Below are 287698 nucleotides of genomic sequence, written 5' to 3'. Positions count from 1 at the left end.
CCTGTATGATTGTCTCGGAGCAATTAGACTTTTACATGGTCACTAGATTCCAAGAAGGAAGGGTGGAAGCTTCTAGTCCTCTCACTGTGTGGGTGTGGAAGACTCAAAATATCCCTTCTGCCACAATCAGTTGGTCAGAGCAAATCACAGGCTGCAGTCCTGATTCAAGGGAAAGAGAGACAGACTCTGCCTGGTGGAGGGTGGCACAGCACGCACTCAGAGAAGGGGCCTGGAGGCAGCCATCTCTGGACACTGAAGGACTTCCTTCAGCTTCAGCAGTCCCAGGAGTAAGTCTGGTACAGAGAGCTGTGAAAGGCACAGGGTTCAATCCTCAGCACCGCACAAATAAATAAATAAGTTAAGGTATTGTGTTCATCTACAACTAAAAAAGAAATATTAAAAAAAAAATTTTTTAAAGAAAGACAATGACTTTTCTTCTCTGTTTCAACAACAACAATCCCTCATTCATGAATTTATAACCAGAACCCTGGTAGGGTTGAAGTTGCCCAATTCCAAGTTGTTTTTAAAAGGAGACTCTACAATTACAGCCAAAGTGTGAAACAGATCACAGGAACTGAATGCCAGAAAAGTGCTCCCAAATTGTTCTTAGTTTACACCCCTATTTTACAGATTAGTACACTGAGGCCACCTGCGGTGGAGAGAGGCACAGGGACATAGGGATTTGATCCAGCCACGCCCCCTCTCTCTGCTGTCAGCCCATCAGTCTTCCCCAACAACCCCACTTGCTAGGTTCAAGATGGGCCCAAAGGTCCCTGGATGCTTAGAAATCCCAACCTCTGGGAGACCACTGTGCCCACAGCCGCCTTCTTCAGGCTTCCAGCCCAAGGGACAGACCCAGGGAGAAACTTGGGAAGAGGAGAGCCTCAGGGGGTGGGGCTGCCTGTTAACTCTCAGGGCCTTTCCTACCTCAGGGACACTGGGAAGGCAGGAGAGGACCCCCTCTGCAGATGCCAACCCTTTCCAGGTTCAGGCTAATCCCCATTAAGTAGCCGTTGTGATGATGGCCCCCTTAGTCAGGATGTTTCCAGTAGACCTGGTGGTAGACCAGTAGGAAGAGTCTCTGATTAAGTGCTAAGGGTTGGGTATGGGTTGAGTATTTCTCAAGAGTTCACGACTGCCTTGGGGCTGGGAGTGCAGCTCAGTGGTGTGGCAAAGCCCTTGTTTAGCATGCTTGGGGTCCTGGGTTTGATCTCCAGCCCCACAACAAAAGAGGGGGTAGAGTCTCACGGAAGGTAGTTGGGTCATCGGGAGTGCTGCTCTTGGGAGAGACTAGAGCAGTTCTCATGGGACCTGGGTTGTTCTCACCAGTGACTTGGTATTAAAAAGCAAGCTCTGTGGCTTCCTGTTTCCCCACATGATCTCTCCCTCTCAAATGTGCTCCCACCATGATTCCACCCATCATGAGGACCTACCAGGCATCAAACAAAAGGAGCTACTTAATATTGGACTCCATCTCTAGAACTGTGAGCAAAATAAACTTTTTTTAAAAAACACAATACCCAGCCTCAGGTATTTTGGTATAGCAAGGGAAAATTGACTAATACGCCAAACATATTCTATATTCTCCAGCTTCCTTGCCTGGCAGTTCCCTCTGCTAGGAATGCCACTGAGCCCTCTGTCTGCCCATTTATCATTCATCTTCCCAGGTCTAGCCCATATGCTTCCTCCTCCAGGAAGCCCTCCCCAACTCCCTTCTCCTCATCTGGGCAGAAACCTCTTTCTATATAAGCCCCCAAGCTCCTTTTCCTTTACTTCCCAAGGCTCAGAACACTTTCTGCTTCAGTTATACGACAGGACAGCTGGGAGGGGCTGCTCAGCAGTGGGACAGTCCCTGACCTGGGAGTCTATGAAACCTGGATTCTAGCTCAGGCTCAAACTTGGTCTCAGCCTCCCTGTGAGGCCTTGGGCAAGTGCCTTTCTACTCAGGACCTCAGTTTCTCCATCTATAGGAGGAAGATCTGGGCTTCATCTCTAGAGTCCTTTCGGTAGCGCCATTGATTACCTATAATCATTAAGTTCCTACCCTGGTCAGGCCCTGTCCCAGGAGGTCCTAGTAGGATAGGATTTGTATGCACACAATGATCAAGAACATGCTCCCAGTGAGGAGAGTGGAAAGGGAGAAAAGGAGAAAACTAGACAAGGGATTCCCACAGAGGGCACCTTTGGCCTGATCCCTCAAGGGCTCTGGAGTTAAGTCTTACACTGTCCTATGCCAAGACCAGGGAGCGGAACCCCACACTCCTGTGATGGCCAGTTGTTAGCTGAGGAAGACACTTCAGCCTGTCTGCACTTAGGGGAAACTTTCCAGTAGCCTGGGGGCAGGGTCGCCAGAGGAGAGCACAGGAAGTGCATGCACACAGCACCAGGGAGGAGCCACAGACCCTGCAAAAGGCACTGGAGAGGCACTGGGGATGTCCCTGTAGTGTCCACCTTTGAGACTAGTACTGTTGCTGCTGACAGAGGAGAACTGTGTATGTGCAGGTGACCGAGGTCTCACATATGACCTCGGGTAATTCACTGTCTTCATTTTTTCGGAGATCACCTGCAGAACGGGGCTGTCGATGAGGATTTGAAGCAAGCTTGGCAGGGAGCGGGATTAGCAAGCCTGGGCTCTCTCCCCACCCCAGGCCAGGCTGCTGCCCCCAGCAGACCACTCAGGCAACCGTGAACACTTCAGGACCCACAGGGCACTGGAGCCCCACAGTCTAATCGCAGGCCCAGGGTATCAAAATGGGCTGCTTTCCCCAGGGACACAGGCTTGTTTTTATAATTCTGATAGCTTCCTTTTGTCCTATATCTCTGATAGAGCAGGGACATTGATCAAGTCATCTCCTATGCAAATCTACACCCCACCTTTGTTTCTCAGGGCATAGGAGGTGGCAGTGGGGGAGGACAGGGGCTAGGGCCTGAAAGGGCTATCTGTAGGTGACAAAATGGACAATCTGTGAAGATTCTGTCTTCCCAGCTGGTTCAGGAGCACAAGCCAAATCCTGTGGATATTGCGTGGACTACCAAGGCTGAAGGAAGCATCCTTGTTTCCAAAAAGGGGTATCCAAACTGTGCTCCTCCAGGCCCTCTTGTGCAAGAAGTTCCCATCAAAGTCACCCAGAGAGTTGGGCAAGCAACTCAGGCCCCACTTTCCAATACCTAGATGTCCCCACAAAAGGTCACTTGAAAAGACATCTGTGACTGGAGGCGTCCCAGGTGCAGTGAAGCCCCTCCTCTTAGGCTGCAGAGCCTGGGAGGGGACTGAGGGAGCAGGGAGCAGGGAGGGTCAGCAAGCTGACCAGGGCCTGGCTGGACCACAGCTCCAGGTTCCTGCCTTCACTGCCTGGCCTTCATCCCTACCACCACCACCCCATCCCAACCTGATACCCAATCAGATATTCAGAACATGAGCACGAGAGGGACCCGGAGGTTACTCAGTGCAGGCCTCCCTCTTCCATCAGCTGCCTGATGCTCTCACGGCATCACTGACCAATCCAGCCTGGGCTTGCACCCCGCGACGGCAAGCTCACTCTCTATTGTAGAAGTCCCTTCCATGTTTGTATAAATCTATTACAACAATCTTCCTTCCATTGGTACCAGAACAGCCTACTGCTCAATGTCCTTGTTCTGCCTCTGGGACCAGCTGGTGCAGCTGTTCCCCTCACAGAACAGAAACAACAATGGCAACCTTAAGAGTCCGTCGCTCTCAGAAATTCATCTTCTAGCCCTTTAACTGCTATCTCACCTTCATACAGTATTTCCATCTTCATCTGACTCTTTTTGCAGGGCGGCAGGGTACCAGGGATTAAATTCAGGGGCGCACGATCACTGAGCCACATCCCCAGCCCTGTTTTGTATTTTATTTAGAGACAGGGTCTCACTGAGTTGCTTAGCACCTTGCTTTTGCAAAGTCTGGCTTTGAACTCACAATCCTCCTGCCTCAGCCTCCCAAGCCACTGGGATTACGGGCATGCGCCACTGTGCCCGGCTTCATCTGACTGTTGCTCATTAGAAGAACACTGTTCAATATGCTCGGTAAGGACCTATGTTTCCATTTTACAGGATTTGTCAAAATGCCTTAGCACACTTGAGCCTCAAACTTTCCTATTTCCCTTAGAAGACCACTTGGGTCCTGGGCCTGCATGGCTGTGGGAATCTCATTCTCTAACCCAGCAGACGTCCCCAGGACTTCACTCAAGGACCCCCATCCAACCTGCAAGCCCCCTAATTGGGATGACATTGAAACATGTGTCTGACTCCCAGGGCTGTTTATTTAAATCATCTGCATCCCACCTGGGATGCTGGGAAGGTGACTGCACCCCTCTGAGCGCCCAAGACTCTACTCCCTGTGGCTGTTCCCCACCCTCAGTCTGGCCACCCACAGTCATGGGGTCCTCATGGTTACATTCCACATGGAGAGCTGGGCTCTGATGTCTGACCTTCAGATATGGGCAGTGCTGGCTGCTCACTCATAATGTCAGCTGAATCATTTTTCATCTAGTTGGTGAATAAATTAATTACATGACCAGCCAGAATGAGCAGCCACAGTCTTCAAGTCACCAGCCGTAGCTGCCTCCTGCTTTGAGCCTCTTTAGAGAAATGCTGGGAGGGAGAGCGGGAAGGTGGGGTTGGGACTTGGGCTGAACTGGTTGGGTTCTGCTCTCTTGACAATGAAGGGATTGAATCTGGGGATCCTAAGGAGGTCTTTTGCCAATGTCCTTCTTCACAGCCTTGTGGATGAGTGAGCTGGATAAAGGACAAAGACACAGAGTTGCAAACTGATGTCCAAAGGTTGTATCTGTCCCCTGGATGTGCCTTTATTAAGTATACTATTATATAGGAATATATATATTTTTTAAGAGAGAGAGAGAGAATTTTTTAATATTTATTTTTTAGGTTTTTTTTTTTTGGCAGACACAACATCTTTGTTCTATGTGGTGCTGAGGATCGAACCCGGGCCGCACGCATGCCAGGCGAGCGCGCTACCGCTTGAGCCACATCCCCAGCCCCAGGAATATATTTTTATTTTGAATGTGTTTATATAGGAAACGCATATTCCAATTTGGCCCAGTCCACACCACATCTTATTGCCCTGTACCTGGCCCCTTTTGGTCATTTATGTTACTTGCATCTTTAATGGTAACACTATTTTTTTTTAATTAAAAACATTAAGTTGACAAATGTCTACACACTATCGCCCATACATCCAACCCACTGCCCATTTTTGTATGGCCTATAACCTAAGAATAGTTTTTATATTTTTTAATGGTTGGGATAAAAGTTAAAAGAGGAGTATTTTGTAACATGTAAAGATGCCCCAGCTCACTGTTTGCAGCCACCTTCCTGCTGTATCAGCAAAGCCAAGTAGTTGCCATAGAGACCATGTGGTGCCTCCAGTCCCTGAGTAAATAGGCACAGATCCTCGGAGGAGGAGTGGGGGTCACACAGTACACACACTGACTGCGGTGTTTTGGGGTTCCTCTTTCTAGGGACTAGTCCCCTCCTTGGGGGATGGGTTCTAAAAATTAAAATTGGTTCTGTAAACTGGGGCGAGTAAGCATTCCCTGTCATTGGGGCACCCATCCTCCAGCTCTGGGTCCTACACACGTGAGTTTTCTTCTAATTGTAGATGTGAGCAGCACCCTTGTTGGTTCCCTCTCTGTTCTGACCCTGGGGACGCTTGTCTTCATCTGCTTGGGCTGTGCTATTTTTTGGGATTCAGCATGTCCATATGATAAAGGCATGGTCCCCATCTTGGTGCTGTGGGAGGTGGTGGGATCTTAAATGAGTCCCAGTGGGAGTCTTCCAGACATTGGGAGTGCCCTTGAAGGGGATCTTGGGACCCTCACCTCTTCCTGTTTTTTCAGAAGTGACAGCTATAGGGTGAGGGGTTTTTATCACCTCAGAATCCTGCCATGATGTGCTGCTTCACCACAGGCCCAAAAGAAAGGGGCCAGTTAATCAGGGACTGAAACCTCCAAGACTATGAGTTCAAGTAAACCTTTTCTCTTTATAAGTTGATTATCTCAGATATTTGTTCTAGTAACAGAAAGCTTACTAACACAGGCTGCTGTGACAAACATCATAATGTGTGACTATGTGGCTTTAAGGACAGACATTTATCTCTCATAGTTCCAGAGGCTGGGAAGTCCAAGATCAAGGTGCTAACAGATGACATTCCTGGAGAGGGTCCTCTTCCTGGCTTGCAGATGGTTGTCTTCTAGTTTCGTCTCCACCCGGCAGAGAGAGAGGGCTGTGGTCTCTTCCTCTTCTTACATGGTGACTCATCCCATCAGGGGGCTTCACCCTCATGACCTCCTCTAAACCTAGTCACCTTCCAAAGGCCCTACCATCATCAGAACCAGGGGTTAGGTTTTCCACACAAGAAGGAGGGAGAGACACACACATTCAGACACAGACCTCATGCTCTATTAACACCACCGCAACTTCCTGTGGGTCAACTTCACTCTGAGGCTGCTCTAACCTGGCTGGTTGGTCGCTCTTCCCTTCATGAGTGACACCACCCACCATTACTTCCAGGCCCTTGCACTCTGTGACTGTCTACAGACCCAGCCCTGGGACCACCTCTCCCACTGCCACCTGCTGCACACTTAGGGATGTAGGTGCCTGATGGCCAGAACAAACTTGGTGGCTTGGTGAATGTCAAGCCCTTGAGGTGTCCCTTGGAATGTAGACCCCTCATGGATCTTCAGACCTCAGAGAAGAAATCCTTTCCAATATATCTGAACCTTCTCATCCCTCCTTCTGCAGGCATCCCCAAGTTGCTCAGAATGCACCATTGGTGTTAGGCTTCTTCCAAGTGGTGGGTTTGCCACGGACCCTGGAGTTCCTGTCAGGTTGTTAAAGCTCAGTGTCCTGGAAAAGTGCCCCATGATAAGCAATCTCTTATTCAGTCTCATGTGCCACCCTCACAATTCAATCCCAGGGCTGCTCCCCACCTTCCCGTGGCCCATGCCACAGACACACTGTTGTGAGGTCTAATCTCTTTCCTCCCATTTCAGATTCAGTATGTCTTAAACTAGGTTCTGCAGGGCTTCAAGCCTGATACCACCCCAAAAGTGTTGGCAATGTTCCCTCTCTATCCTTCAAATGCATGTGTCATTGTACCAGCAAGGGTGCTGTCCTCCAGGGGGACATTTTCCCAGGTCACCATTTATGAAACTGACTACAGTTGAGCTACCACCTCATCCAGAAGCCATCCGCGCTCCGCACTCTCCTTGGGATGGGTGAGCCAGCCTGGGAGGGAGGCAGAATCCAAGCCCTGCCCTCCTTCTGCCTGTTTCCTCATATTCTGCGTCTGCTAGGTCAAGTCCTGCAAGTAGCAGGCACCAAAATAGGGTTGGACATGCAAGAGACTGATTAGGAGACACATCTGTGAGGGACAAGGGTGCAGGCTAGGGAGGGAGAGCCTTCAGACAGTGATGCAGGGCTCACACCTGTGGAAGGAGAGAGGGAAGGACAGGTTGCCAGGAAGGAAGAGTATCAGATCCAATGCAGTCTAAGTGGGGCTTGGCCAGAACCCTGGGGAGTTCCCTTTCCAAGCAAAAATGCCTATTAGAAGAATTCCATGACGGGCAGGAAGGGACCAGCTCCAACATTCCCGTGGTGCGCATCTTTGGCTGGGAGCAGCCTAGGGAAACTTGGCCTCCGTGCGAATGGAACCAACTGCCAAGTCCACTTGCACGGGCCACGGGCTCTCTTAAAGAACCCTCCCCAATATGTCCTCTGCTTGTCCCAACTTTCAACACAATGTCATTAAAATCAATTTAGTTTACTAACCATCAAGCAGGCAACAGCACAGAGTCAGAGAGAATCCAAACAGGCATTTTTAATTTTTGTTATAAATGGTGTCCCTGACAGAAAGGAAAAATTGGAAAAGAAGAGAGAATTTCCGGTAAATCTTGAACAAAGAAAGGGATTAACTGGATAAAAGTAGATGCAACATGGTTGCAGGGATGGGGGTGGGGTTTGCAAATGCAAATTAGATGCATAATTTAGGTGATGGTAAATTATTGAATCTAAGGGGCCTGGATTAGGAGTCCAGTTGTATTTGAACAGTATGGATTTAGAATCCATGAATGTTATATCAGAAAGTGCACAAGAGCCAGGCTCAGTGGCACCTGCCTGTAATCCCAGTGGCTTGGGAAGCTGAGGCAGGAGGATCATGAGTTCAATGCCAGCCACAGCAAAAGCAAGGCACTAAGCAACTCAGTGAGACCCTGTCTCTAAATAAAATACAAAATAGGACTGAGGATGTGACTCAGTGGTCCAGTGCCCCTGAGTTTAATCCCTGGTAACCAGCCCCCCCCCCCCAGAAAAAAAGTACATGAGAACAATCACCCAGGATGATCATAGTTTAAGTGTCCAGGGCCAGCCCCAGCCTCTGGACAATGACAGCCACAGGCCTGCGAGATGGTCCCCAAACCACAGCCATGTGTGATTGACCCAGAACTTCAGCTCACTGGAAATAAAAAGGTGTTGCTGGTGTGGAAACCTCAGTTCCCTTGGGATAAGAAAGCAATTCCCTCAATGAAAAGGGGTCTTTAAAATCCCTGGAAGGTATAAATTAAACACAGAAATAATGAAGTCAATTAAACCTATCATATTAATGCATTTGTATTACATTTAGGAATGATCTGCACATATTAGGTGTGTGCAGGGCTTGTGATATGCAAGAGAATTTGACATATCTTAGATTACATTGTAAATGTGTAACTGGGTAATTGATTTTAGACTTGTGGTTTTAAATTAAAAGTTGTAAGAGAATTTGATTAGTTGTATAAACAGTATTGGAATGTTTATGAGAACCTGAGATTCACCGTATTTATGATTTTGATTTATTAAATTTACAAGAGTAATTTAAGTGCTTGGGAAGGTTTTGCTTGTTAGGTCAGGCACGCAAAGTGCTTTAAAGGAAAACAGGATGCATCACATTTATAAATGCACTCCAAAACACTTAGAGGAATTTAATAAAATGAGTTGTAATGAGACTGTTTAAAGGAATTTGGATTTACAATTAGGATATTAAATTTTGAAATTATGCTTAAGGGCTTAAGGGGGAAAAATAGGGTTTTTAGTTCAGTACTTTTTTCTACATCAAAAAATCTCCCCTTTCAGGCATAGAGAACTCCCTCTGACATTCATTATATCTAAAAATGCATCATCATGGCTGCCCACCCCAAAGGCTGGATCTTTAATGGTGAACAGCAACCACATGCATGCCTCTCCCCTCTAAAGAGCTCCCTGCTCCTGACACTCCCTTTCTATCCTCAGGATCCGCGTGCCCCTCCAGCTAGCCTCAGCCTTCATCGGGTTCCTCATCTGCCTGGTAGGATTCTGGTCTTTCCTCCTCTCTTCTCTCTTTCCTTCTATGGGGAGAATTGCAGACACTGCTGAATGGAGAATGGAACGCAGCCTCCCTGGCTCTGGCTGGCTGTGTGCCTTTGCTGGCTGGCCCCTGGCAGCCCCAGAAGTCTGTGGCTGGTCCTTTCAGTTGGGAGTTGCAGTTCCTTGTCTAAAGGGACACCAGGAGTTATCACCAGGAGCCCAGCCTGCTCTCAATATTTGTGGTCATTGACTGATCAGGACATGCTATGTTAGGAGAGGTGCTGCCTCCTCTCTCTGCCACCCACTTCTCTGCTGAGCCTCTGAGTTAGGCTTAGAGCCCCTTATGACATTGAGGGTGACAGTGGCCACCTTCTCTAGGCCTTCCTTCCTGGCTGACCACTTTCCTTCAAAGATCTCATGACCCTGACCTAATGCAGCCTCTGCCATTTCCGTCTCTCCCCAAGAGCATTCACTGGAGACCAAGGAAGCAAGGAAAGACTTTACCTTTCCTGTCACAAGCATGGGGTCAGACCCCAGTTTCAACTCCACCCACGGACTTCCTGTGTGAGCCCGAGCAAATCATCTCCTTCTCTGGGCCTGGTGTTCCCTGGCTCCTTATGAAACAATGGAGGCCCTTACCATCAGCAAAGTCAGGTCCAGGTCTTTGTCTGAGAAAAACACTCTTACAGGTGCACAAAAAGACACAAATGAGGATTGTAGCCTCGCTAGCAACAGCGAATAATGTCAACCTAAATGTCAATCAATAGAAGAATCCTTGAATAAATACACACATAGACTAGTCAGTTAGGGTCCAACTAAGAAATGCAGTGAGCACCAGTTATTTTCCCCACAACATTCTGTTACACAAATTTTTGAACATAAACGAAAGTGGAAAAAATTGTAAACACCCACATACCCACTAAAATTAACGTTCAGCCTTATTTTCTTTATCATCTATCTATCCATCTATCCATCTGTCTATTCATCTTATTTTTTAGATGCATTTCCAAATAAGGTACATATGCTTCACCCAGCAACACTTCAACACGTATATCATTAACTAGAGTTCCATATGTGTTTACAGTTTTCTTAAGGTAAGTTTTTGTATAATCAAATGCACAAATCTAACATCTACTATTTTTAAGAGTTTTGCCAAATTCATACACCTATGTAATACAAATCCCCTGTCAAGATATAAAACATGACTTTCACTCCCAAATGTTTCCTCTTGTTCTTCCCCATTCAATCCCCACCATCTCTATCTCCACCTGTAAACACTGTCCTGATTTTTTCCCTTAGTTTAATCTGTTCTAGACCATCCTATAAATTTAATCCTATTATGTGAGGCATCCCCAGTCCACCCATTGTTTTTAAGATTGTTGTTCATCAGTATTTTCACCTTCTCTTCAGTGAGCAGTGTTGCATTGTGTGGATGGAACACGGTCTGCCCTTCTCCTGGGGGTGGATACCTGGGATGTCTCTGGTTCTCTTTATTATGAATAAAACCACTATGTATTTTATCTCAAACAATTGTTTTTGAGGTCTGGTGTTTTCATTTGTCTTGGGTCAATCCCTCAGACTAGGTTTGCTGGTTCACAGTTAATGCTTAGATTTGTAAGAAGGTTCCAGAACTGCTCACCTCCCAGACCTCCTATCCATTGCCCCAGTGTAGATGCCAGCCGCTGGTGCACCCGCTCCCTTTGTAGTGAATTCTTCTGGGACCCTCCTCCCCTGTTCACTGTTGTCATTGGGCATTGCTCTGGGACACTGGGTAGACTTCAGTGACTGTAACACTCACAGGAAAGGGCCGGTGTCTCCACCTCCTTCGTCCTGGGAGTTTCATGGAGATGTTCCTATTTCTCACCCTCAAACAGCTCTCACACCCACTGATGGAATAAAAACTGGGCAATGACACTGGCCTCTAGGCTGATTTCAAACCCTGAGTGAGTTCATATATTCCACAAACAGGTCTGGCCACCTATGGCCCCCAGTCTGAGCTCTTCTGTGAGCCAGTTCGAGTGGCTGGGGCAGAGACTCTAAGGCAGTGGGCAGACAGCTAGATTTCTTATGCACAAATCTGGTGGTGGTCCCAGACTATAGGGCCAGGGCCAATTGCTTGCATCCAGGCTTAAGCACCTCCCATCTTCCCATGATGTGTACTGAGGGGCGACCATCTGCAGGTCCACAACAGGGCCTGAGTGGGGACACTGGTGCTCTATGGTCCTGGTAAGGCTCAGCCTGCACACAACCATATTACGTCATAAAGACTAAGGCACTGAACATAGATGCCTGGGTTCCAGTCCTGACTGGGTCCTTCTCCCTGTGTTTCTTATTTCTCCTATTATAAGAAATTTTGAAAATAAAGTAAAATAGAGAGAGGACCCAGGCATAGTGGCACATGCCTCATATCCCAGAAACTTGGGAGGCTGAAGCAGGAGGATCACAAGTTTGAGGCCAGCCCCAGCACTTAGCAAGACTTTGTCTTAAGATTAAAAATCCAAAGGACTGGGGATGTAGCTCAGAGGCTGAGCACCCCTGGGTTCAATCCCTATCACCAGAGAGAGAGAGAGAGAAAGAGAGAGAGAGAGAGAGAGAGAGAGAGAGAGAGAGAGAGAGAGACAGAAGCCACTGCTAGCTCTGGCTGCCTCTGCTGAGAGTTCCTTCTCTCCTTAGACACTCTGAGCTTTATAACCTGGAGCAAGATACTTCCCTCAGAGCATCAGGTTCCTGACTGCAATAGCTAAGGTGGCAATGTTGTTACAGCTGACCTATGACCTTGGGCAAGCCAGGTGAGGCAAGGTAAATGGAAGTCTCTCCCACCATCCAGCATGGCCCCTCCCTTTTATATTTATGTCCCCCATCACCTCCACCACCTATCTAATCCTCAGCTCAGGCTTAGAAGGAGAATGATTGACCTCCTTTACAGAGGAGGACACTGAGGCTTAAAACAGGGAACTGACCTGTGGAACAAGGAGGGAGCCAGGTCACGGACTCCATTCGGGTCCTGGGGATTAACATATTCACTCATGGTGAACTCCCAGCTGTCAGAGGGAGGCAGATGGAGCCAGGTGGAAAAAGCCAGTCAGGAGCTATTTTCTGGATGGATTCCATGCCTGGCTCTGTGCCTACCTGTGCAGGTGACCTCGCCTCTGTGTTCTTCAGTTTCTTCCGTTGTAAAATCAGTATTCTGAGAGTACACTTATTGTTAATAAGGATAGCATTAGTACCATTGCAATGATGGTGGGAATTAAATGAGCAAATAGGGGTGGAAGAGTTGGAATGGCCCAGCAGAGTAGGCACAATGGTTCCAATGTATCCACCCAAATCCATGTGTTGGAAACTTAATTCCCAATGCGACAGTGTTGGGAGATGGGACCTGATGGGAGGTGTCTAGGTCATGAGAGTTCCATCCTCATGAATGGATTAATGCCACTATAAAAAGAGCTTACGGGAGTGGGGTTTCTCTATCCTGCTCCATTCAATAATGCAGTATTCAAGGTACCATCTTGGAAGCAGAGAGACTAAGCCCTAGTCCCCAGCACCTTGGTCTTGGACTCCTCAACTGCCAGAAATACAAGAAATAAATTTCTCTTCTTAATAAAGTACCCAATCCCAGGTATTTTTTTTTTTAATAGCAGTAAGGATGGATTAAGACAGTTCCATGAGCATTTGCTATTATTCTGAGGCCTCCTCTTAGTCTAGGGGGCAAGGCCTGTGCCTGGTTCCAATCTCTACAGCCCCCCACACCGAGCACCTGCAAAGCCACGCACAGCTGCAAGGTGCTTGGGGTCCCGTTGCTGAATGAGAGAAAGCACCAGGGCGTTTGGGCCATGGGAAGCCTTGCCCCTGTGGAGATAGGCCTCGAGGAAAGGTGAGTGTGGCTGGTCTGGGGATGCGTGCCTAGAGCTACCCCTGCCTCCAACCACAGAAGTGTGCACTCCCTAAGCCCCTTCCCAGCTTCCCTGACCCTCGCAGGGTGAGCCCCAGCCAGCATCCGGGGAGCCCATTGCATTTGGAGCTCACAGGTTGTCTCTGGCTGTGGCTGTGGCTGCAGAACCCCCCTTCTCATTTAGGTTTCATTTCTGAAGGCAGACCTTCTCAGCCAGTCACTCTTCAGCTAATGATGCCCGCGGAGACAGAGGCGGCTGCTCTGCACAGCCTGGCCCACGAGTTGCCAGGAAGAGCAGTTTGCCTGGGGCTTTTCGGGCTGGAGCAGAGCAAGGATGGTGAGCACATCCCGAGGGGGCAGGAGGCCTGAGAGCTGGGGTAGAAGGAGCCTTTGCATACATCTTCCACAGTCACCCCCTCCTCCTTGGGGGGCAGGCCCAGCCTTGTCACCAGGAGTCAGAGAAGAGCCAAGCCTGAAATCCAATCCCAGGCCACCGACTACATTCCTCAGGACAGTGGGTCCCAGAATCACCTGGAGAGGGCATCAGAGTCACCTGGAGGGCTTGTCGGATCACTGATGAATGGTGTCTAGGCCAGGTGGAGGCTCAAGGTAACACCGGCTGCTGACAGACACAGGGAGCCCCAGGGGAAGAGCCAGGATGGGGTGATACAAGACAGGTGCTAGGGCACAGCCACGGTTAGTGAGGCTCAGCATTCTTAAAGGAAACTTCCTCTTGGTTTGAAGAATGACTTTTAAAAGCCTAGGCCACTAGGATAAAGGATAGGGTATAGCAGGGAGGAAAAGGAGAAAGGGAGAGAGCAAGACAGATGGCAGGCACAGGGCCCAAGGTGACATGTAGACTCCATGATGATCGCTATGCCCCCTGGACCAGCACACCAGCATTACCTGTGGAGCTGTATGCATTCCGGTGCATCCCAGTGTCCATGGCAGGGTAACTTTGGCTGACAACAATCACTTTAATATTACAAATAGCTAGTAGAAAGCTTTTTAATGATTCCAACTCAAAGAAATGAATGTTGATGTGGTGGGTAGGCCAGTTACCCCGATCTGATCACTATACATTGTACATATGCACTGAGAGGTCACACCATACCCCACCCATTTTTATGTGTCAATCAAAATTTTCTTAAAATTCCAGAGTCCAGGTCACACTTGAAATCTGCCTGTTCACAAGATCCTCAAATGATTCAGGCACAAAACACTGGATCACCTGGAGAGTATTTAAATACTCTGGGTCCTGGTCCAGAGATGCTGGCAGAAGTGCCCTGGGGTTGGCATGGGTCTGAGAAGGTTTGGGGGCATGGGAGTGCCACTGCCCCAGGCAGTTCTCACAAGCTGCACATTCAGAACATTTTTGGCACACACTTCTCCAGAGGTCTCCAGAATCAGGACTGAAGGAAATGTGACACAGTGGACCTCACGTAGGATTTAAGTACCTAAAGCATGAGCTCTCATCCTGACTCGGCTTACTCTGTGTGGCTTTGGATAGATTGTTTTCTTTCAATTTTCCCAATGGTAAAATGGGAATATGAACAACTTCTCTAGACCAAAAGGCTAATTGTGATTAATTATTAGAATTTAAAGGGGTCTAGCTTAACATTAAGGTCATAGATCCTCAATTTTATCCTTGAGAAATCTTAATGCCTTTCTGGGTCTCAATTTCCCCACTTGTAAATTGAAAGCTTGGGCCACTAAGGGTCTGCTATAGTTTGTATGTGTCCCCCAAAATCACAAGTTGGAAACTTAATCCCCAAAGCAAGCATATTGGGAGGCAGGTCCTGAAGAGAAGTGATTAGGCCAGGCACAGAGAATGGATTCATGCCCTTATTGCAGGAATGAGTTCCTTATAAAATTGGGCCCCTTCCTTATTCTCCCCCACCCCCACCTTGCCTTTCTGCCTTCTTCCATGGGATTTGGGAGCAAGAAAGCCCTTGCCAGATGCAGCCTCTCCATCTTGGACTTCCCATCTTCAGAAGTGTGAGCCACTAATTTTCTTCATTATAAACTACCCAGTCCATGGTATTCTGGTATTCAAGCAGCATGAAATAGACTAAGATAGGACCTTTCTCCTGTTCAGCACGCATGCTTCTGCCTTTGTTCCATCCAGCAGCAGGACCTGCCCTGCCTTTCTCTATCTGGAGCTTCCTACCTCTCCATGCAAACATGGCGCCAGGGTCCCTTCCCCCCAGGATCCCTCCTCCCTGTCTTTCCCTCCTCTACCCACTTCAACTCCAGTTTTCGGCTCAGAGTTTATGTCCTCCAAGAAGCCTTCCCAGACTACCCCCTCTCAAGCCCAGGTTAGAGGTTCCCTGAACTTCCTATCCCCTCCAGTCTTTTGTGTTGACAATCACCAGACAGCACTAGCCCTGGAGGCACCTCCATGTCTACCTGGTATCCAGTAGGTGTCCACTATGTGTGTGCCTGAAAGGTGAATGAATGACACTGGGAGTCTGCAAAAATCAAGACTTCAGAACTCATTCTTGCTCCAAACTTGTGGCCTTTACCTTCTCAGTTCAACCCGATGCGTAGAGGCTAATTGAAGCATGAGGGAAGGAGACCTCATTAATTTAGGTTTCTTCCCTCCTGACATGAACTTCAATTATCTCACTGCGGGAGGAACAGAGTTTTCAGGATGGCTAAAGAGAAGTGATTTGCAGGCCTGAGCGGATCTCAACCATAGCCTCCGCAGAGGAAGGGCTTTCCCAGCTGCCCTCTCCTCCCTGGAAAGTGAGTGGGGCAGGAAGGACACCCATCGCCCCACTGTTTTGTTCACTGAGGTATCTTCAGCATGTGGTCGGAGTTTGATAAATATTTGTCCAATCAAGGAATCTCTTACAAACAGAGAAAGGAAAGGGGGGCTATCTATGGGTAGGGCTGGATGGCTCCATCAAGCTCACAAAGCTGGAGCTTCAGAACTGAGGGTTCTGACGTCCTGTGCAAAGCCCCTTTCCACTGTCCTGAGCATGCAGTATCTAAAGGGTGCAGAATTTATTTCCATGCCCCCTCTACTAACACCTACCATCTTTTCAAGGACCGGGGTGATGGTGCCCATATCAGTGCCCCACTCAAGTCCTGAGTGCACATTTTCCCACTGCCCAGCAACTTCTCTACCCCTGAGGGGTCAATATGCAAGTATGATTGAGTGTGTCCAGTGACACAGCTCCCTGCCCCCTACCCCGGGCAGATTCCTAACTATAAGCACAAAGCAAAGGGACCCCCCAGCCCCAGCCCCATTTAGCCCTCAGCTTAGCATCTGGGACACACTTAGGGCTCAACGAGTACAGCAAAGAGAGGCCAACCAGGCACTTCACACTTGCTTCTAAGTCAGGCAGGGACATACGGTAGCTGCCACATGGCAATAGCTGGGGGCAGCTCGGTCAGGGTGAGCACCAGCCTCTCCCTTATCCCATAGCAACAAATGACAGGGAAGTCACAAGAGCTGCCCGGAGAAGTCAATGACCAGCTCTCAATCCCATTTCCTACATTCTTTTAACACTTGCTGTTAACAAGGACAGCCAATGACCTATAAATAGAAAAGGACTTGGATTTCCGTTTTAGCTCCACCACTAACTTGCCATGTGACCAGAACATTCAGGAACAGGAATGAGCAGTAGCAGTAACTGCCATTCATTGAGTACTTGATAATTTCTCAAGCACTTTCATATACATCATTTCCATCCCTTTAAGGCAGCTGTTCCTGAATGTTCTGGGTGGTGTGAGTTGACGTGCCCAGGGCTACTTGGTAAGCTAAGGGTGAAGCTAAGACAAAGCACAAGGGGCAGCGATGGCCCTGTGGGGGTGGTGGGTGAGGCCTCACAAAGGAGGTGGCAGATCACCTGCCCTGGAATGAGGAGCAGGGCTTAATAAGAAAGAGAGAGGGTGGAAGAGGCAGAGACATGTCACTGTCAAGTGCTCATAGTGTGCATAGGGGACATCCAAAGATACAGCAGAAGAGGGGGCTGTAGGAGTCAACTCAAAGGAGGAAGGGCTGTGGCCTGCAGACTGGAGGTTAAGGATCTTCCCATGTGTGCCTGGGAAACTCTAAAAGACTTAACATTGTCACCAGCTCACACTTACTCTAAACAGTTAATCTTAAAATAATTTTAAATTATTTACATTGATAGCATTTATTATCTATTTTTTAGAAAGTTTATTTTGGCTCACAGTTTTGGAGATTCTAATTGTGATTGATTAGCCCCCTTGCTGCAGGGCCTGTGGTGAGACAGCAGATCATGGCAGATTGAGGTTGGCAGAGCCATGCTGCCCGTCTCATGGCCTGAAAGCATGACCCCATGCTACATATGCCCCTGATAAAAATGCAGAGAAGCAAGGGCAAGGAATAAATATCATCTTTAATCATATTGTCCAGAGACAAGCAATATTTTCTATGAATATATACATTTTCCTACAGTGGCATCATACAGTTACCGTTCCTTTGTGAGATCTTTCTCATTGTTTCATGAACCTTTTCCATGGGATCAGATAGTCTTCAACTGTGACTCTGTGTTTTGGAGGAATCATGGACTTGTCCTCTCCACGTAACGCACGTCCCCAAATGCATGCCAGGCCTGTTCACCAGGTGAAAGGCAGGCCTAGAGCTGCCAGTACCTTGGATTTTTCCAGAGAGCCAGGAATTCCTTTCTCGTGTGAAATTTTCTCATTTTTAAAGGTTGGCAATTAACTCAATACAGTAAAAATAAAAACAAAAGTACCCCGAGGACAAATAAACTCTCTGGAATCTCTGCCTGTTTGGAGGAGCTGACAAAGGTCAGGTTCAAGGGTATCTAGGGTTTATAGTCAGACACAGTTCTTGCTTCTAACCTCACCTCCCATGACTCGCCTTCTTCTGTGCACAAAACCCTCTCTCTAGTTCTCACTGCTACACCTTTGTGCATGCCACTTTCACACAAGAAAGTGTGAAGTGCCTGCCCCACCCCTGCCACACGCACTGTCTGGACCCCATGCAGACCTTGCAGGACTTTCTGATGACTGCTCCTTGGACCTTTGCCATGTCTCTCTCTGTTCCTGGCTCTCTGCAGCCCCACGTCCAGTTCCCTGCTGGAGATTCATCTCTGTGTCCCCTACCCAGGGCCCCCATGGAGTCGACCCAGAGTGGCTGCTCAAGCATTGCTGGCAAGGGTGACAGTGAATTCTTCCCTCCTTTGAGCAGAAGGATAGATAATTACAGGCTGGCTCCAGCAATCTGCTCTGCATTCACCCCTCAGGGTGTGTGAATTGCTGTGAAATTCTTATTGAGGGGAAAGCAGAAAGTGACTCTAAAAGGAAGATTTAAAGGAAAGGAGGAGCAAAGAAAGAAATGCTTTTGTAAAGCTCGGGAGTCCCTGTGATGACCTTCAGCCATGGAAAAAGGGATAGAGCCAGCAGGCAGACCTAGGGCCCAGCCCTGGGGGCAGGCGCCATCCCCTCTCTGGACAGTAAGGGGCAAAACCAGAGCAGCTCATAGGGCCTCACTTTCTAAAATAGTAAGATTCTGCACAGTAGTCAAGGGTTTATGGTGTCCCTGGTTAGCCCAACCTAGGGCCTGCAGGGGCTGACTTCCCTGTCTCCCTTTCTCTCTCATAAGACCTCCAGCAGGGAGAGGGCTAAGCCAGGAGCTCCTGCCCAGCGCCTGCTGGCTAAGTAGTCACTGCTAACCCTGGAGGTGATGGCACGCTGAAGTCCTGCAGGCTCCCACATGCTTCCAGGCCGGAAATGCCCACTGATGGGCAGACCCCAAGACCAGCCCAATGCCTGGAACAGCGTTTTAGTAAGCATTCTCAGTGCTATGAACAAAAGACCTGGCAAGAACAATTTTAGTCGAGGAAAAGTATATTTGAGGGCTCATGATTTCAGAGGTCTCAGTTCACAGATGGCTGACTCCATTCCTCAGGGCCTGAGGTGAGGCTGGACATCATGGTGGTAGAGAAAAGCAGCTCAGGACTTGGCATCAGGAAGGAGGGAGGAGAGAGAGAGAGAGAGAGAGAGAGAGAGAGAGAGACTCTTTACCACAAACAAAATATAAATCCAAAAGGCATGCCCCAAACAATCTACCTCCTCCAGCCATACACACACACTGTCTGCCTACAGTTACCATCCAGTCAATCCCTATCAGAGGATAGTATACTGATTAGGTCAAGGGTCTCATAATCCAGTCATTTCAAATATAAAGTTTCTTGCATTGTCTCATTTATGAGCTTTTGGGAAACACCTAGTATCTAAACCATAGCAGGCAGCAAGAAGTGGGCTGAGTTGGTGGGTATTTGCAGAGCCTTCAATAGGCCATTAAAACTCCCTGAGCCTCAGTTTCTCCAGTAGTGAGATGTGAACAATAAATCCAATGCTACTAGGTGGTTGAGATTCTAATATTAAAATAATCTTTAACTAATAAGTGTTAGGTCTCTTTGCCTCATGAACCTCAATTTAATATGAATGATCAGCCTTTGGATGTGGCCTCAGGCTGGTCTGCAGACACAGGATAGTTTTATCTTCCCTAGAAAGACCCCAGCCCCACCTTGATATAGACTTCAGGAAAATTCTCCCAGCAGGACAAGTGGGCCTAGGGTGGTGACTGTGGAAGGAAGCATTGAAGGCAACAGGGAGAACTGGGATCAGGGGACTGAGGACCTGAATCCCCACACTGGAGGTCAGAGGGCAGGAGAGCTCCCCTTGAGCTGGCCAGACCTGGGATTAAGGGATCAAGGACCAATGGACAAGAGTCCCAGACCCTGAGGAGGGCCCAGCTGGCACTTCCTAGTGGCAAGAACTGCCAACCCCCAGTTAACAAATGGGGAAATTAAGGCCCACAGTTGGGAGGTGAATAGTTGGGCAGGGCCAGAATCAGGGTTTCCAGAGTTCTCAAGGGACACCGGCTGCCCCCAGAGAGGAAGTCAGCAGGCAGGATGGGGTAACAGCTTCAGGTGCACAGCCCCAAGAGCTAAGAAAAAAGAAACCTTTACAACCTCTCCCACTCTCCTGGCTCACCTGTGCCACACACTGCCCACTCTCTGAACAAGCCAGGTTAGCTTCAGTGGCTTCAATCTTAAAATCAACTACTAAATTCCTGTCTACTTTTTTTACAAAAATCTGAGTTTATATGTTCGACCTGCTTGCTTTATCCCAGTTTCTTTCGTCTCATGTTCCCATGAGCTGCTTTCTCCATTGCTCTACCTGTGAATCCAACCTCAGAACCATGGATATAGGAGAGTTCCTTAACTGCCTGCTAACAGATGGACAGGTTTGTTCATTTGTGAGTATGATCTCTGGCCAGACCCTGTGCGGAGTGTTGAGACACTGAGATGGCAAATGAGCATCACCCTTGTCCTGCTAGCGGCCTCCGTGGCTCAGTCAGTACCATATCTGCCTCCCTTGACTGGGGGCTCTCTTAGTGCAGACACCCTACATTACCCACTCCGTTCCCCACAACACAAGGTCCAGCTCAGGGCACAGACTTGGAGACCAGGTGAGCAGAGAGTAGATGTTTGACTCAGCCTCTGGACACCAAGATGTTCTGACCTTGAGGAAAAGTCAAAAGCAGAGCAGCCAATACAGAGGAACAGCTGCAGTGGGGTCCGACATCTGTCTCTGTGTCTCCCTCTTTTTATCCATCTCTCTCCCCCCCCTTCCCTTCCCTCTTCCCTCATCCCTCTCTTCTAATGTCTTCTTTATTCACAAACTTGCTCACAATTTTCCCCCAGGGTTAGCTTAGAAATTAAAGATAAGCTCTCAATCCCATACCCAACATATGATCAAGATGTCCAGTGACAATTATGAGCACAAAATATAATTGACAAGGGCTTAACATCCACATAGTGAAAATTTTTATTGGCTGAAAATTGACCAGAGCACCAAGTTTTCTTGACACTACATTGATTTTCTCAGTATGGTCCAGCAAACTTGGACTTGGTGGAAATGGTAGGCATAAAAGAAAAGCCATAATGGCGGAACCATCAGGAATCAATTAACAAAACAAGACAAAACCAATGGAGAAACCAAGTCTTCATGGTGAAACAACAGCCTTGGTGGAAATAACTTCAATAAGATTAAAATGGAAAAACCTGAGGAGAGAAACTAAACCAAAGAGAGAAGTGACCAAAGGAGTCAATTAACTTTAAGGTGTTTGCCTTGAAAAATAATTTTCCCTTAAAAATTAATCAGCATTGATATGAATCTTATTAAAATATTGATAGCAGCAGAGTCAAATGCCCAGGCCTGGGGTGCGGTGAGGGACCGTGGCTGAGTGGGCTCCGTCTATCTGTCTGCCACCTCCGTTGACCCCAGGGTACACCCTCAGTTGCCTGGGATGCGCTGCCTGGCTCCTGATTGATAACCATCGCTATCTTGCTGGTGGTTTTTGTACTTTCAAAGGAGTTAAGTTTTTACACTAATCGCTACCTCCTAAATCAATTAATGAGACTTAAAAGGTCATTTATCATTAGAAATTGCAACTGGAATCACCAAACCACTACATTGGCCCGCAGACGCTAAGGAATTGCATCCTACATTGATAATTGTACCCTGGCTTTAATGAGATTCTTATTAACATATACATTATTAATTAGACCATTAATGCAGATGTCATTCTGAGTCACACCAGGATTCCCGATGGCTCGCGCGGTTATTAAACCTCGCTAATTTGCACAATGAATTAATAGTATATTAAAAGTTCTCTCCACTGTGTATACTAAATTAAATGCTTACTTTCGACACCTCACCCACCACATCCACTCCTACTTGATAAGGAGAAGATGAAGAGGGAGGAATTTCCATTCTAGGACCTGAGAGCTTCCTGCTTTGCCAATAACTTTGGTGCCTGTGAACAGACGAGGAAGGAAAACCTGAGGGAGAGGGAGGAGAGGAAGCCCCCGACTCGCACCCCTAATGCCTCAGCAGCGGCCGACTGTTCTTTAATTAGCAAGATTTCCTAATGTGCCTCCGATAGCGTGTCTTAAGTTGGTGCTTATGACAAAGTATCATTTATTCATGGTAATTTAGGAAACACACATGAGCAAAAAGGAGAACATTTTCATTACCCATCCTCTCAGCTTTCAGTAATTACCTCTCTGAACAGTATCCTGTGGTATTTTGGTCCATTTTTTCTAAACTTAAATAGGTGTGCTTTTACACAAATGGAATGATACCCTTCGTATTGTTTTATAACCTGCCTTTGTGATTTAATATTTCGTGAACACTTTCCCCAGATCACTAAGCGCTCCTCTAGAGCATGGCTAATTGTCCATTGTACCCATGCGCTTACCTGACTCTTTTCACTGGCTCTGGGGTGGTCAGTTTTACCTGTGCTTTTAGCTGGGCTAGGGTCCTTACCCCAACCCCACTATTCACTCAGACACTAGTCCTGTCACCTAATCACCTAAAATTGCCATGAGGTTAATTTGTAGATGTGATATAAGTCCATAATCAGTTGACTTCAAGTAAGGGAGAGTATCCTACACGTCCTGGGTGGGCCTGATTCAACCTGTTGAAAGGCCTAAGAGCAGAGCTATGGCTTCCCTAGAAAAGAGACTCCACCTGTGGACAGTCTGCCCCTTCAGATGACCTGCCCTGCAGATTTCACTCATGCTTAACCAGACCCCATAATTATGTAAGTCAATCCTTTGCAAAACAATAAATTAATCTCTTTGTCTCTACATAGATACATCCATCCATCCGAATATACATTCATCCTTGGTATCTGAGGGGGATTGGTGCCAGGACCCCCAGAGGATGTTAACATTGAGGATGCTCAAGTTGCTTATATTAAATGGCATATTTGTATATAACCTGCAGGCATCCTGTGTACTTTAAATAATATCTATACTCCTTACAATACCTAACAATGTAAACATCATGTAAATAGTTGTTATACTCTATTGTTTAGGGAATAATGACAAGAAAAAAACAATTGCAATTTTTTCTGAATATTATTTTATCCATAGTAGGTTGAATTCATAGATGCAGACCTGTAGGTACAGAGGCCACAGATTCAGAAGACCACCGTATATATAATATACACGTACGTGTGTGTGTGTGTGTGTGTGTGTGTGTGTGCATATATATCCTGGGTTCACTTCTCTGGTTGAACTCCGATGCACAGGATTTTATTATATAGCCATACCATAAATCATGTAGCCAATCCCACAGTAGTGGACAAGGCACTGGATTGCTTTGCTCTCAAATCAGCACCGATGCTCCTGTTTCAGGCTGGAACTACACTTCCCATCATACTGTTTCCTGTATGGCTTCAGGATGGAGATGCCAATGAGAGGACTTGATTCCAAATTTGGAAGAAGCAAAAGGGGAGCGATTGCTATTGGAAAGGTGTGGCAGTCAGATCCCATGCCTCTGTGACCAGACCTGTCAGCTGTGACAGACAGACATGGAGGTTTTACAGCCTCCCCTGAGCCCCTCTCCACAGACCCATGCTGGTGACCAGAGGTATGCAGTTGCTCAGACTTCCCCAAGCTCCTATTTCCACCTGCTCTACCTGTCTATGTGCCAGGGATTTGGGACAGCTTCTTGGATCCTTCACTTTCCCTTCTAGAACTTGCTGTCACAGCTACTCCCAGATTTACCCTAACTCTCATATTAAACCTGTATACCTGTGATACTCACAATGGCTCTGTTTTCTTGCTAGAAACCCCTAGTGGTTCAGGGAAACAGATCCTAAGAACAGGAATGTGCAATTCTTATACTAATGTTAGAATAAAGGGGTATTATTGACACTGGGGTCAGGTCATGGTAGTCCACAACACAAAGTGACCAAATGTCTGCTTAGATGATTACCTACAGTCATCTGAAGTTAGATACCTGTGGAAAGAAATCCAGGTGGCCAACTGACTCCTGCAGTAGAACTTCATAGTAGAAACAGAGTCTAAGGATCATGAGGTGAGTCAGCTACTTCCAACTTCACTGACAATTGTAAAGAAGGAACTGAGCATTTTGGGCTTTCAGAGCCCAACTCAAGAACCAGCCAGGAAAAGAGAAGGTTTTGGTGACTGTCCAAAAATAATCCTTGGGTTCAGGGTCACTGAATTCACCCATCTGACATCATTCCCTATCACTCTCAAACAGTAGACCTGATAGTACAGTGGGATGGCCTTTCAAAGGCTCGTTCATGGCACTAGCTGGGTAACAAGACTCTACAGGGCTCAGGTAACATCCTACAGAATGGGTCGTGCACTCTACTCAGTAGCCAATGTATGGTACTCTTTCTCCTCCACAGCCAGGACTCATGGGTCTGAGAACCCATGGGAGGAAATAGAGGTGGCTCACATTGCTATGACCCTTAATGATGCACAAACTTTTTTGTTTCTATCCTTGTGACTTTGGGTCTCTGGTGTAAAAGTCTTGATTCCTAAGGGAAGACTACTTCCAGCCACGAATGCAACAGTAGGTCCTTTGAACTGGACGCTGAGAGACCACCTGGCCACTTTGGGTTCTTCTGCCATTGGACCAAGAGACAAAGAAGGAAGTTACTATACTCACGGAAGTGATTAATCGTAATCACCAAGGGAAATTAAGTTGCTTCTACACCCTGGAGGTAACCAGGAGTCTTTCTGAAACCCAATTTTTTTTCAGGATATTTCTTAGTATTTCCATGTCCTGTAGTGAAAGTTCATGGAAAATAATGCATAGGCCAGGATTTGACATTCTTCTTTCTTCACTCTTTCTAGTTCTTTGGGGCCAGTTTCCTAAAATAAACCATTTACTCACAAACCTCTGTTTTTTAGGGAAACCAAGGCTAAGGTGTGCATCTCCCTTAAAACAAAGACAAATCATCATCATTTTGAGCTCACTTGGTCCCACATCTTGTTTCATGGAAAATAATGCATAATACCCGCTACTTGGGAGGCTGAAGCAGGAGAGTTAAAAGTTTGAGGCCAGCCTCAGCAACTTAGTGAGGGCCTAAGTAACTTAGCAAGACCCTGACACCACCCCCTCCCAAAAAAAAAAGACTGAGGATATATCTCAGTGGTAAAACACCTCTGGGTTCCATCCCCAGTACAAAAACAAAACAAACCAATGCATAGCCTAGTGATATAGACTCTTCAGGAATACAGACTGGAGTTATCCCACCAGATGAGGAAACCTATGGAGCCAAGGTGCTTGTTGAGGGCAAAATTTAAGGGTGGTTGGAGTATTGACAAAAATTGTAATGTTCTGAAAGCAAAGCACTGCTTAGAGGAGTCAGTCCCCTTATTTTTGTAATACCTCTAAAACAGCAAGTACTCTGAGGTGAAGCTTTACAAATATTCCAATTGCAAAATCAGGTAGGCCATCATTGACTTACCTGCCAAGTGGAGCAGCACCCATCTTTACCCTGCTGAGGTCCAAGCAGTCCACATGACATCTTAATGCAAATTAGAATAAGACATCCCCCCATGAAAAGTTGTTAATGCATATATTACTTACTTCTTAAGAATACATTATTATAACCAAGTCATTTGGCATAGAATCAAATAAAATTTTAGACCACAAAAGAACAGTTGAAATTCATGGAGCTTTACACTTAAGATCTGCGTGCCATATGGATTTGTATGTACATCAAACCAAAATAAAGTGTTTTAAATCAAATAAAAATTTTTAAATTTTATTCATAATAATTAGACTGTAGTTATCTGTTTTAAAATACCTAAATATGTTGTATGGGACACCTTTGGCACCCCACCTCACATCCTCTGGGCCACCCTTTTAGTCTAGCTATTCTGGAGTCCACCAATAGGCGGGTGCAACCTGGGAGAAACTTACTCAGCTCCTCTTGCCCTGCCACATAGCTCCTGTTTTCTGCTCTGAGGATTTTTTGCTGTGGGCATGTAAGTCATCCCAACGAATGTGCAGACTTGGATTTTATTGGTTGACTGATTGACTGTTTTGAGAAAGGGTTTTACTAAGTTGCAGAGGCTGGCCTTGAACTTGTGATCCTCCCACCTCAGCATCCCAAATAGCTGTATATTACAGGTATTATATATATATATATTACAGGTCAACACACTCTGACCAGTAGGGGATGAACACCAGTAGAGGAATCCTCGCTGCTTCTGCCCTGTGGGCAGACAGTTCCGAGGTGCCTTGGACATGGTTCTCCAGAGGGTCCCAGGCAGGTGGAGCCCAGGCGCCCACAGGGTAGCCAGTTGCATAACTTGGATTTGACATTCTTCTTTCTTCACTCTTTCTAGTTCTTTGGGGCCAGTTTCCTAAAATAAACCATTTACTCACAAACCTCTGTTTTTTAGGGAAATCAAGGTAAAGGTGTGCATGTCCCTTAAAACAAAGAAAAATCATGATCATTTTGAGGCTCACTTGGTCCATCATCTTGTTTTTTCTAGAAATGATCACTAGTTGGACAGATTACAAATCTTAAGTAATTTTAAATACATCTTATTCTCAAAAAACTACATTTTCCACTAGTAACCAATATTGGCCAAGTAAAATATATTTGGATCGCTACAGAAGTATTCAGGAATGTGTCCGGGAAACTAGTGCTTCAGAGTATTGCTAAACGTTGGCCCGCGAGTTTAGAAAACAGTTTAAGGTTTGAGTTCCTCACAGATAATTTCAATTGCAAATTTTCACAGTTACAGTAGTTCAAGTTCATCATAATTTCTTCAAATTATATATGTCCTTTAGAAGGATAAAAGATAGTGGTCTTTCTCAGCATTATAAATATTTCCTCCAAAATAATATTGTTATAGTCAATGTTCTCTAAAAGAAATGGATCTTGAAATTCTATATGGATTATAATTGTGCTGATCACAGAACTCAGAGCCAAAACAAACCTTCTGCCTTTTTATTTTTATTTATTTTTCATTTATTTATTTGTGATACTGGGGACTGAACCCACTGGTGCTTCATTCCTAGCCATTTTAATTTTCATTTTGAGACAGGATCTTGCTAAGTTGCTCAGGCTGGTCTCAAACTTGGGATCCTCCTGCCTCAGTTTCCCAAGCTGCTGGGATCACAAGTGTGCACTATAGCACATGGCTTTTTCTTTCTTCCCCCCACCCCCATATTTGGCCTCGGTGATCTTCAGTTTGCTTAGCATCAAGAACATATTTTTCTTAAGTGTCATCATTTAATTTTTCTCCAACTTTTCAATTTCTTTCATGCTCAGGGCATTTTGTATGTTGATTTTGGTTCCTGCATCTTTTCACTTACAGTACCAATTTTACATAAAACACTTCAGGTCAGAACTCAGAAAATTAATTTAAACATGGATATTTTTGAGAGTATATCTGGGGTCCTAGATTCCACAATCAGTGTTTTCATAAATTAGGTCTCTCAATTGTAAAATGTATTCCTCCTTCCAAAGCAGAAACGGGACACTACAAATCAACCCCATTAGAACAAGACACTATTTCTATCTTCCAGAAGATTGTCATCCATTTAGAAATCACCCATCTTTAGAGTAATTTAAAATTTGTAATTAAATATTTTCTAATTTTCAAAACAATGAAGTTCTTTGCAAAGCAAACGGCGCCCTGAGACCCGACAGCCTCATGGAGTACCACCTGAACAGCTCCATGTGGGACTCCCATGGACAATGTGTCTTCTTAGCAGCTCAGGCCTCCATCCACCCTGTCTTTCCAGCCCTGCAGGTTGCATGCCCTCTGCTCCAGCTAAATAACTGTTCTGACACAGGCCTTTGCTTGTGCTGTACCCTCTGCAATGAATGCCATCCCTGCTGCCCCTACCTGGCCAGTGGGGAGCTCCCTCTCCCAAACTCCAGGACACTGTTTGCAAGGTGTATGGCCCTGTCCTTCTGACCAGACCGAACTCTCTAGAACAGGGAACCAATCTACCCCACCTCTGCTTTCTGGGAGTTGAGCCCAGCTGACAACAGGTCAGGACGGGATGGCCTGAAGAATGACTAGGGTCCAGGAGCCTCTGGAGATCAGGGGATTCCCTGGTGGTGGTGCTGGCTGTTGGCATGAAGATGGGGCTGATTCTCGGAGACTCTTCATGGGCAGAGGCAGGTCCCTGCCCTGAGGAGCTGGGAAGCAGGGAATTTACAATTTGTTCTTTGATACTGGGGATTGAAGCTAGAGGTGCTACATCCCTAGTCTTTTTATTTTGTAGTTTGAGACAGGATCTTGCTAAGTTGCTGAGGCTGGCCTCAAACTTGTAATCCTCCTGCCTCAGTCTCTTGAGTTGATGGGATTACAGGCGTGCAGCACCGTGCCTGGGTAAAAATGAACTTTTTTAACCTTCTCTCCATCTGGGCTCTTTTGTAGACACTGGGACCTTCACTAACTGCCTCAGCAATCAAGTCTTTCTTGAGTATCTACAAGTCCTTGACCTTGAGATAAACCAAACCTAGACTCTACCCCAAGTAATTCACAAGCTGGTGAGGAAAACACACGTGGATCTGTGAGACAGTGCAAGGTGTTTGTGTTAAGTACTTTGCTAGAAGGTTATGAAAGTGTACTAGTCTGGGCCCTCCAGAGAAATAGAGAGTCATGCATAAGAGATTTACTTATGAAGAATTTGCTCAGGCAGATACAGAAGCTCAAAAATCCCAGTCAGCACCTGGAGACCCAGGAGAGCTGATATCATGGTCCCAATCCAAGCTCAAAGGCCTGAGAACCAGGAGAGCCAATGGAATAGTTCCATTCTGAGTCTGAAGGCAAGACAAGACTGACAGCCCAGTTCAAAAACAGTCAGGTAAAGAGGAAAAATATTCTTCCTGACGCAAGTGTTTTGTTCTAGTCAGGCCTTCAACAGATTGGGTGAGATCCACTCACACTGGGGAGAGAAATCTGCTCTACTCAGTCTACTGATTCAAATGTTCATCTCATCCAGAAACACCTCCCAGACACGCTCATAATGAGTGTGATGAGGGCTAGGGATATAGCTCAGTTGGTAGAGTGCTTGCCTCTCACATGCAAAAGGGCCTGGGTTCAATCCCAGCACCACACACACACACACACACACGAAATAATGATGAACCAAATAACATACTCTGGGGCCCAAACTGACATATAGTTTGCATCCCCGTGGGCTGGAAGGATGCAGATGTCAATCAGGCAACACCAGCAGGAAGCCAGCTAGAGGCCAGGGTGAAGGCCCAGCAAGTGTTTCTCAGAGGAGAAAGTCCAGGGATGGAATTCCAGAAACAGGACATAGCACGTGCACATGGAGACTGAGAGTCTGGTCTGTCAGGAACTACAGGGGACCTGCTGTGAGAAAAGCATTCAGACATGAGTGGGGTGTAAGACCCTAGAGATGGGTAACTGCCAAATCATGATTCCTAAGAATGTACACTTTATCCTGAAAACAGCAGAGACTTTGTGTATGGGGTGGGGAGGGGATATTGGGGACTGAAACCAGGGGTGCTTGACCACTGAGCCACATCCCAGCCCTTTTTTGTATTTTATTTAGAGACAATGTCTCGCTGAGTTGCTTAGGGCCTCATTAAGTTGCTGAGGCTGGCTGTGAACTCGAAATCCTCCTGCCTCAGCCTCCCAAGCTGCTGGCATAACAGGCGTGCGCCACCGTTCCCGGATAGCAGAGATTTTTTGATGGGCTATAAGCAGCAGACCTGGCCAGACTAGAGTTTTAGGGAGGTCATCCTAGCATGATCTCCATGGAGATCTGAGCTAAGCAACAGAATCCCGAGGGTTCATAAAAGGTACCAAAAGAGCATATGGGTCACCCAGAGGCCTTGTTGGGGAAGAGTTTCTGATTAGGAACATGAGGAATGGACTCAGATTCTCCATTTCTGTAAATTCCCAGGAGATGCAGACATTGCTGGTCCACGGCCCACACCTTGAGGAGCAAGAGAATGAAAACTATTTGCTGGCCCAGTTACCGAGGGCTGAGGGTTCATAGACTCCCCACCCCGCCCCGTATTCCCAGCTTTTCACTTGCATGGAATTGAATTCACTTTCCCTGGGTCCTGCCTGTCCCATCTCTCCCCTATGCCCACAGAGGAACCAGGGGAGCCCACATCCTTCAGTGGAAACAGGGGGTCACTGGTAGATGGACAGTGGGTCATAAGGCCATGTGTCTCATGCCGATGTACAGATGGTCCCTGGTCCTATAATAAGCATTCATCACAGGAACTGCCAGCCCCTGCTTCTGGAGTGCTGTGCTCAGCTCCAAGAGGGACAAAGGTGAACCACCATGCACCCAGAGTGGAAGGACAGGATGGAAACAGGACCCAATTCTGGGAAGACCCCGTGACTGATCTGGCATCAACCTGGAGGAAAACGGGTTCAAAGAGACTTGGTGAACTCTAAGCCTCAGAAGGGCTGTCACAGGACAAAGGAAACAAACATGACCTGTGGCACCCAGGGGCTAAGCCAATAGGGTGGAGCCACAGTAAGAGACATCACATCATTATGAAAGACAGATCCCTGCTTCTGAGCGGCCTACATAAGGGATGAGCTACCTTGGATGGTGATGAGCAACCTGTCACAAGAGATGTACAAGACTAGTTTAAATAGCAGGTATGTGGCTGGGGTGACCTGTGAGTCCTGAGATTCTCTTATTCATTCATCCATTTCAGGAGACCATAATCACTGCACTGAACCTGGAAATTCTGCAGCCCTATTGACTCCCAAGCAGACCCAGTTGTTAATCCTCTGTACAAATAACCAACTTCTATCATATTTTCACATTGTTTATGCATCTCCTATAACTTTTTCCTGACTAAACCATGCTTCATAGAAACTCCCCTCCTTGGACTGGGAGTCAGAGATCATGGCCTTGGCTTCTGTCACCATTTTGCTCTGTGACCTTGGGAATGTTTTCTTCCCTCTCTGGATTTCAGTCTTGACTTTAAACACCACACCCTGACTGACCCATTGCCAAATATGACAAGTGGAAGTCCTTGCAAGATGAGGACCATCTTAAGGTTTGCTGATGGTTTTCAGGGCCTAAAACATAGTGAGTAGGTGCTCAATAAATAGTTGATGAATTTGACTTGGTTTCAGCACAGTGACTGGGACTATTGAATTGAATTGAATTGATAAATGTTTATGGCACCAAGCAGCAGAATGTTTGTGTTGGATAAAATTTATAAACCATTCAGTCCTAGCCTCCCTCCACGGACCCTTCCTTCCCTACCCTACCTTCATCTTCTACTGAAGGACAGAGAAATAGACAAGAATGATTCTCCTCATAGAAAACACTGTCTCCGAATCATCTCACCCAGGCTTAACAAGTTCTGTTTTTCAACCAGACCCATCTCCTCAGCTCCAGGCCTATTTGACCTCTGAGCACCAATCTCCCTGTGATTGTCCTGCAGGTACCACAAAATCAACATGCCCTATTCCCCGCCCCCCGTCAACCTGCCCCTCCACTGAGTCCCCCATCAGTGACTGGCGTCACCACCCTTCCCACTCCTTAATCAGGAATCCTGGGGTCATCCCGGACTTTCTTAACTTCTTAAAAACCTACGCTGACTCTTGAGAGCAGAGTGTAATGAATGATTCCTGAGTTTATTATTTCTACATCAGTATTAAACTCAATTTTGCAAGCTTAGAATAATAATTTGAAAAAGATGCAGTGTAGAATTGATCTGAAAGTGCACCTTTCAGCAAAGCATACAAATATTTGCTGAAATGGCCAGATTATAAATTCTGCACTCTTCACAGTTTTTTTTTTCCCCCCAGAAGTTTCGGCCCCTTCCATCAGGTAAGCCTCGCCAGTGGCAGACCTGGCCCACCTCTCTTGCCTAGGAGGGGGATAATGTACCAGAAGGGCTGTGGTGGGGGCCGGGGAGGATGAAGTGGACTGAGTGTCTGTGTATGGGGTCACTCACTGTCCTGAGTTGGACTAAAGCACCAGACTGCAGCTCCCTGGGGCTGCTGAGCAGTAGATGAGAACCTGGATGTACATTTTTAGCAGGCTTTCCGAGCCATCCCGAAGCAACCGGTTTGCTGGCACCATTTTGAACATCACCTGACTAGACCATCCCAAGGAGGATCCCATGAAGTCATGACGGTCACTAGTCACCCCCTCTTATCTGATGCTCAGAATGGGAATTGACTCTTAAGTGTGACTTGAACCAAAGCAAATCACAATTATGAGATATCACAACACAACCTAGAGGGAGGGGAGGTGCAGTCATGCTCAGAACCACGAAGGAATGGACCGCACGATGGCTGTCCAGGGTGGAAGTTCATAAGGGGCACTAAAATAATCCTGGAGATGTAACAAAATGTAGTTCTAGAACATTCATCCATAGACACAGACATGGCTGGAAAGAATTCTCAGATGCCCTGCCAGTCTGGTCAGAAGATACTGGACTGTTTTCCAAGTGGGAGCTCCTGCTAGTGAGCAGCAGAAACCGACTCTTGTTGCTGACAAGCAGAAATGGAGCACCATGAAAGCACCAGGAGGACCCCACAGAACAGCTATGACACATGCAGAGCCAGGATTATAAGATGACCAGAGGCCAGGGGCCAGGACCACGGCCAAAAGCTGTCACAGAACAGAAGATCAAGGACCCCAAATTCTACTAGCTGCAGCTAGCGCTGGGCACTGGAGGCCACCACCTGTTCCACTACTGCCACTGCCCTCGGAGGAAGGAGCCTCTGCTGCTCAGGAGCTGGGGGTCTGCGTGCCTGTGGTCAAGCTGCAAAGGAGGCTGGGAAAATGAGGGTCCAGCTTCTTCTGAATCTGTGATGAGAGTCAGGCCCTCTGTGAACACAGGCACAGGCAGGGTGTTCAGGTGCCAGGGTGCCTCCCAAGGGGCAAATGTGTACCTTAGCAAGACCCCTTGCCTGCAGAGCTCTGGTCTACAGGATGACATAATCAACTGGAGCCAGACGTTAAATATCTCAGGGCAGCAGAAGGAGGACTGTGTTGCTATCCTTCCTCTTTCATTTTTAAAACTATTCCTCTGCCTAGAGGGTCACCTCCACATCTTACTCAGAGGCTAGTCATTCCCTGATCCACTGGGTCAGACCAGGGAGGAGTGACTTAGACCCTGATGTCCAGGGAGGTCTGAGCTGACCCAAAAACGGCAGTCATGGAAGCCTCTCTACAGTGCAGTAGCATGACTTGGGGTAGAGTGGCCTGCATTCTGGACCCTGGCAGTTGTGTGGTCTATAAGATTAGGAACGCTCTGAAGTTGACAATATAATGACGAAGACTTTTATTTGTGCTACCTACTAGCCGACCCAATGTGGGACCTTCGGAACTAGAAATGACACAGCTGACACAGCCCTCCTCCATCACCTCACTTGGTTTTCTTTGCTTCCTCCCCACCCCCTTCAATACTGTGGATTGAACCCAGGGTCTCACACATGCTAGGCAAGAACTCCCACCATTGAGCTATATTCCAAACCTTTTTATTGCTTTATTTCAAGACAGGGTCTCACTAAGTTGTCCAGGCTGGTCTTCAATTTGCAATCCTCCTGCCTCAGCTTCCCAAGCAGTTGGGATTACAGGCATGCGCCACTGCACCCAGTTCCTTGTTGATTTTCACTTGTCCATGGCCAAACATTTTGTAGAAAAAATGACAAAGGTCAGGAGAATCTTAGAAAGGGCTAAACCCAGTGATTGCGGGGTTTAGACTGCAGCAGGCTACAACCCTTTTCCAAGATGTGGGGCCAACCAGCTTGGATTCGAAGGGGTCTGCATCAGTCTGCTTTTGCTGATGTCCCTAACATGTCAGTGACTCACCTGGAGCATTTCTTTCTGGCTCACATCCATATCTGCTACAGGTAAGTTTGGGGGCTGGGTCTACTCCAGCTTCATTGGAAAACCCAAATTAGATAAGAGCACCTTGTTTTGGTCCCTGGGTAGCAGGGAACGGACTATGTGACAGCTCTCAACACTACTGTTCAAAACTGGCTCATTCACTTTTCCTGGTTTTTCACTGGCCGAAGCGAGTCACATGACCAAGTTTGATGTCAGTGGAGTAGGGGAATTATAATAATTATTATAATCCTCTCACAAGGGCAGGAAATAGCACAATCCACCATAGAACATGCACGGGAAGCCACCACAGAGGCCCCTTCGGATCTCCTGTTCCTCTGACACCACTGTCTTCCAGGTTTGACCCCTAACTGTCCCTATCCATCTCCTTTGCATTGACCCTAGGGTTTGGCCCCACAGTCCCAGTCCCATTTTTGAGATGCAGAGACTGATGCCCACAGAGGAGACTCAGGTCATCAAACTCCCCCCCCAACACACACACAATGCCCTTCCGTGGACAAGTGGCTCTGGGAGGACCGTGCCCTCTTCCTTGTCCCCATGAATCCCTCAGAAATATCTGCTCTCTGTGGAGCCCTTGCTGAACACCAGCTATTAATCTATGTGCTTCTCATGTGAGACTCCCAACCACTCTCACCAATAACATTGCTCAAGCCCATTTTACAGAGGAGGAAACAGAGGCTTACAGGTGATCCATTTCCTCAGGATGACAGTGGTGAAAGGTTGCCCAACTCTGAAACGGATGTTCCACCACTACCCTCATCCTGGTTCAAATCCCTTCCTTCCCAGCCCCTGCCACGTCCATGGTCACCCACACATCATCCATGGTTGGGACGTCACGGCCACAGGACTATTTCCCTGCCCACCAGCTCTAACTCATCTGTGATTCAGGCCCATGAAGTCAGCCCTTCAGCCCCCATTGCCAGCCACAGAAATGAGGATAAATGCGGCTGTCAGTGGCTTCCTGCCTCTTTGTTTTTTAATTTATTGAGCAGCAGAGATGGCAGGAGAGGAAGCAGATGGCTCAGTGTGACAGATGGGATCCTATCCAGTGACACGGGACAAGGTGAGGAGAAAACGTGATCAAGAGAAAGCACAGGCTCCGTGTGACAGTGCGCAGCATGAGCTCCTGGGCCAGGACCTCCTGTTCTGTCAGCTCCCAGCCTCCAGGACTCTGGGGGCTGGGCCCCACACCTTCCCCTACCAGTGGTGGCGCTAGAGAGCAACTACAAGCCGCCAATCACAAGGCTGGGACTAGAACTCCAGACCATCTTTGGAAAGGGCAGCTCCCAGTCCCCCTCTGCCAATCTGAAGAAGGAGCAGAGGGAGGGAGGTAGCCAGGAGAGGAGTCTTACTTCATAGCTCTCCCCTGGCCTTGCCCTGGAAAGAAACAGTACCGTTGACAGTCACTGCTGCATTCAGAGCAGAGAGGAACCAGGAGATGAAAGATCCATTTATTCTCTAAGGTGGCCTGAAGCTGAATTAGGGAGCAGAGACTGGACCAGGCTTCAGAACCCAGCAGAATAATGAGAATTTGAAGTTCCCCAGGGCATCCAGGACAGCAGGTGAGGAAAGGAAAAGAAATGGGGATTGGAAGCCTGGAGCCTGCCCTGCAAGCTTTACTGTATTTGGGGAAGTCTGTTTTTGTGGAAAAATATGGAAAAGAGGCGCATTTTCTATCTTATTAACAGTGTAGGAAAGAAACACCCCCCACTAACCCCCCTGAGATGAAAAGGTGGCCCAGGAATGCAACTAACTCAGAGCCAAAGGCGACCATGGGAGAAGTCCTCTGCTAATACACAGAAATCTTGGGGCACCAGTTTTTTTTTTCTCAGAATGGAAATAGGAGTTTGAGTCAGTCTTATCATTAAAGGCTGGAGGACAATATCATTATGAAAGCCATTTTGTAGGAAAGAGAAAGGTAGAGGAGAGGCAGCTGGCTTCTCCAGGAGCATCCTACTTCAAGCGGGGGAGGGGGAAGGAGGAGGAAGAGGAGCAGGTGCAGGACCAGCCCGTGTTCCAGCCCTTCCTGTCCACCACAGGTACCATCTTTGCTGTATGTAGCCTTGGAGCTCCTAGGAGACGCCTAATGCGCCTATGTTATGGATAAGGAAAGAAACAGAGATGAAGTGGCTTGTCCAAGGTAACCCACTGTGGAAGAGGAGGATCCAGAATTCAACCTCAGTTCTACCCAACTCTAACAGTCAGCTGTTCCTTCTCCCATGAAACCAGGTTCCACATGGACATGCTGAGCTGAAAGTTGGGGTGAGGTCTTTGTCCTCCCTGGCTGGTTTTTCTCACCTGCCCCAGGTGAGCTACATGCCACTCTTGCCTTTCCTAGAGACCCCAGGACTGAGCTTCTGGAGATGAAACAGGCACTACACACCTGAGGCAGCAGCTGAGCCTTCTGACACAAGGCCCTAGTGGTGGGAGCGTGGCAAGGTTCCTGTGTGCCCAGGGCCCTTGTTACAGAGGAGATAGGAAGAGGGCTGTCCTACCAGCAGAGATGAGGGACCAATAGGTGGGCAGGGACCCCCTCAAACCCTGTGGGTTCCTGGAGCAATGAGGTCTTCTGTATCTATTTGTTAAAGTTTCTAAAGCCAGACTTGGAATCAGACCAGGGGAGTCCAGAGATGAACAAGGCGGGAACCCTGATCTCCAGGAGACAGGAAATACAACCAACTCCATTGGAAGAGGCTTCAAGGAAGGACCCCTTCTGGAGTGAAGCAGGATGTTGTGGCACCAGATGTTAGCAACAGAGGGAGTCATTGCCACCCCCAGGCCTGAAGGGGCCAAGGGAAGAAATGCCAGAGACATCATACCAAAGCCAAAGGGAACAGGGAAGAAACACCCTGACTTCTCCCTCCTCTGCCCTCTGATCTCCTGTGCTACTTCCCAAGGGCTGAACCTAACCTGATGTCCAACAGCAAATGCCGCGAGCCACCCGTGGGCTGTGTGTGGACATTTTCAGCATCGCAGCCTAGCGAATCAGAACATGTGGTGTCTGGGAACCTCCAGTGGACATTTCCTCTGTGTAAGACTGCCCAGAGACATTGTGAAGTCCTATTCCACTCTGCCATGTCTCATACAGCACCTGAGATGGCTGTGACCTGCCAAGATGCCAATCAACCTGCTGACTGAAAGGCATCGGAAGCAAAACTCCGCCCTTGAAACCTTATCCCTGCCTTTAAGGTAACCCCTTAAATAAACCACTGGAGCCATTTTCTTTGTCTCGCTCCAGCTTTGTGTGGACTGGATCTATCAAAGGCTCCGTTTTTGAAAATATATTTCTAACTCTTTGTCTTTGGTTCTTCACTAATTATTCTAGACTTTAATTTCTTGGGTGGCTTACACTATCCTCGGCAGGAAGAAGAACCTCCCCAACGAGACGCTGGTCATCACCCCATAAACAAAAAGCCCAGATGGCACTGTCCACACAGGTCAGCCCCTGAGGCTCAGAGCAGGGCAGACAGCGCTGTATGGGATGACAAATGGAGAAGAGGCGGCCAGTCCTGCACCGTGACCATCGGAGTCTTCCAGCATACCCCTCCTGATTAGGGCTTCATACATCCACTGTTAGTCCCAGGTGATAGGTTGGAAATGAGAACCCTATAGTTAGGGACAGGTGGACCTTCTTCACTGCTTTCATGAAGTCACTGCTCTCCACGTTGACCTTGAGCCTGTCAGGCCCACTTGTCTCAGACCACAATGGGAAGATGGTGGTGCCGACTGGACTTGACATCTATCTCACTCCTCCAGCATTAGCAAGGGCCATGAAGTGTCGGGGGTCGCGGGGGTAGTACCAGAGTGTCTGCCCTGACGCTAAGCCCTCCCTTCCAGACCAGGACATGAAGTGTTCCTTATGGACTCAAAATACTCAGAATACACAGTTAACATAAAGAGCTGCTGTCGTGGATTTTTTACTGTACACTGAAACTCACATAAGACTCCAATTAGACACAGATCTTCTCCCTTCCCACTGAGCTTTTCTCCTCTCCCTTTAGTCCTACCCAGATCTGGGTCTAGCCACCAGAATTCAAAATCATTCTCAGAGACAGAAACTAATTTGAAACCTCAAAGCCACTGGAAGAGGCACAGATGGTCTGCGAAGCAATGCTCACAGTGACGTTGACAGAGGGGGTTGGGTGTGAAGGAGAGGCCTGACTGTCACCCTGCAGGAGACAATGCAGCAGAGATTTGTTGGACTTCAATAGATTAGCAAAACCACATAGTTAACATCAGCCAGAGCTTGTCTGTCCTCAGCCGGGGCAAACCCAGCATCATTGCAGTTTGGATATCTCTGATTTGCGTGCCCTCGTCTCCTGGTCAATAATGTACAACTTACTTGCTCTCTGCCAAATCTCCGAAATTCTTCTCATCTTTCAAGTCCTCTCTCGAGAGGCATCTTCATCCATTCATTCACTTATCCCACAGATATTTTTGAAACCTGCTTTCTGCCAAGGCACTTGAGCTACCGCAGTAGCCAAGACAGACTTAACCTCAGCCTTCAGAATCTTTCTCACAGTCTCTTCCATCTCTGACCTCTCCCTGAGCACCCATCTCCAATGACCCTATCCCACTTGACCTTCAATGACCGTCACATCAGTCTGTGTCTAATCCTCCCCACCAGAAAACAGTTCCTGAAAGACAAACTCCAAATGGACTGACGCGGCGCCAAATACACATTAGAGCAGGATCCAGCAACGATCTTTCAAATAGATGAGGCCGATCAATCGCTTAACCTCAGCCTCTTCTTCTGTATAATGGGAAACATTATCTCGCGGTTTTCTAAGTTGAATTTTTTTAAGTTGATGGATGTGAAAGCACTTTACAAATTACAAAGCTCTAAGCCCCCAGAAGCCTTTATTCACCATGACTGCGAAGGCAGTTAACCAAAGAGAGACTCGGGCCAGCTCTCCAGATAACGGGTTGCAGAGTGAATCTCAGCAGAAACTGGGAGACAAAAGCTGGTTGCTGAAGAACCCCATGCCCCACCCTTCATCCTGAATCCCCCCATCCCTCCCTGCAGCTAAAAGGCGGGTCAATTATCATTGGCTCATTTGCAATCATTACAGTTGTTGTCTCCAGTTTTTCTGCTGATTGCTAGGATTAAGAAGCCCCTAATCAGTGAAAGGGGCGCAGGGTCTCAATAGCTTTTGTCTGCAACCCCATCCAGTCCCCACCCCTTGCCTGGAAGCTGGGGGAAGGAGTTTCAGGAACAGGGTGCAGGTGCCTTCTGCTCTCACTATCCAGCAGCTTTATGGAAACTCCCAGGTTTCCCTGGGCTGACCTGAGATGGAGGGGTTGGGAAGGTAATCCCATTTCAGGAAGGGACCCCTGGACATTTTCATTAGGTTGATGCACACTGTCCATATTTCATCCTCACCCAGGCAGGCTTTCTCACTCTTTTGACACGAAAACAGACAGGTGGGGCCCTTTTGATTTCGGCTGCCTGGTTTCTTCCCCAGGGAAGCTGCTTCCTCTGGCTTGCATGATAATTGAATTTCACGGATGGAATCTTCCACATACTTCTCAATTAGGGATGTGTACAGGCAGCGAGATTTTTTTTCAGGTGTTGATCTATGATTGTCACTCTCTTTTTACCTTTAAATTAATCTCCTTAATTTCTGCCAGCTCTAAATCCGGCTTTGCTAAATAGCATTATTCCGACTTAAATGGTCTAATCTGTTTGTCGTAAACTGGGTACAGCTGAAAATCGTGTATGCGGGAGACTTCCTCATTAATCACAGCTGACAAGAAGTCAGAAATCAAGAAGCAAAATTGTCTCCGAAGGCAAAGAGGGGAAACAGAAGGGAAAGTAGGTATCTAGGTGTGATGGCCAAAGTAGAAGAGCAAGGGGAGGGGGTGGCAATCCTGTGGCCTCGGAGTCCCTGCCCTCTTACGTTTCTACCTCTCTTAAAAAAAAAAAAATTAAATTAAGTCAGGCACAGAAATGCACATCTGTAATCCCAACAGCTCAGGAGGCTGAGGCAGGAAGATTCCAAGTTCAAAGCCAGCCTCAGCAATTCAGTGAGGCACTAAGCAATTTAGCAAGACCCTGTCTTAAAATAAAACAAAAAGGGCTGGCAATGTGACTCAGTGGTTAAGTGCCCCTGGGTTCATTTCCTGGTGCATATAGAAAGTTACAGAGTTGTTATTAAAAATTTTTTTTTTTTTTTTTTTGGTACTGGGGATTGAACCCAGGGGTGCTTAACCACCATGTCCCCAGGCCTTTTTATAATTTATTTTGAGACAGAGTCTTACTAAATTACTTAGGGCCTCACTGAACTGCTGATCCTGGCTTTCAAATCACGATCATCCTGCCTCTGACTTCAACTTCCGAGTAGCTGGGATTACAGTTGTGGGCCACCACGCCCAGTTACTGTTATTGACTCTTAAGAATAGTAACAGAAGCCAGGCCTGGTAGTGAATCCCTGTAATCTCAGCTATCAGGAGTCTGGGGCAGGAGGATTGCAAGCCGGAAGCCAACCTCAGCAACTTAGTCAGACTCAAACCTTAAAAAGGAATAAAATTTTAAAAGGCCTGAGGGTGTGGCTCAGTAGTAGAGAGACTCTGGGTTCAATCCCAAATACCAAATAAATAAAACAAAAACAAACACTAAGAGAACCCACAGTTTCATTCACTTCTTCTCTACATTTCCCAAAGTGAGGGAGGCAAGATGATCTAGGTGGGAAAGGAACACAGAATTTAATAACACAGCAACTCCGTGTCCCTTTCACGTCCCACCCTTCTAAGCGGCTCAAGGAGAGGAGTTGAGCTGAGCTTGGTACCAACACATTATCTCCCAGGGTAACAGAGGAGGAGCAGCGTGTACACACACACACACACACACAAACACACACACACACACACACACACACACACACACGCAGCCCAGGGTCAGGCAGCAGACCAAGTCAGAATCCAGTTCCAACTTGGTGATGCTGTGTGGTTTCTCTGTATTTGTCCATTTAAGATGAAGACCGTATATTAAGGAGCTGATTTTAAAGACTATTGAGTAATGTGGCTTTGGGGAAAAAAAAAAAACTATTTTTTTGCATCTTCTAGGAAAATGTCTCTTCAGGGCAGGCACCAGGGAGACTAGTGGGCAACAGGCTGGGTCCTTCACCTCCCTCCCAGCCAGCCCCTCCAGCCCCTGCGCGCCCAGCCACCTTTCATCCCTGCACCTTCCCCAGCCTCGACCTTGGTTGGCGCTGATCATGGGGACCGTCCCTCAGCCCACTCACATCCAGTGTCTTCCTCACTGTGTCACTGCGCTCAGTAGTTTTTAGCCAACGTGGTTTGTTTGGCCTGAGCGGTCCCTAGACTTCCATTGTGGAAAGAGGACAGTCCCAGGTGAAGAGAGACACGTTGGTGATCCTACTAGTGCGCGCGCCCACGCCTGAAGTCCCACTATGCTCCAGCTTCAGCACCCTCCGCCCAGCAGCCGCTGCCACAGGTGAAACCCCACCCCACCCCACCCCACCATCTCCTCTTCCGCAGTGCCTCCCCTGCTCCCCTCAAGCTCCCTCCACTCCGCCTGAGCCCCCTCTGCACCCCTCCCTCCTGGGAGGGTTTGCTCCCTGCAGAACCTGCCACCTGACCCTCTCTGATTCCATTCCCTTCCTCCTAATCCGTGTCTCCAACACCTGGGATAGGGTCTGACACCTACCACCTACAATGGCACAATCCTGCCCTCAGGGAAGTCACAGTCTAGGAGAAGTGATCAGACAATGGCCACTAGTGTGTTGGCTGCTATGTGGGAATCTGCTCAGAGAGCTCTGGGGACGTCAGACAAATTGCATTTCTGAGGGAAACCCCACCTGATCATGATCTTTTAATCTCTTGTTGGATTCAATCTGCATTTAGAAAATTGATGATAGAGTTGTTGGACTTTTATCAACACCTTAAAACTTTTGGGAGAAATTTGTGTTGAATTGGTACTCTGTTTTTCTGAAATACTTTGTAGAGTTTATCAGTTTCTTTTATTAATAAAATTTTATTAAAATTTATTAATTTTATTAATTCAGTTTCTTTTATTAATAAGGGTTATTTGGCTATTTCTCCTTGAGTACATTTTGGTTATTTGTGTCCTTCAGGGAATATATTCAGTTTATCTTAAGTTGTTGATTTTATTGCTAGAAAGCTCATGATATTCCTGTATTAACCTTCTGTTAACTGGAGAATCTGCAGTGATGTCACCTCTTATTCCTGATACTAGAAATTCACATTTTCTCTCTTTTTCCCTTATCAGTCTTAGAAGAGGTTTATCATTCTTACTGATCTTATCAAAGAACCAGTTTTTTGTTTTGTTTTTCTACATTCCATTTTATGGATTTTCACTTTGCTCTTTATTTCCTTTCTTCAACTTATTTGGGTTCCATTTGCTTTCTCTTTTCTAGTTTCTGGGTGAGAGTTGAAGCCATTGATTGAGTCCTTTTGTTTTTTCTAATACAGTTATTTTGTACCATGTGTTTCCCCAAAAGCACTGACTTAGTGACATCCCACAGATTTGGACATCTTATTTTCATTTTCTTCTCTTCAAAATATATTCTAACCTCATTTTTCATTTTGCAGATTACTTAGTAGTGTGTTATAGTTTTCAAACATATAAGGATTTTAGAGATTTTTGCTGTTGTTGATTATAACTTGATTCCATTGCAATTTGAGAAGATACTTTGTATGAATTGAATGGTTTTAAATGTATGGTGACTTGTTTTATGGCCCAGAACGTGGTCCATTTTGATAGATGTGCCTCGTGCACTTGAAGAGAATGTGTATTTAGTTGGGTAAAGTATTCTAAAAACTGTCAGTTGAGGGACTGGGGTTGTGGCTCAGTGGTAGAGCACTTGCCTAGCGTGTGTGAGGTCCTGGGTTTGATCCTCAGCACCACATTAAAAATAAATAGGTAATGAAAATAAAGGTATTGTGTCCATCTACAACTAAAAGAAATATTCTTTTTAAAAAAACGTCACTTGGGTCAAGTTGCCTGACAGTGTCATTCGGGTCTTCTGTGTTCTCACTGATATTTTCTTCTCATTCTATCAGTTTTTGAGAGAGAGATGTTAAAACCCTTAAAACAGTTATGAAGTTTTCTATTTATCATTTTGGTTGAGTCAGTTTTTTGCTTCATGTATTTTCAAGAAAGCTTGATTATTAAGTACATAATATTGGGGATTATGTTATCTTGATTAATTGGACCCTTTTATCACAAGAAGTAACCTTTATCTCTGAAAATATTCTTGCTTCTGAATATGCTTTATTTAGTTTATATTTAATTTAATAAATTTATTATTTATTTATATATTTATTTATTTATTGCAGTACTGGGGATTGAACCCAGGGTGCCCTACCACTGAGCCACATCCCCAGCCCTTTTGGAAAAAAAAAATTTTTTTTTTTTTTTTGAGACAGGGTCTTGCTAAGTAGCTATGGCCTTGCTAAGATGTTGAGACTGGCCTTGAGCTTGTGATCCTTCTGCCTCAACCTCCCAAGTCACTTAGATTATAGATGGGTACCACTGTATCTGGCTACTTTTCTGATTTTAATATAGCCACCTCCTGCTCTTCTCCTGCTCTGCTTCTTCTTCTCCTTCTTTTTCTTCCTCTTCTTCTTCCTTCCCTCCTTCTCCTCATTCTTATTCTTGTTCTTCTTCTTCTTCTCTAGTTTTGAGACAGGATCTCACTAAGTTGCCCAAGCTGACCTGGAACTTGCCATCCTCCTGCCTCAGTCTCCTGAGTAGCTGGAATTCCAGACCTGCATCTTGCCACTATGCCCAGTTTACTCCATTTTTCTTTTGACTAGGAATTAGCATAAAGTATTCCCCCCGCCATCCATTCACTTTTACTCTATTTGTGTCTTTATATTTAAAGTGCATTTCTTTTTCAGCATTGCTGAAAAAACTTTGATGCTTGCTTTTTTATGCAATCTGGCATTCTGCCTTTTAATAGGAGCATTTAGATTTTACATTTAATGTGCTTGTTGATATGGTGAGATTTAAATCTATCATCTAGCTATCTGTTTCCCTTTTCTTTACCTGCCTTCCTCTGATTAACTAAATGTTTTCTGATTCCATTTATCGCCTTGTTGATTTATAAGCTATAATTCTTTGTTTTATTGCGTTAGTAGATGCTTTGGGTTTTAGTAGTTGCTTTGGGGTTTATAGAACACATCTTTAATTGATCACAATCTACCTTCAAAATATATATTCCTTCATCTCTTTATGTATAGGATAAGAACCTTACAATGGTATATTTCCCCACTCCTAACATTTGTGCAATTGTTGCACTTTACACGTGCTTACATCCATATCATGTTGTAATTATTTTATATTAACAGTAAATTATCTTTAAGAGAATTTTAAGTAACATGAAAAAATCTTGTATATTTACCATGCAGTTATCATTCTAGTACTTCATTACTTCCTTGTGGATTCATAATATCTGATATTTTTATTCTGTCTGATTTCTTTAGCACTTCTTTTAATGTGAATGTGTTAATTTTGAATTTCCTCAGTTTTCATATGTCTGAAAGTCCTTATTTTATCCTTGCTTTTTTTTTTTTTTTTTTTTTTTTTTTTTGTACTAGAGATTGAACTCAGGTCCCAGGCATACCAGGCAAGTGCTCTGCCAATGAGCTACGTCCCCAGTCCTTGTTTTTGAATGACATTTTTGATTGCGATGACATTCAACATTTGACAGGCTTTTTTATCTTTAAGTGAATCAAAGATTTTGCTCCACTGTCCCCTCACTTGCACTACTTCTGATGAGAAATCTGCTGCCGTCTCATCTCTGTTCCTTTGTGCAAACTGTCTTTTCTCTTGCTGCTTTTTAAGTTTTTCTTTACTGTTGAGCAATTAGATTGCAATATGTCTTGATATCATCTTCTTTATGTTTCTTGTTCTTGGGGTTCATTGAGGTTTTTGTTGTTGTTTCTTTTAATGGGGAGCATTGGGGATTGAACCCCAGGGGTGTCTACCACTGAGCTACATCCCCGGTCCTTTATATTTTTTATTTTGAGACAGAATCTCTCTAAGTTTCCCATGTTGCCTTTGAACTTGTGATCCTTCCGCCTCAGCCTCCTGAGTTGCTGGGATTACAGTTATGTGTCACCATGCCCAGCAAACTTCTTAACTCTGTAGATTTATACTCATGATTATGAGTAGCAGAGAAAATATCCTATGAGATATTGTCTTTTAAAATTTACTGACACTTATTTATAGCCTAACTTATAGTGTATTCCAGTGACCATTCATGGACACTTGAGCAAAATAAATGTTCTACAGTTATTGGTGTCAAAGTACTTGATTATGTTGTTCAGATCTTTAATATCCTTACTATTCTTGTTCTAATAATTACTAACAGTGTAAAAAATTATGTTTTCCCCACTTAGTTTTGTCAGTTCTTGCTTCATGTATTTTGAAGTTCTCTTATTGCACACATTTGCTTTGATCATTGTTCTGTCCTCCTGATGAATTAGGCCCACTTTCCATTATGAAGTGCGCTTCTGTATCTCTGATAAACCTCTTGTCTTGGAGTCTGTGTTATCTGATGTTCCTATAACCACTCTAGCTCTCATGGTTAGTGCTTTTGCATAATACATCTCTATCCTTTTCTTCCAACCTATCTGCATCTTTGTGTTTAAAGTATGTCTTACATACAATGGGTGGGTAATTAGCTCTTGTTCTTTTTCTTTCTTTCTTTCTTTTTTGGTACCAGAGATTGGACCCAGGGGAGCTTAACCACTGAGCAATATCCCCAGTCCTTTTTCTTTTTTATTTAGAGCCAGGGCCTTGCTAAGTTGCTGAGTCTTGCTAAGTCTTGCTAAGTTGCTGAGGCTGGCTTTGAACTCTTGATCCTCCTGCCTCAGCCTCCAGAGCCATAGTTCTTGTTCTTTTAACCAATCTAAGAATTTCTGTCCTTTTATTGAAAGGGTCAGAGTTCATTTACATTTAATATTATTTTTTTATGATCCCCTTTAGGGCAGCCATTTTTTAATTTACTTTCTATTTGTCCTACCTGATTTCTTTTTCTCTGTTCCTCTTTTTGTCTTCTTTGGGGTTATTTTATTAGGATTCCATTTTAATTACTTTCCCCCCTGTTTTTAACATTTTATTATGAAAAGTTTCAAACGTACCCAAAAAAAATTGGGAAAAGTTTTACAGTTAATATAATAACCACTCTAACATTTTCTAGACCTACAGAAAAGGCCTCAATGTACCCACTTCCTTATTGGGTGCCTTATCTGTTGATTGAAGCAGGGTAGAGGCAAAAGCATTTAAAGCATCACTGCATTCATAGAAATATAATTCCCAGAACCTGAGAAGTCAGAGTCCCACCTTTACACAGTTATCAGACCTTCACTGTCAGAGGGAGAAGAACAATCTGGACTGTGTCCAAGGGGGTATCCAGGATAAGGCAGTAACTGGATGCTGTTTCCCTATGAGGAAGGAACTGGCTATGCTGGACCCAGAGGCCAGAGGAGGTTAGGAAGAGGCATTTACAAGCCCAGCCTTTCAGCCTCAGGACCAGCTGTCTGTGGGAGAGTTCAAAAGCCAGGGTAGATGGAAGCTCCAGGGAAACAAATGTAGTTTCAATAATGGGAAAAACTAACAGGGAAAAGTGCACAACACCAAGGAGACTTCCTCTGGAGGCAGTGACCTCCCCATCACAGGAAGTATGCAAGCATTCACTCATTCAACAAGTATTTATTGAGCTTTTAAGGACTAGATACTGCAGGTAGAGTGAACAAAACAAACAGGGGTTCTTATCCTCCCAGGGGGAAGTAAATATTCAATAATCCCATATATAAATGACTACCCGTGGTGATTCATGCAGGAGATTTGCTCTGGCAGGAATTGGAGAAGAAGAATAAATGTCTTCTAACTCTGGGACTAAACAGCATAGAATCACAGGAAACTAATGTGATGACTTCTTTTACTACAGTATTATTATTACTATTTGTTCTGTTATTCATTCACTTTCACATTTTCTGGGCACCCACCTAGGGAACAGAGATGCAGAAGATGGGACACTGCCCTCCCAGTGAAGGGACATTCAGTTAGCTGTCAGCCATCCTCTGCGAAGGATGGGAAGTGAGTGTAATTAGAAACCAGGAGCCCAGGGAGCGTGGCCTGCCTAGGAAGCAGGAGGGGAAGTCCTCTTGTGTCGATTCCCCTCACACTCCCCTTCAGATCTGCAGGGAACTTGACAAGTGCACTGCCGCCGTCCCCTCCCCTCTCCAGCCCCCTTCCCACCTCCTGGTCCCACCCCTTTCCCTCTCGGGTGGTAGTTTAGCTCAGCTGGGTCTCTTAGCCAATTAACACTCTTTGCATCTGAAAAGCTCAAATCAGCTCCTCAGAGGTATGAGAGATCAGAGTAATTAAGGTCTCTTTCTAATGCAAATCCAAACCAGAAATGTTATGTTTTTCTCCTTGGGAAATTTGAGCCCCGAGTTTGACAGGGGTTGGGGGAAATTCAGCACTGGGAAAGGCAGTGAGAGGTTTGAGAACAAGCATTGGACACTCTCCAGAAATATATGATTCTATTAAGTGGAATGGAAGTGTTGTTCTTTAAAGGAAATTCCATGATAGTCTTTAAAGGTAAATCAAACTCCAAATCTCCGCTAGTTTCTGATGTCTTCACCATAAAATCCAAAGCTCTGTCCACTGTCTCAAAGCCCAAAACAATCTGATCCCTTCTTTCCCCCACAACCTCATCTCAGTCCCTTTATGAAGTGCTTGTCACACTTTGTAATTATTTTATTTACAGGCTGGCCTCCCCACATCATTAAGTAAATACATCTCGTTGCTGTTCACCCTAGAGCACAATATATAAAGTTGTCCAAGTGAAAAACAGCTCTGCTGCAAATCAGCGCATGCAATTTGGAAAGTGCCTTAGAACCATTCCTGATAGGGCTCATATTCAAAATCAACCTTGTTTTTCCTTAAACACCAACTTTCCCTTCTCTACCCTACAGGTCTCAAGGCTGGTGACATAGGAGGCAGCGGTCACAGACCTCTTGCTATATCCAGGTTCAGGCCTTCTGCAGAATGACTAATGACTCCACTTGTCCACCTCCTCAGTTCTTTCCATATTTGGCCAACTTTTTAAGTTAAACACTCTAAATATTCCCTCCCCGTGCCACAAAAATCCCTCTGGCCATGGGAACAAATGGGCAGAAGCAACATTTTATTTAATAAGGTTGTTGGTCTCCCCTTTTCCTGCCTTCACTGTTGGAATGCATGCTTTGAGAAAGTCAGGACCCTATCTGAGCAGTGCCTGGCACTTGATGGATGTTCCAGAAATGGAAATGTTTTGATTAAATGCACTTTCTGAAACTACCTGTGTATAAGCATGCTGAGGGCACTATGGCTACAAAGTGATACAGACCCATGCTCAACCTTTGAGACCCTCTGAATCAAGGACTAATCTAAGCACCTGAGTTTCCCTGACAGTGGGGAGTCTGACCAAAAGTTTAACTAAGCAAATTCCATCCTATGGATTTAGAGGAAAGGCAGCAAAATGACCATCTTCCTATGATGAGTGATGCTAGTTGGCTAGATTACACCCCAAAATGGACACCAAGTGGGAGATATAAATCGAGATGACACCAAACAGAGGGAAAAGGCGGTGCAGACAAGAAGCCACATGCTAGGATAGGATGCACTGAAAGAAGAAAGTGACAGTGGGAGGAACAGCCACTGCTTACTGAGCTCTAATTATGTGCTGGGTGAGCACTGTATACATTACTAAAGTGCTTTGTTTACATTACTAAAGTTAGTCCTCATAATAACCTGCATATAGAAATACTCTTATTATCAAGACAGTGAATGATAGCTGGGTTGCAGAGAACCTGCCGCACCATTTTAAAGAGACTTTACCTTCCCCGTGGGCTGCTGGGGTGGGAGTATGTTATGGTTTGGACATGAGGTGTTCCCAAAGATCCTGGGTGCATGCAGGAATGTTTGGAGCTGAAGTGATTGGATTGTGAGAGCTGTCACCTGACCACTCTGTTCTAGTTGGAATGAAGATGGCAGTAACCATAGACAGGTGGGGCAGAGCTGGAGGAAGCAGGTCACTGGGGCATGCCCTGGAAGGGTGCATTGTCCCTGCAGTCATTTCTCTTCTCTTCTCTTCTCTTCTCTTCTCTTCTCTCTCTCTCTCTCTCTCTCTCTCTCTCTCTCTCTCTCTCTCTCTCCACCTCCCTCCCTTCCATTCACCATGAAGTGAGCAGTACTACTTTGCTATGCCCTCTGCCATGATGCTCTTCCTCACCTTAGGCTCAAAGCAATGGACTCAAGTCAACCATGAACTAAACCTCTGTGAGCCAAAATAACTTTTTTTTCTCCTTTAAGTTATTCTTATCGGGAATTTTGGTCACAGTGATGACAAGCTGATAAGACAGTGTGGCAAGAGGTATTTAAATGATGTTGGACATAATCAGAATTGGGTCCTAGACTTGGGGTACAGAAGGAAGAGAATCTTTACAAAGCCCTCCCTTCTGCTGCCCCAGAATTTGAACTTACCCTCAAATACATATAACCTGGTGTCTTCGCAGGAGGTTTGGGTGTGGGTGGCCCAGCCAGGTCTGGTGACCAGGGACGGCCTTGAGAAGCTGACAAGCCAGCAGATGGAACGGAGATGGATTCCATATTGAGCTGGTAATCCCCTCACTGTGTAGAGGAGATGGAGGCTCAGGGATGAGAAGGGACCCATCCAGGGTCAGGGAGTACGTGAGGCAGCAGCAAATGGAAGCATTGGAGAGTTCCAGCAGCAAGCTTTCTCTTTGTTTTCTGCCAATTCAACGTGATCTCAAATGACTCTGAGGTTGGAGATCCCCCTCCTCCTCCCCTCCTCCCCCTCCTCCTCTTCCTCCTCCTCTCCCACCCAGCTCAGCAGGTCCTTGGTGATACTGAAATCTAGAAAGGTCATTTTATTGGTCTCACAAAGGGCCACAGGGCAGAGACAGAAGGACAGCAACCACTTCTCTGGAAGATGCTATTTGTCTTAATGATCATGGTCTCTGTGCTCTAGGAAATAAAAATAAGAACTGTTTCTTAGCTCCCCAAGCCCTTTCCCTCCTCATTTGAACCACAAGGCAGCCCTGAAAAGCAGGCATCAAGCGCTTGTCCTCCCAAGTCACAGAAGAGGAACCTGCAAAGTCCTTCTGGAGTCCCCACTCTCACTTGCCAGGGAGGGGGCCTGGCCACAACTCAGACTGCCTCCCTGAGCTTCTTCCTCACTCAGATGCCAACCTACAGAGGGGACACGGGTCCTACCTTTGTAAGCACCCAGGCCAACAAAATGCCCCAGGACTTTTTACAATGTTCAGATATTTTCACGACCTTCTCTTAATAAAATCCTTTGAAAGTGAACTCGGACCAATGCCGAAGGAGGCCTCCCGGATCCAGATGCTCACTCTGGGAGAATCACAAAGAATCGAAGGCATCAGTATTCAATGGCAGTGTCACAGAAGAGATGTCTCCCAAGAAGGGTCTGAGGAATTCCTGGAGAGAAGAAGGGGAACCTCGACTCAGGATGAGTGAGATCTCAAGAGAGAGACATGTCTTGGGGGTTCCCAGCTCTTCCTTAATGAAAACTTGGTGAAGGGTGGGTATAGGGAGGCATGCAGGAATGACATCAGTCTGGTGACCTCAACACAGGCACTGGTGGCCCTGTCAATCTCTGGATCCTGAGGCTGATGTGGTCTTAATTATCTGATCCAGAGATAGTGCTGGAAAGTCCCCTAAACTGTGGGTTCCTCAACATATCGTATCTTTTCTTGCTTAATTGATTTATTGGGGGTTTAATTAATAGTACACAGGTAGATATTACAGATTTCCTAGGAGTTTAGGAGTAACAAGCCTGGAAGGGAGATAGGCTTAGGGAGTGACTGGTCTGGAAAAGTGTTGGAACTTGTGAGTTAGAATCCTATTTTCTTATCCTTTCTTTGTGTCTCCTGTCTACCCATTTTTTTTTTTTTTACTTCTGCCTCAGTGTAATGCCTCTGTGTCATGGTGCTGTGGTTTGGATAAGTGTCCCCCAAAGGTCCATCTGTTAAAAGCTTGGTCCCCAGGATGGTGCTACTGGGAAGTGGTGGAACCTTTAGGAAGCAGGGCATTATGGGAAATCTAGGTCATTGGGGGGCATGCCCCTGAAGGGCTGCCCTGTTGGTCTGTCCTCTCTCCTTTTTTGCTTCCTGGCTCATAATATGAGAGGTTTGCCTTGCCATGTGCTCCTACTATGATGTGTCACCCTTGCCAGAGGCCTAAAACATGAGCTGCCCACTCTAGAACCTCTAGAACAATGAGCCAAAATAAACCTTTTCTTTTTATAAGGTGATTGTCTCCTGTATTTTGTTATAGTGAGGGAAAACTAGCTAATAAGATGGGAAATTTTAAATCATTATTTGTGAAGAATTTTAGCAACATGGGATAAAATACTATTAAGAAGTAAAGCTTCATGCACAGCTAGATATACATGCCTAGAAACAGCATGGAAGGAAAATGGCTAATTGTTAGCGTGGTTCTTCTGGTTGTGGGATAGTGAATTAGTGTATCTTCTCTTTTCTGAATCTTCAGAAATTTATTCTTCAGGCAACTATTTGTGGCAGGCAGTAACCAGCCTTGGGAATCCCTTGGTAAACTGTTACACCCACTCTCTGTCCTTTTGATCCTATGGTCTGAGATGTGTGTGTGTGTGTGTTGAGGGGGTGGGGGAGTGATAGACAGTAACTAGACAATCACAGGTCCATGGCCTAAAAGCCTGCCATAGCTAATATGAAGAGGCATTGAGGTTACATCACAGAAAAGCAGAAATGCATGTTGGTTTTATAATTGAGGAAAGTCACCATTTAAAAGACCTAATCCACCATGATGCAGATGTCTAAATAGTTTTAAAGAGCTCCCAAGCCACAGAGGCAGCTGGTAAGGGAGAGGCCTCTTGTAGAGAGCAAGCCCTTCCCTTCTCTGTGCAGTGGGGACGGAGAATGGACAGCTTAGCATCTCTGCTTCCATGTTCCAATAACATTGTTGCGAGTGTTGCTCCAGGGAGTTTCTTACAGCCAGAAAGCAGAGGGATTTACCTCCCAGTGGGGGCCAAGATGCACACAGCAGTATTAGGGCCATTTCCTACCACCCAAGGTTTCCCTTGGCCGCAGGTCACCCCCGCCCACCCCAATGCCTGTGTCTCTCAGGAGGCGGGCAGCCAATGAAGAGATGGTTTGGAGGAGGCAGCTACAGCAGCTGCAGGGCTCTGAGGGTCCAAGCCACCCTCACCCTGCCCAACCATCAGAGCAGCTAGCCATTCAGGATGATCTGGCTTTGTGATGGGACATTGCCCTGCATCTCTTCCTGATGGGTGAGCTTTCAGAAAGATAATACTTTTCCTATATCTGTGTGTCCAAATCCTGCCATTTAGTCAAGGTCCAACTGGGAGGCTCCCTGTTCCAGACCCTCAGCTTAGAGGGATCCTAACAACTCATTTAGTCATCAAGCATTAATGGAGACGGGCTCTGCTCTAAGCACTGAGAAGTTATGGCATGAAAGCGGTCCTTGGCCTCGAGTGGCAAATATGGATAAGAACAAACTAAAAGGAACTCATATCATAATACAAGGTCATATGTGATAGACACATCACAGAATGGGAAGTGGTTTTCCCAGGTGGGAGAGGACAGCACAGTGAGACTTCCTGGGAGGAGCGGGTGCCTGACCAGGGTTCCACAGATGAACAGGTTTCCAGACAGAAAAGGAGAGAATTGCATTCCAGGTGCCACCAGGTGCATAGGCGGGGAAATGTGTGCCGCTGAGATGCATTTGAAAAACTATTAGTTATTCAAGGTCCTTACTAAAATGTAAAGGGAAATGGGAGCCGTGGAGGTGACAGGACAGGAGAAGTAGCAGGGCTCAGCTGCTGGAAGCCTTTGTGTCTCAAGCTGCAGGGACCAGCAGTGGAGCGTAAGTGGAATGCCAAGCAAGCTCCTGCTAGGTAGTGAGCCACCCCAAATCTCAGTGACTTAAAATAGCCATCGACACTATGGCTGCACACAACTTATCTGGGCTGGGATTGGCGGCTTGGGCTGGACTTCGCTGAGGTGGTTTGCTTTTCTCTCCTCCTCAGATGACTGCCAGGCAACCTGGACATGGTTTCCCATGGCAATGGCAGAGGCACAAAGATACAAAAGGGAACATACAGGGTGCACTGTCACCTTGTTCTCTTGGTCAAGGGAAGTCACGTGGCCTAGTTCAGATTCAAGGAGAGGGAAACTCACAAGGGCACTTGCAAAGCCAGGTGACAAAGAGAATGGTGAGTCAGGTCCCTACTGCGTTCTAGTAGGAGAAACGTGATCAGAGCAGTTAGTTCACCTGCAGAAGGCAGATTAGAAGGGACAAGACCATTTCAGAAATCCAAGCAGGAGCTGAAGGGACGCCCGGGACCTTACACACCACGCTTCTCTCCTTCTCTCCTAGTGCACGTACAGGGTTCAGCCAGAGCAGCCAAAGGCAGGGCTTATCTTTAGCCTTTAGTTCAATTCCAAGAGCTCAGGCTGAGCACATCAGAGCTTGCAGGGGTGAATAAGGAGCTTTGAAATAAGCAGATAAAGGCTAATATTCAATAAACTAGTGAACAAGAGTTTTCTTTAACTCCTTGCAAAAAGACATCTCTGAGACAAAAAGCAGACCCGGGCAGCAATATTGGATAAGCCCCACTGATCACCAGAAAACCTAACGTAGGTAATTGACTATTGGCAAATGCAACAGAACCAAATAAAGCAAGTAATTAACAATTATTGTGTTTGCAGGTAACGGAACTCAAAATCCAGGCTGCCTCGGCATTTTGTCCCAGGCATCGATAAGAACAAAGTGTTTGTTAGTGGGTGAGCAACCCAGGTGTGAAATTCATTGTATTAGACTAGACCTAAGAATAGGCTTGAAGCTGGGAGTGAAGAAGAGAATCCCTCTCCGGTTCCTCACTGGACACTCGGAGGTAAATTCAAGTGTGTTTGCAAAGAAGGGATTGCTGAAGTTTGGTTGCAGACCATGACCGTGGTTGTTCCCTCCCCGTATGTGTCTGTAGCGCTACCCACCAAGATGGAGTCCAGCCACTCCACCCCACAAGTCTGCGACTGGCTTTGGCTAGTGACACTGTGCTAGTTCCAAACTACAGCCTCAAGAGGACTTATTCGCTGCCACTTGCTTTCTGGGGACCCTGGTCTCCACGTGTGAATACACCCAGCCATGCTGCCCAGAAGGTGAGATTGAATGAGTCAGCCCAGTTGTGACAGCCCAAGCCCTGGACATGTGAGACAGCTCAGCCAAGATCAGCAAAGTCATCCTGCAGGCTACCCACAGCGAGCCACAGAAGGCAAGAGGAACCCCAGCTGACCCAGAGCACCTGCCAGGGGAGCCCATTCCAAATAACCAACCCACAGAATCTCAAAGTAAATAATGGCACTTATTTTACGACTGGATCAAAACATAAAAACACTGGAATTTGGATAAAATAATAATGACAGTTACTAATTACTGGGCGCCTACCGTATAGCAGGAACTTCAATGTATCTGAAATGTTGCAAGATTCTTAGCTTTTATCTTTGAAACCCTGCAAGGTAGAGTTAGTCTCACCATTTTGCAGAAGAGTAGACAGAGAAACTGAGGCTGGGGACTCAGCTTAAGCAACCCAAGGTCACCCAGCTATTGTATAAAATTTTACACAAACATACTCTTTGATGGGGAGGCAGGTCTCAGAAGCTGAGAGAAGCCCCTTCCAATTTTTGAGGTGCTTTGAATACTAATAAATGAAGCTATGAAGAAACAATCACCAAAATTGTAATATATTTTAAGCCTTTACATCGAACAAATTATCACTTTTCATACCAACAAAAAAGGCAACGTGATATAATTGCTAACCAAAAAATAATTTTCACATTTATTTCTGAAGTATATCAATGTAAAGTAGACTATATGTGGTATGGCTTAGTAATAAAAGGATGCCAGTGTTACTTTGGTGAACTTCGATCCAGTCAGTGCATCTCTGAATTGTAGTGTATAACCTCGCTTCTAGGTAGTATCAGAATATCCAATATGAGGCCTTTCAGGAGGCCAGGCCCAGCTGCAGGGCCTCTTGGCCACCCCTGCCCCTAGTCACTGAGACCCCATCTCTAAATAAAATACAAGAAAAGTGGTTTGCCCCTGAGTCAATCCTTGGTACAAAAGAGAGAGAGAGAGAGAGAGAGATCCATGTGAACAAGGGCTCCATCCTCTACCCTCAAGCGGCTCTGCTGAGAGGAGATCTCTGGAGATGGTTGTTATAGAAACTAAATTTCCTGCTTTCAGCAGAGACCCAGCTAGCTTTGTTTTCAAAATGACAAAATGACCACGCTCTGTGTCCAGGCTCACCCAGAGCCAAGCAAGGTAGGGATTTACCAAGGAGCCAGCCAGCACTGCAGTGCTGAGAAGGAGCCGGGGGCGCAGGTCTCTGCGTGGTCCAGAGAGTTGGGAAGGCATCGTCACTTAGCGGCTGTTCTGGAAGCATGCACTGGAGTCTGCTGGGTGGAAAAGCCCAGAGCACGTGCCTGGAACAGTACTGGCAACGTCGTGGGGTTAAGAAAGTATGTGTTCCAAGTAGAAATGGCACAAAGGCCAGTGTAACTAGGGCCACAGGGGAAGGAGGGGAGATTGGGGGAAATAGTAGAGGGTGCTTCACCCAGGAAGGCCTCGTCAGGTCTCTGTCTCTTGGGGAGTGTAGCCTTTTGCTGCCAAAGAGGAGTCTCAGCCCTGAAGCCCAGCTGTGTGCCCAGAATAACCCCCTGCCCCTTGCAGTGATTTGTCCACTGTCCTCATTTCAAAAGACTGCAACAGCCCCGCGTCTGCCCATGCGCTCTGACAAACAGCGGCAGGCCAGCGCTCCTTGGAATCTACATCCTCCGTTTCTCCATTAATCTATATTATCCTAGACCAACCTGGACACCTCGCTGCCCCTTGAAAGCCCTGAGGTTCTGCGTACAGAACAAGGTACTTCGAACAGAAAATGTGATGATGTTGTGAAGAAACGAAGTCGGTGCTTCCTCGACATTTTACAGGCTCTGGAGGAAAGAAGAGCCAAGGCTGAAGACAGAGGTGGCTGAGGTGACTTGAAACCATCAAGGTGGGCACCTAGAGCCATCGGGGCTCTCTGAGATCACCTCATCCAGGGACGATGAGTATGGAGCACATGTGCCCAGGGCAGACATTGCTAATCTATACCCACACTCTTCAGCTGAGCTGTGCCAATCAGTCAGAGCCAGCCTGCCAGAGAAGGCCAGTTGGTCATTCCTGAAGGTTTCTATACTCCCATTTCACAGAGGAAAAAGTGGAGGCACAGGGAAAGGGGGCTGGCCCCAGCAGGGCTTCCTCCTAGACCACGCAGCCTCCTCATCATCCCCACCTGATCTGTAGAAGACCAACGCTTTTATGCCTCAGCTATAATCAGGGAACGACTCTCACACGCGGGATGGAGTTTTACAAGCAACATCATTTTTTTTTTCCCATTCCCTGTTCGGATTGTTATTTGACTGTGCTCTTAAAAGTATGTTTTTTATTATCATAGTAAAAGAATACATAAATGGTTAGTAAATTGTGCCCGCCTACTTAATAAAACCCTGAGGAATTCAGACATTCACTTGTAGGCAGGCAGGGTGCTGGGCATTGAGTTGAGGAGGACACATGGCTGTCCCCAGGGACCCAGGGAGGGGTAACATGACCAGATCTGACATTCTGCTTAGCTGGGGCAGGTGAGAGCTGCTCTCACAACTGGGCTCAGTTCAACTCCCCCTTCCCAGGCCTGGAAGCCACCAGGAGCCCCCATACATGTCACCCTTCCCCTGTTCTCTGCACAATCCTCTCTAGAGCCCCTGGCAGGCCCCCATCTCACACCTCCAGTAATGGGGACATGGCCACCTCCCCAGGCTGCTAACTGCATCTTCAACTGGTTCTGCCTGCTGCAGATTCCTCCTTTTGTTGAAAGGAAATGTGTCTCCCATGACTTCCACCCAGTGGTCTTGTCTTTGTCCTCTGGGGAACTAGCTTTCAGGAGACCTAGGGGAGAAGGTTGCTGGGCAGGGGGTGCCCAGGAAAAGGAAGACAAAGAAAAGGAAGGAGGGAAGGCACTAAAACCGTGCTTATCGATTTATAGTGTAGAAGAGAACATTTCAGATCCTGCTCATAATTCTTACTTGTGTTAGCAGAACATCTTCCTGCCAATTCTGCACCGGTATATGCCGAGATCCTTGTAAATCCCAGCTCTTTCAGAGGGCCCCAAATGCATTTTCTAAGGGATCTGGTGCAAGAGAGCTGGTTGCTATGGTAACCATTGGATGTAAATTTCCCAGAACCCCCAACTAAACTATTAATCAGAAAGATGAGGAAAGGGCCAGGGCAGTAAATAAATCAGGTAAGAAACTAGTTCCTACCAGGAAGGACAGGGAATAGCCACCCCACCCCCCTCACCCCCACCCGCTACGCACTCACCCTCCCTTTGATGTTTCCATGTGGAAGGAGGGGGCAGCTGGAGCCCAAGGAGTGCAATGCTCCTTTTTGACTGCTTTGTTCCTCATCCTTGTGGAGTCGGAGTGGTTGGGAAGTAGAAGCTGCATCTGGCATGCTTATCACCTGACGGGGTGAGGAGGCCTCCTGTTAGCAGGAACATCAAAGGTAAAAAAAATATGGGAGTCTGAAAAAAAAGCTACTGGGGCCAGCTTGAAAGAAGGGTTCTACCAAAGCATGGTGATAAGAGCAGGATTCCTTCAGCCTTGATGGATAATTGAAGGGTTAGACTGACAGGGGCTACATTTTCCCTCCTTTGCTGGTTGGTTTGTGTGGGTTTGTTCCAAGGACTTCATCTCCCTGGCTTTGAGGTTTATATTAAATGAGGAGGGGTGTGGAGAAGCTGGCTAGACCTCCTCCAAGTGAACTGGACCCACCAGGAACCTGGCAGGTCCCCCTGCAGCTAGTGGGAGGAGGTAGCTCGCTGTAATTACAGGAAACACGGCCGGGAGGAAGCACTCCTTGGCACGCAGAGCACCAGGGGTGTGTGCCGGAACTCCTGGACTCCACTGCACCAGTGTCCCTGCTGACCAAGCCCCTGGTGGCAGGAGTCTCCTGGCTTAGGTGGAACTAAGGTAAGAGATGTGGGGGAAGAAGTCCTCTGAAAGATACCCACCCTGGATCCCCAACAGATCTCCATGGAATCTGGGGCAAAGGCCTTCCCACCTGGGGGCCTCAGTTTCTCAGACTGCACAGGGAAGAGCCTGGGCCAACTGTGGTCAAAGTCACCATGAAATTAGGAGTGATGGGCTTTGATGCAAAGTCTAACACGGCATCCTCTCCCCCAATCTCTCTCTCTCTCTCTCTCTCTCTCTAATATTGTTTAGTTGTCAATGGACCTTTATTTTATTTATTTACATGCAGTGCTGAGAATTGGACCCAGAGCCCCACACCTGCTAGGCAAGCTCTCCACCAACCCCCACCCCTCCCCCAATCTCTTGATTCCCCTTCCAGGGAAAAAAGGCAACCTAATTAAGAATGAGCAAGAGGAGTGGGGGGCAAGGGAGAGGGAATCTCATGTAAAAGCAACCCTGGGAGAGACATACCAAAGAATGGAGAGGGTTGCCTCAAAGACTCCAATGGAGGGGCAACCCTGACACCCCTCTGATATTCTCTGGCTCTGAAATTTGTTTCTTAAGCGAGAAAAGAAGAAAGAGAGGTGATGAGAGGATGGAAGAAAGTTTTTCCACCCTGGATGCAGGAGGTAGAAGCAGGGAGATTGAATTAAAGATACACAGAGAAAAGACAACAACACCCACTCCCCTCCCTGACCATACACAGAGGCTCCTGCACACAGGCAAATCCTCAGGAAAAGCCACTTTGCTACCCTTTGTTAGGTCAGAGAACTTTTCAGCTCATCAGTGGGAGGGCCCCTTGGAGGGCCTCAGCGAGGAGGGAGGTCCCATAGTGAGCAGATGGGAAATGCAGCACTGGTACCCACCAAGCTCTCCTGCCCCTAGACCTAAGCAGCTTCCACTGCCCTGCAGCCAAATCCCTTACCCTGCCTTCCTTGCACCTTTCCTGATTCATGCACACTTTGCAGTGAAAATGGTGGAGAGAGATCCTGCAGGGATTGGTAATTTCTCACCATGGGTGGCACTGAGGCTTCCCTGTTCCCTGGAGGAGGGAAATGAAGAGTTGATTAAGTACTCGAAACATCCCTGCCTGTGGATCATTTAATAAGCGCCTCGTCCATCTCTCAGGCATTAGAACAGACATTTGGTTCGCTAATCCAATTTGGCAAGCCTCTCCCAGGCTGCCATAGCTAACTGCTGGGCGCCATTTTGTTTGATGTGTGAGCAATCAATGCAGGCTCCCTGCACTTGCTCTCACTGCTGCTTGATTGATTACTAAAGAGACTGCTCCCTTACACTAATGTTCTATCATCGACAGAGCAACCCCCCATGGTCCAAGAAGCTTTGAAGACCTGGTGATGACCCAGTCATTCCCCTGATTCTCTCAGCATCCTTCCTGGATCTGAATAAATCTGCAAAAGCAGGTGTGGGTTGTACAATCTTGGCTCCCTGAACTGTGATCTGTGATATGCTGTGTACTCAGGAGGAGGATGTCTATAAGGAGGTGCACAAGAGGACATTTCAGCATCTTGCATAAAACCCAACAATTATGACATTGTCATTTTGCTTTGTGAGATCCTTTTGTTGAGTACAGAATTATTACTCCATCTATCTATCTACTCTAAGTCTATCTAGCTTTCTTTTTTTCTTTTGGGTGGATTGAACCCAGAGGTGCTCTACCACTGATTTTTACCCTCAGCCCTTTTATTTTATTTTGAGACAGAGTCTCATTAAGTTGCCCAAGCTGACCTCAAATTTGTGATCTTCCATCTTCAGCCTCCTGAGTAGCTGGGATCACAGCTACATACCACCATGCCTGGCTTGTGTATCTGTTTCTTTCAGCCAATAGGAGCTCTGAGTTACTGGGGCTCTTCTTTGCCTTGGTCACCATGAACTCAAATCTAAATGCAGGTCCATGATCTCAGATGCAAAAGTTTCCCTGCAGACTCAGTGTAGTATTTTACTTCCTTTTTAATAAATGTTGCTGTTATTGTTGTTGCTGTACCAAGCTACCTCCTCTGTCCTTAAATAAATATTTTAAATGATTATATCATATGTGTTCCTTAAAAAAAAAACAACAACAAATTTATCACTTTTCCTTGCAAGCATTCCTTAAGCTGTTGGAAGACTCCTTTCCTTCTTGAGGGACTACTCCTGGGAAAGGGAAATGGAGAGTCTTTAATAGTAACATTCTTTACAAGGCACAACCAGGATTTTCCATGGGATCCAGGAAGCGCTGCTCTTGCTGCACATGGTCTGGACGGCCCTCCCTCCTTGGCCCATGGAGATTGGGCTGCAGTGACTCTTAACCTAAGGTGGTCCAATCAAAATGAGCATTAGAACTTCGGCTGGGCATTCTGGACAAAGAATGCAAAATGATGTGGGTTCGGGGGCTGCTAGAAGCCATCTAGTGACCAAAAGAGAAATGAGAATGAGTCAACCTTGAGGAGGAGCAACTGAGAGACAGACAGGAGTACTTCTGACAACATTATTTGAACAGGTATATCCAGCTGCTTCTGAAGCTAAATCTGCCCCTGGACTGTGCAGGGACATGAGCCAACACAATGGCTTTATGTCAGGTTTCCAGTGACTTGTAGCTGAAAGAGCCCTGACAGATTCCAGGACTCGGGAAGGAAGTCCTCTGAACTGTGCCTGCAGTCATTCTCTCCCAATCCCCGTCTCTAGGAGATCACAGGTGCCTCTGTGACCAGTCTAGCATCCTCCTCAGGGAAGCAAAGACAATTGTGGTGGCACTAGGGTCCTGTTATGAATTGGATCTGGAATTTCCCCCCAAATCAGCTCATGTGTTGAAGGCTTGGTCCCCAGTGCAGCAATGTTTAGAGGGGCTTTTAGGAAATGATTGGATCATAAGGTCTCCAACCTCTTCAGATCAATCCATTTGATGAATTAATAACCTGAATGTACTATTGGGAGGTGATGGATATTGTAGGAGGAGGGACCTAGCTGGAGGAATTAGGTCACTGGGGCATGCCCCAGAAGGTTATTTGGTGATTCCCTTCTCCCCCACTCCTTCTTTTCCCTGCCCTTCCTGGCTGTCATGAACAGAGCAGGTTTCCTTCATCATGCTCTTCTGCCATGATGTTCTGTGCCTCACCTCAGGGTAGAGAAATGAAGCTGGCTGATCATGGACTAAAATCTCTGAAACCCTGAGCCAAAATAAACCTTTTCTCCTTTAGGTTATTATTGTCAGGTGTTTGGGTCACAGTGAAGAAAAGCTGACTAACACAGAATATCGGTACTGAAAAGTGAGGTCATTGCTTTGACTACATCTAATGGTAGTTTGGAAATTTTGGGAGAGGCCAGCTGGAGAAGCTTTGGAATGTTGTAAGCAGAGCTTAGTGGACTGTTCTGGCATGATCTTGGAAGGCCAGAATGCTGATAGGATTGTGCTTATGAGGTTCCAGATGAGAATGAGGACTCTTAGAGGAACTAGAGTAGAGGCCACATGTGTTACATTAGAGTGCAGGTCACATGTGTTACATTCTGTCAAAGAACTTGTATATATTTGGTCCAGATCCTCAGACTTTGTGTGAGACTGAATTTAAAGGTGATGAATTAATTAATCAGAGGAAATTTCAAAGCAGTACAGCATTTTTGCAGAGACAGTGGTACTGCTGGCTGCTTTTAGCCAGGTTTTCAGTGACCATCATAAGCAAATGCCAGAACAGGAAAAATTGAAAAACTTGGCAGTTTGGCCAGAAAATGCTTGTACAATTGGGGCAAAGGAAGATGTCCTTGCTGAAGAGATTGGTGTTATTAAAGAGCAAACAAGCACTTTGCACAGAGACAATAGGGAAGATGCCTTGCGGGCATCTCAAGAATTGGCCAGACTGCAGCCAATTTGGAAAGCAGTATGGAGATTCCTTGGAAAGCTGGGAATGGAACCACCATTTGACCCAGCTATTCCCCTTCTCAGACTATACCCAAAAGACCTAAAAAGAGCATACTACAGGGACACAACCACATCAATGTTCATAGCAGCACAATTCACAATAGCTAGACTGTGGAACCAACCTAGATGCCCTTCAATAGATGAATGGATAAAAAAAAAAATGTAGCATTTATACACAATGGAATATTACTCAGCAGTACAAAATAACAAGATCATGGCATCTGCAGGGAAATGGATGGCATTAGAGCAGATTATGCTAAGTGAAGTTAGCCAATCCCTAAAAAACAAATGCCGAAATGTCTTCTCTGATATAAGGGGAGTGACTCAAAATGGGATAGGGAGGAAGAGCATGAGAAGAAGATTACCACTAAATAGGGAAGAGAGGTGGGAGGGAAAAGGAGGGAGAAGGGGAGTTGCACGGAAGATGGAAGGAGACCCTCATCGTTATACAGAATACATGTATGATGTTGTGAGGAGAAAAAAAAAGTGTGTCACATTTGATTGGGTAGAGAGAAGTGATGGGAGGGGAGGGGAGGGGAGGGAAGGGGAAGGGGGGATAGAAAGGGCAGCAGAATAAAATAGACATTATGATTGCTGTATGTATATAGGTGACTGTATGACCAATGTGATTCTGCAACCTGTACAATCAGAAAAATGAGAAATTATACCCCATTTGATTCAAATGTATGAAATGTCAAGATCATTGTACTGTCATGTGTAACTGAAAAAAAAAAAAAAGAAGAATTGGCCAGACCCCACCCATAACAGGCTCAGGGGTGTAACAGTGAAAACGTGTTTGAAAGACTTTGTTTTAAGAAGAGAATACTAGGGCACCCTGCTTGCCCAGAGCTGCCAAAGAAGTTGCTTCCCCAGGATCCATTTCACTGTGCTCCCCCACCCAGGCACTCAGAGACTGATGCAGCCGTAATCCAAGGAGACTCAGCTGCTACTCAAGCAGACAACAGACCTTGACATGGTCCATGTGGTGCTGGGTTTGCAGGAAAGAAGGATGCTGGGGTCACAGGGTCATGGAGATTTCCACGGAGATCTCAAAGGAAGGCCTGGGGGGCCGGGCAGTTTGTGCCAGGGTCAGAGTCCTTGCAGGCAGATCCTGAGAGGTCAGTGTGTGAAGCTGTGAGAAGCCAAAGCTACAGGGGAGACCCTGGGATTAAGAGATGCAGTAATGTGGAATGTCTGATAAGCAGAGCTGCAGGCAGGAAGCAGAGCTAGCCCAAGAGAGGCCAAGTGGGCTGCAACTGGCAAGGCTGTGGGGGTGGGGGGCTGTTGCAGTGGTGGGTCCATATCCCACCACTCTGTGACCAGATGCTGGACGTAGAGCTGTATCACTCAAGGTTTGCCCTGCTGGGTTCTGTCTTGGTCCCACCCCTTCTTTCTATGCTCCTGTTCCTCCCTTTTGGAATGGGAATGTTTACTACGTGCCTTATATATTGGATATATGTAACTTGCTTTTTGATTCTTACAGGGGCTCCCAGCTAAGAGTTAGCCTTGAGCCTCAGAGATGACTTTGGACTTGGACTTTTGAACAATGCTGGAGTTGTTAAGAACATGGGGGCTCTTGGAGGTGGACTAAAATTTGCATTGTGAGATAAGAATGAGCTTGGGGGGGGCAGGGTTGAAATGTTATGATCTGCCTGTGGGATGCGCTCCCCCACAGCAAAAATTCATTGAAGGCTTGGTCTCCAGAGCAGCAATGTTTGGAGGTGGGGCATAGCTAGAGAATAGATCACTAGGTGGAGCACCTTTAGGGACTCTATCTTCCTTCTCCCTCTTCCTCCTCCTCCTGCTTCTCTCTCTCTCTCTCTCTCTCTCTCTCTCTCTCTCTCTCTCTCTCTCTCTCCTCTCCTCACTAAGGCAATGGTCTTAGTGCAATCCTGGGAGCAGTCTTCCTCCCTTTGGGCAGGAAACCACAGGGTGGAGAGCACAGGAGCAGGGGCCAGAAAGGGTGTGGGTGCTGGCTGACTCCTCAGCGCTGTGGGAGGGCCAAGCTGTCCCTCTGGAGCAGAGCTCCTCACACCTTTGTGGGCAAATGCACCAGGTTCTCTAAATGCCTAATAAGTTGTCAGGCGCCCAGCTGCTGCACAGCCCCGGAGCACAGCAGGAGCAGCGAGGAGCAAGAACAGGAAGCTGGCTGGGGATGTGGCTCAAGCGGTAGCGCGCTCGCCTGGCATGCGTGCGGCCCGGGTTCGATCCTTAGCACCACATACAAACAAAGATGTTGTGTCCGCCAAAAACTAATAAATAAATAAATATTTTAAAAAAAAAAAAAAAGAACAGGAAGCTGCAGCCCAGGGCAGACAGAGTTCTGTGAGCTGTATGGAGCCTCCTCTGATACTTGATGGGTAAGATACATTGGAGCTATGGCTCTCCAGAATGAGGTGGAGGACAGCATGTTCTCGGTAAGGACCTCTGAGTCTCAAGTTATTCTGTGCTTTGCTTCATGACTCCTCACCCATGGGTTCTCCCAGCAGCCCAAAGAGGCAGTGACATGGCAGGTTAGTAGATTCAGACTTCCTGCCTCCAAGTTCAGGCCCTTTGGCTGCCTGGTCTGTGAGCACCCATATAGACACCCCCCCCACCAGAGGGAATAGAACCATTTCCTGGGTCTATATTAACTCAGCCACTGCAAACAGACCTCACCATCAAAAGCTGGGCATAGTGGTGCTCACCTATAATCCCAGTGACTAGGGAGGCTGAGGCGGGAGGATTACAAGTTTGAGGCCAGCCTGGGCAACTTGGAGAGATCCTGTCTCAAAATAAAAATAGAAAGGACTGGGGGTGTATTCAATGGTAGAGCACCCCTGGGTTTAATCCCTAGTGCCACACGCATTTAAAAAAGAAGGAGGAGGAGGAGGAGGAGAAAGTCTTTAAGGTGGTGTCAGAGATGGAAAGTTGCTGAGCTCTCCCAGGGGCTTTCCCTTCCCTCACCCCTTCCCTGGGATCTAATTTTACATCCTAGCAAATTACTCAACTTGCTTCTCACCTTAGCCATTGCTGACACAGTTGGGCTTCCTTCCAGCTCTTCTGGTCCCTAGAGAGCAGATCTGGCAGCGGACTGAGAAGCCAGGCGGGGTGGGAAGGCAGAGATTCCTTCTGCCTTTGTCATTCAGGGCTCTTAATAAACCAAGACACTTTTAATTATTTTTTCCTTCATCTTGGAGTCACTGAGCATCACTGTGCTCTAGCACAATTCTCCTGGGTTTGATCCTCAGCACCACATAAAAATAAATAAATAAAATAAAGGTATTGTGTCCAACTAAAAAATAAATATATTTTTTAAAAAGATGGGGAAACCCTCTCTGAGGCCCAGAGAGGGTGATAACTGGCCTCAAGTCCTACAGCAAATTAGTATGAGCCACACAGCCAGGCCACACATCTCCTCGTGGCAGTCCAGTCCTCTGCCCTGCCCCACAGTGTCTCTTTGTTAACCCACCCCTCTCCCCACCTTGGCTGCAACGAATTACCCCAGGGACTTGAAACACCACACATTCCATATCTTAGAGTTCTGGAGTCAGAAAGCTAAAATGGATCTCAGGGGCTAAAATCAAGGCATTGGCAGGGCTGGCTCCTTGGCTGAGAATGGAAGGGAGAAGCTGTGCATTTTCCAGCTTCTCCCTGCTGCCCACATTCCTTGGCTTGTGGCCCGTTCCATTGGCAAAGCCAGCTGTGGCCAGGCACGTCTACCTCACATCTCATCAGTCTGACACTCCTCTTTTACTTTTAAGGATATAAAGATCCTGGGACTCCATTGGGGCCACCCAGATAGCCCGGGATGATCTCTCCATCCCAAGGTCAGCTGATTGGCAACCTTATTACCTTTGCACCCTGGGTGCCCCTTTGCCATGTGATGCTCGACCATGGGTTCTGAAGATTAGCATGTGGGGAGCCATTAGTCTGCCTATGGTGATCTTCAACATGTGGGAACTTGGAGAATTTGGGGGAAACCAAGTCTTCACTTCCAGAAAAATATACACACCCAATTTTGGCATGTGACCTCTGGAGATTCATCGCACACAGACCCAAACCCCAGTTATAGACTTTTGGGCTAAATAACGTGAGCCCCCACCCTTTATGACATTTGACGTAGCTGTATTAGTTGTGTGCACTCACATGCTTGTACTTGTGTAGGCAAAAGCACACGTGTGTATACACATGCAAAGGTAATGAAGTTTGCTAATCTGCATGTATGTGGGTGGACACATGTGCAGATATATGTGTGTGTCACATAGCCAGCCTAGTAGTCATTACCCCTTCTCCCTGATGTTCCAGAAGTTGACAATGTTCCCAGGCTCCCAGGCTCCATTATAGCAGCCAGAGGAGATAGTCACGGCCATGAGATGTACGAAGAAGTGACTTAAGGGGGATGTCCTAGAAAGCCCTTTTAGACTTTAGACTCTGTCATTAGATGCTGATCTGGGCCGCCTCAAATCTCCCTCTCTCTCTCTCTCTCTCTCTCTCTCTCACACACACACACACACACACACAAATATTTCATAACAAACACAAAGATGCTCTCCATCGTTTGGGATCAGGTCCTAGACACAAACACAGTGCAAGCCCACACCCTAAAACATTTCTTCTTACTAACACCGTTCAGGCCCCCGGGAAACACACCTCCATGTCTCTTGCCCTGTGTCCTTGAAACACCCTGAGCATTTCTGCACCTGAGGACACTGAAGAAGGATGCCGCTCAGAGAACAGAAAGGACTCAAATGGCAGAAAAGCTTACAAATGGCAGAAGGGCTTAGGTAATGGAAAAACATTGCCGGCAGATAGGAACGGAATATTCTTACCCAACAAAGTGGCATTTCCCAGTAGAGCCAAACATTAACCTTCTTGCTTCTCTTCAAGTCCAATTCACTGTTCTGAGGTCCTCACTTATAACAGGGTGTTCACAGCGACTATACGTGGCAGCTGCAGAACATGCTGCTATATTCGACAATTCATATTACTCTCAAACTGGTACCCGTGTAGGCCTACGCAGAATACATGTGAAGCGTGATGTGAAGTCCTTTATCTTGGCAACTACGTGGATTTTGAATGGTAGAATGCCAAGTTTTAATTTCATAGAAATGTTTAGTAAGATGATTTAACGAAGTTTTTAGAAAATCTAGCTTTTTAAACTTTTTTTGTTCTTTTCAGAACAAAATGTATACATGTCAGATATACATGACAGTAGAATGTATTTTGACATATCATACATTCACAGAGTACAACTTTCCATTCTTGTGGTTGTGCACGATATGGAATGACACTGGTGGTGTATTCATATATGAACATAGGAAAGTAAGGTCTAATTCATTCTACTGTCTTCCATTGCCCCTCCCTTACTTTCATTCCCCTTTGTCTAATCCAATGAACTTCAATTCTTCCCACTCTCCTACTTATTGTGTGTTGGCGCATATCAGAGAGAACATTCGGTCTTTGGATTGGCTTATTTCACTTACCTTGATAGCCTCCAGTTCCATCGATTTACTGACAAATGTCATAATTTCATTTTTTTTTCTTTATGGCTGAGTAATATTCCATTGTGTATATGGACCACATTTTCTTTATTCCTTCATCAGTTGAAGGGTATCTAGGTTGGTTCCATAGCTTAGTTATTATGAATTGAGCTGCTATAAACATTGATGTGGCTGGGTCACTACAGTATGCTGTCTTTAAGTCCTTTAGGTATAAACCTAGGAGTAGAACAGCTGGGTCAAATGGTGGTTCCATTACAAGTTTTCTGAGGACTCTCCATACTGCTTTCCAGAGTGGTCGCACCAATTTGCAGTCCCACCAACAATGTATGAATGTACCTTTTCCCCCACATCCTCACCAATATTTATTGTTACTTGTATTCTTGATAATTGCCATTCTGACTGGAATGAGGTGGAATCTCAGTATAGATGTTGAACATTTTTTCAAATATTTATTTTTTAGTTGTAGATGGACACAATGCCTTTATTTTATTTTTATGTGGTGCTGAGGATCAAACCCAGTGCCTCACGCATGCTAGGCAAGCGCTCTACCTCTGAGCCACAAACCCAGCCCCTCATATATTTTTTGACCATTTGCCCATTTGTTGATTGGTTATTATTATTATTATTTGGTGTTAAAAAGGTTTTTTTTAAAGTTTTTTTAACTTCTTTATATATCCTGGAGATTAATGCTGTATCTGAGGTGCAGATGGCAAAGATTTCCTCCCATTCTGTAGGCTCTCTCTTCATGTTCTTAATTGTTCCCTTGCTGTGAAGAAGCTTTTTAGCTTGATACCATCCTATTTATTGATTCTTGATTTTACTTCTTGCACTTTAGGAGTCTTGTTGAAGAGTTTGGTTCCTAAGCTGACATGATGGAGAGTTGGGTCTACATAAAATCTTGCTTTTTAAAGCTAATGTTGATAAGCATAAATTATAACTTGTATTTTTTAATTTGCTACATAATTATGGCCTTTTTAGAAGAAAAGAAACTTCTCTACCACTCTTTCCGAAACACTGTGTGTGAAAACTTATTTTAATTATTTTGATTTCTATGTTCATGTTAGCTCATACTTCTTGATGAAAATATATTCAAATTTTGTATACTTTGACTATGATTATGTCTTGTTTTTTAATCTTTTAGGTCAGGAAATTGCCCACTTTTTCTTAAAGAGCCAGAGGTAATTATTTTAGGCTTTCTGGCTCCGCAGTCTCTGTCACATCTATTCGAGTCTGTCACTGTAACGTGGAAACAGACATGGATTTGTAAAGAATGGGCATCTCTCTGTGTTTCAATAAAACTTTATTTACAACAGGACTGCAGGCCATGGTTTGCCCATCCTGCAGTACAGCATCACTGTCAACAGAATATAAATTTGCAAAAGTCTTGATAATGACATCATAATTGAATTTCACTGAGATGATAAAAAGAAAAATAAATTGTCTGGAATAAATATATAATGACCTATGAATTATGTACACGGGGAGGTTATTATTCTCCCAGACTCAGCCAGCTCATCAACTGAAGACCCAGATGTATTCAGTCATCATTACATTCCATTGTCTTTGGTACTTTGACGATTCTTAGTCCTATAAAAATTATGGCTTGACATGTATTTTTGCCTTTGTAATTTTGAGGGCATGTTTGACAAGGCAGGAAGATGAACATATGTTATTTAATGGTCTGTTGGCTTGAATTATAACTTTTAAATATACAAAAACACATAGTAGCTGGGCTTCCTTTTCTACTCTTATCCTGGACCTGGCCAATGTCAGGAGTAACCTGAGCACTTTATTTTATTTTATTTTTTTAAGTTTTTTCCCATGTCTTTTTTTTCTAATTATATTCATTTTTTTAGTTATAGGTGGACACAACATCTTTATTTTATTTTTATGTGGCTCTGAGGATCAAACCCAATGCCCCATGCATGCCAGGCGAGCGCACTACCACTAAGCCACAACCCCAGCCCTGACCTGAGCACTTTAGAAAGAGACTGACTTTTCCTTTCACCTTTTTGACTTTCCTGTTTCCTCCATCCTCCTCCCTGGAACATGGACATGACAGCCGGAATTTGGCCACCATCTTGTGAACATGAGGGAGAGGCCAAATGAATGGCAGAAACAGAACTAACTACCCTGAACTCCCAAACCCAATTCAGAAATCACCCACCACACACCTTCACCATGTGAGGAAAGTGAGTCACTATTTGGTTAATTCACTGTTATTTAGGTTTTCTGTGACAAGCAGCTGAACACAAATTCCTAAAAATAAGTTCCGATGGAGGAGGGGGTGCAACTCTCACTCGATGGCTTTTCTGATACATTATCTAATCACACTCATACATTTATCTATTTATTTATTCATTCATTCATCCAACAAATATCCACAAGCACTCACTCTAGGCCAGAGCCCACCATAATGCTGGGTCTACCATGAGAAGTGGAGAGAAACATGGGGTGGGTTTGTCGTAAGATGCTTGCAGCCTCAAGCATGAAGTCAGCATGGACACAAGAGCAGACCTTTGCTGTACCTGCAGTCTGGGCCAAGGTAGAGGTCCAGACATGTCATCAGCAATCCAGACTAACAGTGACTAAATAAAAGAGAAGCTAATTTCTCTCCTGTGTGAAGTCCGGGCTGGGATGAGTAGCTCCAGGGACGTGTGGGATACATAGTCTTTCCTCCCAGCAGCCCTGGGAAGGAAAATACTAAGGCTTCAACTGCAGAGGAACCTCTCCCCTCCCAACCACCAAAATAAGGAGACTGGACAGCCTCAGCAAGACACTGGTACTCACACCTGCCACCCCCACCCCCGGCCACACTTCACTACTATTTAACTGCCTTTGGAGATTTTGTGGAAGTTTTATTTATCTCCATTTATTACAAACATATGCACACACACAAAAATAATAACAATTATTTTTGTGACTTTAGCAGATTTGCTCACTTGGGATGAGGATGAGAATATCAAACTTCATTGGGTCTCGGAGGTGCACTCACCAGCTCCCTATCTTGGGGCAGCGTATTGGCTCCCATGTCAGGATTCCAATCTGTGGGCTTCAGGGACTTCAGGAAGAGCTGAAAGTTTGTGCATGTCACACCCCTGGATGCCACAAATCCTTTGAGCCTGATGATAGGCAACCAAGAGAAGCAGTCCATTTTGATGTGGTTATTTTCATTCAAAGGACACATTAATGCAACCCATGCATCCTTTTGAGTGGATCAAAGTGCAAAGACAGCTGGGGATGTAGCACAGTGGTAGAATCCTTGCCTAGTATGCACAAGGTTGATCCCAGCACAGGGAAAAAAAAAAAAAAGAATGTGTAGACTGTCTTCTGTGCAAGGCACCTTTCATCCTGTCCTGCTTCTTAGCCTCCACCCACCCTTGCCCTACTCCTTCCTCATTATTGTCATTCAACCGCAAAATTTATGGCCATAGCAAATTGCCCATAATAAATGGGCCCTAGTAAAATATCTGTAAATCCACCGTTCTCCTCCCGAGGGAGATTTAATAAAAATGAACTCAGATAAAAACAATCATTAAGAATTGAAACAAAGATTGATAGACGGTGTCTAATTTATAATTAATACATGAGAAAATTATGGTCTCTTTCTCTAGGGTATTTGAAAATATTTTACTCTCATAATGTTTGACCAGTGTTGAAATTGTCCCCCCGCCATGCTCATATTTTAATCATGCCTGGGGTTCTCTTTTCTTTGTACACAGATCATATTCCAGGTTTCTTTGGGCTTGGTCCCTGCACTGGCACGTTTCCAAATGGCTTTGACTGGGTTGACAATCTTAGTCATTACCCTTCATTTTCCTTTCAGTAGCTGACCTAGTATGGGTAGAAATAATGAGCTTTGGTGGGGTTTATTTTTGACAACTCTGGTGGCTTTAAATAAGTTTCTTTGACCCAATTTTAAAATGGCTGCAGATTTTAAGGTGTATTATCTACTAAAGCGTAAATGGAACCGCTGGATCATTAGTGGCCACAAACAGAATCATTTAAGCTGCCAGGGGAAAATTCAAGCCACTCTGGTTGGTGCTTTTAACTCTTCCTTGGCTATGACTTTCAGCATCTTTGTTGTTATTGTTTCACTAAGTGGAAAAACAAGCTAGACCAAACAGGTGGCATCTAATGTCCTGCTCCAAATACTTCATCGTAGATGACTCAGTCCCTTCATCCATAAAAAGAAACAATAATGGTCCCTGAGGACTATTAGGGTTAAACCTGAGGGTTTAAGGATCCAACTAAGGACCAGGCACAGTGGCACACTCCTGGAATCTCAACAGCTTGGGAGGCTGAAGGCAAAAGGATTTCAAGTTCAAGACCAGCCTCTTGAAGCCCTAAGCAACTTAGCGAGATCCTGTCTCTAAATTAAAAAAAAAAAAAAAAAAGAAATTTAAATAAAAAGGATCCAACTAAGACATGTAAGCACGCCCTATCTTATTCATCTTACTATTTTATTTGGAATTTTTACCTCTGTGTTCTTAGATGTAGAACCAGTTTATTAAACTGAATTTAGCAGGGCATAAATATAAAATGTTTTAACTTTCTTGTCCAATCCCTTCCCTTCAAAGAAATTCTGTTAAATCTCTGGAGAATTCCTGCTCCATAATGACATCCAAATAAATCACATGGCTTTCTGGTCACTTTCAATTATTCTGAAGTCCAGGCCAATCTATTATCAGTTTAAAACTTTAGTGACAGCATCGGCAGCACTGTGTCCAAGACCAAGCATGGCAAGAACGTTTCCCTCCCCGAAACTGCCAAGAAGAGTTTGGAACTAGGAGAGCTTGAGAAAGGTGCACCTGTTGGTGCCTGTGCATTCTGTCCCTGGCCAGCAGGAGTTACAGCGGCTGACAGACACGCGGAAAGAGCAGCTGTCCTCTGGAAAGGACCCAAGGCTGGCGGCTGTGGACAGAAGCCTGTTGGTCCCACACAGAGATGATGTGCACCAGACTGGCAAGGAGTTCGGGGGAGAAGTTGGCCGCTGGCCCATGAAACCTAAGGAGGAAGTGGACAAACCACCCGTAATGAACCAGGCTGCTGCTGGGTACAGAGCAGCTTCACCAGGTGCCTGGACTTGGGGGGGGGTGGGTCTCTGGAGATTCTCCCCACTCCACAGAGCACTTGCCTAGCTCACCAGCCTCAAAGAAGTGTGGAAGGAATGGACTCCAAATACATGCTATGCCATGGATCATTCTTGAAACATGAGGCAAATAAAGGAAGGCAAGCTCAAAGACCACACCTATGTGATTCCACTCACAGAAAGTCCAGATGGGGTAGCTCCATCGCAGCAGGAGGCAGATTCGTGGTTGCTTAGGGCTGGGAGGTGGAGGCGTGGAAGGTAGAGGGTAGTAGCTAAAAAGTACTTTTAGAGGAATGAGGAAAATGTTCTAAAATTGACTATGGCAATGATCGCACATATCTGAACTTACTAAAAACCACTGAATTGTACCTCCTTTTAAATGGGTGAATTGTAACATCTCAATAAAGAGAGCCAGGTGCCGGTGGCCCATGCCTGTAATTCCAGGGATTCCGAAGAGAGACAGGAGGATTGCAAGTTCAAGGCCAGCCTCAGTATCTTAGCAAAGCCCTAAGCGACTTAGTGAGACCCAGTCTCAAAATAAAAGAGAAAAAGGGCTGAGGATGTAGCTCAGAGGTAAACACCCTTGGGTTCAATCCCCAGTATCAAAAAAAGAAAAAGAGAAAGAGAGATGCAGAGACTCTACCAACCAATTGCAGCATGAGCCAGAAAGGCAAAGTACTGAGCACAGTAGGCCCCGGATGCTGTGGCTCTGGAGGAGCAAGACATCTGAATTCCCAAGACCGTCTGATGCATCATGCAGCAGGCGAGCTGAGAAGGCTCCCACTGACGGGAGGTGAGGCAGAAGCCCAGGAGTCCTCAGAGTGAGGGAAGGGGCTGATGAAAGCTGGGATCCTCAGGCCCGAGGGCGTCCCTGACCCAGGTCACAAGACTCCTGTCCTTGCTTTCTCTGCTCTGGGAAAAAACTTATTTTATTCTGGTCTGAGGACAAAGAAGAGAGACAGGGAAGGACTGTTTCCATGAAAATAAAACGCCTGCAGGTGACTCCTTGCAAGTAGCACAGGGGGCTTTTTTTAGGAAAGAACTCTTTGAAGTGCTGCCTTCCTCTGGATTTCTCAGGTTCCCAGCATCTGTCCAGCTCTGGCTGCTCCTACAGCCCCTGGACCACAGCAGCTGCCCTGAGCTGAGAGTGAGCATCAGAGAAGGCAGAGCTGGGGTTTTTCTCTTCTGTTACGCTGTTTGGGACGGGACCTTGCTGAGTGACATGAGCTCCCTAGTCATCCTTATCCTGGCCCCGCTCCCCCACTCTCCATGAGCCAAGGTCTGAGTAAGGTCATGGCTGGAGCAGAGGGGAAGCAAATCAGAGGGTGGTGTTTCCAACAGCCAGAGGGTCCAGGAGGGTTCAGTCTTCCCCTTGGTAGAAACCTAGAGGTCCCTGCCATTGGGAAACATTCTCTGAGACCCCTCGCTGGGACAGGGAGGAGAGAACCCTCTCCTTAGTCTTGATTTGGGATTCTGTCTAGTGCTTTCTCTCTCCCCATCCTCTGCCCAGGAGCAGGGGGGTGGTAGGAATGAAGAGGAGAAGAGGAGCCTATTCAACCAGGTCTTAATAAATTAAAAGGGTGGTTTAGGCCCATAATTCTTTTTGGCTTTTTTACAAGATGGCTGTGATGGTTCATTTTATGTGTCAACCTGGCTAGACTACCGTGTCCAGATATTTGGCCAAACATGATTCTGGATGTTTCTGTGAAGATACCTTTTAGATGAGATTAACATTTAAGCCTGTGGACTTTGAGTAAAACAGATTATCCTCCATAAGCTGGGTGAGCCTCATCAAACCAGTTGAAGGATTGAACAGACTGATCTCCCCTAAGCAAAAGTGATCTTTTTTTTTTTTTTTTTTGCTGGGTGGGGGAGGGGTGGGACAAGTACTAGGGATTGCATCTAGGACCTTGCATATGCTAGGTAAGCACTTTACCACTGAGCTACATCCCAAGCCCTTTTTATTTTATTTTAAGACAAAGTTTCTCTAAATTGCTGGGCTTGAACTTGTGATCCCCCTGCCTCAGTCTCCCAAGTGGCTGAGATTATAGGCAAGCATCTCTATACTCAGTTGAGCGAGAGGGAATTCTGCCAGCTGACTGCCGATGGATTTGAACTGTAACTCTTTCCTGGGTCTCCACCTTCCTGCCAACCCTGCAGATTTTGAATTTACCAAACCTTTACAATCCTATGAGTCAATTTCTTAAAATAAATATCTCTACATCTACATTTCTGTTGGTTTCTGTTTCTCTGGAGAACCCTGACTAATCCAGTGGCTTTCTTTAGATGTGTCGTGGGTCCCAATTACTCATTCTGAGGCAATTGGAAAAGCCCCACTCAATTCCCATCACCAGTGAAAAAGGATTAGAGTTTTCTGGGATTTCATTCTCCTGTTTCAGTATGAAGTTATACTACTTGCAAAAAAAAAAAAATACACTTGAAAGCATGTCATACTTTTCCTAGAAAGTTATCTCTTTCCCAAAGATTTAAAATAATCCATCTGTAAAACCCATTTCCTTTCCTGAATGCAATCTTTAATAACTTTCTCTGTTTCTTCAGATCTATTATGCTTTGCGTACATTTTGCCAATTTATATTTTTCTTATTCATTTTAACCGTTTTCCCCATTTGCATGCATTCTCTTCTCATTAAAAAAAGGTATGTGTCTTTTATGCACATTCCTCCTTTCTTATTCCCTATGTTGAATATTTTATTTCTCTCCCTTAAACGTGACAGAGATCTTCCTCTTCCTTTCTGTTCCTCTAAAAGCCATTAGCTGTGGCCAAGCAAGGACTGTCTGCTGAATTGGAGGAGGGTCTTGGGAACCCAGAGTTGGGTGCTGGAGCCCAGGTGGAACCCAAAGAGCCTCCAGACAAGGGTTCTGCCAGGCCAGGGGCACAGAACCTGAGTGGTGGGGGGACCATGCATGCAGATGGAGCCCTGCATCCAGTGTGGGACCTCAGAAACGTCCAGCAGGAAATGCCCAGTGTGGGGTACCAGAATGAAGCTGGATGAGGAAGGTAGCCATGGCGGGCAGGCAGCCTGGTGTGAAAGGGAGGGCACCTGTGCATGGGGAAGAGGTGCAATTGGAGATTGGCTACTAAAGAGATTGATTCAATAAATATTGAAAAGATAATGGGAACCATATTTTTCATTTTCAGGAAAGGAAGTTACAAAAAAGAAAACTAGAATGAATCCAAGGGTATTGGTGCTATTAAAGCTATTGGTATGAGTTTGTTGATTTTAAAATATGGATTTCAAATACAGAGATAGAGATGCAAATGTGTGTATGTTAGGAGATACATATATATTAGGGAATGCATGTACACGTACATATCCACTAAAAGGGCCTAGGAGTAGTGATAGCCCAGTAGTAATGAACACACCTAGTGTCCAGACCTTGGCTTGCAGGGAGCTGGGGCTGGGAATTCAATCCCAGGGCACCCTACAACTGAGACACATCCCAGCCCTTTCGTTTTTTTTATTTTGAGACAGGGTCTCACTAAGTTTTCCAGGTTGGACCTGATCCTCTTGCCTCATCCTCCCAACTAGCTAAGATCACAGGCTTATGCTACCACACCACACCAGAACTTGGCTTCTAAATTCCACTCTCCCCTGAAAGGAGCAAGAGGTCCGTGAAGAATGGTTGGCTCCAGGGCTTAGAAAGGGAAACTACCAAATAAGCCTAGAATACATCATCTTACTAGAAAGCAAGGAAGCACTCAAAGAATGACGGGCATGTGTTAAAAGGAATCAGCATGACAGGTCGACCAAAAACCAAATCCGAGACCACTGGGGCACCAAAAGAAGTAGTGATAGTAACAAACCATTACTTACTAAATAAAAAAGGAAACAAGAGTCTATTTGATATAAATCAATAAAAGAATACAATGAACGTTGAATGACTAAAATGAACACAGTGTCTCCCGATAAAACCCTTGCTAGTTACAAAAAGGAAACGAATAAAACTATGATGGAGAAGCTTGGCAAGCCCCCCCAGTGAGAGACCAACAGGAACATCACAAATAATGGGACAAACCAGCCACCTGCCAGATGGTGATGACAAGGCCTCACCTGAATCTAATTGTGAGGAAGCATCAGTCATGCTCAAGTGAAAGAATATTCTGCAGAACGACTGGCCAGTAATTTTCAAAATATCAAGGTCATGAATGTCGACCAAAGACTAAGGAAGTGCTCTGAAATGTGGGAGACACAGGAGTTAAGAAACTCATCCCTAAAGGCAAAGTGGCACTTGGAACTGATTCATTTTGTCATAAAGGACATTACTGGGACATTTGGTGAAATATGAATAGGATCTGAGAACTAGATGCTAATAATGGATTGATCAATTTTTTTTTTTTTTTTTTGATACCAGAGGTTGAACCCAGCCTTTTTATTTCTTCTTATGAAACAGGGTCTTGCTAAGTTGCTTAGGGCCTCACAAAGTTGCTGAGACTGGCTTTGAACTTGTGATTCTCCTGCCCCGGTCTCCTGGGTCGCTGGGATTCCAGGTGTGTATCACCATGCCTGACAAGAATATTCTCTAACCCACAATTTTTTTCTAAATATCAGTGAAAAGTAAATCAGTATTTCCTGAGTCCTCTTTCCCTCTTTCTGGGAATATTTTTAACTTTTCAAACTTTATACCATGGTCACAATTCCTTAGAATATTCTCCGTGTAACAGGCACTTGTACCCTGTCCTCTGGTACCGTGCTTTTCCCATTCTCAGTACTTAAATTCTTCTCTTCATTTCTTGACAGCTTTGAATGCTTCTCTGGTTTCCTTATTTTAAAAGGCTGCAGCGTAGTAGTTTCTTCAACTTTGCATATTTGAGGGTATATTTCTTGAGACTTCAATCCCTATCCATACCCTGGATGCACATATTATTGAGTCACAGTCTTTTTTTTTTTTTTTTTTTTTGCATTCTTCTAAAAACTAAGGACATTCTTCATCAGAAATGAGTTTGACAGGAGTCTGAAGTCTATCTGGCTTCTCTTCCTTTGTCCGCATCTTGGCCCATTTTGTGCTGCTGTAACAGAATACCTACCTGAGACTGGTCCTTTATAAAGAACAGGAATTTGATTCTTACAATCTAGAGGCTGAGAAGCCCAAGGTCAAGGGGCAGGCACTGGGCAAGGGCCTTTTTGCTTCGTCATTTCACAATGGGAAGTGGAAGGACAAGAAATATATATTTTTGCAGAAGAGAGAGAGAGAGCGAGACAGAGCAAGAGAGAGAGAGAGAGAGAGGAGAGGAGAGGAGAGGAGAGGGGAGAGAGAGAGAGAGAGAGAGAGATCGCTGCCTCCAGCCCTTCTGTAAGTGACATTCATCTATGGATGAGGACCGAGGGCTCACGGCCTCCCTAAGATCCCACCACCCCACACAAATGGGGGATCAAGTTTTCAACACATGCTTTTTGGGGAAGTGGGGTACACTTTGAAAGGAAAACGGCAGATTTTTTTTTTTTATTCTGCATATATACTTGTGGGATTTTAAAATTTTTCTGATTCTTCAACATTTTTGTCAGGTGTCTAGGTCTGGGTAAGATTTTTGCCTGGCACATATCGACCCTTCTAGGTGCACACGCAGGATTTTTGTGATCTTCTCTTATCTGTTGGATGATTGCTTCTCCCTGGAACACGGAGCATCTGCTGGGTGCTTCTTTGTTCGCTGGTCTCCGTTATCTATGAACCTTCCTCCTGCCTTTTTAATTTCTTTATCTTTTCCTCTGCATTTTTGATGAGATTTCTCAACCTTGACCTCTGCAGCACTGGTTTAATATTTTTCAGCACCAACTCTGTCCTTTAATCTTACCCAGGGATTAATGGTGGGTTTTAATTCTGTGATTACATTTTTAGCTTCTCTTACACTGTCTCCTTTTCTCATCAATCGCCTTTTTATTTCATCTTTTTGCTTTATTTATTTATTTATTTTTTTAAATCTCAGTCTCTGGCTTCCTAGAGAGCACCTGTCCTCTTCTCCTCATGGCTTTTGGCCTTAATTTTACCGTGTCTTCTGACCTAGGGAACAGGAAGTGAGCACTTTTCCTATGGATCCCAAGTGGATGTGAAAACCCAAACTAAAGGGGAGGGTTTGGTACCCAAGTTCTAGTACAAGGGATGCAGACCAGGGAGATCCCAGGACTAGATCCTGTGACACAGACTCCTTGGGGGGCTTCAGGCCACCCTCGAGGGACCCAAGCATACAGCTGGGCCTGCAAGTCTGAGGATGCCCCCAGAGAGACTGCCAAAGTGCCAACCCTGTGCTCTCTCCCTTCCCTTGAAGCTGGCAAAGGCAGATCTTCCAGAGCCCCGGAGGCTTCTTTTAGTGAATAAGCCCCAGGGCTTAACCCAGCCAAGCCCTCCGGGGAACTCAGCCTTCTCACCAGCTTCAAACTACAGCCGAGGCCTCCTTAGGTTCCCTCCTCAGCCTGGGAACAAAGACATCTGAGCAGATCCACAGCATCATGCTAATTGGCAGACTGCTCAGGCTCCGGTGCCTGGAGGGGGTCACAAGCCTGTTGGGCACTGACAGGAGAAGAGGAAAAATGAACACCTAAGTCACAGCACCCGGTTCCATATTTTAATATATTCAAATATGTTTGCAGGCCCTCGGGGGTACAGGAAGTTCTGCATTGAAACAACTTCTCCTAATTGCTGAACCAGACACCCAAATAGAACCCTGGGCTTGAGACTCCCGTATGGAAATTGGCTCATTCTAGTGATGAGGTCATCTGAGACTCCAGTCTACACCAGGGTCTCCCAAACTGGCTCTCTCAAAAGCACTGTTTGCATAAAATGTTAATAGGTGTTTCTGAAAATTGGGTTCCAGTTAAAATAAATTTGATATATGCATAGTAAACAGTAGGGCAGGCTTCTTTCCTTCAGGACTTCTTGGCATCTTGCATACTAATTGCCTATTATTCAGCCAATCATTCTGCATACACTCGGTATCTAAGTTGCGCCAAGTGTAGTGGAAAAGGAGAGATTTCCACACAGTTCACATCTGCAAGACGCTCACAGCCGGCATACCTTAGTACTCTGCAGCTGCAATGTCTCTGGAAACTAGTTAGGCACACAGACTCTCCAGCCTACCTCTAGCCTGTGACTCAGAATCTGCACTTACACGTCCCCCAGGTTCATTCACATATCAGCAGCTCTGTAATATGGCATTTCTAGGGGAGAAGAATGGCTGCCTGGGAAGCCAGGACCTTTTGCTGTGGGGCCCAAATAAAACCCTGGACTTCCGCATGGGCATAACAAAACTCTAGTCATGAGGACTGAAGAGAATGTGTCAATGTTTATTGAGACACGGTTCAACTCTGAGGAAAAGAAAACTCCCAAGTAATAATGTCTTCAAGAAGAAAAAAGTCTATCCTTCTCTTAATTTCAAGAAGCCCAGAGTAGAAAGTACCGGGCTGGCATGGCACACCACAGATCCACGTTTGCTGCAGTCTGGCTGGGCACAAAATCAGGAGCCACTCAAGCAGGAACAAACTTTATTTCCGAACTCCCCGGAATGCCACCCACCCGGCCCTTCCAGGGACACCACACACCAACCGGAAATCCCTCCACCGGAACTTCACCAACCAACGGGGACTCCCCAGGAATCCCCAAGAGAACTCCAAAGTAGTGGGCACTGAGGCGGACAGCAGGGGTCTATATACAATTGAATACACAGCCTGTTTCAATCCAGCATCATCTTTTTTTTTTTTTTTAAGAGAGAGTGAGAGAGAGAGAGAATTTTTTAATGTTTATTTTTTAGTTTTCAGCAGACACAACATCTTTGTTTGTATGTGGTGCTGAGGATCGAACCCAGGCCGCACACATGCCAGGCGAGCGCGCTACCGCTTGAGCCATATCCCCAGCCCCCAGCATTATCTTAATGGCTCACCTCTCAACCATTACTTCTGGCAAACTGTCAAGGGCCATTCCGACTCTGCTGTGGCTCTCAACACATGTTCTTTCACATCTTCATTTTTTTTCCTAATACCTTCATTTTATTTATTTATTTATTTATTTGGTGCAGAGGATGGAACCCAGCGCCTTGCACATGCTAGGCAAGTGCTCTACCACTGAGCCACAACCCCAGCCCCATCACATCTTCTTACTCTACTGTGCAAGGCTTTGATTCCTAAGGTCAACTCATGGTCCAAGATGGCTGCTGGACCTCTAGCCAGTACAGCTGCATTCCAGCAAGCAGGAAATGAGAAGGAAAGGCATCTCTTCCTACTTTTAAAGCTACTTCCTTCTCTAAGGAATCTCTTGATGTCCCACTTGCTGGATTTAACCAGATGACCACACTTAGCTGCAAGGCAGACTAGGAAATGTCCTCTTTATTGCAGGTGGTCACGTGCTTAAAAGTCAGAGGTCGGCCCCTATAAGCCACAGCACCTCTCAGGACTGTGCACTGGGGGCACTGTGATGTATTACATTGGACAAGGAATCCTGTTTTGCCACAGATGCATGAACAAGAGACCCAGAGATGAAGCACTTCTTTCAAGGGCTGCATGGGTACAGACCGCAGTAGGGAGGCCAGAGCAGAAAGACACAGAGACTGAGCACACGTGGGACACCCTCGTGGAACAACCTGGAGAGATGTTCAGAAGTGGCTGATGACCCAGCAGAGTTTAATTATTGTTAAGCTAACCTCCTTTGTCCCCACAGTGAGTGAGGACCAGGGAATCCAGTCTACACCCGTTCCCAGCTTCAGACACAGTGGGACAGTTGGGCCTGATTCTCCCACTCCACTTCTTCCGGGAATTGGGATGACCACGTATCTTCCCACTCAATGGTTCTAGACCATTCCTGAGTTTTCAAATAATGATAATAACTTTACAGTCATGGAGAGAATTTTCTGAATTCAAAGTTGTGATTTATACTTTTTTTTTTCTTAAAACGCTAGTGCTTGCAACTGCTTATCTACTTATGAGCAGAAATTTTTTAAAAATAATAAGTGAACAAGTGACAAATGGCTAAATGAATATTAATGGGAAACAATAAAATTGCAAGTTCAACAACTTTCCCATGAGCAACGTGATGGTTATTACATTTTGCATACACAGAAGAGAGCCACATTTCCTACGGGTAACACTGTTTCTGGCTCTCATTTGCACAATGGAATTAATGCACTGAGATTTCTTGGTGAGTGACAAAAGGTCCAATGATGTGTGGACACTTGGTCCCTAAAAGGAGCTAAAGTCTCTTGGAATCTCTGGAGGAGAGACCCAGGCAAGAGTGTTTTAAAATCTCCCCCAGTGATTTTCATGGCAGCCCAGTTTGAGAGCCAATGATTTGGAGCAAGGGTTGGTAAACATTTTTATTTTTGGTGGGGGGAACTGGTACCAGGGATTGAACTCAGGGCACTCGGCCACTGAGCCACACCCCTAGCCCTGTTTTGCATTTTATTTAGAGACAGGGTCTCACTGAGTTGCTTAGCACCTTGCTTTTGCTGAGACTGGCTTTGAACTCTCAATCCTCCTGCCTCAGCCTCCCAAGCCGCTGGGATTACAGGCATGAACCACCGTGCCAGGCTGGTTGGCAAACTTTTTCTGTAAAGGGCTGGTATGCATGGGCATGTGGTCTCTGAACCGCTCATTTCTGCCGCTGGCTGACAAAGGCAGCCACAGACAATATATAAGCCCACAGGCATGGCTGTGTTACATCAGGCCGACCACCTAGGGTTCAACCCATGCACACTGCAACCAGCCCCTGTGCTTGACCTCATTCTCTGCTGTCGCCATTTTAAAATTCCTACAGTCACATCATTTAACAGTGGGGCAACATTCTGAGAAAATGCATTGTTACATGACTTCACTATTGTGCAAATATCCAAGGGTACTTATACAAACTGAGATGGCTACCATGTCCCTAGTCTTATGGGACCAGCATCATATATGCAGTATGGAGTTGACCGAGACATTATTATGTGGCTCATGACTGTGATTTTCTTTTTTTCTAGCCTCTGAGCTGGCAGAAGCCCCTAGAGACAGAGGAAGCAGCTTCCGGGTCCTGTCTGTGGCTGAGTGTGTATTGGTCAGGAGAATTATCTTGGAAGAGAGGGAGCAATTATATTTAGTATTTACTGTGTCCCCACATGATTCAGTTGAATAAGAATGTCACCTTTGCTGTAAAAATCAATTATGATAAAAGAAATGCTTCTACAGGCAACACAATTTTTAGACTCAACCTTCATAAGCCTCAAATGATAATGCTGCTACTCCCCCTTCTCCAACACCCAACCTCAACTCAACAGGAGGGCAGGGGACAAAGAAGTCATGTTCTGTACGGGACAGGAACTAGCTTATGGGAAAGGGCCATTTTCTCTAGGAATAGACCACCCCCTAAATTTCTGGGGTCACACCCACCTAGGTCCAAACTTGTTAGGAGCAGAAAACTGACCCCAGGGACTATTCCAAGGGCCAAGCAAAGTTCTAACCACCTGGTTTAGCACAGGTACCAGCAAGGGGACCTGACACATTGCTTCAGTCCTCCAAGATTCAGTTTCCCCTTCCGGTCAGGATGGACGTTCTATGGCTCCAGAGTCTAGTCTAAGATTGGCAAATCACAACCCACAAACTAAATGGGGGCCTCGGGTATTTTTCAAAGGGCCCACTAGCTAAGAATTGTCTTTACATTTTTAAAAGGTTGATTAAAAACTTAAAAAAGAAAAAAAAATTTCAAGGAAGGCTAAGTGACAGAGACTCTATGTGGTTTGTAGGACCTCAGATGCTTACTATTTAGTAGTTTAAAGAAAAGATTTACCAATTCCTGCTCCAGATATGGTCCAGGAATGGTCCTGGACACCATTTCTCAATCTAACGTTGATCTGTGCCTCTGCCTCTTAGAGTTCATAGAACTCTCTGGAACTGTTTGGGACAAGCAGATTTATTGGTAGTGTGGTTCCTCCATTGTCCTCCATTGCTCCAGGAAGGTGGGTCCCCAACACCCTTCTCTACCCCGACACCTAACAGACCTTCAGTTAGACCTTCAGTTGGGTGCAGAATGAATGACTGAATGGAGGTCTATGCTCCCTGAACCCTCGCAGCCTGTACAGAACATTTGCTTCTACGTGGTGGAGACTGTAACTCATGTCAAGTTTACCTAATGAACCATCACTGAGTACCCTACGCTACGAAGCTCCACACTAGGCAGGTGTCGGGGCCCAGCTGGACCCACCAGGAGCTCACTGTCCAATAGAAAACATCAGATCCAGACACAAATAATTGTATTACAAGGCAGGCCGTGATTCATGCCCCAAAAGGAGGATAGAGGAAGTAGGAGGCACACACAGAAGGAAGGGGCGATGAAATCTAGATGGAGGGAGCAATGCGCTAGATAAATGGGCAAAGCCAGGAAAAAACAATTCACAGAAGGGAATATAGATAATAAACTAAATATATGGGAATGTCTTACGCCTTACTAGTAGCCAGAAAAATGCTAATAAAAATTATGAGATATCTTTTTATGATTATTAAAATAGTAAAAAAAAATCTATTTCAAGTCATAAAGCCCAGCAGTCTCTGTGGTACCCTGAAACAGCTCTATTTTTCACAGCTGTTGATGGAGGAAGAAGTTGAGTAACTCTTGGAAATCAGTTTGGCAATAGAATTAAACATTATAAAAATATACAAAGGTCACAACCCAGTCAAACCACTTCTAAGAAGGGCCCAAAGAAAACAATTTTAAAATAAGGAAAAAGGCTGATGTGTTAACCCATAGGGTGACTCTGGCGGCAGTTATTTGGAAGTGATATAAACTCTGAATGAATCCTTTTCTGCCTGAGCTACCTTGTATTTAAAGATCACTCTCATGAGTACAATCCAACCCTGACTCTTTGCTCCACAACAGGAGCCTGCTCCTGAGAAAGAGCGACTGGCCTGTCTTGCCACATGTAAAGCTTGGGCCTGGCCATTGGGCGTGTTCTGGCCCGTGAACAGGGAGAGCAGAGGAAGCCAGTCTGCTGATGGACAGAGGAAAGAACGGAGCCGACACAAAGCACAAGAGATACCTCACTGCATCTCCAGTCTTGTTCCAGGTTCCCCAGGACCCAGTCACCTGCAATCCACGTCCTCTGCACAAAATTGCTTTTTTTCCTGTCCCCATATAGGTTGAGTTTCTGTCACTTAAAACCATTACTGGGCTGGAGCTATAGCTCAGTGGTCAAGCACTTGCCTAACGTGTGAGGCATGGGGTTCGATCCTCAGCACCACATAAAACAAATTTTAAAAAGGTATATGTCCATCTACAACTTAAAATATGTTTTTAAAAAAAACATTACTAATGCAGACAGTCCTTGACTTTACAATGGTGCAAAAGTAACAGACATTCAATAGAAATCATACTTCACATTTTGGATATTGATCTTTTCCCTGGGCTAGCAACACTCGGTATGATACTCTTTCAAGATGCTGAGCTGTGAAAGCAGCCCACAGCCCTCACTCAGCCACGTGATCACAAGTGGAACCAAGTAATACGCTACAGTGTCCTGTACTGCTAAGCTAGGGTATCCAGAGGTTGGGTGAATTCAATGCATATGTTTATCCAAACATAACACCATTGTAAGCCAAGGAGCATCTGCACACAACCATTACTAAGAACATGTCATGGAACTGGGCATAGCCATTAAAAATAACAATGTTCTTAAGCAACAGGGAGAGAAAATCTAATAAGGGTCAAAAATTCAAATACAACATTACATTTGTGCTACATAAATCAAAATATGTACATAGAAAAATCAGACAGGAATACATTAAAATGATAAGAAGTGGTGCAGGGTGGAGGTGGGTATGATTATTTTCTCTCATCCCATATTGTTGTGTTGCTTTTTGGAATCTTAAACAAATAATAATTCTGAATGAGGAGATGAGTCATAGACCAAAAGAACTGTGCAACTAAGTGAAAGTACTTTCTACCCCGAGAGAGGGCGGACAAGGAGCCAGGGAGTCAAGAGAAGGGTATTTTTATTTCCTCCAGTTAGAGACATCAGAGAAGCCTTTACCAAGGAAACAGCATTTGAATGGGGCTTTCAGCAACGGGAAGGGTTGAACAGGGAGCAAAGAGTGGCAGTGACAGGGGCATTGGGAGGGAGGGGAAAGGATTAATGGTCATGGAAGGGCATTGCTTTTGTGGAAAGAAGAGATGTTCCCTGTGGCAAGAGCAGAAAGTACAAATGGAAATCAGCAGGCAATCAGGCTTCGTTGCAGAGGTGTTAAACTGGCGACCTTCAGTCCACATTGGCCCACAGTGGTTTTTGCATTCAGCGGCACGTGATCACATATTTCCAAGGCCTCTCATCTGCAATTCTCTCCCCTGTATGTACGGCTCTGGGATGCCAGGGCGGGACCCTGTTATACTCAGCTTGGTAGGTGGACTCTTTTAGGCTCTGCCAACAGGGGGCGATAGAGGTTCCCCTGGAGCAGTAAGGAACCTCCACAGCAGTTGGGAGCTTTTACTGATGTGGATTTTTCCATAACCACACATCATGTGATATAGCAATTCCATTCCTAGCTATTCCTAGCAATTCCATTCCATTTGAGAAATTCCTCTGTGCACTGGGAGACATCATCAAGAGTGTGTTCATAACAGCATTATTCATGATAACATAATATTGGAAGCAAACTAAATGCCCAAGAACAAGATAGTATATAATATGTGGTGTTTCTCACAAGTAAATATTATGCAGCAGGGAAGAGAAATGAACTGAATTGTAGGCATCAACATGCATGAATTTGGGAGATAACATTGAGAGTAAAAAGCAATTAACAGAAGACAATTTATAGTATGATAGTACTTTTATGAAGTTCAAATGCAAATATAAGAAAATAATACATGGCTTTGGAATATATATAGATGTTCTTAAATTATTACAAAATATCAAGGAAATGATGAACACCAAAATCTGGGTTGTGCTCACCTTGGAGGGGAGCAAGGGGATAGAACAGGGAAGAGGACCCAGATATATGTGAAAGTTCTAGTTCCAAAGGTAGGTGGTGGTCTCATAGGTGCTAATTTTACCACCAAACTTTACAATTAATATATATTACAAATATTATTCTGCATGTATAAATACACACACATAATATTAGATAATAAACTTCTTTCAAAATGCTTAGTCATGAAATAGCTTATAATTAGGACTTGGCATTCTCAGAAGGTTCCTGAGGGCTCTGCCCCCAAACACATCAGTGGCTGAGAGCTGGGAGAAGACAAAAGGTTTGGGTTGAGGCGTGGCCCATGCTAGGGCCAGGTGCTATGGTTTGAATCTGGTTTAAATGTGTCTCCGGAGGCTTCATGTTGAAATTTAACCTCCCTTGTGAGGTATTAAGAGGGTGGAAATATAATTCACCTATAGTGATGGGAGGTGGGAAGTGACTAGGATCAGATAAGTCATTGAGGTGGAGTCCCCCAGTGATGGAATCCTGGTGGCTTTTTTTTTTTTTTTTTTTTTTTTTAGAGAGAGAGAGAGAGAGAAAATTTTTTTTAATATTTATTTTTTAGTTCTCGGCGGACACAACATCTTTGTTTGTATGTGGTGCTGAAGATCGAACCCGGGCCGCACGCATGCCAGGCGAGCGTGCTACCGCTTGAGCCACATCCCCAGCCCTCCTGGTGGCTTTTTAAGAGGAAGAAAGAAGAGAACCATGTTCCCTGTCCTGCCATGCTGTCCCCAGTACCACCTTGGGACTCTGCCAGCAAGAAGAGCACTACCTGATACAGCCCCTCGACCGAGGACCTCCAGAACCATGAACCAAAATAGGCCTTTTTTTTTTCTTTATAGTATTACTGGCAATAAATCATACACTTGCACACCAGGCATCCCACCTATGTGCTGATCCCTGTGCATGCCATTCCTAAGAGGGGCCAGGAGAGTCTTGTCCTGCCAGTCTGGACCAATTTCCAGTCTCACTTCTAATTTACTGAGTGACTTTGGAAAAGCCCCCAGCCTCTCGTTCACCATTTGTGCAATGGAAGAGCCAGAGGACAGGCAGTCAGGGAAGTTGATCACTACGAGCCTTCCGAGAGTTGTTAAGTGGCCTGGGCACCTTGATGGACAGCTTAGTGGTCCTGCCAGGGCCAGTTGGGGACTTGAGACAAAGTACTTAACTTCTCTCTGCTGTTTCCTCGTCTGTTAAACAGGGCTGGAACTAGTACCTGCCTCACAGGGTTATTGTGCAGATCAAACGAAATAAAAAAGAGTGTGAAGTATACAGCACAGAATCCGGAAAAAAGAAGCCCCCATTAGACAGTCGCTGTCATGAGGGAGACCAGGCAGTGAGAGTGGCCATGCCCATGCGTCAAGCCTAGGCATTGTGAGTCATCAGGCTCCTCCCACCTGGCCTGAAGGTACAATGGCTTGTGTCTAAGAAGAAAGAGGAAATGACTAAATAGGTATACTGAGACCAGATTATGAAAGGCCTTAAATGACAAGCTAAAGACTTTGGTCCTTACTCTGTGGATTCTGGAATGCCTTAGAAGTTTTGTAGTAGGGAAGTATATTCATTCCTCAGCTGTGTAGAGATGAAAGACAACAGAACTGTGTGCCAGGACCCAGCGAGGAAGCTGCAGAGATAATTCAGGAAAGAGATGAGGACAAAGTAGAATCTGACCGGTCAGTCAGGGATATCTCAGAGACCATTAAGTCCTGGCAGAAGAGGGGCTGCAGTAAGAAGGATGGAGAGGAGGGCAGATCGTTTTCAAAAAGACAATCCCAGTTCCTTCCTGTTTGGATGAAATCTACCATAAGAAAAGGAAGGGAGAAAAAAAGGAAAGGAAGGCATGATCCTGCTTCCCTGGAGAGAGAGAAAGGTGGAGGGTGGATTTAGCACTGGGGACACTCAGGGACACTCTACCACTAAGCTACATGCTCAGCCTTTTTTTTTTTTTTTTTTCTTTTTTCTTTATTTTTTAGTCAGGGTCTCACTAAATTGCTCAGGCTGGACTCGAACTTGCCATCCTCCTACCTCAGTTTCCAAAGTTGCTGGGATTATAGGCAAGTACCACCACTCCTGACTGGATATATTTTTAAATGGTAAAAGCCAACCAAATCATTCATTTAAAAAAAAAAAATTCTTCTGAATTCTAAAATCAGCACATCTCTGGCTAGTACAATGGCGGATATAAGCCGGCTCGCACGCTTGCTTGGTGTTTTAGTCAGCTTTTCTCCTGTTGTACTAAAGGATCTGACCAGGAAGAGTTTGTCTGAGGGCTCATGGTTTTAGAGGTCTTAATCCATTGAAGGCCGGCTCATTCCTCAGGCCTCGAGGTGAGGCTGAACATCATGGAGGAAGAAGGTGGCAGAGACAAGCAGCTCACATCACAGTGATCAGGAAGCAGGGAAACAGGGCAGGTACAAATATATACCCAAAGCCACGCTCCAATTTCCACCCCCTCCAGCCACATTCTACACTCCAGTTACTCCCAGTGAATACCTATCAGAGGATTAAAGCACTGATTAGGTTAAGACTCTTACAACCCATTCATTTCTCCTCAGAACCTTCTTGCATTGTCTCACACATGAGTTTTGGGGGGACACCCTCACGTCCAATCCATAACACTTGGGGTCATATTTCGCAAAGCACCTGGCTACCTTTCACGCAAGGGATTGTGTGATCAGTGCAAGTGGCAGATGTGAGACTTTCCCGAGGAGGTGGCCTGGTAAAGAGAAAGTGTGTTAGGCTGGAAGAGAGTAGCTCCTGAGCTCAGTCCTGGCTTTGTCCCCAGCCACATGTCTACTGGTCGCTTGATCTTAGACTTCCTAACCCTAGAACTGTGAGCAATAAATGTCTGATGTTTATAAGTCACCCCATTTTTATTATAGCAGCCCAAACAAACTGTGACATACACTGTCCACTAGAGTCCTGAGGAACCTGTCAGACTCTCCTAGGACACACAGAGTGCTTTGAGGATGAGGACTGAGTCTGCTTGATCTCTGTCCCCCATAGCAAGCCTGGCACTGGTCAGCTAGGCTCTGGGTGATCATTACTAAGATGTAGTCTGATGTAGCTTTAAATGTAGGGGGGCGGGTACAGGGAAGCACTTCCACTGCCGCTCAGTGGGGCACTGACTCTGTGCCAGGCCCTGCACTGGGCACTGTGGACACAGAGAGGAATCTGGGCCCCTGAGCCCAGCCTGCCAAGCAGACAGATCCAAAGCTGATAACACAAGCCCTGTCTACAAATGTCCAGCATCACCCAGACAAACCCGGCTTTATGCTGGGGAATATTTGTGAGATCATAAGCAAAACTGCCCGTGTCCCTGATAGCCTGTGAACACCTCCAGGAATTGCTGCCCACTGTCCCGGGGGAGGGCAGGCAGATGGCCACATGGGCCCACCAGCCCCCACCCAAAGGGCTCTTCATTCCCTTAGTCAGACACAGACTGAGCGGTGCTGGGCGGGCCCTGGAGGGCACAGAGGAGATACAGCAGACACGGTTCCTGCCCTCAGGGATTTCACAGGCTGGTGGGCAGCGAGCCCCAGTCACAGCAACTGCCCCACAAGCGCACAGGACTTTGAGCCACAGGCAAAACCCCTCCAGGTGCCAGGAGAAGGGAGATGGATTCACAGATTACAGCTTCCAAACATGCAGGTGTGGAAACTGATGGCCAAGGTGGGGAGGGGTTTGGGACAGTCACTGGTCGTTGGTGGCAGAACCAGGACAGTCCTCCCTTTCTCTTGACCCCCACCCTCTTGGTTTGGATGGTAGAAATTCTAGAGACTTCATATGCACCTGCTCTCCCAAGAAGCTGCTGAGATTTGGATGACAATGGACTAAAGACTGGGCGCCCCCACTCCCTGGGTGTGCAGGAACAGCAGTCACAGTCCTGGTGCAGCCATGGCTGTCACACCCAGCTCAGCCCAGGGCCTGCCAGTTCCAGATGGACGTACCTGGCCTGGGTCCCTCCCAGCCGCGCTCCCAGCTGGTCGGCCTCCTCCATGAAGCAAGCATTGCCCTAAACCAAGCCCCCTTTGTGGTGCAGAGGGATGCCGTGATGTGTCACAGAGGGCTGGGCACACGGGAGGGTACACACCAATGACAGAAGAGTCCTCTGCATCCCGTGCCTGGTGGGAATCTCGAGTCTTGATAGCATGTGGAGGCTTGAGGTGGGGCACACAGATGCAGGGAGCTGGCCAGCCCCAGAGGATATAACCTCAGACGAGGGCTGTCACCTTGGGCGAGTGCCTAGCACCCCTGATCCCCAGTCTCCTCCTCTGTTAAACAGGGCTGTTTTGCAAGAACTGAGTGAGATAACACAGGGTAACCTGTGAGCACAGTGGCCAGTGTATAGCAAGAACTCAGTGGACACAACTGCTGGCCATAGAATAAACAGTGGTGCCCGATCTCAGCATCACTGGAGTGGACAGAGGCCATGGGTCTCAGGCGAGGCCTTCAGGGCCTTGGGTCCCCGAAAAGCTACATCAAGGCTCAGGAGTCTCTAAGAGAGTGGACCCAGGCAGGGCCACCTGTAGAATAGGGGAACCTGGGGTAATTCAACAAACACAGGAACCATCCTGTCAAAAACACATATGGTGAATGGGCAGGTGCACACCCATGATCCCAGCTACTCAGGAGGTTGAGGCAGGAGGACCCTGAGCTCAAGATCAGCCTGGGCAGCATAGTGAGACCCTGTCTCAAAAAAAAAAAAAAAAAAAGTATGATATGAAATGAATTTATAAATAAAAACAAAAACAAAATAGATGCTTGATGGTGTCAATCATAGTGTGCTAAGTCAGCACACTAAACACCCCCACCAGCCCCAAGCCACAGGCCTAAGGGGCCTGGGCTTATGGAAGTGCTGAATGTCTTGGCTCATACTCTGTCCCTAGCATCTAGCCTAGAACCAGCCATGTAGTAGACCTTCACTCATGTTTATAGGATGAAAGGACAATAGGCAGGGCTCTGACCCTGGTCAAAGGAGATCCTCTCACTTGTTTTACCTGATGAACTTCTATGTAGATTTTTCTTTTAATGAAGAACCCTCTCAAAAAGTGACATTGGAATCCAATGCCCTGGTTCATACACCATTTTTATAGAAGGGGAAACTGAGGCACAGAAAGAGAAAGGAATCTGCTCAAGGCACAGAGCTGGGTGGTTCCCACAAATCCAGGCTTTCTCCTCTGCCCTCTTAGCTCAGCCTCCAGGAGCTGAGGCTACAGGGCCAAGATCTGGGTGAGGCTGGCCTGGGCACCTGGTGCCAGGCAGTGGGGAGGGTAGCAGTTCTCTGCCCCCTCCCACTGCCGGGAAGAGAGCACAAGTGCAGGCAGAGGTGGGAGCCAAGATTTATGCACCAGAATGTTTACTGTCATGTTATTTATAATATTGAAAAATTGGAAATGACCTAGAAACAGGTTAATAAATTATGCCAACAACCTTTCAGTGAAATATAAAGCAGCTACCTAAATTCATCTCTTTGGAGACCGTTAAATGGAAAGGTAGAATCAAGGGAAAATGCAAGCCTCTAAATAAGGCTGACATCAACTTTAAAAAACACATATATAGTAAAAAAAAAAGTGAATATTTATTTCTGGAGAGGTTGGAGGAGTGATTAAGGGGGAGTGAGGTTTTTTTTTTTTGTTATTCTACATATTTGTTTTCTCTTGACTTTTTTACAATATACATGTATTAGCTTTAGAATCAAAGAGGGAAACCAAAATGGAATCCTGACCAGGGTGGGTAGGTCCCTCTGAGAGGCCAGCCTCACTTACCCCCTGGTTCAGCGAGGCCCTTTGCCTCTCAGCTTAAAGATACCCAGATGTCACTTTTAATCCATTTCACAGGTCAGTTGCCACATATTAATAGATTCCCTCTTAATTGCTGTACCAACCATTAAAGATTCTGAAAGTGTCATTATACACATTTTGCATCTAGGAAAGTAATTTAAATGTTCAACCTTTGAAGCCCCAAAAGACACTGTTTGCATCTTTCACGCCCTATACATCACCCTGTACATTCTAGGAAGGACGCGTGCCAGCTCTTCTTTCTGCAGAGACTTTAAGGATCCCTTTTATTCTTCCCACCGTATTAATACAGTGCCGATGATCCCTGTACACTGTGTGTCTACGAACAAGTTACCTGCCCTCTCTGAGCTTCAATGTCCCCCCTTCCGAAAGGGTCCTTACAGGTTGTGATTCCTAGCATCTCTTGGTTCCTTTATGGTAGCTAGTTTTTCAGTCTGTTTTCTGTTACTAATAAAACAACACTGCTGTTGTTATAAAGGAAAGAAGTTTATTTTGGTCTGATCTAAGATTGAGAAACCATGTCTGGGGATGGACTTTTTCCTGTCAGAGTCCCCAGGTGACCCAGGGCATCACGTGGCATGAGACAGGGAGCACACAAGAGACCTAGCCAGAAGGATTTTTATAGCAGACCTACTCTCAAGATAACCCACTACCCCCATTAATCCATTAATCCACTAATCACAGGAATGGGAGAACCCATGCATGAGGGCAGAGCGCTAATCACCTCTTAAAGGTCCCACCCCTTAATATCTCATAATGGGGATGATATTTCGACACGAGTTTCAGAAGGTACAAACCATATTGCAACCACAGCATGAGCTGACAGTTTCAAGATGGATAGTCTTTGGCCTCTGGACCCCTAGGCTGGGCCCTTACATGGTACCCCTCAAAGGCTGGGTAGGTTGATTTCTGCAGCCAGACTTCAGAGTGTTTTAGAGAAGCAGCGGAATCCTTCAGGGATGGTGCTAAGATAGATTCGGCATCCTAAACGGGCAAATCATTCTGATCTAAATCTTTATGGGCTCCCAGTGCCTCATTAAATGTCCAAGCCCCGGAGGCTCTGAATCACAGTTCCTCTCCCCTCTCAGCCCTTCAGGACGAGTTCTGATTACACCATAAATTACGTGGTGTCGGAGGGTATCTGCAGGCCTTTCATCTTGCAATCCAGCCGCCCACGTTTTTATGGGATGTGGATCCCACTCCCTTCCATCCCCATGGTTACCAGGGAGGGCCCCGCAGAATGTCCTCCTGGAAGCCCCAGCTCAGTCTGGCCCAATGTTCCTCCCGCCTGGGAATGCACGAAATTCTCCCAAATGCAGAAGCCTTAGCTCTCAGCTCTCCTACCCAAATGGAACCCGGGCAGCCTCCCATCCTGCTACCTCTGTGAAACGGAGCAAACCAACTTCCAAAAGACGCTCTCTCTCCTCTCAGGAGCTCAGAGGGCTTTGGTCAGGGGCCAGAGCCACTATTAAGACCCTGGTCTCAGGGTCAGACCCCAAGCAGTAGCCGTGGTGACCAGTCATCCAGGCAGAAGGAACAGCGGGAACCACGGGAACCCGAGGTGAGAACCAAGGCCGAGAACTTCAGCTCACGCCCTGCCTCAAAGGCTGTCTCCCAGCCCCACGGTGCCCAGCTTGGACTCTGTGCCCCAAATACCTCCTCCTCACCGCTCTGGCCATCTCGGTCCATTGCCTGCTACTTGGATTTGGGAGTCCCCTAGAAGTTGACCCTAAGACAAGAATTTGGGTATAAGTATTTATTATGCAGGAGCTGAGCCCAGGAAACGTCTCGTGAGGAGGGGGCTGGGAGGCAGGGCAGGGAAATGCTGTCATTTGGACCTTAATGTCCCCAAGAGGTCCACATTTAAAGGCTTGGTACCCGGGGAGACACAGGAGATGGTGGAAACCTGAAGAGGTGGGGCCTGCTGGGAGGTCTTAGGGATTGGGGACAGTGAGACCCAGGCCCATCCTCCTCTTCTTCTTCTTTGCTTCCTGGCCATGGGCTGAGGGGCTTTGCTGCCCCACGTGGCTCTGCCATGCTGTGCTGCCCGGCCGACCAATCACAGACTGGGACCTCCAAAACTGTGAGCCAGAACAAACATTTCCTCTTTTTAAGTTGGTGCTCTCAGGTACCTGTGGTAGTGACAGAAAGCTGACTAGCTCAGGAAGGCAGCCAATAAGGGTGTGATGCCAACTTCCGCTCCCTGGGGAACTCCAGCAGCTGGTGTCTCCAGGTTCTCTATCCCCAACCTTTCAGGAGCAAGGATCTGGGTACCTGCACGCCAACCTCGGTCAGCCATCCTTTGGAACTGCTGGGATGACACTTCTAATTGCCTGACACCTGTGGCCTGCCAATAGGCTCCAGCAGGCAGGAGCTGCCTGGAGATCAGGGGAACACCACAGTGGTCAGGGTGAAGGATCGCCCACGTGGATGACTGGCGGGCAGCCCTCCTCCTCTGGGAAGCTGTTCTGGCTGCCACGTCCCCTGCAGAGTTAGACCAGCTTTATCTTCTTTGGTGACATCATCTCCTTGCCAATCGGCAGGAAATTTGGGGGCCCCGGGACCCTGCACAGAGACGTGAGTTGCCCTTGCACCCAGTGGTTACAGATAAGGCTCACCTAATGAAGTTGCTGGTTCTGATGGTGTTTTCTGCACCCCATGTCCCTCCACTCCCAATGCTCAGGTGATGCACTTGTTCCCCAGGGAAGATTGGGATAACCCTGAGGTGCATGCTCTATGCAAGTCCCCAGAATTCCCCAGTGAGAGGAAATGCCAGTCACCCACAACAATCACTGGCTGGATCACCCCTGCTTTCTTAACTTCTTCCCCTCCCCCCTCCCTTTCCCACTCTCCTACCTGTTTTCTGACATCACCTTCCAACTAAGCCCCTCAAACCTTGGCCTCAGGTCCTCCTGGGAGGAGCCCAATCACAATGGTAGGCAAGGAGCAGAAATAATCAGGGAGGTAATGTGGGGACGAGTTCGGGAGAAGTCTAGATAGCAAGAGTGAACAGTGTAAAAATGTCAGTTCTTCCCAAATTAAATCCTCTCTTGATTCCAATCAAAATCACAGCAGCACAGCATTTAGAACTTCATTTTTAAAAAGCAATTTTAAGTTAGTATATTCGTTTCCTATTGCTACTCTAACGTATTTCAACACACCCAGGGGCTTCAAACAACACAGATTTGTTCTCCTACAGAAATGGAGGGTCAGAAATTTGAGATGAGTCTTAAGGAGCTAAGATCCAGGGGTTGGCAGGGCTGGTTCCTTCCGGAGGCTCCAGGGAGAATCTGTTCCTGCCTCTTGGGGCTTCTAGAGGCTGCCTGTATTCCTTGGCTGGTAGCCACCTGACCCCAACCTTGACATCCATCATCTCTCCATGCTACTCCTGGCCTCCTGTCTCCCACTCATTAAGGACCTTATGATTTTATCAGGCCCACCTGATAACCCAGGATACTTTTCCCATCTCACGATTCTTAAATTAGTGAAGTCCCTTTTGTCATGCAAGGTAGCTAACTTATTCATAGCTTCCAAGGACTAGGATGTGGACATCTTTGAAGGGTCCTTATTCAGTCTACCAGGGTTAGATTAGACAACTAAGTGGGCTGGGATAACTAAGAGCTTTTTGAAAATGTAGAGAGTAATAAAGGTAGGCATGCCAACTTGATAAACTGTAAACAACCATAACAATGGCATAGAAACTGATCCAATTATATGTAAAAGTTGGTTTAAGATAAATGTAGATGGGGGGGGGAGCTGGGGTTGTGGCTCAGTGTAGAGAAGTCGCCTAGCGAGTTCTAGTGTGAGGTGTGCTGGGTTCGATCCTTAGCACCACATAAAAGTAAATAAGTAAAATAAAGGTATTGTGTCCAAATACAGCTAAAAAAAAAAAAAAAGAAAGATAAATTTAAATCAAATAAGTGAGGAAAGGAGGAAGTGACTATTCAAGATACAGTTAGTTCAGTTGCCTAATTACATTGGGACAGATAGTTTTGTAACAATTTAAAACAAAATATAGGCCAGGCTCAGTAGCACACACCTGTAGTTCCAGCGACTTGGAAGGCTGAGGCAGGAGAATGGCAAGTTTAAGGCCAGCCTCAGCAACTTAGCAAGGCCCTAAACAGCTTAGCAAGACCCTGTCTCAAAATAAAAAATAAAAAGGCCAAGGATTTCTCTCAATGTTTAAGTGCCCCTGGGTTCAATCCCTGGTACTAAGACAAAAATATATATATGGTTAAAGAGTATAATATTTAAGAGTTTAGCCAATAGAATGCTAGAAGGAAATGTAAATAAAAATATTTACCAAATATTAAATTTGGTAACAATAATACCAAATTTTGGTATTAAGAAGTATTTCTTAGCATAAAAGTGAAAAAATTCATAACAAAAGCTTAATGAGTTTGACTACATAAAACTTATGTCTTAACATTAAATACACCATAATATGAACAACTCATAAGCACAAGAAAACAGCGTTCAATGTCCTGAGTCTTCAGAGAAATGAGAATTATTATTGCAATGACATGCCATGACAGCCCACAAGAGTGACTAAAATTTAAAAACACACAGCACCATGTGTTGGCAAGCTACGGAGAAACTGGGCCCTTGCACACTGCTGGTGGGAGTTTTGTAAAATGGCATATTGTGTACTTTTTGGAAAACAGTATGGCAATTTCTAAAAACGTTAAACATACACTTGCCATCTAATCTATCCATTCCATTCTTAGGCATTTATCCAAGAAAAATAAAGACATATGTCCACAAAAAGTTTTGTACAAGAGCATTATTCATAACAACTAAGTCCTAGAAATACCCCAAATGTCAACAAACAAAAGAATGAATAAGCAGTGTTATGCTGCTATGTTCATATAGTGGAATATTACTAAGCAAGAAAAAGGAAGAGTGTATCAACAGTAAGGTCAAGGTTAAATCCCAAACACATTTGTTAAGGGAGAGAAGCCACACACAGAAAAGCCCAAGCTTTACAATTGACATGAAATACTAAAACAGGCAAGACTGATCTACAGGGATAGGAATCAAAGTAATGGTCGCTTCTGGCAGAGCAGGGAAGGATGAGGATTGACTGGGGAGTAGGCAGGGAACTTTCTAGAATAATAGAAATATTATATACATTGGGATAGAAATGTGATTACAGGAGTACACGTATTTGTCAAAAGTCATCAAACTTACACTTAACCTCTATGCATTTCAATTATAAATTGAAAAATTAAACAAAATCAAAGGTAAATAGCAAATGATAAGTCCTTTGTGGAAAAAAAAAAAAGTCTGACAAAGACTGATAACTTTGATCTGTGAAGATTATTTAGAAATCAATAGAAACATTTACATCCAAAAGAAAAAAAAAATGTGAACATGAACAGTCAATTCCCCAGAAAAGAAGTGAATACATGCACACATCCACACACACCACAGGTCTCAGAACTCAGGTAAAATGGTCTGGAAGTGTACCAGGCGGTTACACATTCCTGCAAGTGTAGACACGTACCCACATAGGGAACGTCGATTCTCCCTATATGTAAATGTTACTAGCAAAAGAAGTACAAATCAAAACAGCGGTATATCTAGATGTCAAATTAGTTAGTAGAAATGGTTAAATGAATCTAGATGTCAAATTAATTAACAGAGATCGATTAACCATAATGAAACTAAACGGCTGTCTGGCTAAAGAAGAGGATGGTGCTCAATAATTGCTTGACAAAGTCCTCCCTCTTCCTAGCCTCTTTTCTGCCCTGCAGCACTGGCCTCAGGAGAAGGCCTCCCCTAGTGGGGATCCTGTGCCCGAGGCTGCGCTGGTTGCCAGGGTTTCCGGCTGAAGCTGGGAGATGGAGAACTCGGAGCCCAGGAATTTCCATCCTGACTCGCGACTTTCCCCACCTCCTTCCCACACTCTGTGGACTAGAGTCCTCTTCATTCGGTTCTCCCATCTTTTCACTCCACATTGCCCAGTCTAATCACACCCTCCCCCACGTTCTTATGTAAGTGGTTAACTTTGATAACGTGGTATCCGTCAATAATCTCCCAGAAGGTCACAGGGCCTGAAGAGATAGAAGCTTCCCAGATAAGACAATATCTTATTTCCTTTGTATAAGGATGAGCTATCAATCAGATGAGCAGGGAAAAGGTGCAAAAGCAGTTGTTAAGCAAATACATACTAGAACATTCAACCTCGATGGTAATAAAAGAAATACAAATGAAACAAAGACTTTATTTTTGCCTACAAAATTAGCAAAAAGCATTTTTTATTACTAATGCTGATAAGAGTATAATAAAACCGGGGACCCTGTATAGTGTACTGTCCCTTGAGAAAGCAGTTTGACAATATGTATGGAGGTCATAAACAGGCTCACACCATTGACGGAGCAATTCATCTTCTGGAATGGTACATTAAAGAAGAAAGTCAAAAAGGAGAAGAGAAAGAAAACTCATGTACAAAGATATTCACGGTTGCTCAGAAGCCATGTAAATAACTAACAAGTAAAATTAAGGCACAAGCATAAAATGAAATATTCTGTAGGCATTAAGTATGTCTTGCCAGGGTGGTGGCGCATATCTACAATCCCAGCCACTCAGGAGGCTGAGGCAGGAGGATTGCAAATTTGAGGCCAACCTTGGTAATTTAGCAAGATCCTGTCTCAAAATAAGAAATAAAAAGAGCTGGGAATGTAGCTCAGTAATAGAGTGCAGTTGGGTTCAATCCCCAGTAGCACAAAATAAAACTTTTTTTAAAAGTGTAACTCAAAAGAAATAGAAAAAGAGTCACTGAAAAAGAAAATGAGCAGCCACCCTCAGGATTAAATACGTGCAATTAAACTAGAAGGCTGTACCATTTTCCACCCTCCGTATGGATTAAGATCAAAACTTTTTTAAATGTCCTGTTGGTACAATGGTCATGCCTATTGGCTGCTCGTGGAATTGTAAATATTGTGGCTTGCTGAGCAGGTATATCCGAGCGTATATTTTTTAAAAGCCAGTAATATGACAAACAGCTGTATATTTCCTACCCAAGTCCTACAATAGTTATCATTTTTGTGACTTCTTTGAATAATTTAGCATTACCCATCAAACTTTTAAATAGAGTTGCTCCTTGACTAATGATGAACGTTATGTCTCAATAAACCCATTGTAAATTGAAAATAGAAGGGCTGGGGATGTGGCTCAAGCGGTGGCGCGCTCGCCTGGCATGCGTGCGGCCCGGGTTCGATCCTCAGCACCACATACAAACAAAGATGTTGTGTCCGCCGAGAACTAAAAAAATAAATAAATATTTTTTAAAAAAGTATTTAAAAAAAAAGAAAATAGAAAAAAATAAAAAATGCACCTAGGGCTGGGGATATAGCTCAGTTGGTAGAGTGCTTGCCTCACGTGCACAAGGCCCCGGGTTCAATCCCCAGCACCACACACACACACACACACACACACACACACAGCACCTAATACTCCTCACCTTCCGAACACCATAGGAGAATAACACAGTACACTGAGGTGTATCAGTCATTTTGCTTCCTGATCTGTGGCTGATCAGAAGCTGCAACTCCAGACCTCTGCCTAACATCTCAAATACAGTACCACTGTCACTAGCCCAGGAAGAGATCAAAATTCAAAATCCAGAGTATGGTTTTTACTGAGTGGGTATCACTTTCATACCATGGTAATGTGGAAAAATCATTAAGTGAAATCATCATCGCTTGGGGACCATCTATATATATACTCTTTAACGCCAATAATTCCATTCCTAAGAATTTAATGTACAAAAATAATTCCATCTGTGCACAAAAAAATGAATGTATTAAAAGATATACTGAGGTTTTTTTTTTTTTTTTTTAGGTGCTGAGGATAAACCCAGGTCCTTGTGCATGCGAGGCAAGCCCTCTATCATTGAGCTACATCCTCGGTCCTGAAATGTCATTTTTAATGGCATTAGATTGGAAGCAGCAAAAAGTCCACATGGTAAAGAATTGGTGCAACAAACCCTGCTCCGTCCCCACAAGAGCACACCACCCTGCTCTTGAAAGGGAATGAGCTATCTCTATATATGCTAATAAGGAAGTAGCTCCAAGATACAGCACCGAGTGAAGAAGAAAGGTGCCGAACAGTATGCACAGTAGAATCCCACTTGTCTATTTTAAAATACATGCACATACACACTTGTCTATGCATTAAAAATTTTTGGAAGAATTCCCAAGAAAACGATCAAAAGCAGTTACCTCTAGGAAGACAGGCTAGGAGAAGACGGAGAAGACTTTCAATTTTCATTTTTTTTTTAATTCCCTTCAGAGTAGTTCGCATTTTGTTTTATCGTACACAGGTGTCACTTGAGTGACTTACAACCTAATTTTAAAAGGTAAATATGAATGCCACATTGCAAAGGGGAAAAGCACATGATATGAAGTGACCAAAACAATTACCGGAGATGGACCCTGTGCTCTGCCTGTCATGTAGCTGTGCGTGGCAGGATCTTTTGAAGCTAAAGGTAATCCTATCCCTGCTGTCCTTGAGTCTGGCCCTGCCCATCTCTTTTTGGTGCTGAGGATCAAACCCAGGTTTCCCTCCAGCATTAACACACGTTAACATAGGCATCTCCCCAATGAGACAAAAATGGAACTTCAACAAAATCTCCAGCCCCGACACTCTCCCATATCTTTCATAGCCCCATCCGAGCGGCTTCCATTCCACTCTCCCCTGGCTTTTCCTGAGCTTGCTAAAGACTTAATTGCTAAGCTAAGCCACAGACATTTTTCTATGACCATATCCCTGGAGCTCTCTGCAGTACGTCACATCTTCATTTCCTCCTTGTATGTTTCTTCCTGGAGCCTGGGTGACCTGGACCCTCCCTGACTCTCTGAGCTCCTGGAACACTCTGCCTAGTCTTCCACCTGTGCCCTCGCCCTGAACCTGGGCAGGATGAGCCTCAGTCCTCTCCCTTCAACTCTCTATACTATTCCCTAGGCGACCCCATCCTCTCCTCTAGTGCAGAATCACACTTGGCAATGAAGACAACCTTGACCCAGAGCAGGGGTGTCGGACTGTTTCCTAACCCAGTGTGCATTCCCAGGATGACACTCCCTTCCTCTCTGGGCCATTGGTCTTGTCCCCTTTCCCACGGCCACAGTGGAACTACCAATCACAATGGCCGCCCTTCCCAGGCCTCAGGACTGGATTTCTTCTATCCATACCCAATCCAAGGCCAATCAGAATTGTCCCAGGACTTTGCTGCTGAATGAGAGGCAGAATAGCCTCTGTCCACTGGACACACTAACCCTGTTTGGTGGAGAGAGCCTATATGCAGAATGAAGTCAGAGACCAACAGAACTGAGATGTGGACAGACAGACCATTTGGCATCACTGAGCATCACGGGAACCTCTATGTCCAGTGTGAAGTCTGGACCCACCTACCCCTGGGCTTTTCACTTACAAGTCCATACATTGCCTTTTTGCTGAGCACTGTCTAATACACTCCCAAACCTCCATCTGAAGCTTCGAGTTCATAGACACAACAGTCTGCCAGGTATCTCCACTGGCAAGCCACCATGAGCCTCGGCCTCCACCTGTCCTGAAACCCTGTGCCGTCCCCTCCCCCAGCTGACCCACTCTTCCATCTGGGTCTTTTCTCAGCCTTCCCAGGGGCTAGATACACCAGCCGCCATGGAGCCAAAAGGAAGCTTGAAATAATATCTTTCTCTACCCCGTTTGAGATTTTTCCAATACAATTAAAAAAAAAAAAATCAAATATTTAGTTGTTCAAGCCCCAGGAAACTAGGCTGAAATGGCATCTCTAGAAAGATTGAAGATCAGCTAACAGGGGCTGCGTAGGTGCCTCAAGCAACTACTTTCCAAAAGCTTAGACTTCCTCCCACCTCCCCAGCCCAGGAGTCATTGCTCCTAAGTCCACACAGACTTGATTTCACTTTACCTGCAGAACCCGTGTAGCTAATGACAGTCCCCATACTGCCACAAGAAGCAACTTGTCAATCACCACACACTGTCAATCCCATCACTCCACTCCTCAAGAACTTTCTCTGGCTCCCTATCACTAAAAGCTTCCAGCCACCCTGAACCATCTGCCATTTCCTAGACAGACCACGAATATTCCAGTCCCTGGGATTTCACTCACTGTCTTCCCTAGTTCTATTTCCACCTCGCGTCTGCTCCTACCCTCCAGGGAGTACATCAAACTCCGCTCTAACCACGCAGTCTTGGCACGCCTTCATTCCCAAGTAGGAATAAACACCTTCCTCTGATACCTAAAACCCTTGTCTGCACCTCTGCTGCCCCCCAAGAACACATAGCCCTTGGTTTGCTCCATGTGGGGGGATCACACGGCTCATTGCCCCCGCGAGGCTGATGAGTTTACCCAAGACTCTCCTCAAAGGGCCCTTCTCACCCACTGCCTGTCACAGTGACGGGGCTGCCTCTTCCCACTTTTGCCTCTCCTCTTTCTGTGCAGGAATACGTGGCTCTGCTCTGTCTCCATCCCAAGACCAGATGCAAGAAGGTCCCCTGACATCTTCCTGATGCCACTGGATACTGTCCCTTGAATGCCCAGGTGCCTTTGACAGCTTGAACCAATTCAGCTCAGCCAGAAAGGAGCAGGGGCTGCTTTACCCAGGACAAGCAAGCAAGGCGAGAGGGCAAAGTGGTCCTCCTCCGGGGGGCGCCAGCAACCAAGCCCATGACACAGGGCTGGGGTCGCCTTCAGCCGCTGACCTGAGGGCTCTTCCCTGGGATCTTGACAGCAGGTTTGCACGAGGACATCCCACACAGAAGGCTTCCAAGGCCGCCTCCTCAGAAACACTTCAGAGCTGGGAGAAGACACAGAGGAACAGCCTGCGAAGAGGAGAAAAATCAAGAGAGCCAGGTGACAAGGAGCCAGGGACAGTATTTCGAGAAAGAGGGGGCGGTCTGCAGGGCTGGAGGCGGAGCCAGAAGGTACAGTCTCCCCAGCCCAGAAGAAGGTGTGATGTGGCTGGTGGGATGTGCGGGGCCTGGTTACCTCCTGAGCCACTGGAATCCCTCAGACCTACTTGTGGAATCAGCAGGAAGAAAGCTCTTTTGCTATAGTTTGGATCTGGAATGTTCCCAAAGCCCGGAGTCCTCAGCTTGGTGCCAGTGAGAAGTGGTAGAACCTTTAAGAAGTGGGCCTAGTGAGAGGTCTTACGTCACTGGGGGCATGCCCTTGGAGGACAGGGGGACCCTGGCCCCTTTCTGTCTCTATCTTTTGTGCTGGCCTTGAGGTAAGCAGCTTCTCGTTCTGCCGTTTGCTCCCAACATGATGTGCTGCCTCGTCACTGGCCCAAAGCCATGGGGACAACCAACCACGGCCTGAAAGCTCCAAAACTATGAGCCCCCAAAACCCTTTCCTAGTTGACCATCCCAGGCATTTATCACAGTGACAAACAGCGGACTCACTCACTTCTTGACAATGGCTCATTCAAAGATCCCCAACTCAGGCCTTTGCTCAGCTGTGACCTTCTGCTGTCTAAGGCCATTTCCTTTCACCTGCAAAGTCCTCTCCACCTTGACCCCCCCCAGCTTGAGGCACCCCCCACCCCCCACCTCACAGAGCTGCCTTCTGGGCGTGCCCAGGTGGGAGAACTGTCCCATCCTCTGAGCAAAAGGCTCTGACTCTGGAAGAGAAGGGTTTCCTTTGGCTGTTTGTCCCAGAAGGCCTAAGTGTCCACCTCTCAGCTCTCGAGGCTGTGAGAGCAAGATGAGAGAAGGGGAGCAGGAGGGGAGGCCATGCCTGCAGACCTACAGCAGGCTGCGTCCAGCTGGGGTGCTCCACGACAGAGGTTCTGGAAGCCCCGAGGCTCCGAGGATGAGGTCAAGGCTGCCATCAGAGGTGAGATGATGCTTTTCCTTTAAAAAATGTGTGCAGAAAACCTTACACCCATTAAGGTGCCTACTGTTAAACAGATAGTGACCCAGAGCATCTGGAAGAATTGGAACCTGGGCACACTGTTGATGAGACTTTAAAATGACATGGTTGCGGGGCTGGAGATGTGGCTCAGGCGGTAGCGCGCTTGCCTGGCATGCGTGCGGCCCGGGTTCAATCCTCAGCACCACATACAAACAAAGATGTTGTGTCCGCCGAGAACTAAAAAATAAATATTAAAAAAAATTATTTAAAAAAAAAAAATGACATGGTTGCTGCAGGAAACAATATGGTAGTTCTTCAAATAAAATTAAATATAGCAGCAATTCTACTTTGGGGGACACCCAAAAGAAACGAAACCATGGTCTCAAAGAGATACCTTTATACCCAGGGTCATAGCAGTACTGTTCACAATAGCTATAAACAACTCAAATGCTCATTGAGGAATGAAAGGATGAGCAAAATGTGGGACACATGTAAACGTCACATGCTACAACATGGATGCATCTTGGGGATGTTCTGCTAAATGAAATAAGCCAGTCACAAAATAGTAAGTACTAAGATGGACATGGAGTTACATGCCTGCAATCCTGGCACCTTGAGGAATTGAGGTAGGAGATTGCAAGTTCAAGGCCAGCCTCAACAACTTAGCAAGACCCTGTCTTCAAATAAAATAAAAAGGGCTGGGGATGTGGCTCAGTGGAAGAGCACCCGGGGTTCAACCTTCAGCATCAAAAAAAGAAAATACTGTGTGATTCTACTTAAATAAGTATATACAGCAGTCAAATTCATACAGACAGAAAGAAGAATCGTAGTTGCCAGGGCTGGGAGGAGAAATGAGGAGTTAGCGTTCAATGGGAACAGAGCTCTCTCTATGCCAGACATAGCACTCGGCTCCGTAGGACAGATTTGGGCAGTCTGACAATGTCACATCCCTGTCTTCTGTGGCCCCTTTTGCCTCCAGATCCCATCAGAAGCTCTGGAGCCTTGTTCAAGAGCCCCATCACCCATGAGCAACTCAGCTTTTGCACATCTGCTCTGTTTCCCCAACCCTAAAGCCACTCTCACCCCAGAGCACCCTGTCTGTCTCCCTTCTGGGCCCAAAGAGTTCCTGCCTTCTGCTTTGCTCCTCACCCTAAGTCCCAGGCCGCTCACAGCTCAGCCCCCACAGGGGCATGGTTGGGAGGAGACACCAACAAGCATCTATCCATTGGCTAGAGCGGGCTCCTGGAGGGAGGCACCCTGACACTGCTTCCTGTTCTTCTAGGGGTTTTCCCAGATGGACCCAGTGAAAATGGAGCCATCTTGGGGCAAAGCTCTGAGCTGTGGGACACTGGAGAGTGGTCAGCCCTGTGTCCCCAAGGTGGAAGAAGGTGAGAGAACAAGGCTAAGGCACACAGCTACAAAGGTGGAAGAAGGGAGGCAGCACTTGGCTGCTTTCATCAATAGGAACATGATTCCTTGACGTAAGAAAGGTCTTCTCTTGATTTAGGGCACAGGAAGTCCGGTGTCTTCCCAAGACCTCCCCTGTCCCTTGGCCTAGGCTTCTTTAACCTGGGTTTCTGGGGGGGAAAAAAAAAAACTGAAAACCTCTTGATCGCACAAGCCTGAGTGAACGAGTGCCTTCTGAGTTTCGCCTCTGCTATAGGAATCCCAAAGTCAAGCCTGGAAGACTCCCTGTAGAAGGAAGCCCCAGATAAACCCTCCCCTCCACTGGGGCAACACGAGGCCCCACCCATTACCTCTGGGCCTTTGCCTGGCTCTAATCTCAAGTCCTTTTCTCCCTCTTCTAGAGAGCTCCCTAAAATCCCAAAGGACCTATCCTGAACATGCTGTCTAGTTCCAAGATCATAAGCCCAGTGAGTTTCCTCCCCAGAGGAGTGTCACGCTCTAAACTACCTGCTTCCCACACAGACAGCCTGACCAGCAAAGAGGGGTGGCTGGCCTGGAGGAGGGGATGGGCTCCGCTCTGGGCTTGGATGATGGGTGGATCAGGAAGGGGTTTCTTTAATGTGACACACAGGACAAACCAAGAGTGCTTCAGAGTCGATTTGTAGATCCCATCAGGTGCTGTCCTCCAGCCCCTCATCCCTAATGAGCTGAGACAAGATGTGACAAATAAGATAACCGCCCTGGAAACCCTCTGGCTGGCCGGGAGCCTTGAGGGTCCAGTCTAGCTCTGCCCCAACCGGCCTGGTGGCCAAATGCAGCACTTTCCCCTCTCTGGGCTGTGGCTTCTCCTGCTGTGAAATGAGGACTGCACAGTTTCCCAGCCCCTCCCAACCCTGAGTTGGAGGATGCCCCTGGTGGATGGAAAGGGAGAAGAGCAGAGAACACCCAGGAGTGGGGGGAGAGAATGCAGCATGCACCTCAGAGAAGTACAGACAAATGGCAGTCGGGGGGGCCCCCTCCAGCCCCAGGCACAGGAAGACCCATATTGGGTGACTGCCCAAGCCCCTCACTCCGGTGGGGTGATGTGGGGGCCATTGAAGGCCAATGCAATGGTGGGAGTCAGGAGACCTTGGTTCAAGGTCTAGCCCTGTCACTGTCCACTCTGCCCTTGGACAATCCCCTCCTCTCTCCAGGCCCAGGGTTACCTCTGCACAAGGCACTAGGGACGCTTCATCTGTGACATCCTGCCTTCAGGGAGCCAGTACAGTAGGGGAGCTACAGTTTTATGACCTCCCATGCCTGGGGCACTTGATGGCCAACTTGGGAAGGAGAAAAACTTTCAAATGACAATCCCCAGCCATCCTTGGCCGCCAAGGAGCCACTTTCCAAATGTCAACCTTCAGGAGACAGGCCACACTTTATGTGGCCCAGAAATGCAGAGTGAAAGGAGCTTGTGCCCCCGCCTTGTCCCTTGGAAGGCCTGGCCCAGCACAGAAGTCACGTGCTGTGGATGTAAGAGTCAGCTTGCTGTCTCAGGCCATGCCAAGGAGAGAGGGACAGATGGGACATGGCAGGGGGCATGGAAAGGGGAGTCTGTCTCCTGGCTCCTCTGCACTCAGTGCGTCTGGGCCTCCTGGTGGATCCTGGTAAATTTCCTGAGCAGACATTAAACATGGGCCCCATTCTCTAAGGACAGAGAAAAGTGGTTGGTGGGTGGCCTCAGCTGCACCTTCTCTCTGCATGATACACAAGGAGTGGGCCCCACCCCCTAGACTATTCCTCCTAAGGCCAGGGCCCTGTCCTGGGGACTTGCCATGTCAAACCATGAAATCGTAGGAGTGCAGGCTACTGCAGTTGGCCCAACCTATCTAAGTGGTTGACTGCAGTCCATTTGTCGTTAACCCCCAGGGCCAGAGGTCTGAGGGTCTCCCTGGCAGTTTGAGGATCCCCAAGCAGCAGCCCCCTTCCTCTGGGAGTCCCCTCAGTCTGCCCTGTCTGCACCTACTTCAGTCCTCCTCACCCCCAGCTGTTTGTCACCACCCCCAGGCCTCCTCACCTTCCCCTGCCCCAAGGAACCTCATTTCCCAGAGGACCATTAACCGCAGCCAGGGCAACAGAGAAGGGCTGAGGCTAACAGCAGGAAGTACTTTGCAGAATAAGAAAACCACTTGAAACTAAAGAAGGTCACGGTGCTTCTGAAGCTCTTCAGCCAAAGTTACCACAGGGAGTCTCCGGCTGCCTTGGTTTCTGATAAGACTCCAGCCAGTTCATGTTTATTTATTCATTCAACAATTATTGATCGTGCACCTGCTGTGGGACCCTTCTAAGTGCCCAACAGAGTGCCAAACACAAAGCCTGCTTTCTACTACTTTCATCTGATCTAGAGCTGAGGTGTCAAATATGGTCGACACTAACCATATTGGCCATCTGAATTTAATTTATTAACTTACTAATTAAATGAATTAAGATATTTAGTATAATAAACCATGTATTTACATATGCCATAATTTATGTGTATATAATATTAAATTATTTCTGTTGCATATCATATTATATAAATAATATGTTAACTTAAATGACTAAAAATTAAAAATGCGTTCTTTCATCACATCAACCACATGTCAAGATGGGAACTGCCATTCAGAGTCAAGGCCACTATACAGGAAGTTGAAGACACAGCCGTTTTCTGCTGTGGGGAAGGCTTCTGGTCTGTGCTTCTACAGGAGAGGAACTTTGTTGACTTACTATTTAGTATTGATTAGGGCTCAGACTCTAAGAAGTGAACTGTTAACTTAAAGAAGATTGATAGGGCGCAAGTGATTTTTGTCCTGCAGAGATGCAAACGATTTCTGTCTGGGAGAAAAGATAACCCCAAAGGTTGCGTTTTTATTGTCCTGTAGGACATTAACCAATTTAGTGCGCAACTTGGCATCTCATGCAGCCCTCTTTCCCCATTGATCACCACCTCTGCTTCTCTCACCCGCTTTGAACCGGCTCTGTCATCTTGCAGATCCTTCCACTAATGAGTTGGATAAATCACCGATTCAGCCCACCAGATCTTGTATAAGGGTCATGTTTCTGACTCTCTGGAAATTATACTTTGACATCAGATAATGATCAGTGCTATGAAGAAAATTTAAGCAAAGTGAGGAGACAAAGCTAGGCAGTCCACGAAGGCCTTTCTGTAGAGGTGACCTTTGAGCAAGGACGGCAGGAAGTGAAGGAGCTGGTGGTTTGGATATCTGTGGGGTGTGTGTTCCCGCAGGGAACAGGCAGGTACAAAGGCAGGTCTGGTGACTCATTTTGCTTGGTGTCAGCAGAGCCAGGAGCCCAAGTGAGCAGAGCACCGCGGCCCTGGTGGGTGATGAATGGAAGGAGCAGGAGACAGATTGCAAAGAGCCTCATAGTCCAAAGTAAGGACTCTGCATTGCATTTTGCAGGTGCTTGAAGATGCTAAGATGGGACTGCAACTACTCCCTCTCCAGGGGAGAGTTGGAATGCATCCTTAGTGATCAGCCTTGCTGAGAGTCTCACTGGCAGTGGTATGCACCCTTCACAACATGCTAAACCCGAGGCTGCATTTCAAAGGGATGTGTGTGAAGTCCCCAGACATGGCAGTGACCTCCCCTGCCTGCTATCTGCTCTCCCACCATCCTATCCAGAGCTGCCTCCAACCCCTGCCTCACTTCAAGTTTCTCAAAGAAGCTACTTGAAACAAAGATGCCGTCTGCTATGGAAGCCTTCTGCAGAGCTTCTTCTGAAAAGTTCCAAAGCAGCCAACTTTCAAACAAGCATTTCTTCTTATTCCAGATAGAAACAGGCATGGTAGCAGGACTGGGCTTCAGAGAACTGGTGGGTTGCCAGTGTGAGTGTGAGGATGGGGGCTGATTAGGAGGTGAAGCAGGAGGGGGCTGAGAGATGGTGGAAATGGAAAGGTGCTAACAGGGCCTTGAAGTTTCCAGTAGGTAGAAGAGCAGGGTCAGAGGGAAGCTGTGACCAGGCAGTGAGCCATGGCAGCTAAGTTCCAGGGACGAGAGAGTGTTTATGGCCTACTTGTCTCCTGCCAGGTGCTATCCTGAGATCTCCATAAATGTTATGTCTTCTGGTGCTCCCAACACCCCTTCCAAGCAAGTGCTATTATTCTATCCAACTTACACATGAGGAAACTGCAGCACAGAGAGTGCACGTGATTTGCCCAAGGTCACGGCTGATCATAAATAGCTGAACTGGGATTTGGCATAGGCACCATTGTGTGTTGCTTGGCTCTATCTGATTATCAGGTATTGTACATATAAACCAACATGGCTATTAACTTAATGGAGATTCTTTTCTTTTTATGGCTACCTATCCTTCAGGGTCCAGGTAGAAATTCCTAAGCCCCTAACAACAACAACCAGACCACCACCAATATCCACATCAGCACTACCACAGTTACTCCCATCACTAAAAATACCACAATCGCCACCACACATCAAAACCATCCAACAAAACCAACACACCTACCACCACACCACCCATCACCACCCAACACCCAAGACCACCACCACTGTCACCACCTCACACGTCAGCATCATCACTTCACAAAATCAAAATGCTCCCTACCACCAACAACAACACCTATCTACCTGCCACCAGTACCACTCACCTCCACCCCCACCATCACCACTATTAAACGTGGCACCGTGAATGGTTAGTGGGTCACAAAGTAAATAAATAAGAATATGAATGATCAAGTGAAGAAATGATGAAAACTACAGCCACGGATCAGCTCCACTGCTTGGAATTCATGTGTAATTTAGATCAGTCTGTGTGTCTGAGCTTCACCTTCTTAATATCCCTTTCTTCTCCCTAATTCAATCCCTCTGTTGCCCTTCTCAGCCACTGTCCAGTACTCCCCAAAGCCAGCCATGAAGCAGCTTTCTGTAACATAGTGTCCACATAGCTGGCAAGACTTTAAGACAGAGGAGCTAGACAATGAAGGGGAAGTGAGCAGCCAGCCACCTCTGGGTCAGCTCAGGATTCTGGGGTGGGGCTGTCCAAGCAGCTCTCAGTAGGCACCTCATTTAAAGTAGGGGGAGAGAAGGGAGGAAAGGTGCCAACCTAGTTCAAATTCTGAGGATGCTTCTGAGGCCTTGACTGTTCCCACGGCCTAAGTAACCTCTGTCTTGTCCTCCCAATGCCCCCCCCCCCCGGCCTTTAGCATGCACCTATCACTCTGGGAACCAGCAGGTCCAAATTCCACTTCCTAGCTCCTGCTCTGGTAGTGACTTTCTGTGTCTCTGTCCCCCCATCTGAGGGAGACAAGATGACCTCATACCCACTCCGGCTCCGATGTCCATGCCTTAGCATTACACCCAGGAGATGTCTTTCCTGGAGGAATTCATAGGTGGAGATAGTCTCCTCAGATGGACAATCCCTCTCTGTTAATATCCCTGATGGCAGATGTGAGCCCACAACAGTGGTTGGGAGTGAGCCTTCTAAGAGGGAATGGAACTCTTTCTCTTTCGGCCCAACAGGCTCAGGCAGTCAGAAATTTAAAGCTAGAAGGACCTTAGGGGTCACCTGGTCCAAGCTCTGGAGTGAAACCTTCCCAAGACTGCCAGCCAAGTGGTGCCGGACCTCAGGCCAGGGCCAGGGCTCCTGATGTCTCTGCACTTCTGAGCTCTTTTTGCCCACCCAGCAAACCCGATTGAGCAACACCTTCTCAAAGTCTCATCTCATCCTCAGATAGCTGCTGTAGCCCATGCGTGGCCCATGCATGGCCTGGAAAACTGAAGGCCCACCCACCAACAAAAAGCCTTTAGAACCAAGGCCCTGAGGCCATGACATTCTGTGGGTCTCAGAGACCCATGGGGGCTACAGCTGTACTCACCTTTGAAACATTTCCCAGGGTCTTCAGAAGCAGGAGGCAGGAAGTGAGAGAAGGTTCTGTTACTGTAGCTTATTTCATCTGCGCTTCCTCCCTCTCACACTGTCTCTTTCTGATTCTTTCTTTCTTGGTCTTTGTCGGTCTTTGATTATTTTTCTTGTCTCTCCTTCTGCTCTTTGTTCTTATTTCATCCTCTATCTCCATCTTCCTTTCTCTCTCTCTCTCCTCTCTCTCTCTCTCTCTCTCTCTCTCTCTCTCTTTCATCCGTGATTTTTCTCTTGGAATTTCAAAGACAGGTGTCAGTTTCAAGGTCTTATTGATCCAGCTCTAAGAAAATTCCTACTCATGAAATAAGAAATCATATCAATCCTTAGGAAACCCCGCAGCCTGGTGGAGATGAGAGTGCCAGGCCTGGGAGGCAGATCCCTGAGCTTCTTAGCCCTGCCCTGACTTGCCGGGTGATCTTGGAGGCTTCCTTGAACTTCAGCTCCTGCACCTATAGAATGAGGACATCGGGACACATCCATCTCACGCACCAGCTCCAGCTCTTAGGATAGGAAGGATCCAGAGGCCCAGATTCCCCAGCCTGACCCTGGGAACCCTATCAGTGGGAACCCATCATCAGCCACCTGCTTTTGTGGGCTCTCTGGGGATTTCACCCAAGTACACTGTGCCAACAGATGTCTCTGCTGGGTGATTAGGATCTTGCACTAATCCTTGCTTCTTCCTGCTCCTTTGTTAAAATTCGGATGAACATGCATGGGGTTTGGCAGCAGAGGAACCCAACCATCCTCCAGGAAGATCTATCCAAGGTGGGTAAGTTGGAAGGGGCCTTTCAAGTTTCCCAGCTGGAGAGGGAGACAAAAGCCATAAACCCAAAGAAAAGATATTCCCTTCATCAACACGTGTTTGCCGAACGGCATCAAGGTGCTGAGCACCCACCAAGTCAGACACTGTCTCTGCCTTTTAATAACAGGAAGAACAGGCTTGAGCCTTCCCTGCTGGATGGCGCACATCCTTTGTGGTTTTGCAGAAGCCACAGTGCTTTTCTTTGAATGAGATCAAGGAAGGCTCCCAAGAAATGATCCACGGCCTGGCGGGGGAGTCGAATCTCACTGGACAGAAGTGAAGAAGAAAGAGGTGAGCACTGGAGAGCCCTTTAGGTTTTTTCGGCTGTGGAGAGGCAGGCTTGGAGCTGATCTTTAGAGAGATCCCACTAGTTATCTGTGTCGAGGCTGGGATGGGCGAAGACTCTGCAGAGACCAAGAGCACACTCAGGTAGGAGCCAGGCCAACATTGAGAATGGACATCAGCGCACACACCCAAGGCTTTAGAATAAGGGAAACAGCGCAGTGCAGTGAGTCAGAGACAGGAAATGAGGTCTGAGTAGGACTTGGCAGAGGAGAAACTTTGCCTCAGAAGACAAGTCTGTCGAGATTGGGAGAGAGAAAAGAAAGAAAACCATCTCAGAATTCCCACGAGTGACCCTTGTATCAGAAAGGGAGTGTGAGTGTCACATCACCATTCACCAGGGCTGACTGGGGCCCTCAGGACCATTCGGCTCTTCATCTCCACTGCATGAATGGAGAAATCCAGGTCCAAAGAACAAGAAGGGTTTGTCTGGGTCCCTTTTGCCAAGAGCTCCCTCCTCCAAATCCTGCATCGTATTCTCTCCTCCACATCTTGCCAAGCTAGCACGTGGCTCTGCCTTGCCAGGAAAAAGTCACAGGAACCACAGCAAGGTGCTAAATCCAGAGGCCAGGGAGCAGAGGGGCACAGACCTTGTGGTGTTGGGGCTGTCCCTCGACTCAGAATCCAACAAAGACAGAGCTAGGGCAGGGTCCGGGAGGTTGGATGGGAAAGGGATATTTTGGACAGGGTCTGGGAGGGTGGTTGGGAAAGGGATTTTTTGAAGGAAAAGTTAGTAGGACCAGGCGAATGACACTCCACAGTCAAAGAAAGCAAGAACCTGGGCATGAAAAGCTCTGGTATTGTTGGACTCACATGGCATGTTGCCATAATCCTGAGCAAGGCCTGGTGGGAGGTGGCACCAGAGTGAGGACATTGGAGGGCTCAAGGTAGCGGAGTGAAAAGATCTGGTCTGGAATGAAATTGTGAGCGTGGTTTGGAAAGGTTGAGTTTGAAGCCAGGCCAACCCCCCCATGGCTGGTCCTTTTGAGTACTTACTTGTTCATGGGCACAGGGTATCTCATTGAAGCTTCACAGACATGCCTTAGGAAGTCACCTATCATTACCCTTATCGGATAGAGGAGTGACCTGAGGATCAGAGCTATAAATAAAATCTTCTAAGTTTCCCAGCTTGTAAATGTCCAGGACTACTTAACTCCCAAACCTACTCTTGTTATGACTGTGCTCCATCACAAAGGAGCCAAAGAGAGGAGAGAATCAGAGGAATAATAAGTTGACACTTGCAAGTAGAGAGGAGAGAGAGAAAAGTGGAAGGATGGCAAACTCAGTAAGACCACGAGCCCAGGAAGGAGTCAGAGAGGAGCAGAGAGATGGAGGGGAACCAAGAGACTCCATCCCCGAAGCCAAAGCTGGAGAGAGTTTCAAGCCAAGGTCAAGGTGAGTCTTGGAGTGGTTTAGCACCTTGCATGGTGAAGATATGCCAATCACAGTAAATGCAGAAGAAACTTGGGTAACAAGAAATCCCAGCATTTGCAGGAACCCGGGAAACCTAAAGAACAGGGGTGAGCTCTGTTTGCAGAGTTGGGACTATCAAATCTATGAGGCCATACCAGGAAATGTGCCCTGACACAAAATTTTTAAAAAAAGGTAAATTGGACTTCATCAAAATTAAAAATGTCTGTGCTTCAAAGAACACTAACAAGAAAGTAAGTCCAGCCAGGGAACAGGGAAAACTTTTTGCAAATCTTATAAGTCTAGTGTTCAAAATATTTAAGGAACTTTTAAAACTCAGCAATAAGAAAAAATATATCCCAATTTAAAAATGGACAAAGGATTTGGGGGGGGGAGACCATTCTTCCATAGAAGATATGTAAATTGCCAATAAGCCCATGAAAAGTTACCCAACATTATTAGTCATTAGGAAAATGCAAATCAAAACCACAATGAGATCTTACCTCATACCCACTAGATGACTATAATCAGAAAGAAAGACAATAGCGAGCGTAGTTGAGGGTTTAGAGAAGGCAGAACTTTTAGACATTGCTGGTGGGAATATAAGATGGTGCAGCCACTTTGGAAAATAGTTTGGCAGTATCCCCAAAAGCTAAATATAGAGTCATCAGATAATCCAGATATTTCACTCATAGGTGCATACCCAAGAAAAGCGAAAACATATGCTCCAATGAAAACTTCACACTAATGTTCCTAGCAGCATTGTTCATGACAGTCAACCAATAGAAACAATCTGAATGTCAGCCTATGACCCACTGGCTCAAGAGGCTGAGGCAGGAGGATCACACGCTTGAGGACCTGTCTCAAAATTAAAAAATAAAAAGAACTGGGGATGTGACTCAGTGGTAAAGTGCCCCTGGGATTGAACCCTAAAAAAAGAGGAAAGAAAGAAAGAAAAAAAAGAAGAAAGGAAGGAGAAGGGAAGAAAGGGAAAAAGAAAAAAAATCCAAATGTCCATCAACTAACTAGTGGATAAAGAAAATGTGGTATGCATACAACACAATCCTATTCATTCATAAAAAGGAATAAAGTACTGACATAGGCTCCAATGTGGATGGACCTTGGAAACGTTATACTGAATGAAAGATGCCAGTCACTAAAGACACTATATTATACAATTCCATTTACATGAAATGCCCCCAGATAAGCAAATCAACAGAGATTAGTGTTTATCAGGGGCCAGGGAGGAGGGAATCAGGAGTGACCTTTTGAAGGTTATGGGGTTTCACTCTGGGGTGACAGAAATGTTCTGGAATTAGATTGTGATGATAGTTGCACAATTTTGTGAGTATACTAAAAAACACTAAACTGTACACTTTAAAATCAAATTTTATCATATGTCAATTATTTCTCAATAAAATCAGGTAGAACATTCTGAAGCAAATATTCAATGGTAGTTGAATTCTTCAGAGAACATCAGAGGACACTTTTAGATTACCTAAAAAAAAAAAAAAACAGATTTTATTCAACTGTTACATTATTTTGAACTTATTTCTCTGCAGGTTTATGTTGCATTTTTCACTACCTTCTTGTAAAGTTATATATTAATCATAGCTAGATTTATAGAGAAATGTCTGGAAGGTTGTTATCTGAAATGTTAACAGTAGCTGCCTCTGGGAGATGGTATCTTGAGTGATTTTAAATTTATTCTATATGCTTTTATGTATCACATTTTTCCATATGCATATTTATCAATCTCATAAGCAGCAAAATCTACAAAGCTCTTTTTGTTTAGGCAAAAAAAAAATAATTGGATATGTTGCTAGATAATTTTAAAAATTCTTTCTACTTACACAAAAACCAATGTTATTGCACTAGTTGCTCCCAAGGGGGGGAAAACGGTACAATTCGCCAAGTGATCACAATCCAATTACTCTCCCCACACGGCACAAGTGCCCGGATGCGCCATGCTCATGAAGGAGAAGGACATTGAAGCCACGGGTCCTGCGCTCCAGGTCTTTTGATGTAATAAAGGACCCCAGATGTGTAAATAAATAACTGAAAGCAAGGCAGGACATGAAAGTGTAGCTCAGAGGCATCAGTAAGTCCCTGAGGAAGCTGTGACTCCCTCAGAGGGATTCACAAAAACAGCAGCGCTTGAGAGCTTGGCCCTGAGAGTGAACCCCACTGCAGATTTTGTTCTGCGGAAGGCAGGAGGGAAGGCCACCAGCCAAGGCGATAGGTGGAGCTTTTCTAAGCTGGGCCTGCCTGAGCCCAGCTCAGGACTGGGGGGCAGACCTGCCAGTGGGTGTGGCTGCCACTCACCTGCTGGGCCCCTCTGTCCCTCATCACCCCTGCCCTCCTGCTCCCCACCCAAGGCTCAGCTCTCTGCTCCTCCAGGAGGCTTCCTTGACTAAACAGGTTGACTCAAAGGCCTCTGCCTGGGCGCTGGCAGCACACTGAGCCTGTCCCTATTATCACCCTCACTGTAACACTCTGGTTTGAATATTTGTTTCCTCCACCAGATTGTGAGCTCACTTGAAGGAAGGCTGGGAGCTGGGCCCAGAGCGTGGCACTCAGGAAGTGCACTGGTACAGAGATGGTCTGAGTAGGGTTGGGAGCCTTGTCTTCCTGGCGCTCACCCCTTCCCTGCACTCCCGACCTCAGATTTTGGCCAGCTGCTGGGTGGGTTAATTAGGGCTCCCCACCCCCCAGATGCATAAGGACAATCAACATGGCACCCCCAGAGCAGCTGCGGAGAAGCACACTTTCCCACAGGAGGAGCCAAGCCAACAGGAGCCGTTAAGAAAGAAATCTGTCCACAGGAGAGAAGGGAGCCATCAGCAAGACAGGCAGAAATGGGGTCATGACAGATGCTGATAGGTTTCGAGACCCTCATTCCAGTCCCTGAGATCCCCAGGGATGGCCGGTTCAATTTTGCATCCCATGCAGAGACCTTTCTGTTAAAAAACTTTGTGAGCATAAGCTAACCGAAGCTCGGGTTTCCATTATTGATAACAAGAATATCCCTGTCCAGTGCTGGGGTCTTCAGTAAGATAGAGGGCTGTAAAGATCCGCTGAGGCCAGATTAGGGGGGATTCTAAATGCCATGACACTAGGGGCTTAGATTTATAAGGTAGGTGCAGGAACGAGTAGGCAGAGCCTTGGGAGCGAACAACAGCTTCATGGAAGTACTGAATTAGAGGTGAGACTAGAGGACAGTCGGGAATGCAAAATAAAACCACCCCATCTATCACCGAGGTCAAGGAGAAAGAAGATTGAATAACACCCTGATTTTGTTATGTAGGAAAGAGCAGCGAGACTTGTGATGCATGGAGAAGTAAAGGAGAAAGGTGGTCATGTCGAATAAATAGGCATTTTGGAAACACCACAAACGTCTCTGTGTGCAAACATTAGTCACTGATACAAATGGGATCTCAGGGGTTTTATAAACAAGCAAGCCGTTGCCAGCACTCACATCTGGCAGATGACGCATCCATCATGTGTAAATACTTTGCGGAGCATCGATTACCCTGATCAATTTTAGGCATCTATCATTTTCCAGGCCTGCAATCCAATATAGGGAAATTACAAAGAAATAGGATGTTTGGATCATTCTATATCCATGGCTCATAGGAAAACAGTGAATAAATCCATGGTAGATTTCAAGGCATAAAGAAAAATAATTGCTATTTTGTTTTTCCTTCGAATTGTTTCTCGATTGAGATCAAGAAACCATCCTTTTCAAGATTCACTATGAAAGCCATCCTCTTCTTGGGAGGGAGAGGGTCAATAATGACAAACGAGAAACACAGACAGGAATGCTTAGAAGTGGGAGCTGCAGACGGTCAAGGAAGCTGATAGCACAGGGTGACACCTGCTTAAAAGGAAGTGAAGCTGGGAAGGCCGTCAAGGGTTGAGGTTTTCTCTTTTAGGCAAAGGGGAGTCCTAGGAGGTTTTGTAAGCAGGAAATGACATGCTAGAATGGCGGAGAAGGCGGTAAAGTCCCAGCACGTGAAATTTAGCAGAAGTAGTGGCTGAGGACCTGCATTGACATAAGAAAGACAGAGAGACTAAGAAACTGGAGATTCCTGAGTCCTAAGTGGAGGCCACTACTACTCTTAGCACATTCTATACTCCATCTCATTTAGTCCCTCAAAACATCCTGGCAGAGTAGCTATGAAACTTCCCAAATTTACAAATGACGCAAACAGGCTCAGAAAGGTTAAGTTGCTTGCCTGAGGTCACACAGGTCTTTCTGAATACAAAAGCCGGTGTCCTTTCCAATGGGAGACACCACCTACTGGTGTACATTTATTTTCCCCCTTTCAACTTCATCTGGTAGGAGCTGAGGCTTAAAAGATTTTAAAATTCACCAACTCTTGTCCAACTAGTGAGGGCCCCAGTCTAGATGTGAGCCAGGGGCCTAAATGGTCTCCTTCCAGCTCGCCTCCCTAGCCAGAGGGTTCTGGTAAAGAAGACTTCCTTCCAGAGATTGCATTGCTCCCCTCATAGTTATTGTTAAACCAGAAAGTCCTGTTGGGTGTGTTTTCAAAAGACCTCTAGGAAGGGCCTGGGGGAGGCTGTGATGTGGTCATAGGCTTCTCAGAGCCCAGAAAAAAAAACTCTTCCTGTCACTCAAGGAGAGCCTCAGCACCTTTAAACCTAATTCTTCTGAAGTTTCCTGTAACCCCAGGTCTCTCTGGAGCAGCCCTAGGCTGTCACAGTAATTTCCAAAGCCACTGCCTTGAAGGCTCCCAAATCCTCGGTTCATGCTCAGACATATAAATTGCATTAGCAGAGAGGAGAACTATGCTCTGAGAAGACACTGAGCTCAAGTGCACGTACGTGAGCACACTCAGGGCCTGGACCCTCTCCAGGCCTCTTCAGGCTGGGATGAAAGGAGCCCATTTCCCCTCTACGAGAGTCCCGGGTGTGGGGGAGATGGATCTTCTGCACTAGCAGGTGCACGTACGCGCACGCGCACTCACATCATTGTCACCGGAATTAATAGGTTCACTCAAGAGGCTGGGCCCAGAGAGTCTGCCAGAGTGTGCGGAGTCCTGCACACACAACCCAGAGACTCCTGATTGTATTCCCTGCCTATGATGCTTCCAGATAGTAGATAACATAATTGTCAATACCTCCATGCTTATTTTGAGCCCCTGATCTTTTGGATCCTGGGCTAGGTTCTGAAAACCCCGACACGAATTGGAAACAGCCTCTGATCCTGAGGCCTCAGTCTAGAGGGGAAAGCAGACCATGAGCAAAGTCAAGAGTGAAGGGTTTGGGGCAGATAGAACTGTATTCTGATCTCTGTCCCACTTCTGTGTGACCTTGGGCAAGTTATTTGAGTAAATGAGTCTCTGTTTCTTCTATCCGGCAGGTTGATGTATGGAAGGAGGGAGAGGGAGAGAGAGAAAGAGAGACAGAAAGCAACATAAAGAAGAAATGAGGGCTTCCAGAAAATGGAGTATAGAGATTGATGGAAATCTATCCTAAATGGATAGATTTTGACATTAAAAAAAAAAAAAAGGCAGGAAAAGCCATTGCTACAGGCTTCAGGAAGGGCTGGGGTGGGATAAATAGGTAGAGCACAGAGTATTTTTAAGGCAAAGAAAATATTCTGTCTGATATAGTAATAATGAATACTTGTCACGATACATTTGTCAAAACCCACAGAATGTATAACACCAAGAGTGAACCCTAATGTAGACTATGAACCTCGTAACAATGTACGGATATTGGTTCAATGTAACAAATATAGCACACTAGACACAAGATGTAAGAAACAGGGGAAACAGGGTATGGGGGTTATATGTGACAACTCTCTATTTTCCAATCAAATTTTCTTTTCTTTCCTTCCTTCTTTTTTTGTCTTTTTTTCTTGCAGTACTGGGGATTCAACCCAGGAGCACTCTAACTCTGAGCTATATCTCCAGCCCCTTTTATTTCAAAACAGGGTCTCCCTAAGTTGCTGAATCTGGCCTCAAACTTGCAATCCTCCTGCCTCAGCCTCCTGGAGTTACTGGGATTACAGGCACGCACCATCACACCCAGATCCAATCAAATTTTCTATAAAACTAAAATTCCTCTTAAAAAAAAAAAAAAAAAGCCAGAAGAACATTAGCCAGACAGAGAGGAGTGTGAGCAAAGGCAGAGCAGTAGTTAAAAGAGTCTGAAGCCTCAAGACCCTGGGACAATGGTGAGCCCAGAGGGGTGTCTATTCTCTATTCTGAGACTATGGGGAGATGACAAATATTTCAACAAGTTGCTAACATGATCTATCAGTCTGCAGTTAGAGTGCCACTAGACAGACCTGGAGATATAATAGGAGCCAGGACAAGAAACAAAGATCTGAGCTAGGGCAGCAGGAAAGGGCTAGAAAAACAGGGCTGGATGCCAGAGAGATCCTGATGCTGCCTTGGACAGGACCTGGAGAGTGAGCGAGTGATTGACTGATTGATGGCTAAGGGTGGGAGAAGGAGAGGACAGGCATCTGGGAGAACACTGAGGCTTCTGGCTTCCCAGCGAGGTGGGTGGCAGCTCCATTCTTTCAGAGATCTGGAATGAAGGAGGGGCAGGTCTGAAGACAGGGTGACCTGGCCAGCTGCAACACGTTTTTGAGAGAATAACATTGCGGATGTTTTGCAAAACACTTTCGGGAATTCTCTTTACCTGGCCCTTTAGGACTGGGGGGATCACTACCTACAGAGGAGGAGGAGGGCCCAAGCTTGCAAGCTTGGATGCTCAGCCTGTTAGGAGGTTTTTCCAAAGCTGAGCTGAGGACTACCTCCCCTTAACTTCCCCCACCGGACTGGGGGCAACTCGTGGCCGCAGAAGCACACTGCACATGATACATTATAAAGCTATGTGGGTCAAGGCCTGGAAAAGGTACCACTGCCAGGCAGGGCTTCAAGCCAGCCTCCTCCCACCAGCTGAGAGCTGAAATAACTCACTGTCTTCCCCTATTGCAGCATCTTTCTCCATAGAGACCTCGAATTTCTCCAGGAAACACCGATTTCTCTGCTTCCAACCTTGAAGCCTTAGCCAGAGGCTGACTAAGGGTCTGCTTTTCTTTGCTGGCCCCTTATTTCAGTCAACACTTGGCCTTTTAGAAATGATAAATTTAAATATATATATATATATATATATATATATATATATATATATATATATATATATTTCTAGAAGAAAAAACTCAGGATTACTTCCCCTGAACATTCAATTTATTTTGATCCATCAAATACTAACATAGGGCTTGAAATGTAGTGATACAAAGTGACTCCAGGAAAATGTCAGAGGAAGGACCTCTGAAAATACCTGCTCCAAGGAAAATACCACCCCAAATTATCAGAATCAACTTTTTCAGAGCCCTGGAAATTAATGGAAGGCTTTCCATCATCTGGGGAGCATGTATTCAAGAAAAAAAAGATGTCCATCCAAACGCATGAACATGAAAGTTCATAGCAGTAATATTCATAATAGCCCCAAAGTGGGAATTCAAATGTACATCAACCGATGAAAGGATAAATAAAATGTGATAAATTCATACCCAGGAATATATTTGAGCCATAAGAAGGAATGGAGGGGGCTAGGGTTGTAGCTCAGTGGTAGAGCGCTTGTCTTGCACGGGTGAGGCACTGGGTTTGATCCTCAGCACCACGTTAATTAATTAATTGATTAAAAATCATTGTGTCCAACTACAAACACATTTTTTTTTAAAGAAGAGAATGGGGTAGTGATACATGCTATAAGGTAGATGAACCTTACAAACATCTTGCTGGGTGAAAGAAGCCAGACACAAACAACCTCATATTGTGTAAATTCAGTTTATGTGGAACATCCAAAATAGGCACAACTGTAGGGAAGAAAATGGATTAATGGTCACCGAGGGCTGGCAGGGGCCGCAAGTGAGGTGGAGTGGAGGGGCAGTAATGGAGAGTAAGGAAAATGGGTGTGGAGTTTCTTTTGGGGTGCTGAAATGTCTGGACCTATATAATAGTGATAGCTGTACTTGGTGAATCTAATTAAAATGAATTCTACGCTTTGAAAGGTTTTTTTGTTTGGTTGGGTTTTGTTTTTGCAGAGCTGGGGAGCTGAGGTCCTCCCAGGTGCTATGCAAGTGCTCTACCACTGAGCTACACCTCCAACCCAAGTGGGTGACTTTTTTTTTTGGTTGTTGTTTTTTCAGTCCTGGGAACTAAACCCAGGACCTTGTGCATCCTAGGCAAGCGCTCTACCACTGAGCTAGGTCTCCAACCAAAAGGGTGAGTTTTTATGGTATATCCATTGTATCTCAATTTTCTTTTTCAGTGTGTGGGATTGAACCCAGGGCCTCATGCATGCCAGGCAAGGTGCTGTGCCACTGTGCCACAACCCCAGCCCCCCAGACTTCAATTTTTAACAATACCCAGTAAACTAAAAATACAAACAAAACAAAGACCCAAAAAGCAACAATAGCATAAATAAATAAATAAATAGATAGATAGATAGATAAATAGACCACATATGCCCCTTCCTGTTTGAAACTCTTTGCTAATCCCGACTTGCTCATAAAACAAGTAAGACCCCTCACAACCTGGTTCCTGCTATGCTCTTCTTCTCCACCTATGTCTGACTCCCTGTTTTGCACTGAAGCCAGCTGGCCTCTGTTCTGTCCTGACATTTTTTCCCTCTGCCTGAGAAGCCCTGCCCTCCATATCTGGCTCATTCTCAGACATCAGGTCTCTGCTCACAGCCCTCTCCAACTCCAAGGGACCCTCCCTAAGCACTCTAGCCAATACACATCCTCGGCCCCTTTGCCTGCTCAGCCTATCCTGCACACAGCTCTTCAGAACCACTGCTCATTCCTGCTTCCCTGTTTGTTATCTTTCTCTCTAGCCTAGAAGATAAACTCCATGAGGACAGGGACCTTGCCTGTCTTTTATACCATTGGCAAGGGTATGACATGACATTCCATGTATGCTTTTTTTTATTATTATTAATACTGGGGAAATGAACCCAGGGGCATTTAACCACTGAGCCACATCCCCAGCCATTTTTTATATTGTATTTAGAGACAGTGTCTCACTAAGTTGCTGAGGCTGGCTTTGAATTTGCCATCCACCTGCCTCAGCCTCCAAATCACTGGAATTACAGGCGTGCACCCACACATCCAGCTCCACACATGCTTTGAATAGTGAATAAATGCCATGTCCTCTCAAAGTTTGTTGTCATTTGAAATACAATATTTCCTAGTATTTTCTCCAGCATTTCATATCTTCCCAAGGGAGACATTCATGTAATCGGCCCTCTGCTTTAGAACTTTTGATTCCCATGAAAGATGTCTGACGATCTCTTTCTCTCTAGGTATCATCAAGGTTGGGTAGCATACTTGTCTGACAGTGGGACATTCCAATTTCCTCCCAGAATGTTCAGGCCAAGAAGGAACAGCTGCTGTCCTGTTGGCCACATTAGTAGCTTGAAAGGCACAAGGGACTACTGTCCAACAGGGCCCTCACCCTTCTAAAAATGACTTATCTCCCTTATGTGTGGACACAGATAGAGATGGGCTGGCCTGGTATCCCTGCTGAGGGTGTGCCTATCCTGCGAGGCACAAGCCCCTCTTGGCTTTGCAAGCTTCCGTGTGGGATCTGAACCTCTTGCAAGGGCACCTGTTGGGGGTTGGACAGAGGATCCTTCTGAATATACTCCATTTTTTTTTTCTTAGCTGGTATGGATTCTTTCCTTAATCCAGATGTCCACACATTTTCTCAGGCAGATGCTTCCATTACTCAGGAATGTAGATCATATCCACTAAGATTATTTTCTTTTTTTTCACAAATACCAAAAATACTTCCTTCTATACACATTCTTGTGCACACATTTTTGCATTCTTATCTGTTTTCTCAGACACATTCACCCACAGCTCCCAGCACCCTATTGTACTGGGGATTGAACTTAGGATGCTTTACCATTGAGCTAAATTCCTAGGCTTGGGAGGCTGAGGCAGGAAGATTGCAAGTTCATAGCCAGCCTCAGCAATTTGGCAAGGCCTTAAGCAACTTATTAAGACCCTGTCTCAAAATTAAAAATAAAATGGTCTGGGGATGTGGCTCAGTGGTTAAGCTCCCCGGGGTTCAATTCCTGGAACCAAAACAAAACAAAAAAATGTTGAACCAATGTATGCTCTTTCCAGTAGTATATCAAGTCCTACCTTTGTAGGCATCTCCCAAGGATTTGTTATTCCCAAATCTCACCTCATCACCAAGTTTCCAGTGACTTGAGGTTGCCTTTGTGGGATTCCCATAAACACTCTAGACCCTTCCACAGAGCTGCCTCAGAGGGAGCCGTGCCACCCATGGGAGGAGCCATGCTCATCCGTCCTCTCTGTACTTCCCCATCACCCCTGCACCCACTTCTGCTGGGTAAAGTCAGACTCATTCTTAAAATTAAAAAGGCATACTTTAGCAACAAGAGGGCATTGTCCTCCATCAAAACGATGAAGAGTTGAAAGAAAAGAAAATAGCATTGGCGAGGGTGCAGTGAGATGGAAGAATTGCCCGCCAGGCTGGGGTGGCTCAGTGGTAGAGCGCTTGCCTAGCATTGGTGAGGACCTGGGCTCAATCCCCAACACCACATTAAAAAAAAAAAAAAAACACTTCCATATTGGTGGTTGTAATGAGATATCCAATGTCATAGAAATGTTCACACCCATTGATCCAGCCAATGTCACTCCTCAGGATCTGCCCTGAGGAATAGCCAGATGCCCTCATAGGTGTTATGTACCAAGATGATTATTCTAGCATTATTTATAGTAGCAACACATTTAGTTACTCCACCCAGTGATTATGGAGTGCTTATAAAAATTCAGAATATAATTATTGAAAAAGCCATTTAATATCATATTTTTTAAAAGTGTTTAATGACAAGGGAAAGATTCTTAATGTTCAATGCCAGCCTCAGCAATTTAGCTGAGAAATGAAAGAAGAGCTTGCTGCAAATTGAACATGTATGAGTTAGTCCACTTTTTGTTATTGTTATAAATACCTGAGATAAATTCAGCTGAGAAAGATTTACTCTAGCTCACGGTTCTGGAAGTTTTAGTCTGTGATCAGGAGGACCCATTTCTTTTGGGCCCTGGTAGAGGGACAACATGTCAAGGCAGGAGCACATGACATAGCAAAATTGTTCACCTGCTGGGAGGGAAATGAAAAAGAAAGAGATCAGGACCCCCACCACCCCTTCAAGGGCACACTCCCAATCACCTAACCTCCTCTCATGAGGCCCCACCTCTTAGTTTCTACCACCTCTCAATAGCACCAAGCCAGTACCAAGCCTTTAACACGTGGGTCTTTGGGGGAATGTTCTAGATCCAAAATATAGCAATGTACAGTGATTTTAATGTCATTAAACAGTAAGAAGCCTGAAGAGATACTTGCTAATATTTTTACAATGGTTACTCTGGACTTTATTCTTTCATGAATTTCTCAATGTTTCTGTTACAGGCATATGTTATTTTTAGGTTAAAATATTAAAAATTAAAAGTCCTATCATTCAAAGTTCTATCATTTGTCAAAGCTCAGCTTTAATCATCCTTTTCCCTGGAAACCCTCCAACATCGATATGAACAGTGTTAACAAAGACATGGCCATTAACATGACAAGTTCCTGTAACGTCAGGACTGGTCATTGAACATTGGCCCCTTGAACGTCTTTGGCAACTCTCATCTCAGCCGGTTATACTTTACAGTTCCTTTAAAAAGTGTCTACCAAGCCAGGAGCAGTGGTGCAAGTCTGTAATTCCTAGCTACTAAGAAGGCTGAGGAAGGAGGATGCCAAGTGTGAGGCTAGTCGGGGCAACTTTGCAAGACTGTGGCTCAGAATAAAATGAAAAGGGCTGGATGTAGCTTAGTGGTAGAGTACCCCTGGGTTCAATCTCCAGGTCTGTGAAATAAATAAATAAATAAATAAGGATTAGGGATGTAGCTCAGCGGTAAAGTGCTTGCCCCATATATATAAGACCCTAGGTTCAAACCCAAGAACTGCTGTTCTTTCCCCAGATAGGGTCCAGAGGAACAGGGTTATTCTTTTTCTCTCCCTGTTTTTCTAAGGCTGAGTGCAGTGAACACTTATTGAATTTGTTGAGAAAAAAGAAACCCCAAATATATACAAAAGACCCAGGTCATCGCAGCTCATATGCTAAGTTAAAAAAAAATGCCAAGATTAGGATCAAGCCCTCTGCTTCTGACCACAGCCTAGGAGAAAGGGCAGCCGCCCCTGGCATTGGCACCAACAGCCCCAGCTCACCACACCTTGGCTCCCTCACTTGGTCTCTGAGTCACACCAACCTCCTTCCAACCTCGGGGTGTTCACACCTGTTCCTTTTGCATGGAAGCTTTATCCCCTCCCAGTTGCCCATCTTTTCATGGTCTGCCAAGCATCAGCTCTGTGCAGGGGCTGGGATGTAGCTCAGTGGTGAGCGCTTGCCTAGCAGGCACAAGACCCTGGTCTCTACCGTCCACACCACAAAAAACCCCAAACCACAAAACCTCCATAACAGGCTGATTAGATCCCTCCCAAGAGCTCCCCACTCTTTTCCTTCCTACCCTTTACCACAGGTTCCATTCTGCGTTTTGGTGCACATTTATTTTATGCCCATCTTCCCTACTTCACTGTGATCTCCAGAAAGCCAGGCATGCCCTGTCTATGAATGGTCCCCTGCTCCGGGCACAGAGCTTGGTACCATCATGGGCTGAATGAACCAAAGAAAACTGATTACAGGGAAAGGACCTGATACTTAGTAGCCGTTGCCCCCCATTCCTCTGCCATCCCCAGATCCCAGAGCTGATCCAACTCCCTGAGTTCAAATTGATGATGTGGCACCAGAATTTTAGAGCCAGTCAAGATCCAAGAAACTGAGTTGTTCATGGGCACCCAGCTTGCTTGTGGTAGAGTGGGGCCCAGCACCCCAGCTCCTGACTTCTGCCACAGTGCTCCAAGGCCCAGACATGGGGACATAAGTAAATGCAGGTTAGGCTCCATTTCTCCTCTGCACAAGGCCCTTCTGAAGCACCAGTGTTGTGAAGGGACAGACAGTCTTACAAGCCACCGTTTACCACAGAGCAGGGACTCCAGAGCTGCTGCCGGCTTGGATTTAGCTTAGAGCAAGGACACTAGCTCCCTGCATCTTTACCCGGTATTACCATTTCCAAAGCACTTCCACTTTTGTTCTATTTTTTTAACCTCACAAAAGCCTTGTGAGGACAGGAAGGCAGCGGATTAGCTCATATCACACTTGAGAAACAGGACCCAGAGAGGTGTGTCACCTTGCCCACGGGCCTCCTGCTGTCTCCTGGTCCAGGTTTCTCTCAGTATTTCTAACACACAACCAAGACACTAAATCTTTGTTTCTCTGAACTTTTAGTCCATGGCACCTCAGCATCGCTGGGGATTCGATAAATGGCAGGGGAAGGGCTGAATGAGCAGATGACCTTTGGGATGGCCTCTGCATGACGTTGGCTGTGGCCAGGCCCTGGTTTTCAACATGCCAGTCACATGGTCTGGATCTCATAGCTTAATGTGCTTTTCCTAGTCTCCCTGCTCTGATCCGGTCTCTGATGAGAGCAAACAGATCCTGTGTTCTCCCTTCATGAACAGCCCCAGCAAAGCAGGCAAGATGGGATGGGAGCCTGGGAGGCTGGGGGGGTGATGCGATGGGATCAGGCCCAGGGATTACTTGTACTGGAGAGGGAAATGCAAGCACTCTCTGATGGAGAAGTTTGGGCGGGGAAAAGGGGGATCGAGAATCTGGACTGTAACAGTCTGGTGTATGTAGAGTTCACTGAGAACAAAGAACAACATCAGGAAGCATCTAGTGGGTGGTGATTGGCTTCCAGTCCAGTTCTCATGCTGTAACCTTGGGAGACACTGTGCCCAAAGAACCAAAGAAAATTTCAGAGGGGAGAGAAAGAGAAACATGTCCAGCATCTAGTCTTCCCAACTCATTCTGATTGACTCCCAAACTCTCACTGGTGACAGTTCCCATGCAGATCTCACATGTGTGATCACTTAGTTAAAAAAAAAAAAAAATTCCAAAGAAAGTAAATACTCACTATCTGAGACAGCCTAGGACAGCGCTTCAAAGCACAGGCTCAGGAGCCAACTTCTCTGGGTTCAAATCCAAGTCTGCCACTTATTAGCTGGGTGACCTCAGGCAAGATACTAAACCCCTCTGTGTTTCAGTTTCCTCATATTTAAAACAAAAACAATAATTTGTACCATTGCCTAGAGTTGTTATGAGGATCAAAAGAATTAACACGAGTAAAGTGCTTAGACTGGGGCCTGGCACAGGGTAAACACTCATTAAGTGTGACTCATGATTACCTAGCAGAAGCTGATATTCTCTATTCCACTTCAATGAAATTGAATGTCATCTGAAGCTTTCCCTTGGCCAAAACCTTTAAAACTATAATCATTCTGGATAGAAATTAAGAACTCTTAATCATTTTGAGTATAAATCAAAAATACTATAAAATTTCTTGCTTCTTTAAACAGAATCTTTAATTACAATGTGTCTCTTCTCAGGCTCAGTAAGACTGGGCCACGGGCCTCTGTCTCTAGTTCACTGATACTTCTCCAGCCCTAAGAGTTCCTAACACAAAGCAAGCACTCAATGCATTTTTGCTTGGGTGGGAAGGGGCCGTTGTAGGCAATGAGCTCTGTGATGCTTTATAGTGATGACCAGGGGTTTGGAGGCGTTGGCCCTGCACTAAAGGACACAGACATTAATGCCTGAGTTTTCAAGTTTCCCCACCTCCATTCTTACTGTGCAGCTGCTACTGGCCCCATTACAACTGATTCTTCTACCCCAGACTTACCTATGAAACCCTGAGTTTGGCTGGGGCAAGGCCCCTGGGGACCTCAAAGACTGGGCTTCTGGATGGCTTGTAAACAGAAGCCAGATCATCATACCCACTGCCCTGTTGGCTGCTTCTCATTTCCCCATGCTCACACGCCTGTCTAGCTTCATGTGGTTAAGTGTCTTGATGACACCAGGAAGTTGAAAAGCCTGAAGATCAAGACTGGGGCTGGAAAAACACGTTCCAAACTTGGTCACCCCCACTGAAATGGCCAGCTGTGGGGACCAAATGATGGGCAATGCTGGGATGGATGAAAATCAGGAAAACGGGGGACAAGAGGGCCAAGGTGGACCAGGGCAGGCAGTTTGCATGTGGCTAAGGGCAATTCCAGAGACAGGGCACAGGCACCTGCTGCAACTTTGAATGAGATAGCTGTGGATGGGTGAGTTGGGTCTATTTAAAGAAGGCTGAAGGATGGCCTGCCTCTAGAAGATTCTGTTTTCTCATCTACCACAATCTAGTGTACTGGCAGAATGCATTAGAATGTGGAAGAATTGTATGTAAGTGAAGAATGAGAAGGCAAGGGTCCATTTCTTTTTCTTTTCTTTTCTTCTTTTTTTTTTTTTTTTTTTTTTTTTTGGTACTGGGACTGAACCCAGAAGCGTTTAACCCCTGAGTCACATCCCCAGTCCTTTTTTATATTTTATTTAGAGATAGGGTCTCGCTGCATTGCTTAGAGCCTCATTATGTTGCTGAAACTGGCTTTGACCTTTTGATCTTCCTGCCTTAGCCTCCAGAGCCTCTGGGATTACAGGCATACACCACCAAGCCCAGCAGGAAGGGTCTATTTCTTAAGTGTCTGTGCTTTGACACAGCTTTAAAGGGCTTACAGGACTTCCTGATTCAGTTCCTGATCCTCAGCTTTATTTTGTTCAGAGAGTTTGCGTGAGTTCATAGACGACTATTTTTTTGTTTTTTATTCTAATTTGCCATGTATGACAGCAGAATGCATTGCAGTTCATATTACACATATAGAGCACAATTTTTCATATCTCTGGTTGTACACAAAGTAGAGTCTCACCATTTGTGTCTTCGTATATGTACTTAGGGTGATGATGTTCATTTCTAAAGGAAATGAAATCAGTTTGTCATAGAGACCTCTGCCTCCTCTGCCAGTGCAACATTATTCACATTAGCCAAGATACAGAATCAACCTAATGTTCATCAACAGACAAATGGGTGAAGAAAATGTGGTCTATATACATGATGCAATACTATTAAGCCTTTCAAAAGAAGGGAATCCTGTCATTTGTGACAACATGGATAAACCTGGAGGATATTATGCAAAGTGAAATGAGCCAGACACAGAAAGACAACTCCCAGACAATGTAATTCCTTCTATATTGGGATCTGAATGAAGTTGAACTCATAGAAGCAGAGAGCAGGATGGTGATCAGCAGGGCCAAGGCAGGGGTAAGGGGAGACTGGGAGATGTTGGTCCAAGTCAAAGGATATAAAATTTCAGTTAGGAAGAAGTTCAGAATATCTATTTTCAATATAGTGACCATTGTTAGTAACAATGTATCATACACTTAAAAATTGCTGAGAAGGTAGATTTGAAAATGTCACCACAAAAATGATATTTGATATAAGAGATATATTAATTATCCCAGCTAGACATTCCACAATGTATACCTGTATCAAAACATGTTGTACAACATAAATATACATAATTTTTATTTTTCCATTACAAGTAAATTTTAAAGTGGTTGACCATAAATGTTTATTTCTCAATTCTTGTCCATTAATTTTTCTATCTGTCCTAATGCTAGCACCAAGTAGTCTTTATTACTGTAGTTCTGTGGAGTTTTTTTTAATATTTATTTTTTAGGTATAGTTGGACACAATACCTTAATTTAATTTATTTATATTTTTACATGGTGCTGAGGATCGAAATGTGATTTCTACAACATTTTTCTTCTTTTTCAGATTGTTTTGGCTATTTTGAGCTCCTTGTACTTCCACATGAATTTTAGAACTGGCTTGTCAATTTTTGGACAAAATCCAGCTGGATTTTTGAGATAGGCTGCACTGAATCTATAGATCACTTTGGAGAGTGTTACTATCTTAATACTATTAAGTCTTCCAATCCATGAACATAGGATGTCTTTTCATTTAGTTAGTTCATCTTTGATGTCTTTCAATGACATTTTGCAGTTTTTCACTGTACTAGTCTTATACTTCTTTTTTAAAATTATTTTTTAAATGTTTCTTTTTAAAAATATTTTTAAATTTTTGTTTTGGTTGTAGATAGACACATTACCTTCACTTTACTTATTTTTATGTGGTGTTGAGGATTAAACTCAGTGCCTCACGTGTGCCAGGCAAGCACTTTACCACTGAGCTACAACCCCAGCCCAATTTTATTGTTTTTAATGTTACCGTAAAAGATATTTTTTAAATTTCAGTTTTGGATTCTTCCTTGCAAATGTATAAAAATAAAACTAAAGTTTGCATATTGATCTTATATTCTGCAACCTTGCTGAACTCATTTATTATCCCTAATAGATTTTTATGGATTCCTTTAGATTTTCTCTATATTAGTTCATGTCTATTTGCAAGCAAATAGAACTAGTTTTATTTTTTCCCTTTCTAATTTGAGTATCTTTTATTTCTTTTTCTTGCCTTATCACCCTGCCTAGAACCTCCAGTATTACGTTGAATCAAAGTGGCAAGAGCAGGCATGGCCGGCCTGTCTTGCTCCTGATACCAAAGTTCTCAGCTGATCACCATTACATGTTCTGTGAGCTATGAGTTTTTCATAAATACCCCTGATCAGCTCAAGGAAGTTCCCTTCAATTCCTAGTTTCTTGAGAGGGTTTTTCCCATGAAGGGGTGTTGAATTTTGTCAAATACTTTTCTACATCTATTACAGTGATCATATTGTTTTTTATACTTTATTCTATTAATAGGTGTTGGCATCAGATTCATCATTTTAGGTCAGGAGCCATTTTATCTAGAGGTTCCAAAGTTTTGATTCTGAGGCAAAGCTGCTTAACTTCCTGTAAGAACATATGCCTGCTGTCACCTCACCCCAGTTTAAACTCCTAAGCACTTTAGGAGATTCCTCTCTTGGGCTATAAAGCTGCTCTGTGAGCTCCAACAGACTTCTTCTCCCCTCGTGTTACCGACAATAAATCTCTTGTGTGGGATTCCAGCGTGTGGCGTGGTCTTTGGACTTTGTGTGGACTCTGTGAGTGACCTTTCAATACGCTGTGTTAAATTGATTGAGTTTTGTATGTTTAACCAATTCTGCACTCTTGGGGAAGAACAACTCACTTGGTCATGAGGTATAAACCTTTTTATATGTTGCTGGATTAATTTTTCTAGCATTTGGTTGAGGATTTTTGCATCTATATTCATAAAGGATGTTTTCTTGTGACATTTGTCTGATTTGGGGATCGTGGTAATACCAGTCATATAGAATGAATTGGGAAGTGTTAGCATTTGGGAAAAGAGTTTATGAAATATTGGTGTTAATTCTTTTTTAAACATCTGGAAGAATTCACTAGTGAAGCCATCTGGGTGAGTTTTTGTTTGCTTGCCTGTTTGTTTGACGAGAGGAAGTTTTAAAAATCCAATATGTTTTCTCATGTATAGTCTGTTCAGTTTCTCCATTTCTTTCCAAGTCAGTTTCAGTAGTTTTTGACTTTCCAGGAATTTTCCCATTTTAGGTTATCTTTTCTTTGTTTGTTTTTATTTTTTGTTTGTCTTTTCCTTCAGCTCTGGAGGCTGAACCCAGAGTTGCTTTGCACTAATTTACATTCCCAGCCCCTTGAGATAGGGTCTTGCTAAACTGCCTAGACTAGCCTCAAACTTGCAATTCTCCTGCCTCATCCTCCCAAGTAGCTGGGATTACAGGCACATGCCATTGCACATGACTAGGTTATCTAACTTTTTGACATTGAATTATGTTTTTAAAAGTTCACTCTGGCTTTTATATAAAGAACAAATTATAGCAGGGCAAAGTAGTCATGGAGAGAAGTGTCAAGCAGCTGTGGTTGATGCTTGAGTTCTCAATAAAAGCTTTGTATTTGTCTTCCAATTCATAGAGACCTAGACTCTATAGTTTTAAAATTCAGCAATTGTGTTTTACATTTCAGAGCAATCTTTCCTATTATGGTGGCTTCTCCTTTTCACAGATACAACCAATATATCTCTGTTCTCATATCATTAGTCTTTCTGTAGACATGGAAAATTATATTCTGTCTTACTGAAATGACTTCTTCAACCAAAGGTCCTTAATGGGTGAACAAGGTTATTGAAATACAGAGAGAGGGGCTGGGGTTGTGGCTCAGTGGTAGAGTGCTCGCCTAGCATGCATGAGGCATTGGATTCAATCCTCAGCACCACATAAAAACAAAATAATGTGTCTGCCTAAAAATAAAGATACATAAATAAATAAATTTTTTTTAAAAAAAAAAGAAATACAGAGAGAAAGAAGTGGACAAATTCAGGACCCATTTTGGAAGTGGAATCAACAGGTCTTGAGGATGGATAGTTGTGATGATAGAGAAAAGCAGGAAATAGGAAAATGCATTTATTTTTGTCTTGAACTGCCAAATGTCTGCACTCTTAGTAAAAATGGAAAGAATATGAGGAGAAATTGGTTTGGCAGAGAGAATCAAGAGTAGTTGTTATTTTTTTTTTCCATGCTGTATTTGAGATGCTTATTAGATTTCAAAGTTAAACTGTCAAAGCAGAGATATACGAGTCTGAGTTCGGGAGAAAAAATGGGTCAGAGATATGATTTTGGGAGTGTTCAGCAGAGAGATGGTATTTAAAGCTATGGCTCTGGATAAGATAACCAGGAGAGACTGAGCAGATAGAGAAAGTGGGAGAAGACCCGGGCCCAAGTACTGACGTGCTCTAATACTTTTAAATTAAGCAGAAGAGGAGCTGGGCAAAGAGGCTGAAGTGAACTGGCCATGAAGTCGAAGGAGGCCCAGGAGGATGCCATGTCAGAGTATCCCAGAGAAAAAAGAATCCCAGTAAGATAGAGGGTGGTCATCCATGTCATGTTCTACAAAATGATTAGTGATCAGAGAACAGAGAAATATTGGTTGTGTCTGTGAAGAGGAGAAGCCGCTAGAATAGGAAAGATTCTTTGAAATGTAAAACACAATTGTCAAATTTTAAAACTCCATCGAGTCTGTGTCTCTATGAGTTGGAAGACAAATGCAAGACTTTCTCCTCTTCAAAATGTCAAAATAGAAGAAAAGACAAAGGAAAAGTGACTTGGATGATGAATCCGGATATTAGTACCAAAAAGAAATAACAGACAAGATGGAAAAAGATAGTCAAAGAAGAGGTAGAATAAAATATCCCTGACCTGAACAAGTACTGTAGTTCTCAGATCAAAGGGCTTATAGAATACCATAAAATTAAATAAGTGAGGTGCGCTCTTTGATATAACCTGGTGACATTTTCAACTAGTCAGTCAATATAGATTTACTAAGCTCCAGGTACGGGCTACAAATGAATAAAAGGAAACTACTATAAGCTAATCAGAGCAGGAGAAAAATGTTAGGTTCGAATAAAAAAAAATCGATTTACATCACTCTCTGAAATAGTAAAGTCAAGGAGAAAATGATATAAATCCAATGGATTTGAAAGGAAAAGATTATAAGCCAAACATTTAGATTCAACCATGCTGCTACTCATGTACAAATGCAACTCTCAAACAACTTTTGGAGTAAAGCTAAAGATGCACTCTGAGAAAAATGCAAGTTTAAAGACTTTTTTTCTTTTGAAAGGTCACTGCATGTCATGGTTATTTCTTATGCTTCCTTGAACACTTCTGGGAAGCAGGACTTTGTCATTTGGAAAACTGTCATCTAGAGACCCTGGAGAGTCACAATCTCCATCAGAGCCTCTTCAAGGTCCAGCTGAAGGAGAGAAAAGGAACCCTTTTTTTTAATCCCCTGGCTAGGCCCTAAGAGCTGTCCCAGCAACACCCAGGATGACACTGGGTGAGTGGAAAATCCAGATGCCCCTGTGACTACAGATCAGTATCAGGCAGCAATTCTATCCCCATTGGTGGAGGCTGCTAGGGACATTATTTTGGCTGCTAACAGAATAAAGGATGTGTAATCTCAGCCACACCCACTTAGCCATTAAACTTGAGGCACAGATCTTTGAAAATAAAAAAGTAAAAGAATCTACCTGAGAATAATGCTTATCACTTTATTGTCTAATATTGTTTTGAAGTGCCTAGATAATAGGACCAGCAAAAAAGAAACTTCAGAATTTAACTCTGGATGACAAATTAAACAAAAAATTTTGTATATTCACCCAATATAAAACTCTGTAGCACACATCAGAGACGAGGTAATGACATGGCAGAATACAGACTACATGAAAGATGAAATAGATTGCTGATAACATGGGCAAGGTACTGGTGCAAACACACCAAAATTTCCATTGGGGAATATTCTGTTGGTGGAGACAGGAGGTTGACCTGTTAAGTTGTTTTCTCATCCTCTGTTTATTGGGGTTTCAAAGGATTTCAAAATAAGTAGAAAAGGGTTTGGCCAGGAAGAGAAAAAGATCTGACCTAATTCCTACTCTGAGGATCAAAAGGATGCTATAGTGGGAAACCCTCAAGACTTCACAGAGTTGATTGACAGTAAAAGAGTCCCCTTAAGGAGACCAGGCCTTACCATTATAAGCCCTTTATAATTTCAGAGTCCTTCAGAATGATCAAGTAATATGGGCAATGGTGGGGGGGGGGGGAATTGCATTAGGTTTTGGTCTGGTTTCACCACCCGTAGGGGAGGTCATTGTAGATTAGATCATTTCTAAAACCATTTAGACTAATTCCTGAGATCTCACAGGTGAAAACAACTCATGAAAGTTCACCTCCACACCCAGGGTGGTTTGTGCAATCTTCCTGTCACAGTGCAGGCCTCTGGTGTTAGATGGCATATCACTTTCCCCAGGCCTAGTATCCATGCCTATCTCCTCATTTGCTCTGCTCCTGGACTATCTAGGATCTTCTTTGGCTCAGCTTCAGGGTTGACAGCAAAGTCATGCTCACAGGTTCCTGTGCTCTCCCAACGTGTTGAAACTCAAGCCCATTTGGCAGGAAATTTGGTCCTGTTGGTGCCAAAGATGGCAGTCTGCCCATTGCCCCATGTGTATCAGTTTGGACTACAGGTTGGAGCTTGCTTCCTCTCTATGTGGGGCTTGAGTCAGACCAGGCAGGGACCGTAGGTTCTCCTAGATTTCCAGGTGACCTGGGAGAGCTTCTGCCAAGGCCACCCCAGCACATCCAGAACATCCTTCTCAGACTCTGAGTGCTGAATGGGAGCCAGTAATGGTCTAGCTCCTCGACACTGGCAGGAATCCCCTTCATACTCCAGAAGGGCATGTTCTGAGTTTTCATGGTTTGGGAAAATACTGCTCTTGAAACCTTCTCTGAGGCAAGATTAGACTTAAATTCTGAAAGAGGGTAATAGAAGTCCTTCTATAGGTTCACAGAAAACACAGGGGGTGCCCCACTCAGCCTTTGGGGCCTGGCAGACAAGCTGGGTTCAAATGCTTAGCCACGTTTCTCATCTCTCTGGCAAGATTTTTTTTTTTTCTTAAGTGCTTAGCATGGCAAAATTACGGTTTTAGAGCAATATATGGCTCTAGGGTATCAGGATCTCTGTCCATAGCATGGTGTCTGGTATACAGTAAGTGCTTAATTAATAAATATTTGTTTAATCCTTCCTCCTCACTGAGCCTTCCCAATCTTGTATGCTTAATACACACACACACACACACACACACACACACACACACACACATCTTTTCCAGCTGGACCTGGAAGCCCAGATCAAAGAGGAACTAGAAAATAGATTAAGGGACCAATCCACTCCTAGCCCATTCCCTGCTTTCCAAATGTAACTCTTCCCCCATTTCCCATCACCCTGCCAGGAAAGACCTGAAGCCCACTTCCTCCCTCATCCCAGATAATAGCAACTATATCAAAGGATTATGGAGCACTTTCTCTGTGGCATGCACAGACTAAACACCTCCATGCATTACCCCCAGCCCAGGAGCCAGAGCAGGCCAGGCCTGAGCCACAAAGATAAAACCTTCTAGGAATCCTGTAGCCCCAAAGCCCAATCCCTTTAGGAACCGCCAGCCCCAAACGTCCCTAAGCATCATTTCCCAAGGTGAACATACCCAAGAGCTGCTTTTATATCTAATGTTCTTCCACATGGTGCCTTTTTAGATCTTCAGATTATCATTTTGATTTTTTTCCTCCTGAATGGATAGAGCAATGATTTTTTTAAAAGGGGTGGGGAGACATTTACCAGAGTCTTTTTTAATTTTCCTTTGTTCTGATCTATCATTTTTGCTTTCTGATTGGGTTTTACTGATTTTGACAAATTGGAGCCACAAGAATAGCTTTCTAGTCTTTTCATAAATATATAGACCTGCAACTCTGAAACTTGAAAGGAAAGGAAATTATCCATTTCAATAGACTTCAGTTGTTTTGCCCATCAGCACACTTTCCTCTTTCTCTCTCTCTCTTTCTCTTTGCATATTAACATAATTTCATAAGACGTCCCCAAGCAACGTTTCCATTGTAATTAATTGCTTTTCACTCAAAGTGACATATCGAAGATGTGAACTAGCACAAAGAAAGATATATTTAAGAAATTGAGAACTCAGTTAACTTTGCTACTGATTGCTGTGAAAATAAGTAGCTCTTCTTTAGAGAAAGAGGGCTGGCAAACATGAAAGAAGTGTGCCTCACTTAGAAAGACAGAGTACAAGAAACAGACCACAATGTTACCAGCCCTTGCCTCGGGGTGATGGAATAATGGCTAAATATCTCCTTGTTGCTAATGCTTTGCTGAGCTTTATATTTAAAAAAAAAAAGTAAGCAGGAGTTATTTTTATAATGAAAAGGGGGAAATGTACACAGGGTGAAGGCTCTTAAGATTAAGACCCATATCTAACAAGTTATTTCCCATCTCTCACTTCCCATCTTTTCCTGGCAGAAACATCAGAGCCTAGGAGGGAGGAGGCTGTGTCACCAGGGCTTGCTCCAGTGTGCAGATGGGAATTTGGAAGTTGCACAACTTGTCCCTAGTCACAAAGTCATTGGCAAAATCGTGGTTGCACTATATGGCTGTGGGGTGTCAGGATATCTGTCCATAGAAGGACGCTCTGCTTCTGTTGCTCAGTTCTAATAAATAATTAGAGATTGCTCTAAGCCATCCCAGAACCCAGCCTCCTAATGAAAGACAGGTCAAGGCAACCTCAAAAACAAAGCAAACAGAAGAGGTAAGGATATGGAGAAATTTAGGCCTTTGTGCTATGTTCGAGAGGGTACAAAATGGGACAGCCACTGTGGGGAACAGTATGATGAGTCCTCAAAAAATTATTTAAAATTACCACATGATCCAGCAATCTCTTTTCTGGATAGATTTCCAAGAAGATCAAAAAGCAGGGTTTCAGGAAATATTTGCAGACGCGTGGTCCTAGAAGCATTATTCACAATAGCCAAGAGACACAAATGTCCCTTAATAGAAAACACAATGTGGTATAGACATACAATAGAGTATCATTCAGCCTTAGGAAGGAATGAAATTCTGATACTTGCTATAACATGGATGAACCTTGAGGACATTATACTAAATTAAATAAACCAGTCACAGAAAGGCAAATACAGCACGATTTCGCTGGTATGAGATACCCAAAATGGTCAAAGTCATAGACACAGAAAGTATGATGATCACCAGGGGCTAGAGAGGAGAAAGGGGAGAATCATCATTTAATGGATATAGAGTTTCAGTTTAGCAAGATGAAGCACTTCTGGAACTCTATTTTTGCAACAATGTGAATATACTTAATACTCCTGAACTGTATACTTAAGGATGATTAAAACTGTCTATTTGTGTCGTGTGGTTTTCGCCACAATTTTTTTAAAAGGAGGGGCTGTGGATGTCGCTCACCGCTAGATAGTTTGCTTAGTGCTTGTGAGGCCCTGCATTCAATCAGCATTGCAAAAAATAAACAAATACATAAAAACTGTTGAAGGTGTGAGCATTGTTGTCTGCTGTGAGGGGTCATTACATCTCTATAACCTTGGAAGGGCTCTGATTGACAGGCAGTCCAGGGTTGCCCTTCATGGAGGCACAGGTCCACCAGACATGGAGGGACAGAGTCCAGGAAACAAGGAGCCCTAGAGCCAAGAGCCCAGCTGAGTTCCTGGAGGAAGGAGCTCTGCAGGCCTGTGCCCCTTGCAAAGGAGGGCTAAGGTCTGCTCAGGGAAGAGGAGGGCTGAGGGGGCAGGAGATGAGGAAACAGGTTCCGGTCAGACCTACAGAGGTATAGATGGGCAGAGACCCAAGGATTGATCTCCAAAGCAGACCCAAGAAGACAGCAGCCCCTTCCTGCTGCCGAGGGGCCTCATGACCCGGGTCTGAGTCCTGGGCCCCGCTGTCCCCCACATACCAATTCCAGTTTGCCCCCTTCACATATCATTTGACATTCTTGATTTCAGGCTTTGTAGGGACCCAGTAAACTGTCGGCAGATCATTTGGTGCCATTATTACCAATCACCCTCCCCATTCCCCAGGCAGAGAGAAATGGAAAAACCCCACGTTTGTTCCTGTGGCTGAAGGTCACAGTGTCTTCCACTTTTATGCTGGATTCTTTGTTTTTGTTTTTTCTGAGATCACATCTTTTTTATTCCAGGATGGGAAGGAATTCTTTCCCTTCATAGCTATAATAGATGGGTGGGGAAATACCAGCATAATGAAGAATCTGAAGACTGGAACGTGGGCCGTGATGTGCACCCAGGGGGCCCAGGTCCTCAGGGTGGACCCAGGGCTTTCCACAGGCTGGAGGTGAAGCGCTCCAACACTAAGCTGCACCCCCAGGCCCTGTGCCCACTCTTTAGACATCTCTGGCTTCCACCCAGCCTGGGCCTGCAGAGGAGCCACAGTGAGCCAAGCTTCACCTACAGCAGAGGAACCTGGGTGATCTGCAACCAAGTCAGAGGCTGAGGAAATAAAAGGTGGGCCTCGGGGTCCTCCTCTCATCCATAAAACATGCCGCGTGAAGTCATTTCACGCCCCAGCCTCTGCCCACTGTTCCAGAAAGGTACACCTATTCATCTCTCTCAAAAATGTTTGTGGAAAGGAATTATCAGCAAGAGAAAGCAAATTCCCGGGTGAGGTGCTAGCCTTTGTGGGATCTCCACTTCTGTGGAAATCCCGACAATGGGGCCGGTGTCTGGTTTGAAGGCGGAATGCCCGAGAGCACTGGGGGGAGACAGAAAAATCCCAGAGTGGGGAGACCCTGCCGCCTTGATGCCTGCCTGCATGAGGGCCCGGCTGACAGACAGGTGTTAAAATGAAGTTTCTGAGATTAAAAGGATGGGGGAGGGGGGATCCTGTTCTTGCCGATACACTCTGGCTTGCTCAGGCTCTCAGGCCAGAAAACATGGGACAAATGTAATAACTGGAAGAAGTGACACCCCCCCTCCCACCTCAGGTGCCTCCAGCAGGACTATTCGCTTATTGGGGTACCATAGACATAAGAGCCTCAAAAACATTGTATACACCAAAACCATTCTTGTCGACTCCATGACGTAAAATGGCAATTCCAAAATCCAGTGTCAATAGATGTCCATGAAACCCAGCGTTGTGTGAGCTCTATAAAATGTGAAATTTAGTAGCCATAAACAATTAATGAATTCTTCCACATCACGGAATTCCTAACTGACGAAAGACGATTTCTAAGAAAAGACAGCCACTGGTAGTTAAATTAGCAAAAGTTTCGGAAAGCAAAATTATAAAAATGCCCTCAAACCTAGGTTAGAGTAAAATTAATTGTATTTACAGTGGGATGTGAAACATTTTGATATGTGCTTTATATAATAGCATATCTAAAACTTAGGCTGGCACAGTGGTGCATGCTTATAATCTCAGTTATACAGGAGGAAGGCTGAGGTAGGAGGATCACAAGCTCAAGACTAGCCTAGGCAACTTGGTAAGACTCTGTCTCAAAATTAAAAAATAAAAACATCTGGGCATGGTGGCACATGCCTGTAATCCCAGCATCTTGGCTGGGGCAGGAAGATCACAAGTTTCAAAGCCAGTCTCAGCAACTTACCAAGACCCTAAACAACTTAGCAAGACCCTGTCTCAAAATAAAAACATAAAAAGGACTGGGGATGTGACTCAGTGGTAAAGCACCCATGAATTCAGTACCTGGTACCTAAATAAATAAAAATAAAAGGTTGCTCAACTTGTATGAAAGTCTTTGAATGACCCTGCATGGGTCTGGTTCTATCAAACATTTTAAAGAGAGCAGGTGTACACAGACCGGGGTAATGAAAAATGTCTTTGCAGCCAACTGAACTGATATTCACATCACCCCCCAGAGACATTTAAGCCAGAAGGTTTCCTGATGATCATGGAACCAGTGGAAAGGTGGGGCTGGTCTCTGAGTCTTTGGACACCCATCCTCTTTGTCCAGGTTGAGACATCTGAGTCTCAGAGGGAGAGAAAGGTCATTGCCTAGGTCACATAACACGAGGACTCCTCAGGGGCCAAAGACAGGGCAGAGTCTATAAGCTTAGTGGTGGGATTCCAAGACCCCTGTCTCCCAGACTTTGCCAGACTTTGTCATTATACATTCCTGGACTTTCTGCTTCCTTTGCCAACGCACTGAGTCATCCCCTTGTCCTTAGCAGACCATCTGGATCTCTTGAAGCTCACTCACAGCTTTGATGTTAGAAGTCCAGCTCAGATCCTTAGATGCCTGTGGACCTTTACCATCCACCTGTCCATCCCTTGGCTTTCCCAACCTTGGTCCAGAAACTCTGTTCCCAAGCCTTCTGATCACCTAGACCAAGATCTCCTTTCCAGCCAGGATCTGGCTAGCTGACTGGCTGCCCCTGACACCAGAGCAAGTTTGGCACCAGGACCATGCCCTCTGCCGCCCCCTTGTGGCCGTGGGACAACTGCACTGACAGGCAGGGTCCATCCACATGTGCCAAGTGCATGCAGACCCAGCTTTACTCTTCTTTCTGGAAAGGCTCCCTTATTCCTGGATGGTGATAGTGGACAGCATCCTCTCCTCCACTCCTAATCCTCCGATTAATTGCCCATGGTAATATCTGCCTCCCCGTTCAGAAATTGATCCATCAACTCCCAAGTATTAAGTGAGCACCAGTCCAGGGTGATAAACCAGGAGATGGAGTTGAAGAGCAGATATAAGATGTCATTCATCCGTGATGAAGAGCTCACACCAGTAGGGAGAGTCAAAACACCCTGCCAAAAATTTAAGAATAAATTGAGGTCCCATGTTCTGTGCCAAGAACTTTAAGAATTCAGAAATGGGGTGAGATAGTTGGTGAGGTCCCCAAAGGGAGCAGATTTGAACCAGTCTTTGGAAGACAGGAAGTATTTTGAAAATGGAAGGCAAGGAAGAAGAGCTCTGTAGAAGAGAACACAGGCCATTAAAAGTAATAACTAAGATAAAAATTATGGCTTAAGTAACCTTTCTAAGATGGAAGGTAAAATGGAGATGAATGCCTTTCTCATTATCTTCTCCTCCGGGTGCTCAAATCACTTTGTCAGCCCTCTTTGCAACAGCGTGTACCACACTTTGACTCTAATGTTTATATGGCTTTCCTTTTGCTATTCATTAGGACCATTTTGGTTGCGAGTGACAGAAATCCAACTTAAATTAGCTTAGGTGAAAAAGAAATTTATGGATTGAAATAACTGCGAAGGACATGAATAATGCTAGCCAAAGGCCCCATGAAGTCCAGGGCAGGTACAACATCAGTGCTCACGTTTCCTCTCCCGCCTCCCCTCTGCCCTATCTCCAACTCTGCTTTTCACTTGGCTTTACCACTTTGCAGCCTCATTCTCTCCCATTAGAGCTGGCTTCCTCTAAATATCAGGAAGATGGCCTTCAAGGTGACCAGTTTCATGTCCTTCCAGCTGTAAGTCCAGGAGCAAGAGAAAGTTTTCCTCAGTAGTTCCATCAGAAGAGACCTAAGGAAGCCAGGCGTGGTGGCCCACGCCTGTAATCCCAGCAGCTGGGGGGGGGGGGGCTCTAAGGCAGGAGAATTCTGAGTTCAAAGCCAGCCTCAGCAACTTAGCAAGCCCCTGTGCAACTCAGTGAGACCCTGCCTCTAAATAAAATATTAAAAAGGGCTGGGGATGTTGCTTAGTGGTTAAACACCCCTGGGTTCAATACTATTTTTAAAAAAATACTATTTTTAAAAAAATACTATTTTTTAAAAAAAAAAGAGGCCCAATGGAAGCTTTCATTGGCCCAGCACCCCACCTATACTCTCCCCTGGATTCCACACACCAGAAGCCTAGGAAGTGCATACCCCAGAATCCCTGTCTACTAAAACATCAATGGGAAACACTTGGCAAGATCAGGCAGGCAGAAGTCAGATTTTTTGCTCCCTGGCAGAGGCAATCTGTGGGCCTTAGGGAGACAGGACATTTTGCAGCAGCCCCTAGGGACTTTCCTGAAAACTTCAGGCCTCAGGACTAGAGGAAACGGAGGATCATCCCTAGTGGCTTCCTGAGTTCCTTCAAGTTTTTATCTGTGAAAGCTACTGAAAAGCTCGTGGCCTTCCTTGACCTTTTTATGCCCAGACTTTCCTTTGACCTTTGACCAGATTTTGCAAGCACCTTGACTTCATTAAATTCTTTCCCATTTGAAATACCTGAATGGTTTCTCTCTGTGACTGTGACCACGCACTAACTGATAAATGCAGACACCTCAGGGTAGACAAAAGGGAGGGGTCTGTCACTCTAATGGGAGAAGAAGGGAGGAATGCTCCAGGGGGCAAATCAAGAGCAACCACACTTCCCATTGGCTGTCAGATTTGGAGTGCTGGGGGAAAAGGAAGTCAAGAGAATATGGTGACAAGGGCTACACTCTGGGGCAACCCATGCTAGAGTGTATGGGACAGAAACAGATGTGGGCAATGGAAAGGAGGCAGGGTCAATAGACCTGCCCTAGAATGGGAGGAATGGAAGCACAGAAAAGATGCACCTGAGCGCTGTTAGAAGAATAGGACAGTTTTGTGTATTGCATGTGGCTCAACAATAGCGGCTGCTTACAAAGCTACAATTAATTATACATCAGCCGATCTGCTAGGTTCTCCACATTAGCTACAATCCTGCAAGACCAACATCATCTACATTTACAAAGGAGAAAAACAGAGTTTAGCAGCATTAATTGAAATGCTCAAGGGCAATCAGCCAGAGGCCAAAGCCAGACTCCAACTTGCTTCGGTTTGTTTTCACAGTTTATATTCATTCCACTAATCTATGTTCCTTTTTCTTCCAATCATTGGTCCTTTGAACAATATAAAGGGCCAAAATTGATGTTAAGCTGGTGACAGACAGAACAGCAAAGACTCTGCCCCTCTCCTATAAAGTCCTAAGAACACAATCATGAAGAAACAAATCCAGATTGAGGGGTATTCTACAGAACAACCAGCCTGGTCTCTTAAAATTTGTCCGTGTTGAGCTGGGCATCATGGCACTCGCCTGTGGTCTCAGCTACTCAGGTGGTTGAGGCAGGAGGATCATCTGAGCCCAGGAAGTTGAGGCCTGGGCAACATAATGAGAGCCCATCTCAAAAACAGATAAATAGGGCTGGGGGTATGGCTCAGAGGTAGAGCACTTGCCTAGCATGTGTGAGGCTCTGGGTTTGATCCTCAGCACTGCATATAAATAAATAAATAAAATAAAGATTCATCAAGAACTAATAAAAATACTTTTAAAAAATGGATAAATAAAAGAGAGTGATAAGACAGGTAAATACAGTAATTCTGAGTTTGCTCCTGAATAAATAAATATACATGTGTATATATACACACACATGTGTATATATACACACATTATAAATTTTGTAAAAAAATTTTGTATTTAATTTGTATAAATTTTGTAAAAAAAATTGGGAAAATAAATCAGATAATAGCTAAATAGTAATGCATTCATGTTAAGTTTCCTAATCTTTTTATTGTTTTTTTTCTGAAAGAATGTTATGGCTCTTTTGAAATAAACTGAAATATTTATTAGTAAATTGATAAAATATTTCCAAATAATTCTCCAATGGGTTTGCAAAATTAGACCGGCAGATAAGGTAGACGGACACAAGAAAGAGAGAGAGAGGGCAGAGGTGGCCAAATGAGAACAATTAAAGGGGTCAGTGGAGTTCATTGTACTATTCTACAACTTTTCTGTAGTTTTTCAAAATAAAGTTGAAAGAAAACATTTTCAATGCACCTATCCTCCCCCACCCACAAAAATATAAAAGAGAAGAAAAGAAGAAGACCTTTAAGTTGACATACCCGAATTGACAAAAAAAAGGATCTTCCACTTCCAGCTGTGTGATCCTCCAGCCTTCATTTCCTCAGCTGGAAAATGGTGCCCTAGTGCCTGCCCCAGTGTTTCTATGGGGCTGATGTTACAGCTCCCTGTGTGAAGCCCAGCACCGGGTTCTTGGACTACACTGTCAGCACCTTTTCCCTTCCTCCTAGCTAATCCTCATTTTATCTGTAGAATCCATTAAACTGGGTGCAGAGGGAGATTAGCCCAGGATAAATAGGAACAACCACAGAGTCTGGGGGTGCAAATCTAGGGGACAGGGCACCCCTGTGCAGATACTTACTGTAGCCTGCCTGCCTACCTGTGGTGCAGGCTGACTGACCCTCTGAACACCAGAGCACAGGGACCTCAAGCAATCAAAAGCCAAAAATCCTCCAGCCCAGATACTGTCACCCATGACCTGGTTGTCTCATGCCACCCAGTTTATCAAAGTGGGTCCTGGGCTCATCTGCAAGGGAATTGGCTATGGTTCATGCATAAATATAGATTCCTGAACCCAACTCGGCTCTCCTGAGTTTCGCTGGGGTGGTCTTGGGAGTGCACATTCTAATTCTGAGGCATACTCAAGTTTAAGTGCCCCTGACCTAACAGTGTGGCTGAGGTAGATATGCTGCTTTATACTGAAATTGGTCCATTGGAAAAGCAAATTTCTGTGGTTAGCACCTAATAATAACATAAAGAGGGCTAGACCCACCACAAAAATGTCCTCAGATCAGAGCAAACGGAAATAGCAATGAAGCTGTACATTAAGATAAAAGCAAGGGGGTTGGGGCTGGAGCTCAGTGGCAGAGCACTTGCTTAGCATGTGTGAGGCACGGGTTCGATCCTTAGCATCACATACAAATAAAGAAAATAAAGGCATTCTGTCCATCTACAACTACAAAAAAAATTAAATATTTTTAAAAAGATAAAAACAGGAGACTTAGGAAGAAAGCAGTGCTTCTCTCTGGCCTTTGCTAGCTCGGTTTTGTTGTTGTTGTTGTTATTGTTGTTGTTGTTTTTGGCAGTTCTGGGGATTAAACCCAGGGCCTTGTGCATGCAAGACAAGCACTCTACCAACTGAGCTATATCCCCAGCCCACTAGCTCCAGTTTTAAAGCATGTGAGTAAAACTCTGCCCCAGTCTCAGGAATGAGTAGGCCCCAGAGTCCAGAGCCCCCAGATCCACAGCTGTCTGTGCCTTAGGACTAGAGTGATCAGAGTGGGCTCTGAGCTGGGAAGCCTTTCCACCTGCAGAGCTGGAAAGCTACAAAAATCAACAGTTCTCTCTTCTGCACACTGTAATACATAGGTGGTTCTAACATCTCGTAAACTCTCAGAGCACCATAAATTCTAATGATCAGGGTACTCGCTTAGGTACTAGTACAGATACCACCTGGATGAAGGAAGCTGACAAGATCACCTGGTTTTCCTGTGGGCCTAGCAAGAGCTCCTTACTGGATGTTTGGTTCAGAAGGTGCAAGTGCCCAGGCTCCTTTTTCTTTAGGGGGCCAGACTATGTGGCCCAGAAAGTTCTCATCTTGAGAAGTTTCCATTTCAAACCAGCCCCTGTTCACACAGACATCTAGCCCCAGGGTCTGAGTTATTTTTGGAGGCTCAGTATTATGGTTTGGATGTGAGGTGTCCTCCAAAAGCTCACATGTGAGACAATGCAAGAAGGTTCAGAGGAGAAATGAGTGGGTTGTAAGAGTCTTAATCCAATCAGTAATTAATCCCCTCATAGGGATTAACTGAGAGGTCACTGAAGTGGTAGGGTGTGGCTGGAGGAGGTGGGAATTGGGGTGTGACTTTGGGCTTAAGTACCTGGCAAGTGGAGTACCTGTCTGCTTCCTGATCTTGATGTGAGCTGCTTCCCTCTGCCACACTCTTCTGCTATGATGTTCTGCCTCACATCAAGCCCCAAGGAATGGAGCCCACCTTCTATGGGCAAAGACCTCTGAAACTGTGAGCCCTAAAATAAGCTTTTCTCCCCTAAAATTGTTCTGATCAGATCCTTTAGTCACAGCAGCAAAAAAACTGACTAAAACATTCTGTATGCAGCACTCAGACCTAGGGAGGTGAAGGCAAGGCCAGACAATGGGCTATCCCCACCCACCATATCCTACCCGCAAGCTGAAGACAACAGCCAGCCATTTGCAACTTTAACTCTCTTAATTTGCATCCCACCTTACAAAGCTTCAAATGACAGCATGATAACCATTTTCATTCAAGAAAAAAAAAAAATAGTAGTGGGAGAAAAATCATGCCTATTACGCATAGAAAGTGACTTTTAAAATTTGTCTTTAAATATTATAGCCAAAGCAAGAAAATGGAAATTGCATCAGAAAAACTTTTTTTTTTTTTTGGTGTAGTTTAACATTGAAAAATAAATCACTTTCCAAGTGGCAGGACTTAAAAGTAATATTTCACCTTTTCAGAAACTCTCGTGAAGTTTGGAAATGAGAAGAATCGGATTCAACTCTTCCAATTTAGGGTGCTTTCCTGATACCCTGGCACCTGAAGTCATTCACAAGTAAACCTGGGTGAATTTAATCTTGGTGGTTTCAATGTCTGATGCCCTTGTCTTCTTTTTCTCTTATTCCTGACATAAGACAGTGTGTGAAGCCTGAACCCTGAGCAGGTCTAACATCTGGACCACTCTGCTCGGAAAGGATGCTCTGCAGGAGGATGTGGGAGGAAGGGGTTGGGGGAGCAGCAAGGATAGAGGCTGTGAGTGTTCCGCAAAGATGAAAGTGCCCTTCTGCGTGTGGAATGGCTGCTACTTCTCGGTGGTGTGGTTTATTAAGGCCTGAGGTGAGAGCTCATATTGAGGAGCTGTGATTTGGTACTTCTCTATTGGATTCAATTCCACACACGGCCACTCAGGGCCTAGTATGTGGCCACACTGAGTGAATCCTGGGGGTGGACAGAAATGAATAATGCACAGTCCCTGCTTTTCTGCCCTCCAGACTGCTCTCAAGGGCAGCAGACTCACACATCCTGGGCACCTGCTGTCCCCAAACTAATCAAGTTGTGGCTGTCAGACGCCATAGAAGAAAACCTGATGCTAGTGGAGTTGTTATATTCATGTCATCCTCAGTTGCAGGGGAAAAAAAAAAAAAGCTGCTCTGTTCCTGATCTGCACTTGCTTCTTAAGGCAAAAGTGAACAAGCACAGCCTTCCTCTCCCCTGCTCTGGCCCTGCCTCCTGTCTGCCTCAGCACTGGCCTACTCTGCTGCAGGACAGAAGCAACATCCCAGGGGCCCAGGTACTCAGCTGCTGCCCACTTGGCTGACCTACTGTGTCCTCTGGCCTGCCCTGTTCTTTTCCCCAACACATTCATTTCCTCCTGGCCCATGGGCTCTACAGCTCCTTCTGCTGGGTCTTCAGGTTGCCTGACCAAGACCTTTGTGGGCCCCAGACCCATTTGGCTTACTTCTGACCCTTCCTGGTCTGACTTGACCTATTGCCAATAAGTCTCAGGTGCCGATGGTGGCCTTCAGGGCTGCTCTTCAGGGCTGCTCTGTGTGGGACGGAAAAGCCACTTGCACTCTGAATTTGTAGCCTCATGATTTATGCTGCCACTGCCAGATGGCAAGCCATTTGACCATTAAGATGCCTCACTGCAAAGCAATCCAACGAATTTGCTTTCTCAGCACCAACCTGTGGATCAGGCCTCTAAGAAAAGAGCCCCGTTGTCATTCAAGGAAGCCTCAACATACTTCCTGTCCACTGGCTCTCAGACTTTAGCACACATCAGAATCACCTGGAGGCCCACAAATCCCAAATTCTGATTAGGAGGGTCTGAGAGTCTGATGGGAAATTTGTATTTCTAACTGGTTCCCAAGCAAGATGTTACTCTGATCAGGGAGCTCACCTTGAGAATCATGGTTCTAGCCCACCATTTTTCAAATTTGGCTGCACATTGGACTCAGGGAGTTTAAGACAGAGAATAAATAAATAAATACACCTGAATCAAATCCTAGAAATTCTGGGATGCAGACTGTTACTGGGTGTTTTATAAGCTCTGTAAGTGATTACCACATTTGGCCAGGGATAAGAACCTCCACCCTTCATTTTTCATCCGAGGTTGGACTAAGGGTGGGGTGCACCTCTATTACCTACAGTGGCCCTCAGTTAGGGTCACCAGATAAGCTAGAGACCATCCAGTTAAATTTGAGTATCAGATAAACCTCAAATAATAGTTAACTATCATTCTGTTCCAACTATTGCTTGGTGTTTTAGTTTTAGTTTTAGTTTCTAAATCTAGTGACCCTTTCCTGAGACACGTCCAGAATACTGAATGAAAAATAAAGATCTGCTAGCTCTAGTTTTACAGATAGGGAAAGGGAGGCCCAGAGATCACCTAGGAAGTCAGGGTGAGGACTACAGGAATTTTGTCCCCAGTCCTAAACTCTTTTCTCATTACAATTAACTGAGCTCTTGGCAGGGATTGTCCTCTTACTAGAAGGTTACTGTCAGTTGCCTGGAGGTGACTTCAAAGGAGTCAGTATAGTTTAGTCCTCTCTGCTTCATCCCAGTCCTCACCTCCACCCCTTTTCTATTGCTGTCCTAGGGTATGGCCATTCTCGGGGCCATATCGTTAATGGCCACCTCAGGGAGGAAGTGGACTGGAAGTGGTCCGGGGCAGAGACAGCTGTGAGTGAGAGCCTATAATTGGGTAACACGAGGACAAGTGAGATTTGGCACAGGCAAACAACAGGCAGAGCATGTTGGGAGAGGCCCACTTAATGCACAGAGACACTTGGAATTAGTTGTAAATTTTCTGGGAAGAGATCAAGGCAGCGGCATAAACAGCTCAATTAAACTGTCGGCTCAATGCTCAGTGCGCAGTAATGGTCAAAACACAGCCTTTAATCTAGATATAGAGGATTATCTCCGGACCCTAATGAGATTCCTAAGATTAGTTGTACCTGATGTGGAGAGAACAGTGGCTGGGTCAGCAACACCACCACGGGGGACAGGCTTGTATATCAGCAGGACTGAGACTTATGTGGAAGGGCTACCTGGAAGCCACAATCTCCTTGGAGCCCCCCTCTGGGTGCTGGGGAAACAGGACTGAATCACAATCTGCTTTCTCAATTTCAGAGACAAGGTCTGGGAACAGAACTCCAGAACACATCTGCTTTAAAAATACAGCAAGTCAAAACAATATGGTACTGGCATAAAAACAGATACATGGATAAGAACAGAATGGAGAGCCCAGAAATAAACCCAAGTAACCATAGTCAAGAAATTTGCAACAAGAACACACAACGGGGCGAGGGTAGTTTCTTCGTTCAGTGATGCTGGGAAAATGGGATATCCATTTCAAAAGAAGGAAAGGTGCAAAGCATTTGTGGTGCATGCCTATAATACCAGTGGATCAGGAGGCTGAGGCAGGAGGAAGGCTAGTTCAAAGCCAGCCTCAACAACTTAGCAAGGCCCTAAGCAACTCAGTGTGATAAACAAGTGATAGTACATCAAACTGAAAAGCTTTTGCACAGTGAAGGAAATAATCAACAAAATGAAAAGGAATGCTAGAGATTGGGAGAAAATAGTTTCACACATATAGCTGAAAAAGGGTTACTATCCAAACTATAAAGAAAACTAACACAACTCAGAAACAACAAAAAACTAACTCTAGGGCCTGGGGCCCGGGCTCAGTGGTAGAGCACTTGCCTAGCGTGTGGGAGGCACTGGGATCAATTCTCAGCACCACATAAAAATAAATGAATAAAATAAAGGTCCATCAACATCTAAAAAAAAAAAATTAACAACAGCAAAAAAATAAAATAAAATAACCTAAGTTAAAAAGGGGGCAGAGGACTTAAATAGATAATTCACTAAAGAAGACAGAAAAATGACCAACATATATAGGAAAAGGTGCTCCAAATCACTAATCTACAGGAAATGCAAAATAACATCACAATATTACCTCATACCTGTTAGGGTAGCTATTAAAAAATGATAAGAGGGCTGGGGTTGTAGCTCAGTGATAGAGTACTTGCCTACCTCATGTGAAGAATTGGGTTCCATCCTCAGCCCCACATAAAAATAAGTAAGTAAAATAAAGGTATTGTGTCCATCTACAAGTAAAAATATTTTTTTTTAAAAAAAAATAAGAGATTATAAGTGTTGGGAGAGTATGAGGAAAAGGAAACCTTTGTACATTGCTGATGGGAATGTAAATTAGTACAAGCATGATGGAAAACAATATGGAGATTCTTTAAAAAATTAAAAATAGAACTACCATATGACCCAGAAATCCCTCTGTTGGAATATACACAAAGGAAATAAAACCACCACTTTGTAAAGACATCTGCACTCCTGTGTTCTTGCAGCATTATTCACGAAAGCCAAGATATGGAAACAACCCAAGTTTGTTGATAGATGAATGGATTAATTGTGATATGCACACAATGAGATATTACTCAGTCTCAAAAAAGGAGATCCTGCCATTTGCCACAACTGAGACGAACCGGAGGACATTATACTAAGAGAAACATAACAGACATAGAAAGGTTGCACACTGCATGATCTCCCTTATGTATAGAATTAAGAAAAGAAAGTTAAACACATAGAAACAAAGCAGAATGGCAGTGAGGGGTGGGAATGAGGAGAAGGTTAAAGAATGCAGTTGCAAAGGATGAGAGGCCTAATGTGCAGTATGAGGACTATAATAAATACCACATTGAATTCTAGAAAAGTGCTAAAAGAATAGATGTATTAGTTCGCTTGACTTGTCTAGAGTAATCTTTTCGCTATGTGTATGCATATCAAAACATCATATCCTGCCGGGCACTATGGTGCCTATAATCCCAGTGGCTTGGAAGGCTGAAGCAGGAGGATCATGAGTTCAAAGCCAGCCTTAGCAAAAGCAAGGTGCTAAGCAACTCAGTGAGACCCTGTCTCTAAATAAAATACAAAATAGGGCTGGGGATGTGGCTTAGTGGTTGAGTGCCCCTGAGTTCAATCCCTGGTACCAAATGAAAACAACCAAAACAAGTATGTACCCCTCTACCCTCAAAATGCAGTTCCTCTGACATGCTCCCACCTCCAGGCTAACACTAATAAGCGCTGGCACCTGGCTGAGGCAGACGGAGATGGCAAGCTGTAGCTCTCCATGAATGATCTCAACCATTCATATTCATTCATTCATTCCACAGTTTTCACATGCCTGCCTACCTACCACATGTCAGGCACCATTCTGGGCACCAGACATATGCAGTGAACAAAAGGGCAAAAATCCCTTTCCCATGTGGGACAAGACAAAAAAAATAAACAAGAAAAATAAGTATACAGTGGGCAAACTGGGGTGAGCTATACTCAGACAAATAAGACAAAGGAGAGGGGGAGCAGGCATTGGCAAGGAACTGCAAGTCCAGATACCGTGCCCACTGAGGCCTCTCTGAGCATGTGATATTTCAATTAAGACCAAGGGTGAGGGGCTGGGGTTGTAGCTCAGTGACAGAGCGCTCGCCTAGCACGTAGGGGGCACTGGGTTCAATCCTTAGTACAGCATATAAATAAATAAAAAATAAAATAATAATAAAAAAAAGACCAAGGGTGAGCCATAGGGAAAACGTTCCGGTGGAAGACACTGCAGTTTAAAACCCCTAAAGCAAGAGGGTGCCTGGAGGTGCCCAGGAGCCCCCAAACATCAGACTGGAGCAGGAAAGAGGGGCAGCACAAAAAGGGGGTCATGAATTTCAGGGATCTTGGGGGCCACGGTAAGGATTTTGGCATTTAGTACTAGGGAGATGGGATTCAGTGGAGGATTTGAGCAGAGGAGGAATATAGTCAAATTCACTTTAATAGGATGACTGATGGCTTCCGTGAGAAGCAGGTAGGAAAATGGGTAAGAGACAACTGCTGTCATTCAGACAGGAGATAAGGAATCTTGGCCCAGGGTGGTGACAGTGGAGGAGGTAAGAAGTGCTCAGATCCCACATCTACCTGGCTGGAGAAGGTAGCAATGAAAGGAGTAGTGGATGACCGAGGTTTTTGCTTCAGAACTGTATCTCCAGTCCAGACTCCAGCGCTGAACTTCACATCGGCTTATACAGATGACTAATGCCAAATCAACTATCAGCTCCCCTAAAATACCCTTTTCTCTTTCCTCCAGTACTATCTGTCCCTGGGAAGGGGCTGGTCACTATTCACCAAGTTTTCTTGCTCAAAGGCTATTACTGGCCAAGTGTAGTGGCACATGACTGTAATTCCAGCCACTTAGGAGGCTGAGGTAGGAGGATCACAAGTTTGAGGCCAGTCTCAGCAACTTAGCAAGGTCCTGTCTCAAAATTAAAAAAAAAAAAAAAAGAAAGAAAGAAAGAAAAGAAAAGGGGGCCAGAGATGTAGTTCACTGGTAAAACATCCCTGGGTTAAATCCCCAGTACCAACAAACAAATAAAACCATTGATGACTTCCTGTTGCATTCAAGGTAAAGTTTCATTCTCCTTAGTTTGGTAGTCAGAACTCTCCTGATGGGACACAATCTTTCTTTGTACCTTTACCCTTTACCCACCATGTCTTGCCCTTACTAATTCTCAGCTACTCGTCGTCTACTCAAACCAGACCATTCACTATTGCCCAAGTGGTTTCTCACATGTTCCTGCTTCTATGCCCTCACAGTGGATGTTCTCTCTGCCTGGAATTTCCTTTCATATCTAAATGCTGCCCTTTCTTCAAGGGCAAGTCCAGATACCACCTCCCTCCGTGATCTTCTCCCTGAGAATTACATTCCCCTTCCCATGTTCCATAGCTCTTTGTCCCTTGTTCTGCCCTGTGCTTCTCTTGCCTTGCCTGTACGATTACTGGTGAGAGACAGAGATGCTGTCCCCAGAGTACTTGTGTATCGGCTCATCAGCTAAACACTCTGTATATAATTAACCCCCTTCAATATCCCTGCAATCCCCAGGCAGGGAATGATATTAACATTCAACAGACTAAACTGAATGATGTTTCTTCAAAACAGGTACATGAGTCTGTTGGGTTGGTGACATCATTTTGGGGGCCTCTATAAATGACACTGTCTTCTTCCAGGTACTGGAAGAGGTACTGAAAAAGCAGCTGCCATGTCATTGCCTTTGGTTAGTTCTTGGTTTAAAGTAAGAAGTTGAGTAGGACAGAAACAGGGCCATCCAAACCCAACCCTTCCAATAAGAAAACTGCGGTGGGGGGAGGATGTAAAAAGGCAAAAATGTCAAGAACGATGGGCATTTTTTATTTGCAGCAGTACATAGTGTTAGATTTGTGGTATCAAGAAATTAGGTACCACTCCAAGCTGTGCCTCTGACTTGATCTCTCCCCTTCACTGGTCCCACACTTCCCTCTATAAAATGAGGTGGCTGGATCTCTGAAAAGACTGTGTCTCTGGTTTTAGCCCTCTTAATTTTTCTGATCCTTTCCTGCTGGTTCTCCAAACCATTAAACACAACATCTTCCTTAGGAATCTTTTCTGTTTCCTTTCAGGATGATTATTTCTGACTCAATCTTGGAAGGTGTGTCTCTACAAGTTCCCAAAGGAAAACACCCATGGGGTTCTTGCCTGCTTGAAGTAAATACCACCTTAGGCCAGCCACCCCATATGTAACCTGGGAATTACAACGAATTGCAGGGATATTGAGGGGGGTTAATTATATACAGAGTGTTTAGGGGGTGAGCAGATACACAAGTACTCTGGATGTTCTTGGCATAATACCATAGCATTACAATAATTCTGGCTTGCAAATTATAGCCCAGCTGAGGCATCACATGGGAAAGTGGGTCTGACCCTTTGGCTTGCTGAAAGTAAAATGGAAAAAATAAGTTGTGAAATATAACTTCTCTTCCTAAATTTCTGGTAAAGGCAGAGATAACCCTTCCATGTGCAACCCACATGCAGGGAACATGCTTCCAGTTTCTGGAGAGGACTTTCTTGTCCCAGGAGCTCTGGCCCACTGCCAGGATCTAGCGGCTAGCTGCTTCTCCTTCCAGAGCCTAAGCAGACAGGGGAAGGGAGGCAACTGGAGAGTATGGAGGGTGGATGAAAGGTGGGGTTTAAGATGAGGATGTCCTTGCTTTTCAGGTTTTCTATTGGGGATAGAATTATCTATGCAGGATAATTAAGTGCTTATGTAGCAGAGAAGTGATTTAAAGGGTAACTTGAGATGTTTAAGTCTAGGGATACCCAAAATAAACATCTTATCCTTCAACTTCTGGGTCCTTTCCCTATCTCCCCCAGAATATGCCCCCCCCACACACACACAGACACTCACAACAGATTTTGAGATTATTTTCTTGAAATACTAAGTGAATAGATTTCAGGTAAGAAGTTGATGATGCTTTCTGTGACTGTGTGGGGATCACATAGTGCGTTTGGAAAATTCAACTGGCCACAGAGGATGACAGTGCAATCTGACCAGAGAGAGCAGCAAGTAGCTTGTTACTGAAGGAATATTTGCAGTCAGTCCCACCGCATGACTGTGTAGGGCTGAGTACACAGAGAACAGCCTTCAGAGTGAGACCCAAGTTGGATTTCTGCTTCACCCCTGTGGTCTCAGGCCACAGTCTGAACAGGTTACAGAGAGAGAAAGACGTAACCACTCTGGCCCTCTAGATCCAAGAGGTCTCAGACTGAGTATGGCCTCAGCTCTAGGAGGCCGCTGATCTTGCTGCCCGTCATAATGGGTCCCACTGTTCCTAAGACAGGATTCCGGAAAAACAGATTGTCCCAAGGCCCAACAATGATATACAGATAGCAGATGGAGAATATGGATTTGGGGATTGTTTTAGTAAATCAACATGCTTAGAGAATTTTCACTTCTCAGGTACCCACATCTTAGGGTCAAACTATATTCTGGGGTTGCATGATCACATCCTAAGTAGCACCCAGCCCTAGAGGCAGCTACCTTGATTTCAGGCAAGATTTTGGTCTTAACAGGGAGTCTCCAGCTTTTCCCCAGGAAAAGCTACCCTGAGCAAGCTGTGCCCCTCTTTCAGCCTCAGTTTTCCTCAGACCAAAGCATGGTCTTAAGTTGCACCATTATGGTGTCATCAGCTTTGAGAATTGGCATCTGAGCTCGTCATCTGTGTGGCTTTCTATGAGACCTCAGTTTCTCCATCTGTAAAATAAGGCCCTGCCAGCTCCTGCAACTTTAGGCTTTAAACGTACCCACAGCTTGTTCCGTCAGGTTGGCAGTGAACAGGGTTAAAGCCCCAACTTCCTCAGAGGTGAAAAGGTAAGCAAACATTCCCACCTCCCCTTAGCCTTCCTCTCGGATTGGTGCCCTGTCCGGCCCCCACCGCCTATCCCGTCCGCATCCGTCATCGGGATTGGCAATACTCTCATTAGCATAAAGATTCCTCCAAAGACCCGGCGTACGGTGACTGAACCGGAGTCTCTGTCCCTTTAAGGAGGAGGACAGGCACTCTGTTCCTAAGGGTATTTGGCATCGCATTTCCTCTACACGGGCCACGCTGTAAACTAGTAAGGTCTAGTGTTAATCTTCACTTCCGCCGCCTACTCCGACAGTGGGCATCCTTCGGGTGCACAGCCCTGGGCCCGGGGGACTGAAGACGCGTTTGGCCTCTGCAGGCTGCAGGGTCAGCCTGGCAACCTCTCGCCCAAGGCGGTAGCGGGCTGCCAACGAGGGAAAGCCCGCCGCGAAGCAGGACCCGGGCGCCCTAGGGCACGACCCGGGGGTTGGCGCCGAGGCGGCCGCAGGAGGTGGCGCGTGCTGGAAGGGAGACGTGCGCCCGCTGAGGACCCGGCGCAGGGAAGGCGGGGCTTGGGCAGCGGTCTGGCGGCCCTGCTCGCGGGACTGGGCGGGGCTGGGTCTGCGGGGGCGGGAGGCGGGGCGCGCGGGCCGGGGGCGGGGCCGCGGCGCGGGGCGGGCTCTGGCGGCAGAGTGTCACACACGCGGCGGCTCGGGAGGCGGCGGCAGCGGCAGCGGCAGGCGCCGCTGGGACGGGCACGGGCGCGCGGGCTCGGGCGGGCGCCGGCTGCCTCCCTCCTTCGCTCGCTAGCTCTCTCTCCAGCTTTTTCGCGGGTGGCAGGGCCGGACTCTCTGCAGCGCCCTCGGAAAGAAAGAAGGGGGGCCGAGGACGCCAAGTTCCCGCAGCAGCCACTGATCCCTGCCGAGGCGGAGGCTTGTGGCTCCGACGGGGCAGGAGCGCGCTCCGCGGCGGTGCGCACATTCAAAGCGTCCGCATTCGGGGTCGTCCGGGCCTTCTGCTCGCCGTGGTCGCGGGCCGGGACCTTATGAGACGCGCCTGCGAGAGGCGCGAGATCCGAAGCCTGGGAGAAGAGCGGCGGAGGCGGAGGGCGGTGCTGCAGCTGCCAGAGTCCGAGAGCAGCCTGCAGGAGGCGGCGGCGGCGGCGGCGAGAACTTGAACTTGGCGTCAGGAGTGGGCGCCCCGGACGCCCCCCGCCGGGGCCGGGGCGCCGAGGGACCTGGGCGGCAGCGTTGTCCCCCGAATGGCCGCGGCGGCGGATCGGGCTCCCGCGCCGCGGCCCTAGGTGGCCTCTCGCCATGGCCAAGTGGCTGAACAAGTACTTTAGCTTGGGGAACAGCAAGACCAAGAGCCCCCCGCAGCCACCGAGGCCCGACTACCGCGAGCAGCGGCGCCGGGGCGAGCGACCTTCTCAGCCCCCCCAGTCTGTGCCGCAGGCAGCCTCAGCCACTTCGGCGTCCTGCGGTCCGGCCGCCGCCTCCTGCTTCTCAGCCTCGTCGGGCTCCTTGCCCGACGACAGCGGCAGTACGAGTGACCTCATCCGCGCCTATCGAGCGCAAAAGGAGCGCGACTTCGAGGACCCCTACAACGGGCCCGGCTCATCGCTCCGAAAACTGCGCGCCATGTGCCGTCTGGACTACTGCGGCGGCGGCGGTGGGGAGCCCGGCGGGGGCCAGCGCGCTTTCTCCGCCTCGTCCGCGTCAGGAGCTGCGGGTTGCTGCTGCGCCTCCTCGGGCGCGGGCGCCGCCGCGTCCTCGTCTTCATCCTCTGGCTCCCCGCACCTCTACCGCAGCAGCAGCGAGCGGCGGCCCGCCACACCGGCTGAGGTGCGCTACATCTCCCCCAAGCACCGCCTCATCAAAGTAGAGAGCGCCGCAGCGGGTGGTGCAGTGGATCCCCCGGGAGGCGCCTGCTCCGGCGGTCGCACCTGGAGCCCGACGGCTTGCGGAGGCAAGAAACTGCTCAACAAGTGCGCTGCCTCGGCTGCAGAAGAGAGCGGGGCCGGCAAGAAGGACAAGGTAAGGTGCTTCTTGGCCTCGCCCGAGGTTCCAGAGACACTGTGCGCACAGGGAAACTGAGGCACCGCTCCAGTACCTAAACCCTACATAAACTTCGACCTAGGACCGTGGGGCCAGGTCTCCGGCGCTGCCACTTGATTCTGCCCACTCCCTCCCGCACTCTCCCAGGTGCACCGTCCCTTCGCTACTGCTCCTAAACAGGTCCTCTCAGAGCCCACAGCCCTAGCGAGGGAGCCCCGCCCAGCCTTGCCGAAGGAAGAGGGACCCAGCCAGCCCTTCCGGCTCCCGAGTAAAGTCCAGAGAGCCAGGGCTGTCACGGGCCCTCATTTTCTCTTGGGTCCCCCAGGCTTCCTCCTCCAGCACACACACGATATGTGGCTGGAAACTGAGGTCCAGAGCCGGGAGGGAATTCGATTTATTGTACGCGGTATTCTTGGTGGCGGATCCGACCGGCTGTCCCTGAATATGTATATGTAAATCTTTCTACAAGCCCCACCCTCCATGCCTTTTTTCCAAAGCCGGGTGGCCTATTGTGCTGGAGCGGCACTGGGAACCCCCCAGGCGAGCTTTTCGCCTGAAATGTGCGACCTCCAAGACTGCCCCACACTAATTGGGCAGTTCCTATCCCAGCACTCCCCAGGGGGTCCACCTATCAGGTGGGCTGAAAGGAGACCCACCCCTCCTGTCTCACCTTCTTCCTTCCTGACCCCTTCCCCACTGTTGGATCCCAGGGGAGAGGGGGGTCTTTGTGGTAACCCCATTCCTTATATATCAGGCCATCTTAATCCACCCCCGTTGAAGTAAGTGAGTTAATTCCAGTCAGAGGCAGCCTCCTCCTCCTCTTCACACTCCTGAAGGCCTCCTTTCCCCATAAAATAGTACTTGTTCTGTCTACTTCTGGTGGAAGGCAGTGTTTTGATTGAATGCAAGGCCCAGTGGAAGAGCCCACTCCTTAGGGCAGGATTGCCTGGCTGTCAGGCCCCTGCACCCTTGTTCTCCCCCACATTCTCCTCCCAGAGGTAAACTTTTGCTCAGGACTGGGTTGATAAAAAGTCTGAGTTCCTCTTAGGACTGGATGCCTGGACAGGAGGGAGACAGGCTTCTACCTGCCAGCTGGTGCTTGGAAAGGGATCTTTTTGTTTTCTCTGAGGAAGGAGTAAGGGGATGCCCTCCTTTAATTTTTCTGCCAGATATCCTTTCTGCAATGTCCTGGAGTATTCTCTCCCCTGCTTGTTCTGCCCAGGGCTGGTGGTGTGGGCAATCTAGAGCACCCCACCTCTCCCTGGAGCAGTTTGGGAACTGGGAATACACCTCGGAAGCTTGAACTCTGGACTTGTCAAGCACCCAGGATACCACAGCTTGAAGACAGCTGGGAGCAAGGTGGCCACCCGGGCACTGCCTTGGTGAGGTGGGGGGATATCCCTGGGAGCCACTGGTTGATCTAACAGGAGAACACTGAAGAGGTCCCTTGCAGTCTTATGTATAGCCCAAACTTGGCTTGATGCACACATTCCAGAGAACCTGGAATTTGGGGGTATAGAAGGCTCGAGAAAGTGCTCCCAGAGGTTGCAGCTGACTTTTGGACCCTTTCTATCCCCTTTTTACCCACAGTCACCAGCCAGCAGAGCAGAGCTCCTTCCTTTCCTGCTGCTAGTGGTTCTCCCTCTCACTAAAGTCTTCTTTTGTGGCTTTCAAAACTTGAGTAAACATTTTTTCCCAATTACATTTAAGACTGTTTCAAATACGTAGTTATAATGTGTTTTGTAGCTGGAATGTCAAGTGTGTTTAAGACCTGGTCTCGTTCTATCACCAGATATTTCTTGTAGGTCTTCTCTGTGTCCTCCCTGCAAGGTGCTAGCTACAGTGGGACCCCTTGTGGAGCTGATGTCCCCGTTGAATGCTGTGATGGGGGCTGTCGTGCCAGGTTGAATGCTGTGATGAGACCTAGTGTTACAGGGGTCAGCAAGGATACCTCAGAGGCAGAACCATTATTGAGCAGGAAGAATTGGGACCATAGATGACCTGCTACTTCTAAAGACCTGCAGGTGGTTCCTCCTCATATAAGTTAGCCAAGTTTTAGCCAGCACTTGCTTTGTGTTCAGAGGTATCTTTGCCCAAGCCAGGAGATGAGGGAGTGAACGCTGCAGACTATACAACAGAAATCTCTGGCCTGAGCCTCAGGAGGTAAAGGCCCCATGATTGGGCAAGACCCTAGACAGGCAGGTGCCAGGGGTTAGGGTCCTTGTGAGTTGAGCTCAGTGAGGGACAATGGATGGATTTGGCTACCAGAGTGATATGGTCACCTCAGATATAACTTTTTTGGAACCAACTCTCTGGGCTACTTTTCACCTACTAGGTTGTGACTTTGAACTCTTTGATCTTTTAAGAAGTTGTCCCTCTCAGGAGAAGGGATGGCAGTTACCAGATGTTTTTCTACTGAGGAGGAAAGGAAGCAGCTGGGTAGGGAGGAGGCTCCAAGGGAGGGTCTGCAAGGCTCTCTCACTTTAGAATTTGCATTATGATAAGTTCCCTACTGATGATCTTTGACTGCTGAACTGGGGACTACACTTGGAGAAGCACTGATGCAGCCATGGCTTCTCTCCTTAACTGTCCGTCTGGGTCTTCTGATCTCTGCCACTTTGGGATGCAGAGAGTCCGGATGCCCTGTGTCTACCTTCTGTGTGTGGCCACCACCCCAACCCCATCAGGCGGTCAGGAGGCAGTCTGTTTTTTACATTACTTCCAGCCAGACAACTTTTGGAAGGTCAGGCACACTGTGATCTAGTCCTGAATACCTCAGAGCCTTCCTTCTGCCCCCTACCCATGGATCCAAGAAAACCCACTTAGCCTTCTGTCAGCCCAGCTTTCTTCGATTAGTCCTTAGGGAATTGGATGAGCCTGTCAGGCCTGGCAAATGCCCCCCTGTGTGCCAGGCCTGTGTTTGGTTTTAGCATCAAGCCTGAGTTAAGAGTTATTAAGGTGTGGAGTGGGTCTGTTGGTTAGCAGATCCTTCTTCTAGTGCTGCCCCCCACTGCAGTTTATCTTTTGAGGCCTCCATTCCTGCTGACTTCAGTTCCTGTGCTGCCCTCTGTCACACACTTAGGCACCCACCTGCTCTCTCCCAGGTGAGTCCTGGGGCACGCATACCTAGTCACATCCCCACCAGCATTCAGTCTGGGGCATTTTCCTTTTAGAGTCACTTGGAAGAGAGACTGTTTACTGTGGTGGTTCCTCCTCATCTAAGTTAGGCAAGTTTTAGCCAGCACTTGCTTTGTGTTCAGAAGTATCTTGGTCCAAGCCAGGAGATGAGGGAGTGAACTCTGCAGACTACACAACAGAAATCTCTGGCCTGAGCCTCAGGAGGAAATTGAGGTGTCTTTTCAGCATTCTTTTCTCTGTGTTTTTGTCTTGAGGATTTGGGGAGATCTTTATCTAGGAGGTAACCTCGAGCTGAATCGAGAGACAGAAGTGGAATTGCACTGCAAGGGAGGGTCAGCAGCCTGCAGAGAACTATGTCAGGCTAAGTGTGTGTACCTGTGTGCATGTAAGGGTATGCATGTGGGGGGTACATATGTGTGCATGAACATGTATCAAACCCCGATATGTTCTTGGAAACCAGTGCTTTCATGTCATGGGTCTTGCATGGGGTAACAATGTGAGAGAGGTGGGGTCCAAACTTGGTACCCCACAGGTAGTCCCTGCAGTCTAGAGAGCCACAGAAGGGATGTGCTCAGAGCCATGACTGAGGAAAATCCCAGCCTCTGAATAGTTGCCAACATGTGGAGGAAATGGAGCCGGAATTGGTGCAGTTGTGCTGTAGTTCAGATGAGAGATGCTGGGGGCTTTAGGTCCTGGGGAAAAAAATACAAACTGTAGTAGAAATAGCATTCTTTCAAGTTGTGCCTTATTGAAGAGGAAAAAAAAAATGATAACAAAAACGGCCAGTGACTTGATGGGTCTCCTTTGGTGAGACAGGACTCACCCAGTTATGTTTTCTTCCGAAGTCTTGTTTCTTTTATTATAATTAAGTAAATGTTTCCACCACAACTGAGAAAGTCGAGATGCATCATGGTATCCGTTTTCCTGGGTTTTAAATACATGCTAATGTGTACCAATGCTTGAGATTTTGTCAGCATCCACAAAGTTGAGTTAAATAACACGTTTTCCATAGTTACGGAGTAAATAGTATCATGTTTTTTTTTTTTTTTTTTCCTTTTTAAAAACATCTAGCAAAGTTTCTGAACTTCCTGCCAGACAAGGGGAACTCAGGGAAATAAGTGGTAGCTAATTTCCAAGGATGGAGCTTCTCAATTTGCAGTTGAGTACAGTCGGCTATGTATCCTGAGGTTCTGCACGTACAGATTTAACCAACTGCCCACCAAAAATATTTGAAAAAAAAAAAATAGACTTTTCTCCCCTTGTCATTCCCAAAACAATGTAATATAACGAGTATATTCAGAGCATTTACATTGTATTAGGTATTATAAGTAATGTAGAGACAATTTAAAATATTCGCAGAGGATGTGCATAGATTATATGTAAATCCTATGCCATTTCATATAGGGGACTTCAGCATCTTGGAATTTGGTGTCTGAGGAGGGCCTTGGAGCCTGTGCCCCACAGAGATCAAAAAACAACTTATAAGCTTCTCAACTTCTATTCAGTGAGACAGTGTCACAGCCCAAGGAAAATCAGGAGAAAAGGGTGTACAAGGGCTTGGAGGACCTGAATGCTGGCCAGGGAAGGAGGATGTCAGGAGAAGGGGACATCTGAGCTGACTCAGGCATGGGGATCCGCAGGCAGAGAAGTGTGGAAGAGGGGCTGGAGGCTTGAGAGAGAGTGGTGGGAATAGGGGAGGTGTCTAACAGCCACATGCTTAGATTCTCCAGTTGTTTAAATATCCTTGTTGGAGGGCTGGGGATCTAGCTCAGTGGTAGAACACTTGCCTAGCATGCATAAGGCCCTGGGTTTGATATCCAACACTGCAGCAACAACAATCAAGAAAGAGAGAAAGTGGGCTGGAGTAGTGGCTCAGTGGTAGAACCTTGCGTGGCATGTGTGAGGCCCTAGGTTTGATCCTCATATAAATAATTGTGTGCATGTGTCAGATACATATGTGTGCATACACCACATATAAGTAAATAAATAAATAATCAATCCATTGACAACTAAAAAAAAGAAAAAAGTCTTTGTTGGAGAAAGTTAAGAGCAGCCGGGAGTGGTGATATATCTGTACTTCCAGTGACTCTGGAGGCTAAGGCAGGAAGATCACAAATTTAAGGGCAGCCTCAACAACTTAGACCTGTCTTGAAATAAAAAGCTCTGGGGATGTGGCTCAATGGTTAAGCACCCTGGGTTCAATCCCCCATAAGAATAAAGGAAAATAAAAAGTTAGGATCAAACATGATAGCTACGGTTTGGCTTGGGGAGACATTATAATCACTTACTTGGTTTTGTTTTTTTTGGTACTGGGAATTGAACACAGGGGTAGTAGACCACTGAGCCACATCCCCAACCCTATTTTGTATTTTATTTAGAGACAGGGTCTTACTGAGTTGCTCAGAGCCTCGCCATTGCTGAGGCTGGCTTTGAACTTGCGATTCTCCTGTTTCAGCTTTCTGAGCTGCTGGGGTTACAGGTATGTGCTACCATGCCCAGTTTACTTGGTTATTTTAGTCCTGACCGTCATGCTAGGTACTTGGTCCCAGTACTGTGCCAGCTGTTGCTGCAGGACAAGTCACCCCAACCTCAGATTTTAAACCAGAGGTCACCAGTCCTCTTAAGAGCCAGGGCCAGATAGTCAATGTTTTCAGGCATGCAGGCCAGATGGTCTCAGGCTCCATAATGACTGGTCAGCCCTGCCATTATAACTTGGAAGCAGTCGTAGACAGTATGTTAATCAGTGGGAATAGCTGTGTTCCAGTAAAACTTTATTTACAAAAGCAGGCCACTGGCCCAAGGGCCGTAGTTTTCCACCTAGTCTTTAAACAATAAGATGATGTTTGTGGTCCATGAGTGGCACATCTGAGTAGCTTTCCTGGTCTCAGCTGGGCTTGCTCAGACCTAGGGGTCCTGGCTCGGCTTTCCTACATGTTTGGCAGGCTGATTGGATGGCCTTGGGCTGCGGCAATTCAGCCCTGTTCCATGTGGTCCCTCATCCTTCAGCACGTGTTCATGTGGTGGCAAGGTTCCAAGAAAGGGCAGAAGCCCATATGGATTTTTTTTTTCTTTCTTTCATTGAAGTTATTTTTTTTTTTTCTTTTCCTTTTCTTTCCTTTCTTTTTCTGGTACTGGGAATTGAAGCCAGGGGCACTTTACTACTGACCACATCCCTAGCCCTTTTAATTTTTTATTCTGAGGCAGAATCTTGCTAAATTGCCCAGGCTGGCCTTGAACCCCTGCCTCAGCCTGGTAAATACTGGGATTACAGGGGTGTGCCACTCACTGCGCCATGCAGGTTTGAGGTTGCAGACTGGTGGGACTGTTCTTTCTACTGTGTGCTCTTGACCAAAGCAAGTCACAGCTCAAGTCCAGGATTCCAGGAAAGAGGAGGAACTGGAGAGTCCCAAGGCAAAGGGCAGGGACACATGCAAGCCATTAATTAGGGCCTTCAGTGGTATTCATCTACTGCAGGTAATATTTCTCCATCTCATGGATAAAGAAACGGAGGTTTACAGAAGTTAATGACATACCTAATGTCACGCAGCTCCAAGTGGCAGAATGAAGGTCTCACCTGTGCAGTCTGTGCATCACCTGTATGCGTTTCATGGACTTGTTCCAGTGTTTTCCATGGTGGCAATGGCGATAGAGGCTCAGCTGTTTACTGAGGTGTGTTGTATGTCCCTGCCTCCCCTCCGCTTACCCTTCCTCTCTGCATCCCTAGGCCTGATGGCCTGAGTGCTTGGCTTGCTTCAGCATGGGCTTTAGTGCCCCTAGAAGAGCCCCAGAGCTGGCCCCTCTCCCTCTCCCATCTGCCTTGGAGTTCCATAAAGGAGATGTTAATGCAGCACTGGAATTATTTTATAGCAAAATTCTGCACACAGAGTTGGCACATCCCAAAGGACAGCTGCACAAAACATGTGTCTTGTAACTGTCATGTCTTCTCATTCTAACACCAAGCGTTCCCTCCCTCCAAGGATCGGCCAGGCTGCATGTGCTCTGTTTTAAGAAAAGAACTGGTGGTACCTTGGCTCTTATCCACAAGGAACTTCAGTTTCCTTGAAGGAGATCAGGTGACCATTCTCTCTAATCTGACAATCACAGAACATGACTGATTACCCTGGGATTTAACCCCCGAGACTTGACCCCGTTCTCTCCCTGGCCCCGAAGCATTTCTGAACCATAAAATTGGCTTTAAAAGGCAAATCTGAAACAGGTGTGTTTTCCTCACTCATTCGGCTGAGTCCTCCCCTCCTGAGTTTGGCATGTGCTGGGAGAGCCCAGGGGTGGTGGCCTGTGGGGAAGAGGTAGGTCACCTTTGGTCCTATAAAATAAACGGGGGCTTGTGGCTTTGCAGCCAGGAGCTGGGCTGCTGCTGGCTGGCTGATGGCACACCCCACTGGCCTTTTGAGCCCGGAGAAAGTGGTGGGGTTGCGCTTCCTGCCAGGCAGAGATTGAGATGCTGCTCCGGGAGGCTGCAGTGGCCTCTGACCTGGTGACTTGTGTTTGGCCTGTGTTGATTGAGGAATTGCTGTCGCAGGCCACTGTTAGGAGGTGGGCAGGTACACAGATGAACCGGGCATTCCACGAGGAACTATCCTCTGGCTGGGGACACAGGAACCATGATTGGGACACAGATCTGTGTAGCAGAATTTATGTTTAGACAGAGTGCTGTGGGTGAACTGACAGCCACTTGGCACAGTGGCTGTTCTGGGCAGGACCTTGATTCTGTGGAGTCAAAGGAGAAGCAGGGTGAGGATGAAGTTCATTTCAACTGAGGAAATCGAGAAAGGCTTCTCAGAGGAGGAGGCATTTGTGAAAAAAAGATTAGTCATTTAAATTAAGGGAGCTTTCCACAGTAATATTGGTTATATAGTTTCATTGCACATTTTCTGAGCCAGCTGCTGTTTTGTGTTCTGTTAGCTCTTACTCCTCACCACGGACCTTTGAGGTAGTATTCCCTACTAGTATCCCACTTTTACATAAGAGAAAACTGAGGCACAGAGAGGTTAAGTAATTTGTCTGAGGTTATCCAGCCAATAAGTGGTAGAGATGAGATTTGAAACTGGGTCCAGAGTCTGTGTCTTTGACCACTGTGCCACATCACCTCAAGCTACACAATCTCCTGCATGAATTTTCTCTGCATTATTTGTGGTTTGACTTAATCTTTATAAGAACCCTCTCTATTGGCATTGTGAGAGCGACTGGTTCCTACATTTATGTAAGTATTCCATAAAGGGCACTTTTGTGGCTGTAATTCATTTGCTTCTCAGAACTACTTCCAGGTACTGGAATCCCTCTGTACAGATGGAGGCTTTGGGGAGGGGCAGAGTCTGCCCTGCCTTGAGGCAGGTTCTGGCAGAGCCAGCAGCCAGGCTGTCAATCTGGTGTTAAGTCCAGTGCCCCTTGTGCCGGGTGTTGTGAAGGTGGCTCCTCTAGAGCTAGCTCCAGCCCACAGGAAGGGTGACAGCCTGATTGATTTCCGTTTCTTTCTGTTTTGATTCTGAAACGCTTTGCTCAGACTGTTAAGGTGCAACGGCAGAGACCCTTGCTTCCACAATGGAATTTTCCTTCTCTTCCTGTTTGGTATTTTCCAGTAATATTTCTATTAATGTTTCACTTTCAGAGGCACTAACTTCCTGAGGGTTTCAGCTTTCTCGACTGCTGAGCCAGGAAGGACTAAATTTTCCTTCCAATCACTCAGTTCCTTTCCATTTTCTCTAAGGGGAGTTCTCTGGGTTTCCCATTATGCCGTAAAGGAAGGATCCTGGAGGTGGGTCCAGGGGATGGAGAGAGAGTTAGTCAGGGCCCTGGGGAATGACTCAGCCCCATGTTTTCCAAGCAGCACTTAATAGCAGTGTCCAGAAAGGGGTTTCCCAAGGCTGAAGAGGGGCTGCCCATGGCTTGACAGGTGGGGGAGGTGGGCCCTCTGGGTGGTGTCCTTTAGGCTGGACAGAGTCTTCAACTGAGCCACCAGAGCCCGTGCCCATTCCATTCTCCTTGTTTCATTGATTCCTTCAGTAGATGTTGCTGAGAGCCTGCCGTTTGCTGGCCGAGTGCTGGGTGTTCTGCGTGGTGCTGGGGCCTCAACAGTGAATAGAAAGCTTACAAGTCCTGCTCCTCTGAGTTTGTAGGCTCAGCTTGTCAGAGACTGTGACTCTGGAGACAGGATAGAGGTCAACTGGGCCCAAGTATGAGTGGCATGCTATTATTATTATTATTATTATTATTATTATTATTATTATTAGGTACCAGAGATTGAACTCAGGGGCACTGACCACTGCACACACCCCCAGCTCTATTTTGTATTTTATTTAGAGACAGGGTCTCACGGAGTTGCTTAGCACCTCACTTTTGCTGAGGCTGGCTTTGAACTCGGGCTTCAGCTTCCCGAGCTGCTGGGATTACAGGCATGTGTGCCTGGCTGGCATGCTGTTTTGTATGGTGCTCAGAGAGGGCTTTGCTGAGGCTGAGCTGGTGTGAGCCCCATGGCTCTCCAAGATAAGAGGGGACAGCCCTGCAGAGATGAGAGCAGGGAGGGGTTGTCCCAGGAGCATCGTGTCACTGAGCCTGAGCAGGACAGGGGAGGGCGAGAGGTGGGGCCTCAGGCAGGAAAGAGGTCTTTTACCTGAGCTCTGCGTTGGAGCTGGAAGGTTCTGAGCAGGGAGCCCCATGACCTGACGCAGGTTTTAGAAGGCTTGTGCTGGCTGCCTTATGGGAACAGTGGAGAGGACACGCAGGGAGACTTCTGGAACTGGGGCACTCACAGCTGGGATGAGAGGAGGCCAGGTTTGGGGTGTCTGAAAGGTAGGGCTATAGTGTCTCCTGACAGATGATCTCTAAGAAGAGTCAGGGTGTGGGGGGGGGGTGCGGGAGATGAGCAGCCAGGAGCAACAGTGACCTTGGCTGGGATGGGGAAGGCTCTGGAGCCCAAGTTACAACTCAGCTGATGGAGTTGGCAGAGAGGGATGCCCTCTGCCCTCCCTGAGGACCCAGCAGAGACAAGCATGGCTTCTGTGTGGGGCTGCAGGAGGAACTGGAAACCCCCAGGAAGAGGAGGCCACATGAGAGCAGGAGAGGGGCAGATCCTGGACAGGAGGGATCCCTTCCACAGCAACTGAGGTTGGAAGGGGGCGGGCTGCTTGCCCTTGGTGTGGCCAGAGCTTGCTGCCTGCAGTTGTGACTGCAGGGGGTAGAGGAAGGTGATAAGAGGTCAGGTGTGAAGGGCCCGGCCTGCCACCTCCTTGAGGTTACTCCAGTATTCCAAATTCAAGGGGCTGCTTGGGAGGCTGAGCTGGACACACCCAGGTTAAGGGCGAATGCTGGGATTAAGTCTCCAGGGACAGGGCAGGGGCTGCACCTCAGCACAAACACTTCAGGTAGTTGGGAAAGTTCTCCCTTATCTGGGGTTTGTAGGACTCTGGCTACAGGGAGGAGGCAAAGAGTAAGGAGGAATGGGCCTCTCCAGGTTTCCCCAGCCGGGTTGGAATTCTAAAAATGAAAATGACCAGAAAGTTGACGGCGAAACGTCACCGTTTTTTGTTGGACTTGTTGGTCTTGCACTCCCAGAAAGCCAGACAGCCCTGTGATCCCTCGGTGCATTCCAAAGCTGCAGCATGTGATCTGGGGACCACGCGGCCTTGTGGGAATGGTGCAGCCCCTACCTGCCCTTCTGTGTGGGCCACTTGCATTGGCTGCACTCAGCCCCTTCTCAGGAAAGGGGCGGGCTCCGATGCTGAGGTGGATTTCAGGCTCATTGGTGACCTCCTCCCCTCCTTTATAACAAGAGTGAGTAAATCTGCTGCAGAAAATACAGGTGAGCAAAACCAAAATAGAAATCAACCTTAATTGTGTAATTCAAAGAAACCACTGGTAACATTGAGTGTTTTTCCAGCTTGCCTTATTTCCCAGCATATGCATCCATTTTTTCCCTCCACAAAAATTAAGTAATATTGCATTTTTTTTTTCAAAGACATGGAATGAAGTCTACATTATCTTATGAACACCCAACAACCACAATTTAATAGCTGAATATTTCGGCTCACTCTCATCTTCACTAATTCAGTGGCCCTGTAATGAACATCTTTGTAACTTCATTCTTTACACAGGTCTGGGATTATTTTCCTGGGATTGAACCTGATAAGAATTGTTGGGTAAAATGATAAAAATTTTGATATGTGTTTTTAGATTGTGTTCTAGAGAGGCTTTACCAATTGATGCCTGTTCGACTCTTCTCTCACAAGACTGGGGATTCTAATGCAATTTGGTTTAATTTGCAATTTCTCGGATTACTGGTGCATACGTGCATTGACCATTTGTGTTGCTTTCCAAAAATGTTTGCTTATATCTTCTACTCACCCTTTTGTACCGCAGAGTTTTATCTTTTTATGGGGTTGAACAACTTTTTGTGGATTAAGGAGTGCAGCCTCTTACCTGCTGTTTGGGGTGCAGAATGTTTTCTTTTTAAAGTGTACAAGTTGACTTTTCGTTCTATGTCTGGTGGTGGCTGATGCTTACAGTGCATTTTTATCTGTTGTTAAATCGGTCTTGGTGTTCTTCATGATTTCTTGAGTGTGCTGCTTAGAAATTCTTCTTCACTCCAAATATTTACTCCAGCATATTCTTCTAATACTTTGATGGTTTCTTTCCTTTTGCATTGAAGGTTTTTTTTTTTTTTTTGGTACTAGGAATTGAACCCAGGCTGATCTTCCACTGAGCTACATCCCAGTCCTTTTTAATTTTTTTATTTTGAGACAGGGTCTGGCTCATCTGCTAAGGGTCTCACTACATGGTTGAGGCTGGCCTCAAACCCTCTTGCCTCAGCCTCCTGAGTTTCTGGGATTACAGGTGTGCACCACCATGCCTGTCTACTCTGAAGTGTTCATCGGCCTGTAGTCAGATCTCGGGGTCTGAGTAGGCATCATATATTTTTCTGATAGCATGTTTCTGGACAGCTACTCTCTGCTCACTCTAGATCTGCCTGTATTCCTTCAAGTGCCTCTTTAGACTTAAATATTTTGATTCTGTCTTGCCCTGACTGTGTTTAGGTCTCATCGGTGATTATGATAATGATGACGAAGGCTTGTCTTTATAAAATGATACCTTTCCTCTGCAGATACTCATGCACTTATTACACGGCTCCTGACACATGAGGGAAATAACCAGGTATTAGCACTTCATCTTTGGATGCCACACCTGATGTGGTGGATGGGGTGTGATCAGGAAAGCCTCCCCTCCCTCTGGCAGAGTCAGCTTCCCCTGTGGGGCCACAGGGCCAGGCTGCCTTGGTGTATTTGGGGTGGTCAATCACTGGAGTCCCCCCTGCACCCTTGGCTTTAACTGAGACACTCTGTTTCATCTTTCTCCTGGAGGCTTTGCGGTGGAAGAGGTGTAGCCTTCAGTTGTCCACGTAGCACGATGTTTAGATGCCAGCCAGGCTCCAGCAGTGAGGCTGAGACCTGAGGGATCCCCAGCCATGATTACGCCCAAGTGGTCTAACTCAGCCTGGAAAGGTCCCCGAGAGTCTCCAAGGCAAGATGGGAAGAGGTCCATGCCCCCGTAGAGAGGCAGGTAAATGACTTGCAGAGTGGAGAAGGGATGTATTTGAGCCCAAGGTGGGACAGCACTGGGAAAGTAGCCTGTAGTGTGTAGACTTGAAGGATGGGTAAGACTTGAAGATGTGACCTGTGGGAACTCCATGACTTTGGTCACTTAATTTTTTTTTGTACTAGAGAATAGAACCCAGGGGCACTCAACCACTGAGCCACTTCTTCAGTCCTTTCTTGTATTTTATTTAGAGATAGGGTCTCGCTGAGTTGCTTAAATCTTTGCTAAGTTGCTGGGGCTGGCTTTGAACTCACCATCCTCCTGCCCCAGCCCCCCAAGCCTCTGGGATTACAAGCATGCACCACCATACCTAGCATTAGTCACTTAATTTTTAACACCCACCAAAGTCCAATCCTAGAGGACTAATTAAAAGTTCTTCCCCCACCAGCCCCCACCCAACCTTTGCTGTCCCCTTTCAACCCAGGTGTCCTGCAGCTTCTATTAGTGAGAAACAATGACGCCTAGACTGCTGGGCCTGTTCCTCTTTTCTGGCTCAGGCCAGTCAGACTGATGCTTCCCGCAGGGTCTGCTTTGGGGCTGGTGACCTTAACGAGTTGAGGCTAGAGGAACACATTAAATCCAGAAGTGTTGATGGGGAATAAATATAGGAAAAGTGTGGGGTTTTGAACACTGATGAACCTTTCTGCGGTTCTGAGAGGCTGGGGGCGTTTACACAGTTCAGCACACCATGTGTCGCACCATGTCATCGAACCTTGGGCCAGCCCTCGCAGCACCTGGAGAGCAATTTTCAAAAATACCGGTTTGCTAGGCTCCCACCCAGGCTTATTAAAGCATGATTTCTGAGGGTGGAGCCTGGATGCCAGTATTTTTGGAAGCTCCCCAAATGATGAAGACCTGCCACCAAGGCTGAAATCTGCTGTCTTAGGCCTTTGGGACCCCAGGAGACGCTGGGGATCTCCCAGTTTGGCCCTTTTCCAGCCATACTTGAAACCTCAATGATGAGCGCATTGGTCCCCCACCACCAGGCCCCTTTACTCAGTGGGAGTTGGAAGCTGCCTCTGATGCCACTCCAGTTCCTGTTGAGTGCCTGACATTTATGGGGGTTCCATCGACTGCCCTTCTTGTCTCTAGAGATTCTACTATTGTATTGGTTTGGATCTTTGAGGTCCAGAAGAACAGGTGACCTTGCTTCTCCCACCTGGGGTGTGTTTGGTGTCTTCCACGGCAGAGGAGAGCTGCGGGCTGTAACGCTACCCCACAGGGCCAAGTCCTAGCCAGGGCACCAACTGCCGTGGACAGTGACCCTTCAGTATCTCAGGAGTAGAGACCCCTGATGGAGCTTCTGTCCAGGAGCTTCCTGTGGGCGGAAAGTGACCAGCCGGAGCATGTTCCTAGGGAGTGCCCTGAGGTGGACACTGTGTAGATGGGTAACTGGGTAAGGAGCAGGGTCAGGTTCACTGGAGGATTTGGGGAATCTCAGCAGAGAGAGGAGGGGAGCAGGCAGGCCTAGATTCTAGGGGAGCAGGTGGGACCTGCCATCTAGGACTTTAATCCTCAGTAGGAAGCAAATGAGGCAGAGGTTGCCTGGCTGAGAGTGGCATGGTGACAGGGGCTGGGCATTCTGTGTCCTTGCCGGGGCTCGCCAGGTACCCAGAGTTGTTGGTCCTCACACCATAGACCATAATGGTGCTTACTGTGGCATGAAATGAGCACTGGCTCTAGGGTCCATCATCCTGAGGTCACATTGCTAGCCCTGCTGCTTGGAAGCCTTGTAACTTGGGACAACTGACTAGGTTCTCCATTTGCCAAGTGGGGATAGCGATGGTGTTTCCCGACCACTCGCTCAGCCTTGGGCCATGTTTCACTTGCTGTGTTTTATCCTCACAGTGGGTCCTTGAGGTGGTGCCATAAGACTCTCCATTTTATTGAAGGTAAAATATTTAGGAGACGAGGTTTGGGGGCAGGGAAGTACGCAGGCCACTGGAGAAGCAAATAAAATTGTTAGTCTCAGTGGTGGAGCACAGTGCCTGGAGTATGGGCAGAGCTTCATGAATGTTTTATAATGTTTTGTCCACATTTGTCCAGGGCCTCAGTCCAGTTTCCAACTCTTAGCCACAGTAAAACCAGTGGGGCTGCCCTTTCAGGCCCATTGTCCTCAAAATGTGACCCTGTCCTTATCTGATGGGTCAGTTTGTGGTTGACATATGCTTCCCCACAGCCAGAGAGTAACAGGAAAAGCTCTGCCTGGAATCAGCATCGCATTCTAAGAGCTTCTAAGAGTGTGTTAACTCCCGGATCCCCACAACGCTGCCTAGGAGTGGGTTCTGTCAAATGTCCCATCTTACAGATAGGAAGACTGAGACACACAGATGACACAGATAGTAGCAGGCAGAGCCGGAGCTGGGTGTCAACCGCTTGCCATCAGCCTGGCTCCTATGTCTGCCCTTGACCTCTCTGTGCTATACAGATATAGAGGACAGTAACGGGACAGCTGTGTGTACCGTGGTGGTCCCAGAAACATGTGGCCAGAGCCATTTAGAAGCCAGATCACTCTACCATTGACGAAGTGTCTGGTTTGGGGTGGACACGCTCCATGTGCATTTTGACAGGATAGTGCTGCCAGAGAAGCTTCAGGGAAGACTTTCTGGAGGTGGTGGCCTAGGAGCTGGACCTTCATGGATAGGGAGGGAGGGTTTGCGTATTTAAACACTGGTGGATGTCAGGAGAGCATTCTGGGAGGGGCTCTGAGTGATCTCTAGATACTGAAGGAGAAGTTGGAATGGGAAATGAGGCTTTCAGGCCAGGCCGTGAAGTTTGGCCTTTTATTCCGTGGGTGATGAAAGGTGGTAGAACGAGGCGTGACAGGGTCAGGTCTGGGCTTTAGGAAAACCCGTGTTTCTGCAGCTTCAGAGGGTGGGCTGTGGGGGTGGGGGCCCCAGGCCAAGCTTGGAGGTAGGGACCCCAGTTAAGAGGACATCAGATGCAGTCGCCAGGGGCAGCAAGGGTCTGACCCTAGTCTGCATCCTTAAGCCCTGAAATACTGCACCTGACAGCTCAGGCAGCCCTCAGACGCCTCTGGGGGTAATGGAGGAAATTGACTGAGCGCTTGTCAAGAGATGGCTTTTTCTGGACTGCTCTTGTCGATAGCCAAGATGCCCTCTGTGGGAGTTGGCGAGTTACTCTGCCCCCAGGGAATTTGTCCCCATTCTATCAGAGCCTGAGGAAGCATGCTGGGACCCTAGTATCTGGGTCAGGGTGGTGACGCGTCAGCTCCTCCAGGTCCCACTGACAGGGACCCCCGTGGAGAGGGACAAGGCAGCCTGTCATGTGGGACTTGGATGGGAGGGAGCAGCTGTGTGTGCTCTGAAGGTGAACCCAGCTTGGACTGGGAGGTCTTGCCGAGCCACAGGCATTTCTGAGGGGCCAGAGCTGCTAGAAGGAAGCAGGGCAGAGACTGCTGGTGCATTGCCGAGAAAAGAAGGAACAAGGAGCCCAGCCCCGGGGCATGCAGCCTCTGAACAGTGTCCTCCTGAAGGACAAGCTGTTTGAGAAATAGTAAGTGCTCAGGCTCCTTTGGGTCCCTGGAGGGAAAGAAACCTTAGCCTCCGTGAAGATGTTTGCCCAGCTCCATCAAACAGCCCCCTGAGGATCCCCGGCCAGTTCCTTCCACCCTCACTGTCCCCAGGGCCTCTGGGCCAGCAGAGCTTGCTTTTACAAGACCAGAAGGAGCGCCTAAGGATCTAGGAATAACACGCCTGTCAGTCGGCTCCTCCTCGCCGGGCTTCCGTGGGGCCCTGGATCTGTCTGAAAGCCATCTGTGGTGTGACTGTGAAGTGACAGGATGGTAGGAGTTGGTGTCATCACTTCCTAGTCACCCACAGGACAGCTGAGAACATTGTGACAGCCTGGATTATCCTGCCAGAACCCGGGGCCTGAGGGTTGTCCCAGTGCAGACACCACGCCCCTGGCGGTCGGCTGGGGTCTTGCCTACCTTGCCCTCACCCACTGAGGCTTTGAGTCACCACCATCTACAGACTATGGGATGGGACAAAGGGACACTCACCTTCACCCAGACAAGCCCTTTGTTTGGAGTCCCTAAAGCTTTTTAGACAATCCCCAGTATCAAAAAAAGAGAAAGAAATTTTCTTTGTAGTTGGACATTTCTGATGGCCACCTCAATAGTAATGGGGAGGGACCCAAGATGTGTAAGGGGACTAAACAAAGCAAGGACTTCATACTTTCTTGAGTCTCCCCAGACTTTTCTTTAAAAAATTCAGCAAGGTATCAGGGCTTTTCTGGTAGGGAGAGGCCTGGCTTCCTAATAAGATCTGTACATTTGAATTTCAAAGGCTTGTTTGAATATGAAATTGAAGGTAACCTTGTATTCACAGTCTAAAAATCAGAAACAAGTGAGGTTGTTGTTAAGTCTGTTCCTGTAGCCCTTGGGGCAGGATGTTTTCTACTCTTCCACCAAAGATTGCTTTGAGCCCTTTTGTTGAAGGACTTCTGACATTTTTCCCCCAGCATTGCTCTGGAGTTAGACATTCAAATCATTGACTGGCATTGACAGGTGGACCCAGAATCCCAGGATGGAACTTGAGGATTGCAGCACACTGTGAGTGTCACAGATTGTCCTGTACTTGATTTTAAAATGTCCCTTCAGTACCTGCTCAGCTGCTGGCCTACAGGCCCATGGGGGAAGCAGCCTGGGGCAGTGAAGGAACTCTGCTCTGGGTTAGTCTGGGCTCTAGGTGAGGGTCTGTGACCTTGGGCAAGTCCCTTGACCTCTCTGAACCTGTTTCCCATCTTGAAAATCTGGACATTCATCCCGATCCTGAAGTTAGCAAAGAAAGCAGTTGCAAAAGGACCTCATAAGTCAAAGTTAACCTTAAAAATGTTGTCGATTTGGCTTCAAGTCAGAAGGAGTGACCTGAAACAATGAGAGGCAATGTGGACCTCAAGGCAAGAAGCTTCAAGTTGCTACTCTGGGGTCCAGTGGTTCCCTCCTAGGAATTTATTTTAAGGATAGTGATGAGAGTCACGAGGATTTAGGTACAAGTCACTCATGGCAATTGAAAGAAGAAAATAATAGCAACATTGGGAATTACCTGAACATCCCACCACGAGAAATGGCTGATGTGTGGCACATGCCTATAGTAAACAGAAATGCAGCCAGTAGGAGCAGAGGCAGCACCCACTGCAGGGCTGTCAAGGGGGACAAGGTAACAAAGAGATACTTCTTAAAAACAGAATATCAAAAATGATGAACATTTATCACCCATCCCCTCATTCCTACCTTCACATGTAGAAAAAAGGCTGCGAAGAATAGACCCAAATGTGCACAAGTGGTTATTACTAGAAGATTAACCTGTCTTACAGTTGTCACAAACAAACACAGATTATTTATTTAATCATAAATGTAAAAATGTTTGAAAGTGGCGATATCTGGAGCTCACTGTAGAAGGGCAGGAAGGGCAGGCTCACTGTCTCCCAGCTGAAGTTTTTGCTGGGCCATCTGAATGAGTCGTTGAACTTCAAAGCCAGGGCTGGAGAGAGTCTCATTGTGTTGGAATGCTGGTGATGAGGCTCACAGGAAGTGGTGACAAGCCCTTTGTTATATAAGCTCGCCAGGCTGGCTTGTCGGTGCCAGCCCTGGCCCTAGGTGCTTGATCGGGACATTATCTGTCTGTGTCCGGGGCCACAGCCTTAGCTGGGACGGGGACCTGTGTGGGAACTGCACCGTCAGGCTCAGGAAGCCCCAGCACCCGCCTCTCTTGCTTAACTCCCTCTGGCGAACTGGCCTGTGCCCTGAAAGAAGAAAGGCCACAGCAGCGGGATTGACCAGATCATTCCCCAACCCGGGAAGCTATCTAGGCTGCCTCAAAAATCAAGGGCAAACTGCTCGTTGATAGGCTCATGTCTCTCAGTTCCTCTCTGCCTTGCGAGGGCCCTGGTGGTCCTGCTGAAGTCTTTAGGGATGTTGCTGCTCCAGAGGCAGATTTCATTCCCCGCTCTGTGAACTGCCCTGTAGGAAGCAGGGGGCAGGCACAACTGGCCTTGCGCACCACAGGTGCCCAGCGAAGCCTCACACACGGCCTCCCCAGGTTTCCTGTACCCTGTGGAGTGTGTGTACTTGTGGGCAAGGAGGTCAGGTTCTTGCAGCCAGAGAATAATCTCAGCCTGAAGCTGAGAATTTTAGCTGCTGCTGGGGAGCCCCCACTGTGTGCTGGGTGCCTTTGATTCATCACTCACTGTGGTGCTCACGGGAACTCCAGGAGGAGGGCAGCCTAACCAGGAAACAGAGGTCGGGGGTGTGCCCACTTTCCCTGTTTTTATGGTCATTTCTGTGTTATCTGGATTCCCAGGGACTGGGCTCCCTGCTTTTGATTTGCCCCCATGGCTGGCATGGAATCTCGGGTTGAGGTGACTCTGGCTTCCCCAGCCAGGTGGGCCCGGGGACTTGAGGCAAGTCCCACCCTGCTCTCTGGGCGCAGTGTCTGGGTTTGTGAAGCGGCCGGTGTTGTTCTTCCTCACAGGGCCTGGCTTTTCCAAAGACTTCACCCACCCCTGGGCCCCAGTTCCTGTGGAATGCGGTTGGTCTTGTAGGAGGCAGTCGCAAGCCACAAGAGACTGGGTTTTTTACTCTCAGGATGACATCCAAACATGAGATGACTGTTGTCCCCAATTAATGAGACGTAAGAAGTAGAGTTGTGCAACTTCATAATGAAACCGCATTTCTCACTGAGATTTCCATTCCTTCCGTGTGGAAGGCACGCGTTCTGCCCCTGGCAGGCTCACACGCACCCATTCTTTGGCCTGTGTACCCGGTTTTTCCCCTGAATTGGTCTGGAAAAAGCCTTGGGCAGTTCCCAGTGCAAATGCAACAGCAAAAGATTTATCCCGCCCCGAGATGTTTGAAGAAATGCTAGGGTCTTCTCGGGGACCCTGCTCAGGGAAGAAGAACCCAGAGGGAGGGGTCTTGGACATGAATGTGTTCCCTCGAGGGGGCCACATGTTCTTATTTGCACCGTTGATTTCTCACTTATCTAACACAGGGGTCAGCAGGTGTTTTTGCACAGAGACACACGGTATGCTAGGCCTTGTGGTAACATGGTTTCTTTTGCAGTAATTCATTCTGCTCTTCTGGTGCCACTGAAGATCTGTAAGTGAATGGGTGTGGCCGTGTTCCAGGAACACTTCATTTATAAAAATAAAGATTTGTCCACCGCTGGTTGAAAACATAAGACTCCGCTCTTCCTAATCACAGCCCATAGTGACTTGTTCTCTCTGGGTTTTATCCAGACCTGTTCTGACCTCCGGATCACAGAGAGAACCCCACTCTCCCACCCCCCCTAGTACCCCTCAAGCCTTCTCTGGCCTGACTCGCAGATCTTTGATCGCTCCTTCATTCTACTGAAGGCACCCACGTTCTTATGTCAAATGATGCACCATTTTTTTTTTTTTCCTAGCGACTCTACTGTCCTGTGAAGGATCTCTTATTGTACAGTCTGGTTCATTATAAAGAAGTAAGAAATTGACATATTGTCTGATTGCTCATTGTTGGGGCTTCCTCAGATGCTGCCAGAAGAAAAGCCCCATGTCTGATATCCACTTGAGTCTTGATTCTTTGGTCTGTCCTTCATCCTCAGTCCTCCAAATGTGACTCTGGATGTGTCGTTACTTCACACTCCCCACGGTTTCTGTCGTGCCCAGGCTCATAGCTTGACATTCCAGCTGACCTGTGCCTTCTGGAAGGGCTTCCTGTGTTGCTCCATTGCGTCTGGGCCAGCCAGCTAGAAACTTCTGCCTCCCAGTAGGCTGCAAGGCTCACCTGCAGGCCTCTGTGGCATGCATACCTTTCTCTCTGTTGTCCTGCCAAGTCCAGCTCAGCTGTCATTCCCTTCAGGGGCCCTGTGGATCCCTGCCTTCCCTTCTCCGTGTGCGGGGACGGGTCCATGCCTCTGTGGTAAGATCAGCATGTCACGTTGTGGCTCCTGTGTCTGTTGTCCCTGCTTGGCTTCTGTAGAGCTGCAGTGAGAGCTCCACATCTCACACAAGTTGTCCCCAGAGTGCACCTAGGAATGCTTGTCAGAGGATTGGCCCCACAGAAATTGGTGGAGGGCCCGCCATGGTCTGAAATCCTGAGAGTTCCCAAACTTCCAGTCACTCTACACAGGAAAACACCCAAAACCCCAGTGCCTTCTGGAGCAGCCAAAACACGCCCCACTGTAGGCATCTGTGACTCAACAGGCTGAGTGGCTTGGGCCACCTGTCTTTCTGGTGTGGTAAGGAGACTTCTGGGTGAGCATGCCAGATGGGTGTCCAGAAGGGCAGCTCTTTCCCTCCTCAGGGGAAAGTGGGAGTGAGGATAACAGTTACCAAGTATTGAGCACTTCCTGTATGCAGAGGTTTATATATAGGGAACTTGGATGTGATTTGCACAGGGTTCAGGGTGGGGGGTGCTTAGGGACCCTTCAACTTCTTCAGCATCATGCCCACCACATAGTAGGCGCTTGATAAGTATTTTATGAATGAGTCAATGAGTTAGGCCAAAGGAGATTTTTCTGGAAAGACTCATTGTAGCCAGATTGAAAGACTGCAGATACCACACTAAGGAGTTAATTGAGCCTTCGCCCCATAGGTAGTTGGGGACTCAAGGACAGGTTTGAGCAGGGAGGGACGTCTGCGCAACATGTGTCGCACTTACCCCATTATTTGCCCTTTCCGGTGTGACTGAGTTGCCAGATAATGAGGTGTTGGGCTGCACAAAGCACTTCCTTGTGCTGGAGAGAGGCAGGGCCAGCCTTGAAGCCAGTTGGCCACCAGCCTCCTCCCTGTAATTTATGTGCAGTGACAAGTTGGAGTGGGCTACCAGGCGGAGCCAGGGCTTGCCTGCCTCTCCAGGTCACCGCCTCAGCTTGCTGGCTCCAGTGCAGGGGCCGTGGCCCTGACGCGAGGCCTGCCCTTCTGGGCCTGCCCTGCTGCCAGTGCGTTCTGGGAGGATTAAAGGTGGCCCGCCAGCTTTTACTAGGACTTGCTGACACAAGTGGGACGAGGGGGGTGATGCCACTGACCCTGGATTTCTTTTCCTCCGTTGCCCAAACTACAGTCCCAGGCTCGGTAACCTTGGGCTTCTCCTGGCTAAAGGTATCTGGTGGCCAGAGATTGCTCTTCTAGGAGGACACAACTTACCGTTTATAGATTGGGAAGCGCACAGATGAGGTGTCAGTACCTGGATTTGAGTATGCAGAGCAGCTGCCCTGGCCAAGGGGTTAGCAGTTCAGTTCCTGGGTGAGCCCCCTGTCATGGGTATAGTAGAGCGTGTGCCCTGAGGGAACATGAACATGGGGCAGGCGGGAGGAAGCTGGCGGCAGTGGTGGACCAGAGAGGGTGAAGTGTTATAGGAATATCAGATGGATTGATTCTGAGAGGCATTCTGGAAAGGCTCCTTGGAGGAGGTGAGAGTGGCTAGAGAAGGTAACTCAGGGAAGAATGAAAGGCAGGACACAGCTTGGCCAAGATCATGGAAGTTGGCAAGGACGGGTTGGATCTGGTGAGGAAGGCATGGGGCCGGAGCTCAGAGTGGGAACAGGTGGGGCAGTGGACAGTCTGGCAGAGGGTGGCATTTGAGAGGCTCCCAGAGCCTGGCCAAAGACTTAGCCATGCGGTAATGAGCCTGAGGGAACCTTGTTTGGACCTTTGTCACTGCAGGGACTCAGGGAAACCCAGGGGTGGGCGTTTGGCCAGTATGGCGGGAGTTAACAGAAATTTCGTTTCTAGCCTGGGTCAGGTTGCCCCGGGCCTGTGCTTGGCTCGGCTGGAATTGGGCCCCTGCTGTTCTGGCCCCTGCCACGGCTGCTTTCTGAACCTGGTCTTCCAAGAGCCTGTCACAAGTGATTTCCGAGGAAAACCAGCAGATGGGCAGGATGGAAATGCCTCTCCCGGGGAGGCCGATCCCTTCCTCCAGCCTTAGCTGAAACTGGTCCCCTCGTGGGCACTTCAAGGCTGGTTCCAGGCCACACCTCAGTATTGTCTTAGCTGCTTCGGGAGACAGAATGGGGATTTCCCTTCCCATTTTAAGGATGGAGAAGTGGATTGATTGCAGTCACCCCAAAGTGAGGGAAACTTCTAAGGGAGGCTGTGCCCCCCCCACTTCTGGCTTCGTGTGTCACACACGACGCTGCCCCCCAATAATTAGAGGGCATGTGTACAGTTTGGAGGTGAGGTTTGTAATTAAATAACAGCTGAAATGACACCCCCAAGCTCCATTTCGACACCAGTGCCTTCATTCACATTAAGCTCCTACTGCATGCCGATCACCATATTAAGCTCCTCTTCGTTCTTGTGACAACCCTCGTGGGAGGGTATGTTTGTTATCCCTGATGAGGAGACTGAGGCACACAGAGTTTAAGAACTTGCTCGGTGGCCCAGCTCAGACCAGACGTGGCATCTGATGTGGGGAAGCCCAATCCAGAGCCTGTGCTCTGGTCTGCCTGGTGCCTCTGAGGAGCCAGATGCCTGCACGTCCCCGCGTCTGCCCTGGTGCTCTGAGCTGCTTTATAATTAGAACAGACTGCAGCTCCAGCCAGTGACTTCCTTGTGAGATTAATAGTCAGAAACTCAGGAGAAAATTGAAGAACAGGAAAGGAAATAGGTAAAAAATGAGGATGTTTCCACTACTTAAAACAAATGTTTGATAGTTGACTTTGACCAACTGTATTTTGCCAGTTGGAGGCTCCCACTCTGGGAACTCTTCCTCCTCTGTGCTTTACTGTTCAGTACCAGCCCCACTCCAGCCATGATCTCTCTCTCTCTCTCTGCAGGGCAGGGGTTGGAACCCAAGGCCTTGTGTATACACTGTGCAAGCACTCTACCTCTAAGCCACCCCCAGCCCTGGCCAACACTTCTCTCCCATAGAGATGCACATCTCTGAACCCGTCAACTGACTTCCCAGAGGTTCCAGTACCTTCCCCCTGCCTTTTGTAATACCACTGAGTTGCTGTAACTGGGCATTCAAGCCCCATCCTTCCCAACAAGGTGGTCTCCGTCTCCCTTTCCTGCTCCACCAGGAACATCCTTCCCTGAACTCACCCACTGTCCACACCTCTGGGCCTTCACCTCTGTGTGCACCTCTTCCTCCTGCTTGGGGGATGCACATGCAGTTGAGTCCTGCCCCTTGGTAAAACTCTGACTCGGGCTCTCTCTTCTGCCCGCACCATGGGTCCTGGCTCTGGGCCTGTGTTGTGTTGTGTGGTAGGCACGGTTTACGATGCCCAGGCCCTTCCCTCCATGTCAGAGCTGCTTCCAGGCCAAGCCTTGGGTACATTTCTAACTGTAAGCTGTGTGGTCAAGTGAGAGGTTCTTTGAAAGCTGGACTGGCATCAACAGGAAGCAGGATTACAGCAGGACTTTGTGGTGGCTTGGTGACCTCTGCTCAATAGACAGTGGGGAATGGGCTGGTAGGGAGGGGCAGAGGTAGTAAAATTCAAGAATCATGCCATCCATTCATTCATTCCCGTGTAGGGACAACATTTCTTTTCAACCTTGAAATTGGCCCTTGCACAAATAGGCTAATGACGGAGTAATTTCCAGTGTCTAGTGTCGGCTTTCTCTTGGGCTTTCTAGTTCAGAAGGCACTGTTTTGTAAAAGATCCCACTTTTTGTCAGTTTCCTTTCTATGTATCTGCAATGACAAATCAGGAAATAGTTTTTTTTTTTTTTTTTTAAAGATTCCAGTCTAGTGTAGTGTGGGGACAATATTGAAGGCGTGACAGCAGCATTTGACAGAGGACTTTATCTCAAGAATGCTTTTCATCTTTTTTTTTTTGCTTTTCATCATTTAAACAACATCCTTGCTGCAGTTTTCTAGGGAAGAAAGGCGGTTTGGGGCAAACCCTTTCCTGCACTGTCGTCCTGGGCCACCCCACCCTCCTGCCAGCCCTGCCTGATAAGCTTTGGGGTCCAGAAGTGTGTTCTTCTCAGAAAACTTCCATCCTGCACTTCCTCGGCCTCCGATCCAGCCCGTCCCGTTCCTGCCTTTGTTCTGTGTGTAACAGATACATCCTCTCCAGGTTTTGTCCGCCCTTTCCCACTCTTCCTTGTCACCTTCTAGTCACCACCTTCCTGGTGCGTGCCCCTGCCCACTGTCACCCTTGCACACCCACCTTTCTCCCTCCCCCTGGGCCTCCTGGAAGCTGCAGCAGCTCATAGCAGCCCAGCTGCTAGTGACTGGTGGGAAGCTGAGTGGGTGGCACCCTGTGTCTGAGGGGAGGGGCACTAGGCGGGGCAGGAGGATGTCTGGAAGTCAGGCACACCAGCAGCTTTTCTTCACTGTGTGACCTTGGGCACATTTCTCAAATCTCTCTGAGCCTATTTCCTGACAGAATTCAGGTTTTCATTTATTATGTACCAGGTTCTGTATTAGACACCCCTGTGTCTAATAGTATGAGTAGACATAGATCTGCCCTGAGTGCCTGCTTCACGGGGTCTTACTAAACGTAGTGGGATGACTTGATGGGTGGTTAGGAAGAGCAGTGATACTTAGGCTTGGAAATGTCTTATAAACTGTAAAGTGCACTGCACACAGGAGGGTTACTTTCTGCGGCTCCCAGGTCCATTGTTTTTGTGGTAGAATAAGGCCTGCCTTGTGGTACTCTTAAGTCTGGAGATCCCTTCAGGCCTGGTGCCTGTGTGCGCACTCTGGGGTTGGGGCACACATGCATGGAACCTGACAGCCTGACCCCAGCTGTAAAGGAGTAGCAGGAAAAAATTCTGGGAATGGTCTGAAGTTCTCCACATGTGGTTTGACTTTATTTCTTATTGTTTTGTTTTTCTGAGTACCTGGTATTGAATCCAGGGCCTCATGCATGCTAGGCAAGCACTCTATTTCTAAGCTCCATCCCCAGCCCCCCCCCCCCCCTTTTATTTTGAGATAGGGATCTGGCTATGTTGTCCAGGTGGGCCTTGAACTTGTGATCCTCCTGTCTCAGTCCCAGAATAGCTGGGATCACAGGTAAATGTCATTTGCACATGGCTTGATTGATTTTTTTTAAAAACTCTTACACAACTTGTCAGGATTTGGTGAAACCATTTTTAGTGGGAAAAGAGCCAGAGTGAAAAAAATGCCATGTTAAAAGGACAAAATGTGAAATGTCATTTCTTACCCCTTCTAATAACCCAGCCACCTTGTGTCACAGCTAGTTATAAGCCTGTTTTTGTCCCTTTGACTGGCTTGTGAACTCAGAAGCTCTGTGTCCTGGAGCCCAGCATGGGACCTGCTCTAGGGAGGGTGGCAGGGTGGAGGTGCAGCTATGGGGCTCACATCTAGCTCGGGATAGCTCAGGACAGTCCACGGGGGACTCATTCTGGGAGGATGGTGACATTCAGTCAAGCCTGCTGTTGCCCAGCATTGAAATGTGAATGCCATTCCTAGACCCACCTTGTAGGTAAAGAATTGGACCCAGAGAGGTTGAGCTAGCTTCTCAAGGTGACACAGGGGATTAGAGAAGGGAACATGGGGGAGGGAGTATCATTGGAAATAGACACACAGCACCCTCAACTACGGACCCAGATGGAGGCCGGACAGGAAGTTTCCAAGTTATAAGTGTCCCCCAGCAGTTGGCATGTCATACAGACTGGCCTACAGAGCCCTGTGAGCTGGTTTTTGGCTCAGCTGGCCCTCAGCATCTTGTTTGAGCCTGTTGTTAGTTGCCACGAGGAGATGGCAGGATCTTGCTCCAGGAAGGCCTAGCAGGCAGACAGCTGGTTTTCCTCTCGCCCCCATGCTCTGTGGCCTACACTAGCCTTTTATTCTTGCTGAGTCTGGTCTTCGGTCCCTACAGAGAAGGGTTTCACCTCACAGTCACTTCTAAAGTCCATTGAGCATAATGTGAGGAGTTAGGGCGAGGACCTGAGTTTGAATTCTGGCTCTGCAACTTCCTGCCCTCAGCAAGTTATCCAACTGCCCTGTGCCTCAATTTTTTCATGTGTACAGTGGGGGGATAGTATTAGAATCTAACCCATGGGGTCGTGAGTATAAAAAGGACAGAGCACAGTGCCTGGCAGCTGCCCTCAGGTTTATCAGATTGTGCTGACCCCATGGTAGCTCTCAGAGCTCCTGGCTGTCCCAGTGGCTCGGGGGCAGGGAGGGAGATCTGGGGCTCTGAGCTCCCACCGGGCTGGGGATGCCTGGGTTTGCTCCTGGAGCTCCTTGCTCTGCAGATGTTGAGATCATCACCTGCAGCGGCTCCCAGCCTTGGCCAAGCTCTTGCGACATTCCCACGGGCTCTAGGGGTTCCTTGTGCCCAAGTTCTGTGTGGGCAGGGCTGCGGGCAGGCAGCACGTTTTGGCAGGTCTCTAGTGGTTTCATTGGTGAAGAGTTTCCTGTGGCTGTGCTTGTTAGGATTGAAGAAACGGAGTTTTTACGGCCTTCTTTTGTTCCTCCCAGATGCTAGTAAACTGTTTAAAACTTTGGTTAAATGCTGCTTCTCCAAGGAAAGAGGGATGTTTGGGGACTTCTGTTCCTGTGTTAGTTCTAGGTCACTGAGGTTTGGTCTGGGAGAGGGAGGTGTCTCCTGCATTAGAGGAGGTCAGGACAAATGTGACTGGTATTTTTCTGGGGTCTTCACTTTCCTGGGTGGAGACATGAGCAAGAAGGCCCTTGCATCTCCAATCTGGGATAGATGTGTCCATGTGTGTCTGCCATGTGCAGGGGAGAGATCCTGGGCTGTGATTCTGCAGGTCCAGATTCTTTGCCTCTTGACTCACAATGTGACCTTGAGCGAGTCACTTCCCCTGGGTCTGTGAAATCATGGATGATGGTGAGGTGTTTACACATGCCAGTTTCTGCTAGAGACCAGTGCTTCTTAATCTTGGATGCCTCCCTCCCAAGCTTCTGAGGAGATTTTAGAGTACATGGATTCCCAGGTCTTACCTTGGAGCACTTAAATCAGAACTTCTCGGGGTGGAGCTCAGACATTGGTGTGTTGTCGAAGCTCTTGGGTAACTCTGATGTGCCATGGGACTAGATCAGGGATAAACTGCCATTCCTGGGACCTCATCTAGCTGCTGTTTTTGTAAGTAATAACTTGTATTGTGGTTCGCTATCACTTTATAATGGCAGTACAATAGTAGTTGCAGGAAGATTGTATGACACATAGGAAACATTATCTACAGAATGATATTGGCTGGCCTCTCCCTAGACTGTCCTTTCCTTGAAGGCAGACACTGAACTGTTTGTCCCTTCTGTCCTCAGGACATGGTCCACCATGGGTATCACTGAATTCCAGGACAGAGGAAGTTTGAGTATCTCAATGCCTCTCCCACAGCCCCCAGGCTTTCCAGTGCTGTTGGGGGAGAGGCCCTGTCTTGGCCTAGGATGGGACCCTCCCCATGGCACCCATAGAAATACTGGGCTCCACCCATCCGCTTCATCTCATTTCCACCTAGTGGGAAAGGCCTTGTGGGAAGGCCTAGGGTCTTCTTGAGAGAGTGAAAGAACACCTTTAACACTGGCTCCCTGCCCCCAGTCATATGCTTTGAAGTACCATACAAATCCCAGGAAGAACATGGAGTTTCCAAAGGCAAGAGATCTCAGTCTAGGTTCTGCTCTGTGCCAAGTGCTCCACTAGTTTCTGCTTGGAGGTTCCCTGGGGCAGGGAGCTCCCTCCCTCAAGTACCCTGAACAGCTTGGTCAGGTCAAGCATTCTTCCTGAAATTGGGTTGAAATTTTTCTGTAACCTTTGCTGGCTGGTGCTCATTCTGTCCTCTCTGATCCTACAGAATATATCCTTGTCCTGTTGCAGGGCTTAACCACCCATCCTGCAACCCCAGTCGACCCCAATACACCCGAGACTTTGCTGGAACATACTCCTCAGTCCCTTCAGTGGTGCCCATGAGACATGGAGTCCAGGCTCTTCATTGTCCTGGGGACAGCTCTTGATTATGGACCAGGCCCAGTGCCCTCCAGGTTGTGCAGTCGAGGGAGATGGGCACCTCCTGGGTGGTGGAAGATTTCAGGCACCAGCACAGCCTGTGGTCAGGCTGGCTTTGGAGATACTGCTAGACCACGTGAGAGTCACATGGCTTTAAAAAGGGCCAGGCAGCCATGGCCTTGGGTGTTGCACACATGTGAGCTTCTGCCTGCTGCTCAACACATGGGACATCAGAAGACTCCAGTGGAACCTGGGCCTTCCTGGCTTGCTACTCAGGGGAGAAGTGCAGGCTCAGCCTCCTCCCCTGGCAGACGGGAAGTGTGGTCGGGTGAGAGCTTCCTGGGCCCTGGGTTTATGACATTGCTGGGCCAGGAACAAGGTTAATATTTTAATAGTGAAGGGTGAGCCCCATTATTACCCGAACTCATTCATCAATGGCAGAACCTGCTTTACCTGTTCAATGTCCTGGATGTGGGTTGTTCATGAATGGGAATCCAGTTTTCTCTTTAAAACCCAAGCCACCTCTCCCCTTCTTAAATCCAGGAGGCGGGGCTGGGGAGGGTGTCAGGGTTTCACAGCAGGTTCTTCCTGGGTAGAAGAAGCTGTGGACGCCTTCAAAGGCCCTTCCGGCCTTACTCAATAAGATTCCCTCCTGAGCCAGTCCATGGGCTGGGAGACTAGGCCACAGCAGCTCCAGTTGTCCTCTGCTCAAGACAGCATGACAACGACCATGTGGGGAAAAGGTGTTTGTCACAAGACCACTCAGGTGGACCCTTTCTGAGCCCCTTCTGAAATGGATGGTCAACTGGGGTGTTGGTTGAAACATCTTCAGGTAGTGCAGTCTTCTGAGATCTGCAGTGGCCCAAGTCACCTGTGTTAACCCTAAGAAATAAATGGGCATGGTGGGGCGCCCATGGTGGGGTGGGAGTTCACTCTTCTCCTAGGAGAGCATCGCTCTCGGTCCTTCCTTAGCCCCTTCTCAGGTGCCACCACTTGGAGCCTGGAAGCCCGTAGGGATTTCAGGCTGGCCACTGGACTCCGGGCTGCCACCTCACCCCCTCCTTAATCCTCATTGCCAGTGTGGGCCTTAGTTTTGTGAATCCAGCTGGGCTCAACCTAACCAGATGAAAAACGAACCAACTTACCTTAATATTCCCTTTTTTTGCCACAGAAGTTAGATCTTCATGGTTGTTTTTGAAAACTACAAGAGCTAGAGTGTTTGGAGGCCCCAGGGAGTGCTGGGTGTCGTGTGTAAGGATCCTCTCTCTTCAAGGAGGCAAGGCCACAGTTACCTTCTGGCTCTCCCTCCCTCCCGTGTCCAGCGATGCTCCATTAGCAAAAGTTTGGGAATAAGGTGAGGGACCCCAGAGCTTTGCCATGGAGCGCTGTGAACAACTCAAAACCACACGGGCTCTTTCCTTCTCATTTAAGGGCAAGAACCATGCCCCACCGCCTGTTTTGGTGGGTAGAGGGAGGGAGAGCGCCAGGGAGCGCATGCCGCAGGCAGAAGCCCTGCTTCCTGGGTGTGGCCAGGCAGGTTGCAGGTGTGTGGAGTCACACAGGGCAGCTGAGGAAGAGGAAGAGAGACTTCCTGTGCCTGCTGACTGCGGGAGTGTCAGGGAGGCCCTCGCCCAGGGTTGGCACACCTCAGCCAAACTGGCAGAGCTTCCTCTTCTTCCTGTCAGACCTCCTTTCGGAGATTTCTTCCTGCTTCTGGGAAGGAGCTGGGGTGTTAGCCTGCGCAACAGGCCGTGGGTGGCATGGAGGAGCCAGCGCTTTGGGGATGCCCCTTGGGTGGGAACCTGTACTGTCTTGTGTGCTCTCGAGCCTTGGGGAGGTTACCAGGCATCTCTGGGCTTTGGCTTTCTCATCTGAAAACAAGGTGGTTAGGAGGGCAACATAAGATGACTTGTGTCAAACAAAGCACACAGCTGAGACCCTGGCCCCGCCTCCCCTGTGGGCTTCCTGCTGGAGCCTCTCACCTGTTCTCTTCCTTTAGGCTCTGGGGAGCCACACACCCTGAGGTTCTCAGGTCCTGGCCCTGGAGGCTGCAGTCCCTGGGGCTCAATCCCGCTGAGTCACGCCTGGCCTCGGGTCAGCAGAGTTGAGTGCAGAGGGGAAGTGGGTGGTAGGCTGGGGATGTCTGTAACAGCTGCCTTATCAGCGAGGGGCCATCCCTCCCCTGTACACTGATTTACTCAGCAGCAGTGGATCAAAGTTTGCTCTTTTGAAATTGATAAGTCTGGGATTCAGTTCAAGATACCTTTGCCTTCCTTTAAGGATGGAATGCTTCCGGTGGCTGGTGATTTATGACCTTCCATTTGGAAGGGGATTTTACGGTGTGCATTAACAAATAAGGGCCATTCTGGGCCTGATACATGAAGCTCCTGTCCAGACGTCCCAGTGGTGCTTTAGAGAGTGCCACCGGAGGGGGAGGGGCACAGGTGGGGACGGGCAAGACAAGCCAGCACCCTTAGGCAGCAGTGGGTTCACCAGCCCACTGAAATCATATGAGGACTGGATTTTATAGATAACGTTGAAAAGATTGAAAGGCCTGTTTGGTTTAATGCTTTCCCCCCAAAGCAAAGCGCTCTCCAGGAAATTAGATAAGTGAAAAGTTGGGGAGTATTTTTATGGTGCTAAATTTATTCATTCTAAAGGACTGTCCTGTGGTCTCAATTGCCTTTTTACTATTGATTGTTATTGCTCTTTTCTTTGTCATATGTGAACAAGGACAGGTGGTAGTTGAGTTGTTGCTGGTTTTTTTTTTTTTTTTTTTTTTTTTTTTTTTTTAGTGTCAGTGATCCTGTGTCTCATCCTCCCTACTTTTTTGTAATTAAACTGGTCCATGAAATTCACTCTACAGATGGGGAACCTGAGGCACTGATATGGAGTGACTTAGCTAATGGTGCCCAGCTGGAGAGAGAAGGTGTTTATATGAAGTTTAGGCCTCAAGCTCCCACAGAAGCTATTGGATGCGGGGATGAGGCGGCAAAAAGGATCAGTAACATCATTTGTGGGGCCCACCTCCTAAAAGATAATAATTTGGGGTTTCTTATTCAAAAATTACTAAGGACTGGGAATGTAGCTCAGTGGTAGGGTACACCCAGTGTTCTCAAGTCTTTGGGTTTGATCTTTGGATATATATATATGTATGTACTTTTAATACATATTTATTAATATACTTTATATATATTTAATATATTCAAAATGGTGACATAAGGGCATTAAACAAAAGTACAGGGCCCTGTGCAGCTGCACAGGCCACCTGACCATGAAGCTGACCCTGGGGACCATAAATGTCAATGTTCCTGATGTCCTGGCATTTAAAATAAGAGCCTGCAGACGGGGGATGTGGCTCTGGTGGGGTGCCCGCCTTGCGTGCTAGAGCCCCAGCAACCCAGGCGCACACAAATCAATAAATAAATAGTCTGTATCACTTAACCCAAGCAATGAATTGCGCTGGCCAAGCCTTTGAGACTTAGGTCCCTGGCTTAGAGCATTTCCTCTGCCCTCCACAGCCCTCTGTGGGAGTAGGTGGGAGACTTATAGAGATGAGGCCTCTCACAGCCCTGGAGGAAGGGGGAGGGGCAAGTGGTGTTTATCTGGCCTTGTTTTGCTGTCTTACCTGCCCCGTGTCTGCCCTAGTGGCTCTATGTCTCTGGGGCAAAGTGCCACACACCCTCCAGGACCAGTGGGTCTGGGGTCTCCTGTTGTAGGCCAGGCCAGGCCTGTGCAGATGGGTTGGCCAGCAGATGCTTGCCAACCAGGAGCAGCAGCTGGAGTGAAAGAACCTGGCCCAGGCCCATGACTGGGTTCCTTGGGCTCAGTGGTGGCCTGTGTCCTTGCTGCACGGACCTCGTGGGAGTTTTGGTGCACTGTAGCCCTTCTCCCTTTCCCTAGAGCTATAGTAGGACTCATGCATCTGACCTCACAGCACTTGCAGAGAAAACAAATCTCTTTGTGTTGTGCTGAAGCCCCTGGAACACAGAGGTGCCTGCGTCTCTGGTGCAGGTGCAGATGCTACGTGAGTAGGCACACATTCACTAATTTTGTGCTTATCGCGTGTGCTAAGCTTTCAACAAACATGAAGTCATCCCATGAACCCATGAGGTTGAATTTAGTATTATTCCCATGAGAAAACTGAGGCCTAGAGAGGTCAAGTTGAGCCAAGAGGTGGGCAAGAAATCGGGAAAATGCATAAGATGCCCCTTTCTGGCTCTTCCCTGGAGAGAAATGGCTCTGTAGGTCCTCCATTGGCTGAATTACTTATCATCTCACCCAGCATTTTGCAGGTACCCCTTTATGCTAGGCTAGGGGTGGTGGGGTGGGCAGAGCCAACTGAACCACCCTCATGCTAGAAGCCTTGGGCCCATGAGCTTTCAAGGAAAAAGCTGCCACAACCTACAATCACTTATGTGTTTACAAAATAGGCATCTGGGCAAGTGCAGCAAGGGGTCCAGGGCCTTGGAGGGAAGCTGCTGGGGTAGAGAGCGTTCCCAGGCCTGGAAAGTTCAGTCTCTGTGTCCACCAGTTCACCCCCAGGCCCTGGAGGTTCTGACCAGAGGGGAGCAGCAGGCAGCGGGGGCCAGGAGAAGGCCTTGTGGAGAAGCAGGAGACTGGAGGGAAGAGCAAGTGCTGTGTTCTATTGCATTTTCTTCCAGTCCTTTTTCTGTGTCTATGACAGACTTCTTTCCTGTGGTGGTGATTTTAGAAGACAGGAATCCTTTTATAAGTACTGTTTTAAAACCCAATTATGTCAATGGCTGAAATGGCAAGAAGGATCTCATTAGATACATAGACCCCTCGCCTGTTGTGGGCTGCATAGTGTGTGTCCCCAGGTAACTCACCCATCTGGAACTGGTGTTCCCTGGTCCAAGGTGCCACAGGCCTTGGTCAGTTTCCCCCCTTCTGTACTTCTGATTGTGGCCTGAGCTGCATTTGTTTGCACAGAGGGGATTCACCAGGGAAGGCGTCACTATTGTAAGTGAGCCTGGTCTCCGGCATCTCTGGAGTGGGCCAAGTGGACACTGGTGTTTGGATATACCAGTAGCCAGCCCTGAGGGGCTTCATGGGGCCACCCCTGGGCTCATTCCGGAAGGGCCTATGCCACTTTTGTCTCAAGTGGACATACATGCCCACCCTTTGGCGCGGCAGCTCTAGGCCTGCCCTGAAGCTGCAGGGCAGACTGTGTAGGCTTCTGCAGGGACTCAGAGGCCTATCAGGGTCCCATTTTTTTTCTCATCCAAGTACTTTCTTCAGGACATGCCTGCTTGATCCCTGGGACAGTGGGCTTGGCCTAGGAGAAAATGACACATGGGCATTTCTGGGGGAGGCTGCCTGCACTAGGGAGGGTGACTTCTGGGGACACCTGACTCCTGATTCTGTGTAGACTCCATCGCTTTTGCAAAGCCATGATCTGCTCAGAATCCCAGAGACAGATGAGGAGCGGAGATTTTTTTTTACCCATCTGACAGTGAGGAAACAAACTTAGGAGAATTGGGATGGAGCTGGGGCAGGGCCTGAGTGAATGGGAGCCTGGGGCTATCTGCCCGTCCTTGGCTGCTTCTCTTCTCCTCTCTCTCTCTCCAGGAGCTCTTCCTGGTCCAGGCAGCAGATGCTGTCAGGCCTCACTGCGTGCCTCCTGCCTTCCCAGTCTGGCGTTTTCCAGCTGGCTGGCATCTGCACTCTGTGCCTGAGGGCTTTTTCCAGGGTCTGGAAATGGGGCAGTGGTAAAGGGAAGCATGTCCAGAGCCTGCCCTCCAGGTCGGGGCTGAGAGCAGCAGCCTGCACACAGCCGTGATCCAGGGCAAGTGGAAGGGCCTTCCCAGTGTGCTTCTCCCTCTGCCTGGCACGTGTGACTGAATGGCTTCTGTCCTTAACCATGCCAGATCCCTCTGGGGAGGTAACCTGATTGATACCATCTTCCAGCCCCCACTGCAGACTCTTTGGTACCCCTTGCCCAGAGCTCCACATAAGCAGGCACGCAGCGAGTAGTCCTAAACAGTGATCGGCACCATCGCAGATGCATGGGACGTTGCAGAGTTCTATCTACAGCTACTTTCCTGTCCCTTAGAAAGTGCCAAATTATGTGAGAAACAGTGTCTGGTGCACAGGGACAGTTTCTTAGCCTATATGAGAAAGTTCGTCAAACCAGATATGGTGGCGCACACCTGTAATCCTAGCGACTAACAGGGTCTGAGGCAGGAGGATTGCAAGTTCGAGGTCAGTCTAGGCAACTTAGCAAGACCCTGTCTCAAAAGAAAAGGGCTGGGGATGTGGCTCAATGGTAGAGCATTCCTGGGTTCAATCCCCAGGACCACCACCAAAAAAAAAAAAAAAATCTTCAAGCCTTGGCTGCTAGAGAATATGAGAAGACACATTACTTTAAAAAGTACATCAATGTTTATTGAGTATCCACCATTAAGCTGAGTGTAATTGGGAACCATCAAACACAGTGAGTGGTGGTAGTTGTGGCCAGTGCTGCAATGTCCTCAATAAAAAGAAAGTGACTGTTGGGGAGGGCAGCTGGTTGGAGCTGCCTGTGCCTAATGATGCCCTGGTCCGCCCCGCGGCTCGTGTGGAAGATGTGCATGAATCATCCTAATGGGCCCCATTCGGAGAGAAATGACCCTTCACTTAGTGCCGTTCTGCAACGCTTACCGCCTGTGGGCTGCAGTGGGCTGCACCAGCCCCCACAGCCTCTCTCCTTTCATCACAGCCCCAGCCCAGAAAGCCCTGGTAGAGGACCAGGCTCCACGCAGTGAGTGCACTTCCTCCTGGGTCCTGGACAGGCCCCAGATGCCTGGTGTCTGTAGGTCCCCCGCACGGGAAGGGCCTTGGCTCCTGGATGCTGCTGGTCTGCTGTTGTGCTGTGCATACTTTTCTGGTGAGCACACTGGAAGTTATTCTTACCAAGCGGGGCCTTCTCTTACCGTGAGAAAGCCTCACGGGCATTCCTCATCTTTTCTTGGGAAGGGAGCAGCCCAGCCATGCCTATCAGGAATGGAAAAATGCCTCAAATGAGGTTGTCCAAACCCTGTTTTGGAAGCAGGCAGGCTATAAATATGTAGGTCAACAAATGACTTAGGGTCTCTGGTGCTCTGGTTTTGGTGGGAGTTGGTTTTGTCACCCTGCTTATATGTCCCTTGTCTACTTGAAAGCCTCTGGTAGCTCTTGTCCTTGAGATGACCTTGGCAACCTATGTTAGTCCTCCACCCATTGCTATTTTATGGTTGAGGAGGAGTCCAAGGCCCAGAGAGGGAAAACCACTGGACCCCCGCACCCCAGCTCCTGACCGCTGCGTCTCCTGGCCTCTCAGCCTTGCTCTGCAGGAGAAGGGAGGCCTACTCTTGCTCTTCCCCACTGGGGCTGGACCAAGTGTTGTCTAGGCAGTGGCCCCACACTCCTGGATGTGTACTTGTTCCCCTGAGCAGGACATCAGAAAGGACGGTCTAGGAGGGTGAGTGTGGGATGATGGGGTTGCAGAGGAGAACTAGGGAAGTACAACTGGTGACCCCACGAGGACCCAGTCTGTCTGGCAGCCATCTCCTATCTGTAGCATTGGGTAGTGGTTTTTGCAAGAGGAGCTGAGGGCTCTCCCAGTGGGGCAGTTGGGGTGGATATGCCCAGGATATTTTAGGGATGACTTAAAGGGGAAAATTAGATAGCTCTACAGGTATTGCAGAAGCAGCCCGGACCTGGGGGTTAAGAAACATAGGTGTTTTACCTGTTTCTGACATTGGTCTTGGTATGTTCATTTCTGCTCGGGGTCTCCTGTCCCCAGTGGATTCATGATTTCCAGAGTGTGGATGTCTTCAGCGGTACATGTTGGGATTCCATGTAAAGTTTCCTTTGAACAAATCGTGTGCACAAGTTTTGAGACCCGATCATTTAGACCGCCTTTCAGTAGTGACTATGGAGAGCTGGGTGCTATCTTCTGGACAGATGCAGTGAATTCTCTGTCCATAGGCCCAGGCTGAAAGCAGTTAAGAAATTCTAGGATTCAGCTCTTTCTAAGATCAAAATAGAACCACCCACTGGTGGAGAGATGCCGGCAAGCCTGTCCCTACCACTTGGCAGTGACCTTCTGGGGTAAACAGGGAGGGCTGGGCTCAGCTCCAGGGGCCTAAACAGAAAAAGAGTGGGTGGGTGTGAGCATGTGTGTGAGAGGGGCCAGACAAGTGGGGCCCAAGAGGAGCTGGCAGAGGCTGTGATTGGAATGTGTTTTTCCTGACAAGCCGGGGCCTGCAGGTGTCTAGGCAGGCAGCTGTAGCCAAGGGAGGGGCAGGACTGGAAAGAGCAGTGGTGACCACTTGAAGCTCCCCTCTTGGCCTTTTGAGGTGGGGCAGGTCTATAAAGGGCATTTACAATACGCCACTGAAGGAAGAGCAAAGAAATGGGTGGCGGAGGCTAGAGTCGGAGCTCAGCTCGGCTCAGCGTCAGGAAGGCCACTTTAATAGTGAAGGCAGTCCAGTGGCAGCTTCTGCCTCTGGAGCATGTGGGCAGAGGACTTGGTGGGGACCCTCCTGCAGGAAAAGGGGAGCTTAGCACTTGGAGTGACTGCAGGGCTGAGCCAGGTTAGGAAGAGGAGAGGGAGCCCTTCCTAAGTCAGGGTGGAAGAGCGCCCTCCCGCCCTCTGATTTCCAGGAGTTGTGGCTGAGTGCGCAAATGTAGCTAATTAATCTTCCCCAAATTAATTTCCTTACCATGTCAGAAATGATTTATTGGCGCGTCCGTAAGGGGAGTTGATCTGTGCTGGTCAGAGCCCATGACACGGAGAGGCGAGGATGGGTCCTTGCTTGTGTGTCCTGGTCCAGTTCTGTGGGCCCCTCCAAGCCGCGGGCACTGGGCGTAGGTGGGGAGTACACTGCTGTCTTCCAGTGCAGAGCTGGCCTTGAGGGTCCCAGGCTTTGAGTAGGAGGTGTATCCTACTCAAAGCCTAAGAGTGGGGAGAAAAGATGGTTCACAAACATGTTCCTGTTGGGAGCTGAGTACTGTTGGCAGCTGATGTCATGATGCTTAATTGCAGCCGTTTCCTTTATGGAGTCACTGAGGCCTTGGTGGGGTTTCTCCTCATATCCTTGCCTCATCTTTCCCAGTAGCTTTCCAGCTTCTTATGGGTCTTAAGGTGCTGGATGGTACAGCTCACACAGCACTGGGTGGGTCCGAGGTGTCTCATGTGCCCTATAATAAGCACTCAGCTTTCATAAACCACAGACAATCATCTTATTTGGTACTCACAACATTCACATGAAGCTGAGAAGCAGACCACTCCACCCGAGAGAGAGAAAGCTGGTAGCCCAGAGCCGGTTGCATCTGTGCAGCCCCAGACCTGCCCACCTCAGTCACGGTGGGAGTTCTGCAGACAGCCGTCTACTGGACAGTCCTTAAAGCTGGCCACCTCAGCCTCCGGCAGCTCAGATGTGCATGTCCAAGTCGAGTCAGCTGTATCCTGAGTGACACTGGGGAGCATAGGCAGGTGGCATCCCATTAGCTGACCTCCCACCCAAGCAGAAGCACCAGAGCTTCTGCTTGGACATCTGGAGTGGCAGGAGCTCCCTTTCCCAGGCAGCGTGTCTCTTTATTGGCTGTCATATGTCCTTCCTGAGTCACTGAGCTTGCCTCTGTTTAGCTTCTGGGTCTGCACAGAACATCTGTCCACTGCCTCTTCCCTGAGCGGCCTCCTGGCTATTGGAAGGCCTCTCCAACCTCCAGATCCCTGTTCCTTTAATGCCATCTCTTTGTTGGCATGGCAACAGAGCCTCCATCCTGTGGACATCAGGCCTGCTAGGTCCTGTGTCACAGCAGGTCCCAAAGGAAGACCAGGAAGGACTCTGGGCCTGGATTGCAGCCCTCCAGTAGGGACAGAGCATCGAGCGGTCTGGCTGCAGCTGTCACATTATGCCCCCCATGTTACTCACTTACCTTCAAGGACCCCTAGAGCGAGGGAGGCTCCGGCCCATAAGCCAAGACAAAGAGCCTGGGGCCCATCCTCTCCCTGCGTCCTCCATCTCACAGCTGAGTGGCAGGCCTGTGTCACCCATTTTTTTGGCCAGGTGAATAGTGCCTGTTGAATGAGGGTGGAGTCAGCACCCCTCGGTCATGCAGCTGCTGTCAAACTAAGGCAAAGAGTGTGTCTTGTCTTAGTTAACGTGGCTGTAATGTGAGGGGACTTGGTCCTAAATTAACCTGGGTTTATGACCTGCCTGTGATGTGCCCTGGGCATCCTGGGTGTGTATAAATGTGATGGAGGAACCACAGTTCCATCAGTTGTCAGATTCCCAAAGAGACCCAGGACCTCAAAACTGTTAAGGCAATTCACATACAGCCTTCCAGGTAAATCAGTGAGAGAAATCATTGAGGATGCTTTCAGTGTGTTCTCAGGCAGTTTGCTTTAGAGTAGAGCAGAAAGAAGTCATGGGCCTGGCAAGAATCTGGGAACTCGTAGGATGTCACCCCTTTGTTTCCTAAGGAGTGGAGAGTAGAGCAGAGACCCCCAACCCCTACAATCCAGCAAGCCTGGAACTGAGCCAGCGCAGCCAAGCTGCCAGTTTCCTCAAACAGCAGGGGGACTGTGTGGCACAAAGGAGGTGCCCGTGGGGTGGTGAAGTCAGTGGGGTTCACTCCTGGAAGCTGGCAGGGGCTTTCACAGATCCCTCCTTACTAGCAGGTTTGAGCTATTTCCGCAGGAACACCCCTATGCATTTTTGTAGCTCCTTCTGGGAGCTGGGTGATATTCCTGGAGGGGTTTGCTGAGAGCCTAGGTGGACTTGACCTGAACACATTTGTGGTTTGGAACGGCAAGCCTCATAGTCCTCAGGTCTGGGACCCCGGAAGCCAGGCCAGGGCCTCACCTGTGGGGCCCTTTCCCCCTGTGCAGGTGAGTGGTCCGGTCTGGAGCCAGCCCTCCCAATTGCGCGGAGATGCCTTTCCCTCAGCTTCAGGTAGATTGTGGAGAAAGACCAAGGCATGTTGGGTCAGCTCTCACTCTGGCTGACCCCTAGGGAAGAAAGTGGGGAGCCACCGGTCACCTGAACTTCTTGCTTGACTTTATTGAACAGGGCTGGGAAAAGTGAAATTCCCGAGTAATGTCTGGAGACCTGCCTTCAGACTGGGGGGTGGGGTGGTGGTGGCTGACGCTGGCTTATTGTTTCCCTAACTTTCCTGATAAGAATCACCTGGGTTGCTTGTTAAATACACAGATTATGGGGGGCAAGGAGTCTGTTGTCTTAACAAGCATTCCAGACCATTCCTGTCTTCAGACAGGTTTGGGAAACAGTCTGTCTGCTGTACCAAAAATAGCTTGAGGAAGAGGAGTGCTTTGCAGCAAGTTTAGCTTTGCATATAACACATGAATGGGCTCTTGTTTGCCCTTGTATTGGCACTACACCACAGAAGCGTCTTTGACCCCTATCCCAGTCCCTCTTCCTACTAAAGGAAGGGGTTGGTTTGGGGCTTGCCTCTCCCCAGACCTTTCCTTCATGTTATAGTAGAGGTTTCTGTTTCATTTTTCATAAATGGTTACCATGTATTTATCATCCTACAGTTGCTGCCTTTCCATTCAAAGCAACATCATGAAGAACTATGTTGGCTCATGTAAAGCAAATGCCTTTTTAAAATTTGCTGCTTAATATTCCATAGTGTGGAACTAGCACAGTTGATTTAGCAGTTCCCCCATTGATGGGTATAGTGATGGGTGTAGTGATTGCTAGTTTCTCATTATCACTTGCTTCAGTGAGTTATCTTTGCCCATATCCCTTTGTATACATTTGGCACCACATATTGAGAAGTGAAATCACTGGGGATTTCAGTGGGTTTTGCTAAAACTCATCCTTCAAAGGGGCTCTGCCCATGTACATCTCTGCTGAGAGCATGTGGAGAGTCCCCAGTTCTCCATACAGGTGGCAGCTCTCTCATAAAAGCAACTTGAACTCTTCTGTGGAAGTGTTGCCAAGTGGCCACACCCACCTTCCTCTAGCACTTCCCTGTGGGGGTGAACAGGAAGGCATATTTCCTATCACAGAGCTAATCCTAATCCCTAAAATAAAAACACCAGGGTTTAGACCGCTGGAAGGGATGGAGTTCCACCCAGCAGCATGTGCAGAACAGAAAAGAGACACACAGAGCCAACTCCAAGCCTGCAAGGAGCCCAGACAGAGAGTCTTGTAGGAGAGGCTATGGGTGTGGTAGACTGTGGTCCCCAGAGTAGGAGTGAGGAGGTGTGTGAGGGCTAGCCCTGAGGGCCTGCTGCTGGCTTGCTGGGTGGGTGGCTGCAGCAAGCTCCTGAGTCTCTGAGCTTCAGGGGCCTTTTGTAAAACAAGGGAGCAGGCTTCTGGGAGACTGCAAACACAGATTCACCGCTTTCTGAGCCCGTAGAGTCTGTTTAGGAGCTCTGGGCTGACCTAGGATCTGCAGTTTTGTTTGAAAGCAGGATAAGGTGCTTGCCTGAGGTTTAGCACCCATCCTGAATGGCTGAGAGAGCCCGGAAGAGGTATGTCCCTGGTCCCTGTCCTGCTGCTGCTGTTCAGCTCCTCCGCTGCAGGCAGGAAGGTGCACTGGGTGACCACTTCAGCTCTGCTCCTGTCCCATGTGGCTGCAAGCAGCCACCGAAAGGAATCCACTGAGCTGAGACCAAAATCCAAGGCAAGTTTCTTGTACAGAGAAGCCCTGGCCAGCTCCCTTTGGTTGAATTGTTCAGCTAGATTTATGGGATTTGTCCGCTAACTGAGGCATTTAAAGCAAAGTAAAAGCAACCCTAGCAGGAATCCAAACCCGCATCTGGGGAAATTCATTCCCATTCCTACACACAGAAGAGTGGTAGCCTTCGGGGAAACTCCTCCCTGCCCTTTGACTCACAGTGAGTCCAGGCGGCCTGGATAGTGGTCACACCACCCAGTCTTGTCGCCCATGGCCCTGCACGTGTGGGCTCTAGCTGACTGCGTGCTGAGCTCTCCCAGCACCTGGTTAAATTTTTACTCCCAACTAGGGCATGATTTTGCTTAAGGTCGGACAGTTGGGTGTAGTGTTTGCCAAGTTTCAGGTTGCTCAAACCTCCAGTTCCCCTCCCTCCGCCAGCCTCGCTTTGAAGTTGAAAAGCAGACTGATTAAATATACATTTTAGGAACCTTCCGATTTGCTTCTTAAACTAACAGAATTCTAAACTTTTTTTTTTTTTTAAACGGAAGGATTTTCAACTGTCAGCAGGTATAACTGGATCCATATGTCAGCAGAGACCAGGGGCTTTTCCTGGTTTTAGGATTTGTAGATTCTTACTGAAACGGAAGTAACCAGGGCAGGCAGCTGGGGCCGGGTGACAGCTTGAGCTCAGATCTGGGATGGGAGGGGGGGCAGAGCTCCCATCCCAGGGTGAACAAAGATTGGTTTATATCCTATAAGCCTCTTGTTTGCAAATCACAGAGCATTTCCGAGCACCTCTGAGAAGGGGCTGCAGTGCTGCATTACTATGGAGACCGCAACCCCTCCCCCCACGCTCCCCAGCAAATCCCCCTAAATGATTTTGTTTTGGGGAAATACATCTTCCCTCCCTCATTGCAGACTAGACGGAGGATGTTCACATTGAAAAGAGACAGTGAGGATGTCTGGGGTGAGAGAAATGAGATTAGATGTCATCCACAGCAGCAACATTATTTTCTCCATTTGGACATCTGGTCCCTTGAACTTAAAACCCTGCCCCTGATGGGCATCTGAACTGTCCTGTTTGACTGTGCTTCACGTGTATAATTTTCTCCCTAATGTGTTCTGCAAATGGTAGAGTAGAAATATCAAATGAAAGACATCCCCAAGGCCTAGCTCTTCCCAACCCCCCCTCTTTCCCTGGCCCGGTGTCACTTGAGCTCATTGAGTCTCCAGAAAGGCTGCTATTACAGTGTCAGCATCTGGAAGCGCCTGCCGGGTCTGGGAGCCTGGCCTGGCCGCTGCCCCGCCCATTTCCATGGATGCTCCAGTGCTGGGCACCCCAAGCCTGGGTCCCCACTGGTGGGCTCTTCCTGTTTGGGGAGCAGGGACCCACAGCCACGTGCTGGGAACTGAGCTACAGCCTGCCACCTCCCCACACACCCACCCATCACATTCAGGGCAGCTGGCGGTCACCCGTGCCCCCTGCCAGGGCTGCTGGCACAAGCTGCCATTCAGCAGGCAGACAAAGGGGGATTTTCCTTCCCCTGGAGTTTACAGGCCCCTCAAATGCCTTACATTCCAGGAGCTGGGGGAGACGGGGCTCCTGTGGTTTCTAATTAAGCTCACGATTTAAATAACAAATCATGTAACCCCAAGGGCGGTGGAAAAAGCTAACCTACTCCCACCTAAGACCCGCAGCCAGGTGGCTCTGCTGGGAAACTGAGGACTTGAGCCAGGGGAAGTCACTGAGCACTGGTGTAGCCAGGCTGTGTGGTGGGGGTTCTGGCTCTTTCCCCTCTTCAGGGTTAGAAAGTCAAAAGTGGGAGGAGAGTATCCCTGTGGCCTGGTTGCCTCCACCCTAGAATTACCCCCCTCCTGGGGTGTGGGGGGTTGTGGAACTTGATCTCTGAGGTGTTAGAATCCAGGTATGCACATTCTCCTGGGAGCCTCCTCCCCCCTCAGACCTGCCCGGGTGACTCATTCTTCCTCTGTCAGCAGTGAAACTTCTCTCTGGGGAGAGGCGGGGCTGGGCCCCATCAAAAAAGTGAGGACCCAGGAGCTAGGAGTGGGGGATCCCCTGGAGTCCAGGATCCTTAGGTGGAGTCTGGGATCCTCAGTGCTCCAGGTGTCGAAGAAGGGTCTTTGGGTCTCTCACCTCCAGGCGCCAGCGTCCGCCCATCCCTCCCCAAGTTGCTTCTGTATTTTCATAGGCCCTCTCTGGGGCCACCGTCATCTTTATAGTGGGTTGATCTCACCAAATTGTTGTCTGATGACCCAAGGTGTGGTTGTGTTCCAGACCCGGGGAAAATAGAGCACTGAACGCAATTATCTCTAGACAGCTCTTCTGTGCCTCCGCCAGCACCCCGGGCATGTCAGCGTTTCTAGGCCTTCTGTGATTTCCTTTCCAACTTTTCCACCATTTCCATTTCATTAAACTGAGTAACAAATTACATTAAGTTCCCCAAGGATACCGCCCAGGTCCTGGCCTCTGCACTTGGTACCTGTTGACATCTCCACCAGATGCCCTTCTGGTCTCACCTCACTGTGCCTGGAACTGACCAGGCTGTGGACAGGTCCCTGGGGCTTTCCCTGTGCCAGAGCACTGCCCTTGTGGGTCCCACTGGTTACCTGAAGGACTTTGAGCCCACAAGGCTGGGCGGCTGGGCATTGAGGTGGGCTCCCGCCTCCCTTCCCACCCCTCTTCCCTTCCTCTCCATGTTTATCTGTTAAAGCAAAGCCTGGTCAGGAACTGAAGTGAGACAAAAAACGTCCACAGTGGCCTCATACCCTTCCCTCTTCTCCGCAGGTGACTATAGCTGATGACTACTCAGATCCCTTTGATGCCAAGAATGATCTCAAGAGCAAAGCAGGAAAGGGGGAGAGCGCTGGCTACATGGAGCCTTACGAGGCCCAGAGGATCATGACAGGTAAGTGGAATGACAGGTTCAGTGTCTTAGTTCATTTTCTGTGGCTGTAATAAAATACATGAGACTGGGGAGTTTATGAGGAAGAGGTTTATTATGGTTCTTGATTCTAGAGGCTGGGGTGATCCTATCTGGCCAGAACCTCATGCTGTATTAAATCACAGCAGAAAAAAGCAAAAGGGCAAGCAGGTACGTGAGAAAGAGACAAAACACAAGGGGTGACCTTTCTTTATAACAGCCTGCTCTCCTGGTAACTAATCCAGTCCCATGGAGCAAGAACGTCCACCCAAGGAAAGGCTTTGGTTTATTTAGGAGGCCTCCACTCCCCTAACACCAGCCCCTCCCACTAAGCCCTGCCTCCAACACTGGCCCCTCCCACTAAGCCCTGCCTCCAACACTGGCCCCTCCCACTAAGCCCTGCCTCCAACACTGGCCCCTCCCACTAAGCCCCACCTCCAAGCACTGGCCCCTCCCACTAAGCCGCGCCTCCAAGCACTGGCCCCTTACACAGTTAATGAACTCAGCATGAGTTTTGGTGGGGACAAATTACATTTAAGCCCTAGGACACAGGGACTTGGCAGGGAGGTGGGGAAGGAGCAGGAGGGGCTTGTGCTTTCAAGGTACTGGCTTATTTTTCACCTACACCAGGAAAAACTGTCAGGGCACAGATGAAGTGTACCATGTGCAGTTAAAGCAAAACAGGGACCGAGAAGTAAGTGGGGAGAAAATGTGGGGAAGATTATCAGAAATTTCTCACTGAGGAAAGATTCTTAGAGACATAAAACTTTTCTTAGAGCTTCCCAGCAGCCAGGGCAAAAGGGAAAGCAGGATGAGTCACCTTGTTTTCGTTACCTAGCTGGGGGCAGACCCAGTCATTAGTAGGGACAAAATTCTCTGGCCATGTGCCAAGATATCTTCACCCTGGGACTGGCAGCTGCATGGAGCACCTGGGCTTCGTAGCACCTCTGTAGGAAACATGGAGACTTTCCCCTTTGTGGCTGTTTCCTGTGGGGCTTTGATGACAAGACCTTGTCAATTGTGTGGGGCCCAGAGGGCGTGTCCAGGAGGACAGCCCCCTCCAGGCCTGATTTCACCAGGATGCTTGGAGCGAAGGGTCATCCGCCCTCTTGGGGTGTGGGAAGCTGGAGGGAACCTCATGAGAAGAGAAGCCCCCACGTGGGTCCTCCTGGCTCAGGAGGACCATCCAGAAAAGCGGCCGTGTTGGTGGCCCCCAGACTCCACACAGGGCAGAAACAGGAGTGGGACACTCCTGTAGAGTGCAGGAGGGTGACCAGGAGCCGGTTTGGAGCTACCCGGGATTTGGGGGCCCGTTGAATTGGTGTCCTGAATGTCTGGGGACTCGGGTACAAATGCCTCTTATTATCTGTGTGTTTGAGGTCCTTGTCCTTGAGCTCTGCCACCTGATTCCACTTGAATTTGGAGAAGAAAGGGAAGGAAGTGACATTTAGAGAGCACTTAGCGTGTGCTGGGCCCATGCTGGACGTTCACTCCTAGGGCTGCAGAGCCCACCACGGTGGAAGGATCACGGTGTGAGTCCGGTCTCTGCCTCCAGGACTCTGCCTCATGTTCCCATTCACAGAAGGCCATCGTGTGGCCTCCCAAGTGCTTGGCCACTTGTTGCAGGGCAAGGCAGGGAGGAATTGTCCAAGTGGACTTAGGCCAGGCCCCTGGGGCTCACCTCATCTTCCTGTCCCCCCCGCGGAGCAGAGAGCTGAATGTGTGGGGCCGAGATTTCAAGCCAAATCCCGGCAATTTGGAGAAGCAGGTCAGCTGTTGGAGTCCTCGCTGCCCACCAGCTCTCCTGCCCTCAGGCCAACAGGGGGAGGGAGCTGTGGTCCTGAGCTCTGTCAACCTGCTTAAAGGAGTGGTGGTTAACTAGAGCAACCGGGACACTGTGGCCCATGCACGGTGTCAGGGTGGATCTTCAGGGCCATCCAATCCAACAGCATCACTTTACAGATGAGGAAACTGAGTCTAGGGAGGGAGAGACTTGCCCAAGGACACACAGCAAGTTGGTGGCAGAAGGCCAGGTGTGGCCCAAGCATTGCCGGGAAGATTGGGGGTGGTGTCCTGAAGGAATATGGCATTTGCATCAGGCACTGGGGCATCTCAGACATGCAGAAATGGCAGGAGGGACCCAAGGCTGGGGCCCCTACCAGGCTTTGCTCTGGGCACTTGAGTGTATGTGCTCACTGAATCTCAGTGTCCCTTCAGAGGCAATGTCTAGGTTTACAGGTGAGGGGATCGGGAGTAAGCCCCTTCTCCAGGTCACCCAGCTAGATGTGTGGAGCAGGATACCACAGGAGGAGAGGGTAGGTGGGGCCCGGGTGTGGTGGAGGGTCTGCCCTACCTGGAGCCTCTGGGGTCGCTGCGTAGCCAGGTACTAATCCTGAGGGATTCGGGCATTTCTGTGGGGGCACATCGTGGGCAGGTCCGAGGCAGGGAGTTGGTTTGGCAGTTGGACCTCCTGCACCCTTCTCCAGAGATGCGCCCCAGGACTGCTGCTCTTTGGAGGCTGGGTCCCAGTTTACCAGCCTTTTTTTGCTTTAAAGAATGTAAGTGACTGGAAGGAATGTTCCTGGTGGTGACGATCTTGTCACACCTCCCTGTGATCCAGAGCTCCCTGTGTGTCACTGTGGTGATCGGGGCAGGCTGAGCCTCAGCTTGGGAATCCTCCAGAAGGGAAGCAGCCTGCTGAGTGGACCCGCAGCTGGCCTCGGGGAGAAGGTGGAGGAAGGTTGGTGCTGGGGTTGGCAGAGGCCCTCGTGCCTTGGGTGCCTCTGCTTTTCCCCAAACATGCATGATGGGTTGGTGACAGTAACAAACACAATGGAGGCAGCTGCCAGGTCCTCTGGGACTTGTTTACAGCAACAAGGCCAAGACAACCCAGCTAGTTAGGTGTGGGCTGACTTCCTGTTTTAACCACCCAGCAGTGCCCAGTGCCTTCTCCAGGCCTGCCCAGCGCTGCCATCTAGGGCTGTACTTAACTGATGAGGTTCTGTCCCCCCGTCCCTTGGCTCCGCGCAGCAGGTAGTGTGGGGAGCTTTTGTAAATGAAGAACTGGGCCCACCCCCGGGGCTGTGGCTGAGATGGGGGGCATGGAGAGGTGTGCCTGTTCCCCAGGGGTTCCTCTCATGCCCTCATCTCCTCAGCTTACCCTCTGCACAGACTTCACTTTGTGTCACCTGCAGGAATTACGTCTGGCTTTAAGCTGGGTGCTCGGCCCCAGAGCCCAGATGCCGCGGACTGCCTGGGCCTCCCCTTCCACCACATCTCACGCTGGCAGCACCTCCAGCAGCGCCTCCTTAGACCCCGTAGCACTGAGATGGAAAAAGCCAGAGATCTAGTCCAGTCGTTCCACTTTGCAGATAGGAAAACTGAGGCTCAAGAATGTTAGCGTTTCTTTAAACCAATGGATGAAATGGGCGGCTCGCTTGTGAAGCACAGAGCTCCCCTTCCCTAGAGGTTTCCAAGCAGAGGTAAGGCAGCCCTTGGGAGATGACATGGAAGGGAATCAGGTCTCCGGTGGGGTTGACTCAAGTGATCTCCGAGGTCTGCATTAACCAAGGACCTGCGGCACCTGAGCTCATGACCTGCCTTCCATACATCGTGACTGTCCTTAGCCGTCCAGGACCAGCCCCACGAAGAGACCAGCTCTGCACAGGAAGGGTCTGGTTGGGTCTGTTATGTCCTTCCTCAGTGTCCTCTGCTGTTTGGTCCTGTTTCTTGGCCCTTCTCACAGATGCTGGCCTTGACCTCTTCTGTGCCTGGATGCTCACCTGGGCATTGGGTTCCTCGTGTATAAATGAAAGAGAAAGAACCAGAACCTTTCTGGGTCTGCTTCTGGCCTCCATCGCCTGTGTGTTTGGTGTCCTTGGCCGGGCTGCTTCCCAGCCCCTTCTTTCCCTGTTCCTGAGACTTTGTCCCCAGAGAACCTGGAGACCTGCTGGTGCAGTTGGAAGGGCCCTGGGCTTGTGTCCCCAGTGGGTCTGGCTGCCCAGCTCTGGAGTGTCAGCACTGTAAGATTCGGCACATGTGCCCATGTGAGCCCTGCGTGGAGGACCAGAGGGCTGCTTGTCCCTTCATGTGGTATCCTGTGCGTCAGAATCTCTGGCCAGTCTCCATGGCGTCCCCTGCCAGCTGTTTTTTTTATCCTTGCCAAAGCAACAGGACAATTGAGTAGGTGGTCCTCAGGCTGCGGTGCACTTTGCTCCTGGCCATCCTGTGCTGGAGGCTGGACTGAGCATGGGCAGCACCGCCACTGCCTTCCAGGAACATCCATGAAGCAGGGAGGTGGGTTCCGACTGGAGTGGTCAGTGTTGATGCACTGAGATGCGCAGGTGACTCTCTAGGAGTTCAGGGGAGGAATTGGCTTCCCATTTGGGTGGTCCGTGGGGGCAGGGGGAGGAGAGCTGAGGCTGGCGATGGGACCTTCTGCATAGGAGTGAAGGAGGCTACGGACAGGAAGGGCCCCTGGAGCAAGAGCCTGTAGAATGGACTGGAATCAGGAAGCCCAGGTCAGCCTTAGAAGCAAGGTCTCTGCAGCTGAGATCATCCCTGCACAGGCCTTCAGCCCCAGAAATTCCCAGCAGTACCCAAGGGCGGTGGTGACTCAGAAGACAGCCTTGAGCTCATGCAGGGGCTTCCCTGAGTGCCAGGCACTGCTGCAAGAATTAGCTCATTTAATGCTCACAGCAACCCGTGCCGAACTGGTGCCCATTTTACAGAGCAGAAGACACGGGGTCCCACAGCACCTTCCAGACCTCCCGTGCAGCCAAGACGCGGGGACTTGCATCCCCCAGGGTCTGAGGAAGTAGCTGGGCAGTTTACAGCTGCAGAGGCCCCTTCTCAGGTGTAGGTGTGACTATAACCTTCCTCTCAGCCTCCTTTATAAAATTGTTCAAGGTGTCATCTCACCAGATGAATCACTTGAGCATTAATTGAAAGCATTTTCACATAATTTTTAATATGTAAGCAATTACACATTAAAAAGTCCTTAGCACGTTTTTATTATTAAATCAACTTTATAGCATAATAAGAGGAAATTAAAAGAAAGTCATCTGCACAGAGCCCTGCTGCCCTGACGTGGCCGTCCCCGTCCTTCTTGCCTATGACCTGCCTTCTTTCTGCCCGTTTGAACTCTAATTGCCGGTAGCCACGTCCAGTAGAGCCGGTTCCCGGTTCTGAAGGCCAGAAAGCCATTTTGTGTCTTCTTGTCCTCTTTAAAACCACATTCTGTCTTTTTCACTGGGTGTCATAAGCAACCAAAGAGGTAATGGGTCTGAAATGACTTTATAAAGCCTTAGGTTACCTGCTTGTGTAATCACACGGGGCTTCTGAGAGTCCTGCGACTGGGCTCCTTACAGATGGCTCCTGTCAGTCCTGCGACTCTGGCCCCACCCCAGCCTTGCCAGGTGGTGAGAAGGAGCTGGCCCTGGGCCTTCCCAGGAGCATGTACGCTGACAGGCACATTCTTTTTATTTTTGGTACCAGGGATTGAACCCAGGGGCCCTCGACCACTGAGCCACATCCCCAGTCCTTTTTGTGTTTTATTTAGAGTCAGAGTCTCACTGAATTGCTTAGCGCCTTGCTTTTGCTGAGGCTGGCTATGATCCTCCTGACTCAGCCTCCCCAGCCGCCTGGATTACAGGCGTGCGCCCCTGCACCCGGCCAGGCACACTCCTTTTTGACAGCCTGCTCTGTTCCTCGGGGCCTGGATTCCTGTTCCCTAATTCTGAACTGAGGTCCTCTGAAGACCTGCAAGCGCTTCTCAGAGGAGAAAGTCCATGGGTTGTGGCTGGGGTCAGAGAGGCTGTTTCTGGCCTCCTATCTAAATTTTCTATTTCCTGTTCCAGGCCAGGTCTCTGGTGGCTGGAAGGTCAGGCCGCCCAGGCCCAGCCCTGCAGTGCCTCAACTGTGCACCCTTGTGCTCGCCTGTCCTCCTCCCTGGCCTGCCCACCCCCACATTGCCCCAGGGTTCAGCCGGTCCTGGTGGTCACAGCTGTCCTCTGACCAAGGGTGACAGGATGGAACCATCCTTAAAGAGTAGTCCAGTGTCCTTTTTCTGCTCAAGGTCCAGAGAAGGGTATGTGCTGGCCAAGGTCACACAGCACAGCAAGCTGCAGAGCAGGTCCCCCAGCTTCTAACCTGGGACTCCTGAGTTTGGCTTTGAAATGTTTTGAAACCTGTCCTCACCTTCTCCAGCCTGCCAGATGGGAGGCTTGGCTGAGGGCAGTGCAGAGTTCCCTGGCTGATCTATGATTTACCAGAATGACCTACCTACAGAACAGGAAGGAGATAATCAAGTGTAAACAGATTGTGGGTTTGTCACCGATGACGCGCCTGCTGTTGAGGGACAGTGGGGCTCCCTCACCCAGCCAGAGCGCCCGCCCACTGCCATTCACTGGTACTGCTCTGTGCGCTTCCATTTCTCATTGAACAAAGTCCTGTTCTCATGGAGCCCCTGATTGGTGCAGAACCAAGCAAGCAGGGCCAGCGTCCCCTGCCCTCGATCCCCACTAACTCATTTCTCAGACCCTATGGTTCTGGATTCCCGGGGCCTGTCAGGAGCAGAGTTAGACTAGTCCCAGGACATGGCCACCTTCACAAGTAGGCTGGCCTCAGTGCTATCTTCTGGGGATGGGGGGCTGGCTTTGGCCCAGTGAGGGGCAGCTGTGTCCCACTCTGTTCTCAGCTTTAGTGGAGGAGCATAGACACACACACCCCGCCTGGCTTGTCATGGATTGTCCCCTGTGCTGCTGGCACCAGGCAGGCAGTAAGGGGCCCAGGCCCTCAGGAACGCAGCCCTTGGCCCCTCTTTCTGGCAGTTGGGAGAGAAATGGGCAATGTGCCCAAGTTAGAGGAACAGGAACGCAGGACAGAGGGGCTCACTCCCTTCCCCTGCCCCAGCCCCAGCCCCATGTTGCCATTCAGAAGCCCAAAGACAATGAAAAATCTGAAGCTGCAGGTGCTACAGGATGCATCTCGGGGCCTCAGGATTGCAGCAAAGCTCCTGCCATCCTACACCCATCCTACAGCCTGCTTCCAGGTTTGGGGCAGGGCAGGAGGCTGTGGGGACACACCCCGCAGGGTGTGACAGATAGGAAGTTGTTTGGGAAGCCTGGGTGTGTAGGATGGATTAGAGTCCGGAGAGTCATGGGGACTGGTTCCTTGGTTCTGTGGTTATGACAGTCATCTAGGCCAGAGGGTTATGGTGGGGACAGGGCTTGAGGGCCTGCAGGGGAGTCAGGGTGGGTGGGAGGGAGAAGCTGGGGCAGCACTGGGAAGGTGGGAATGGCAGCCACCCATTGGGAACGGTCCTGTCTAAGATCACAGGGGGCTTGGGAGGGTCAGTGCATTCACAGTGGACAATTTTGGGGCTGGAGAGATTGGAATGTTAGTGTGTTGGAGAAGGTGCTGGAGGCCAGTCAGAGCATGGCCTCGGGGCCAGGGGTCACAAGGGGATTGCACTCCTGGATTCAGGAGAGGAGCTGCCGGCCCAGCCACAGCACTGTTCTGCTGAAGCCTGGTGACCGAGGCTCAGGGACTGCGTCACACCCTGTTATTTAATTGATTAATATCGAGTCCCCTCCTCTAAAGATTATGCTAGGCCTCTCCCTAAGGCTCTGGAAGGAAGCACCTGTCATTATCTCCATTTTGTAGATGTGAAAGCCGAGTCCTGGTGGCTCCTAGGAACTCTGCCCCCTTCTGGGCCCCGTTCTCCCCGAGGGGCCTCTGCCTGCTGGTGCCAGGGAGGGTGCTGAGTAACAGGTCGGGCTTTCTTGACGGCAGGTCTTTCCTCCTAGGCGGAGATGAGGCGGGTGCCTGGGGTCCGTGCTCCCCCCTCCTCCCCGGAGTCCTGCCTTCCAGCTCTTTTGACCGGGGCCTCGTGGTGCTCTGCCTCTGGTCCTTTCCCGAACCAGGCAGGGTGAGCAGAAGTTCACAAATCGCTGCCCGTCCTCTGCCTCCCAGTGATAGGGCCGCCGGGACATTCGTGCTGATAGAGCACGTGATGACCATGTCACCCTGTATCTCACCTACTGGGCTGGAAGCCCCTGGCAGGCAGGTCACAGGGCAAACAGGGCTCTGAACTCTTGCTCTCAGGCACCTAGGGTTTGAGTTATTGGAAACTTCCCGGTGATGAATGCCTCTGGGTCAGAACCTGCTGGTTTCAGTGACACGTCATGAAGTGACCAGTAGACTCTTACCCTGAAGGTGAAAGTCCCCCGTCTCAGGTTCTGGAAATGGATCCCGTGGTTTCCCTGCCAGCTTACCCCTCTGCCCCGACCTGTGCCTCCCCGATGCTGGTCTCACACCTGCTAGTTTCCAGTCGCTGTGTGGAGACGGGCACATACACACATGTTCCTGTGCCTCCAGCCGCAGGGCCCTCCAGGTCAGCCCTGCCCTGGCCTGGCCAGGTGCTGCAGCCTCATCTCCCTCAGGCGAACAGGCCTCATAATGCCTCTCTCCAGTATCAGTGGCTCCTGCCAAGTCCAGGACAGCCTCTGGCCTGACCTTTCTAAGCCTGGTCCAGTTGCGGCCGGGCCAGTGGGGGTCAGGGACAGCTTTCCACCTCTGCTGGTTTCCTTCACTGTGCTCCTTTGGGTACCTTTTCTTCTGCAGGTCCCTGACCTGTGCCTTTCCCCAGGCTCCCCAGTTCTTCAAGGCAGATGGGCTCGCTGGCACACGGTGTTCTGCTCAGGTGGTAGGTCCATCCAGGCACCTGTGGCCTCCAGCCCCCATGGCCTCCCTCGACCAGGGAGACAGGACATTGTGGTTTCCATTTTATTGGTGAAAATCAGAGGTAGGGGCTGGAGAGACTGCCTGGGGGCCCCCGGAGGACTTCAGGAGGTGTGTTTCAGAGGCCAAGCAGGAGCAGGTCAGTGCGGCTGCACTGGACCCCAGGCTGAAGGAAGCACATGAACCTGAAGGTGGTGGAGTCCCCCAGCAGCCATGGGTCAGACTGAGTGGATCCACGGGGCCAACTCCACCCCACCCCCACCCCCCCGCAGCAAAAAGCAGAGGCCTAGAGCTGGGAGGGCCAGGCAGCCACAGCCCACTGCCCAGCAGAACTGCAAAGCAGCCTGTGGGTGACAGCACCCCACCCCGCCTCTCCTGGGGGTGTCCTCCCTGCTCCTGTGCTGTTTTCTGTTCTCCTGCTAAAGAGTCTTCACTAAGGGGGGACTTCATGCTTAGACACTATGGGCCTGCCAGGGAACCTGCAGGGTGAGGCGGGCGGTGGCCCCGTGGCATAGCTGGGTAAGGTGGAGGAGGGAAGGGGGTGCAGTGGCACATGCCTGTAATCCCAGCTGAGGCAGGAGGATCTCTAGGCCAGCCTGAGCAACCCAGCCACACCCTGTCCCAAAATTAAAAGGACGGTGGTAGAAAGCCCCTGGATTCAGTCCCTAGTACCCCTCCCCCAAAAGGTAGAGGAGGAGTGACCCTGCCCAGGCTCATGCCCCACCCTTCATGGGAAAGCTGAGGAGGGGACCGTGGAACCCCTGCTGTGTGGACACTGCACCAGGGCCCTGCCCATAGGAGGGCTGGTCTGTGGGGTGACTGCATGACATGGAGGTGTGTCAGGGGTGGGCCTGGACTCCTGCCCTCATTTGGATGGGGCCTGCCAAGGAGGGTGTGCTCTATCCCACTTGGTTAGGTGGGCGCTGGTCCCCTGGAACAGACTTCTCCCCTAGTGACTGAGGGGGAAGGATGCATGGGGCAAAGGGGCTGGCATAGCCCTGGGCTCCATATAGAGTGTGGATTGCTGGAGGCTCTGGCCTGAGATCCAGCCTGAAGAGGCCCGTGTGTTCTGTGCAGAGCACCCACGGGGCAGCTGTTCAGGTCTTGCCCCCAGCCCAGCAGATCCCACCCTGCCGCACAAAATGAACCTTGTCCTTAAGCTGAGTCTCATGGCAGAGCAGGTGATTTTCATAATTTGCACACAGAAATTGGGAGAGATTTGCTTGCTGTTCCCATCTTAGCCTGTTTACACCCTAAACTTGAACCTGATTTCAGCTGGACGGAGCCTCCCAGTGTTGCTGGGGAGCTGCTGGGAGCTGCCCCATGCCCTGGCCTGGTTGGCTCCTGGACATTCACAGAAGTGCCTGACCTCTTGGGTGAGACTGAGGTGGAATCACCTTTAAAACCTGGGGTCTTCGCTGTCTCTACCCCAGGGGCCTGGCGCAGCGTCCTGGAATCATGGGGGATCTAGCCAAAATCCTTGGTCTTTTTGTGGCTGACTTTGGCCTGAACTTTGATGTCACTAGAGCTGAAGCCACCTTCCCTGCCTCTGGAAATCCTCCTTCAAGGAGGGACAACTCAGAGATGCACCAGACTGGGGGACTCCGTCGCCCTCTTTTAAAAGGTGAAGACATGGAAGGCCAGGAGCTAGAGGGCCGTCGCAGCTGTGCCGTGCGTGGGGCCCTCTGCTGGGCTCCGCCATGCCTCCTGAGACCGGCGTCTCCTTGCTTCTGCGAGCTCATTTCCGACATGGATAGGTGACTTCTCCACGATGCATGCCTCTGCGTTTGGCTGGCAGCCTGAGCCTTGTCACCTCAGCCTGGGCATTGTTGGGGGGTGGGCGGGAGCCCCTCACCCAGGTCTCCCAGTCTGCAGTGAGTGATGGCTTTACCTCTCTCGGGTTTAAGGGTCTATGAGGAAAACTTCCTTATTGCAGGAAACTTGTGGGTTTGTGGAATCTCCTCGTTAATGTCCTGGGATGCGTTGGCTTCTCTCTAATTTCTTCCAGGACCTTGGCCTCCAGTTGTGTGTGTGTGTGGGGGGGGGGTGTCCTGCCATCAGCATGTGTATTTATTTCCCCGTTTACTGACTACAAAGCACTTTCTTAGACATTATCTCATTTCGTCCTGGGAACAACCCTGGAGGCAGCCCTTGCTGCTCTCATTTCTAAGAGAGAAACTGAAAACCAGCGCATCTGGGCGACCCACGAGGGTCACTGAGCAAGGCCCTGGGCTGGGGTCTCTGGGCTCTAGCATGTCAGTCCACATCCCCCTCCCCTTTCTTCCACTGAGAAGAGCCCAAGCTCTGGGCAGGTCTGTGGTAGAGTCCCGTGTCCGTCCCCACGCTGTGCCCCAGAGCCCACGGGTGGGGGAGGGGAGGCAGGGAAACTGTTGGTCTTTCCCCGCCGTCCTCTTCATCCACTGACCCACCGCAAGGCCTCTGAGTGTGCGCGACCTAAGTGCCAGAGCGAGCGTGCCTGTCACGTGCCAGGCCAGGCAAGCGACCTGAGCTCTGTGGAGCCAGCCGCCTGCTCCTCGCTCTCCCGCTGCCTGTGGCCCTGGAGTCTGGGTACCTGGGCTCCCCCTGCAGCCAGGCTGGACGGCGGAGGACAGCTCCCGAGTGGCCCGCCCAGCCCACCTGGGTGAGGCAGCCAGGTCAGAGAGCCCAAGGTGCCTGGTGGAGAAGCCACTCTGACCCAGAGCACGTGGCACCCCTCCCCCAGCCCACAGAGCCCGCATCTGTGCACAGGGACGGGGAGAGGCACAGTCATGTCTGAAGGAGCCCTGGCTCCGACACCAGACGCGGAGCTGTAATCATCGTCTGTGTTACACGAGGGGCCTGTGCCAGAAAGGTGCGCTTGGTGATGCCTCCTCTGCTGACAGGGTGGCCCCGCTCTCTGGATGACACCGACAGGAACACAGGCTCACTGAGTTCCAAAATCCCGAAAGGGCCATTCGGGTTTCTGCCAAGGACTCCTGCCTTCTTCTCCAGGAGAAAGAGGCACGGCACGGAGAAGCCCTGCCAGCGCTTTCTTGCCTGCTCCTGAAAAAGAACGTCGGTTACCTCTCGGAGCTGACGTGCTCTACGAAACCAAAGAGCAACAGGCCTTTTCCTTATGCTTCAAGAAAAGAGGAAGAGCAGACAGCCACACAGCCACCCCCTCGTGTTTCCGTGCTAGCATGTCCATTCTCCTTGGATCTTCACCCCCCTCCAGGGAGGCAGACAGGCATGTGATGCCAACCCCACTACAGAAGTGGGGAGATGAGAGCTCAGAGAGGTTACGGCACTTTCCTGAAGCCACACAGGAAACTAAAACTGGAGCCCAGCTTCTGACAGTGGGGCTTCTGCTCTTGAGGGCAATTTTAGTGGTTTATTTTGTGAACTTATTCAGTCTTTCACTCACTGGGGCTCCATGAGACAAGTAAAGCCTCTGAGCCCCCAAATTTCTGGGCACCAGGAGCCACATACTTTATAGGACTACTATGAGGGACATCCCCCAGGATTCTGGAGGCCAAGCCACACCAGAGTCCCCAGGTCCTTATGGGTTAGCAGACAGAAAGGGCCTGGCTGGCCTGGGAACAGGCCCTGTGGATGGCCACCTGGATTCTCCACCCACAACCTGAGGTCAGAGTGAAGGGCAAGCTGCCTTGAAGCCCCACAAACGAGCTGCCTTCGCCCTCCGGTGTCGGCTTGTACTAGTCATGTGGGGGATCCAGGGCAGGGTCGGTAGGGACGAGAATGCAGATTCCCGGGCCCCGTTCTTTTTAGTGGCCCTTGTGAAAGCCAGGAATCTGTGTTGTCGTACTTGGCTTCCTGGTTCTGGGACAGAGGCCCTGGTTAGAGAGGCCCTGCCGGGCAAGGCAGGACTCCTGAAAACCCTGCAGCTCTGCTCAGCCCGCCAGAGCCTCGCTCTCCCTGGCTATGTCCCTCCCTGTCTTTTTTGTCTCTCTTTGTCCACTGCAGGGGGTGGGCACCATTCTGTTGTCCCCTTGACATCCCCATGCAGGTCCTGAGGATCTGGTGCTGGGGCTGAAGAGCAGTGGAAACCACCCACAGGTGGGGCCCAGTCCCGCGGCCCATCTCATTGACATCCACACAGCGGTGGTTCTGACAATGACCTTGTGAAGGTTGGAACAGAGCAGGGCCGTGGGTGGAGGTTGTGTGTGTGTGTGGGGGGGGAATCACAAGCAGACTCAGGCACTAACCCATCTCCTCTGACTTGTGCTTTGACTGGGACCAGGTATTTCCCCTCTGGGGGCCTCAGTTTCCCCAACTTCAACCTGACCCCAAAGTGACATTCCTGCTACCCAGCGGTGGCAGCAGCAGCAGCAGCAGGATGCACTCGATGCACACAGATCCACCAGGCTCAGGGACACCATCTCCCAAGACATAAAAAGCCTCCCGGTGCTGGCTGTCGGGTTTGACTGCCGTCTCCAGGATGCCTTTGTTCATCTGTCCCCAGCCACATCAGACTTCCTCGGGGCATGTGACTCAGTGTCAACAGCTTCCACTCAGCACCCTGGAAACCTGTCTGCCAGCAGGAGTCCCACTTGGCCTCCTTGGGGGATGCCTTTCCACCAGAGTCTGCTTCCAAATGGACCTGATTTCACCACACCTGCTTTAAAAATAACTTTTAAATGTGCTTTAAAAGGTTTTCATTTTGCACATCAGCATCAGAGGAAAGAGGTGCAGCCATCCTAGCTCCTGGTAGCCCATGGTCAGCACACTGTTGTCCTCCTGGCTGGGAGAGCCCTCAGGGAGGAAGGAGCCCGAGGGAGGGGCTTGAGAACTGAGTGAGCAGAAGGGGTCTCTCCATGAGTCTCAGTCCTTCCCATCCGTCCTTCTCAGTGTCCCCTGATGAGTTTCCCAGACCTGGCCCAATCACAGGGATTCTGTTCCTTAGGCTCAGAGACCTTCCCTTCATCCCAGGGATCCAGGTGCAGACTTCAGCCTCCCTAAAGCCACACCTCCCTGCCCCAGCTCTGCACCTTGCAGAGCTCCTCCACAGCCTGGGCAGGGCCTCAGGCAGTTCCTCAGAGCCCAGCAGCAGGCCTGGCACTTATTGAAACAGGATGAAAATGGGCCTTTCCTCTGCTCCTAAGCCTCCCCTTTAACAGCTGCAGCCCGTACCCCAGTTGTAGCCCATGATCTCCTGTTTATTCCTAGAAAATGAGCAGACCAAAACAGGACTTGGGGCAAATCAGATAAGTGCGCTCCTGGATGTGGAGACAGACGATGCTAATAACATTTGCCCGGCTCTGGGGGCGAAGGGCGGTCAGTGTTGGGAATCTCTGGGGCGTCTTCAGTTCTGGGAGTTCACAGTTTATGGAGCCATTTGTGGTCGGGAAGCCCAGGCCAGCAGAGTAACGGCCTGACTTAGGACTATTGGGGCCCCAGTGTTCCTTCCTGCCTCCTCAAGCTGCCTGTCACCAGCTGTTGGTGCTCAGGAGTCATGGTTCTAAGAGTTCAGAGGGACAGGAATGCTATAAACCCCCGTCTCACTCCCCTTTACAAGGTAGGTGAGTGGGCTGTCACTTCACCAGAGGAAGCAGCTCTGCCTCAGCAGAAGGCGGCGAGTGGTCACCGGGGCCCCTGCTTGCTCAGTTGGCCCCATGGTGCAAGTGGGGGGACACAGTTCCTGCTCATCTCCACCCATCCCTGGGCCCTCTGTCCCTCAGCAGGGCCTCTTCTGGGAGCCTCACACTCCAAGCCTCCGATGTCTCTTTTTCTCTCATTTGTGCTTGTCCATGGTGAGAAGCTGCTGGACACCTGCTGTTGGACAGACGGGCTGCCTGGCCTTGGGATGAAGGAGCAGGCTGTGTCAGACTCCATCTCCTGCCTGCCATGGGAGGCCTAGGCCTACAGTGGGCTGGCAAACAGCAGACCTTGTTGGGGCCTGAGCAGGACAGAGCAGGACGGCTCCGAAGGTCAGCCACAAAGACAAGATGTTTTAGAGGTGGAGTGGCAGATAACACTTCAGAAGAGTGTCGTGCACTCGACGGTTCTTTTGCACTCCTGTTCTGGGAACCCAGAAGAATGGCAAAAATGAGAGCCAGGCTGAAGTGGGAGGCAGACTAGACCCAGATTGGCACTTTAAAAGGTCTTGGGGCTTCACATCATGGAATTGGGGGTGACACGGTAATATAACGATCACTGAAGTTCTGAGAGAAGAGGAGCCAGGAAAGGGTTCCAAGGAGTTGAAGCTTGACTGAAGCCTGGAAAAATAAGCAGGCCAGCCGGGCCCAGGGTTGCACGTCTGTAATCCCAGAGACTCGGGAGGCTGAGGCAGGAAGATCATGAGTTCAAAGCCAGCCTCAGCAAAAGCGAGGTGCTAAACAACTCAGTGAGACCCTGTCTCTAAGTCAAATACAAAATAGGGCTGGGGATGTGGCTCAGCGGTCAAGTGTCCCTGAGTTCAATCCCTGGTATTAAAAAAAAAAAAAAGCAGACCAGGAGGGAGGAGCTCCCTGGGCAGAGGAGGATAGGACCAGCCTGGTTGTCCTGGGGACCTCCCAGTTCATAGGTGCTGAACTGATGTCTGGGTTAGATCCTGAGGTCTAGGCAGAGATGGGGAAGATAGAAGGGATGGCTTTGAGGAGGAGGGACAGCTGTGCCATGGCCAGAGATGGAGAGAGTAGCCAGCATGACTTTGGCTTCACAGGCTTCCAGAGGGCGATTGACATATGACTGGGACACACAGAATCAGCCTCAGAACAGGGCACTTGCAGGAGGTGAGACCTGAGCCCAGCCTTGAAGGCTTCTGGGTGTTAAAAAGAGCAGCTTCAAGGGAAGTCAGGTGGGGAACAGTGCCGACCTTGGGCCAGGGCAGGCACGTCAGTGGACACCCTGTTCGTCATTCTGAATCTGTCCAGCACTCGGGGACTGGGAACCAGCCAGTGTCCTAGAGATAAGGGTTATGGAGTCTGGTCCAGGTGTTCCTGACCTACCAGTTATTTCAGAGAACTACTGCTCTGTTTAAGTACCTCTCTCAGAATTCCACTGGCCATCTGTGTACAGGATTACAGAACTGTGCACACATGAAGGTCTGGGACCTGGCTTGGGGACCCTCTGCAGGGCCACCCTCCCCAGTGCTGATTTTCCTCTCCTGAGCTCCAGCACAGCTTGAGAGTTGTGAGCCAGAAATGAACCTAGAAAGCTCAACTTAGGTGTGAGGGAAGAGGTGGGATTCAGATCCTCCTGAGGGCTGACAGCTCAGAGTCCTGTAGACAGGTGGCCACAGCTGCTTCAGGAGGCCTCCCTGCCCCACTGGCCTGTGGACCACAGCCGACTGTGGGCACAGAATGGCGGCAGTCACTGCAGCTCAGACACTTCGCAACAGCCATTCCAGGTGGTCCACCAGGTAGAAACCCCCCACCCCCACTGTGCATTCCACTTAGACAGCAAGAGCTTCCTGGTGAGCCTGTAAGAGGAACTGGTTGCTAACAAGACCCCCAGGAAACAATGGCCCATCCTGAAGAATTGCCAGTGAGCCAGTTGGGTGCTGAAGGACGTCAGCTCAAGACGATGATTTGGGTCCTAGGTTCCTTCTGGAAGTCAGAAGGAAGCGAGCTCAGTGTGCTCGAGGGTCTTAGCCAGATGGTAACCTCCTCCACAGAGTAGATTGGGGGGAGGGCATTAGCCAGCTCCCCTCGGGCATAGGAAGAGGGTCCCTGCAATGCGTGGTTTGTGTTTTCCAGAGAGCTCTGTCCCTCTCACCTGGAGCTCTCCTGTTCTCTCTGCTCCCTGGCTCCCCAGAGTATTCTCCTCACATACATTCACATACATTGTCAGTGGAAAGCGAGCTAGGCAGGACCCACCCCAGTGGAGGGTGAATAGGATTTTAACAGCCTTTAGGGTGACAGGAGTCTCCTTGGAGGCCCTGTCCTCCCCCAGGCTGGGAGCACAGTGAGACCACTGCCTTTTCACAGACTGGTCAGCCCTCAGCCGGAGTTGGTGGTAAAACTTGGACAAGCAGAGCCCGCTTCTAATCAGGGTCTAGGGGGACGATCCCTACCCCCAAATGTCAGGCCTGGAGGCCACAGGGAGGGGCAGCGCCAGGGGAGGACTTGCACCCAGGAGAGTTTGGGAATTCCTGGGGAGGGTGCTGCTGTGAGGCTTCTCGATCCTTTGTCTCTTCAGGAGGAGGAGGAGGATGAGCAGGAGTCTCCTGGTCATGTGGCCTGTGGCTGGTGCCTCTGTCCGTCCGCAGGGGACTTGAGTGAAATCTGAAGTGTGGTCTGTGCTGCAGCAGCTGTAACCTGACAGCTGCCACCCTCCCCGCCGGCTCTTCCCGGCCGGCCTCGCCTCCCCCAGGCCTGAGCGAGGAAGCCTGTCTGGCAGCAACGGCTCAGCTGTCACACCACATCAGTTGTAGGTCCCCAGCTCGAGGAGACGTGCCAAACGCTAGCGGATGATACACTTAGTGAAACACGCAGGAAGGGCCTGGTTCCAGATATTAGAGGGTCCCAGGTATTAGAGGCCACTCCCTTCCCGTTGGCTCTGGCTGATGCCATGCAGAGCCGTCATGCTTCTGAACCCTGGAGTCAGATCACGTCTTCCCAGAACCTTGTCGCCAGTGCAGGGTCTTTCCTTGAGGGGGTCAATACCAAAAATAGAAGTGCAGTAGAAGTTGATTCTATTGAAAGGCTCTGGACGTGACTGATGCCTCATAGGAAAGATGAAAAGCGATGTCCTCTCCCGGTGGACTTCCACTATTGACCACGCGTCATTTATACCAGATGTCAAGTCAGGAATACAGCTGTGCATCCGCACACAAGCATGTATATTCCTCTCTAATACGGAACATCTGCACGGGGTCTTATGCCTTACAAGCCTTTTTTATATCCTTTGTCTGGTTTTATTTTATAACAGCCCCATGAAGTCGATATTGATATTCTCCCCACCCCACCCCCGGCGGAGGCTGCAGAGGCTCTCCTGAGCAGGTCCTCCACCAGAGGCACAAGCTGATGAATGGCAGCGCCAAGGTCTGAACCTACGTGCCCAGTCAGGTTTCAGAAAGTGCTTATAGGCATGTTGAATCGCCAGCATATTCCATACCTAGAACTAAGGGGAAGTCATTAATAATTGGAATCGTATTTGCATTTATTCTGCCATGAGCAGGAGTGAATGAGAGGCGGGGCCGAAGATAATAACATCTGTGAGCTGGTGCTTCTCTTTCTTACTCACCGAGGCCTGCTGATGGTTATCTGGCTGTGGAGCTGTTAGATGCCCAGAGAGGTTGCCAGGTCCCTCACCTGGAGGAGGCCAGCTGAAAATCCAATACAGGCCCCATGGACACCTTCACTTGCTGATGTTAGTGTTGCTACGATCATTTATAAATAAAAACATGAAGAAAGCAATAAATAAAAAGGTTATTTAGTAAATAAATGAGCTACTAAGATCAGTCGGCACCTAAAGTTTGGTCCCTTAGCAATCTAGGGTCTGCCAGCAGGAGCTGGGGCCCGGCTCTGGGGGTCCAGAGCCACCCACCCATTGCCACCCCGGGGTCTTGGCTTCAGACAAGCCTTCGTGTTCCAGAGTTTCTTTACGTATTTGGAATGTTCTTGGGGTTGATCTCAGTTCTGTCACCCGGTTTCCTGTTGGAAGACAACCTCAATTCCGGAATGCGGGCAGGCCCTTCCTAGCAGGCATGACTGCAGTCTCAGGCTCATATAAAAAATTCCGTCTTCCTCAATGGCGAGTCCACATTCGTACTCTCAGTTATTTTTAGGTGGGAACTTTGTGTTTTCTTTTCCTCCCACTCTGGCCTCCCTGCCTCTGGCTGCCCTTACCCTTTCTGTCTGGCAGTGGCATTAGAGCTGCCTTGTTTTTAGCTTGGCTTGATTTTTCTTCCTGTGACTTCCTTTTCCCTCTAATTTAATGCACACACTTGCACACTCAGATAGGCCTCCTTCCCCGTCTCCCGGTCCTCCTTCCCCGTCTCCCAGACTTAATCCAGAACACAAGTGCTAAGGCTCATCTCCAGAAAAAAAGGAAGAAGCAGCATCTCTAGCAAATCTCCAGGATCTCCTTGTAACAGGCTGCTGCTTGTCATTTTATTAAAGTTCCTTCACCTGTCACTCACCTCCTGCTGCTGACTCCCGGCTGAGACACTTGAGTGTACATACCTGATAGAAATGCTTCTGACATCGCATGCAGCATGTAGAGGAAACCCATGGGAGGTGGGTCCGAGGGGCTGGGGCATTCGGCTGCCAGGGGGCTTGGGGAGTGTGTCTGGGCACTCACGCCGCCTGGCTCCTGGACCCCATTCTACCTCTGGTGCCAGTGGCATTTGATGCTGACTATGCGCACCTCATAGATGACACTTGCTGTCAGACTCCTGGCTGATGAACTAACCGTGCTGGAGTTGACCCTGTGTGTGGTGTCAGGGCATCAATGAGAATCCAGCCTAAAATTTGGTGAAGCAGGCCTGAGGGAATGTGACCCCCACCCTCCACCCCATCTTGTCCCCAAACAAGGGAAAAAGAACAGAGTTGAGGGACCAACCCAAGGCTTCCTTAGAAGTCAACACAGGTGCCAGTCGGACCAGTAAGTGACAGTGATCTAGTGAAGTGATTTGTGTGTCCAGAGCTCCTCCTTCTTCACCCTAATGAGCTGAGAGGGTTCAGGGCTCAGAGTCCATCTCCCAAAGCTCTCTTCTTGTGTGGGAATCTGGCCTCCTGTCAGTCTGGATTAGAACATCTCATGCTGCTGTAATCCCTCTGATCCCTCCTCAAGGAGCCACCTGTCGGGAGGCAGCCTCCTCTGGGGGCATCAAAGGCCCGACCTCCTTCATCCCAAGCACACCCGCCCCCCCACAGGGCAACCTGCTCCTTGTCATCCACCTTAGGGTATTTTTTGATTCAGGGCTTGCTGATCAAACTTGGACAGTGGGGATTACCTTGATTTGTGACTTTGAAAGGGTTATCAGGCCTTGGAGAGGGTGGGGACCCTTTGCAGTAAAGCCAGGGGTGCCAAAAAGGGATTAGACCTGTCCACATAGCTGTGTTTAGGGGAGAGCTTTCCCCATTTGCAGTGCCAAGACTAACTACCGTCCTTTGTGTGTCGAAACATCTAGTGCATGCCTGCAATCCCAGCTACTTGGGAAGAGGAACGCAAGTTTGAGGCCAGCCTCAGCAAGACCCTGTCTCAAAATCTAAAAAAAAGACAAGAAAGGGCTGGGGATGTGGCTCAAATGGTGACGCACTCGCCTAGCATGCGTGAGGCACTGGGTTCGATTCTCAGCACCACGTAGAAACAAAATAAAGAGATTGTGTCCACCTAAAAGCTAAAAATATTAAAACAAAAAAAGAAAGAAAAAAAAAAAAAGGAATGGGGACGTAGCTCTATGCTAAAGTTCCCTGGGTTCAGTCTGTACCAGGGGGGAAAATCCAGAGCTTCTGTGGATGTCTGGAGACACTGTGGGCATGTTCTAGTTAAAGTGTACACCTTGGGGTGAAAAAACAAAACCCAGCCTGGTGGCCCACGCCTGGGATCCCAGCAGCTCAGGAGGCTGAGGCAGGAGGATCGTGAGTTCAAAGCCAGCCTCAGCAAAAGCAACTCAGATCCTGTCTCTAAATAAAATACAAAATAGGACTGGGGGTGTGGCCCAGTGGTTGAGTTCCCCTGAGTTCAACAAAACACAGTTTGCTCCAGACTTCATTTCCTAGACTTTGAATGTGTAAGCATCACATGATATGAAAAGTATTTATAAATAATCCCAAAACAGAAGCTGTGGGTCCAAAGCATGTCCCACCAGAATGTGAAGTAGATGGCAAGTGACTCTGTGGCCACATTGTGAGCTCAGACTTTGACAAAAGCAGACACAGGATATAGTTCATCCTGGCACCAACATGCCACCTTAGCACTCTGCTCTTCCTGTCTTGGCCTCAGTGTCGTCATCTCTCCTGGGGTTAGTGTGAAACTCATGGCTGAAGGAACAACAGAAACAGTAATGTAAAGCTCAGCACTGGCTCAGGAGAGACACTTCATGCGTGCTATTATGAACCACAAGAGAGGGGACAGTCTTTGGAGGCCACATTTGTAGCTTCTTTTAAAAATCTGTTTCATTGCCAGGCTCAGTGGTGCATACCTGTAATCCCAGTGGCAAAAAGTGAAGCACTAAGCAACTCAGTGAGACCCTGTCTCTAAATAAAATATAAAATAGGGCTGGGGATGTGGCTCAGTGGTTGAGTGCTCCTGAGTTTAACCCCTGGTACCCCCCAAAAAAATAAATAAATAATTTTTTTTTGTTTGTTTCATCATTACATTTAAAATAGGTGCTAATTTTTTAAAAAGGGAAAAACCTACATGCTCTAGGTAAGAAAATGCAGCCTACAGACATACAGGGACTAAAAAAGGGAACCCTCTCCAGAAACCGGGACCATTCATAATTTGTGTATTCTTAACCCTTTTCCCACCTGCTTACAAAAATCATTCTTTTCTGCCTAAACGCTGTTGATCACAGATCTTGTCCGAGGGCATTCTTTCTTTTGAATGATTCTCCAGTGTGACTAGCACAGTGTGCTCGGTCCTTCTCCTATTCAGAGTGAACATCCGTGAGCATTTATTTCTGCATGTGGGTCTGGATATTTTTGGAAGCAGAACTCCAGGCCATACGGTATTTAATTTTTGTTAGATCTACCAATTTTACCTCTGAAAAGGCCATTTCCAGTTTATATTCCCTCCAGCCATCTATGGGTATGGTTCTCTTCCTAGAAGAGACAAATATTTTTAAAATATTTTTTCTGCGCTAAATTCAGAATGTGCAAGAGGCTGTTTGTTTATGTTGTTCCTTCAGCCAGTATTTGCAGAGCATCTGTGGAGCCAGGTTCTATGCTAGGAATGGCAGGGGGTGTGTCAGGATGGATTAGACTTGAACTCCGCCCTTAGAACTGGGGGTGGGGGTGGAACTGAGCTTGCACAATGCCAGAAAGTGACAGGAGTCTCAGGGTCCCCAGGGTGGGGGAGAGACAGATGCCTGGGAAGGTGTTGGATTCCTCTTTGAGCCCCTGCACTGCCTCTAGCATTCTGTGGGGACTCAGTATCCTGTGATCCTAACTGAACAGAAAATAGGACTTGGTGCTCTGGGGCAGCAGGGTTTCAGGTCAGGTCCCTGGGAGGCCACCAGTTGGAAGAGGCTGCCATCGCAGAGAGGTAGGCTCTCTCTGCTTGCTCTCATGTTCTAGAAACTGATGGCACCTTTTGTATCATATTGAATACCTGAAGGACACCTTTTCGGGGCCCTCAGGAGGGGCCGTACGTGTATCTGTGTATTTATTTATTGCTCCAGTATAAGCTCTTCATTCCATCCAGGTGTGTCCTTCTTTTCACACCATTCTTGGGTGCGCAGGGTGCTGGGTGGATGGTGTTGGCTGGAACAGCTGTCAGTAGGAAAGAGCCCCTTGAGAGGACTGTGAAGGGTGGTGCTTCTCAGGTCCCCGTTCTTACATGTAGCATGCCCCACTCACCTTCCCTTTTCCCACTATTCTGTAAAACAGACAAATAAAAGAACGCTCCTTAGGGTTTTTGGTGCTGTGACACCGTGACCTACAAGACAGTCGAGTTGGAAAAGCCAGGAGGGTAAGAATTGTAAAACTCCTTACTCAGGAACTGTGCGGATTTCTTACCCCATGACTTTGGCAAGTTCCCTTCATTCTGATGTTCCCGTTTCCGCTATTAAGTGAGGATGCCATCGCTACCTGTGAGGACCCTTCTGCAGCCAGTGGTTATAAGGACCACGTAATGCAAAGGGTCGCGTGGACTGTGAAGTACTCTTTGGGAGAGAGAGCACTGCCCTTTAGTCTTTTTTGGTTAGATTTGGGTTGGACCTTGACAGATGGTCCCTCCTGGGCCAGCTGTGGGTCCCCACTAAGATCCTTGGACTCATAGTGGCTTTGCTTAAGTCTCGAAGGTGGAATTGCATATCCTTCTCAAGAATCTTCTGTTGGACTGCTTGCCTCGCTCTTTGGGATCAAGTAAAGTGGTGTGTCTGCCCTGATGGTGATAGAAGGGTTTCCTTATAGACCCAGCTCTCTGGGTTGATTTGCTGTTGTCAGAAACTGGGTTTCCTAAGAAGGGAACGGATAAGCAGCCCTTCCAAGGCCCACACGCTAGGTGTGTGGTGAAGGACTTCACAGAAGTTTGTATTAATGGGAGTTCTCTAGAGAAGCAGACCAGTGGGGAGAGAGAGAGACCGAGATTTATTTTAAGGAATTGACTCTCGTGATGACAGAGGCTGGCAAGTCCCAAGATCTGCAGGTGAGTTGGCAAGCTGCAAAGTCAGTGGTGTACTTCAAGTCCAAATTTGGATGCATGGAATCAGAATCAGTGGTGTAGTTCAAGTCCAAAGGCAGGAAGAAAGCCAATGTCCCCGTTCAAAGGCAGACAGACAGAATTCTCTTTTACTCAGGGAAGGGCTGGCATTTTTTGTTCTATGCAGGGCCTTCAATGGATTAGATAAGGCCTACCCACACAGTGGGGGCACAGCAATCTGCTCACTCCACCAATTTCAATATTGATCCTATCCAAAAATACTCTTACAGACTAACGTTCATCCTAACATCTAGGCATCCCATAGGCCAGCCAAGTTGACACAGATGAACTACCCCAGATGGGAAAGCGCAGCTGGGAGTGGGGTGGAGCTTCTCACTGGGCAGTGTTCCCATTGCATATTATGACCGTGTCTTGAAGTGGTTTGCTGAGGGTGGTTGGGATGCTGAGGCCAGCGACCCCCGTGCTGGTAGGGTAGGTGCTCTCTTGTATGCCTCCTGCCTCCTTCCAAAGATGGAGCAATAGCACTTGGACCAGGAAGCCCTCTGTGAATACCTGCTCTTCATGGAACCAGACTGAGTGAGAAAGGCCCCTGAGATCATCTGGTTCAACCCCTCTACCTCACCTGGGAGAGATCTGAGCCCCAGTGGAGCAGGCAGTTGGCCAAGGTCACACAGCCGGTGAGCGGAGAGCCAGGCTGGTCCTGGGCCAGCAGCCTCAGTGCTGCTGTCCAGAAGGCTGAGTTGTCTCTGGGTCCCTAGGGGGATTAGTTGCTCCCTTGAAGAAGTTCCAGGGTAGGGAAGCTGGGCAGAGAGCTTGCCAGATCTCAGCAGGTTGCTTCCGCTGGGGCAGCTGCTCTGAGCATGGGGGCTTGATGCCAACATCACCCCCCTCGGTATGAGACAGTGACCCCATGACCAGCCCTAGGCATATAGGTGGGGTTGACCTGTATAGCTGGGAAACATGAAAGGTGGTGAGGGTGCTTTAATATAAGTGACCAGGGCCAGCAGGTACAAGTGAGGTGAAGAATTATGCTTGGCTTTGCCCTGGGAAGTGGTCCCCTGCACCTGCTACCAGTTTAACCACTGGCTTAGTGCCAGCCAGACTGGGACCAGCAGCATGTCTTGGCCGCCCCTGTGCAGCATCTAGAATGTGCTGAATACCTCCCTGATCGACAGCTCTCTGCTTGCCTTCAGACTGATTGTAATGATGCCTGGAGGGACCCCCAAGATGGCCCCAGTTACCAGTTTGATAAGCAGACTGTCAGCCAGAGGCAGGAAATAGCTTGCCTGGCATCACTCAGCTTGATGGACCAGGGCCCTCCAGGGTTTGCTTCCTTTACTGACCTGAGCACCAAGTTTGTGTCTTTTTGTTCCTATTGGAGTGGAGGGAGCACTGACTTGGGCTAGGAAGATGGTGTAGAGGGCCACATGGCCAAGAGCATGGTCTCCAGAGCCGGGCAGCCTTTGTCCACAGCTCATTTTGCAGTCCACATGGTACCTCATAGAACTGTCGGGAGAATTAAATAAGAATGCACTTAGCACGTGGGCACCGCTGTGTAATTGAGGCCCAACTCTTCCCACCCCTCTTGTGTAAGCTGCAGGCTTTTATCAGGCAGATGGCAAGGGGCCTTCACATTGTGGATCCTCCAAGGTTTGCTCCAAGGTTCCCTGAGAACATGTAGGTGAAGCTGCTCCATAAGGAGTAAAGCCCCTAGCTATGACTGGTCAGGCATGAAAGCCCGTCACCCTGTGGCTTCATCACATTAAAGCGGCCCCCAGGCCCCTCTGGAAGCTGAGACCTCACTTTGCCCAGCAGACCGGAAGATTGTATCTGTGGGGTGCTGGCCCTCTGCACAGGTCCACTTGTCAACACTCAGAAGACACAGGCTGGATACAGGTCTGGAAGCCCCTCCTTGGCCTCTTTTTTGCAGCATGAAGAGTCCAGGGTCACCCACCCTCTGAGGATTAGGTGCCTGACCCTGGCCCTCATCCCAGGGGGAATGTCTGCATCTCCACACCTGGGGGTTGCTCACAGGAGCATGTCCTCTCTCCATCCCTTGAAAAGGTGGAGCCCTAATTTTTCAGAGGGTCCTACCTTGGGATTATATACAACTGAGTACCACACACACCCCTGCGTGTCCTGCCCACTTGGGGAATTATAATCCACTATAAGGGTTTGCATTAAAGACCTGATTAAGGCTCCTGGCCCCCCTTTTCCAATTTCCTGCCTTTTAGAGTAGCATCCCTCCTGTGACTTCCACACTCTCCCTAGCCCAGCTCCATCCATTCTGGTCACCACACCCCGTTCCCAATGAAGAGCACCAGGCTGAAGGCAGCACAGGCTGTTGGGTTCTATCTGATAATCCTCCGGCTTTCCCCTCTCCACCTCTTTGCTCGTGCTTGCCCTTCCTCGTTTGCCCTTTGTCCTGGTGACCTCATTTTCAACTACCCAAGCCTTCCTACTCTTCTTGATTATGTCCTTCTGGGCTTGTCCTTCTCTGTTTGTGATAGTAGGCAGTCCCTCTGTTTCCCTGATCCTCGAGGGCTCTTCTTACACAAGGACCTAAGACTCTGAAATGCTACCACCTTCCTGAAGTTTTTCCAAACTCTAGGAACTGGGTTATTTTTTACCTCCACCCGGCTGCCAATGCACGTACCACTTTTAAGGTGCTTACAACAGTCAGAACTGGATTATTTCCAGCTGAGCCTCATTTGTCTGAGCCTCAGTTTCTGCATGGGAAATAATACAGTCAAGAATTCAAAAATGCTTGCAACAGAAGCATTTTTGGATTTGGGGATTTTTTTGGACTTGGGTATTTGCACTTAATATAATGAGTACCTGCACGGTGTTAGTGTTTCTTGGGGCTGGGACTCAAGTCTAAATATGAAAATGACTTATGCTTCATGTACACCCCATACCCTTTGCCTGAAGATAATTGTGCAGTGTTTTTAGTATGCCTGCATTTTGACCACGACCAGTTACATGATGTCAAGTGTAGAATTTCCCATTTGTGGCACCCTATAGATGCTCAAAGAGTTTTACGATTTGATTTTTCAGGGATGCTTAATCTACTCCTGCCTCTGTGTGTCTTGAGAATGAGCAGTACTTTACTCCCAATACCCAGGATGGTGCCTGGGACACAAGCAGGTGCTTAGTGACTGGTAACCATTATTAACTCATTGTTTACGGATGGTGGCGTCCTGGTTCTCCTGCCACACCAGCGTTCACTGAGGACCCCCAGCTTCACCAAACACTGGGCTGGCACTCAGCATCCGGCTAGGAGCCCAGTGTAGCACACAGTTGGGGCTCTGTGAGTGAGGAAGAAAAGCAGGCAGACTCCCCACTTGCCCGTGAAGTTAGGTCTTGCAGTCAACCTGGAATCAAAATGGCATCTTCTAAGAAATCGACTCCTTAAAGGGAGACCCAGTCACTCACTTCCCTGGGTTCCTGGAACAGTGACCCCGCCTCAGTGAGTCTTCGCCGGGGACGGCACCAGCTGCTGGGCCTGCAGCTGCCCAGAATCCTCTGCACGTGAAGGCAGTCGCTGGAAGATGCAGAGTGATGGGCTGGGATAGGACCCAGAGGTAATGTCACCGAGAGCCCGTGAGCTCTGGGCCGAGGCCCAAGTGGCCTTTCAAATCCTGATGAAAGCACATTTGTCATCAGATGCGAGGTCTTTGTCTACCCTCTGGTACTCGAGGCCAGAGGGGCTCGTGAGAAGACTCTGTCCCTGTACAGATGGCCAAGGGATGGGAGTAAACCAAGCTTCCTACTCCAGACCCGGGCCTTTCCCTCGCCCTCAGGCTGAGCACATAAGAGCAAGCAGGGCAGGTTGGCCAGTAGCGACAGGCCCTGGGCCGCTGCCTGGGGCCCACTCTTCTTGTTCCACACCCCTGCTTCCACAGAGCTCACCCTCTGCTGCCTGGGGTGTTTCTGTGCACGCCTGGAGAGGAGATGGCAAAAGAAGTCTAATTAGTCTTCTGGCTTCTAGACAGCTCCGGAAACCAGACCAGATAGAGGAGGAGGTGGGGCCTTCTGCATGTGTGAGGGCTGGGTTGTCTCCAAGCCTGGTCTCTGAGCTGCCCTGCCCTTGATGGCCTGCAGCGTCTACCCCAAAGGACTCCTGTCATCCCTGTGCTGCCCACCCGCAGCCTCCAAGGGACACCTGAGCTCAGCTGCCTGTTGAAGCACCCCCATTAGGGGGAGGGTCTTTCTCTAACAGATGTTTGAACCGTGCAGATGGGAAAAAGCCTCTGACTCCCCTTTGATGTGGTACCCTGGCACTAGGCTGGGTTTTGGCCCATGTCTAATTAGGAGCAACCGCCTGCCACTCCCGTGGAGCTCATCACTCGGCCTGAGGTGCCGGGTGTGCTTTTTAACAGCTCAGAGATCTGCCTGAAATAGACACCCTGCCTCCTGGAGGTTAAAACAAGACAAGCTGATGAAAGAGATGTCAGGAAGTGTCGAAGAGGCAGAAAAAGCCCTGGTCCAGGCATGAGGGGTCTTTGGGGCCTCTACCCAGCCACCTTCTTCCTTCCCTAGGCCTCAGTTTCCCCATCCATAAAATGTGATGACTGGATTGAACCAAGACCCCCACCCCCACCCCTGTATGTTTCACATTGACTCCCATGCGGGGGTGTCAGATGGCCAATGCAACAGCTGAAAGCAGAAGTTATAGACCCAGAAATGCAAATAGGCTTAGAGGTCGGTGTCCAGCGCTTTCCATTTCCAACTCAGGGTTGGCTGTCAGGTTCCCGTAAGCAGGCCTCTGAAGCTCTGGGAGATGAGGCTCCAAGGAAGTCCCCAATAGTGGTGTTTGGAATAATGACATTCACAGAGCACTTTCTTTGCCCCAAGCTCTATTCTAATCATTTGGCCTATGTATTTAATCCTCCATAGCATCTCTCTGAGATGGGTGTAGTTGTCATCCCCCCAGAGATGAGGAAACTGAGGCAACTTGCTCCGAATTAGGCAGGGGCTGGAGCCAAGATACAGGCCAAGCAGTGTGCTGGATCAGTGTTGTCAGTCCCCGGCCCTGTGCTGTTGACCTGTTAGCTCCTGGACCCAGGCCCTGCCTCCCTCTAGGTGGTCAGTGTGGGGCAGCCCTGGTCCAGTAATGCAGCCCATCCTGCCCTGGCCAGGACTCTGTGTCTCATCTGCTCACAACCTTGTCATCTTGGGCACAGGTCCACTGTGACTGTGCTTCTGTGTAGATGGGTGGAGATGCTGGTGACATGGCCGGGCATGCCCACCCCTGGCAGAGTAGAGGTTTCGTAGGCTGGAAGTGATGGCAGGGCCTGAGAATGCAGGCCTCCGAGGGCCACACATCCCCACTGAGCTCTGCCACTCTATGATCTGGAGCTGCCGTAGATTCCCAGACAAGCCTGGCTGGGAAAATTAGAGGTGAGGGGCCTGCAGGCTAGCGTCTGTCATTTCCAGTGAGGCTCCTTCCCAGCTGTGCCGTCTGCTCCCCACCCAGCTCCACCCCGCCCAGAGGCTCTGGGGCAGGTAGGTCTCTTTGGTCTCCGGGGGTGCTGTCCCTCAGCATTTGAGGCCTCACAGAAACCTGCTTCCTCTGCCGTAGCTTTGTCTTCCACTGGGCATCTAGAAACCCTCAGCCCTTGAACAACCCACGTATACCTCGTGCTTCTGGTCCCCTGGACCTCAGCCCCGTCTTCCTCCAGCCTGGGCCCATTTCTCTGCCGTACCACAGTACCATGACCTCGTGTCTACATTCTCTGCAGCCTTCCCAGGCTCCCCCAGCCGAGAGCTGCCTCTTCTTGAGGTTGTAGATTCAAGTCTGCTCTCATCAAGGAGCCTGGGTGTGTCTGCCCTCTCTGACTGAGGGTCTCAGCCTCCCCACCTAACCCCAGCCACTTAGTGGAGAGAGGATTGCCTGTGAGCACAGTGGATACATGTGCCACCGGAGAAGGCCAGGGGCACCAAGATGGGCACGCCTCAGCTTCCCGGACAGTGAAGCCATGTTTCCTTTTTCTGTTCCCAAAGAGTTGGTTAAAAAAAAAAAAAAAAAAAAAGATTCATGTTCTTCTAGTCTTCTTGCTGATAAAAGACATTTATCTTGAAGTGTACTACTGTGTGTCTTTTCACTTAGATGTGTGCCCGTCAACTTTCGAAATGCAGGTTAGAGTTTGTTTGTAATAAAAGAGAAATGCATGTCTGTAACAAGACCAGGAGAATAGGAATCGAAATCTATTACTCATGTCCTAAGTTATTATAGCTACAGAGGTTCTACATCAAAATCCAAGTTTCCTATCAGCCAAAGCAAAAAGGGAGGCATATAGTAGAACTTTCATTCAGGCAGGAGTACAGAATAATACGTTAGAAGACAGTTTGGCAATTTTTTACCAAACTAAACATACTTTTTAATGGTCCTAGGCACTGAACCCAGAGACTTGCACATAAGCATACTCTTATGAGCTAGTAATTGACCTACCCAGTACTTATCCAAAGAAGTTGAAAATTTCATGTCTACTTTACAGTAACTTTATTTGTAATTGCCAAAACTTGGAAACAGCCAAGAGATCCTTGATTAGGTGAATGGGCAAATAAACTCCGGTACATCCAGACAATGGAATATTATTGAAATGTTAAAAAAAAAAATAATGAGTGCCAGGTGTGGTGGTGCATACCTGTAATCCTAGCAGCTGAAGAGGCCGAGACAAGAAGATCATGAGTTCAAATCCAGCTAGCAAAAGTGAGGTGCTGAGCAACTCAGTGAGACCCTATCTCTAAATAAAATATAAAATAGTAGCTCAGTGGTTGAGTGCCCCTGAGTTCAATCCCTAGAGCTATCAAAACTAAAATGTATATCACTTAGAGAAAGAAGCCAGTCTGAAAAGGCTACATACTGTGGTTCCACCTGCGTGATATCCTGGAAAAGGCTAAACTATGGAGATGGTAAAAAGATCAGTGGGTAGCAAGGGGTTAGGGAGGAGAGAGCAACAACTGGGCAGAACACCTTATAAATGCTTCATGTGACAATATGATGTGACAATACATGTCATGCATTATGCATTTGCCCATAGAATGTGCAGCACCAAGAGTACACCCTAATGCAAACTAGAGACTGGGGTAATATCAATGCGTCCATTGTAACAAACTGGCATTACCAGTCTGGTGGGGGGGCACTGACCACGGAGAAGGCCGTCCGTGCGTGTGTGGAACAGAGGGTATGTGCAGTTAGTATAGCTTGTTGCTTGTGGAGTGGGGAGTCTCTAAATCCTGTCACATCCACTCAAGAGGCTGCTCATCCAAGCCAAGCTGGTCCCAGCTCCGCCACCACCACCCCCACCCCCGCCTGCTCTCTTCCCGGCCCTTGTCTTCTCCACGGCCACCAGCCCTCCTGGTAAATATGCCCAGGCCGGTTCTTATGCTCCCTCCAGTTCTAACATTTTCTGATACTGAAGAAAGTGCCTTCTTTTCCATTTTTTTTCCTCCATGTTTCGTTCCACTTGAAAACCTTTCTACTCCAGAGGTCAACAGAAATCCCCACCCTGTCAATTTAATGTTTCTGCTCGCTGCCTAAGAGGCATGAAATCACTGCCTGCCATCCAGTATGAAAGGTCATTTTCCACGAATGTGTAGATGGCCATATCCAGATAACTCGTGACTTACAACATATGGTCACTAGCTCCCCTATTACATCAGCCTTGGGACCGTCCCAGAGGGGTCTGGCTAACAAGGTGGACAGGCCTGGTCACTAGGCAGGAGACAGCAATGTGTGGTGAGCTGGCCTGTCCCACAAGGTGGCTCTTGCCTCACAGGGCTCTTGGCCAGCCTCTCCAGAGAAGAAGCTACTCCCCGAGTGAGCCTTTTCCCAGGGAAAGACTGCTGCTTCCAAGACACAAACAGCTCCTGGAGACCCAGCCTGCTTAACATCACATTTACTTTCTGTCTTAATTACATTTTTTTCCTTTGTAGCATCTTTATTCATTATTTACAGCTTTCAAAAATAATTATGCAATAATCCCTTCCCTGCACAGTAGCTGTTTACCTTCCTGTATCGGGTTTTCAGCTCTTTATTCGTGTGTGTCTGTACTTAACGACATTGCTGTCACCAGAGTTTGGATATTATGAGCAAAATGTGCCGTGCTGCTTTTGAGCAATTCCTAAGCAAGGAACAGAATTCCCTTTGGGGCATTGTTCACATTGCCCAGGACTTGTTTAGAAAGCTCACGTTACATACTTTTGCCCTCACACATAAACAATTTTGTATTTTACTTTTTAGTTTAGCATAATTTCATGCACGTCTTCCCATGTAGCTACATTATCTTCCAATTTATCATTTTAATGACTACTTAATATTCCATCCAGTTAACGTGCCATAATTTACTTAACTGTTCCCTATTGTTGGGTCCTTAATGAAAATTTGAATTCACCATGTAATACAGGAGGAGGCTTGTTTTAATGATTGCCATTATAACATCCCCTGTCTTAACTGCATGCCATTACAAACCCAGCTTTGGTGAGGCGCAGATGCTTCCAGAACCGTAAATCCTGCATGAGAGGTGTAGCACAAGTCCCTCTGATTTAATAGCTAATCTGTTCGCAGCACATGCTTTCCTTTTAGGTTGATATTTACGTAGAATATCGCCTCCTCTGAATATTATGTAATGCTGAACTGCATGCGTCTGGCATTTTCCTCCAGGTTCTTTGTCACTGGCGACAGGGACTTTTGTAAATTAACTAGAATTTAGGGGTAAAAAGTGGTGTCTTGGGCTGAGGTTAGAGCTCAGTTGGAAGAGTGCTTGGCTCACATGCACAAGGCCCTGGGTTCAATCCCCAGCACACAAAAAGGTGGTGTCTGCCCATCAGTTCTCCATCTACATGCACAGAGCACCTGGACCTGGAGTCAGGCCCTGGGAGGGATCCAGCAAAGGCTTCTAACAGAAGTACACCTTCACTGCTGTATGGTGCCCTTGGATTGAATGGCAATGCACATGAGAAGTGCTTTGTAAATGATAGTGTTCCAAATGTTTGCTGTTTCTGCCTGTGGAAAGTAAAGAGGAAGATGGTTTTCCCAGCTCAGCCCCTTATCATCTGCACCCCCAATATTCCCAGCCCGAGGGTCCTCAGCCTTGAATCCTCCAGCAGGAGGCTAGACTTCACCTCTCAGAACAGGAGGAGAATACTGCAGAGGACAAGGAGCCCTCCAAAGTATTAAGTAGAAGATCAAGTAGTTTGGTAGATGAATGATTTACAAAGTCGTCTAGGGTACTTTACAGTTGATCCTCACTTTAAAGTGACATAGTACTACCATTTTATAGCTCTTCCTTTCTCTTTCTCCCTCTGTAAAAAAATAAAATAAAATAAAAAACGGACATCATGCTCAAAACTAATAAATGATCCCTGTTTATTTGTAGGACACAATAAAAACCATGTTTTAGCCAGGCATGATGACACACTCCTGTAATCCCAGTGGCCCAGGAGGCTAAGACAAGAGAATCACAAGTTCAAAGCCAGCCTCAGCAATGGCAAGGTGCCAAGCAACTTGGTGAGACTCTGTCTCTAAATACAATACAAAATAGGGCTTAGGATATGGCTCAGTGGTCGAGGACCCCTGAGTTTAATCCCCAGTACCCCCCCCCCAAAAAAAAAACATGTTTTGGCCAGGCACAGTGGTGTACCCCTGTAATCCAAGCAACTCGGGAGGCTGCAGGAGGATTGCAGATTCATGGCTAGCCTCAGCAACCTAGTGAGGCCCTGGACAATTTAGTGAGACCTTGTCTCAAAGTAAAAGATAAAAAGGGATGGAGATGCGTGGTTAGTTCAGTGTTTAACTACCCCTGGGTTCAATTCCCAGCACACACACACAAAAACATGCTTTGCAAAGTATGGAACATCTTCTCAGAGGAGACATGATTTTAAGTGGCCTGAGAAACAGCAGATTTTTCCTGTTTGTTTTCTCCTTTTTTAGAGAGAAGAAATGATTGTTTTCCACAGAGCATCTTCCTACCAGCCCTCTGACACTTGCAAATCCCACTTTTCAGCAGAGAGAAAGCAAGCCCCAGGCCCTCACAGCAGACAGCGGCTACCCAGTAGCTGGTTCTGTTCTCATTCATTCTTTGTATGCTTAGCATCTATTTTTGGCAAAGGATAATGGCTTATGTGATAAAGAGTCTTCTGAAGTGAATTTATTTACTTAACAACATACATAAATAAAAGTGGTAAATAATAACCCACATGGTCCTCGAGCAGCAAAAGTTGGTATGTGACTGTTTGAGAAATACCAGGGTAAAGTTCATGAACGCAAACACCACACGACATCATTGGCTCCTGTTTCATCAGGGCATATGTGTGGGGTGGGGGAAGGTTTTTTTATTGTCCCTTTGAGGTGGCCTTGGACCAGAAAGCCCAGCCCGAAAGCAGCTGGCTGCCATCATCCCTATTTCATGGGCTTCTCTTAGAGGTCTGTTACCCCTGGTTCTTCTGTTGTATCTTTAGGCCATGGAGCTCTGGTTTGGAGATTGCTTCAGAGTCCTTTAAAGAGCTCATTCTAGGACCCTCACCCCGTCTCCCCACCTTGTACCTGGGACATCAGAGCAGACAGTGAAGAGCCATATGATGAAACATTGCTCAGCCTGTCACAGGACAAATGCTGAATGATTTCACTTGATGGCTGTTCCTGGAGTAGTCAGAGCCATGGAGACCTGGGGGTTGACAGGGAATGGGGAGAGCGGAGGTGGGGCAGTCATGGTTTAACGGGCACAGAGTTTCAGCTTGGGAAGATGAGAAAGTTCTAGAGACAGATGATGGAATGGCTGTCCAACAGTGTGGACCTACTTAATGATGCTGAGCTGCATACTTAACGACTAAAATGGTCACTTGCCATATCCATCTCATTGGATAAGAAGCCAAGGTAGGCAGTGAGCATGCTCTCCATCCCATTGCCTTGGCCACCTGTTCCTGCCACAGGGAAGGCCCTCCCTCTCCTGTTTCCACCTGTCAGAGCTGTCATCTGCCATCTCTCCTTTGTCCTGCCATCCCCCTCTCAGGTCCCACACTGTGATCCCTTTGCCCCCGAGTATCACGGTGATTTAGGCACATGCTGTCCCCTGGAAATTTGGGTTTCTCAGGCACAGCCTTGGCAGTGAACCCTCCCCAGGTCCCCAGCATGGACCCTGCACACAGTGGGTATTCAAGATCAAGAAACTCAGGTTCCCTGTTTGACCCGGGGGCCCCTGGAGTGCATATCCTAGCATCCGTCCTTCCAGCTGCTCCTGCCTCTCCTGGTATAAATAAATACCCAGCTGATATGCATGGCCCCCATCTGGGCTCTCAACTAGATGGACAGTCAGCCCTCAGCCCACCCTGGACCAGGCTTTCACACCTTCTCCTGAAGATCACAAGCTCCTGTTCCTCATTCGGAAGTGAAACCAAGCATCTCTGAAATTCCCAGGCGTGTTCAGCCTGGGTAGAGGTGTGCAGGCTCTGGGGGGGAGACCAGAACTGTAAGGAAGGGTGTCGTAGGCAGAAGATGGTGGCCCTGGGTCATCTCAGGGAAATAGTTTGCTTGTTGGTTCTTTTACCTGAATCTGTGAGCTACGCGGGAACTTGAGGATCATTTAACCCAAATCTTCTCATTGTTCAGTGTGACTTGAAGGTCTAGTGAGGGGGGTGAACTGCTCCGGTGGGGAGTGTCCCCACATGGCTGTCAAGCAAGAGGGCTGGGCAGTGTCAGAATACACCTGCACCTGGTGTCCAGGGCTGTCCTGAGGTCCACCCAAGAACCTGTGATCTTTGTGAGCAACTCCCCCACCCACCCCCAGGGAGAGCAGAGATGCTGCCTGCCCTGCGCCTAGGCTGCAGGAAACAGAAAGGAGCTGTTCCTGTGCTGTCCTCACCTCCCTGGCCAGCCACTCTGGACCCAGGGGTAGTCCCTGGCAGGGATCCCAAATTTCCCCGCTGTGCACCCATTACACCTCTGCTTCCTTCCTTTTTGTCTGCAGAATTCCAGAGGCAGGAAAGTGTCCGGTCTCAGCACAAAGGCATCCAGTTATATGACACCCCTTATGAACCCGAAGGCCAAAGTGTGGACTCGGACTCAGAGAGCACGGTCAGCCCCCGACTGCGCGAGAGCAAGCTGCCCCAGGATGACGACAGGCCTGCCGACGAGTACGACCAGCCGTGGGAATGGAACCGGGTCACCATCCCAGCCCTGGCAGGTAAGCAGCTGGGGTCTGCTCAGGAGGTAGCTGCTGAGCCCCAAAGGTGAAGGGATGCGCAGGGTCCCAGCCTACCACAGAAAAATGTGGGAACATTGTCTGACAATCCAGTTGGGCTGTCTTTTTTCCTAGTACCAAGTGTCCTTCAAAGATGATGTAGGTCCCATGGAGAAGGTCAGGGTCTGGTGCCCAGGATCTAGATTCCAGTCTGTCCATCTTAAGAGACAGTCCTGATGCTCCTGCGGTCTGATCCTGTCTTGGGACTGGTGGTAGAGCTCAGTATTTGCAGAATAGCTTCTCCCAGGGCTGATGGAGCCCAGTTCTCCCATTCAGTCACTCCTGGCTGACACAGACCTGCATGGCTTACAGGGCTGCTGCATCTCCATCCCAGCATGAGCCTGCTCAGAACATGGGCAACCACATCCCAGCCTCAGGGCTGAGCCAGTCCCCTCTACTCTGGCCAAAAGCCCCTTGAGCCACTCAGGTGCCTCCTCCAAGGCTGGTTTCCCAGAGTCTGAGTATCTGGCCACATGTCACAAGTCATAAACTTTTGATTGACTCACACCCTTTGATTCTGATTCCTGAGAATCTATGCCAAAGTTGAATTCAGAAAAGATATTGTTTATAATCGTGAAAAATTGGGAACAACTGCCATGTCAAGCACCAGGGATTGGCTAAGTGGATTTTTATGCACCTATGTGATGGAATATTGTGTGACCACTAATAAGTGATGTTAACCACCTAGGAAAATGCCTTTGTCTAATATTAAGAAGTGAAAGCCAGATGCCAAGACATTTGTTTGCATCTAAGAATTATGCATGTAAAAAGAGAGACACCGAGTAACTCATTTAATTCTTACCACACTGAAGGTCATGAAGGGGGAGTTTTGTTTTAAATTGACTTTGCCTTAAATCTCCTTATCTGTACACAGCTAGACCCTACTTCCTTTTCTGTCCCCTGGTAATGAGCACAGTGCCTGCTCCGGCCCCTCAGTTGATGTTCTGCCTGTTGCAGCACGAGCTACTCTCCTTTCCCAGGACATAGCATGCCCGTGCACGACCCACTTTTACACCTGAAATACCCTTCCTAGTCTTATCCTGTCTGGAAGACCCCGTGCCTCCTCTGAGGTCCAGTCCCATAGCACTGTCTTTGCGAGCTCTCCTGGTACCTGCCATGTGTCCCATGTTGTCCTTGCAGCCTCTCTGGGGCCCATGGAGTCTTCCAGCCCTGTCACTGATGGAGCGTTTCCCACATTGTCACAGGGTTATTTCTGTGGGTGTTGGTCTCACCTGCCAGCTGTGGCTGCAAGAGGACAGCCTGTCTCATGTTCTTTCTGTATCCCCAGCACCTAGCTGAGAGCCAAAGTCAAAAGTAGTCCCGTGGCTTATGATTCTTCATTACCCCACATCTCTCCTGTGCCCCATCTCTTCTTGACTCACTAGAATCTAAGAACTGTCCCTAAGTTCTGTGGCTGAGAAGGGGCTGTGCTTCTCAGGGGTGGGAGGAGTTTGTATCATCCAGGAGTTTGCTCTTTGCAAATACCAATTGGATTAGGGGCTGAAAGGGCTCAGGTAGCTACTCTCCTAGACACCGTGGACCCCTAGCATGAGATAGCAGGCGTGGGGTCTGGGCTTGTCCCGGATGGGCCATCTGCAGGTCACTTGACTGCTACTGTTGAGACTCCAGTCGAATCTGGCATGTTGCTGGTCAAGAGCGTGATCCCCGGAACGTTGGCATCACCTGGGAGCAGAGTAGAAATATGGCGTCTTGGGTACCACCTGGACCTATGGAGTCACAGTCTGTTTTGCAATATTCCAGGTGATTTGTATATTCATTCAGGGAGAAGCACTTTCCATATAAGACATCAGGTCTCAGGGGGCCAGAACCTGCCCACTCATGTCCCGAGGTGGCTTTGGAACTTCTGTACATTTGATTGTTCACAAAGGACGAGAGGCTTCAGATAGAACTCCCAGAATCCGTCTCTAAGTCCACAAGCATCCATTCTGGCCTTGGTTTTACGTCACTGAGTCACTGCTTCAGGTGTCTATCAGGCTGCTGATAGAAGACAGGTGCAGCATCACACCCCGTGTGTCTCATCGAGTCTTTCACCTTGTGTTCCTCTCCGGAGCAGTTGCCAGTTGTGCTTGTCCCAAGCAACCTTAGCTCAGCTCTGACTCCTGAGGTGTAGAAGGAGGAGGCTGGGTCCCTCCAGGGCTGGAGGATGCTATGAACACTGGCCTTTTGTCACTGTTTCCCTATCCCCAAGTCAGAGTGGGTGAGAGGTGGACAGGCCCCTTTCCAGGTACCTGTGGTGCACTGAAGCAGTTTGGTTGGATTGCTGAAACGTCATCACGGCCCCATTTGTTGACCCGGAGTGTGGCTGCTCAGGAATGAAGGGCAGAGTCCCCACCTGAGTCAGTGCGGCAGGTGTGCATGTGTGTGTGAGTGTGAGTGTCCCAGCAGGAACACACTCACGCTTCAGCCACTGGTGTGGCGAGGGAGGAAGGCAGCACTTGGCTGGGTCCTGTCCTTATCCCAGTTTCTCTCTGCTGTCAGGAGCTCTCTGTGATGGGTCCTGGCACCCTGGGGTGCAGGGTCCATTGCTAAGGAGCAGCTGTGTAGGGTGAAGATTGCTGGGCAAAATCGTTTCCTTCTCTTTTCACATCCCATGTTCCGATTCTGCCTGTCTACCTGAATAAGGAAACCTGGACCCAGTATTGTTTTCAAATTCCCTGAGGATGCAGAGCATGTGGGACCCTTTGGGCCCACCAAGGGGGAGACGGGAGTTTAGGACCCCTGCAAATGACCTGCATGGGTACACTGAGCCTCCTGTCACTGGGGGATACGCAGCAGAAGCTGTTGTGGGCCATTGGCCTGCGAGCAGCTGCAGGGCTACGTGCACCCCAGTCCATCAGGCCCAGCGTGCTGTGAGAGGGAGGCAGGGGCATCAGAATCTCTGTCCTGTCTGGAAGGCAGAGGTTCTTTCTGCTTCTCAGAACGCTGCCCTGCTCGAAGGGATGCTTGACGTTCCTCACAGAGGCAGCCCTGCTGGCCAGGTCTCCACACTAGCCCTTGTGGAAGCCAGCTAGGGACTGCGGCCATGGGGGGTCATCGCCCCCCAGGGGTGAGCACAGCGCTCCTGGAGCTTGGGTGGTCCCCTCTTCTTGGGTGTGAAATTCTTCCCTTCTCTCAGAGTTCTGTGGCCCACATTTCACTAAGGATTTGGGAGATGGTAGGTGACACCCACCACAATCTCCCTAGAGAGCCCTGGTGCTCCTCACCTGCTCTCTCCCTCAGAACGCCGATGGTGTCCTTGGCCAGCCCCTGATCAACCTGCCACGTGGGGTCCCAGCCCCCAGAACAGACGGTCAGGTTCCCCAAGAGCTCAGCCCCACCCTCCACAGAGAAGTAATGTGGCTTCCATCCAGCGGGTCAGCCCCTTCCACCCGCCGAGACAGCTGCCTTCCCCAGCCACCTGGCCTCCGCTCGTGGCCTGCTGTGAGCACCCCAACTCCAGCCAGAGTCTTACAGGAACGAATTATGAGACTGATGGGGAGGTCTAGAAATGGCCTCCTGCCCCGTCCCCCTCCTCCAGATGCAGTTCTGAGCCCACACAAAGCCCCTTCCCAGCACAGGGAAGGGGATGAGGAGCCTGTGGTGATGTCACCCTGTTGGGGGTGGTCTGACTGGCCCTGTGCTTTGTGGCACACCTTGCAAGGTGAACAGGGAGCCTGCACAGAAGGCGGCCACACTGGGAGGGACCCACAGCTGGGGCCAAGCATTGGGGGTGCAGAGGCAGACCCGGGTCAGGCACAGGTTGGCATCTTCACTTCTGATGCGCCAGTTCGAGGACAGGGATTGAACCTGTCCTGGGGGCCTCGAATCCCTTGTTGCAGAGTGAACCTGGCATCCCCACTGAAGGGGTCTTGGCTTGCAGAGTGGTGTTCCATCAGGAGCATGATCGCCAGCACCACTGAGCACCTTCTGTGTGCATCGTCTCCTTTAACCCTCATGACCACCCTCCTGCAGCTTGGTCTTCTCCTTGTACAGAGAGAGGAACTAAGATCCAAAGCTAAGGTCCACGGAGAAGCCATGACTCGCCCCAGGGGCCCACAGTTGGTGAGGGGCGGAGCCAGGGACTCAGCCTGCCAGGTCCAACTCCAGAGCCCTGGTGACATCTCCATGAAGCCATCATAGATGCAGCATACAATAATTGGTGCCCATACCCTCCCACAACCACAGGGAAGGTCCCAGACTTTCGTCTCCCTTGCACCAGCTCCTCCCACATCTCTGGTGGGACCCCCTATATTGAAACAGCTCCAGTGGAGGACCATCAGGAGACCAGGTTCTGGGGGCTCCTACCGCATAGAAGTGCCCGGCACCATCCCACAAGGTGGCCTCCCACTGCCACTTCGTAGCACAGGGAGGGACCTGTACCATAGAGTCCCACTCCCCTTCCCTCTGGGGAAACTGAGGCCGAGAGGAAGGGAGGTGCCAGAAACCAGAGCCAGTCAGGCCATCCATGGGGGGTCCATCAGTTTTCTTTTAACCCAGTGAGTCGACCTGACAGCCACATCTGTTGTAATGTGCAGTCGAGTCTGAGGAGTAAATAATCAGAGCTCTTGATCATGGAGCTAGACAGCAGGGGAGCATGTGAGGAGCCACCAGAGGCCTTTTTGAGAAACAAAGTTATTTTCATTTGTGAATCACTATCTGAAGATTCGTCTCCCTTGAAGTGACTTTTTCAGACTGTGCTGGGTTCAGCCAGCGACAGATGTGCCTCCCCTCCCGGCAGAGGTGGAAGGCAGACATATGACTCAAACAGAAGTATTTTGCTCCGCATAGTTGTGATGGGTGCTTATCTGTCTTCCCTGTGAGCTCCTTGGCAGGCTTCTCTGCTCTAGAAAGTTTAGGACAGCGTGTCCCGCACGTCAGTGCCAAGGGGGGGGGAGGCAGACGATCCCAGGTTCACACACCAGCTCCGCCACTCACCCACTTCAGGGTCTCAGGTCATGCCGTCGCCCCGAGCCTTAGCTTCCCAGTCTGTAAAATGGGGATAGTCACAGCTCTTGTCACACTGGGTCTCTACGGTGATCCAAGGGGAAAGATCTGGAGGAAGAGACATTGTAATCCCTGAAGAATGGCACCTAAGAATTGTTACTGGTGTTCAGGGGAAGGCTTGCTATGTTAAATAAAATTTAACTTGATAGAAAAACAGCACTATATAAAGAGGCACTCAGCAGCCACAGAGGCCTCATCGGCAAAGCTCCTCCCCCACGTAGCCTGGCACTGAGAAGCACCTGTCACTGTGAGCTCACGGGGTGCTGCTGCTGCTGTGGTACACAGCAGCCTCCCTCCTCCCCAGCCTCTTCAAGTGAGGCTGAAAGGGCAGAGAAAGGGAAAGTAAGATCCCAGTATGTCTGTTGCCCACAGTTGTGAGTCATCTCTGAGCCAGCTCAGTTGGCTGATTTAAAATAACCCCGTTAAGGTAAGGGGTAAGAGAAGGGAGAATAGGAAGCCAACACTTACTGAACACCAAATACGAAGCTGGCATAGGTTAACCCTAGGAAGTCCCACCAGGTGAGTGTTTGTTCACTGAGGGCAATGCCAAGGCTCAGAGAGGGTGAGCAGCTTACCCACAGCACACAGCAGCGAACTTGGGTCAGTCTGACCAGAGTGCTTGCCCTTTCCACAGCTGCATAGAGATGAGTGTGGGTTGTTGCTGAGGCAGAAGCACCCGCTTGCTCGAATTTGACCTGGCTTATCACTGTCCCCCAGAAGCGTGAATGCTCTGAAGTTGGTAAGGCTGATGTTGTGTGCGGCGGGCTCTGCTCCAGACTGGCTATTCCCACCAAGCCCGGTGACTCACCCTCTGGTGCTCAGAATAAACAGGCCCGGCCTCTGCAGAGGACTCACTGGGGAATCAGACCTGGCCATGCTACCTGTCGTACCAGCCACAGGCCTTCTCCCCCTCACAACTGGCTCCCTCGGTTCCCAGGACATTTCCTGTCCCCCGCACAACTTCCCAGAATGCCTTGGGCCTGTGAGGAAATTAACAATTGTGTTTGTACCCAGAGCTTTTTGCTGTGTAATGAGTAACAGTCGTAATTAATGTTTAACACGTGTGAACAGCAGGTCGGCCCAGAAAGGGGGGTTTCAATGAGAGAGCGGGGATCACTCACTTCCTTTGGCTAATGTGTTACTGAGGGACAGGTTTTTCCAGTTGGCTTTTCTATTTGACGGATGAATAAATTCACTTAGTAACTTAACTTTAAAAAAAAAAAAAAAAAAGCAAACATCAAGTATTTAATAGCTTTGGTTCATTTGCTAATTATATTAATAGAAATGTTCCTTCAAGTGCCTTTTTCTCCTGTGTGGAAAGAATCCAAAGATTGGTAGACTATCGATGCCCCTCTCTTTGGTGGGTCAGAGATCTTCATGTGAATGGAGCCTCTGAAGCTCCGTGGGATCAAAGGCCCCGCGGCGCCTGCCCTGTTCACACCTGGGTCCCCATCCAGCTCTGAGCCTGGCACATGCTGAGCGCTGAGATATTTGCTAAATGATTGAATAACTCAGATCCCAGGAAAACCATCCCCAAGTTCTCCAGTGCTGGGATCCACAGGTGACCATGTCTCTGCTCTCACAGATGCTTCTTTTCTTTTCTTCCTCTGCAGTGCTGGGATCAAACCCAGGGCCTGGTGCGTGCTCGGCAAGTGCTCTACCACTGAGCTGCACCCCCACTTCCTACGGTCTTTTCCTGTTATTCTTTCATGCCCTGTACCTGTCTCCTCTCCAGATGGGGCTGGGAGACCTGCAGGGGTGGGCACTTCTGCGTGGTGGTTGGCTGCCTCAGTTGCTGCTTCTCGTCCGAACTCCCAGTATAAAACTGAAACCATGTCCCTGCCCATGGGAGGACTGACCATGTGTCCAGTGGGTAGCAGCCAACTCGGTGGGAGCCGTGTGTGGCCCGCACTGCATGTCCCCTCCTGTCTGTCCTGGCCTTCCCTCCCTCCATTACGCACCCCTGACTGGATCTCCAGGTGCCTTGGCAGGCAGACTTGTTTTCACAGAGGCCCAGGCTGCTCTGGCCAGCTCCTCAGGCTTGTAGATGGAGAAAAAGTCACTTTCTCAGGCTCTAGGATTCTCGGCACATTTCTGTGGGTGTCTGCGGGTGAAGGTGTCACAGATGCACTGCAACAGACGTGAGCAGGTTCCAGGTGTGTCTTGATAGGTGGGCCCAGCCCAGAACTTAGGAAGGAACTCAGATGCTGGGGCCAGGAGTCTGGATTTCAAGCTTTCCGCTGCCACCTGCTAGCAGGGCCACCTGAGGCAGGTTGCCTGTGACGTGGAGTTGGCATGAGGTTCTGAGACCCAGGGCACAGTGAGGGCTCCATAGGTGCTGACTGTTGGTGTCTCTGTTGCCACTTAACTGTGGAGGGTTTTGAGAATGTATAGCTCTGTAAGCAGGCTTGTGCTGACCTTGCTAAGGCCTGGGGATTCAGGAGACGGGGTTCAAGTCCAAGGTCAGGTCTGGCTGTTGTCAGTTCCTTTTTCAGCCCTCTGTTTCTCATCTGTGAAATGCGTTGTGGTGACGACGATGGCTGGCTTTGGCAGCTGTAGAGGCCCTTGGGTTTGGGTTATTTTATCATTTTCATCCAACTTTATCCTTCGGTCTCCTGGAGCCAGGCACCCAGCACCAGTGTCCCTGTTTTCCTTTGGGGTAGGTCACAAATCAGAGGACAAAGTCATGCTCATTCTGCCTGGTCTGCCTCCCCCATCCCGGCATGGGTGGTCCTGTGTGGATGACATCCTGGAGCCCAGGAGCACCTCTGCCTCTGCCCTCCCACTTGGGTGGCAGCACAGTACCCTGGGGTCTCTCCTTGGCCACCCTAGACACCCAAAGCCTTTGCTGAGCTGCCCATTGTTTCAGGCTACGGGGTGAGCCAGGCCCACTTTGAGCTGGAGGGCAGAGGGAACCTGTGCGGGCCTCAGTTTCTCCTGGGGGAATTCTAATACATGTCTCAGTGGGATGGTGGGGGTCAGACGATGTAGTGCATGTTTTTGAAAAGTCGAAATAGCAGAAGACTATCGCCATGGACACGGAATTTTAGGTCTACAAGTGTTTGTGTATTCTTGCAAACATTTGTGATATTTTTATACACTCTGGGGGTCGTGTAGCACCCCCCCCCACCTCCAGGCCTGTGCAGTCTCCCCTCCACGTGCCCCTCCTGAGTCCCACCTGGCTGTGTGCAGGAGTCTGCTCCAGGGACGGGTGGAAGGGCTGCTTTGGGCTCCTTGACTTGGTTTCTTTACCCTTGTTTGTTCAGAGTCACAAGACATCCTTGAACAAACAGCAGGCCGGAACAGTCTCCAGGCCCCTCCTGCCAGCCCCATATGGTTTATAAACATGGCCCATACTCACTTCCGGCTCATCCTGGAGAGGCTGGAGGAGCCTCTTTGACACTGGTGTGCTCCTTGAAGCTCCTTTGTGCACACAGTCTGGTACTTAATCCTCCTAAGCCTCGATGCCTCTACTTAAAGGAGGCTCTGTCCTGTGCCGGAAAACTGGGAGGGTCACTGGCTGCAGGCCAGCCAGAAGGAAGCAGGGGAACATCTAAACCTGGAGAGCAGTGCTGGCCTTACCTGGCCAACCTTGGTGAGGGGAGGCAACCCAGGGAGCAGAGGGCTCCTGGCTGGGGCTGGAGGCAGGGCTCAGTGCCTGCATGGCAGGCTGCCCCATTAGCCTGGGCTCCTTAATGATGCATCAGGCCTGAGCTGTTAAAAAAAAAAACAACCTCATAGGTTCACCATGAAGATTAGAGGAAAATGTGCTCTTCAACTCCTCCATGGTACCTACCTGTCCGTGCACAAGAAATGCCAGATGAGGATTAAACCATTTTTCAAAATGGTTTTAAAATAATTTGAGGAGGGAGCTGGGGATGTGGCTCAAGCGGTAGTGCGCTCGCCTGGCATGCATGCGGCCCAGGTTCGATCCTCAGCACCACATACAAAGATGCTGTGTCCGCCGAAAACTATAAAAATAAATAGATATTTAAAAATTCTCTCTGTCTCTGTCTCTCTCTCTCTTTAAAAAAAAAATAATAATAATTTGAGAAGGGTGTCTAGCTCCTGAGTTTCCTTTCTTGACTGATGAATGGAGGTGTCGGGGTCCTGCAGAGCTAGGTGGAGATTTATTGCACAGCTGTGAGCACCTGCTATACATCAGGCCCTGTTCTGGGCATTGGAGACTCAGCGGTGAACACAACGGTCCATCCTCTTGGAGCTTCAACTTGGTCAGGAATCCCAGCAATGTCGAGGAAAGGGAAGGCAGTTTCTGATACAAGGCACTTTCTCCTAAAGGGTACCTGAAAGGACCGTTGTGAGCAGACCTGTGACCATGGGTCAGGGTCTGCCACTTCCCAGGGGCCTGCCTGAACTTTGGTACATCATCAGATGCTAACCAGCCCCACAGTCCTTCATGGTTGGATGTTGTCAGCCCTTTTTTGCAGACGAGGCAGCCAAAGCTTAGAGAGGTTTAGAAATGTGCCCAAAGTCATGCAGTAAGGAAGGGCAAAGGATTCAGACCCAGGACTTCCTGATTCCTAAGTCCACATCCTTCCCTTGGTGGCACTGTTGTCCTGTATCCCTGGCCTTGTTTCAGGCCTAGGACCATTTATCGCCATCAGCTGAATGTCCAGGAGAGACCGAGGCACAAAAATCTCATCTCTGCCAAGTGTCCATCCAGTTCTAAGAGCCGTGGCTGGGACAGGGGTGTGTGGGGACTTCAGGGCTCAGAGGAGCAAAAGGGAATTCTCCCCGAGGAAGGATTCCAAAGGTCAGACACTGTCAAAGCAAAGGCCAAAAGGCAGATGATGGATCTGGGGTCCAGCCATCCAGGGTGACCAGAGCCTCAGGATGGCATGGAGCCCGGAGGGATTTCGTAGGGAAAGATGCCTGTGGAAGGTCATCAAGCACCTTGACCTCCGTAGTGGGGATTCTGGCTTTTACCCCAGGGCCCGGGGAAGCCAGTGAAGGTCTGTAAGCCCAGGAGATTGCTAAGCCCTGTGCCTTGGAAATTCATTGGCTTTTGGAAAGTTGCTGTCTCTGGCCTCTTCTGAACAGTGGACGAGAAAGAGATGGACCCAAAGGAACACATTTATTCCATCTTAGCAAGCATTTCCTAAGCACCCCCTGCTTGCTGGGCTCTGCAGTTTAGGGGCAAAGAACTAGACAGGGCAAAGAGAAAATCAGGACCAGGCTCCACCCCACAAAACACCCAGGCAGACTGGTAAGAGTGGTGTGGGTGCCCCTGGAGTCACAGAAGCCGTTCCAAGGGAAGCTTTATGGAGGAGTGGCACTTGTGCCAGAACTTGGAGGCCTCTAGACATCGTGTTGACAGAGCAGGAGGCTGGCATTTCAGCCCTGGAGACCAGGGGAGGGAAGCCTCACTGTCAGGAAGACCGAAGGTGGACGAGCTCCACCCTGCAGACCTACAGTCCTGGTCTCAACCTCACCCTGCCACTGGACTTTGAGACCCTGTAGGTTCCTCACCCATTACCCCCATGGCAGGGTTGGTAGGAAAGTTAATGCCAGTGCCTCCGTCTTCTGTCTCTGGCAGCGGCTAAACCTCAGGACTGATTGATGCAAGGTCATTATAATATGAGTCAGAAGGGGACCACCAGCTTCTAGCCCTCCAGTGGAAGGACCAGGAAAGCCTCCCAGAAGGTAGGGGGCACCTGAGCTGGGTCTTAAAGGACTAGCTCTGTCACCTGGCCGGGACTTTTTGGAAGACATTTGGGGTAAGACACCTGGCTGGGCCCTGGAAGACATTGATCAGGCCACCTATCCATTAACAGGGATCTATCGGGGGTCCCCATCATGAGAACAAAAGTCAGAGTGGCTCCTGGCACTTCATCCTACCCACTCTCTACCCACTCCGAGTCTGACTCCCTCCTGTAGATTCTAGCTTCCATTTTTAGTTGCCTATAGGCAGAATTCATTAGGTTCTGTCATTGCTAACAACTCAGGAGTAGCGTATTTTTTTTCCTCTAAATGCAGGTATTCTTTTGAGGGATTGGGTCTTTATCTTTTGCAGAAAAATCACTAAATTAAAAGAATTGCCATTTTAAATTGCAGATTAAAGAGAAACTTAATTAGAAGGGACGAAAGCAGTTGTGTTTGGAGCTTTTGTTCTTAAAATTTTTTTTTTTCTTTTCCTGCCGAATCACTGCACTTGGAGTTTGTATATTTGTATTTTAGGTGAAATGATTTGCCTAATTAAGCCTGTCATTCATCACCACCTGTTCTCTCTAAAATATATGGCTGTATTATTAAGCTTGCCAACGGATGCATAAATTAAGTCAATGGGGAATTACAGTGTTGACTAGAACGTTCTTAGGTTTTATCCAATTTATCTGGTAAGAAACCCGATCTTTTTTTCCCAGTAAAGCAAAACAGCAGCTCATTAGGTGTCTTCACGTAGCATTTATTGCTCTCTGGCTACCCTGCAGGTACTGTGGTAGGCATGGGGGCAGGGCACAGGCAAGACAGCCCCTGCCTGCAGGGGCTCACTGGGAACTGAGATTAGGGTGCCGTGGGCAGGGATCAAGGTGAATCTTGGGTGGGATGATCAGAGAGTGCTTCCTAGAAGAGGTTCGAGCTCTTTAGAAAGGACCTTCTCTGGGCCGGGTGTGGTGGTGCACACCTGTAATCTCAGTGGCTCCAGAGGCTGAGTAGGATCGTGAGTTCAAACCCAGCCTCAGCAACTCAGCAAGGCCCTAAGCAACTCAGTGAGACCCTGTCTCTAAATTAAAAAAAAAAAAAAAGGCTGGGGATGTGGCCCACGGATTAAGGGCCCCTGGGTTCAATCCCCGGTATCCCCCTGCCCCCCGCCAAAAACAAAGGAGGACCTTCTCTGGACCTGGCCCTCACCTGACTGTCTGATCTCATGCTCACCCCCATCCAGAGTCACCCACTAAGGGCTCCCCAAGACAGGTGCTCAGGTCAGAACCTGTTTCACCTTTTCCTCCCTCCACCCAAGAACATGCACCCCATCTGACCAGTTGCTATGGGGGCTTCTCTACAGCCCCCCGGGAGATCAGGCTTCTGGGAGGCAAGGGAGGGACAGGCACCCAAGGTGACTTGAGTGCCACAGGCCTCGTCCCTGGCTTTAGCCCACCACCACCTTTAGAAGAGGCCCCTTCTGTGACCTTACCTGGGCACAGCCAGGCTGGTCCTCCCAGTCCTCAGGCCAAAGTCTGTGGCCACCTGCCCCTCTCTTTCCCACACCTCACTTTTTTTTTTTTGATACTAGGGATTGAACCCCGGGGCACTTAACCACTGAGCCACATCCCCAGCACTTTTGAAAAATATTTTACTTAAAGTCAGGGCCTCACTAAGTTGCTAAGGCTGGCTTTGAACTTGCAATCCTCCTACCTCAGCCTCCCAAGCTGCTGGGATTCTAGGCGTGCGCCACCCATGCTTTACTGTGAGTACAAAATGAGTCCTGTGTTCCCCTCTACCCCCCTCCCTACCCCTTTTATTAGTAAGCCTTTTTAAATTAGTAAACTTTTTTTTAGAAACGGAGTAGAAAAGTATGGACAGCCCCACCTCCCCTGCCCTCCGTCTCTTTCTCAGCACAGCCATCCTGTTACCAAGAGTCAGATTAGAACCTTCAGAACACCAGAACAGCTCTCGGAGCACAGCCAGAGTCCCTCCCCAGACCACCGACCCACCAGTCCCCCTGGACCATTTTGCTTCTCGGACACTCCAAGCCCAGCCACCTCTGGGGCCTGGAACTTGCGCTTCCCTGTGCGGGGATTGTCCTCACAAATGTCCCTCCCTTTCTTCAGGTATTCACTTAGACATCTCTTTCAAGAGGCCTTCCCCGTGATGCTATCTTGTCTCTGTAGCATTGCCACCAGCTGTTGACGTGGTCCTTCTTCACCAGGACCCCGAGCTGTCAGGTGGGGGCGGGGGGGGGGGTTCCGTTTTGTTCCCCAGGCTTGAACTGTGCCTGGCACCTGGGAATGGGTGTTTCAGAGTGACTTGGGTGGACGGATGCACAGCCTGCCAGACCCGCTGCTGGGTGGACCTTCCGGGTCACAAGAATGGCTGGGTCCAGCGTGTCTGGAGCCTTCCCTTGGTAGGACCCTCCCTTCCCGGTTTTCTGTACTGGTTAATTAGAAAGAGTGTCTTAGAGGGACAGAAATGCCTCAGGGCCCCTGACTGCTCCGTGGTTGGCATGGAACAAGTTCTTTCACATTCCTCGGTCCCAGTAGGCAACACGCTATGGCAGTTGTGGCTGGGGTCTCCCTACTGCTTCCTGTGAGCAGGAGGGTTGATTGCCCTGTGTCGGAGTCAGACGTGGCTTGCCACCTCCATTGCTGGTCAGAGGGGAGTTTCTGCCTTTGTGAGGCTTAGCCCAGGTCATGGTGGCCTGCAGCTGGACTCAGCATCAGGAGCCCCATCCTGCAGGCCCATTCCGGGTCACTGGGTACCTTGTACTAAGCCCTTGCTGTATTTCATCTGTCTTCACCATGGCTCATTGAAGTTCAAAGTGGTCTCTCAGAGAGGGTAAGTAACTTAGCCAGGCACACAGCTTAGGAGAGGTTGGTTTGGTAACGAACGTGAAGCCCCCAGCATTGCGTCTGCACGGACGGAGCAGACGTGATGATGATAAAAGTGTTGATTTTAACATTGATCGCGCACAGGCTGCCGGCCAGGCACTCTGCTTAGTCCTCTCCATGCCTCACCCAATCTGCCCCCCTCCCATGGAGTGTGTGCTCTTCATTCACCCTGTTTTTTCAGAGAAGGAAACTGAGGCCCAGAGAGAGAACTTGCTAGGTGGACCGCTGGTCTCTGGGAGCCCTTCTGGCAACTCAAGTTCCAGTTCATTATTGTCTGTGCTCTGTGGGGTATTTGCAGGGTCCTGCCCTCCAAACGCCTGTGGGGGTGCACCACACTCCCCAGGCCCAGGGCATTGGGAGGCCCATGGGGCCTGTCCCCTGTGGCTCTGCTCTGGCCATGCAGGGGGGGGGGTCTGAATGAGGGGGAGTAAACTCAGGAGATGCAGTCTGACCCCCAAGGGCCTCAGAGAGGTCTGTACTGGGGAAAGGGGGCAGGCAGATGTGACCGCTGTGGCCCTAGGAGGGCTGGGAAGAGGGGAGGGAGGAGGGAGATTTTTCACACACGGTGAGAAACAGCTCTTCTCCTGAGAGCCATTCAGAGGAGGGAGGCCAAGGAGTGCCACACCCACCCCTGGTGGAGGTCAAAGATTTCTGTAGGGATAAGGCTGAGCTCGGTGGACTCTAAAGACGCAACCGGCCCCTCAAACTCTTAATCCAGCTTTGATGGCACCTGTGTTTCCTGTCTTGGGAAGCTCATTTTTTTGTTATAACAAAATACTTTGTGTCATTAATCAAGGAAAGAGTTTGTGGCTCTGGAGACTGGGGAGTCCAAGGGTATGATGCTGGAGAGGGCCTCAAGTCACGTCAACTGATGGCAGAAAGCAGAAGCCCTGAAGGGCACCTGCAGAAGAGAACACGAGGGGTACCCCCGCTTCATAGCAACCTGCTCGAGTTGTCGCACCCCTTCCTGGGGGGCCGCTATTCCCTTTGGGACTCTCTGCCCCGCTGACTCGAGCACCTCCCCCTGGGTCCCACCTCTCAGTCTGCTGTATTGGAGGAATTAAGGTTCCAACACATGAATTTGGGGAGGGAGGGCACAACCAGACCATAGCCGAAGCCAAAATTTAGGGGGGCTATTTTTTTCATGGTTCAAAATGCTTCTTCCTGCAGATTGTGAAGTGCCAACCAGAACCGTGGGCTGAGCTCGGTAACCGTTTCTCTCTCCCTCTCTCAGCCCAGTTCAACGGCGGTGAGAAACGGCAGTCATCCCCGTCGCCCTCGCGGGACCGGCGGCGCCAGCTCCGTGCTCCCGGAGGGGGCTTCAAGCCCATCAAGCATGGGAGCCCCGAGTTCTGTGGGATCCTGGGAGAAAGGGTGGACCCTGCCGTCCCCCTGGAGAAGCAAATGTAAGTCTGCAGGGATGGAGTCCACCTCACCCTGGTGGCCTCCTCTAGTCTCCTCCCTCCTCATTTCTCTGTCACAGCTTCCACGTGACAATTGAGACCGAGGCCTTTCATGGAGCCCCTTCTCCCAGCTCCTGTGACTCCTAGCCCCACCTGTCCCCCCACCCCCATTGCCACCCTCCCCCACTGTGTCTAGTAGGAGGCACTGCACAGTCACCTGCACCATGCACCCCTTACGTCTCTGGTCACCCTAGATTCTGATTTCACCACGCAGCAGGCAGGTGCGTAAAGCTCAGCACGAGCCACCCCTGTCCCCTCCATCAGTGAGACCAAGCGATTTCTTGGTCTCCATCTGCTTGATACCAGGTAAATCCTCCACTCTCTGGGGTTTTCTCCAGAGATTTCCCGTCTCCAGTCAGTGGCCATATTCCTCCCTGCGGCCCCCAGGTCTCCTGCCCCCCCTCCCCACACCCAGCACTGGGCTGGCCCAGGCCATTTAGTGCCCCCCCTCTTTTTTTAAATTTTTATGTATTCTTTTTATTGTACATAACAATAGACTGTATTTTGACATACGTGCATGGAGTATCACTTCGCATTTTTGTGGATGTACACGGTGTGGAGTTACCCCTGGTTGTATATTCATATATGAACACAGGAAAGTTATGTCCAGTTCATTCTACTGCCTTTCCTATTCCCATCCCCTCTCTTCCCTTCATTCCCCTTTGTCTAACACAGTGAACTCCTATTCTCCACCTACCCACCCACCCACCCACCCCCACTGTATCAGCATCTGCCTATCTGAGAGAACATTGGCCCCCCCCCACTTTTTTTTTTGGACTGGCTTATTTCACTTAGCATGATAGTCTCCAGTTCCACCCATTTACCAGCAAATGTCATAATTTCATTCTTCTTTATGGCTGAGTAATATTCCATTATGTATACATACCACATTTTCTTTATCCATTCATCTGTTGAAGGCACCTAAGTTGGTTCCATAGCTTGGCCATCGTGAATTGAGCTGCTGTAAGCATCGATGTGGCCACATCAGTGTAGTATGCTGATTTTAAGTTCTTTGGGTATATATTGACTCCTCTTGACCACGATTGTCATCACCTTACTCTGCAGGGTCCTCACCATGTGCAGGAGGACCCTGTGCTGCTCTGAAACTGCCATTGGCCCCCCTTATCTCCAGGATAAGGCCCCATCTCCCTGGCCTGCCATCGGCTCTGTGAAATGCCCCCAGACTGCTCTTTCATTCTGTCCCACGCCACATCCCTATACTCAAGAAGTCTTTTCAGAAACTTGATAAAATAGGTGTGGGGCCCTGTGTTGGCACCTCGGGTGTGTCATCCCCTTAACAAGCAGATGAAGGGGCCTATAAGCCCACTGTATGGAGGGGTGAGCACAGCTTGGCTCCAAGGCCAAGAGATTAGCTGACGCCAGCAGGGTCCCTCGCGGGACTTTCATGTGGGTTTTGAGTCCCCTGTCAGCCTTGGCCCAGGGACTTCTGGTCTTGCGCAGCCAGGGGCGCGTCCCCTCTCAGGAAGCTCTCGCTTGGAGAGCAGGATGCAGGGTTTTCCGAATGATGTCATGTGCTGCCTTTTTCAGCCTGCGCTGTTGTCCCAGGAGGCTGCAGCTTCATTCGTGATGGCCGTTCCTGCCCAGAGCAGTTCACGGGAGGCCCGCGGCCACACAGACTGCACACCAGGGTTGGCTTATTTCTGATCAACCTGTGCGCTTCTTAATCAACAGAGTGTAGGATCCAGGGATACCTGGGAGCTATTCTCCGTGCATCCAGTGGGCAGTGGCCAGGTCCGCGGGGCCCAGCCCATCCTGTCTCTCATTCCCAGACAGAGCCTTAGTCCCAAGCTCTCCTCCTTTCCCATTCCCACCCAACAAGGCCTCCCACCAAGTCCAGAGCCATGGCTGGCCTCCCAAGCCCTGAGTCATCCTCCGAGAGGTGCTTAGATAAGCCCACTCCCAGTAGAGCTGAGCCGGAAGAGGTCACGCTGCACCCGCCCCATCCTGCAGACTGACGAGGCTTCAGAGCTGGGGGCTCCTCCGGGGCCAGTCCCCTCCTGCACCCTGCCCCGCCCCCACCTCATCACGCCAGCACGTAAACCTGTTCCATTCGGGAACTCTGTCAGAGTAAGTAAAATCTCCTTGACCCACATCCTCTCGCAGGTGCTCTGTGGAGAGTGGCTCTATGAAGGCAGGTGTTTGTCCAGGTCACTGTTCCTCCCCCGTGGCTCAGGGCAGTGCCTGGCGTGTAATGGGTGCTCAGGAAAGGACAGTTGACTGAATAAACAAAGTCCCCAAAGAATTTTGGTACTTCTCCCCAGTCTGTCACCTCCCCTTCTGGGTCTCCCACCAAGCTCCCCTTTCCTGCCCGAGGCCCCAGACAGGCTCCCTGCGCTGCCCCCGCCCCTGCAGTCCCCACAGCCACCAGCTCCCTCCTGCATCTCATGCTCCTGGCGTTTCTCCCGTCTCCCTGGCCACTGCTTCTACCTGCTCCGTGGCTCCTCGCCTCTGACCTGAAGGCTGGACTCTCCTGGGCTCAGTTCCTGCTGCGTTCTCCCAGCCTCCACTCTCCCAGAACTCCCCGCCCCTACCTCCAGCCGCCTGCATGGCCCTTCAGATGTACTGTGTCCAGAACGGGGCTCCTGACCACGAAACCCACTGCCCTCCCAGCGTCCATGTCTCCGCCGGCAGCACCACATCCGCCTAGTTGCCACTCAAGCCACAAACCTGGAGTCATCCAGATTCCTTGCCGCACAGCATCTGCCCCGTTACCAATTTCGTCAAATTCTTGCTCCAAAATGCTGCCAGAATCCGTCTGTTCCTCCCACCTTCAGTCACCTCTCATAGGAAGCACTGCACTCGCCTCCTGACTTGATTCCTGCTCCCCCTGTGGCCCTCCTCAAGGCAGCCTGGTTGATCTTTTATTTGTAAGGTCCTCCAGAGCAAGTAACACTACTTCCTAACACCTTCTCCTTTTCTATATGCTCAACAGACTTCTTCCCTCTGCCCTCAAAACCTCAGCTGCTTCCCATTCCACTCTCATTCTGTACCTCTCTCTGCACTCAACAGTGCTTGGAACATCCTTGCACCTTTCTGCTCTCTGGACACCCCAAGCACATTCTTACCTCAGGACCTTTGCACTTACTGTTTCCTTTACAGAGATGATGTTTCCTTTGGCTCTTCACAGAATTGATTCCTTTTTGTGATACAGGTTCACAAGCCAAATGTCATCTCCTGGGGTCTTTCCTGACTGTTCATTGCAAACTAGGCACCTGCCCCCACACCAGTCACTGCCCCACTGGACCCCTAGTATTCCTACATAGCCCTTGCACTGTGGAGTGGTGTCCTGTATGTCTGTTGACTCTTTCTCTCTGCATCAGCCCCATGAGATCAAGGACAGTGAGTGGCGAGTAAATACTGGATGAGCTGATAGGTGTTGGACCGGATGAAGGGCAATGATGGAACCTCCCTTAACGTCCCGACCTGATGTGCCTACTCCACAGGGTCCAGCACGGCCCTAAGGTGGCCTCCTGCCTGGACTCTCTCTTCGGTCCAGGCAGGCCTGCTCCAGCCCAGCAGTTGGCCCCAGCTCCCACAGGACCACCCAGCCCAGCCTGGTCTACAGCCTCCCGCCGACAGGCCGTGCCCCAGCTGACTCCTGATCCAGTGCCCTTTGCCCTGTGCTCCTTTGATCCTCCACCCTGAAAGGAACTGGCGGCTTATCCTGTTTACCGCGGGGTTACCCTCAGTGATGATCCAGGCCAGTCTCTCCCTCCGGGGGCCAGCCCGGCCAGCTCCTGAGCTCTGGGAGGGACAGGCTCCGGGCAGCCCTTCCCTGGAGGCCACTTTAGGCCTTTCCCTGAGGATGGCTCAGCTTCAAATGGCTGGAAGTTGTTTTCCTAATAAAACGTTTTTGTCAGCTCACTGGGGGTGTGTGACACAGGCACAGTCCCCGGAGGACCGTCTCACCAAATCCGTTGGCTCTGTTTCCGGAGCCAGGCCTGTTTCTCCCCATTCCAGCACCTTATCCCCTCCACCGCCTCTGGAGAGGTTCCCACTGTGGCCGTCCCTGCAGCCCCAGCCTCGGCTCCTCCGCGTAGCTGGAGAGAGGAATCAGCTGGCAGTCTGTGTGCTCCCTGACCCCTGCCCTGGCCGGGTCTCCCCTGCAATGTCTAGTTCCATGCCAGCTCTGGTGAGCAGCAGCTCGGTCACGCTCCCACTGGACGGGGACTGAACTCCGGGTCCTCACCCACTGAGCCCCAGCCCCAGCCCTAGTTGATATTGTATTTAGAGGCAGGGTCTCTCTGAGTTGCTTAGTGCCTCACTAAGTTGCTGAGGCTGGCTTTGACCTCACGATCCTCCTGCCTCTGGAGCCACGGGGGTTCCAGGTGTGCGTCCCCTCACACAGCTTGGACAGGGATCTCACATCTGGTGCCTGGTCCTTGTTTTTTAAAGCTGCTATTTATATTTTTCTCTGATGTCTTTTAGCCGTGGATGGACACAGTACCTCTACTTCATTTATTTACGCGGTGCTGAGGATCGAACCCAGTGCCTCCCGCATGCAAGGCGAGCGCTCTGCCTCTGAGCCCCAGCCCCAGCCCTGGCTATTTATTTTTTGAGATCATGGTTTTGTTGTGGCCGCTGTTGCCACCTGCTGCCTGTTCATGGCAGGAGGTGCCCAGCGGCCAGCAGTGGAAGGCGTCTTCTAGGCAGAAAGTCGGCGATGACAACAGTCACCAGAAGGCAGCACCCCCACAGAAGCTGAAGATGTGCCCTGTGGACTGTGGGCGCAGGGGTGTGCAGGGGGGTGACTTCTGTGCAGCCGGCTAGCCCAGGCTCTTTGTGATGCTCGCAGTCACCTTGGGTTGAAACTCACCCCCTCCAGTCTCTGCGCAAGTCCCTCCTGTGGGTCATCCCGATTCCTTCTCACAACCTCAAGGGGCTGGTGTGACGCTAACTTGGTGGAGAGTGGAGGCTCAGCCAGGGTCAGCGGCTGGACCCTAACCGTTTCCGGGACCCACGGTGCAGACTCCTGCTTCACACCCTTGTATGGGCTGCCCTTCCCTCTGCCAGGAAGGCTCCTCTCCAGCCTCTGTCCTTCGAGGCCTCCTCTCTCTCTCTCTCCCCCAGAGGTCTGCACTGAAATGCCATTCTCTCCATTAGCCTTCCCCGGCCACCTTGCCTAAAATAGCAGCCCCCAGCCAAGTGACCCGGCCTCACCTCATCTCCATAGTACCTGTCATCACAGGGCGTCCTGTGTGACTCCAGAGCGTCTGCTATCTGACTCCCTGACCTGTGGCCTGAGCCTCTCAAAGGAGGGGACTCTGGGTTTGGTTCACTTTTCTTTCCCCAGCATCTGGCACGAGGCAGGCCCTCAGTAAATTGTCTATAAAATAGAACAGACATACACCTGCCTTGTCACAGCTGGCCGCGGAGGACGCCAAGCCTCCCCAGGAGGTCAGGCCCTGAACATGCTCTGTCCTCTCCCCAGATGGTATCACGGGGCCATCAGCAGAGGAGACGCCGAGAACCTTCTGCGACTCTGCAAGGAGTGCAGCTACCTTGTCCGTAACAGCCAGACCAGCAAGCACGACTTCTCCCTCTCCCTGAAGTGAGTACCGTGCGGCCGCTCTGCCTGCAGGAGACCCCTGGGGCCCCCAGGAGACCGGCCATATGCATTAATTCAAGCCTTGGTTCTTCAATTTGGTCCTACTCCTGGGTCACAGGGGAGTTTCTGTGGTTGCATCATCACCTTCCAGAGAGGAGGGGTCTTCGTAGGGTCTGTGTTTTCCCTAACCTGGAGTAGCTTTCGCCTGTGCTGCAAGCCAGGGCCTGTACAAAGATCTCGGCGTCCCCCATCCCTGTCTTGAACCTCTCACTTCAGTCCTCTGGGGAACACATTGTCCTCATTCTGCAGATTAGGAAATGGAGGCTCACAGAGGGCATGTGGCTTAGCCCAAGTGGCAGGGCCAGGCCCCAGGAGCAACCTTTTCTCTCTCCTTAGGCGCCAGGTTGTCCTTTGGCGGGTTTGATTTTCATGTGTCTCACAAAGGTTGGAAGGAACACGAGGTGGGGGGCGGGGGGGAGGCGGGGAAAATCCTGCTGGTGTTGATGCCTCTGGCTGCTGTGTGAACTGTCGGGTCTTTGTGAGTGGATGCATGGAGGTGTGTGGTGCTGGGGACTGAACCCAGGAACATTCTCCCGCTGAACTAGGTCCCCGGCCCTTTTTTGTTGTTGTTGTTTATCTGTTCTGTTTAGATATGACGACATATTATACATACTTGGAATATAACTTAGGGTCCCATTCTTGTGGTTGGGCATGATGTGGAGTTTCACTGATGGTGTATCCATAGATGAACAGAGGAAAGTTATGCCTGATTCATTCCACTGTCTTTCCTGTTCCCATCCCCCACCCCTTCCCTGCCATCCTCTTTGTTTAATCCAATGAATTTCTCTTCTCCCTCCCCAACCCCAACCCTTTATATTTTGAGACAGGGTATTACTGAGTTACCCAGGCTGGCCTCGAACCTGCAATCCTCCTGCTTCAGCTGGGATCATAGGCTTGCACCACCATGTCAGGTTTTTCTGATCTGTGTGGTATTACTGTTGGGATGAAGTACAGGAGTGAAAAGAGGGGTTTTGAGTGATATTGCTAGGTGGAACCCAAAAGATCTTCCTTCCTTTCTTCCTTCCTTCCTTCTTTCCTTCCTTTCTTTCTCAGTTATAGATGGATATAATAATTTTATTTTATTTATCTATTTTTTTACGTGATGCTGAGGATAGAACCCAGTGCCTCACCCACGCTGGGCAAGCGCTCTATCGCTGAGCCATAAACCCAGCCCCCAAGAGGTCTTCTAAAACCTACTTTATAGATAGGAAAAGGCCTCCAACAAAGAGGGATTTGCCAAGGACTCGGAGTTAGTCACATGGCTGGGTTTGAGCCCAGGCCCTTGATGCGGCAGGTACAGAGCATCCCTCCGGCTTCCTCTCCACCCTCACGCTTACTGAGGCCATGTGGAGGGCAGGCCTGCAGGGATGTCCCTGTCAGGAGCGTGGTGTTCTATTTGCTGACATAAAGCAGTGTGGACAGAGGTCTTGGTGTGGCCGGGGAAGGTGAGGTTGGCCTGGGCTCTCTGTGGACCAGCACCGCTGGCTGCCCCAAGGAGGACGGTGACAGACTGCAGAGTGTTAGGAGGACATTGGGCAGAGGCTCTGGGAGAAGGGGGGTGTGCAGAGACATGCAGGGACCATCAGGGCAGCAGGGGCAGCTGCAGGGGTCCCCAGATGGGGCAGTTATGGGCAGACAGTTCAGCCCTGGGAGAGGACAGGTTTTCTAACACAGCTGATCCAAAATTAGAGCTGGCCAGAGCCGCCCCAGGGTAGTGGCCATCTTGTTACTGGGGGATTCAACTAGAAAAAGCTGGGCCACCACCTGGCCAAGGAGGGTGTGGAAACCATTTCTAGCCAGCTGGGAGGACACCCAGGAGGCAGAGAGAGGACATTGCTGTGTTCCAAGCTGCTGGCACGTGCACGCCTCATTGGCTGCCATCAGACCTGACGGGCTCAGAGGATCTGGTCAGTGATGGCAGTGGAAGAGGAGAATTCAACGTGCTAAACCACAACTGGGCTGGCAGGCTGAGCGGGAGGCCGCCAAAGCCAGAGAAACCATAATTGGATTGAGGAAAGGGCGGCCACAGGGAGCATGCACACCGCTGCGCCTGCTGACAGACCCAGGCCTCCTGAACTCCCACTGCCCCGTCAGCCCACCACCCTCCCTCACTGCCCAGAGATGATCTTGCAACTCAGATGAATGACATTCTTCTGGAGTGTAAAAGGCCAGGGAAGCTGGGCACAGTGGTGCACGCCTATAATCCCAGTGACTGGGGAGGCTGAAACAGGAGGATTGCAAGTTTAAGGCCAGCCTCCCCTTCCTGTGTCAATATAAAAAATAAAAGGGATGGGGATATAGCTTGGTGGTAGAGTACCCCAGGTTCCATCTTCAGTTTCACCAGAAAAAAAGAAAAAAAAAAAAGCAAGGGAGGCAGGTGGCATTACTCGTATTGTACCAGCCTTCCCCACAAACCCAGGCAGTGTGCAGCTGTCCGGGACACTGGTCCCTGTCAGTCCCTGAGTTCCTCAGTGAACCTCATCCCTCCTGCAATCCCCGTGGAACACACAGAGGAGGGGCGACCACCCCAGGCCAAGCCTGGCTGCTCCTCCAGAAGGACCAGAGCCTCCGCTGCTGCTGAGACTCCGTGTTCTCCGTGGGAAGGTGCAACAGCCCTGTGGTGACTCCAGCACAGCCCAGCCACAAGGGAACAGCCTCCGGAGCACCCAGGATGAGCCCCAGCGTAGGTGCTGACGAGGGGTGCGTTACCAGTTTTAGAAGTACCACCACCACATCCAGCCTGCGGGATCCACCTCTCAGTCCCTGTGCAATGCCCCCCGCCCCCCCCCCCACACACACACCGGTTACACAAACAGGCCCAGACACCACCTCACAAACAGGTTTCAGAGGGCTATGAACACAGTCTCCTGTGGTCCCTGGTGTATGCCATTCCTTAGGGAGTAGGGCCCTCTCAGGGAAGGGACAGCACCTGGGTCCTCGTCCCCACAGTGTAGGCTTGTCGTCCAGAGGGCCTGGGCTGCAGCAGAGGCAGCCTCATGCCTGGCTTCCCCACTCCCCAGCCTGAGGCTTTCATGCCATCTCTGAGCCTTGTTGTCCTCGTGTACACACTAGGACAATGACAGCTCCCAGCCCAGCCAGCTCCACGTCATTGTTACCTTGTGTTGTTCCCACTCTGCCCCCACTTCCTGCCATCTACCGGGTTTTAAGACACCCATTGTCCAAAATTCTGGACAGGCATCCTGTCCTGCCACTCACTGCTCACTGTGTGACCTTGGGCAAGCTCCTCCCCCCTCTGGGTCTCAGCATCCACATTTGCCCAGTGAAGAGTCAGACCTGATGCTCACTATCACTTGATACCGACACCGAGGTGTTACCTGACTCCTCACATGTCCCTGTGTGTGGCCTCAGACCCCTCTCTGTCCTTGGTGTGCCCTGGCTGGCTCGGCTGTACCTCCCAGGCCAGGGAGAAGGGTAGAGGGAGATAGTGCAGTGGCCACCACAACCCTGGATAGGAACACTCTCCAGGAGGCCCCAGGTCGTCTTACTGCACCCATCCTGTCGGATCCAGTTGTCAAGACTGTTCTGTGCCAAGGGGGCCGAGCGATGAGGGTTTGGTTTTGTATGCTTATCCAGAGCCATTAGCTCACCCCCACCCCCACCAAGGACAGAGAGGTGGCCTTCCCTGGAAGAAGCCCAGATTGGGGAGGTGCACTCTCCTGTGGCTGGGCTGTCGGCCGTACCACGTGTCCCGGCCACTTGGGCGAGCACCCCTTTGCCAGCCACCCTGTGGCCCTGCTGTCTACTTCCCACTTGCTGGCAGCCTGCTGGGAGGGGGTCAGGGCTGGTTCCCCTGCTGGGTGCTGTCAGAAGCCAGGGTGTGCACGTTGACATCGGAATTCCAACTATGCTGGTTCTCCGCCTCTGGCCGGTTCCATGTGAGCCTCTGGTGGACTATGAGGGTGTTCCAGGATGCAGAAAGCATTTGAGGGAGTCTAGACTCAGAGGAGAGAGCCCCCACCCCTTCGTCCTTCCCCCAGAAGATATTTTTCAGAGCCCTCTGTACCAGGCACAGGGCTGGGTTCGAGGTGAGAACAGTCAGGCCAGGGGCCCAGAGTGTCAGGCCTGGCCAGTTCAGCCTGGGCCTTGGGAGCCCAGAGTTGGCACCTGGTGGGTGGTCCTTGCCACAGAGGGTTGGGAGAAGCCACAGGGGGAGGAGGCTGCACTTGAGTCTAAAGAGAAGCTAGGTGTTCCCTGGCAGGACCGAGTCTCAGGGTGGTGCAGAAGAGCTCCAGCAGGACTTCTGTGCCAGCCACCAGAGAAGTTCGTCTCAGTTCTCAGTGACGAGGACACTGACATGCAGGTCCACTCAGTCCTGCTCTCAGGCTCCCCTCACACACAACCCCCCTTGTGCCTGGCCCTCCCTGCTCTGTATCAGCAGTTGGGATGTTTTGCAAGGCCAGAGTTTGCTCTAGCACAGCCCCACAAGGTGGCTAGGCAGAGATTCCCCAGGTCCCCAGTATCTAAGGGCAGAGGAGGCTGAAGGCTTGCCAAGGCCTCCCACAGAGCTGAGGCTGGCCTCCAGACTTTCCATCCCGTCCTCAGAGCTCCTTCTGCTCTGTCAGAAAGTCGTAAAGTGTCAGACCTGGAAGTGACCTTAGAGGCCCGACTAGTTCAGTCCCTGTGCTGTGTGGATGAGAAAACAGACCCGAAGGGGATTCCCAGTGGTCCTAAGCTATCCAGCTGGCACTTGTCCACGCTGACAGCAGAGATGGTGACTGTTGCCACTGTGGGGACCAGCTACATCTTTGGATCAGACCATGCTGGCCACTTATCTGGCTCTCTGTGGCAGATACCCCCACCTGTGAAGCTAGCTTCAGAGGTGCTGCCCACAGCCCCCAGTCGTTTCCCGACCCCGTCCAGCCTGCAGAACTGCCCCTCTTCCCTGTCTCCAGTCTGACTTGATGGGCAGCAAGCTGACCCCGCCCACCGCGGCCCCTGGAGCGCCACTCCACCGCTCACTCCACCGCAGGAAGCAAAGGGGATGAGCCTTTGGAAATTGGCAAGAAAGTACCAAACTCGAGCTGTTTCCTGTTTCTGGCAAGGCAGGCACTAGGAAAAGGGGCCAAAAAGTTGTGACAATCTCGTTGAAAGGGTTCTTCAGGCATTTTGGATTGTGAGTGGTTCTTCACAAGTTCTTCTGTTGTGCGTTTTTGCAAAGAATCTGGACGAGATGAGGGATGGGGGACTTTTTAAAGACTGCAGAGCATGCAGCTGGTGGAGGGGGTGAGTCCTCCTGGGTAGGGTACCTGTGTGGCCTGTCCTTGGGATGGGGGCACCCAGAATGGCACTTCTGAAGTCTTGACAGCCAGGGAGGCCACTGCTCCTTTGGCAAAGGTCCAGCCTCGGGTTTGTTGAAACAGGCAGTTCCCACCCATTTGGAGGAAATAGCCCTGGAGAACCCTCACAAAAAGGGCCTTTGGCTTTCAAGTCCCCAGAAGCAAATTGCCACTTTCTTGCAGATGTGGCGTCAGAGGCCTTGGGCTGGGCCTGTTTGCACAGTGCCCACACTCCACCGTGAGCATCTGGAGCTTTCCTGTCCCTTTCAGTGAGAGTCACTGACCAGAGCTCCAGCCCCACAGGGGCTCACTGTTTGAAAAGGCCCAGAAGGTCCTTGTCATTAACTCACAGAGAGCAGTGCTTAGAGATGCCTAAGGTGGAAAGCCCTGCCAGAGGAGAGGGACCAGAGAGGGCAGTATTTAAGGATGACCAGGCCTTCGATGGTGAACAGTGGTAAGGAGAACGGGCACAGAGGCAGGAGGTGCGCAGGCTGTGTAAGAACCACAGACAGCACGTGGCCTGAGCCCAGGAGAGGTGCAGCCCAGTGAGTGGCAAAGGAATTGGGACTTTATCCAGTAGGGCAGCGAGGAGCCCCCGAAGGTCTTGAGCAGGGTGCAGGGATGCTCGCCAAGAACGATGAGTGACGAGGACACCAGGAGTATTACCAAGGAGGGGACAGCTTCCCCCTCCTTGTTCCTGTACATGTGCCACCTGCACCCACATAGCCTGAGTGATAGCATGGGGTCAGTTCTAAGAGGCCAGGAGACTAGTAGCATGTGAAATCCAGGGTCACCCTTTTCCAGATGTAAAGGGAAACCACAGCCTCTGAAGACAGAGATATCTGAGTTCAAATCCCGGCTCCCTTTGTCACCAGCCTCGTCACCTAAAAATGGGGCACGCAGGTAAGAAGAAGGCTGGGCAGACGAGCTTGGTTCATGGCAGGCTCGGCTCCTCCCGGCTTATCCAGAACCTTCAGAAATTGCCATGGAAAGCAGCAGTGTGGACAGAACCCTGGGTGAGTCCAGGCCAGCTCTGCTCTGGTAGGTGTCTAGGGCTAGTGTCTCCCTGTCTTTATAATGAGGTTCTGGGGGCTGAGGATAGAGCTCAGCGGTGGAGGGCTTGCCTACTTGGGGCACTGGGGCTGTGGCACTTGTCTAGCATGTGCAGGACCCGGGTTTTGATCCCCCTGCACCATAAACAATAAAAAAAAAAAAAAAAAACAGGGGTCTGGGTTTGATGAGTACATGCTTCTAGTTGAAGGGCTTGACAGGTAGGCCACAGCATTTCCCCTCGGTCTTGCCGTAGTGGTAGGGCCCCACAAGTACTGGACAGGGCAGGGCAGTTGATGGAGAACACGCCCCCAAGCCTGCAGGTCGATGGGTACCTTTGCTTCCTCTTGGTGCAGCCGGATTGTGTTGGCTGCTGGGCGCCCATCACCACCCAGCAGATGCTCCAGTAGAAGTGGTCAGGTGCCATGGGGCCAGGAAGAGCTGAGGGACGCATTTCAGTTAAGGGTGTTTTTCTTTCTTCTCTCCCCTCATTGATTTATATCGTAAAAGAGAGAGTTTTCAAACAGTAGGCATGTCTGGGTCTAGGCAGGCAGGCGAGTGATTAATCTTAGTTTGTTGCTGCTGACAGCCAGGAGCAAGAAATAATAAAGGTTTGCAGGGCGGGGAGGGGAGGGGGGCGGGGAGGAGAGACTACGGCTGGCGCCCATCAGCAGGGAGCGCGGCCTTCACCTCCCCCTGCCAGCTGAGCATCCTTCCAGTGGGTCAGCATCTGAGGCTCCAAACACTTAACTCCACGGGGGCTGTCCACTCCCATGCAGGAGCCGCCAGGTTGGTCTCTTCAAGACCACAGCAGGGTCTCCCAGCAGTTGTGGAGCTCCCCAAACAGTCCCAGAATGCCCTGGGCCCCAGCTGGGCCCCCGAGGGCAAATGAGTCCTATGAAGGACGAGCCTTCAAGAAAGGCAGGTGTGCGCAGCTGGGGGCACAGGGACTGCTGGATTTAAGACCCCCACGCTGCTCCCCTCAGACCACAGCTCCCTGGGTTCCTGGCCACATGCCCATGATCCTCTGATCCTTTGACTCCACACCTTGCCGAGCTGCCAGGTGGGTCCCAGGGCTGGAGGAAGAGGACAAGGTGGGGGGCAGGTAGGCAGCCACAGCAGGTGCTGTCCCAGGGAGGTGAAGGATGGTGTAGGGTTCCACATGGAAGTGGCTAGTGCTGCCTGTTGCAGGGAAGAGGGTTCTGACTTGTTCCTTGGAGAATGAGGACTGAGGCTGTGGAGGGTGGTCAGGGGCCATCCATGCTGAGGCAGCAGCCCAGGAGGGGAGCAAATGCTCCAGTGAGAAATGGTTAGGTGCCATGGGCCATCCATGCTGTGCCTCCCCTGCAGCACAGCTTCAGTGTATTCCATCAGCAGCACCTCTCCTCCTCTGGGTGAAGAGCTCTGAGCAGCAGCGAAGACCCTGGCTCTGGATCAGTCTGGCTTGGGCTCTTGAAACCCAGCTGTTTCATGTCCTAGCAGGGTGGTCTTGGGTAATGGGGCTTATGTGTCTGAGCCTTGGTTTCCTTGTCTTGTAAAATGAGTGTCATGGGTGTGATAATGTAGGTGAAGTGCTTAGTGCACACCCAACATGCAGTAGCAAGTACTCAATCGTAGAGCTCCACTGTCCTCATCGCAGACTTTGGAGAGCCGCAGGTTGTAGGGGCAACAGGTCAGTGTTGGCTCAGAGCCTTTGGATGGTCTGGGTTCAACTGAGAAGTTTCTGTACCCACATCTACTTTCCTTCACAGTGGTAGGATTTTAGCATTTGTGTGGCTGCAACTAGAGAAAATCCTCCATTCCCATAACCAAGACTTTGAATCTTGCAGAGTTAGGGTCAAATCCAGGCTGCCCTCTTCCTGGCTATGTGGGCTTGGATAAGTTCTCTCCCGGATCTCTGATCAGCAGCAGCTGCAGATGCTCCTCAGCAGGCCTCTTCCCTGTCTCTCCACCCTGCTGCCCCTCCAGCTTTCCCGCCGAGTCTGTAGACATTGTCAATCAAATACTGTTTTTCACTACTTCGTTATGCTCTCCTGCTCATCCGATGGGGAAGCAAGTTTGCAACAAGCCAGGGTAGTAGCTCCCAGAGTACCCTGAACCAAAACCTTGGGATTTAGGGGACAGAAAGTGACCTTTTGGTGTGTGGAGGGGTATACTAGGAATTGAACTCAGGGTCACTTGACCACTGAGCCACATCCCAGCCCTATCTTGTATTTTATTTACAGACAGGGTCTCGGTGAGTTGCACAGTGTTTTGCTTTTGCTGAGGCTGGCTTTGAACTTGTAATCCTCCTGCCTTAGCCTCCTGAGCTGCTGGGATTACAGGCATGTGCCACCATGCCCGGCTCAGAAAGAGACCTTCTAGATGATCTGTTACAAGTGGAGAAACTAAGGCCCAGAGTGAGGAAGAAGCTTGCTGCCTCCCGCTCACCCCCAGACCTTGTTTCTAGCTGAGTTGGCCTGTGAGAGAGGCAGGCCAGAAGGGGACTGTTTGTAGTGTGCTTCATGTTTTCTTTTTCCAGAAGATCTAAAGGAAATGCCATGATGAGGAGCTGCTGCTTTAGGCCAAACGGACTCCTCAGACTCTTTGCAGGGGACTAAACAAGAACAGTGAGCTTTGGAATGTGCAGATCCCTCACAGATGAAAGGACACATCCCATGTCATTTTCCTTTACTCAGAATGACTAAGAAAATGTGCCATACCAGTGGTAAAGCAAGTCTCAGGCCAGGGCCCTCGCTCTTCAGGTATTCCCTCTCTGGGACCCTGAGCCCAGTGCTGTGGTGATTTGGGTGCCATGAAGTGGACAGTGTGGCAGAAGGCCTAGGCTGGCGCTCACAATGCCAGGAGCAGATCCCGAGGACCATGTCCAGGACCCTGGAGCCAGAGAAGGACCAATACAGTGTGCGCCTGACTCCTGGCAGCTGGCCAGCTGGGGTCCAGGACCAGTCGTGGGCCTCCGGTGGCACCTTCCTCTGGGAGGGGGCCGGGTAGTCTGAGTTCTTGATTCAAAGTCCTGCAAGCTGGTGGGAAAAGCCCCACACCACCAGCCACCTCTCTGGGTTACTGAAGCCATGCACATTGGGGCACCAGTCAGGGGGCTGGTACCAGGGGAGATCCAGCTTTGTCACTGTAGTGGTGTGTGGTGAGAAGGGGAGAATTATTGCCTTCAACTTTCACGCGTTGCAGGTGATGAAGGCTCAGGAGTCTAACACAGCCTGACACCTTCTTTTTGTCCCATGGGGTCTCAGCAGAAACTACCCCTTCCTCTCCAACAGGGTCCAAGCCATCAGTGTGGACAGCATGGCCCCAGGACCTATGCCAGGTGTTCTGAGCAAGACCTGGGCCACCAGCCCCGTGCCAGGCATTTTTCTGGTACTTTTTCCCAGGCAGTGGCAGAGACCTGAAGCCCCTGGCCCAGTTTGTGGGATTCTGAAAACAGGAGGGCTCGTTCCATCTGGCTCTGACCCAGTGGTGTCGGGATGCTTGACCTGGCCAGGGGATCCCGGTTTCTTCTCCGGGTCCAGTCCTCAAGCAGCCAGTGGAGAAGGCATAGCGCCTCGTTGCTCCCACTTGACATGAAGGAAACTGAGGCTCAGGGAGGCTGAGAGCATGTCCAAGACCATGGAGCCAGAGAAGGACCGAAGCAGAGTGTGACTGTAGACTGTGACAGAGTCAGACCAGCCTGACTCCTGGACCGCTGTTCTTTCCTGGCTCCTCTGGGCCGTCGGCTCCAACTGAGCTTGGAAGGTCAGTTTCCACCCAGGGACTGGTCTGAAGGCCTCTGGTAGCAGAGAGAGGCTGAGACCCACTCAGAAGGGCCAGTGGTGACCTCTGTACTTGGCAAGACAGGTTTTCAGAAACTCCACCTGGCCGTGGATGGTGCTAGATCCAGAGCCAAGTAAAGGATGAGAGGGGGGTGGCGGGAGGAGAAAGGCAACTGACGAGGGAGGGGAGAGAGAGGAGTCCAGGACCATGTCCAGAACTCTGAGCAGCAGGGTGGCTGTGGACCAGGAGTGTTGGTTGAAAGAGCTAGGAAAACACTCTCCCAGCTCTGCTGCCGCTTCCCCGCTTCCCGCCACTGCCCAAGACCCAGAGCAAGAGGTGCTGCTCTCACCTGCCTCCCTCTGCCAGTCAGGCTCCAGAGCACCTGCCCGCCTGGCAGCACCACACATGCCCTCCCCTGCCTGCCCCATGTCCCCACCCCGCCAGGCAGCAGCATTGCCCTTTGTTCCCCCGAGAGCTGCCCGGTCCTCTCAGCATCTGAGCCGCCCTGATTACGTTTCCAGCCAGTTTTTAATTATCTCGTATCAGCCCGCGTCAATCTGCCTGTGCAGCCTGGCCACCAGGGGAGGCATTCCAACTGCCCATCCGTCGCCAGGAAACCTCTCGTGCCCCAGGACAGTTCCTTTCTGGAAGCACTGGGTGGTCTCCCCAAATGAGAAAAACATTTCTTTCCAATCACATTTCTAACATCTTGTTAATGTGACTTATTTAACAAAATTTTTGTAGGAGCCATCTGGGAATGGGTTGGTGGGGGGGTTGGGGGGAGGGTCTATGGGATGCCACAGGGACAGGCCTTGAGGGCAGCACAGACCACGTGCCTGCCCTCAGTGAAAGGGGGACAGCACAGAGAATAAAGATGCCACCAGGAGCCAGAAGATCAGAGCCTGGATCCAGGCAGGGGGGTCAGCCAGTGGCTTCCCAGCTCTGAGCCTCTCAGCCCTAGGCCAGGGACACAATAGAATTGAAAGCTCTTGTCAACTCCAAGAGACTGCGCGCCCCGCTCCTCGGGTGTTGGGGGTGGGGAGGGTTGCAGAGTCTTTGTGCTGACCCCAGGAGAGGGTTTGGGATGTAGGGTTTTATTTTGCTTAGATCTGGGTAAATAACTCAAAAGCCCCCAGAGAAATGCGGTTGGCCCCCACCTAGAGGTGTTTGGTAGATTTTGAAGTGACCAGCTTCCTACAGTGAAAACCCAGTGTCACAGGCAGGGTTCAATGATTGCCCAGACCTCCCGGCATTTAGCGCCAAAAGGGGTCTTGGGTCAGATGCCTGACGAGGTCCTGGGGTGAGCTGCTGGCAGAACCCACATGTCCCACTTCCATCCGAGGATTATTGCCCTTCTGAGCTGAGAAGCACTGTCTTTCTTTCTCCCATTCTCTCCATAAATGCTCTTGGTATTTGAGGCAGATTTATAAAATCAGATGTCAGATTTTACAGCCCTTGTCTTTGCTCCCATAGTTCAAATGCTAAAGCTATAAAAATGGTGTTTTGCTCTGGGGGTGGGGAGGTGGCACTCACACGAGCCTGGCCCTCTGCTGGAGAGGACACCGCCTCACTCCCAGCTCTTAGTGCCCCAGCCTGCTCCTTTCCGGGCAGCTCCCCCAGTGAGCAGCCGCCAGCCTCCTTCCAGCCCCAGCCGTGGGTGGTTTTTGCCACTTTTAATAATGCTTTTGCTTTTTCTTTTCCTTTTTCTTTTTTTTTCCTTTTCTTTTTAAGATTACTTCACCCAAGAGGAATATCAGAAACAATTGGGTTTGGCAAAGCACACTTATTAGAAATGCTTTAAATAGAACTTCCTTTTTTTCCTCCCTGCTATTTTGCTTTTGAATATCCACATGCTGCTGATGGCCCCCAGGCTTGGGGACCAGCCTCACACACTTAGCACAGACTTGCAGAGCAGGGTTACAAAGGAGCTGGCGCAGGCTCTCACTACTGAGCACCTGCTGTGCACGGGACCTTCAGCTGGGCTGGACAAAGACACCAGCCTCTGAGCTCCCAGCTTAGACAAGGAAATAGGTAAGCACGGTGCTGAGGAAGAAAGTAAGTGTGACCAGAGGCATCTTGGAGGGCTTTTGGGATATAGTAGCATTTGAATAGGACCTCAGAAGAGAAATAATATTGAAACAAGAAAACCAGGGTAGCTGGGCGTGGGATCAGTTCAGGAGGCTGAGGCAGGAGGATCACCAGTTCAAAGCGAGCCTCTGCAACTTAGTGAGGCCCTGAGCAACTCAGTGAGACCCTCAAATAAAATATGAAAAGGGCTGGGAATGTGGCTCAGTGGTTTAGGGTCTCTGTGTTCGATCCCTGAAACAAACAAACAAAAAGAAAGAAAATAAAACTAGGATAATTGTTTATTGGTGAAGCAACAGCAAGGTTTAGGTATTTTTAGATTTGGGATTAGAGGGGAAACCTCTGTGATATCCCCTCTCTCCCATGGCCCTACCTTTCTTTGTAAGGGTGGCTTTTTAAAAATGTCACCCATTTTAGTTTCCATGTTAAAATCAGGCTACATAAACTCAGGACTCTGCTTTCTGCCCTCTGATGGCTGAGACTGCTGACCTTGACCCTCAAGGTGATAGTCTGAAATGATCTGGCATCTGCTAGGGATGTTTTGTGGCCGAGAGTTTCTTTAGAAGTCTTTTTATCTCCCCACCATCCGAGGGCCTGGCACATAGTAGGCACTCAGGAAATATTTGGAGATTATATTCCAGAGATAAATACTTGCAGTTTTCAAAATGAGCCATGATTGTCATGAAGTCAGGTCACAGACTCCAGCCAGCCTGTGACTGTGCATCACATACATATGCATGGGGTGGGGCTGTGCCAGGATGTGATTAACAGCTATCTGCGAGTGGTAAAATGAGCGCCGGGGTTTGTCTTCTTTTTACTTATTTGTGTTTTCTAGATTTTCCACACTGAATCTTTTTTTATAATGATCTTTCTTTCTTTCTTTTTTTCCTTCTTGTTTGTTAAATGAGGCTGAGTAGGAAACTCATTGACTGTGGAGTCAGGAGACCCATTTATGGTCTCTACTCCCTCTTAAGGTCTTCTTTGTGACTGTCTTTTGTGTCTGTTCCTTGGGGGTACTTTAGTTGGGGGTGATCAGAAGAGAGAGATCACACAGAGCCGTGGCTAAGAGGGTGTACTGTGTAGAGCTGAATACCTGGTTCAAATCTGGATTCTGCCTCAAGCTAGCTTTTTGGCCTCCGTTTCTGCCTCTGTATGACGGGGGTAGTAACAGTCTCAGGATCATCGTGAAGTATACATGAGATTGTGGTCTGGGAGGTGCCTTGAAACTCAGAAGTGCTGGTCAGTGATCTCTAGTTCCCCAGCGCATCCCCGCTCTGGGTCTCCACCAACCAGCGTGACCACTCCTGAGTTCAGATTTTCAGGCTCGAGAAGTACTTTTTTCCAGAATTGTTTCAGTCTTAACCAAAAGCATAGTCCAGGGAGAAATGTGGCGTTGACTCCTGTACTTTTGTGGGAGTCGTGCTTTTGAAAAAGCAATTTGTTCCGATAGTAAGTAACTTTGGGACTCAATTACTTGCAGCCATGCTGAAAAAACCTGTAATTAATGTGGTCAGACCCCAGCCAAATAATAAAATGAAAGCTTTGTTGTGTATCAAGGCAGAAATCAATTTCATTAGGGAGCAGAGAGCTGGAGATTTAATTTTGAGAGAATTCTCCACCCTGTGGAAAGAGGTTGTCAGGAAGCTGCCAGAGTGAATGTCCAACATGAGAAGATTTGCCCTCCAGAGCCCAGACTACCGACGGGTGACAGTGACCTTTCAAAATTGCGTTTCTGAATCTTGTGAGCGTGGGCAAAGCCGATGGACTCTTTGCTTCTTAATGTTCTTGGACCCAGGCTCTTTTTTGGTTTTGGTCAGAAGGTGAGAGCTGTCTGCCCCTGAGGACTCTTGAGTGTTAATAGGATCCTGTCCTTGGGGATTAAGAGGATGGGGAAGAGAGAGGTGAACTCAGGAGGTCAACAGCCACCCCACATTCATGATCTCTGAGGGGCCTTCCCAGGGCAGGAGTGACCGTGGCCTGCAGAGACCAGCTCCTGGAGCTGGCACCGCTGTCAGCACACTGCCATGTTTCAGCTCAGCATGAGGAAGAGCTTGCCCATGGCAGGGCTGGCTGAGGTTGGAAGGGGGTATCTTCGTAGGGAGTGAGCTCCCTGCTGCTGAGGGTAAGCAACAAAAGTTGGGCCCTAGGCTGGGGCTGTAGCTCAGTGGTAGAGCACTTGTCTAGCACTTGTGAGGCACTGGGTTTGATCCTCAGCACCCCCCCCCCCATAAAAATAAATAAATAAATAAATAGAAATAAAGAATTGTGTCCATCTACAACTAAAAAAAAAAAAAAGCCTCCTCTATGTGATGAATTTGCTCAAATGGTCTTAGAAATCTTTGGGGCTGGGGCTGGGGCTGGGCTCAGTGGCAGAGCACTTGCCTAGCACTTGTGAGGCACTGGGTTTGATCCTCAGCACCCCCCCATAAAAATAAATAAATAAATAAAAATAAAGAATTGTGTCCATCTACAACTAAAAAAAAAAAAAAAAAGGATTAAAAAGTTGGACCCTGAAGGGCTGGGGAAATAGCTCAGTTGATAGAGTGCTTGTCTTGCATGCATAAGACCCTGGGTTCAATCCCCAGCACAAAAAAAAAAAAAAAAAAAAGCCTCCTCTATGTGATGAATTTGCTCAAATGGTCTTAGAAATCTTTGGGGCTGGGGCTGGGGCTGGGCTCAGTGGCAGAGCACTTGTCTTGCATATGTGAGGCACTGGGTTTGATCCTCAGCACCACATATAAATACATAAATTAATTAATTAAAGTCCATTGCCAACTTAAAGTTTAAAAAAAAAAAAAAAGTTGGACCCTGAGTGCTGTGGCTATCAAAATGATGCAGCCAGAGTGGTGGTTCTCAACCCTGAATGTGCTTCAGAACCTCCCAGGCAGCATGTTCAATGCAGATTCTGACTCCAGACAGTCCCAGGGGAGCTGCAGTTGCCGAGTCTCTGGGCCCTGTGGACCTTCTGGGCCACATCCAAAGAAACTGCTTTTGAGAAACCTGCACTCTTCTTCCAGCCCAGAGCTCTCGGCACCTCTAATGACCGCGAGGTTTTCATTAATCCCCTGAACAGCTGTTCTCCTCATGGGGTATGAGCATCTCCTGTGTGCCAGGCCTCAAAGGAGGAGGTGAGTGGGACCCTCATGGCCCTTGAGTTCCATCTCTTCCTTGTATAGATGGGGAAACTGAGGCCTGGGAGGGTGGCAGTTTTCATGGACTACAAACTATTCCCCATTTCACAGATGAAGAAACTGAGGCTCAGATCCCCAAGGACAGTGGTTCTAGTGGGAGTCACTGTCATTCATATGATTTGCAAAAGACCAGGGTGTCTGGATGCCTTTGAAATTCCAGGGAGGAGAAAACCACCCTCAGGTTAGATGCAGGGGCCACTGAGTAGGTAGATCTGTTTTAACTTGCAGTTTTGGGCTTGTTTTGTTTTGTTTTTGGTACCAAGGATTCAGTTCAGTGGTGCTTAACCACTGAGCCACATCCCGAGCCTTTTTATTTTTTATTTTGAGACAGGGTCTCACTGAGTTGTTTAGGGTCCCATTAAGTTGCTGAGGCTGACTTTGAACTCACAGTCCTCCTGCCTTAGCCTCCTGAGTCACTGGGATTACAGGCAGGTGTCATTGCACCCAGCTTAATTTGCAGTTTTAAAAGACCTCTGCATTTGCTCAGGGTGATGCCAGCTCCTCTTCCTCCTCCTCCTTCCTCTTTCTCATTTAAGAAAAATTATATATAGGTGCTTTATGAACAGTAAATCCCCTTCATTGCGGTGCTGATGAATTCCTTGGGTTGCATAGCAGAGAAGCCCCTGTCAGGGCAGTGGTTGGACTGAAAAGACTAGTGAGGCCAGCACCATGCCTGACGGTGGCCAGTGCTCGAAGGGATAAGCATCAAGGATGGAAATCCAGGTGTGGGAGGATGCCACTGCTCTTCTCTCCATCGCCCTGCCCCTCTCCTCATCACACTCTGTCATGGGCATGCGGGTAGTGCCAGAGGCTGACCTGCAGCTGATGGCACGGGGGCAGGCACACTGCAGAATGGGATTCATGGTCAACTATAAAATGAAGACAGGGAACCAAATGGTCTCAGAGCCTGTGGTTGAAATCTTGTCTCCCTCAGAGTGTTAAATACAAAGCAGTGCACACAGTAGGCACTTAATAAAAGTCAGAGACCATCCTCCTATTCTCTTTTCACGTGGATCCTTTTGTGTGACAGTGTGCTTTAGAAGGAGTGTCGTGAAATCCCACTTGATGTTTGGGAAAGTTGATCTCAGGGCAGGAAGCACCCTGCCAGTGTCCCCCAGTGACAGAGCCAGCGCCAGAGCCTGGGCCTCCTGGCTGTCCGTGGCTTTGGCGTGACAGGACAGACAGACAGGGAGACACTGGTGCTTGGTTGGGCCAGCCTGGAACCAGCCAGACAAACCAGACGGGCAGCAGCTTGTGTAGTGGCTTCTGCCCTGGAGGCAGAAAGGAGGCCCACATCAAGACCCCGGGCCCTTGTCCCACATTGCATCAGTGTTTTCAGAAAGAGCTGCGCTCTTCATTTCCAAACCTAGGAAGGGCATCCCGAGCTCCAGTCTGCTGCCAGCCTCGGGTTCCCCATCATGCTGCCAAGGGGTGAGGCTGGCCAACCAGCCGACCGGGCCCCTGGGCCATCAGCGTGTTCTGGGAGCACCTCAGCACCTGGCAACATGTGCTTACCCACAGTCCAGTTCAGACCTCAGGACAGGCAGGAGCAAAAGCTCCATCGCACAGATGAAGAAGGAAGCGAAGACAGTGTGCAGCTCAGAAGGGCCAGGGCAGGCCTCAGACCCAGCTCTGGTGGCCCTGAGCCCTGGGTTGTGTCCACTACCACCTCCAAGCATCCTCGCCTGGGTGCGCATGCCCTTCCTAGGCAGCTAGCTGGTCCTGACCCCCAAAACTGCCTTTGCCCAGCATCTGCGTGACCCCTGCTTTGGAGCTTGCTTCAGGTGTGGCATGTTCCCCTCATCTGCTAGCTGGAGGTGGGACCTGGGGCTTGGTCCCTGGAAACAGCCTGGAGCCCTTAGAGACAAGCTGTTGGGCAGGTTGTGTTGAGTCTTAAACTCTTGAATCAAGAGTGGACTGGCCTCTCCTTTATCAAGCACTCTCACTTCCGGGGAGGTTGGCACTGTGCTTGCAGCAGCTGTGAGGCAGGACTGGATGCTGTTTCCGTCTCAGATGAGGAATTACAGGTGCTGGTGGCACTTGAACTTCAGCACTACTATTTTGAGCTTGGTTATCCTCTCCTGTGTGTCGTGGTGTGCTTAGTTGTGTCGTTGTGTGTTTAGTAGCGTTGTAGCGTCCCTGATCTCTTACTAGATGCCAGTAAAACCCACATCCGCTTCAGATATTGCCAGATACCCCGGGTTAAGGGGGCTTCACATTGGCCCCAGTTGAGAGTGTGGGCTATGAAGAGCTTGTCCTCTATAGATAAGGACCACCCTTGGCCTGAATGGAGTCTGTCCATCCCATTGACACAGGCTTTAGGAAGCCTGCTTTTGCCATGTTGCTGTCCCCAAGCCTGGAGGGCCACTGTGACCAGTGCTGGACATGAGGATTTTCCCTCTTGTTTGGTGCTGGGGTGATCCCTGTCCACCCTGCCCTGGCTTGAGAACTTCAGCACTAGAGAAACACCTCCACCTTTTCCAGATGGGGACACTGAGACCCAGGGAGGAAGGGCTAGCCTAGCCCATGACATTAGGGGGACAGAGACCGACCAGGCCCTGACTTCAGTTCAGTGCTTGGCCTCATTCAGGTGCCATCGCCAGCCCTACCTGCAGTTTCCCTGTGCATTTGCCCAAGTGTGAGGGCCAGTGGGAGCATTGACCAGGAGCACTGCAGCAGCCATCCAGCTGACCCCACCAGACATCATTACCCTCCCACTGATTACCGCCAGCAACAAGAAGGTCACTTCCTCTGCTGTCATTAAAAAAACCTCTCATTCCCTGTTACCCGAGCTACTTGGGAGACTAAGGCAGGAGGATTGCAAGTTCATGGCCAGGCTGGGCAACTTGGGAGACCCTGTCTGAAAATAAAATTTAAAAGTGCTGGGGGTATAACTCAGTGCCCCTGGGTTCAATATCCAATGTTATTAAAAACAAAAACTCTTATATATAAACTGTTGATTTTTCTCCTAAGAAAACTGCCCATAATGGATTCATTCTGACCCACTGCTGCTTTGTGTGCCTCTCCCTGTTGGCCTGAAGAAGTCCCCACCTGCTCCTCTGCCTGGAGATGGCTTTTGACATGATTTACCAAAGACCTTCACCCTGGGCCGCCAACTTAGAGCTTGGCAAGCACCTGGCGGCCTGGGAAGGCTAATTGCTGCCTGTGTGCTTACTGAAAACCTAATTATTTGATTGTAAATCAAGTTGTTTGGCTCGGTCATGTTTACACAGCTCACAACAACTTGGTGTCTGTGTCCATGTGGAGGGAGTGGCAGGATGCAGGTGTCGGCCACATGGTCTCATGAGCCCCTCCTCCCCACCACCTCCTTTGACTCCTAGGGCATCTCAAGTGGAAGCGGCCTCCAGAGCCCACCTCTTGTGCACTTGGAGAGCCCAGTCACACAGCAAGAAGGACTCACGTCCTGGTCCCTGGCCCAGGAAGCCCTCGTGCCCTTGCACTGTGACTGGCAGTTGCTTCTCCCCGGCCCTTGGTCTTCTCACCTGAGCAGTAGAGGTCTTCCCTTTAATGCCAGCCCTCCCAGCTTCATCTGCAATGTATTAGGAGAAAATGGAATACAGGAAGCCACCAGGTGGCCGCAGCTCTCTGTGGAAGTCAGTGGGCTTCAGTCTCCTGTCTGCCTTCTGGCTGTGTAGCCCCAGGCAAGTGCCTCCCACGGTTGCCCCTCGGAGGTCTCTGTCTCTTGGGGTTGCCGAGAGGAGGAACTGAAGACCCCAGCACCACAGCCACACAGTGGAGATGACAGGGGACACTGATCCTGGGATCATCTGGCAGAGAATGCTGGTCCGCTGCAGTGGGGGCTGCACACTGCTCCCAGGTGTGGGGAGGAGGGCTTCTCTGGAGACATCTTCCCAGCACAAGGTCCCACCTCCTTGGAAGTCAAAGAGGAGGTGGTTAGAAGAGAGGTTCTGAGCGGGAAGCTGGCTGCTTCAGAGGGAACGTGGCCAACCAAGGGGCAGGGTTGAGGCAGGAGGTAGCTGTTTTGCAGGCCCCTAGGTAGCCGTGGAGGGAGCTTGCTGTGGTTAGCCTCCAGCCTGTCCCCTTACCCAGTGCTCACAGCAAGCAGCATTAGGGCTGGCCGTGACTCCCCAGTGATTCTGCACAAACATCCCTGTCCCTCTCTGTGTGGACTGGAGCCAGTGCATGCCTATGGGGGGTGAGAGGGCCCTCTGGGCCAGTGGCGTGTCTGCTCCATCCTGAGCACAGAGCTTGTGCTCCCAGGGCTCTGTGCCCGGGCCTCCTTGCTCTTCTACTCATGGAAGGCAGGCAAGGGACCTGTGGCACCTCCCCTGAGAACCATCTCGTAATCAACTGTTGCATTCTAAATGACAAGGTCAGTCTCTCCTTCCACTGGTCTGGCCCAGCAATCTTTATAGCATGTAAAGCTCAAATGTTTAAAATGTCCCAGTAAGAAATGATGCAACTACTCAGAGCCCCAAAGTAGAGGGCCAGGTGGGCTCACATCCTCACCCCTTCAGGAAGACCTCCCTTAGGAAGGGGACGGGTCTCCTGTTCGCATTCCATTTATTTAGGCACTGGGCAGGGACACTGGCCAGCTCAGCTCCAGGAATGACTTCTTTTTGAACTGCAAGAAAAAAAGGATCTCTTCCTGATGGCCCCCCTCAGGCAAAACTTCTCATGACTCAGGGGCATGTGGGTTTGTACCACCTCCCAGGATTGCCCCTCGGGAAACTCCCCATCATCCTGCCTCTCACTGAGCTCATTCTACAGTCCTTGCTGGCTCATCTTGGAACCAGTACTGACCCGAAAAAGTCACCACTGTGTCTGGCCTCTGGCCTCTCCGGCAGTAGGCAGCTCGACCCCGGCTCAGCCAGGCTGGACCCTACAGGGTTGGGGTGGAGTAGCCTCCAAGCCTTATACTAGGGCAGGATGCATGGGGCCTCCTTCCCTGGCCCTGGTCAGACCTTGACTAGATCACTGACAGATGGAGGATGGCCGGCCGGGACAGAGGAGTGCCCTGGCTGTGGGCCTGACATTCCCTGTGTCCGTGGGAAGTAAACCTCAGCCTTCTGGGAGGCATCACAATGAACAGGAGGATTCCTGACCATGGGGTCTCACAGAGCTGCAGGGAAGCCACTTGGCAAAAAGAGTCCAAGGGGCCACCTGGGTCCACCTGGTTGGGTAACAGAGCCAGGGAAGAAGAGGCTGAGGCTTCAGATTCCAAGACTTAGGTTCAGTCCTGGCCCCACCCTGTCCCAAGAGACAAGGCCCAAGAGCTTCATGAGCCTCAGTTTCCCCATCTGTAAATGTAATAGTCATGCTGACTTAGCACTGCTGTGCTGCTTAAAGGAACAGTGGGTGACAACAGCACAGCTCAGTGCCTGGTGCCCAGCTGGGGCTCAAGAAGTGCAGGGTATCCTTAAATCTGTATTGGCCATGGGGAGCCATGGATGGTTTTGAGCTGAGGGACAATATTATGGAGGTATCTGATTCCCCCCAAAAAGAAGCAGCTCCCAACTACCTTTCAGACCAAGGTGAACCAGATATCCCTTGGGTACAGATTCCTATAACCAGGCCCTGCATCATAGTCCCAAAGGGCAATTTCCTCCCCCACCCCCACCCCCGCCCCCCTCATAAATATTATATGCAAGTGTTTTTAAGTCATTTCATCATGAAAAGAAGCAACTTAACATAACTATTACCCAGGATTCTTCATGAAATATGCATCAAGCAATTAGGTCTAAAAGCAAGAGGTGAGGCCTCGCACCCTGCTTGGAGGCGCGGCAGCTGTGGGCTGAGTGGTGTTTTATTAAAGCTCGTGATTAGGAGGCGAGGCGGGGCCTGTGATTAGCACCGCTCACCAGGCCCTGTCTGCTCGTCCTGGTGACAAGGAGATGCTTTTTGTGATGATGATGAGCTATCTGAGCACATGACAGCCCCAGCACCCCCACCTCTGTGACCTTACAAGACTCATTAGACAGGTCACCCACCAGAGACACCCCTAATTGTGACTTTGCTCTCGCAAGATGTCCTATCAAAGAGATGGGACTGATGCAGGCAGCAGGAGCCTGTCAGAGCTCCGTGGGGACAGTGCCTCCCGGAATGACAGTGGTGCCCCATGCTCAAGAGCTTCTCGGGAGCCACTGCCTTAAAGAGAAGCATCCCAGAGCCCATCCCACCTGGGCCTGGAAACCAGGACCTGGGGTCTGGCTGCATCTGCTGTCCCCCTTACTGGATGCCTTGGGCCGGGTAGTGTTCCTCTTGGCCTGTTTCCTCTAAGGTACCAAGGGAGTGAGAGATATGTACCCCACAGGCTGCTTCTAATTCCATAAATGTTCTGTTCAAAGCCATCATGGCTGTGTACACCCCATCCCTGAGACACCCCTTTTTTCTCCACGGAAATTCTGATCTTTAGGTCAGCATCCTTCTCTTTTGTGTTGGAAGTTACTAAAACCACCACTGAGGTACCAAGGAGCCGTGGTGCATGCCTGTAATCCCAGCAGCTCAGGAGGCTGAGGCAGAAGGATCACAAGTTCAAAGCCAGCCTCAGCAACTTAGCAAGGCCCTAAGCAATAAAGTGAGACTCTGTCTCTAAATAAATATCAAAAAAATGCTGGGGATATGGCTTAGTGATTAAGTGCCCCTGGGTTTAATCTCCCCAGTACCAAAAAAAAGAGAAAAACTATCACTGACAGCCACTTTTCAATCTTCAGCTATTGTTAGGTGGCCTCTCACTCTCAGAGACCTTGTGACTAGTCAAGATAAATTATGGGAACATAACAGCTATTCAGTGTGTGTGGACAAGGTGTCATCTGACCATAGCTGATCCTCCTGGAACCCAAGAACCCCTGGGGATGTTAATGGCTGGGGTCTTCACCATTCAGGACACGCATTCCAATCCTGAGACATCCCCTGTGTAAAGGCCACACGTCCTGTCTTTCATTCCCAGCCCTTTCGCTGCCTCTGAGCTGCTGTCAGCCTATAGGCATTGTGGATGCTGAGGTTCAGAGTCAGGGAGACACTTGGTCAGGGTCTGACGCCTCTGCCTGACCCGGCCTGGCCTCACGTCGAGCATCAAGGGTAGGCAGGACACTCTTCTGGCTCTGGAGGTGCTGGGGTCAAGAGTATCTGCTATGATTGCTGTGTAAGCATGGGTCAGTGACCTTCCCTGTCTGTGCCTTAGTACTCAGGGACACAAGGCCTGGTTAAGAGGAAGTATGTGGGAGCCACTTGCCCCCAGGCAGTGATCCAGGGTGATGCCCCGGAGAGCAGGACTGAGGCCCAACAGCAGCAGAGGGACAGAGACCGTCTTCAGAGGCCTTCCTGCAGGAAGCCCTCTGGACGAGGCAGCTGATGAGGTTTACGCAGGAACCCAGGGCTGGAAGGTGGGCCTCAGAGCCAATCATGGATCCAGCTGGGGCAGGGACTGAGCCCAACAAGGCACAAGGCAGCCTGGGGGCCAGAGAAGCACAAGTCCAGTGCTTGAGCCCAGGAGAGTCAGGGTGGGGACCTTTCACTCTGCCTGGGATATCAGGTCAGAGACTGGGGGCTCTTAGGGCCTGAACTCTGGTCCCAGGTCTGCCTGGGTGTCAGAGCGTCATGACCAGCTTGGCTTAGAGTGACAAGCTGGTGGGTGCTTAAATGGGTGAAATAGCCGTGGGTTGTCGGAGGAACAAACAGGTCCCGTAGGTGGGAAGGACTCAGGGAGCATCTGGGCCCGCTGTCCAAAGGCCGTGGAGGAGAGATGACAGTGTGTAATTTCTGCCACCCGAGGGATTGTTCCAAGCTGGTGCCCTGGACAAGAGGAGCATCAACTCCCACCTGTGGCACCAACAGAACTGCTGCTACCGTCACCGCCCACTGGACAGTGTAAGACAAACCAGGGGTAAGGCCACGTTCGCTCATTTAGGAAGTAAAACGGGCTAAAAATGCCCATGGACAGAGCTGTGCCAACGTGGCTCCCCCAGCCACTGTGATCCTCTGTCTTGTCCTCTGCTCTGCTCCCCCAGCCATAGAGCTGAGAGGGTCCCAGCCCCATGGCTTGCCTCCCCAGAACATGACCCCACTCTGCGCCTGCCTAAGGGAATGACATAGTAAGGACACTCCCCCCTCCCGGCCCAGGGTCCCACCTCCAGCCCAGCTGAGCACCAGGCGGAGCTCTCCAGGCTCCCTGTTCTGCCCCATGGTTGCAACACACCACCAAAGTGCTCCCAGTCCTTCCCAAGCCGGCACGGATGGATTTGCAGTCCCTCCAGGGTGCTGTGTGGAAGGGTCCTCGCTCATGGGGGGCTTTGCATTTTCCATTTAACACGCTCACTGTTGCCTTTCTAAGGGGCTCAGCAAGTGCGCCTCCTGCTCCTCAGACACATGGAGGCAATTCTCTGGTGAAGTGACCCTTCACGGAGGAGCGGAACTTGCTACAGGCTCTGTAATTAGAACATTGCCAGCCTTAAAAAAATCTTGATTTAAATTTTAGTTCTTTGCAGGAATTATTCTCTCTTGAAAACGTAATTGCTCTCCAAACGATTTCCTTTAAGCCGAGGGTGACATCTCTAAATGCATTATTATGAGCAGACGTATTGCTCAGTGCCCACACTTCATTAAGCATTTGTTCTGCCCATTTGAAAATGATGTTATGAGGGGGCGCTTGGGCCCAGTCCTGAGTGAAGGAAATGTGTCTTCTACATCCACCAGGGCTGTCAGCCTTGCTGGGTATGGCTATGGGCCCCCGGAAGCCAGGCCCCTCAGGCTGTTCACAAGTTAACCAGTGGAGGTGGTTGCAGGAAGCTGGGAAGCCCCTGCTTTCCAACTAAGGGATAAATACTTGGTAAACTGGGCCTTGCTTTGGAAACTCCAGCCTCTGCAAGTGTGACAGCAGAGACATCATCCCGTCATAAAAGGCCAGACTTGGCTGAGTGGGCAGGGAAAGGATGGCCTGTGTAAAGGCAGGCTGATGGAAACCTGGGTGAGCCAGTGTGGTGGGAGCCAGGCATGAGATGGGAGAGGTGATGGTGCCATGCGGTGCCAGTGGTTGGACTGTGGCCTTGGCCATCTGTGAGCTGCACCCACCCAGCACACTGATGCATGGCAGGCTGCATGGGCGACTGCTCAGAGCGCTGCAGAAATAGGCTGGCCCTTGAGGAGACAGGGGAGTGCCTGCCCAGGGCTACAGCTAGTCACAAGGCTAACTAGACCCAAGGGAGGCTGGGAAATGTAGTCCCTGGGTAGGTGACCCTTTCTCAGTGACAGTTCCTAGCTACTAAGAGAGGAAGACAGCTGCCATTGCCACACCTTTTATTCATGTGACAACCAGGTATGGACCCCTGTCCTGCCTACTTGTCATGACACTGGGGACACAAGCATACTTTGCACCTGCCAGGCAAGGCTCCAGCTGGTATTATATCAGTAACAGCCAGAGGGGCTCCTTTTTACTCCCAGAAGTTCTCAGGGTGGAAAGACCCTCCAGCCTCTGGTTGCTACTGGTTCCTGGTTGGACACTGGAACTGGGGGTGCTCTTGGGTTCAGCGGCATTTCAGCCAGTCCCTGGCTTCATTCCTGGCTTGGAAAGTGACAGCTCACAGCTGCTCTGTGGCTGGAATTCCTCTGCAGCTGGGGAGTCCTTGTACCTTAGCAGGTATCTGATCCCAGCCCCTGCACCAGGGATAGTTCTTGGGAAATTAGAAGAAATGAGGGGCACCGTGACAGATGCTCCCTTTCTCTCAGCCCCAGCAACCTGCAGATCCGACTAACCTCTGTGTTTTGTTCACAGGAGCAACCAGGGCTTCATGCACATGAAACTGGCCAAAACCAAAGAGAAATACATTCTGGGTCAGAACAGTCCACCCTTCGACAGTGTCCCAGAAGTCATCCACTACTACACCACCAGAAAGCTGCCCATCAAAGGGGCTGAGCACTTGTCCCTCCTCTACCCCGTGGCCGTAAGGACCCTGTGAGCGGACCAGCCCCTCCCTGCTCTGTGACAGAGCCCGAGACTTGGAGGAGCCAGCAGGGCACCAGCCCCAACCAGCCGGCCATGTTGCCAGCCTGTCCACTTTGTCGTGTATGGTACTAGCACACCACTGCATGTCTTAGGATGCTGTTGCCACTTAGGGGGGTCAGGGACTGGAGAAGGCCTGGATGAAGGGAGAGGGGTGGCAGCCACACTACCCCAGTCCCCACACCTACCCCCTCCTTGAGTTCTGTGAATTAAAATATTTGCAATCCAAAGAGATGCCTTGCAGGGTGAACAAAGGCACAGCAGCTCTAGGGGGCGGGGCGCAGGCTGGGTGCTCCTGGGCTGCATCTCTTTGTTCTCCAGCTGTCGCGAACTCACACCTGTGTGTGGGCAAAGTTTTCCCACTGGTGCTGGGAGCTGACTGTTGGCTCCCGGAGCCCAGGTGGCCTGGGGGCCACTCCCTCTGGCGTGTGCGTATCTCTGAGTGTGCACAGAAGCACATATGTGAGAGACCATGGCTACACACACACACACACACACACACAGTAAGCCCCATCTACCTTTAGTCACAGTGTAATCATTAGATCTCTAAGGAATCATTGTGCCGTCAAAAAGAAGATGCAATTATTTATGAATAGGGTGTGTAAATAAAATAGTCATTTAATATATATTCTTATCCCTTTTTTATAAACCACCGTGAGGCAGTGCTTGTCTGTGGGTTTCCTCCCCTGGGCAAGCTGTGTCTCCTGGGCTTGCTGGTTGGTGTGACAGGCCCTGGGTGGGGCGAGGGCAGAGACTCCAGGCAGGCAGCTGACCGGGCAGAGGCACATAGGGGAGGCAGTGTGGCCAGAGGACAGTCACCTGCAGGAAGGTGTAGCTGGGCCCTGTGTTGGGGCTTCAGCAATATAATCAGGCTGACCAAGCAACCAGGCCCCCACCTGACAGTGATGACCATTTCTAGCTGAGTCCTCAGGTGCCCAGCACCCAGCAGTCTAAAAAGAACTCTTCCCATTATCCAATCAGTGTCACCCTGTGGAGAAAAGGGAGGCTCAGAGAGGGAAAGTCACTTGTTCAAGGTCACACGGTTTATAAGCAGTGGAACAGACTCCAGGGCCACTGCTCTATCAATCATTGGTTCTGCGTGACCTCACTGTCACCCTGCTCTGGAGGTGGGGGTGGGGACATGGATGCTGGTATCCACACTGCGTCCACACAAATAAAACCACCTGCACAGACACAGACAGCATCCTGTCTCTGTCTTCTCCACCACTCAGTAGGGTGACAGGTGCGGCTGCCAGCTGCTGAATGAGGTGCAAGAGATTCAGCCAGGGTTCTGCAGCCTGCTGCAAGTACAGGTGCTCCCCGTATCCTGCGGATCTGAATGGACTGGAAGTATGGTGGCCCACTGTGATGGTGACCTCCAGCACACAGGGGAAGAGTAGGGAGGGCTGAGCCTAGACATCACCAGCAGGTCTAGACTTAGTCCTTCCAAGATGGCTCAAGCCCAGGGCTTTAGAGATGGTTTAGGCTGCTTCTCAGATGTGGAGGCAGAGACCCAGAGGAGCAGGACTTGCCAAGGCTGCCTGTCAGGCTGGGGCAGATCAAGACTAAAAGCTACATTTGGGCGGCTGCCCTGGATTTCAGCAACTTCTGGCCAAAGCCATTTCCTTGGCCTCCCTTCCCTAACACCCAGTCCGCCTCTGGGGTCATTCTCCGGTCCCTGTATGTCGGTCCAAGGGCTCCAGCCCCTCAGGATGACCGAGTTGGCTGCAACCTGGGTTTGGTCTCCAGTGAAACCAACTCTGACCCTTGCCTGTCTTGCATTTTCCAAAATGTCCTTCAGGGCACTGGGGGAGCAGGAGTGACCAAGGCCTCTGGTGGGGGTGAATGAGGAAAATGAGCCAGGAACTGGCACTTCTCCAAACAGGTGCCACTGGAGTCTGGCTCCCAGAACACCTGGTGGAGGCTGAGGATGTGGGGAGGCGACTCCATGGGCCAGCAGGAGGGAAAGGCTTTCATTGTCAACAGCCCTCCCAGAGCCCATCTGCCAGAGAACTTCTCAGAAAGGCTCTGCCTGTGGGCAAGGGGAAGCTGCCTCTCCCTCTCTCTTGCCTTTGCTTCTTTAAGGAATTCCCAGGACCCTCCTTCCCAAGCCCTCTGCCTTCCTCTTCCAGAAATTTCCCCAGAGGCCCAATCTCCTGCTCCCCTTAGGGACCAGGGCCAGCAGAGGAGCCAGCACACAGGACAGGAGCTGCTAAAAGGACTTTTTTCCCTTAATTTTATGAACCTCTCCCTCTTCTTCCTCTAATTGTGGCCGTTTCCTCCGTCAGCGTGTATTCATGTTTTCTTGGACATCTAACAATTGAAACAGCTTTTCCCTTTCAGAAACACTCACACTCAGGTTACTGGCTTTGGTTTAGTTTTTGTTTTGGCTTTTTTTTTTTTTTCATCTGCTGCCAATTAATGGAAAGGGGTGGGGGGAAATGAGCTGGATTTCTTTGAGTAAAAAGAAAAGCTCCCGGCCACACCATATCTCCCCCTCAGCATCTTGTCTCAGAATGCAACCTCCAGCCACCAACGGGCAGTTGTTTTCTTTCTTTGCCTCCTTTGCTGACTTCATTGTTGACCACAATGCCCTGGGCACTTCAGCAGCTCTGTCCTTGAGTGCTGAGGAGTCAAGGACCCTTTTGGCAGCCCAGCAGAACAAGATGGCATCCACAGAAAGAAAGGAGGCTTTGTCGGGGAGAGGCCCACCTGCCTGTCAGCCCTGAGCCTTTCAGTGGGGGGTCCCCTGGAGAGACTCCCAGAGCAGCCCTGCACAGGCAAGTGGTGAAAGGCTGAGTCTTCAGGCAGGCTGGGCCTCTCCCTGCAGGGCCACTCTGGGCTGGTGGCAGGAGCCATTCCGGTGGAGCCTCCCCCAAGGGCCTCGTGTCAGCAGGTGAAGCCCTCTCAGGGGCTCTGCTTCCGTGGTTTCAGGATCAAGACTGTGAACACCAAGCCCAGCAGCTCTCAGAGACACTCAGAAGTCGCTGATGTCACTTGGCAAGGGTTTGGCAACGACAGGTGGCCAGGCCTATCCTGTGCTCCCACAGGCCATGGGGAAGTACATGCAGAAAGCCTGCTCACGGAGCCAACTGGCTTTTGGGGTTGGCCCGTGGACACTCCTCCCGAAGGGCCCTGTCTGAATCAGATGACTGTCCAACAAACCACCCCGTCTCTTCACACTTCTGGAACCAGTGACCTGCAAAGACCAAATCTTGAAGGCACCCTTGGGGCACAAGTGGCCCTGGCCTCTCTGTCATCCTCCTTGAGGCTATTTGTATCACTGCCTCCTTCTAACCATTCATGGCTGAAAATATGTCCTGTAAAGTTCCAATTCTATGTGATACACTGTATAATGATGTATATTTAATGTGAAGTTTTTAATATACAAATGTCTTGTTTAAGTGTCCCTCCTTGTTCACTCACGCCTCATTTCTTTAAAACCCAACCGGTGCCCCAGGAATCTCGGCAGATGGCCTTCTACTTGCAAAGGCTGAGCTTCTGCCGTCGTCCCCTGAAGGTAGATCGTTCCAAGAAAGAAGGAACCTTCCTGCTTCCTAATGGTGGGAAGACAGATCCCTAATGAGCTTGTTAAATGGAAACTAATTAATT

At 48.9% G+C, this 287698-nt stretch overlaps 1 protein-coding gene across 1 annotated transcript; it reads left to right on the top strand.

The window, feature by feature from the left end:
* Positions 1 to 157583: 157583 nt before the first annotated feature.
* On the top strand, positions 157584 to 287495 carry Shb (SH2 domain containing adaptor protein B). The gene is made up of 6 exons (XM_027930992.2): positions 157584 to 158559; positions 202663 to 202783; positions 237784 to 237999; positions 252862 to 253033; positions 258543 to 258662; positions 283859 to 287495. Exons 1-6 carry the CDS (start codon positions 157840 to 157842, stop codon positions 284040 to 284042), a joined length of 1533 nt encoding a protein of 510 aa, XP_027786793.1. The 5' UTR covers positions 157584 to 157839; the 3' UTR covers positions 284043 to 287495.
* The last annotated feature ends 203 nt before the right edge of the window (positions 287496 to 287698 follow it).

Source organism: Marmota flaviventris, chromosome 13 (genome assembly GCF_047511675.1).
Source record: "Marmota flaviventris isolate mMarFla1 chromosome 13, mMarFla1.hap1, whole genome shotgun sequence".
NCBI lineage: Eukaryota > Metazoa > Chordata > Mammalia > Rodentia > Sciuridae > Marmota > Marmota flaviventris.
Note: the sequence above shows the minus strand (reverse complement) of the source record. Positions and strands in the feature narration are given on the sequence as shown.

Excerpts from the sequence above, each read along its gene's own strand:
- Shb (XM_027930992.2), top strand. The coding sequence starts at position 157,840 with ATGGCCAAGTGGCTGAACAAGTACTTTAGCTTGGGGAACAGCAAGACC. Across the intron at positions 238,000-252,861 it reads CACCATCCCAGCCCTGGCAG|CCCAGTTCAACGGCGGTGAG; the intron begins GTAAGCAGCTGG and ends TCCCTCTCTCAG. Across the intron at positions 258,663-283,858 it reads GACTTCTCCCTCTCCCTGAA|GAGCAACCAGGGCTTCATGC; the intron begins GTGAGTACCGTG and ends TTTTGTTCACAG.